The 210,011-nt window shown below is 31.6% G+C and overlaps 23 protein-coding genes and 4 long non-coding RNA genes across 45 annotated transcripts; 16 read left to right on the top strand and 11 right to left on the bottom strand.

Moving 5' to 3' along the window:
- Positions 1-16,864: 16,864 nt before the first annotated feature.
- LOC109594437 (rootletin) lies at positions 16,865-25,375 on the top strand. The gene is made up of 24 exons (XM_020009654.2): positions 16,865-17,177; positions 17,229-17,426; positions 17,482-17,711; positions 17,769-18,144; positions 18,204-18,350; positions 18,406-18,593; positions 18,696-18,810; positions 18,908-19,442; positions 19,519-19,649; positions 19,702-19,869; positions 19,926-20,120; positions 20,173-20,725; positions 21,323-21,682; positions 21,735-21,920; positions 21,974-22,218; positions 22,274-22,489; positions 22,545-22,746; positions 22,795-22,898; positions 22,953-23,129; positions 23,181-23,288; positions 23,346-23,525; positions 23,590-23,802; positions 23,857-24,531; positions 24,586-25,375. Exons 1-24 carry the CDS (start codon positions 17,121-17,123, stop codon positions 24,859-24,861), a joined length of 5,835 nt encoding a protein of 1,944 aa, XP_019865213.2. The 5' UTR covers positions 16,865-17,120; the 3' UTR covers positions 24,862-25,375.
- Positions 25,376-27,676: 2,301 nt separating this feature from the next.
- Positions 27,677-28,157, top strand: LOC126265003 (uncharacterized). Its single transcript, XM_049965023.1, has 3 exons — positions 27,677-27,783; positions 27,857-27,979; positions 28,042-28,157. The coding sequence occupies exons 1-3, from the start codon at positions 27,705-27,707 to the stop codon at positions 28,143-28,145; spliced, it is 306 nt and encodes a 101-aa protein (XP_049820980.1). The 5' UTR covers positions 27,677-27,704; the 3' UTR covers positions 28,146-28,157.
- A 6,276-nt stretch (positions 28,158-34,433) lies between these two features.
- Positions 34,434-34,868, top strand: LOC126265008 (uncharacterized). Its single transcript, XR_007547556.1, has 3 exons — positions 34,434-34,558; positions 34,643-34,738; positions 34,792-34,868. It is a non-coding gene; the product is annotated as an uncharacterized LOC126265008 (long non-coding RNA).
- A 2,596-nt stretch (positions 34,869-37,464) lies between these two features.
- LOC109594417 (uncharacterized) lies at positions 37,465-38,208 on the top strand. The gene is made up of 4 exons (XR_002191215.2): positions 37,465-37,588; positions 37,662-37,784; positions 37,892-37,987; positions 38,045-38,208. It is a non-coding gene; the product is annotated as an uncharacterized LOC109594417 (long non-coding RNA).
- Positions 38,209-38,391: 183 nt separating this feature from the next.
- On the bottom strand, positions 38,392-40,150 carry LOC126264960 (putative gustatory receptor 28a). The gene is made up of 2 exons (XM_049964822.1): positions 39,753-40,150; positions 38,392-38,727 (listed from the first exon to the last, which is right to left on the bottom strand). Exons 1-2 carry the CDS (start codon positions 40,083-40,085, stop codon positions 38,458-38,460), a joined length of 603 nt encoding a protein of 200 aa, XP_049820779.1. The 5' UTR covers positions 40,086-40,150; the 3' UTR covers positions 38,392-38,457.
- Positions 40,151-40,715: 565 nt separating this feature from the next.
- Positions 40,716-41,151, bottom strand: LOC126264965 (uncharacterized). Its single transcript, XR_007547530.1, has 2 exons — positions 40,950-41,151; positions 40,716-40,897 (listed from the first exon to the last, which is right to left on the bottom strand). It is a non-coding gene; the product is annotated as an uncharacterized LOC126264965 (long non-coding RNA).
- A 202-nt stretch (positions 41,152-41,353) lies between these two features.
- LOC109594380 (modular serine protease) lies at positions 41,354-64,495 on the top strand. 5 transcript variants are annotated; one of them, XM_049965469.1, is made up of 13 exons: positions 41,354-41,567; positions 41,617-41,692; positions 44,471-44,575; positions 44,629-44,763; positions 44,810-44,944; positions 44,998-45,195; positions 45,245-45,438; positions 45,493-45,690; positions 45,742-45,903; positions 45,961-46,094; positions 63,824-63,991; positions 64,040-64,205; positions 64,262-64,495. In XM_049965469.1, the coding sequence occupies exons 1-13, from the start codon at positions 41,531-41,533 to the stop codon at positions 64,453-64,455; spliced, it is 1,902 nt and encodes a 633-aa protein (XP_049821426.1). In that variant the 5' UTR covers positions 41,354-41,530; the 3' UTR covers positions 64,456-64,495. The 5 variants fall into 5 exon arrangements, with proteins under 5 accessions (XP_049821426.1, XP_049821425.1, XP_049821424.1 ...); XM_049965468.1 differs by lacking the exons at positions 63,824-63,991; positions 64,040-64,205 and adding exons at positions 46,152-46,319; positions 47,187-47,352 and having other exon boundaries at positions 41,359-41,567; XM_049965467.1 differs by lacking the exons at positions 63,824-63,991; positions 64,040-64,205; positions 64,262-64,495 and adding exons at positions 46,152-46,319; positions 47,187-47,352; positions 47,423-47,657 and having other exon boundaries at positions 41,362-41,567.
- Positions 51,518-55,559, top strand: LOC109594398 (coagulation factor IX-like). 2 transcript variants are annotated; one of them, XM_020009621.2, is made up of 9 exons: positions 51,518-51,622; positions 51,684-51,744; positions 52,776-52,969; positions 53,024-53,221; positions 53,272-53,433; positions 53,489-53,595; positions 53,654-53,821; positions 55,014-55,179; positions 55,250-55,558. In XM_020009621.2, the coding sequence occupies exons 1-9, from the start codon at positions 51,586-51,588 to the stop codon at positions 55,441-55,443; spliced, it is 1,287 nt and encodes a 428-aa protein (XP_019865180.2). In that variant the 5' UTR covers positions 51,518-51,585; the 3' UTR covers positions 55,444-55,558. The 2 variants fall into 2 exon arrangements, with proteins under 2 accessions (XP_019865180.2, XP_049821431.1); XM_049965474.1 differs by having other exon boundaries at positions 51,522-51,622; positions 51,675-51,744; positions 55,250-55,559.
- A 1,334-nt stretch (positions 64,496-65,829) lies between the features above and the next one.
- On the top strand, positions 65,830-71,041 carry LOC109594439 (modular serine protease-like). 3 transcript variants are annotated; one of them, XM_020009657.2, is made up of 13 exons: positions 65,830-65,985; positions 66,047-66,107; positions 68,675-68,782; positions 68,843-68,980; positions 69,027-69,161; positions 69,215-69,412; positions 69,462-69,655; positions 69,710-69,907; positions 69,958-70,119; positions 70,177-70,310; positions 70,369-70,536; positions 70,585-70,750; positions 70,807-71,041. In XM_020009657.2, the coding sequence occupies exons 1-13, from the start codon at positions 65,949-65,951 to the stop codon at positions 70,998-71,000; spliced, it is 1,893 nt and encodes a 630-aa protein (XP_019865216.2). In that variant the 5' UTR covers positions 65,830-65,948; the 3' UTR covers positions 71,001-71,041. The 3 variants fall into 3 exon arrangements, with proteins under 3 accessions (XP_019865216.2, XP_049821430.1, XP_049821429.1); XM_049965473.1 differs by having other exon boundaries at positions 65,915-65,985; positions 67,674-68,782; positions 69,043-69,161; XM_049965472.1 differs by having other exon boundaries at positions 65,915-65,985; positions 67,674-68,782; positions 69,031-69,161.
- Positions 71,042-72,380: 1,339 nt separating this feature from the next.
- On the top strand, positions 72,381-77,947 carry LOC109594438 (modular serine protease). 2 transcript variants are annotated; one of them, XM_020009655.2, is made up of 14 exons: positions 72,381-72,450; positions 72,506-72,680; positions 72,737-72,809; positions 75,550-75,651; positions 75,700-75,834; positions 75,883-76,017; positions 76,073-76,270; positions 76,322-76,518; positions 76,575-76,772; positions 76,828-76,989; positions 77,045-77,175; positions 77,230-77,397; positions 77,452-77,617; positions 77,689-77,947. In XM_020009655.2, the coding sequence occupies exons 2-14, from the start codon at positions 72,635-72,637 to the stop codon at positions 77,880-77,882; spliced, it is 1,905 nt and encodes a 634-aa protein (XP_019865214.2). In that variant the 5' UTR covers positions 72,381-72,450; positions 72,506-72,634; the 3' UTR covers positions 77,883-77,947. The 2 variants fall into 2 exon arrangements, with proteins under 2 accessions (XP_019865214.2, XP_049821423.1); XM_049965466.1 differs by having other exon boundaries at positions 72,400-72,680; positions 72,746-72,809.
- LOC126265060 (uncharacterized) lies at positions 74,473-75,543 on the bottom strand. The gene is made up of 2 exons (XM_049965475.1): positions 75,266-75,543; positions 74,473-75,185 (listed from the first exon to the last, which is right to left on the bottom strand). The coding sequence occupies exons 1-2, from the start codon at positions 75,308-75,310 to the stop codon at positions 74,523-74,525; spliced, it is 708 nt and encodes a 235-aa protein (XP_049821432.1). The 5' UTR covers positions 75,311-75,543; the 3' UTR covers positions 74,473-74,522.
- A 4,180-nt stretch (positions 77,948-82,127) lies between the features above and the next one.
- LOC109594405 (protein PF3D7_1417600) lies at positions 82,128-85,171 on the top strand. Its single transcript, XM_020009627.2, has 10 exons — positions 82,128-82,285; positions 82,362-82,467; positions 82,561-82,865; positions 82,927-83,440; positions 83,524-83,823; positions 83,897-84,024; positions 84,075-84,258; positions 84,356-84,533; positions 84,587-84,834; positions 84,890-85,171. Exons 1-10 carry the CDS (start codon positions 82,193-82,195, stop codon positions 85,117-85,119), a joined length of 2,286 nt encoding a protein of 761 aa, XP_019865186.2. The 5' UTR covers positions 82,128-82,192; the 3' UTR covers positions 85,120-85,171.
- An 875-nt stretch (positions 85,172-86,046) lies between these two features.
- Positions 86,047-93,643, top strand: LOC109594388 (poly [ADP-ribose] polymerase tankyrase). Of its 3 annotated transcripts, none has more exons than XM_049965675.1 (16): positions 86,047-86,496; positions 87,561-87,785; positions 88,145-88,448; positions 88,504-88,757; positions 88,813-89,024; positions 89,086-89,338; positions 89,386-89,635; positions 89,694-89,859; positions 89,917-90,136; positions 90,189-90,421; positions 90,480-90,807; positions 90,863-91,085; positions 91,139-91,319; positions 91,377-91,669; positions 91,723-91,956; positions 92,014-93,643. In XM_049965675.1, exons 1-16 carry the CDS (start codon positions 86,307-86,309, stop codon positions 92,015-92,017), a joined length of 3,570 nt encoding a protein of 1,189 aa, XP_049821632.1. In that variant the 5' UTR covers positions 86,047-86,306; the 3' UTR covers positions 92,018-93,643. The 3 variants fall into 3 exon arrangements, with proteins under 3 accessions (XP_049821632.1, XP_049821634.1, XP_049821633.1); XM_049965676.1 differs by having other exon boundaries at positions 86,049-86,496; positions 89,407-89,635; XM_049965677.1 differs by lacking the exon at positions 92,014-93,643 and having other exon boundaries at positions 89,407-89,635; positions 91,723-91,960.
- Positions 93,644-93,735: 92 nt separating this feature from the next.
- LOC109594444 (beta-TrCP) lies at positions 93,736-113,170 on the bottom strand. Its single transcript, XM_020009662.2, has 7 exons — positions 112,901-113,170; positions 99,307-99,586; positions 98,826-99,244; positions 96,157-96,381; positions 95,838-96,100; positions 95,436-95,773; positions 93,736-95,323 (listed from the first exon to the last, which is right to left on the bottom strand). Exons 1-7 carry the CDS (start codon positions 112,949-112,951, stop codon positions 95,304-95,306), a joined length of 1,596 nt encoding a protein of 531 aa, XP_019865221.1. The 5' UTR covers positions 112,952-113,170; the 3' UTR covers positions 93,736-95,303.
- Positions 113,171-113,819: 649 nt separating this feature from the next.
- Positions 113,820-114,874, bottom strand: LOC109594436 (acylpyruvase FAHD1, mitochondrial). Its single transcript, XM_020009653.2, has 4 exons — positions 114,596-114,874; positions 114,448-114,544; positions 114,226-114,369; positions 113,820-114,178 (listed from the first exon to the last, which is right to left on the bottom strand). The coding sequence occupies exons 1-4, from the start codon at positions 114,658-114,660 to the stop codon at positions 113,834-113,836; spliced, it is 651 nt and encodes a 216-aa protein (XP_019865212.2). The 5' UTR covers positions 114,661-114,874; the 3' UTR covers positions 113,820-113,833.
- A 1,345-nt stretch (positions 114,875-116,219) lies between these two features.
- On the top strand, positions 116,220-117,990 carry LOC109594435 (phospholipid phosphatase 5). Its single transcript, XM_020009652.2, has 4 exons — positions 116,220-116,471; positions 116,977-117,246; positions 117,492-117,784; positions 117,833-117,990. The coding sequence occupies exons 1-4, from the start codon at positions 116,356-116,358 to the stop codon at positions 117,961-117,963; spliced, it is 810 nt and encodes a 269-aa protein (XP_019865211.1). The 5' UTR covers positions 116,220-116,355; the 3' UTR covers positions 117,964-117,990.
- A 31-nt stretch (positions 117,991-118,021) lies between these two features.
- Positions 118,022-120,764, bottom strand: LOC109594434 (probable phosphoserine aminotransferase). Its single transcript, XM_020009650.2, has 4 exons — positions 120,450-120,764; positions 119,455-119,585; positions 118,610-119,155; positions 118,022-118,556 (listed from the first exon to the last, which is right to left on the bottom strand). Exons 1-4 carry the CDS (start codon positions 120,507-120,509, stop codon positions 118,184-118,186), a joined length of 1,110 nt encoding a protein of 369 aa, XP_019865209.2. The 5' UTR covers positions 120,510-120,764; the 3' UTR covers positions 118,022-118,183.
- A 775-nt stretch (positions 120,765-121,539) lies between these two features.
- Positions 121,540-125,463, bottom strand: LOC126265021 (uncharacterized). Its single transcript, XR_007547576.1, has 2 exons — positions 125,341-125,463; positions 121,540-121,835 (listed from the first exon to the last, which is right to left on the bottom strand). It is a non-coding gene; the product is annotated as an uncharacterized LOC126265021 (long non-coding RNA).
- On the top strand, positions 124,382-129,842 carry LOC109594389 (transmembrane protein 181). 2 transcript variants are annotated; one of them, XM_020009612.2, is made up of 12 exons: positions 124,382-124,511; positions 125,875-126,035; positions 126,097-126,380; positions 126,432-126,534; positions 126,593-126,746; positions 126,796-126,876; positions 126,935-127,034; positions 127,091-127,218; positions 128,754-128,903; positions 128,959-129,061; positions 129,112-129,336; positions 129,388-129,842. In XM_020009612.2, exons 2-12 carry the CDS (start codon positions 125,878-125,880, stop codon positions 129,516-129,518), a joined length of 1,617 nt encoding a protein of 538 aa, XP_019865171.1. In that variant the 5' UTR covers positions 124,382-124,511; positions 125,875-125,877; the 3' UTR covers positions 129,519-129,842. The 2 variants fall into 2 exon arrangements, with proteins under 2 accessions (XP_019865171.1, XP_049821141.1); XM_049965184.1 differs by having other exon boundaries at positions 129,112-129,842.
- Positions 129,843-130,793: 951 nt separating this feature from the next.
- On the bottom strand, positions 130,794-150,644 carry LOC109594414 (uncharacterized). The gene is made up of 5 exons (XM_049964522.1): positions 150,302-150,644; positions 145,393-145,597; positions 139,471-139,687; positions 139,283-139,418; positions 130,794-132,318 (listed from the first exon to the last, which is right to left on the bottom strand). Exons 1-5 carry the CDS (start codon positions 150,633-150,635, stop codon positions 132,239-132,241), a joined length of 972 nt encoding a protein of 323 aa, XP_049820479.1. The 5' UTR covers positions 150,636-150,644; the 3' UTR covers positions 130,794-132,238.
- Positions 150,645-159,220: 8,576 nt separating this feature from the next.
- Positions 159,221-162,257, top strand: LOC109594379 (protein disulfide-isomerase A5). Its single transcript, XM_049965291.1, has 9 exons — positions 159,221-159,372; positions 159,427-159,653; positions 159,709-159,913; positions 160,224-160,444; positions 160,601-160,874; positions 160,932-161,232; positions 161,282-161,481; positions 161,546-161,723; positions 161,780-162,257. The coding sequence occupies exons 1-9, from the start codon at positions 159,340-159,342 to the stop codon at positions 162,034-162,036; spliced, it is 1,896 nt and encodes a 631-aa protein (XP_049821248.1). The 5' UTR covers positions 159,221-159,339; the 3' UTR covers positions 162,037-162,257.
- A 70-nt stretch (positions 162,258-162,327) lies between these two features.
- Positions 162,328-176,592, bottom strand: LOC109594425 (protein split ends). Of its 5 annotated transcripts, none has more exons than XM_020009641.2 (19): positions 176,437-176,592; positions 175,744-175,890; positions 173,781-174,231; positions 173,340-173,720; positions 172,472-172,853; positions 172,048-172,416; positions 171,316-171,879; positions 169,030-171,232; positions 168,733-168,966; positions 168,318-168,599; positions 168,045-168,227; positions 167,789-167,989; positions 167,325-167,525; positions 166,819-167,263; positions 166,564-166,755; positions 164,634-164,969; positions 164,458-164,576; positions 164,062-164,206; positions 162,328-163,411 (listed from the first exon to the last, which is right to left on the bottom strand). In XM_020009641.2, the coding sequence occupies exons 2-19, from the start codon at positions 175,834-175,836 to the stop codon at positions 163,194-163,196; spliced, it is 6,999 nt and encodes a 2,332-aa protein (XP_019865200.2). In that variant the 5' UTR covers positions 175,837-175,890; positions 176,437-176,592; the 3' UTR covers positions 162,328-163,193. The 5 variants fall into 5 exon arrangements, with proteins under 5 accessions (XP_019865200.2, XP_049821244.1, XP_049821245.1 ...); XM_049965287.1 differs by having other exon boundaries at positions 167,798-167,989; XM_049965288.1 differs by having other exon boundaries at positions 172,472-172,838.
- A 1,038-nt stretch (positions 176,593-177,630) lies between these two features.
- On the top strand, positions 177,631-180,766 carry LOC109594393 (serine/threonine-protein kinase PAK 2). Its single transcript, XM_020009617.2, has 2 exons — positions 177,631-178,246; positions 179,181-180,766. Exons 1-2 carry the CDS (start codon positions 177,858-177,860, stop codon positions 180,253-180,255), a joined length of 1,464 nt encoding a protein of 487 aa, XP_019865176.2. The 5' UTR covers positions 177,631-177,857; the 3' UTR covers positions 180,256-180,766.
- A 171-nt stretch (positions 180,767-180,937) lies between these two features.
- Positions 180,938-182,584, bottom strand: LOC109594433 (methionine synthase reductase). Of its 2 annotated transcripts, XM_020009649.2 has the most exons (5): positions 182,395-182,584; positions 182,215-182,343; positions 181,920-182,159; positions 181,427-181,856; positions 181,183-181,370 (listed from the first exon to the last, which is right to left on the bottom strand). In XM_020009649.2, the coding sequence occupies exons 1-5, from the start codon at positions 182,443-182,445 to the stop codon at positions 181,324-181,326; spliced, it is 897 nt and encodes a 298-aa protein (XP_019865208.2). In that variant the 5' UTR covers positions 182,446-182,584; the 3' UTR covers positions 181,183-181,323. The 2 variants fall into 2 exon arrangements, with proteins under 2 accessions (XP_019865207.2, XP_019865208.2); XM_020009648.2 differs by having other exon boundaries at positions 180,938-181,856; positions 182,395-182,579.
- Positions 182,585-182,868: 284 nt separating this feature from the next.
- Positions 182,869-200,225, top strand: LOC109594378 (KAT8 regulatory NSL complex subunit 1). 3 transcript variants are annotated; one of them, XR_007547603.1, is made up of 8 exons: positions 182,869-185,110; positions 191,253-191,854; positions 194,085-194,288; positions 194,533-194,866; positions 194,972-195,056; positions 197,510-197,985; positions 198,051-198,400; positions 199,235-200,225. XR_007547603.1 is itself a non-coding variant. In XM_049965405.1 (7 exons), exons 1-7 carry the CDS (start codon positions 183,825-183,827, stop codon positions 198,334-198,336), a joined length of 3,273 nt encoding a protein of 1,090 aa, XP_049821362.1. In that variant the 5' UTR covers positions 182,870-183,824; the 3' UTR covers positions 198,337-198,954. The 3 variants fall into 3 exon arrangements, 1 of the variants encoding a protein (XP_049821362.1); XR_007547602.1 differs by having other exon boundaries at positions 182,870-185,110; positions 198,051-198,396; XM_049965405.1 differs by lacking the exon at positions 199,235-200,225 and having other exon boundaries at positions 182,870-185,110; positions 198,051-198,954.
- Positions 200,226-200,348: 123 nt separating this feature from the next.
- On the bottom strand, positions 200,349-202,318 carry LOC109594410 (histone acetyltransferase type B catalytic subunit). The gene is made up of 7 exons (XM_020009630.2): positions 202,064-202,318; positions 201,930-202,005; positions 201,615-201,874; positions 201,390-201,564; positions 201,123-201,340; positions 200,803-201,068; positions 200,349-200,556 (listed from the first exon to the last, which is right to left on the bottom strand). Exons 1-7 carry the CDS (start codon positions 202,170-202,172, stop codon positions 200,410-200,412), a joined length of 1,251 nt encoding a protein of 416 aa, XP_019865189.1. The 5' UTR covers positions 202,173-202,318; the 3' UTR covers positions 200,349-200,409.
- Positions 202,319-202,609: 291 nt separating this feature from the next.
- LOC109594450 (uncharacterized) lies at positions 202,610-207,325 on the top strand. Its single transcript, XM_020009669.2, has 4 exons — positions 202,610-202,691; positions 202,777-203,111; positions 203,309-205,658; positions 205,734-207,325. The coding sequence occupies exons 2-4, from the start codon at positions 202,827-202,829 to the stop codon at positions 207,194-207,196; spliced, it is 4,098 nt and encodes a 1,365-aa protein (XP_019865228.2). The 5' UTR covers positions 202,610-202,691; positions 202,777-202,826; the 3' UTR covers positions 207,197-207,325.
- Positions 207,326-210,011: the final 2,686 nt, after the last annotated feature.

Raw genomic sequence — 210,011 nt, 5'->3', positions numbered from 1 at the left:
TTTCGACTGCAGACATTAATCAGCCGAAAGTAATATAAAGAAAGCCCCCCCCCCCTTTATTTATTCGTTTGATTATAGTTCATAGCAATTTTTATAAATACACATAGGTATATTGTGCATTTGTGAATAATATGTATATTGTTTTCTACCAATGACTACTTGTATTACTATTCATAGAGACTATAGTAGTTTTTTACCACCATAATGTATGACTAGGAAAAACGAAGCATGTTAACATAATCAATTATTTAAAAATATTTTGTTTTGTTGTATCTTAATTAGTTTTGCAAATTGCAATTGCACTTGTACTTTTGCCATGCAGTGTTGATAAAAGGCAACCTTCGGTTTATTTTGGCTAACATTATCTTCTGTGGCATATTTCAATTCAATAATTTTATATCATATTTTTATTGTATTAAGTTTAAAAATATACGATCAAATATTACATGCGATTTATTTGCAGTTTATCTTATCGGAGGCGCTAAGGAGAGTGCTGGCGACGGCAGCGGATAGTTCCGGTGACCCATGGTGGCTCAAGCCCGTGGACTATGATCCTTATACGATAACGACAGGATGTATGTAGGCAGTGTTTCTTGCCAATTGTGAGTATTGATCTGTTATTATTGGCTTTTCTGCGAATGCAGCTAAAAACCCATAATCTCCACATTTAAATTGAATACATACCATAATGTATTATTTTACAATTGTTTTCGAAAATGGTTTAATAGTATTACATTAATACACATTAACGTGTCAAACTTACTTAGGAACTATTAAATATAATGTGACATAAAAATGTCTTCATTAACGACGATAAATGTTGTTTCTAAAATTGGGAATTATTAATGTCATTAATAAAAACGTAATCTGGACTCTATAATTTTTTATGTACCAGACATTCTGTATCTATAGTATTGGCCTGTACCTGTTGAATATTAAAACTGTTAATAATTTTAAGAGTACACCTAGGCATGTGCGAAACCATCATAGTATTTAATCATTCCTGCTTCAATTATTTTTTCTTATATTATTTTTAAAAAATATAGCTGAACAAAATACTATTAATACTATATAATATTTTATTATTTTTTAACAAATAAAAATCTTATTTTATTGTCATATGTTAATATTTTGTGTGGTACCCTTTGTCTTTTATAATTGTTTCATATCTCTTGGACATGGATTCAATCAATTTATCAATTTGCCTCTGTTCTATTGAATACAATCCCTCTCAAATTTTTCAAATAAATCGGCTTTGCTACGCATAAAACTAACCCTGATTTTGCATTCAAGAACTTTCCACAGATTCTCAGTAGGGTTAAGGTCGGGGCTTCTACCTTTTCCGTTAAAAACTAATCTTTAACCAATTTTGAGGTCTATGTATGTCAAAGTATTTTTATCAAATACATATTCATAATATTTGTTTAGCAATATCTTGTGAATAGATTAACTGTTTAGTCTTGAATTAATTATCATGATAATAAAATAGTCCTTACGAGTACTCGAGTGCCCCAAGAATTTTAAGGTTCGAGTAGTACTCGATTAGTAGTACAGTTCGCTTATCACTATTTTTTTGTGTTGCGACACAATAGTGATGAAAAGGAATTCCTCCTTATCCTGAATGATAAACATAAGTATATATTTTACACTGGATTAAAATAATAATAATAATAAATTTAATGGTCTCTTTTACAGTGTGAAGAAATTTATGGAATTTACATTCAAACTTCAATAATTTGTCGTCAAGTTACATAATTATTTTTTAATAGATCTTCAGATTATTATATCTTATGTAATTCTTAGTAAATCAGAATTTATTGTTATTTACTAATAATAAAAATGTTTTATCTCAGGTAGTTTTTTAATGAATAATATAAATTTTAGTTAATTTATTTATAACCAGATATTAATGAATAATATCTCCAAAATAAAAAAAAAAAAAATATACGTTTAACATAAAATTAGAAAAATACGATTTGTAATTCTACCTTTTCATATGTGATATTTTTGTATCAATCAAAGGAAGAAAAATTCGACGATGTTATTTTTTAATGAAAATTAATATTAATTATTATATTATTAAACATTGTTTAATATTTAATTTAATTAATTACTTGAGATATTTGTACTTTTTCTTTTTTAGTTTTACTATTACAATGCGAGATAAAAAAATAAAACTTATTTCTTGGTGTGTATTCAATATAAAATATTAAATGTCAGTTAAACCGTTAGAAACTAATAACTTATATTTTTTAACGAATGTCTTAACACTTTGGCCTTTAATTAATTATCATTATAAAAAATAGCTACTCGAGTAACCCTCTATTACAACAAATATAATTAAGAATCGAGTAGTACCCGATTATTTTACGGGAGTTCGTCCATGACTAATTTTTACTGTTGTGATACAGTAGTGTTGAAAATGAATTTGTTTTTAATCTGAATTATAAACGTAAGTATATATTTTACACCGGATTTTTAAAAATTTTAGGTGATCTGTGACTGTGGTGGGAAAGTGTCTATTTTAGATTTAAGGCAATGCTAAGTAATGTAATTATTTTTTAATAGACCTAGATAATAGATAAAAGTCCATAATAAATGTATATAATTTTCAGAAAATCATTAATTTTGTATTCTTTGTAAAGAACAATTCACAAATTTTTCCTGTTGATAAAAATATATTATTTCTTTTTATAATTTAAATTTTAATTGATATATTAATAACTAATTTAATTAGTTAATTTATTTTATTTTGTACATTTAAATTAAACAATTACTTTTCTATTAAAATTTAAGATTTAAAAAATTTATTTTAGTGAAAAATAATATATTTCTTGACCTTCATTATAAAATATGAATAGCAGTTTGGCCTGTGATTAATCATTATAACTTTTTTAACTTTTTATTAAAACACTGTGTTGGCGTCTAGATATCGCACAAAAATTAATTGGAATAACAAGAAACGCAATGTTTTGGCGTTCTTAATTGGAATTTGTGGTGTTAAAAATTGATAAAGTATCTGAAACTCTATTGACAATCAAAAATTGGCAATGACTTAATTGCATATAGGACTTACGACCCATGTCGAACTCGTAATGTGTAAACATTTTCGGCTATTAAAGGTGAATAATTAGGCGATTTATCAAATTATAGCCCGATTTAATTTACAAATATGATAATATTAATTGGCACTGAAGCAATCGATTTTAAGAATTATATAAAAATCACGCAATTAACAAATGCACTTCGCCAATTTCAAGGCAGAGGTTACTATGTATCTCCGGGATTAATGGATTTATGTGGGTTAATTGGATCACGTACAATTGTAGGCCAATTAATTATAGTTTGCGATAGGGTTGGTGATAAAATAATTGAATTATGTAATACTAATTTTTTAAAAAAATGTTCTCGATAAACTAATGTATACATTCGAATTGTGAATAACTGTAACTTATTTGTTGGGTCAAAGCAATGGTAACAGAAACAGCACGTCCCATTTGCAGTGTGTGTGGAGAAGACGCTGTAAAAGATGAACAACGTCAAGGTAGTTCTGAAATCTATTTTATTCTAATATTTTTGGAAATCGGTCATTAAACTGCAATAAATCAACCATTACAAAGAGGTTTCATACAATCAATTTTATCGAAAAGTTGATTGGGCGAATGAATTTAATATAAATGGTATATAATGTTGTATTAGAGACTCAAAGGAAGCTTCAAAATGTTAAACTATCAAAGGGTTAGATATGACTGAGAATTACATATCGATTAGAAAGTCTTTAACCCCAGTAAATTTTGAGAGAGACATCATGTATGACAGAGACAATAAAAGATTCCCACAATGAAGCAAATTTGCAGACTTTTACTGCCTCTGTTATGCATGATGTCTTTCTTAAACTTCCGAAGGCCATAAATTTTAGACTATTTCTCGAAATGAAAAACCCACCTCCTAAAGAGTGTTTGTGTGTTTGTGTTTTACAACAATTTTCAAGATTTGGTAATGTGGAAGGAATGACCATGAAAAAACAATAGGTTTCAGGATAAACAAATTTTATCCTACCCCAAAAAGATCCTTTCCTCAATTCCAGCAAAATAAAAGGTCTATTTGAGACACAACTTGGAATTAATGTTTCTTCAAGTGCCGTAAGAGATAGATTACAACAAGGGAGTCTTCATGCGAGAAGGTCAGCCAAAAAACCACTACAGAGGAGCCAGAGATGAATTTACCAGGTCAGTTTTACACTGGACTTTAAATGATTGGAAACGAGCGATCTGGAGTGATAAAATCAAGTTTAATCTGGTTAGCAGTGATGGGGTTATATATAAGGCGACCTATTTATGAAAAGTTTGACCAAAAGTTTACCATACTTACTGTTAAACACGGCGACAGGTCGGTAATAGTATGGGCTGCATTTGGGATTTAGAATGGGTCCTCTCCTTTGAGCAGAACGAATCATAGATCGTTTTATGTATAAAGAAATATTGAGGAAAAACATGGTACCGTATTCAGATAAAAATATGCTACTAAAACTTTATTTTCAACAAGATAATGACTCAAAGCACATTGAAAATATTTGAAACAGTGACTTTTAAGGGAAAAGATTAATGTTGTGAACTGGCCACGTCAATTTCCCCATTTAAACTCCATTGAAAACTTATGGGAGATAGTGAAAAACAAAATAATACATTATTATAGATTATAGTAATCAGCAATATTTATTCATGTTTCTGCAAGGGGCCTGGCAAAATATAGATCCAAATATTATTGACCATCTGTTGCTTTCTATGAAAAAAAGATGTTTGGAAATTATTCATATTAATGGGAATTTTACAATATATTAGGGAAGAATTAATTATAATGTTAATTACAAATTATTTATAGTAATAAAACTAGTAATAAAATTAGTAGTAATAAATAGCATAAGTGGCTAGGCTACTTTTACCAGCCCTAAACAAATAATCATTAGTAAAATTAAAAGTTGCTCTTCATTCTGCCAATATTGTACGTTTTACCAAAACAATATTAAATTTGAACATCCCCTTCTTGGTGTTGTAATTTTTGTGTCAGTGAGTATATATTTTGTCATTGTTGAATTCTGAAGTGGAGATCAAAACTGAAGTTGATTATTTCTTCAGTTCGACAAAATTATTTCTTGTCTCTTGAAATATAAAAATGTTTGATTATAGTCCCGATTATTTTGTTGAATAAAAATGTAATACGTACAGAAAGTCACGTTATTTAAAGTTAAATGTTAAAACCATAAATTACCGTCCTCAGTACCTAATAAATCAATGCGTTCAACATCAATTAATCGGAATGGATATAAAAGCAGCTGTTCGAATCATGAATGTATGTTACGGTAATGGGGGTCCTGGCATGTGTAGTAGTAAATAGTATTTGCTTCGATACGTTCGTAATTGTGCGGGGCAGAACGGGTAGTAAACGTGCCGCCTATCTTTGGATAAATCTGCGTTCGATATGTGGTTCATCCCCATTCCGGGTTCCGGAGCATTGGGTCTATCGTGCCAGTCGCGGTCGGCCCGTTTGGATATGATAATCTCAACTGACGACCACAAGCCGGATTCATACACATGTGCACACAATATTATTTGAATTTTTTATAGTCAAATTAATTTTATTACTTTTATATGCAATGCAAAGAGAATTTCATTTAATTCCCAAAATTATATTATAATTATAATATATGTATACTTAATTTCTTAAGTTATTAAAGTGCCAAACAATTAATTATTTGTTTTAAATCTTATTATTATTATTAATATATTCAAAGTAAAAAAATGCTTCATAATCCGCATGAGGCCGGAATATGATATAAATTCCAATACGTAAATGTTGAACCCGATCGGAAGTTTTAATGGCCCGGTTAGTTTTGTCGATATTTATGCCTAGTGATTTTTATATCTGACATGACATGTGCATATAAATAAAATCTGATATTGACGTTATGCAAATTGGGGGTAAATATATAGATGCCACGTATATTAGGCCTTTTGTTTTATCAATAATTACGTAATCATGACGACAATAATTTAATAATGCTTTAATTTGGTACAAAATTGGTAATATGTCACATTTAAATCCAAAAAACGATAGAGACTTCATTTATCAGGGGCAAACAAACAGTTACAATAATGTAAGTCTAATAAATAGCAAAAAATTAAGTAAACAGTGTGTTTGAGAGAACTTGAACTCCCTATTATCAGTTAATATTGTGTTCGAAATCAATATGTTACAATATTTGGGAATAATCACGTGTTGTTGTTAATTAATAAACATGGATTATCAATCACATTGCAAAACAAATTTTGTTTGTCGGATTTATCGACTTTTATTTTCCTTCAAAAAAATCGATAACTTATTGACTTAATTTTTATTCACAAATATATTTTTAATTTTAAATATTTATTACATAAATTATACATAAATAGTATAAATTAAGTTGAATGAACCAATTAATTGTTTATTAATATCACGAGCTTTATCTTAAAAATGTAAATATTGTTATAAAAAAATCAATGGAAAAAATATTTTACTTACAGTCAGGCTTTGGTCCAGTGAGTATAATTTTTTATAAAAAGTCTTCTTATTGAATAGATACATACATAAAAATAATTAAAAATATACACAGTCAAAGTTTTTAGGAAACACCCAGAAAAATCGAATTAAATAAAATAAATAAATAAATAAATAAATATTTAACTTATAATTAATTCTTTGTATTTTCTTATTAGTTTTTTTTGGTTTAATTGTAATAATTTAAAAATATTTAAGTTTTCCTTAGACATTTTGAATGTGATTATATATACAGGATGATTCACATAACTGATTCAATGAAGAACAGAAATTTTGGTTGCTATTGTGGTTGAAAATATTGTTTTGTTTTCTTATTTCCATTAGCTTTTGAGATAATTTAATTTTGACAATAAATTTTTACACATATGACTAGTTAAAATATCTATTAATATGATAATATGTATAAGGAATGCTTATATAAAACAAAAGGTTTATTAATATTTTTTATGTTAAAACATTTAAAATAACAAAGTTATAAATGTTTTAAGGTGCACCATATTGGGGGTACTAATAATTGCTCCTTAGAGGACAGTCCTTGGTTAACCTATATGCTAAAAAGTAACTTTTCAGCATTCAGATATTTTCAGAACATTAATCTATAATAATATATTTATTATATTTAAAATGATTCATAATACAGTAGAATTTTAAATTTTGATATTATTTATAAGATTTTATTAAAAAAAACTTTCGCCTTAACGTTTCCTGTTCTCTATAAAATTAAATTCGTCCAAGTTTAATACACAAATATGAGTTTTTTGAACTTTCTTAGGCGCTTTTATAAATAACTTGAGTTTATAAATATTAAAGTAAAAAATGAATTGATGAATATTAAAAATGAATCATTCCTCAGCAAATCACTTATGGGTACCGAAGCTTCAAGTTTTTCAAAATATTTCCTCTAACTTTCAGTTCTTCATTGAACTGTATGATTGATATCCTTAAAACTTTACCCCCTTGTTTCATATTTCTAATATGTTTAATAACTTAATCAAAGTATTGGCGATAAATTGCATTGTTTAGTTCCCGATCAATCAAAATTACTTACGGACAAAGCACGATCGAATCGATATCCGACACATTGTATCTTTGACATATACCTGATAAATGACTTTCAACCGCAAAATTTCTTAACACTCCTCAGTTACGACGGAAACTTGGAGGTGTTCGAGTGACACAAACCCGGTTCGGTTTTAAAAATAAGCATTTGTGCCATGAAAATCCGACATTAACCCGCGTTCGTTTATGTAAATGCCGGGATCTATTCTTGCAAAATCATTTCGCTTTCAGTCGAGGTATTTTCAGCACTGTTTATTAGAGTGTCTGATCCATTTTTGTTGATTTATTCCAGTTCGACACGCTTTACATATAAAATATTGGTATATATCTATATAACATTCCTGATTTAATATACACACACCCAAACCTATATGGAATCACACAGTATTCGCAAGAAACAATTGTTTGTTTTTAATAATTTACACGAATCGTGCTTGCATTGCTTTCAGGGGTGGCAACACTGATTTTTATATTAGCAATAATCTTTCATTTTTTCTTAAAATTTACCGTAAAAATTAGTTTCTGAGAAATTCTTATTTTTGTTATTTGCTCAATATAAAATTTGTTTTAATGATTTTGTCTACAGTTTTGGAGTAAAATTGGTTTGGATAAACAACTTTTTATTTTAAAAATACTTTTTTCCCATTGAAACACTGTTTCTCGTAATTACTAGGTGATTCCTTATAAGTTTGGTTGTGCTTACATGGATACGTCAAAATGTTCAAATTCTCTTCAATAATGTGTTACGTTCAGTATGTGAGCAATGATAAATAGTTGCACTCTGGTATATTAAAATTTAACACGTAGTAGTCAAAGTACATTTGTATTAATTTCATTATTTAATTTAAGTTTTTGTGCATTTTTTAATATCACATAAAAAGTGTAAATCGATTTAAAATTTGTTCGAGTGAAAACTAAATTGTCAAACAAGTTACAAGTTTGTTAATGATATCAATATATTTGTAAGTACAAACATGACTAAAATTTAATCATTATATCAACCACTTCTGAACCCGATCTTATTAAATTTCCCTGAAATTTTTATGTCATATAAATCAACTGAAAAAATATTGAACTCATTTATTTTTCAAATAGTTGTAACATCGTCAAATATTATCCAAGAAACTCCTTTTTTTGTCCAGGTTCCATATTGACTGAAAAAATTAATTAATCCTCTGAAAGATTTTTGAGTTTTCCTAAAATAAATTAATTTTAATTAATTTTTTAATTTAGTTAAACTTTTAAATTTTGATTTTTTTAATAAAATTTTCTTTAATCATTTACATAATGTTCATCATAGGTTGCTTTCAGCTTATATTATATTTTTTATAATAAGAAAAATGTTTTATCACTTTTTCATCAACTTAATTTTATAATTAAACACTAATTAAAGTATAAAAAATGCAACTGAAGAAATTTCAAGTTCCATTCCATGATGGTATGATAACACATAAAAAATTCAAACATTTAATTTTTATTTATTTTTTAATAAGATGTTCATTAATCATTCATTTAATGCCATAACTTCCATCAGACTCCTTTTAGTCTCAGTTAGTTTCTTCAACTTAATTTTATATTTATAATACTAATTAAAGTATAAAAAAATAATTGAGTTGCAACCGAAGAAATTTCAGGTTCCATTCAGTTGTCGTAAGTGAATTTGGATATTCATTTGAAATTTCATCTGTTTAAGTCAGCTATTCCTCAGTTAATTCATGTTTTTTCTATTAACTAGTAAAATTTGAAAAAAGCATGGTGAAATATGGTGTCATAAAATTTCAAACATTTAATTTTAAGAAGATATTCATAATCATTTATATATTGCACACAACTTCCATCATAGGCTGCTTTCAACATCTAATTTATTTTTTATAATAAGAATAATGTTTTATCACCTTTTTTTCAACTTAAAAAATAACTGATTTGCAACCGAAGAAATTCTAAGTTTCATTCATTTGTCATATTTGAATTTGGATACTGATTTGAAATTTCATTAGTTGTAACTCAGCTATTCCTCATTTAATTCATGTTTTTTCTTATTAAGTAGTAAAATTTTGGAAAAAACATGGTGAAATATTTTGGATAGCATCCAAATAATTTTTATTTATTTTTTATTAAGATATTCAATAATGATTCATTTAATGCCACAACTTCCATCAAAAGCCGCATTCTCCTTCTATTTTATATTTTATAATAAGAACACTATGTCCTTAACTTTATTTTGTATTTATAACAAAGTTTAAATATAAAAAATATGTATATGTGGAACTGTTGAAAGTACCATTCAGTTTGAAATTCCTATTTATTAGTAAAATTTGAAAAAATCTAGATGAAATATTTAGAAGGGTGCCATTTCACAAAAATTTTAGTACCCCTTGAATAGATTATTTTCAAAAGTGGATTTGAAATGAATATATTAAAGTTAAACTTTATTAAATATTTTTAAGTTAAATGTAAACATCTTTAACTGTATAAGGATATTAGTAATAATAGAACATTATCGTATTTATGATGCGAGTACGTGATTAATTAAACGTATTTCTTATTAGATTAATTGTGAATTTAATATGGTAATTAATAGTATAAATTAAATAATTTATAAATTAGAAGCACTCAATTAAAAAAAATGATTTGCCTAACTTAAACACATGCTGAAGCACAATTTTATGTTTAATTATTGTACATTTTATAAACTTGTCTGTTTTATGTCTAATCATCCAATTAGTAGTCTAATAATAATGGCCAAATTACCGTTATTATGTTAATTATGCAAAATAAAATTTGATGGTGCTTTTTCACTGAATATTTTTTACTTGCACCACCGTCAAACAATTCTTTGATGTACGACCTCGACTCAAAATCGCATTTCCTTTCCTTCAAATCGGCCCAAATTGATAGTGGCAAAAACCAGCCCAACCAACCTGTTACCGTACCGAACTGAATCGTGCATAATATCAGGGGTGGTCGGGGGTCGTGCGGGGATGTTGCGGTATCTGGAGGCCGGGTCCCGCGCCCCCATCTACGTTGCCGCCGCCGAGGACGGGCCGGCGTTAAGCATTCCGTCGCGAACCGACGCCCGAGACGCCGTCGTCCGCGCCGTGTGCTCCGCTTGTCCGCAGACGTTGCCGCCGCCGCCGCGACCGCCGCTGCCCGCCGAATTGGACGGTGTTTTCGGTTCTGGTTCCGTACACCGCAGAGCCATGCCCAGAGTAAGTGCATTTCGAATGTTGCCACACTGAGGATCTGTGCGACTTTTAACGTGCTTGAAATGAATTGACGAATAGAAATTGGTGTGCATATCCTGAATTTCATACTTCAATTGCTCTGTGAATTGTATAATTTTGTTAATTTTGCAATTCCAGTACAGTTACAACTTTTAAAACGATAATTTGATAACCCTGAGCTGTAGTAATTTGTAAAATGTCAGAAAAAAATTTTATCTTGTCTAATCAAAATTAATTTGTATAATTAAATAAAATTGTGGAAAATGAGTCGGCTAGTGAACTGGATTTTTCCAGCAGCTGTTCCTAATAATTAATATTGTTGACACATGGGAATAACCGGTAAAAATAAACCAGTAAGTTCCCATCATGCAGTTGAAAAGTGGTTAATTTAATTACTTTTTGATTAGACCTTTATATTTCGCGTGAAAAGTTTTCAACAACAATTGGGAAGATCATTATTCAAGAATATCAATTAGATGTTTTACCTATAACATTATTAATAAGGTCAATTAGTTAATTAACCAATAATAATTGGAACCTTTTTATGTAATCTTGAACCAAATTATGTGTATTTATATTTATTTGATTATGATACAAATAATTATATTAAATTAGTCACTTTTCATGTTTTTATTTATAAATAATTTATCCATATTGTAAATATTGTGTGTCCCATTTAAGATGGAAACATTCATCCAAAATTTTTATCTATAATTAGGTCCAAGTGAATAGAAGCTCAAATAATTCTACGCATGAAATAAAATAGAGTAGAATTTATTCATTTTTTAAATAAAATTTTAAATGAAAGATTTTGACCTACTAAAGTAATTAAAACTTGGAATATATTGTGAAAAATATTTCAAAATAAATGTGTAGCTTTCCACAAACAGTTTAGTTTAAGAAATATTTTTTGTATGTATAACTGAATAGTGTCAAATGTGTAACAGGCAAAATTTAACTTGTGCTTCTTTTGGCACTAAGAATTAAATTAATTGTGGGAACTAATGCGTTAAATTACTAAATATTCTGGATATGAAATTTAATTTTTCTTATATTTTGACTATAAAAAATATATGATAGTCCTGGTGATTAGAAGTAATTAACACACTAGAAAAATACTTTTAACTTTGTGACAGTCTCATTTATATTCTTTTCTGAGATTTAATATACAGTCATTTTAATAAATATGAACACTTAGTTTTTCTCATTTTGTGACCATCAAATTTATAATAATTGTCCTTTTCTGGGGTGATCAGAAGGAATAAATTCTTTAGAAAATATTCCCTTTAACATTACCATTAGAAAAATATTCCTTTTAACTTTGCCACAAATTTTTTGAGTTTGAGTATTTATTTTGAAGGATATAAAAAACTTCTTTTTAGTTTTTAACTCCAAAAAGTTGTGTTAGATGGATGAGAGAAGAAGTAAATTCTTTAGAAAAATGTGGCATTTAAGTATGCATTAGGCTTATTAATATTCTTCTGTGAGATTTGTTATACAGTTCTTTTGAAGGATTTGAAAAATAATTTTTCAATTAACTTTTTTTTATATATATATATATTATATGAGAAAAGTATGACTTTTAACTTTATCATAGCCTTAGAAATATTATATATTATAAATATTATATATTATATCATTTTTTTTTAAATTTTAAACTGATGGGTACAATTTTTGCCTGTAAAAATATCGTATTAGTATTTTTTAGAGTGATCAGAAGTAATAAACTTATTAGAAAAATATGACCTTTAACTTTATCAGAGACTTAGCAATATTTGTGAAATTTGATATACACTCAGTTTGATTGATATGATCTTTTTTTAATTTTTGTCTATAAAAATAATGTATTAGTTTTCTTTAGAGTGATCAGAAGTAATAAACTTATTAGAAAAATATGTCCTTTAATTTTATCACAGGCTTAGTAAAATTGGATATACACTCAGTTTGATGGATATGTTTTTTTTTTAATTTTTGGCTATAAAAATATTGTATTAGTCTTCTTTCGAGTGATCAGAAGTAATAATTAGAAAAATATGACTTTTACCTTTATAACAGTGTTAGTAATATTTGTGAAATTTGTTATACACTCATTTTAATGGAAATGCTTTTTTTAATTTTTGGCTATAAAAATATTATATTAGTCTTCTTTCGAGTGATCAGAAATAGTAAACTTATAAAAAAACATGACCTTTAACTTCACAGGCTTAGTAATATTTGTGAAATTTGATATACATTCAGTTTGAAGGATATGAAATTAATTTTTCTAATTTGTGACTATAAAAATATTGTATTAGTCCCCTTTCGAGTGATCAGAAGGAAAAAAATCATTAAAAATGTGACTGTGGCCACAGAGTTTAGATTCAATTATTCCCATTTTTTGACAATAAACATGTGGTGAGTCTTTCGAAAAATCAGAACGTAAAGATAGTGTAGTATAAACCTAAAATATTGAACTCTTTAAATTTTTATTGTGAAATTTATCTTAATCGTAACTGTTTGATATTCATAAATAGTTAGAAAAGGACGTGACTAATTAAACGTTGTTGTGTTCTTAATAAGAAAAGTGGCTAGACAGACAAATGAGGTTATCTTAAATAAAAACTTATATTTACTTAACTATTTAAAAAATTGCGTATGTGAAGTTAATTAGGTCGATTTGGGACCAATTAATGATTATAATTGATTATAAACATATTAAAATCATATTTTTGGATAAACAAACACTACATTAAATAATACGAGGTAAAATAATTGGATTTTGAACTTAGATAAGTGTCTGAATAATATTTTTGTTATTAAAAATTTACTGGCGACTAATTGGACTTAAATTGGTGTTTTCGATATTCAATATTTAAATAGAAAATCCAGATAAATTTATTCTTAAGAAGTCGTATAATTCCGAGAAACAATTAATTAACGGTTCAATGTCTAAATGGTGTCACCACCCGCTCTTATCTGGTAGAGAGATTTCTGAGACTCATGGACTCTGCTCTCTTTAAGAGTGTTTTTTCACACTTTGTCAACTATATGTCCAATAAATTACGATTACATTGTATTCAACTTTCGTTAATATTAATGACTGTTTGCTTATACCATGGCTTAAGAAACTGCTGATCTGTCCTCTTCAATTAACAAAAGCTAGTCGGTAATTTCATGTATTGATAACTCTCCCAATCAGCATCACTTTTACCAACACCATTTAAACATGAGCAAAGCAAAAGCAAAATTGAACTTCAAATCAATTTTATTACGCCAATCAACTCGTTTTCTTTTTATCTATGCTGGCACTCGATTTATTATCACATAAAAAACCGCCGCGTGGAAAAACGAGAACATGCCAACGTGACGACCCCGACGTTTTCATACGGAACGAGATCCCGAGAAGTTGACCGGACTTTGGACGTCTGGCTCCCAGATAGGACTTAGCGCGTGGACGTGAAGGATTCCCGTTTCCGCCCGTTCACTCGATGACCCGATGATTTCTGTTGCGTTTACATAGAAAATTTTAATGCACAAATATTTGTCGTTTTGTTTATGTTCCTGTTTAGCTGGGTCTGTTTTCGTGGGACGTACACAAACACGCTGATTCCGAAGAGTTTATCATCGAACAACAACAACAAATTATTTAACCATTAACTTAATGGTTTTGCATTAAGTCACAGAACACGAACAAATTTTAGAAGGTTAATGCGTAATTGTTTAATGTTAATTTAAATTAGCAAAAGGGTTCTTTGGTCGATGCAGTCTCTAATAAACTATTAATGAAATATTATTTAAACTATTTGTTACACATTTTATATTTTTTAAAATAGGAAAAAAGAAAACAGAAATACTGTGAATAATTTTATTTTCATTGTTTGTATATGGTACATAGGATTTATTTGCTACTTTAAGTTTACAATGGCATTTTAAAGAAATAACGAGTAATTTAACATCTGAACAAGCAGCCCAAACCTAATTGAAGATGGCAGATCGCAGCCATGTGTAGTAGATTTGATGGGAATCAACCACTCCAATGTTTCAAGGGTTGTAAACGGTTTAGAGAAACAGGAGAGTACAGTAGAAGGCCACTTCCTGGTCGTTCAAGGTCTAGATGAACTTTATTTACATATACAAATATTGCGTCTGCGGCATGTTACAGCTTGGCAACTGCTGTTTGTCCAGGATCCGTAATGTTCAAATATCCATTAAAACCGTTAGGAATAGGTTAAGAGAATTTGGAGTCAGACCCAGAATGCCTGTTACTGCACCGTTGTTAACCAGGGAATACCATTGATTAAATGATTTCCTCTTGAGGTATAGTATCTCATGCTACTTGTACTTCATGGCTTAGAACCTCCAAAGTCCGTTGGGACTGGATAAATTTTCTAGCCTTTTAACCATCATATCCCAAATATGTTCTATGGGTGAAAAGTCGAGGGCAACATGAAGGGGAGCATTATCTTGCTAAAATATCATCACTGAGCCGATTAAGGTAAGAAAGAACATGCGTGCCCACTACTTCCTGAAGATAATGTTGTGTTTTCATGTTGCCTCTGATAAAAATAAAAGGTTACCTATCTGCATTCATCACCCCATACCATATCGCCCATTGTCCGATGTACATGTCACTCAACATCAAACTGAGGTTAACGTCTTTTTTGCCCGTTATGTCCACCCAAGCAGAATCGGGATTCATATGAGAAGACGATTTGATGCCATTCCACACTTACAACATGTTCTTCTAATCACTATCTAGTTGTCGAAAATCGGTCTCTGAAGTTCATAAGTCTTAGACATCAATCTTGAACTTCTTTTATGTCCCGCGTCTACTTTCTCCAACTTTGGGCATTATCAAAATACGCTTGACAACATCTCCTAGTTGGATAACTGATTTCTTGAAAACATAAACCAATAATTCGGCCTCTTTCTTTCTAATTACTAAACATCGATACTGGATCTAACCAAGCAGTTTAATTTTTTAAAATAACAAAAAAAAAAAAAAAAATAAATAAATAAAATGAATAACACAATTTCTTTGAAATGAAAAACAATTTTAAATTTGAACACTCCCTTCTTTGTCAGTGAGTAATGTATTACAATCATTAATAGATTATTTTTACGATTTATTCTTTATTTTTATATTATTTTTATTAATCTATGATAAGAATTTTAGTAAGATCTACATAAATCTTTATAAACTGGGTCATGTGCGTTATAGAAATATATATAAAAAATTGATATTTAGTTACAAATATTTATATATAAATTTAATCAGACGAGGAAAACAATACTGAAATAGACTTAATAAGTAGAATTGAGACTTTTTATAGGCTTCAACGTCAGTTAAAAGTCATTAACCGATAACAAAGTCTAGTTGTGTTATTATTAACGTCAGTCACTTTTGTTAAATTTAAAATCTATGTATGAGGAAGATAATTAAATTACTAATTACCATGATATTAGATTAGAACAATTAAAACGTATTTAATTTTGGTAGTCTATTGAAATTAAAACCCAAATTATATATATTTTTTTCTCTTTGCACTATTATCAAATTTTCTAATGCAACTAATTTTCACTTCACTATCACTTATTGAACTATTTTATCCTTATCATGTTAATTCACTTAAAGAAATCCCAGTAAATATAAATGGAGTTTAATCCCAATTAATGATATTTTTATAGAAAATGTCTAGTAAATCGTGACTTATGTATTCAATGGAGATCAAAGTACGTTCTGATTATATGTCTCAATTAATTAAGAAAGCACCAACAATAATTACAGTTAATCTTAATTGACAATTTTAACATGGATATTTTCCACATCTAAAATTAAATTTTGTTATGATCATATTTTTATTTAAATTGCTATATTATGTAACAGTATAATAATTTGATTGGTAAATAATATGTTACCAAGGAAAATTTTCTTAAAACGCATTTATGTAGTGAACGCATTAAGGAAAAAGTAGGCGTTTAGTGAAGAGGGTGCCCAGTGCCTGGCAGAGACACTTTGCGTGTTTTCCGCACAAGAGGGTTCCGCTTTCGCTCCTTTTCAGTCATATGCGTTTTTCATTCCGGCCATCCGAACTACAGACGTTTATCGTCGTTAATTTTTATGTTATTCTGTGATGGCTAAATTGATGCCTTCAGTTTCCTGTTTATCGACGCCGTCTTATAAAACTTTGTAATATTGTAATAAATGTTTATTAATTTTTTTTATTTTTATAGTCACCAGTTAAGAAAGTCACCCAACCTAAGATGAATTTAGGTGACAGAAGAAGGCCACCAGTGTACAGGCCAAAATCAAGAACTGATGTAAGTATCAGTATCAGATGCCAACTGTTACGTAAAATTTAAATATTCCAGTCGAGTTTGAGTGGAGGTAGAACAGATGGTGGCCGTTTGAGGGGTGACGGGGGCGGCGGTAGTAGCGACGAGGACTCCCTGAGGACGGACTTGCGCCAGAGGCTACAGGAAGAGGCCTCTCTTTACCGAAGACGGTTGGACACCTACCGTCAAGCCCAGCAAAACCAAGCGGCATTGGTCAGTCGTCTTCAAGCCAAGGTAAATAAATCATCACATCGTCGTGTCGCACATAACTCACTTCGTAACTATTTAGGTCCTTCAGTACAAGCAAAAATGTGCGGACCTGGAGGCGCAACTTACCGAAAACGTGACAGGCTTCGATCAACCATCGTCCCTGAAGTCCACCTATCCCGTTGTTCCATCAACGCCTTCCACCAGTTCTTCCGCATTGGAGCAGGCGCAACAACATTTGCGGGAGATGCGGGAGGAGCGAATAACCGACTTGGATACTGCTTTGAGGAGATTAGACGATGAAAAAAGGAGGTAAAAATTTATGTGACTTCTAATAACCTCCATTACTTAAAGTGTTTTAATTTTTAGATCGGAAAAATTGATGCAGCTAAACTCGACCCTCCGCGAACAACTCGAAGAATCTCACAGCACAAACGAAGCGCTGACGGCTGACCTCCAAAAACTGACCAACGACTGGGAGACTCTCAGGGAGGAGATGCTCATGAAGGAGGACGAATGGAAGGACGAGGAACAGGCATTCAATGACTACTACAGCACGGAACACAACCGGCTGTTGAATCTTTGGCGGGATGTCGTTTCTGTTAAGAGGCTTTTCATGGACGTACAATCGAGTACTGAAAGGGATCTAAACAAAATTAAGGCCGAAGTTAATGGAATGGGCAAAGAGATGATACTTGCTTGTGGACGGATGGATAGCAACATGTTTACCGAGAATATTCTAGGAGTAAGTTATTAAGAAATAAATATTATTATTAATATTAAATATACGACGTATTTCCAAAGGGCAAACAAAAATACGAAAGTCAACAACAATCTTCGGACTTAAAATCAGAAATCGAATCTTTGAAACTACAACACGATGCCTACCAAACCGAATTACAAATGAAAGAAGATCGAATCCAACAACTCTTAAAAGACATTCAACTTTTGGTAATCTTTAAGAGATGATTAATTTAATTTATATACATCTGCGTTGTTTTATTAGGAGGACAGATGCGCAGATGCTGAGCACAACGTTGGGCAGGTTGTAAAAATGCAAGAAGAAATCGACATACTACAAGGAGCTCTACGGGATATTGCTCATGCTCTCATTCAAGATGCTGAAACCAAAGACCCCGAAATAATACAAGCTACACACCTCCATCTGAGTGGATCCACACCCATACCTCAAAAGTAATGGTGGTTTTCATAGCAATCATTTCGTTCAAATTTTAACCATTTACTAACAGTTTTTGTTGTTTTGTGATTTCAACTAATAGTACTAATCAATTCTAGATCACCCAAGAGGTCGGCGCGTAGTATGACTTCCCCAGCAGCATTTGCTGAGAGTACGATATCAGCTGTGCAAGCCGCCTTGCATAAATATCAATCATTCATTCACGAACTACAGGTACTAACAATTACCATTAATACCATTACTAATCGTTACCGAAGTACCATCAGATGATTATGTAGTGTTGTGTATACATACGTATGTAATTTTGTAGGTGAAACTCCAAACAAACAAGGAGCAACTTTTGTTAGTTCGAAAGCAATTCGAAAACTCAGAAGACAACGTAGCAGCATTAGAAAAACGGGCTAAGGAATTAGTATCTCAGCTTGACGCCAGCCGAGCACATTGTTCACAATTAACACAGGACAGAGAAGTGTTACAAAAAACGTTAGACACAGTCAAAGCCGATAATGCCACCTTGGAACGCAACCGACTAGAAATTAATCACATGCTCGAAACACTAAACGGAGATTACGATAAGCTTCAGAAGCACAACAACAAAATGCAAAAGGACTTGGATGCACTGCATGATGAGAAAATTTTCCTTCAATCGGAAATAGATCGACTTAATCAGGATGCTGATTTAAGAGAGATTAGCCTAAGAGGCGAGGAAGATAGATGTAGCAGGATGAGGGAGGAATTGCTCACTGTTCGAGAAGAACTGAATAAACTTTACCTATCTCATGACATGTTAGAGCAACAAAAACTCGAAGCCGATAACATGATATCAAATTTAGAAAAAATTAAACGTACGTATCACTTGAAAAGAATTTTTATGCTGCTTTTATTATTGGCCAAGATTAAACCAAATTTAATATTTTTTAGTTGATTACGAAATTCAATTGGACAAAGCTTTAGGTGAGAGATCAAATGTGCATGACTCTCTGATGAAAAAGGAAAATATAGCTTCCAATCTTGAATTGGACAAAAAGAAATTACAGGATGATTTGAAAAGGGTAAGAAATCAAATGTGTGTCCAACGTAGAAGTTGTAGCATTTCGATTGTAGCTGGAAGACGAAAAATCAGCGTTGCAACATCAGTGCAACGATCATCAAAACGACATACAATCGCTAAGAAAAGAACTACTTCAAGCGGAACAACTAAAATTGGACCTAGAATCTGATAAAGTATCCTTGTCAGAAAAATGCAAGTTTTTGGAAATTGACAAAGGAAAGGTAAATTCATCAAAATGTATAATTCGTTCACATAGACACTATTTCGAACTTTTTAGATTGAAATGGAATTGAACCAAGTCACTCGCGAAAGAAACGATCTCAGCAACCAATTAACGGTTCTTGGAAGAAAACGAGACGCTATCAATGAAGAATTAGTCCGTACGCGCCAGAGGCTGGAACAAGCAAACGAAACTAATGCCAGAATCAACAGAAATTTAGAAGAATTAGTCAAAGAATGTGAAGAAAAACAAGTGTGAACCAAATATTGTCCATATTTCCATTTTTTAAATATTTAATTTTTAGTGCACCATAGATGCGATGGATAAAGAGATACAACGTCACCAAGAACTATTGGCTGCTGTGCGATCGGAAAAGGAAGCTCTAGAAGCAGTACTGTTTGATACTCAAACAAACTTAGAAGCTTCGGACGTGAAGAAAATGCAATTGGAACAGGAACAACAAGACCTACTTGTAAAACAGGAACAACTAAAATCACAAATTGCCAGACTTACGAAAGATTTGGAACGATCCGAAAAGAAATGCGTGGAAATCAAAAACAGTTTCACCCAACAAGCTGGCAACAAGGACGTGGAATACAAACAAACCGTTGACAAATTAAAGCAACAAAACGAGGAGAACTGTAAAAAATTGACAGAGGAACGTGAGAAAATCCGTTCGTCACTTGAAAAGCGTTTACAACAATCCCTTCAGCAATTGGGCAATGAGAAAGATGCCGAAATTCAACGATTGGTGGATAGAATTGAAGAATTGCAAAATCACATTGAAAACTTGTGTCAACAGCATGAGGAATTAATGCTTCGTGCTGAAAACGATAAACAACAAGCTTTATTAATTGGTGAGTATTGTTGTTTTTATGTAATCATCTAGCACTATAATTTATTCTAATTAATTTGACTTCATTATTCGGATATGTTAGCACGTATGTTCAAATCTAAATATGCAAATTATATTTTAATTCAAATTCAAATATTTGTACTGTGGTGAAACAGCATGCATCTTTAATCTCGTTTTATTATAAATTCAGTGGGCTATTTATAAAGATCACATCAGAAATACTCTAATTTAAAAATAGATATCAGTAAAACAATGGCATTTTTCTAAAGATTTAAAAGTTGTCAAATAATATTAGTAAATAAAAACACATCGAACATTTTCCTAAGTTTAATCCCGTTATAATAATAAACATTATTTTTTAGCCGTGGAAAGCGGTTGATTTCATTCATTAAAATAGAATTTATAAGCATGATATCATCAAAATGTTTGCTAAAATGAGTTGTTTCTAAATTTATTTCATTTATAAATAAATAATCTATAGTTTTTGGATATTCTTAAAACTAGCGTGCGGCACAAAATAAACAAACAGACACGCTGAATCTTACGAGCGTGTCGAACTTAATGTTTTCGGTCTATTAATTTGTCAATCGGGTTTTAGCTCATCATGATCACCAGGCGGTCCATGACAAATTAGAAGCAACCAAGAGGGAACTTGAAGGCGAAAGGGATACTCTCGAGAGGTTCCGCAGGGAAGCCAACGGCAGGTTCGAACAAGATCGTGCCAATATTAATCAACTTAAAGAGGAACTCAACAAATTTAAGACTCGTTTGGAGGAAACTAAATCACGGTACGAAGACGAGAAAATTAAATTGGAGCAACGCTTGGAAGAAGTAAAGTGTGAACGAGATAATTCTCAAAGTGAAGTGGAAAATCTTAAGGTTCAGCTACATCTAGTGGAAGATAAAAGTGAAAGTGTTAATAACCAGTTACATGAAACTATCAGAAAATTGAAAGAAGGTGAGTTACATTTTAATTCTCTTTCTCACAATTCATGTTTATAAAATTTTAGCCGAGAACAATTCCGAAAGCCTCCGAAAGGAACTGACAGATGTTAGAAGACTCTTGGGTGATAGTAATTTCGAAAAAGAAAAATACCACAATACTAATAAGGAGCTCAGAGATCACGTCAAAAGGACTGAAAGTGAAAAACGTGAACAGGGACGTCAACTAGAAGAAGCTCTACAAAAAATTGCCAGTAATTAATTTTACCACCTAAAAAAAACTAAAATTTCAACTTTTGTATTTTAGATTTGGACGATGTTAAACTGTCTCTTGAAAATGAACGTAATCGTCTCCAGGGTCAAATAAGAGATTTAGAAAAAGATCTTTTACAATCCGAACATAAATCACAAAGTATACACGAAGAACTACAACGATTTCAAGCCTCCAACTCACAGCAGCAAGTGGAGGAAAAAGAACTTCAAGCCCGCCTTCTTAATGAGGTCGAGGAACGTGAAAGAGCACATCAAGAAGTTCATCAGCTAAGAAAACAGGTTAACGACTAATAAATATACATTACAAAATTTCTATTTAAGATTTTTTTGATAGATGTCTGAGTTAGATCGAAATCTGGAACAAACCAGACAAGAATTGGGACGAACTAGATCTCACAGTGCCCAGTTGGAAGAACAGTGGCACGCTCGTGAACAAGATCTTCTGGTTCATCTAGAAGACAGTAGAGCTAGAGAAAAACGACTTGAAGACCAGAAACACAATCTTGAAGTGTGTCTTGTCGATGCCACTCAACAAATTCAAGAATTAAAGGTACTCATTACATTTACAACACTTAAAGTAACATTTACGAATAACTTGTCTGCAGGCTAAACTTGGAGGCTCTGAAGGTAGAGTCAGGGCTCTAGAAGCTCAACTCGGTCAACTCGAAACATCTAAACGTGACATAGAACAAAAACTATGTAGTGTCATTTCTACGTTACGGCGCATCGCTGGTGTTCAACTGGATGGTTCTGTTTCTATGCCTTACAGGCTTCTAAGTCCATCAAGGAGGTGGAGTCCTGCCAGAAGTGAGTACATCATGCATAAATAAAGCAATATCTAATGACTTGTTTCAGCTCATGATGATGGTAGGGATGGCTCCATTGATATCGATCCAGAAGTGGTACGGAAAGGCGTTAGAAATCTTATGCAGCAAGTTGCACAAATTGAAAGAGAAAGGGTATATTTTATAATATTAGTAAATTAAACACAGTTGTGATTTAAAATTGTTTAGGACGACTACAAAACCCAAATTAACTCGGCAAAGAAACAACTTCAAGAAGCTCACGAGAGCCAAAGCAAAGGTGACAGTAAACTAAATAAGGTTTTACAAAGCTTAAGAAGTCTTCAGGAAGAGAAAGGAAGTTTAGAAGCTAAATTAGGACAAAAAGCTATTGAATTACAGTCACAGGTAAAACAGATTAATTTCATTGTTTTTGACCAAACTGATTTCTCTTTGTAGACTGAAGCTTTAAATAAGAAGACTGATGAAGCTAAACAAATGAGAGACAAAATTGTATCATTAGAACTTACTGTTAGTGGTGGTAACGAACAAAAACTACAATTTGAGGTAATAAAATCAAGACACCAAAAATGAATATTTATATAAATCATGGAATTATTTCAGGATAAAATTGAAAAAATGAAAGTGGCACTAGCTAGACTAGAAGCTGAGAAACGTGGTTTGCAAGAAGAATTGGCCAGAACCGAGAACAGATCTACTAAATTGGAACTTCAAAGAATGTCTGCAGAAGGGGACCTACAACGATTGCAAATGATGTTACAAGAAAAGGATGGAACAATTCAAGTATGTTACTGTGTTACTTTAAGTATGGCATATATTTTGTATTACCTCTTTATTTTATTGTTAGAAACTTCAAGAAAAATGTGACGCCCAAAGTCGGTCAGTAGCGAGTTTGGAAGAACGATGCGTCTCTTTAAAATCAACTATTGATCAGTTGAATCTATCCTTGGAAAGAGCTGCAACAACTGAATCCGATCTTAAATCTGAACTATCCAGCTTGCAAAGATCACTAATGGAAACTACATCAGTTTCTCATTCTAGTTCTGAGAAACTCAAACATGTAAATATAACAACATATTTGAAATAGTGTAGTCTACATTGGGTGATGTTTTAGTTACAAAAATCGTTGGCGAATAGTGAAAATGAACGACGAGTGGTCACCGAACGCATGGAGGCCACCCAACAAAATCTAGCCGAAATGCGAAGAAATAACCAAATACTTCAAGATCAGGTTACTAGACTAAACAATGAACTAGCAAACAACGAAGTACAAAGATCCGGTCTTGAATCTCAACTAAGACTAGCTCAATGGCCTCAGGACACAGCAATCAGCGGCCACGAAGAAGAAGAGTTGCGCACTCAACTCCACATGATTAGCAGAGACAGAAATGAGCTCAGAGGTAAAGTAGATGCACTAAATAATAAAGTACGACAATTGGAAGCCGAAAAACGAAGTCTCGAACGATCAGCTAAAACACCAAGCATGACAGTTCGAAGTAAATCGTATGAAAGACCCGAGAAATATGAGGCTGACTCTAGCATTACGGAGATGGATCACCGTTATGAACAAGAGAATCGGGAGTTGAAAATTAAGATATCCCGATTAGAGTCTGAATTACTCGATAAAGAAGCTGAGCTGAACAGGTTGCGTAATCAAAGACCTGGACTTGATTCAAAGTTTGATAGGGCGGAAATCGAGCGCTACAGGGCTGCACAATTACAAGCTGAAAGGTTACTCGAAGCTAGGGAACAAAGTCACCGACAACAAGTCGCCCGATTGGAAAATCAAGTAAGTATATGCCCATTTTTCTTGACTAACGTATTTAATAAAATATCCTTTTAGATAACTCTTCTAAGGGATCAATTGAATCAAGAAATCAAACGCAGGCAACAATATGTGCTGCGCAGCTCAAAGGCTGGCCGCGAGATGCAACAGCTTCGTCAAGCACTTGGTGACTCGTTACGCACTGTGTCCCAAGATCCGTCCCTCGACGCCCTCCTCCTCGAACATGAGGCAAGAAAATTGGATAACACTCTTTCGAACACTGCCAGCTTGCCACCCGCTCTTGGACTGCCCTCCTCTACTTACCGGAGGTCTACCACTCCCCAACCCAAATAAATTGTTCAATTAAAATAAGTAGTCATGGATGTATTTTATATGTTTAGGTGATGCTATTTGTTTATTATACGTTCAGACATCATTACCATTGAAGTATGAGTAATTAATTATAATAAGTATAGTTTGTTTTTAAGTACGAAGGGAAGGAATTACACGTACTTTTTTAACAAATGTCGTATAGATAGATAGTAGTTCTTTTCTTGAACCATATTGTTACTTCGTTTATGTATAATTAATGAAGTTTTGAGACAAAAACAACATTGTTTACACATAAATGAGGTTTAAATCGCACAGATTTTTAGAATAAGTACCTAAACCACTGCCATTTTATATTTTGCTCAAAGTTCTTCAATGACGTCATGATCAATCACAGGATAGGTTTCGATTCACTGAAATATAATTAGGAGTGATGTTTTATAAGCTAAACGTATGAGTACTTAATTTTAACAATATCCGTCCATTTTTTAAGTGTACCTTATATTTAAATTGCATGAATAAATTATTACACATAAGATCTTCATTGATTTTATTAAAGATTTTCACGCACACACCTAAATTAATAATTCTAATAATCCAGATTTCATGAAATATGTTAGGTAAATTTTATGAAGTTACGTAGTATAATTATTTTATTTGGAATAAAATCATATGGATCATAAAATAATCAATGATCAATATGTTTTAAAAAATATACACTGGTTATAATCTTAGCAACTTATTAAGATATATTAAATATACACGTTGTACTATTTGAATTGAGTTTGCGACTAAATTAGTAACTCGTTTCCTGTATTATTAAAAAATTAGAGAAATTGGCCAAATGGTAGCTATGAAAAAATTAGTCGATAATCAATAACTGGATAAGTCAAATGTTAAAAATAATCCAATCTTATCGTCAACTGACATTAAAGCCAACCAAAAGGAAATGAATCTTGCTGAAATTAGTTTTAGGACTGCCAGAAGATTTTTAGTGGATGGGAATGTTTTAACTCCAGAGATACAAGAAAAACCCTTTCTACTAAAAATCCAAGTCCAATATTGACTTACTTGGAAATACAGGATAGTGGCAACTATTAGTTATTAGAGACTAAATTTAATTTATAAAAGAAAAAAACACTACTAACTAAAAGTTTGTTATATACATAGTGAAACATGGTGGCGGTTCAATTATGTTAAAGGAATGCTTTAATTCGTCTGGCATGTACAAGGATATATTAAACAACTTCCATGTATTGAAGAAATAATGCTCTTAATAAATGTATTTCAATATGAGAACGGACACAAACACAAAATTGTAACGGATTGGTTAAAATTCCAAAGCATCGATGGTTTTGTATGCCCGTCCCAATCTCCAAACATCAACCCTATAGAAAACATGGGGGTTACGTTTATAACTAGATTCGACAAAAAAGTTTATAAATTCAAAAGAACCTATTATAGTAATTCATGAAACTTGAAGGTATACAAACATATATAATATTCTAAAAATGCTGTAGAGATGAGTCAAAAGTAAAAGATATTAATAAAGTGTTAATTTAAAATTAAACAACACAGATTTTATCATTAAAAATAACATTTTATAGTATAGTACAGAACGTAATAGTACTTTTTACAACAATACAATAGTAAATTAATATTATTTAACGGTTTTAATATTTTAAAATGTTACTAAAATAATAACCACTACCCTGAGCGATAAAGTAAATCGTAGTATCTAAAGTAAACCACCGGCTGAGTAATACAAAAAATCACATTTCCCACAACTCCTAAATTTTTTTTTTTAATATTATTTACTATACATACAAATATAATGAACAACTAAATTAAAATTTTTATTTTTTTCATTTCTTATCTTTATGTATGTACACCTAAGTATGTTATATAAAATCCATTTAAATATATTTATTCGTTAAATTGAGAACGTAATGATCTTTTATTTGTTTTAAATAAACAAATGTATACTTTACCTGATTTCGACAATTTACAGTTTTATGAGTCGTTGTTAACTAACATAATATTCAAGTCTCTATCAGTACTTCAAGCATTAGCTTCAAGTAATGGGTCTTATGCCTTGGTACAATGTAGCCAAAGACAAATTAGTATTGCATTATGTATGACTAGGATGGTCCTGCATTGCAGGTATTTTCTTTATGTTTCAACTAGAAGAAGTCACACTTTCATACAGGAAAGATAAAACCTTTACTAAGCATGTTATTAGCCAGAATATATTTAAAGTATTGTTTTACATACATTGAGTAATTATGTGTATTGGGTTGCTGTTTGTACAAACATGTGTACATTAGTAACAACATGTTTTATGCCGATAATTTATTAAAGACTATTTAACTATTAAAACCAAAACAAGGATGAAGCTGAAAAGAGTCTACTTTGAAGTGAATTATCTGCTATTAAAGGCGATTGTTCTACATGTAATTTTCCTAATGTTCTCAGCATTCTAATTGAAAATGTATGGAACATATAGAGATACTACAGAAAATGCAGTTATAGAATATTAAGATGTAGTAATTAGGATTATTTGAAATATCTTTGCGAAGTAGCTTATATCTACTATGTTTCAATTGGGGATTTACATTTGATACTTATTAAGGAATTTTTTACTACATTCAGGTCATTGTTAATATTATGATAAAATAATCTTTGTTTGATCTCTTAGAAATAAAGAGAACTTTTCTCAATTTATACCTAATTATGACCAACACCGGAAACCTTTATCTACGATATTTTATTTTGGGGGTTACACAAGATAGTTTTTAGCTATATAAGATCCTTTTTACCGCATTTAATACACTTCTCCATTTGATATTCAAAGTAACTGAAACACTATGAAAGGTTTCGTGCTTTTGTTCCTTAGTTGCCTGTTATCAGCCGCACTTGCTGAAATTACAATAATTACAAAGTCAGGTAAGGTATTACGAATATTTCTAAAAATAATAACCATGATTTTATTAAACATAATTTTATAATTGTTATTTAGACATTGCTGGATATGAAAATCTGAACTCAAACACGATTGGAACAAATGAAAATTCTGTTGAAAAATCAGATGATATTGTGGCCGCTATTTTCACTGACCAACTTCCCAAGGAACAAAAATATGGTAAGGTCCCCATCAATTAATAAATGTACATTTAACAAATTGAATATTCATAATATTTTTAGATGTTAACAAAAAATGTTCCTGGCGCCATTGCATTCTAAAATGCATACCAAAAATTGGCGTGTGTCTTAAGGGACATTGCATCTGCGTAAAAAAACCATGGTAATTATTTCTAATTAGGAAAGCTCTTTGCCAATATACTTTTTAAAATGTATTCCTTATTTAAGAATAAATATATTATTTAAATTATATCTTTCATTTTCATCATATATAAAAATATTTATATGAATGTATAAAATTTATAAATTATTTAAATTTCGAATTTATGTGTGGTTTTTTGGTACTAATCTGAATGTGGAAGAATGGAGAACTGGTTGAGAATAACCTAAATAAATCCTTGTACCATTGTACTTCAATATACATAGACAGCACCTTTCTTAAAATACAATGTTCTTCCCTTTTTCTGTTTTTATAAAATAATTTTCTTTTTAATTTTTATATTAGTTTTTTTAAACAACAAAACCTTATATTTTGAATAAATACATTTCTTATATCCTGTAAAAACGAGTAAAATTAAAAAAACATTGTCACTATTATATAACTTTACAAGATGAAATAAATTTAAATTTTTCAAGATGCTAAAAATTATTAATTGTTATAATGAAATTTATAATAATTATATTACCTAGAATTATTTATAAAATAATGATTTCTTATCCAAACCTAAATACGTTTTATTACACTCAACTATTAAAAACTTTTACAAATTTATGAATTCTACAATAACAGTTTTCTTTACTTGAAACAAACCAGCAGCTGAAAATGATGGTTTCGAATAAGACACCACTTTTGTCAGATACAGCATTTTCTGTTTTTCCTGGATGTCCATGATAGCATTTTGTCATCTTGCCTTTTTGTTTTTTCACATGAGACAATTATATTTATAATAATTGCCAACAAATTATAACTATTTATATTATAATATGGTATAATTAATACAAACTTAGTGATATACAAAATAGAACTCATAGATTTAGAGTGTTCAATTTTAACATCTTGTCCATATGTGGTCAAAAAATGATATACAGGACAAATTACCCGCCTTAAAACAAGTACATCACAATCTGGAATAATTGGTGAGTGCAATTTGACGACTAGCTGTTTCCAGAAGAAGGAAGAGTTTTTTCTCATCATCATCCTCAATGATTGGTGGAGTGTAAAAAGGGACAGCTTTAGGATTTAGAAAGGAAATGAAGATTGGACCCGATATAGTGTTATGATGCATGGTGGTTGGATACGAGTCACAAGATATGTCATACAAAGGCGAAAACCACAATTTTTTGAGAGAGATCTGTAAAGTGAGCAGCTGGAATTTGTCGCCTTTAAATTTTTATTATAGATTATTTTATATACTTATGACCGCCTATCGAAACATTTAGGAAAATATGGAAACCCATTTGCAACTCCACATGGGTCTTATTGTAAACCCATGTGGAGTTTTTCTGCAGGATAATATCTAGTTGTTAGTACGAAATTGTGCTAATTGTGTTAGGGAAGATTTCCGGCTTAACACTATCTGGAGTAGTTTAAGAGGATTTAGAAAAGAAATAAGACTTTTAGCGATTAGTCCCAATTTAGTTTTTTGTCTGAATTTTGTAGTACCCCCAACTGTACATCAAAAGTTAATGAAATTTGAGTATGATCTTATAGCTGATGTTTTTGAATATTATTTACAACTTTTTTCAAACTATCATGAAGTTTTTGGCATTTCCATTTAATAAATGAGACATGTTGCTTACACAAAAACAATATTGTTTCCATGTTTTTCTATTCCTGAGCGATTGCATCAAAATAATTACATATTTATTCAATAGATAGTTTAAGGAAAAATACAATTTATGTTTAAACATCAATCTTGTTAGAGCTGTTTTATTATTTTAGAGTAATATTGAATATTATATTGGTGTTTTCTAAATTCCTTTATGCAGTCACAATTTTTATCTCATGGCGTTGTTACCTTAACTTTTTGGGAGGAACAAAATACACGACACAAGAAATGTTGTGGGGTTGCATCCAATCCTAAAAAAATATAATTATAAAAACAAAACACATTGAAATATTCAATTAAATGCCATTACTAATTGCACAAGGAATTATAAGCACTATAAAATAGAAGCTAAACAAAGACTGAATAAAGAGTCTAGACAAAGTTGCTAAAATAATAACCACTATCGTATGGACGAGATAATATAAAGGTCAAAAGTAAAAAATAAACCACCGACTGAGTAATACAACAAATCACATTTCCTACAGCTTCTGACATTTTTTTGATCTAAATTAAAATTGTTTTGTTTTCATTTCTTATTTTTATGTATGGTATATAAAACCAATTTAAACTCGTTCGTTAAATTGAGAACGTAATGATCTTTTATTTGTTGTAAATAAACAAATATTTATTTAACTGATTTCGACCATTTACAATTTTATGAGATGTTGTTATCTAACAAGTCTCTATCAGTACTTCAGGCAACATGGCAGAAGAACGAGGTATTAAAATTTTGATATTAGCTGGAAATGTAATGGGTCTTATGCCCTGGTACAACGTAACCAAAGACAAATTAGTATTGCGTTATGTATCACTAGGATGGTCCTGCATTGCAGGTAGTTTCTTCATGTTTCATCTTATAGAAGAAGTCACATTTTCTTACAGGAAGGATGAAACCTTTACCAAGCATGTTATTAGCCAGAGTATATTTAAAGTATTGTTTTACATACATGCAGTAATTATGTGTATTGCGTTGCTGTTGAACATCAGTAACAACATGTTTTATGTTAAACAATGGCGAAAGTTTATTAAAGACTATTTAACTATTAAAACCAAAACAAGGATGAAGTTAAAAGGAGACTACTTTGAAGTGAATTATCTGCTATTAAAGGCGATTGTTCTACATGTGATTTTTGTAATGTTCTCAGCATTCCAATTGAAAATTTATGGAACATATAGAGATACTATAGAAAATTACTGCAAATTTTACAATGACATATACTTAATTATGTGGCTGCTATTGTTCAAATGTGGTTATAAAAATATAAAGTTGTCACTTTTATCTGTATTCACTGAAGATAAATTTGAAGGAATGTACAAAAGTAAGCTCCATGATATAAAGGAGATATCAAACTTCATATTGTTGATGAACGAAATTATCGAACAATACATTTTTCTGTATGGAAATCAGTTGATGCTTTTCTTCTGCTTTATATTCGTGGAATCGATAAATATCATATCGATTTTGATTTACCAACCTATTAGTAATACAACTATTATGTTTCTAATAACGTTTTGTTTCAGGATGGTAAGTAGTAAAGACTAAGTTTAAACTCATTCAGTTCAAATAATTTCGTAAGGAGTGATATCGTACTTACTCCAGTATTAATTATTTTAATTCCGTTTTAGGTTCACTGCATTATAATAACATTTTCTTGCGATTCGGTATTGAAAGAAGTTTCAAAAATTGAAGTGCTTTGTTACAAAATGCAATCAAAATTTCCTCCAAATTCTATGGAAAGAGAAGAAATGTTAAATTTGGCTTATCAAATAAGAAACTGCATGCCCAAATTCACCGGTGGAGGTTTTTTTAACATAAATAAATCTACTTTGCTGTCCTTAGTTAGTTCCACAGCCACTTATCTTATAGTGATTATTCAGTTAAATAATATTAGACAGGATTAGTATTTATTTTCGCACAACTCCATAATTAATAAAGTATTAGCAGTAAATCATAGTATTAACTATTTATGAAATACAATTTTGATTATCAAAAAAATGATTTTTTTCTGTGACTGTTTAATAATTTATCTTTCATGACTAACGCTCGAAACTTACCTATTATGTTTTATTTGGCAATTTATATATGTTACTTATCGAGCTATATAAACTCTTTTTTGCCATATTCAGTAGATTATTGATTCGACGATAAACAAATTGCTCAAAGCATTTTTGCGGTTTTGGCTTAGGGTTGTGAGCTATCAGCACCTAATTAATAAAATACATTTAATTGAAATTTTCTTATGCCAATTTACAAAATTATCATATTTATTAAGAAGATTAGTAAAAAAGTTATGAGCTACTCCTTGGAAAAAATAATGATTTTATCATGTATTATTTAGTCTATAATACACATAAATATTTTTCGTTTAGATTATAAAATTATAACAATATTTCTGGAAATTGAAAATATTGTCTGCCACACCTTTACAAAATAGACCCTTCGCAAACAAGTCACAGAAAAGTAGGGTAGATAACGCTGATTTGTAAAGTAAAATAATAAATAAATCGATGATTATTTAATAAAAGTAATTTGATTTTATTTGATTTTATATATAATTAATTATAATATTATTATAGTAATTATCACAATTATTTTTGATTTATACTAAATTTCAAAAAATCTACTCTTTTGTAGAGAATCAGCAATTTAGAGATGAAATAAATACTAAAGTTTATAAATAATATATTTTTTTTGATAAAGTCAAAATTGGAAGTAGTTAAAATTACTTTTTGGATAAATATATTAATTAAATTATTTCCTTTATTGTAAATAAATTGCCATAATTGTCAATAAATTTTAATAACTTCGTAATAAAGTAGAGTTGTAAAGATCAAATCGCATATAATTAAATATATTAATAATATTAATTATTTTACATTAAATGTTGTATTTGTGCCCTGAAATAAAATGTGGAAATATTAGTCTGTATAAAATATAATAAGAGAATAATATTAAATATATTATAAAAATATAATATATATATATATCTATTTTAACAAATCATTCTTATGTTATTTCTATCTTATTTATATATTTTATCTTAAAAATAGCTATTGTAGTCTACATAAAATACAAATATTTTCTCGTTTATATTATAAATATTTGGAATTAATAATATTGTTCAATAGAAAACGGAGCAAACGGAGCAAAAATCAAATATTATATTTCTTATAATATTTTTTTTTTCAGAATGATAAGAAGTAATAAATAAAAATAAAAATCTAATTTTATTCAACAGAAACATATTAACATATTTCATTCAAAATATAAATTTAAACATACATTTGTATATGCCCTGTAATTGATTAATTGTGAACGAAACCGATAAAACCTTTTGCAAAAGGTCGAGAAAACGCATCATAGGTTTCAATCCATATTTAAATATTCAGTTTCATTTTAACTCTGTTCAAGAATTAACAACTAATTTATACTACCTTTTCTCAAAATCATGCAGACACGTCATTTATTAGAATCTGACCGACATCGTGCTGTAGGAAGATTACAGGTTGGCTCAAGATAAGTTAACGTGGCCGCAGCATTTAATGTTCCAATCCGTAGAGTGCAGAGTCTATCAGAGGTGCACGAGTGGACCCAATAGGGAGCTGCACACTTCTCACGAAAGAGAATTAATTGTGGCATGAACATTATCGATGGAATTTGAAACCAAATTTTCGATTTTTAGAAGACAGCGCTAAGCCGCAAAGAGCTAAGGTTGTCATGAACCATTTAGAAAATGCCGAAATTGAACGTCTGCCCTTACCCTTACCTGATCTGAATTATTTAGAACATGCCTGGGATATGCTTGGAAGATCATTGCTTTGTATTGCTCACCAGTCTCGTGCTCGAGTGTTGAGACAACTTCTTCCAGAATTATGAGACGTTTTGTACCAATACAATTTTAATTTTAATAAATAATCATTTTGTTCTAAAATAAGGCAATATAATTAACTTTTTGGGATTATTTTATGTAAAACTTGTATTTGATATGTATTTACTGTACTGTGTGATTCAGTATTGAAACTGGCTTTAAAATTTTAAATTACATTTTTATAAATTGAAATCCAATTTTTCTACAAATTCCATTGAAAGTGAACAAATGTTCAATTGGTTTATTCACTAGAGGCAGTTCTTTTAGCATAACTAAAGATTTAGTAGACTAAACTAAAGTAGATACTTTATGTCCTTTGTCAGTTTCATCGCAACTAATCTTAGTTAACAAACTGAATTAGTTTTTATTTTTACATAAATTCATAGCTTATAAAATTTTGATTATATTCGAGTCTCCTTCTCAGTGATTATTATTTAATTATCTCCTTTCATGACTAACACGGGAAACTTGTACCAACTATGTTTAATATGGGGATTTACATTTGATACTCATTAAGCTATATAATAAATTTTTTGCCATATCCAGCCCATTGTCGTTTATATGATAAAATAAAATATTCAAAACACTATGAAACTTTTTGTGATTTTGCTTTTAAGTTGCGTGCTATCAGCCGCTCTCAGTGAAATTACAGTTATTACCAAGTCAGGTAAGGTGGTATCAATATTTGAGTTAATTTTTAATTGTGACAATAATAATTTTGATGGAGACATGTATTAAATTAATTTAATTGTTATTTAGATATTGCTGAATTTCAACACTTAGAAACAAACATGATTGAAGCAAATGAAAAATCTCTTGGAAAATCGGATGATGTTGTTGCAGTTATTTTCAACGACCAACTGCCAAAACAACGAGCAAATGGTAAGCGAACAATGTTATTAACTCGTAACTTTTAATAGCGTATCCAATTTCTTAACCAAATTTAATTAAAAAAAATGTTTTTAGATGTTAACAACCTAACCTGTTCTTGGGCCCAATGTATTGTAAGATGTGCTCCACAAATTGGATTGTGTGTTAGGGGAGCGTGCATCTGCAAATAATGTTAGTAAACTTAGTGAAATACTTTTATTATCATTTAACTTTTTTAATTATAGCTAATCAACAGGAAACCTGCCAAGGGAAGCCATGTGCCAGTCAATTTTATTGTCAACTCTGTTGTGAAGGATCAGCAACTTGTACATGGGGCAAATGTCAATGTAGTTTATAAAATGTATTTTTTATTTTTTAAATAAATAATTAATATAAATAATTTATGAATTTGAATGTTTTAATTAAAACAGAAATTTTGTAATTCTATGTAGAATTTTCATCAAATTTATTTTGATTTATAGATAATTTTACTAGAAAATAAGATTGAAATAAATTGAATTCTTCAAACAGACAAAAACTATTAATTATAATGAAAATTATAATAATTATATTATTAGAACCAAATACTCAACTAAATACACTCAACTTTATTGAATTATATAAATCAATGAATTGTATAATAACACAGTTTTCTTTACTTGAAACAGTACCAGCAGCAGAAAATGATGGTTTCGAATATGACATAAGTGTTGTCAGAAACAGTATTTTTTGTTTTCCCAGGATGTTCTTGTCTGAACTAAATGTCCACGATAGCATTTTGTCACTTCATCTTCGTACTTACTCACTTGAGACAATTATATTTATAGTAATGTCTACAAATTATAACTACATAGAGTACCAGTCATAAGTAAAGCAACAAGTTTATTTATAGTTGTAAACTTAAATTAAGTAAGTGAAATTAAAAACTAAATACTAACCTTATTTCAGCTATCTACCTATCGAAAAGCGTTTGATCATACTGAATTTTGAGAGAGACATCATGTATGATAGAGACAGTAAAAGTCTCCCGCTACGGGGCAAACTTGCAGACTTTTACTGTCTCTGTCGTGCTTGACATCTCTTTCAAAATACAGTTGGATCAAACGCTTTTCAACAGGTATTACTGATTTTGAATAAAAAGAATGAGAATTGTAATTTTATAAAATAAACCAAAAAGTAAAAAGTAAAGCAACAAAAAAATATATACCTAGATTTTTAATATTTTTTTATTAGTATTTAGTAGTATATCCCTCATTTTTTATTATCTCTTGACATCTTTTTTTCATGGAAGAAACAAGTTTGTCAATCTCTTGCTTAGAAATAGAATTTTACTTGAACCAAACCGGCAGCAGAAAAATTTTGAAATATGCATCAGTGAGCTTTCCTCATTTTAAAATTTATTATATCCCATAGATTTTCAATAGGGTTTAGATCGGGAATTTGGGCTGGCAGATTTACATTATTGGAAGCAAAATAGTCTTACAGTACAACTTTGGCTGTATATTTCGGATCATTATCGTGGTGGAAAATACACGACAAAGGCATATTTTCCTCAACTTACGACAGCATGCAAATGTCAAGGATGTGTATATACTGAAACTTATCTGTTATCCCACTTATTTTTACTAATGGTCCCATTCCAAAACCAAAGGAATTGAGCCACACACCATTATTCCTCCACCCCCATGCTTAATTGTTCCCTTAGTGTATTTGCACATTGAATTCCAACTGATAAAAATAAATTAAATTTACTTTCATCAGAAAACCTTACGGTTTTCCATTTTTTTCAGAGCAGCCTAAGTACTCTCGTGCACACTGGATTTTGTCAGCTCTATTTTTGTTTGAATGGAACAGTATTTTTAGCGGGCCTTATGTCATGTAAATTATGTTACCTTAGTCTACGTCTTACGGTACTGACATTCACCCCCAAATGTGAATATTTAGTCTTAAGATCTTCGTCAGTTTTATTCTAGTCACTTTGGGATCGTATTGTAGGTTTTTCTTTGTCGTTCAGTTTTAGGAAGTGTTGTTACAGTTCCTCTGACTCGAACTGTTGACAAAATACTTTGATCTAAATTTAATTGCGACGCAATTAAATTTTGTTTAAGTCCTGATCTGTACTTGGAAACAAGATAATTCGACAAAGCTCGTCTTGCAGCCATTTTTTTAAATTTAGTATTAACTAACCATCGTATGCATAAACTATTATACTAAAGGCAAACTAAAATTATGATTTAGTGTGTTGCTTTACTTTCGACTACAATAAAGTACACTATCTGACAAAAATATGGTGCCTTGATAAAATCCTGTTGTTGCTTTACATTTGATTAGTACTATATATTATAATATAGTTATAACAAGTAAAAAAAAATTTTTGAAAACTTTTAAAAAATAATTTGACACAAAATTTGATTAAAATATCTATCACGTATATAAACGTATATTATAGAAAATAAATTTTCAAGCGTTAAAATTGGTGACAATGCAATTACATGTTAAAATTAAAAATCCGAAATATATCCATTGAAAATGACAAAATTAATGAAATTTTCGGCAAAACCGAAAATGAAATTGTATTAAAAATAAACTACAAAATTAATTCAAGTCAATTGATAATTGCTGTAAAAATTTCATTATTACCATCCATTCTCCATTCCAAGTTTTAATTAACAAATTAGATGAATCATCTTGTAAGTTGAGCATGGTCAGTTTCACTGCAACATGGTGATAATTTTTAATAATATTAAACAGGATTAAGGTTAAATTTCTTTGTATGATTTCTGAGAAATAAGAACTTTTCTCAGTGGGTGTTGAATAAATTATATCTCATCATGACTAACGTCGGAAACCTTTATCTACAGTATTTTATTTGGGGGTTTACATCAGATATTTACTAGCTATATAACATGAATTTCATTGCATTTAGCGCACTACTCGATTCGGTATACAACAATTGAAACATTATGAAAGGTTTCGTGATTTTGTTCCTGAGTTGCTTGCTATCAGCCGCACTCGCTGAAATTACAATCATTACTAAGTCAGGTAAGGTGTTATGAATATTTCTAAAAATAATGAACATGATTTTATTATATATAATTTTATAATTTTTATTTAGATATTGCTGGATACGAAAATCTGAACTCAAACACGATTGGAACAAATGAAAAATCTGTTGAACAATCGAATGATGTTGTGGCCGTCGTTTTCAACGATCAAATACCTAAAGAACCAACAAAGGGTAAGTGAAGTATTAATTGAAAAATTTTAATTTGTCGAAAATCGATAAAAGAATATAAATTCAACAAGCTAATGTTATGGATTATGTCTAATTCATAATATTTTCAGATGTTAACAACTTAACCTGTTCTTGGGCCCAATGCATTGTAAGATGTGCTCCACAAATTGGCTTGTGCGTTAGAGGAGCGTGCATCTGTAAATAAGGTTAGTAAAATTAATGAAAATTTATTTTATTTACATTGATATGTATATTTTTTCTAGTTATATCTAACAATACACCGGAAAATTGTGCCAATTAAATTTCTTTTATCTTTTATTTTTAATGTATGAAATGTATGAATTACTTAAATTTTGAATTTATGTGTGTATTTGTCGTATTATTCTAAAATAAAATGTGAAAGAACCAGAAACTGGTTCAGAATAAACTAAATATTGAATTTTTGTGCCAGAATTGTATTCCAATATAAGTAGAATAAAATAATGTATATTTTAATTTTCATCCAATATATTTAATCTATATTTTTATCAAATATATCCAAATAATTTTAGAAGAAAATAAAGATGAAATAAAAGTGAGTTTTTCAAACAGTCAAAAATTTTTAATTATTTTAATGAAAATTATAATATATTGCCTAGAATTATATAAATTTTATTACATTCAAGTATTAAAACATCTACAAATCAATGAATTGTACAATAACAATGAAATAGGTAGTCAGGGTACCAACAATTGCAGACAGTACAGTTTTCTTTACTTGAAACAAACCAGCAGCAGAAAATGATGGTTTCGAATAAGACACCACTTTTGTCAGATACAGCATTTCCTGTTTTTCCTGGATATTTCTATCTGGAATCTTAGTTAGGAGACTGAATGTCCATGATAGCATTTTGTCACCTTGCCTTTTTGCTTTTTCACATGAGACAATTATATTTATAGTAATTGCCTATAAATTATAACTATTTATATTATAATATGGTATAATTAATACAAACTTAGTAACATAGAAAATAGAACTCATAGACTTAGAGGGTTCAATTTTAATAAACTAATCCATATGTGGTCAAAAAATGATATATAGGACAAATTGCCCGCCTTAAAACATGATGCATGGTGGTCGGATATGAGCCATAGGATATGTCATACAAAGGCGAAAACCACAATTTTTTGAGAGAGATCTGTAAATTGAACAGCTGGCATTTGCGTTATAGATTATTTTATATATTTATGACCGCCTATCGAAACATTTAGGAAAATATAGAAACCCATTTACAGCTTTACAATATGACCCATGTGGAGTTTTTCTGCAGGATAATGTCAAGTCTTATACTGTGATGGTTACTTTGAATATTCCAATGTAGATTTGTTAGTACGAAATTGTGCTAATTATAGTAGTCTAACTGAGTTAGGGAAAATTTCTGACTTGAAACGAGTCACCACTATCTGGAATAGTTGAAGGGTGTAGATTGACCACTAGTTATTTACAGAAGAAGAAAGATTCCTCATCATCAGCGTTAATGATTGGAGGAGTGTAGGGGACAACAGGAGAGGATTTATAAAGGAACTGACCACCTATCGAAACATTTAGGAACATATGGAAACCCATTTTCAGCTTTACATTAAGACCCCAGTGGAGTTTTTCAGCAGGATTTTGCCTAGTTTCATAATGTGAGGGTTACTTTGAACATTTCGATGAGACAGGTGAGACATCTTAGACAGGAAACGAAATTTCCTCCTTTCGCTTTTGCATCTTCAGCATAAACTAGAAGCAGCAGTGTATTGATCGCCAATGAATCGAGTTAATGAATCTTTGGTTCATCGGTGAGGTTTAGGTTATTGCTACTTTAAAAGAATAATATATAATAAACGTATATTTCATAATTTTCTCTGTACAACAAAAATCAATGACATTTCACTACTTGATCTATGTGTTTTATTTTCTGTGCTACTGAGTATAATTTTTGTACTTACCAAATAAACTGATATATCGACCAGTATATATATGTAAATAGAATACCAGTATCCAATATTTCGAAACGACTTATCAAATATTATAGTGTATAATAAAAGCAATATGTTCATTGAGATATATACAATTGTTTGCAATATTGGCCAACCAAATAAATGGTTGAAGTTTTCAACTGAACGACGTAATTCCATGTAAAGATTTTCTATGTCTCGTATTTTAGATATGTGATTTTCTAGTTGACGTTTCTTAATATTATTTACAACTTCTTGCAAACTATTTTGAAGTTTTTGGTACTTCCATTTAATAAACATGACGTGTTGCTTACAAAAAAACATAATATGAAAGTAACTGTAATTTTCAAAGAACACTATTACAGTGTTGCTATTTGGGTTATACGTTTTATATTCAACGCCTTTAAAATAAATTAAAAGGGGTATAATTAGAAATTTTCCAAAACTAATATAGTCAAATCTGTGTAATTGATCCGCTGGTAAACGCTCATCTATTTCAGCTAATCTTTTTAAATATTGCTTCCATATTTTTCTATTCCTGAGCCATTGCATCAAAATAACTACAATGGGCAAAGTACCTTGCGAAAATAAATAACAGCATATTAAAATATCCTGCACGACCGATCCCACAAACAAATTCGTTGTCAAAATTCGTAGTCTAATTCCAAAACCTAGTGTGTATAAAATAACGCATATTATTTGCCATATAATTATTAATTTTGGTTTGAAAATTGATTTTCTTTCAAAACTATACCACGGATTTAAACCTAAAAATGCACCTATGAAAGAACTAATTTTAAAAGTGTACTTATATGTAAATTTTGTGTTCATATTTCGGTTATTTTCGACCGATTAACATAATTCCGATTGACTCAATTATTTTTGTGAATCTTGCACAAATATTTACCTATTTATTCAATTGATCCAATGGAGTGTTTAAGGAACAATACAATCTGTGTTTAAATAACAATTTTGTTGGAGTTGCTTTATTATTTTAGAGCATTATTAAATATTACATTAGGGTTTACTAAATTCCTTTATGCAGTCGCAACTTTTTTCCCAGGGCGTTGTAGCCTTAATTTTTTTGGACAAACAAAATACACGGCATGAAAAATATTGTGGAGTTGCATCCAGTCCTAAAAAATACAATTATAAAAGCACAACGCATTAAAATAATCGATTAAATACCATTAGTAATTACACAAAGAATTACAAGCACTATGAAATAAAATCCAAACACTTTCATGTTGATACAATAGTATGCTTAAATTGAATGCATGCATATACAGAATTCATTTACACAAACAAACGGGGATTTTTGCTTTTAGAGGAATTAATGATTCATATTAAGATGATTAAGTGTAATTCACAACATACAAACAAACTGCAATTTAATTCTAAAATTTATTGTTTATATTTTGAGAAATAGTCAAATAACTGATAATTTATTCGTATATTTTTCATTCCCCAGCAACGCACATTAAAATGGAACAATGATTGATTTAACTGATTTATTGCAAAACACGTAACGTGATTTAATTATTGTATGCCAGTAAAACAATTTGTATAGTATGCGATTATTGGTCGACTATTGTCGACACAGCATTTGGCAATTTACTTTGCCGAATTAAATTTTTAAATCTAGTTGATAACGGAAATCCCAAGATTTATATTGTTATCGTTGAACCGTCGCAATCCTCGACCTCTTCGTTTGTGATTATGTTAATCATGTAGCAGCTGTTGATGTAGCAACAAATATTTATTGTACAATGCGTGGAAAGGAATTATTAACATTCCTAGTTATTTGTAAGTTGAAACTGGATGAAACGTAATAGTGGAAGGTTTAAATTTAAAGTGGTGATTTTAGGTGGTGGTGTGTCCAGCTTTTCATATAGAAATTTGACGAGGACTAAAAGACTTATTGAATGTGGGTGAGTGAACCAATTGATACTGAATGTATAGCAAATATTTGTCTAGTGTTTTCACCTTCGTATTATCGTTTTATTTGCCACAACCATGACCATGAAACAAAGATGGTCGAAGGTCGAACTGTAAACTGTGTTGCCTTATTAAGACAATTGTTTTGCTGGACTAATAAATACGCTCTTCACAAAAAGTATCTCGTAATTTTTAATATAGATAAAAAGATAAAAGAAAATTCTGGCGTATAAAGAAAATAACAAAAAACTAAATAGAAATACTATAATTCTTTCTTTTATTTTCATTTTAAAATTGTTTGTGTACGGTACATTTGATTTATTTGCTAATTTAAGTTTATAATGTCATTTTAAAAAGATAATGAGCATTTTAATATCTGAACTAGTAGCCCAAACCAGGGCCCTAATTGAAGAAGGCAGATCGCACCCTTATGTAGCATATTTGATGGGAATAAACCAATCCAGTGTTTCAAGGGATGTAAAACGATTTAAAAAAACAGGAGGGTACACTAGAAAGCCAATTCTCGGTCCTCCAAGATGTACTATGCCTGTTGAAGATCTTTATTTACATATACAAACGTCTGCGGCATGTTACAGCTCAGCAACCGCAAAACTATTTGTCTGAAGTCCATAATGTTCAAAAATCTGTTAAAACCGTTAGGAATAAGTTAAGAGAACTTGGAGTCAGACCCAGAATGCTTGTTACTGCACCGTTTTTAACCATGTGGCACGAATAAAGTTTACAAGAGAACTCATTAATTGGAATATTCAAGACTGAGCTAATATCCTTTTCACGGATGAGTCCAGATTTCACTTTTCATATCTAATAGACGTATACCACTGTACAGACGCGAAGATGAAAGATTTTCTCAGTGAAACATTAGAGGAACCCGAAATTGTGAATGTGTTTTGATGTTTTGAACCACATACGAAGTTAATTGTGTTACGTGGTGGATCTTTGACAACTGATCGGTATATAAGAGAGGTTCTTGAAAGAATGCAGTACCGTTTGTTCTTACGTTTTAAGTGAAGAATGAGAAAATTTGGATTTGAACTACGTTAGAAATCTCATTAGAGGTAGTAATACCACATTTTACTAGGCTGCCATTAGAACTTCATCAGAAAATGTAGCCCAAGAAATCCACATGAAACTTATAATATTCTAATAAAAGTCAAGCCACCGACAATCTTACAAGTATGGAGTACTGAGCGATCAGAACTCTGAACGTGGAATAAACTATCATAGGACCCGACAAGCTATCGAGAACTGGCTAAAGATCCAACACCGAGAAAGCTAAGAAACAGTAATCTACTAATAAAGAAATCATCCATACCAGCTGATATTCAAAAATAATTAGTCAAATCAGAATCGCTTCCACCTCTCTTATATGGTCTACCCAAAATACATAAAGATAATGTACCACTCCGACCCATCGTTAGTACTCCTCGGTCACCAACATATAACTTAGCTAAGGTAGCAACCTTTATCGAAGATTCCACTCATTTTGTTGAGATATTAAAAGGATTACATTTTCAAGTAGAGGATAGACTGGTCAATTTCGACGTAGTGTCACTTTTCATTTAAATTTCTGTCAATGATTTCTTAAACATGATGTTAGAAATATTTCCTCCAGATATAATGTAGTAATTTTTCCGTACGTGCCTTACTGAAAGCTATTTCGTTTGGAACAACAAATTCTACGAACAGACTGAAGTATTAGCAATGGACAGTCCCCTTAGTCCAGTGATCGTCTGAGCAAAAAGCGATTGAGACTTTCTTCTGTTTGGTATCGTTATGTGGATGATACATTCGTGATATAGAAACATGGTCACTAAAATGTTCTTTCTAGTAAAAAGAGTGGGTGAACATTTAGATCATACAGTAGACCGATCAGAATCTACATAAACTATCTAGTCATCATCCTAGTCAAAAACAAGGAGTCATCAAACAACTAACCAAACGAACCAAAAGAATATGTGCCACACACCACCTCGTTGAGGAACAAGAACACTTGGAAAACAGACTACACGCCAACGGATACAAATACTCAGACGTACAATGAGTCCTCATACTAATAATAAAGATCCACTCACCTAGTGAGCCCACGATCTGTAAAGTTACCAATAGAATTGGAAAAATCTTATTAAAATATAACGTCCATACTGTTTTGATACCAACAAGAAAGATTCAGCACAGTCTCATATCTGCCAAAGATTAAACATTTCTGGGATATCCCACATACCGTGCATACCATGCTTACCATGCATGCTTGCATTCAATAGGGACTAGGATTAAGGAACACAAACGAAACTGCATCCTAGGACAATCAGACAAGTCTGCTGTAGTTGAACATGCACTGTTAGATGGAAACCATAAGATAAAATTCCAAGATACACAATTGCTTGCCTCGACAACTGGATATCACAAGAGCACAAACTTAGCAACTTAGCTGTAGTAATAATTATGTCATATTTATTTATTTTTATTAAAAACTAATATTCGGACGGACCTCCTTGGTTGTTTATGACCGCCTTACATCGATTTGGCGTACTCAGTATCAGCCTATGGGGTAGGTTTTGACTTACTATACATATCAAAGTCAAAACAAAAGTTATCTAGAAATTTGTGAATCGTTCCTCTGAATAAGTAACACCAAAATCTGTGTGAAAATAGCTCTTAGACTAGTTAATGAAGATTCGGTAATGTGTTTTACTTAAGCTAAAAGTAAGAAAACCAGAGACCTTCAAGCGAGTAAATTTTTAAAATTTCAGGTTCCAATGCAAAAGCGACAACAAATGTTTGCATATTTCAAAAGAATGCAACGGAATAGTGGACTGTGCTGATGGCAGTGATGAAACTGACTGCAAAAATAATTGGTAGCCACAAACAACTTTATAAACATTCAAGATGCTAACTTAAAATATTACAGGTGTCCGAAATATCTGTTTCGTTGTAACAGTGGTGCGTGCATAAATAAGGATGCCGTGTGTAATGGGAAACAAGACTGCAGCGACAATTCAGATGAAACTGGTCCGGATTGTGGAACGCCACAACCAACGTGCCGGTAAATGATAACAATTTAACTAAAAAATACATACACATTTGTTTAGAAAGGATCAGTTTCAGTGCAAAAACAACGAATGCATAGACTTCAGATATGAATGCAACGGTCGAGCGGACTGCACTGACCAATCTGATGAGACTCATCATTGTATTAGTCAATTTTGTCTCCCCTTTTTATTTAGGTATAATTTAAATATTGTAGCAAATTAACCACTAAAACAGCGGTCTTTTGTAGATGCAATTACGGTGCATGCATTAATTTCCAAAGTAAATGTAATGGAGTTATAGACTGTGTGGATGGTTCAGATGAGTCAGAGGCAGTTTGCGGTTCCACAACAAAACGTCCAGTACCTGTGACGCCCTCCTGGACTCCTCCGCCTATTCCAGCCACACCTAAACCAACCCCAGCAACGGAAGGTCCTATATTGGAAAAGTAAGCATTCACTATATTCCAAAAGCAATTTATTTTGGTAGTTTTTTAGTGGCGATTGTATTCTTCCAAATCAGCCAGAAAATGGAAAACTCTATTTGATTTCTGGATCTTATGTTCCATTGACAAGAGTTAATCCAGGGACATTAATAAGACTGGTATGTGATGCTCGCTATGGCCCGACTTCCGACAGAATGTATTCCATTTGTTTTGATGGAAAGTGGGATGAAACTCTGGAATGTAAACGTACATTTTAAAAATCATTCATTTGTTTATTATTATTACAATTTTATCTTTCAGAATCTTGCAAATCAATATCATCATCAAAAACTATGAGAGTTAATTGCACGTATGGAGATAAAAGTAGGTCCTGTGAAAATGCTATTGAGGGTACGCTACTGAATTTCTCTTGTGAGCCCTTTTATGAAAATACAGGCACTGATTCTTGGAGTTACTGTTCAGGTGGTTTTTGGAGTCATACACCCAAATGTACACCAGGTCCGTTCATTTAACAAATTTATACAACTTAAAACTAACGGTGAATTTTAGTATGTGGCCAAAAGACTGTAAAATCTGCACAACTTTCGGTGGGAGGTACAAAAGTGGTAAAGGGAGACTATCCTTGGCAGGTGGGACTTTTTAAAAATATTGATGGATCTTTTACAAATATATGTGGCGGATCATTGTTAAATGAAAGAATTATATTAACGGGTAATTTAAAGTCGATGTTCATGAACAAATAATCGACAGGCATTCATTATTTTTCAGCTGCTCATTGTGTTGCTACTGAATCAATCGAGCAGTCAACTGTATCCACGGATATAAAAGAATTTAAGGTTGCAGTGGGAAAATATTATCGGATCTTGGACCACCCCGATGATATTTATGCGCAGATCAGAAATGTAAAATAATGTTTAAGAATACATAAACTATACTTTTATTCAATTATGTATGTGCAGGTTTCGAAAATTTGGTATCCAGAGATGTACAGAGGCTCTCTACAACATTACATTGGTGATATAGCTTTGATTCAAGCAGAGACACCGTTCACTATGACTAAGCACGTTCAACCAATTTGTTTTGATAAATCCAATATTTTGACTTTGGAACCTGGACAATATGGAGTTGTAAGTATACTGTGTGCAAATAAAAACGCAACACCTAGAAAAATAATTAATTTATTCAATTTTTTTTGAGAAAAATATTAACCTATTACCACTCCATACCAGAAATCCACTATGTTATGAATACGACCCTACAGCACGTGTTTCTTCACGTCGCCGTCTTACTAACGCATCACTTAACATAATGTGATTCCATTCCTCATCCCACTATTGAAGTTCCATACACCAGTCACTATGTTGGCGCCTATGGTATGCTGTTAGAGTTAAGACCAGAAAAAGGCGAAAACTCCGTAGGTCAAAAGACTTTATACGGAGGTAAACAGATTGAATACCAATTGGCGTACCCTCATCGACAAAAAATTCAACAGCAATCATCCGCGTTGAACTCATCTTATCCCTTAGAGCTAATAATCTATAACGATGGTCTTGTGGCTCTGTGATAGCTCTGGGTCTTCCGGAACCTCTGGCTCTACCTCTTCTGCCTTCCTCACATTTCTGTCCAAACTCCGTGCTATCTCTCGAAACGAAATTCTTGCTTCATGCACGCCCACTATTCTACTTTTATCAAACACGCTTAATTGACTAAAATTATTTCTTCCTATGTACTCTAGGCATGTTAATCTTTTAGTATAAATCACTAAATAATATAAAGTGTGACAAAAACTACACGCTTGTTTAAAATACTTTATGGATATGAAGGAAAAAGAACAAAAAACCAACAATACGTATTCCGATTGACTTCAAATTTTAATAATTTATTTCAATAGGTACCCACTTGTATATCAAATTTTATGAAAATATCTAAATGCGTTCTTGGTGTTGCGATTATTTTACAGTTAGTGTAACAACAGGTTTTTATATTTGATTTAGGTAACGGGTTGGGGTTACACCCAACATGGTGGACAACCATCTGATGAATTACATGAGATTAAGATTCCGTATGAAGATAGTGCATTGTGCAAGACAAGATTACCCACAGATTTTGTTAGACTATTCTTTGGATTCGATAAATTCTGTGCTGGCTATTACAATAGCAGTAAGTATATAAAATAATAATAAAAAACAATTAATACTATATATACATAAACTTTGACATTTATTTTTAGGTAAGGCTTTATGTGAAGGTGACAGTGGTGGTGCTTTGATTTTCAAACAATCTGATGAGAAATATTATGTGAAAGGAATTGTGAGCAATGCACCAAGAGTTGGTGGCAGTTGTGATATTCAACAGTACACCCTGTTTACAAATGTTGACAAATACACTGATGACGTGAGGAAATTTATTATCCAATATTCGTGATTTTTATTAATATTTTTTAATAAATTGAATTAAACTTAAAATATGGTATTAGTTTAAAAAATACTATAACAATACATTCTTATTAATTATTTCGTTTGGGTTAGTTCCTACTTTGTTTGGAAATCCTCCAAAATGTTCCTTACATTAATGTTCTTATCCTACAAAATGGGTTCATATCAAAATTCAAAAAAATATTTCATATTAAAAAATCAGAAATTAAAAATAAGGAAGAAAATTTAAAAAAATTACATTTTTTTTTAATTTTTTTGCAGCTACTTAAATTAAAATTTCAAAAATTGTTTTATCTTTTCATATTTTTGTAGCCTTAGGTACGATCGTATTTAATTGTATGTGTTTTATATTAAAATAGATACAGTATTGGCAGAAAATAGAGTAACTTTTTTAAAATTCAAATACATTTTGTCCTGGTTATTATGTTCAAAAAAATGTACATTAAAAATTAACTTCTCTTTATAAAAATTTAATGTTATTTAAAGTTTTATTACTACAAATAATTTGTAATTAGTACTTATATTAATTCTACACTAATATATTGTTTATTTATAATAATCCGATTATTATGAATAACCTCCAAACACCATTTTTTCATGTGGAGCAACAGATGATCAATAATATATGAATCCATAGGCCTCTTGCAGAACTGCGAATAAATTTTACTACACTCTTTGTGTCTTATTTTGTTGTTCACTATCTCCCATAAATTTTCAATGGAGTTTAGATTGGGAAATTGATATGATGAGTTCATAACATATTTTTTTTCCTTAAAAGCGACTGCTTCAAATAATTTGAAGTATGATTAGTATCATTTTATTATTAAAAATAATGTTTTAGTGGCATATTTTTATCAGAATACGGTACCTTATTGTTCCTCAATATTGCTTTATACATAAAACGATCCATGATACTCTCTCTTCAAAAAAGAGGACCCGTCGCCATGTTTAATATGTGAATATGGTAAACTTTGTTTTATTTTTTCCTTCCACATTACCATATCATGAAAATTGTTGTAAAATACGCGTTACAATCGAGCAATATTCATAATTTCTTTCTAAGAGGCATTATTAACGCAGTTTACTTTGGTGTATACTGTAAAACTAAAAATTATTCTCGATTTTGTAGACATTGGTGACATTTACTAAAAAGTTGAACTACTTTTTGCGAGCCGAATATTTAGTTCTTTCATTTGTACCTAGAGTTTTGTATAGAGTATGTTTATAACTATTATAAAGTGTATAAGATTTGCATATAGGGTGGTAGCAATTTATATATTTTTAAAGTTGCTCTTCTTTCTACCAATACTGTACATATACAGTAGGAAAAGCGTGTGACCCGTCTGAATTTAGAGAGAGACATCATGCATGACAGAGACCGTAGAAATCTGCCCCGTAGTGGACTTACTGTCTCTATTGTACATGATGTCTCTGTCGGGATTCAGATGTATTAAACTCTTTTCTTACTGTATATAAAATACTATACATAATTACAATTCAATGAAAATGAAAAGATTTTCCATAATGATACAGATTCTGAGAGCTTTCCCTCTTTTTCCCGATCTATTTTCTAGTGATTACTGATTATTACTTAAAACCTACTATATTAAGTTTTTCGTGACATCTTGTTTACTCAAAAACATAATATGAAAGTATAATTTTCAAAGAATACTATTATAGTATTGGCATTGGCATACGATTCGTATTTAATCCCTTTAAAAAATCTTGAGGTATAATTGAAAAATTCCCAAAACTAATACATAGTCAGAACTGCGTATTTGATATGCTGGTAAATGCTCAGCTGTTTCAGCTATTCCTTTTAAATATTGCATTCATACTTTTTTATTCCTGAGCCATGGCATCAAAATAATTACAATGGTGCATAAGTGGTCTGCCACTTTTGGAAGCGTTTGACATCGACCATCACATTCTGTTACCGTGTATCGTTTAGGTTCAAAGACTGAATTAATATAAGTTGTATCGAAATTACAGAATAACATTTTATACTATAAATGGGACTGTAAGGATTTAAATACGGCAAATTATTAACTAATTTTGTAAGCTTTAGTTATTCATAGAATATTTTTTGTGTTTTGTTGAAATTGTTATAACTACAATATTTAAAATTATTTAAATAACAAATATTAAATTAATGTTAATTAATATTATTTTGAATTTTTACTAAGTAAATATTTTTAAAAATGATTTAAATTAGTATTTGTGCTAATGTGATATATTTAAAAAAATATTTAAAATATTACATACAAAAAATAAAAATTTTCATAACAAATTAAGTAATTACGAAATGTAAAATAGTGATTATTAAAACATTTTAAATATTAAGATAATAATATGTAACATTTTATAGATTAAGAATATAGTAGTTTTTATAATACTGTACAAAACAACAATAATAAATTAATATTATTTTAACAGGTCACATCAAATAAAAGTTATACACTACCACTACACTACCTCTGCACTACCACTACACTACCACTATCACTACGAATACCACTACCATTACCACTACCACTCCACAATCACTGCCACTACCACTACCATTACAATTATTATTATTATTATTATTATTATTATTAATATTATTTTGCTAGAAATTAATAATTGTTTTATAATAATGACAATTTTTTAAATTATCATGTAAGGTTTTTAATATTCCAAAAACTTTGGTATAGGTGAGACTGATATGCAGCATATTTGTCTATTTGTGTATAATTCTATTCATAATTTTAACAGTATTTAAAATCCCTTTGGAAATTATTTGTTACTATATTTATGTACAACTCAATTCAGAGAAATGTATGTAATTAACAAATATAATAAAAAAGTTCGAGTGATTAGAAATTGTTCGTGCTTATGAGTTGAAATTTCACTCTACACTACAATCACCAGTATGTAATATTCTATTTAATATTATTAAAAACAATAGTAATGCCAAATTGTTAATTGTATTTAAATAATTAAGGGTCATGATTCACAACACCCAGTTACTTTTTTAAAACTTTATTTTATAGACAATTTTGCTGTTAATTTCTTAACGTAGGTTAAAATTAAAACAATAGTTATAATTGTAATAAGCAACGAAAACAGAATCCGAATCCATAAATTCAAAAACCACTTAGGTTTGTTCAAAAAAGATCCTCATTCTTGTTTCTCATTTATTGTTTCTTTGAACATTATTTGTTATTGTATCTTATGATTCATTCATGATTTATAATTTGTTTCTATAAATAGCATTCTTTAAATGTTGTTGCATACAGTTTTCAGGTTATATAATTTTGTAATTACTATTATTTAATTTTTTTATAAATAAACAAATAAATTAAGCAATATTGTAAATGAAATAAAAAAATTATAAGATTAAGATATAAGATATGTATTAAGTAAACATATATAATAATGTTTCTATCATTTCCAAATTCTATGAGTTAGACATATTTTGTACTTTTTTATTTATATAAATTGGTTATGAGATTCTGTAAGTAATATTATAAATTTGAGGAAAAATATATAAATAAATAGAATTATCTAATTCTTAAAATTATTTTATACTTCCTCCATTTTGACATATTTTTATCAATTATTTTTTAAAAATTATTTATATTTATCAATTTTACAATTATTTCTGTATGAGTGCGTATTTTGTATTCGGAAAGTTACTGCTGTTTATATTAGTCGAGAAGTAAACAAGTGTTTCTTTTCATTTTTTTCTTATAGTATGCTTATAATTAATGTATTAATGTATAACATGTATTTATGCAAACAAGCGTGGATAATTATGTTTAATTAATTCATATGATAATTAAGTGTACTTAAATCGCAAGATTTCTGAGTTTATCATTGGATCACTTCGTTTGCGATTATTATTGTATTAATTAATCTTGTAGCAACCGTTTATTAAGCAGCAAATATTTATTGCTAAGAAAAAATCTGCACAATGCGTGGCAAGACATTATTTATATTTTTAGTCATTTGTAAGTTAAAGCTTATTGAAATGTAATTTTGAAAGGTATAAAGTTAACGTAGTGATTTTAGGCAGCGGAGTGTCCAGCTTTTCAAATAGAAATTTGACGAGGACTAAAAGATTTGAAAATGAGTAAGTGAACCATTTGATACAGCATGTGAAATTTACATTTGTCTACATTTTTTACCTTCGTATTTTTTTTATTTGCCACTAATATTACCATGCAACAAAAATGAATGACCGCCGAACGGTAAACTGTGATGCGTATTAGGAAAATAGTTTTGCTTGAACTATATATGCATATGTATTTATACTTGTCATTAAAAGTATCGCATAATTAATTTTTGAGTAAAAATTAATATTTTTACCTTCTAAAATTATTCGGAGCGCCAAGTAACATAATTTAGGTAACAGTAAATCACCAAAAATGAGAAAAATCAGGATGACCAAAAAAAAAAAAATACTTCTAACGTCAGTTGAATCATTTTAAAATGTGATATTTCTTCCTCTAGCTCTAAGGGCATCCTACATTCTATGTGGAGGCTCCTTATAAGATTTTTAACGTAGTCCATATCCAAATTTTCCCATTCTTTTTTTAAAACGTCTCCCAGCTTATCAAGACTATCTGACGCGATATTACGGGTTGTTATACATCTATGTAGGTGGTCCCAAAGATGCTCGATTGGATTTAGATCAGGACTGTTTGCTGGCGAATCTAAAACTAGTATGCCAACCTCTCGATCCTCGGACTCATCCGTGAACGCCCAGTCCTTAATATCCCAATTAATGTGCAAAAAATGCATACTTTATTTGTGCCACGCGGGGTTCCCCGGATAACAACGGTGCATTAAAAGGCAATCTGGGTCTGACTTCAAATTCTCTTAACCTATGAGTAAATAAAGAACTTCTTGCTTATTATTTCTTTAAAATGCCATTGTAAACTTAAATTAGCATATAAACCAAATATATGTATTCCTGTTTCGTTTTTTTCTTGAGTGGCCAAAAGACGCAACGCATGTTGAGTAGGACGTGAAAAAGCAGTAAAGAGAGACTATCGATGGCAGGTGGCATATTAGTTACCTATGCTTACTGTTTTAGTGTTTCAAATAATGAAAAATTAAGCATTCATTTTATTCCAAGAGCAATTTATTTTCATTTTTCAGTGACGATTGTATTCTTCCAAATCACCCAGAAAATGGAAAACTCTATTTGCATTCTGGATCTTATGTTCCGATGAGTGTAGTTAGCACTGGTACCTTAATAAGATTGGAATGTGATGATGGCTATGGCTTAACTTCCGATAAAATGTATTCAACTTGTCTTCATGGAGAGTGGAATGAAACTCTGGAATGCAAACGTACATTTTAGAATTTATTAATTCGTAAATTATTTTTACAATTTTATTTTTCAGAATCTTGCAAATCAATATCATCATCAAAATCTATGACAGTTAAATGCACATATCAGAATAAAACTAGGGACTGTGAAAAAGCTATTGAAGGTACAGTACTAAATTTCTCATGTGAACCCTTTTATGAAAATTCAGGCTTGGAGCTTTGGAGTGACTGTGTAGGTGGTTTTTGGAATCATGAACCCAAATGTACACCAGGTAAGTTCAAATTTCAAACTTATATAACAGAAAGTAATGATGAATTTTAGTGTGCGGCCAAAAGACTGCACAACGTATAAAACTTTCGGTGGGAGGTGAAAAAACTGTAAAGGGAGACTATCCATGGCAGGTGGCACTTTTTAAAAATATTGACGGATCTTTTATAAATATATGTGGCGGATCATTGTTAAATGAAAGGATTATATTAACCGGTAATTTAAACACGATGTTGATGAATAACTAATTGTCAAGCAATCAATATTTCAGCTGCTCATTGCATTGCTACTGAACCTATGGAAAAATTGAAGGTTGCAGTGGGAAAATATCATCGGACCTTGGACCACCCAGATGATATTTACGTACAAATCAGTAATGTAAAATACATTTGAAACAATACATAAACTATACTATTATTCAACTATATATGTGCAGGTTTCGAAAATTTGGTTTCCGAGTATTTACAAAGGCTCTCTAAACTATTACATTGGTGATATAGCTTTGCTTCAAGCAAAGACACCATTCACTATGTCTAAACACGTTCAACCAATTTGTTTTGATAATTCAAATATTTTGATTTTAGAACCTGGACAATCTGGAGTTGTAAGTATACTGTGTGAAGAAAAAACGCAACACCTAGAAATAATTGATTTATTCAATCTTTTTAGAAAAACATTAACCTGTTACATAATAATAATTAACTAAAAAATTAAACAAATGTAGTGGCATCTAATGAGATTATCGACATTTTCTTGTAGTATCTCATACCACACAAACGGAATCTGACGTTTTAGTTCATTAAGAGTTGTGGAGGGTGTTGTAAATTCCTTAAGCGTCGCCCCATCATATCCCACAGATGTTCGATTAGGGAAAGATTTGAAGATATGCATGACCAAGACAGTAAATTAACCTGGAAGGCTTCTAGGAGGTTTAATGTATTCCTGATAATATGTTGACAGACATTATATTGCTGAAAAATTATACTGAAATCTCTTGTTATGTAGAAATTAAAACAAGGTTCCAAAATGTCGTCCACATATCGCTGGGACGTCATATTGTCACTAACGAAAACTGAAGGTGACCATAAGCAATAACACTCCATACCATTAAACCCATAGTGTTATGAATTTGACTCCACAGCAAATCGAGGATGACGTTTTTCTCCACGTCGTCGTTTTTTTATTGTCATTCCACTGTTGACACACATACACCAGTCACTATGTTGGCGTCTACGGTTTGCTGTTAGAGTTAAGACCAGAAAAGGGCGAAAAATCCGTAGGCCAAAATACCTTGTTCGGAGGCAAACAGATTGAATACCAATTGGTCTACCTTCATCGGCAAAAAATTCATCAGTAATCATCCACACTGAACTCATCCCGTCCCTTAGAGCTAATAATCTATGACGACGGTCTTGTGGCTACATGATAGCTCTGGATCTTCTGGAACTTCTTGCTCTACTTCTTCTGCCCTCCTCATATTTATCAAACTCGCTTAATAGGCTAAAATTCTTTCTTCTACGTACTCTAAGCATTTAGTATAAATTACTAAATAAAATGAATTGTGACAAACACTAGTTACACGCTTGTTTGAAATACCTTAAAGATATGAAGAAAAAAGAACAAAAAACTGACAATATGTTTTCCGATTGACTTGAAATTTTAATTATTTTTTATTTTAATAGGTACCCACTTGTATACCAAATTTTATGAAATTATCTGGATGCGTTCTGGGTGTTGCGTTTTATTACAGTTAGTATAATAACAATTTTAGAAATAGGTTTTTATATTTGAATTAGGTAACGGGTTGGGGCTACACCCAACGTGGTGGACAACCATCTGATGAATTGCATGAGATTACGATTCGGTATGAAGATAGTACATTGTGCAAGACAAGATTACCCTCAGATTTTGTTAAACTATTCTTTGGATTCGATAAATTCTGTGCTGACTATTACAATAGCAGTAAGTACACAAAATAATAATAAAAAACAATCAATATTATCTATACATAAACTTTGACTTTTAATTTTAGATAAGGCTTTATGTGAAGGTGACACTGGTGGTGCTTTGGTTTTCAGACATACTGATGGCAAATATTATGTGAAAGGAATTGTGAGCAATGCACCAAGAGTTAGTGGTAGCTGTGATATTCAACAGTATGCCCTGTTTACAAATATTGACAAATACACTGATGACGTGATAAGATTTATTAATCAATATTCGTGATTTTTATTTCTATTTTTATTTTTTAATAAATTGATTAAAACATAAAATATGGTGTTAGTGCCATCCTTCAAAATAGGGCCATATCAAATTTCATAAAAAAGTGTATCTAAATATATTCCTAAAGTAAATACTGCTCCTAAATTTAAATTTTTTTTTTTTTTTCATATCCTATAGCCTAATCCTATTTAAATTTGGAAAGTATTGTCCTAACATACGTACTCACGATTCAATAAAATAAACTTTTTCCATAATGAGATAATAGCGTAGTTTTTGGAGGGTTCCCCTCCCGTGATTTTTATTAATATTATTTAATAAATTTACTGGAATTTTTACTATTGGATCTAAGTGTTTTATTTTCAATGTCACTGAGTATAATTTTTATACTCACAAAATAAACTGAAATATCGACCACGACATATACGAAAGTAGAATACCAATATCCAATATTGCAAAACGACTTATAGAGTATGAGAAAAATAATATATTTAGTAATATTTCGAATACTGTTTATAAATAACACACAAGAAGTCCTTACAATGTAATTAAGGCAGCAGGTACAGAATTTGTTCAAATGGACGTCGTAATTCCATTCGTTTCTATATATTATTTACAACTTCTTTCAAACTATTTTACAGTTTTTAGTAATTCCTTTTAATAAACGTGACAGGTTGCTTACACAAAAACATAATATGAAAGTAATTGTAATTTTCAAAGAAAAGTATAACAATGTTGGCATTTGAGTTATACAATTTGCATTCAACTCCTTTAAAATAAAAGGGGTATAATTAGAAATTTTCCAAAACTAATATGGTATAGTCGGAACTGCATATTTGATTCTCTGGTAAAGGCTAATCCTTTTAAATATTGCTTCCATATTTTTCTATTCCCGAGTCAGGTACTTTGCAAATCGCACAAACAAATTTGTCGTCAAAATTCGTAGTTTAATTCCAGAACTTACAATGTACAAAATAAATGATATTATTTGCCATATAATTATTGATTTTGGTTTAAGAATGGATTTTTTTTCAAAACTGAACCGTGGATTAAAACTCTATTATTTTTGTGAATCTTTAATTATTTATACAATTGATTCAATAGAGTCTTTAACGAACAATAAAATTTTTGTTGCGGCACGAGAAATGTTGTGGTGTTGCATCCAGTCCTAAAAATATAATTAATAATAATAATCCAAACGCATTGAAATATTCAATTAAATACTAGTAATTGCACAAAGAATTATAAGCACTAAAAAATAGAAGCCAAGCACTTTCATTTTGATTCAATAGTATGTCTACAATTAGTGGATGCGCATGCTGAATTCGTTCACACAAAACAAACAATTTTTGCTTTTATGGTAATTAATGAATCATATTAAAATGATTAAGATTAATTCACAACTTACAAATAAACTGTAATTTAATTCTAAAGTTCATGGTTTATATTTTGGGGAATCGTTAACTAACATTTACTAATTTATTCATACATTTTTTTACCCAGCAATGGACATTAAAATGATATGACAACTACAAAAATCCCAAGATTTCTGCGGTTTTCGGTGGACCGTCGTAATTCCCGACCTCTTCGTTTGTGACTATGTTAACCTTCAAGCAGCCGTTGAGTAAGCAACAAATATTCATTGGTGGGAAAATATTTGTACAATGGGTGGAGAGAAATTATTTACATTTCTAGTTATTTGTAAGTTGAGCTGATTGAAATGCTATTTTCAAAGGTAGACAGTTAAAGTGGAGATTTTAGGTAGTGGAGTGTCCAGCTTTTCATATAGAAATTTGACGAGAACTAAAAGACATGAATATAATTTTATACATTAGGTATCGATGATTGTAGGAATATATAATACCTCACCATACTGAATACTAGTTACTTTTTTTTAATTTATAATTCGGGAATTGAGTTAAAACTCAAGTTAATAACAATAACAATGCACGAATAAGAATAAAAGTAGGGCCTGTGGAAAAACTATTGAGGGTACTCTACTACATTTCACATGTGAAGCCCTTTATGAAAATACAGGCGTGAGCCTTGGAGTAAATGTTCATGTGGTTCTTGAAGTATTACACCCAAATGTACACTAGGTCCGTTCAATTAACAAATTTATACAAGAGAAACTAATAAAGGATTTTAGTGTGCGGCCAAAAGACAGTAAAATCTCAACAACTTTCGGAGGTACAAAAGTGTTAATTGGAGACTATCCCTGGCAAGTAGCACTTCATTGTTAAATAAAAGAATTATATTGAGGGTAATTTAAACACCATGGTCATGATCAACTGACAGGCGTCCAACATTTATCAGCTGCTCATTGCGTTGCAACTGAAACAATCGGTCACACAACTGTATTTACGGATATAAAAGAATTTAAGGTAACGGTAGGAAAGTATTATCGGACCTTGGACCACCCCAATGCTATTTACTCGCAGATCAGAGATGTAAAAAACTGTTTAAAGATACGCAGGTTTCGAAAATTTGGTATCCGGAGATTTACAAAGGCTCTCTAAACTATTATGTTGGTGATATAGCTTTGATTCAAGCAGAGACACCGTTCGCTATATCTAAGCACGTTCAACCAATTTGTTTTGATAAATCCTATATTTTGACTTTGGAACCTGGAGAATTAGGAGTTGTAAGTAATAAAAAATTTAGAAATACATTTTTAAATTTGATATAGGTAACTGGTTGGGGTTACACCAAAAGTGGTGGACAACCATCTGAATTATATGAGTTTAACATTCCATATGAAGATAATGCATTGTGCAAGACAAGATTACCCACAGAATTTGTTAGACTATACTTTAAATTCGATAAATTCTGTGCTGGCTATTTCAATAGCAGTAAGTACATAAAATAATAATAATAATAAAAACATTTAATATTATCTTTTACATAAATTTTTATTTTTAAGTAACGCTTTATGTGAAGGCTACACTGGAGGTGCTCTGGTTTTCAGACAAACTGATGGTAAATATTATTTTAAAGGAATTATGAGCATTGCACCAAGAGTTAGTGGTAGCTGTGATATTCAACAGTGTTCTTTGTTTACAAATATTGACAAATACACTGATGACGTGATAAGATTTATTAACCAATATTCGTGATTTTTATTTTTTAATAAATTGATTAAAACATAAAATATGGTGTTAGTGTCATTAGTGTAAACATCCTTCAAAATAGGGCCATATCAAATTTCATAAAAAAGTGTATCTAAATATTTTTTTTTTCATATTTCCTTTGGCCTAATCCTATTTAAATTTGGAAAGTATTGTCCTAAAATACGTACTCACGATTCAATAAAATAAACTTTTTCCATAATGAGATAATAGCGTAGTTTTTGAAGGGTTCCCCTCTTTTCCTCCCCCTATTTTCTACACTACTGAATATTTTTTAAACCTATTAAGCTCTTCGTATCCTGTGCACAAAATTTGATTAATTTTGATTATTACAACCGTTTTTGAGATGTTTCAAATTACAGAACTTTTGATTAGTTTTGATATTTAAAGAACTATTATTTACTACATTTTTTTATTCATTTAATAAACAAATTTTATTCACATTTAAAAAAAAACTGAGAATATGTGGTCGTATTCATGATAGGCTATATACGATACATGATTTATGTCAATTAAAAATAAGATATTCTCATAGAGTTCCTTGGCTTGTAATTCTGGAACGAAAGTACACGTTTTTAAATAAATTTAAAATACCATTTGTGTTATTTGTTTATAATAAATTTTAATTATGCAAAATTTACATTGTATAATAAACAAGGTCAACTACTATAATTAATAACTTGTTTGCTGCTTAATATAAAATCCAAAAAAAACTAAGTTTCCCTTAAAAAACTTGACAGGATATTTTGTATAAGGATAAGGTTAATGGAGGGAATCTTAGTTAAGAGATAAAAAGTCCATTTTTGTCACTTCGACTTTTTGTTTTTTCTCATAAGACAGTTATATTGATATTAATTGTCGACAAATTTAGATTGCTATATTATAATGTTAGTTAAGACATATTGAGTGACATAGAAAACAAACTCATTCATATGAAGACGAATAATTATTACATTTTGAAGGTTGTTTGTCGAAAAGATTTTGTGCTATACTTTTTTTTCGTGCAATTTTTGTAAGTATTAAATTCATATAATGAAATATCATTTTTATTGTGTTTATAAGTTTGTACGTAATTGTGCTAATTTTAGAAGTGTGGTTTGACCACATTCGTACAAATGCTAACCAGTTGTTTACAGTAGGACTTACCCAATTTGTGCTTCCTCTTTCATTTCAACACCACTATCCAAGAATGGAAGTGTGTAGAGAAAGAAGCTTGTGCTTAAGGAAAATCAACAACAGCTTATTAAAATATTCAACTCGAACGATCACATAAATAAATTCGACGTCAAAATTCGTAGTTTAATTTCAAAACCTACAGTATATAGAATAACACATATTACTTCTAATATAATTATTAATTTTAATTTGAGAATTGATTTACTTTTAAAAATGTGCCACTGATTTAAACCTAAAGTTGCAGATAAGTCTATTATAAGTAATTTTTGTGTTCATCCTTCGATTGTTTCAGACCGATTAATATAATTACAATTGAATCTTACACAAATTTTAACTATTTATGCAATTGATTGAGTTCAAATATCAATTTTGTTAGAGCCGCTCTATTATTTTAGAGCATAATTAAATAAATATTAGACTTTTTTTTCCTATGGCGATGGAGATGCTTTTTGGACGAGCAAAATGCACGTCACGAAAAACGTGGAGTTACATTCAGCCCTAAAAAATAATTATAAAAGCAAAACATAGAAAATAGAACAAAAATACGTCCATATGATTTTTACTTTTCATATGGACGTATATTAGATTTTGAAGATTGTTCTATGGAAAGGTTTTTTGTGTGTATAAATTCATATAATAAAATATCATTTTTATTGTTTTTAAAAGTTTGTACGAAATAGTGCCAATTTTAGTAGCATGGAGTTTGATATAGGGCGAATTATTGGCTTTAAATGAATATACCACCGTCTGGAATAGCTACAGTCCCACTTTCATTTCAATATCATCGTCAAAGATTGTCGGCATAAACAACATTTATCAAAATTCGTAGTTTAATTCCAAAACCTATAAAATATAGAATGATGAATATTATTTGCCATATACCTAATTATTAATTTTGGTTTGAGAATTGATTTACTTTCAAAACTGTAACATGGATTTAAATCTACAATTGCACCTATGAAGCAACTAACTTTAAAGGTGTACTTATATGTATTTTTTATGTTTATCTTTAGATTGTTTCGCAGCGATTAATATAATAATGATTGACACTATTGATTGCCTACGCAAATCAAAGATGAGTTGGACTCTGTGTATGAGAACTCTGCCCCATCATTTACCAGAGTGAAATTTTGGGAGTCCATGAATGTTCGGGATGTCCAAAAACTGCAACTACTGACGATAACATTGCTAAGGTTCACCAAATATTATTAAATCACCGCCGAATAAAAGTGAAAGAGGTACAGAGCTAATGAAAATGTCCAAAGAGCGTGTCTGTCACATATTAAATCAAGATTTAGACATGAGAAAGCTTTCCGCGCGTTGAATGACGTGTTTGCTCATGTTATACCAAAAACGTATTCGAAACATTTCCAACGCAGTTGGCGCAGTTTAGGCACTATAAACCCGAGTTTGGCGCTGATTAATTACTGTAGATGAAACCATTATACGCCCGAAACAAAAATACAGTCAAAACAGTGGATTGCAAAGGAGGAACAGCCTCTAAAAAAGCAAAATCTGCTTTTTTCGGTTAGGAAACTGATGGCGATTGTTTTTTTAGGATAGTTATGGAGTTAACTTAATTGGTTATCTTCAAAAAGGAAGAACTATTACAGGAGCATACTATGTATCATTACTTGACAAGATGAAAGCAGAAATTGCAAAAAAACGGCCACATTTGCAAAAAAAATCCTGTTTCACCAAGGCACTCTAAGACGTCTCACATCTGAGCCAAAAATCTACGAATTACGGTTTGAACCCCTTACTCACCAGATCTAGCCCCAAGCGAATTCATTAAAAAACTGCTCTCGAAGGACAGATATTTTCGTCAAATGAGGAGGCAATCACGGAGGAGAGAGATGGGAGCATCGATGGAAGAAGTGTGTAAATGGAGATTAGGTAGAAAAATAAATAAGAAATTTAATAAAAAATTGATTCAATTTGTGCTCAAATATCAATTTTGTTAAAGCTGCTTCATTATTTTAGAGCATTATTAAATTTTAGGCTGGTGTTTTATAAATTCCTTTATGTAATTATATTTTTTTCCATAAGACTGTAGCCCTAACTTTTTTGAACAAACAAAATATATGGTACGAGGAATGTTGTCGAGTTGCATCCAGTCCTAAAAATATAAATAATAATAATAAGCTGAACGCATTAAAAGATTCAATTAAATACTATTATAATAGTGATTGCACAAAGTACTAAAAATATACTGTAATTTAATTTTAAAATTAATGATTTATATTTTGTGACTAACTAATTTAATCACACATTTCTCTTTATTCATCATTACACATCAAAATGATAAGATTTCTGCGGTTTTCGATGGACCGTCGTAATTCCCGAGCTCCTCGTTTGTGACTATGTTAATCTTCAAACAGCCGTTGAGTAAGCAACAAATATTCATTAGTGGGAAAATTTTTGTACAATGCGTGGCGAGAAATTATTTACATTTCTAATTATTTGTAAGTTGAAGTTGTTTGAAATGCAAATTTTGAAGGTAGAAAGTTAAAGAGGTGATTTTAGGCAGTGGAGTGTCCAGCTTTTCATATAGTAATTTGACGAGAACTAAAAGACATGAATATGGGTGAGTGAACAATTGATACATGATGTCAAAAGCCAAATGTATGTCTACATTTTTGATCTTCGTTATGTTTTTATTCGCGACGAATGTCACCATGGAACAAAAATAAATGAAGGTCGAACGCTAGATTGACAATTGTTTTGCTTGAACTAATAAATACGTGAATAGATAATATGTGGTAACGGGTAATCGGTGGTAATTTTACAATAGATGTTAAATCAAAGTCTTTTTGAAAGACTCGTGAAACGGAATAATTAGATATCGATGAATTATTCATATACAATTTCTAACTAATTAACGGGTTCTTTGAAGATCTTGTTAGCATAATCAATCAATCTTAATGTGAATATATCACGTACAATACTCACTATCTCACCATACTGAATATTAGTTACTTTTACTTGTTTTACTGTTTTTAATTTATAATCCGGGAATTGAGTTTAAACTCAGGTTAATAACAACCATATTTATTACAAATAAATAAAGTAAAGGTAAATCAAAAAAATATAAAACTAACTTAAAGAATATTTCCAATATTAGAAAAATAATTAATTTTATTCTAACAGCAATTTATTGTCATTTTTCAGTGGCAAATGTATTCTTCCAAATCACCCAGAAAATGGAAAACTCGATTTACTTATTGGAACTTACGTACCGTTGAAAGTAGTTATCACTGGGACCTTAATAACATTGAAATGTGAAGATCGCTATGGATCGACTTCCGACAAAATGTATTCCACTTGTGATAGTGGAAAATGGGATGAAACGCTGGAATGCAAACGTACATTTTAGAATTTATTCATTTGTTTATTACTATTACAATTTTAATTTTCAGAATTATGCAAACCAATATCATCATCAAAATCTATGACAGTTAAATGCACATATCAGGATAAAACTAGGGATTGTGAAAAAGCTATTGAGGGTACTCTTCTAACTTTTTCATGTAAACCCCTTTATGAAAACATAGCCACCGATCATTGGAGTTATTGTTCAGGTGGTTATTGGAGTAATACACCCAAATGTACACCAGGTTAGGTCAGTTAACAAATGAAAGCAACAGAAAGTAATGATGAATTTTATTTAGTGTGCGGCATAAAGTCTGCAAAATCTGTAGAACTTTCGGCAGGAGGTAAAAAAGCCGTAAGGGGAGACTATCCTTGGCAGGCGACACTTTTTAAAAATATTGCAGGATCTTTTGTCAATATATGTGAGGGATCGTTGTTAAATGAAAGAATTATATTAACGGGTAATTTAAACACGATATTCATGAACAACTAACTGTCTCGCGTTCAATATTTTACAGCTGCTCATTGTGTTGTTACTGAATCACACGATCAAACAATTTTCACCAGTGATGAAAAAGAATTTAAGGTTGCAGTAGGAAAATACTATCGGATCTTGGACCACCCTGACGATATTTTCGCGCAGATCAGTAATGTAAAATACTATTGAAACAATACATAAACTATAGTTTTATTCAATTATATATGTGCAGGTTTCGAAAATTTGGTATCCGGACAGTTATAGAGGCAGCCTGCAACATTGGGTTGGTGACATAGCTTTGATTCAAGCAGAGACACGGTTCACATTAAATAATCACGTACTACCAATTTGCTTTGATAAATCCAGAATTTTGACTTTAAAACCTGATACAGTCGGAATTGTAAGTAATAACGAATTAAAAAAAGAATCATTTTTATATTTGATTTAGGTAACGGGTTGGAGTTATACCCAACCTGGTGGACAACCATCTGATGAACTACGAGAGATTGACATTCCGTATGTAGACAATGTAAAGTGCAAGACAAGATTACCCACAGATTTTGCTAGACAATACTTTTTACACGATAAATTCTGTGCAGGCCATTACAATAAGAGTAATAATAAAAAACAATTAATATTACCTATACATAAATTTTGATATTATTTTTAGGTAAGGCTTTATGTGAAGGTGACCCTGGTGGTGCTTTGGTTTTTAAACACACTGATGGCAAATATTATGTTAAAGGAATTATGAGCCCTGCGCCACGAGTTCAAGGTAGCTGTGATATACAACAGTATGCCCTGTTTACAAATATTGACTATTACGCTGAGGACATGAGCAGATTTATTTTAAAATATTCGTGATTTTTATTAAGATTATTTAATAAATTTATTTGAATTTTTACTATTGGATCTATGTGTTACTTGAACTAATAAATACATGAATAAATAATATGTAACGGGTAACCGGTGGTGCTTTTACTATAGATGTTAAATCGGTAACATCAAAGTCTTTTTGAAAGACTCGTTTCGACAGGAGAAACGGAATAATTTTATACATTAGATATCGATGATGTACGAAAATAATTTCCATTTAATATTAATATCAATATCACTAACTAACTAACGGATCCGTTGTAAATCTTTTTGCCATAATCAACCACTCTTAATGTGATGTATCATACTCATATATCTCACCAAACTGAATATTAATTACATTTACTTACTGTTTTTAATTTATAATCCGGGAATTGAGTTAAAACTCAGATTAATAACAACCTATTTGTATTACACAAAGAAATAAAAGTAAAGTAAAACAAAAAATAATTTTATTCAAAAAACAATTTATTATCATTTTTCAGTATTCTTCCAAGTCAACTCTATGTGGATTCTGGATCTTACGTTCCGTTGACACACTATTAATGTACATTAATAAGACTGGTACGTGATGCTCACTATGACTCGATTTCTGACAGTATTCCATTTGTATTGATGGGAAATGGAATGAAACGTTGGAATGCCAAATGACAACATGCTCTTGTTTTCCTAACCACTCGTCAGCTCAAGACCCAATTGTCGAAAATCGGTCTCTGACGGACGGATCGGACTTTGGGCATCATCAAACCACGTTTGACAACATTTCAACAGTAGTTAAATTCCTGTTCGGGCGATTACCGATTTGTCGAAATGAAAAATTCGCCTGCAGTAGAGCAATAATTCGGCCTCTTTCAAATTCACGTACTTGCAGTCTAGGCATTTTAACACTACTAAACATCGATATTGGATCAAACTAAATAATTTAATTTTTTAAAATGACAAAAAAAAAACGAATAAAATTTATTTAATTGTTATAAAAAATAAGTTTACATGAGAAAACCTAAACAAAATAATTTTAATCGTTTACTCTTTGCTGTAACATCTATCATATGTTTTACTAAAAGGATATTACCCTTTTCTTGGTGTGGCACTAAACAATAGAGGCCAAACATTTTCATATTAATGAAATAATATGCTTTGTTATATTTTCAGAAATCATTAAGTAATATTTATTAAGCAACGCCCATCAAAATGGAACAATGATTGAAGAACTGGTTTATGTTATACACGTAACGTAATTTAATTGTTGTATGCCAATAAAACAATTTGTATAGTATGCAATTATTGGTCGATTATTGTCGACACAGGATTTGGCTATTTGCTAAGTGAAATTTAAATTTAGTTAATAACGGAAATCCCAAGATTTCTGTGGTTATCGGTGGACCGTCGTAATCCCCGACCTCTTCGTTTGTGATTATGTTAATCATGTGTCAGTTGTTGATTAAGCAACAAATATTTATTGTTAAGAAAAAATCTACACAATGCGTGGAGAGCAATTATTTACATTTCTAGTCATTTGTAAGTTGAAACTGATTGAGATGTAGTTTTGGAAGGTAGAAAGTTAAAGTGGTGATTTTAGGCAATGTTGTGTCCAGCTTTTCATATAGAAATTTGACAAGGACTAAAAGACTAGATTGTGGGTGAGTAAATCTATTGAAACAGAATGTGAAAATATTATAATATAAAAATACTTGTCTAGACTTTTAATATCCGTATTGTTTTTATTTGCCACGATCATCACACGTAATAAAAATGGATGAAGGTCGAACTGTAATCCGTGTTGCATACTGGGACAATTGTTTTTTTTTTGAACTACTGAATTCTGGAATAAATAAATATATAATAAATACTTTTAACAGTAAAACAAACCTTAATGTGATATATATATATATATATATATATATATATATATATATATATATATATATATATATATATAGATTTCAAGCGAGTATACCAGGTGTCCAAAAAATAAATCACTCAATTTTTAATTTTAAAAATTGATATTTTCTTATGAACTATTCACAGTGATATTGGTCCATCCAAAAATAATAATAAATTTTACAGAATTTCTATATTTAATAGTGAGTATACCCTTCTCTACTTCTTCGAAGTGCGACGTAACGTTGAGGCGTTAATTGTATCAACCGGCGGATCAAGTCTTGGGGTACATTGTTCCATTCTCTCAGCCACAGTTGTATTCAAATATCGTTCTCCTCGGCGTCTATAGACTCTTTATCATGTGCCATTTGATCTTATTTATTTCAGTTAATATGTTCATTATCGAAGTTTCTCCTAATTTTTTTGTGTGCTCTAGTTAATTCATGCTCTTGAAGGTAAATTGACTTCATGAAGTCATTATGTACGGTTTGAGTAAATAAATGTGTCCATGTGGTTATAAAGTGCTAGTTCACTGATCTGAAGTGCATCTGACCCAAATGTCGAACTTCTCGAGTCAGAGTAGTCAGTCTCTGATGAGCAATATATGGTCTCCCATGACTGATACAAATTTCTCTGCATAGACTCCACAATCTATGAACGTTTGGAGCAAGTTTGCCACGTACCTCTGCAATGGATCTTTTTGAGAGAGAAGTGCAAAGGCTCTAACAATTTTATCTTGATTGAGATGTCATACTTGTACTTACAACAGGTTTTTCCAAGAGTTTTAGTTTTTACACAGATATTAAAAGAAAAAATAAAAAAGTACTGAAGTGTATACATAATACGTACAAGATTATATATGGTTATCTAAAAAAATATGCGAAATGTTTACATTTTAAATATTTATACCTATTTCTTTGTGACTACTTTATTTCCATAACCTTCGGTCCTACCACTTAACTTTTTGTAGACTTGAACAATTAAAAAAAAGCTATTGATTAATTTTGATTATCACAGTCGTTTTCAACATAAACTGACCAAAGGACTAACCATATTGACATCGACCAAAATATACATTTTTATACGTTGATTAATATATACGTAAAAATGAAAACAATATAACTCTAGACGAAAAATAACGAAGTCGAAAAAACGCATTACGGATTTCAGTCAATATTTAAATATTCAATTTGATTTTAACTCTGTTCAAGAATTAACAAACAATTTCCACTGCCTTTTCTTAAAATCGTGCAGAGACGTCATTTATCAGACTGGCTCATGACAAGTGGATGTGGCCATTGCATTTAATATTGTCCAATCCGTAGTGTGCAGACTCTATCAACGGTTTCTAGAGACTGGACATATGCGAGAACGGCCTACAAACAATCGACCAAGAGTTACATCTGTCCGGGAATGCAGAGTATCAGAGGAGCACGAGCGAACCCCATAAGAAACTGCACAGTTCTCAAACAAAACTTGATTTTGGCTACTGAACGTCATAAAAACCCAAAGATAATATTAAATCGGTTAAATGATCTCCTGCAATGGAATTCTGTTACAATGCAGGGGACCCATAAGGCGACTACCCCTTCGGCCTACCAGTGGTTCAGGGAGATTAGCTTGGTGTCAGGAAAGAGAGAATTGTAACATGAAGAGTGGAATTTACAGATGTAAGCAAATTTGGAGTATTTAGTGATAGAAGGTCAGTACGAATCTGGAGACCTCCAAGTCAAAGAATTAATCTACGTTCACGGGATATGGATGGTATTTTTCTAAAATAGGAAACGGAGCTGTGACTGTAGCATGACACGACAAGGCTAAATCACAAAGAGTTGTGAGTTGTCTTCAACTAATCTGAATTGCATAGAATATGCCTGGGATATGCTTGGAAGATCATCAATTGCTCACCAGCAATGCAATATTTGAAGAAAGTAATTTTAAAAAGAATCTTCGATTTAGTTGACATAAACCAACAAACTAATTTATCGTATTCGATTTGAAGAACAGCAAAAGTACAACAGATACAAGCTAAGGTTCTTTTAGAAGAAGATTTGGCGTTAATATTGCAGTTTTTACAATGCTTCCAGTGGCAATGGCAAAATAATTTTCTTTGAACAGGCAACTTCCACCAGCAATGGTGTTCTTAATATGCACACGAATATACAATATTTATGCTGATTAAAAACTCTAATACAAGAAAACTCTCACACATTAGGAAATAAACTAGTAGGCTATGCATTTCTTCTTGGTAATTGGATTGGATCTGAACCAGCTTGCTTCCAAATTTCCTCAATTTTAGAAACACCCTGTATTTTTAAAATTTCAGGTTCAAATGCAAAAGCGATAACAAATGTTTGGAAGCTACAAAAGAATGCAATGGGATTGTCGACTGCGCTGATGGCAGTGACGAGACAGAAAGCTGCAAAAATAATTGGTAACAAGAAACAATTTTATACACATTGAAGATTTTTTACTTCACTTCACTACTTTACAGGTGTCCGGAATTTGTTTTTCGTTGTGACTATGGTGCATGCATAAATAAAGATCTCGTATGTGATGAGAAACAAGACTGCAGGGATAATTCTGATGAAACTGGTCCGCAGTGTATAAAGGAGTCTCAACCAAAATGCAGGTAAATGATTACAATTCATTTAAGAAAAGAATGCACATTTGTCTAGAAAGGATCAGTTTCAGTGTAAAAACAACGAATGCATAGACTTCAAATATGAATGCAACGGACGAGTGGACTGCACTGACTATTCTGATGAGACACCTCATTGCAGTAGTCAATTTTGCCATCCCTTCTTGTTTAGGTACATTTCAAATATTATGCTAAATTAACCACTTATTCGGTAGACTTTTGTAGATGCAATTACGGTGCTTGCATTAATCCCCAACATAAATGTAATGGAGTTAAAGATTGTGCAGATAACTCAGATGAGTTAGAGACAGTTTGTAGTTCCACAACACAACGTTCAGTAACTGTGACGTCCTCTTGGAATCCTCCGCCTACTCCTACTACATCTAAACCAACTACAACGACGGAAAGTCCAATATTAGAAAAGTAAGTATTCATTTTATTCCAAGAGCAATTTATTTTGTTTATTTTTCAGTGGCGATTGTATTCTTCCAAATCACCCAGAAAATGGAAAACTCGATTTACTTGTTGGAACTTATGTACCGTTGACAGTAGTTATCACTGGGACCTTAGTAACATTGAAATGTGAAGATCGCTATGGATCGACTTCCGACAAAATGTATTCCACTTGTTATAATGGAAAATGGGATGAAACGCTGGAATGCAAACGTACATTTTAGAATTTATTCATTTGTTTATTACTATTACAATTTTAATTTTCAGAATTATGCAAACCAATATCATCATCAAAATCTATGACAGTTAAATGCACATATCAGGATAAAACTAAGGATTGTGAAAAACCTATTGAGGGTACTCTATTAACTTTTTCATGTAAACCCCTTTATGAAAATACAGCCACCGATAGTTGGAGTTATTGTTCAGGTGGTTATTGGAGTCATACACCTAAATGTACACCAGGTTAGGTCAGTTAATAAATGAAACCAACAGAAAGTAATGATGAATTTTAGTGTGCGGCATAAAGTCTGCACAATCCATAGAACTTTCGGCGGGAGGTAAAAAAGCAGTAAGGGGAGACTATCCTTGGCAGGCGGCACTTTTTAAAAATATTGCAGGATCTTTTGTCAATATATGTGGAGGATCGTTGTTAAATGAAAGAATTATATTAACGGGTAATTTAAACACGATGTTCATGAACAACTAACTGTCTCGCGTTCAATATTTTACAGCTGCTCATTGTGTTGTTACTGAATCACACGATCAAACAATTTTCACCAGTGATGAAAGAGAATTTAAGGTTGCAGTAGGAAAATACTATCGGATTTTGGACCACCCTGATGATATTTTCGCGCAGATCAGTAATGTAAAATACTGTTGAAACAATATATAAACTACAGTTTTATTCAATTATATATGTGCAGGTTTCGAAAATTTGGTATCCGGACAGTTATAGAGGCAGCCTGCAACATTGGGTTGGTGACATAGCTTTGATTCAAGCACAGACACGATTCACAATAAATAATCACGTTCTACCAATTTGCCTTGATAAATCCAGAATTTTGACTTTGGAACCTGATACAGTCGGAATTGTAAGTAATAACGAATTAAAAAAAGAATCATTTTTATATTTGCTTTAGGTAACAGGTTGGGGTTATACCCAACCTGGTGGACAACCATCAGATGAACTACGAGAGATTGACATTCCGTATGTAGACAGTGCAAAGTGCAGGACAAGATTACCCACAGATTTTGCTAGACAATACTTTTTACACGATAAATTCTGTGCAGGCCATTACAATAAAAGTAATAATAAAAAACAATTAATAATGTTAATACATAAATTTTTATAATATTTTTAGGTAAGGCTTTATGTCAAGGTGATAGCGGTGGTGCTTTGGTTTTCAAACAAAGCGATGAAAAATATTATGTGAAAGGAATTGTGAGCAATGCACCAAGAATTAAGGACAGTTGTGATATTCAACAGTATACTCTGTTTACAAATGTTGACAACTACACTGAGGAAGTGAGCAAATTTATTATTCAATATTCGTGATTTTTACTACTACTTTATAATAAATTAAATTAAACATAAAATGTTGTATTACTTACAAAAATATAAAAATGTTCCTTCCTTTCATTAATGTTCTCATTCTTGAAAAATGGGAACGTATCAAATTTCATAAAAAATATTGAATATTAAAAAATCTATGACAATATTAAAAATCACATCACACACTCACAGGTAAAAAAAGACCAATAAAGAAGTAACTCTAAATAATTTTTTCCTAGATAAACACAGCCCCTCAAATTTAACTTTGGTATGTGCGCTGTAAATTCCTTAAACGTCACCTCATCATATCCTACAAATTTTCGATGAAGGGAAGATCTGAAGATCTAGGTGGCCAAGACAGTAAATTCACATGGGAGGCTTCCAGGAAGTTTAATGTATTCCTGGCAATGTGTGGTCGGCCATTATCTCCTCTTTTTCCACGTCGTTTTCTTACTAACACATGACTATCGTACATGCCCAAGCAAAAGCATAATTCATCTCTAAACACAATGTGATTCCATTCCTGATCCCACTGTTGACGTTCCATACACCAGTCATTACGTTGGCGTTTGCTGTTAGAGGTAAAACTAAAAAAGAATGATAATTTCATAGGCCAAAAGACCTTATAAAGGAGAAAACTGATCGAATACCAATTTACCTTCCTTCATCGGTAAAAAATTCATCAAACATTAATATTAATATCTATAGTTGTTGTGGGTTTATTTGTCGACGTTTGTTGGAAAGGTCTGCATTGGTTCATACCACTTTGACATCTAAATGACTTAGAAAATTGATGATCTGTTCGTTGGTCGTTCTTATTTGCTTAGCGATTTTGGTGCTTTTTCTTTTCTGTTGAAGTTGTTTCCGTGTTTATGGATTTCAATTGCTTCCCTAATCATTCTCTTGTGATATTCAGTGCGTATCTTATCGAATTGCGAATTTTATCTTATAATTTCCTTCTAACAGTGCATGTTCAGCTACAGCAGACTTGTCTGCTTGTCCTAGGATGCAGTTTCGTTTGTGTACCTTAGTCCTAGTACCTGTATTCCTAGTAGACTGTTGATTCTTCTTTGTTGGTATAAAAATAGTATGGATGTATCCATGTATTCAGTTTATCTTTTTAGCTATTATTAATTAAATTCGAGTTATAAATAAAAATATAATTATAAATAAAAGTGTTCTTCAAATATAATAAAAAAAATAAATTATAATTGTGGTTAAAAACAACACCACGGGCGATTTGTTATTATTTAAAAACGGTAATGACGACATAACTTATTTACCTTATTCCACATAACAAGGTAACTTGAACAGACCGGATAAACGGAGCTCAAAATGATGGTGAATTATTATTTATCATTTGTTAATGTCGATTTAACGCAGTTCGATTGTTGTCTCTCATTCGTTACGAATAATTTCTAGTTTGCGATCATCGGTCGGTTATTCCCGATAAGTAAGTTCGTTAAATAGTTATTTTCCTTAAGAAAATAACAGTTTGATGATTCCAGCGTCGTGGGAATTCCGAGACGTCTGAAGTTGGAAATTATCCACTCAAAACTCGATCTTTTCGAATGCGTTTATGACAAACATGTCGTCGGGCCGTAGTGAATGAGTGGTATCGCCGATAGATTTTAAGAATGCGCGCTTCCAATGTTTTGCCCGCGTTTACGTTCCTAATATTTTGTAAGCAATTTCTGAATGAAACTCAAGGTTTGTTTAAAACGTGCATAATTAAGCAGTGATTTCAGGTAACTATGTGTATGGTTCTTCATTCTGGAACGTAACTAGATCCAAACGACAGTTGCAATGTGGGTGAGTATTCATTTTTAAACAAATTTATTGTACAACTTATGTGGTTTGTATATAATAATTTTTAATAATTGAATATTTACACTGTATAATAAACAATGTATGTACAAGGTCAACTACCACAAATCTGGTGAAGATTTATCAATAACTGGTTTCCGTGACGAATTATGGGAATTACTTTAAACGGTATTTTTCTACTTTTGCAATGCAAAAGGAGCAATTGAAGTTCTTCAAATTTATTTTCAAGGATTCGAAGATTTTATTTTGTCCCCCATCTTGATTTATATTGATTTAATTTATACCTTTGTTACTAGGATTAATAATTATTATTTATTAAAGCAAGTCGACCATAATAAATATAAACAATTTTAATGTACAAGGTGTTTCTAAAATGGGTAATACGTCTAAAGAAAATCTAAATATATACATTTTTTTTTCCTAAAGTATCTCCTGAAGAAAATACTGCCACTCAAATTTAAATTTAAAAATTCTGTAATCGTGTTTAAATTGAACATGTATTATATTAATGTATATGCCTACATTTCAACGGAATTAACTTTGTCCATATTGATACAATGTCGTTGATTCAGGGGGATCCCCCCCTTTTTTTGTCCCAGTTTATACGCCACTGAACATTTTTTTTTAAACTATTATTAACAGATTAACATATTTTATCCCCAGTCTAAAGTTAATCTAAAATGCAAATCTACAATTCAATGTAATAAACTCCACAATGATACAGTAGTACTATTAAGCTTTTCCTTTGCACAGTGTGGAAGAAAAAGGTGCTTTTGTTTCATTTTGATGAACACAGCCATTTTCGAAATATACACAAAGTGTTTAGGGAACACCCCCAAAATCGAATTAAATTAAATTAAAAAATAATGTAACCTATATATTAAAAAATAACTTAACTAAATATAAAAGAAGACATTTTTTAATGCAAAAATGTTTTTTTTTTACTATTTATTGTATTTCTGGGTTCACGTTAAAGTATATCTTGTGTTATTGACCCAATATTCAACAAATTTTTATAAAAATACTTTTATTAATAATAAAAATTAAGAGCAATTGAGAGGGTGGATCACCACAAAATGAAGTGACTCGTCAAATGGACACAACTGTAAATGTTATAGGCAGATTGTGGAGACCTTACAATCAGCTCTCGAAGTTAGAAATAGTGCCCCACAGCTGGGTCTATTTCAGAGAGGACCTTTAAGGGTACCCCGATTGCTCTCTGGAATAATTTTAAGTTTACAGGAGGTGTGGCAAGTCTGGACCAAAACCTACTCGATAGGCTGATACTGAGTATGCCAAATCGATGTTGGCCAATCGTATATGACATAATTATTATAAATAACATAATAATTATATTTGGAGGGTGTTATTATTTCAATTTTTATTTAATTAGTAAAAAACACTTGTTTTTATTAATTCATTATATTTTCACATTTTTTGGTTTTATTGCAATAATTTAAATATATGTTCCCTAGACCTTTAACCTTGATTATTTCAGTTTTAATGTTTATTTTAATTTTCTTCGAACATTTCGACTGTGTTAATCAAAATTAAACCAATAACCATCAAAATCAATATTGTTATGGTTATTGGTATTATTAAATATCAAGTTAGTATGCTGGTAATTATAGTAATAAACTAATAACGATTGAAATTTTCCACAAAAATTTATTTGAAACTGGAACAATTAATAATTAATTATAATTTGGATATTTCCTCAATGCATTCTCTAATACTTTTTAGCATTTCGTCACCATAACGAATATCTTTTCCAACATAATAACATCCCGTGTATATCATCTGTTCGTAAGAAGCCAACTTATCTTCAGCATCTATTACAACCTTATCAAAATATCCTGGATGTATTTTGTTAACAACTTCAAGAAGGTGTTCATGCAGGGCGATAAGACAAGTGTTGTTTTCTTCTCCACACTGTTCCAATTGATTTTCGAAGGTTTTTAGGGAACCTCGAAGTGATAAGTCTTTTTCGGATTTTATATTATTTATGTAGTTAGCGAAATTCTGATCTTTCTGAAGTGTCACGCAAAAATTGGTAGATTCCACAAATTCTTCCATCAAACCAGTGATTCCACTCTCCGTAACATCCAGGCATTGCAAAGCATCGCCACCAATCTCGCTAATATTTTGTTTTAGTACCCCAAAGTCTGCTAGAATTCTGTCGAATTCTGGTTTAAAATCGTCTGTGGATTCTTTTATAAATTTGATTGAATATTCCTCGAGTTGATCTTGCAATTTCGTCAATTTGTTATTTAGATCCAATAAAGTATCAGATATTTGAGACCTATAGATTCCTATAAGGGCTTTAACAGCTTCGTAATGGTCATTTTTGAGAGCAACTGTCTAAAAGTATAGCACAATAAATTCCAACCGTTCTATATTTATTATTAAGTTTTGAAGGCCTCCTTACTATTATTACTTACCTCACCGAAAACCACCAGTCCTATTATCAATGTAAACTTAAACATTTTGAACAGTACTATCTAAATATTTTAACCCACGTTTATTTTATATCATTTTTTAACTACCATATCAGCCACTTTAACTAAAGTGTTGCTGATGCCTGATTATCTATTTATTATTTACAAAAATAGACAATCACTTATGTAGTTTCCAGAATTTTACTAAAATTTGATATTTATACCTTTAGGAAACAATACTGTTTTCCAATTACATTAATTAACTTTCGCACCACATAATTTTCTAGGTTCCGATGTAGAAGTGACAACAAATGCCTTCATATCTCAAAAGAATGCAATGGAAAGGTAGATTGTGACGATGGCAGTGACGAAGAGTGTGCAAATAATAGGTAAATTAATCCTTTAATATGACCGTTTCTTAAGTTTAAGATTTTTAGTTGTCCTGGATATGTATTTCAGTGCAATTACGGTGCTTGCATAAAAAAGGAGTTTGTATGTGATGGAAAGCCGGACTGCAAAGATAATTCAGATGAGACTGCGCCAATTTGTGGCACAAAACAAAATAATTGCAGGTACTGGAAATAAATAAATTAAAACTATTTTACATAATCTGATTTTAGAAATGATCAGTTCCAGTGCAAAAACAAAGATTGTATAGACTTTAGATATGAGTGCAATGGACGAGCAGATTGTGTAGATCAATCTGATGAGACAAACCATTGCAACGATCAGTATTGTCTTCCATTTTTATTCAGGTATATAATCAAAAGAAAATAATGTGGGGTGTTTCTCTATCATCGAAAATTTCAGATGTAATTATGGAGCTTGTATCAACCCCACAGCGAAATGTAATGGGGTCATAGATTGTGTGGACGGTTCGGATGAGTCCGTGTCACTTTGTGGTTCTACATCACCTAACCCAATGCCGGTAACACCCTCTGGAGCACCACCGACAGTGCCAACCACTAAGCCGACGAGAACAACCACTCAGGGCCCAATATTAGACAAGTAAGAAAAAGCCATAAATATACCAACTGTATTAATTATTTAATTATTCAGTGGCGAATGTATCCTACCCCAACATCAAGAACATGGAGAGTACAAATTGATAATTGGCGGATCGTATGTTCCTTCCACAAAAGTTATTCCTGGCACACTAATTAGACTAGAATGTAAGAAAACCTACGGCCTTAATTCTAATAGGACATATACAGCTTGTATTGATGGAAAATGGGACGAATCATTCACTTGTTTGAGTTAGTATAATATCAAATAAGATCCACCAAATATAACTTTTTAATTAACATTGCAGAATCATGCAAGTCGTTATATTCAACGAAGGCCACAAAAATTTCATGCACATATGAAGACAAGCCGTGGAGTTGTGCAAAAGCAATTGAAGGCACGTGGCTGCAATTTACTTGTGAAACGTTTTATGAAAATGCAGGAACCGATAGTTGGAGTTATTGCTCCGGCGGTTCTTGGAGCTTTACACCCAGATGTACACCAGGTTAGTACATAAAATGTTGCCTTTTTTCGTTTTATTTTTTATCTAAATTCTTTAGTGTGTGGCCAAAAGCGTGTTGATACAGCACAACTATCTGTGGGTGGCACAAAGGTCGTAAAGGGTGACTATCCTTGGCAAGTGGCTCTTTTCAAAAATATTGGGGGAAGTTTCGAAAATCTATGTGGTGGATCGTTACTTAATGAAAGAATTATAATAACAGGTAATATAATAAACTGTTTGTAAAAATTATGATCTGTGATAGCAACCATTTTTAGCTGCCCACTGCGTTACTGTAGAGTCTGATCTATCAAATGTAGTGACTAATCCAAAGGAATTCAGAGTTGCAGCAGGAAAGTACTATAGAATATTCCAACATCCAGATGATACATTTGCCCAAATTCGTGAAGTATAATATATACTTTATAAATTTATTTTATTTTACCATAAAATATTATTGCAGGTTTCAAAAATTTGGTATCCTGAGGTATATAGAGGTTCTCTCACATATTACATTGGCGATCTAGCTCTGATTCAGGCCGACAAACCTTTTGTTTTGATGAAAGTTGTCCAACCAGTGTGTTTCGATAAAAGTAATATATTGACTTTAGAACCAAATAAGGGAGGAGTTGTAATTGCTACTTAATATATTAGTCGGTGAAAAATTTATCTATATTTGTTCTAGGTAACTGGGTGGGGATACACGCAACCTGGTGGAGCACCATCAGATGAACTACAAGAGATTAAAATTCCATATGAAGATAGTGCAGTTTGTAAGACTAGATTACCAAGTGACTTCGTGAAGTTATATTTTGGATACGATAAATTTTGTGCCGGCTATTTTAATAGCAGTAAGTTAATACGTTTAAATAATTATAACATAATTAAATAATAACAACAATAATCTAAATATTGTTTTTAGGTAAAGCCTTGTGCGAAGGCGACAGTGGTGGAGCTTTGGTGTTCAAACAAACTGATGGTAAATATTACGTTAAAGGAATCGTAAGTAATGCTCCCAGAGTAGGTGGTAGTTGTGACATTCAGCAATATACTTTGTTTACTAATGTTGACAAATACACTACGGATGTGATGAAATTTATGGCTCAGTATACGTAAACTTTTATAAGTAAATAATTTTATTTTTCTATATTTACTGTATTAAAACTAAATAAAAAAAGTTTTCTAGATAACAATAAGAGTTCATTTTTCCCTATACATTCCTCACTATGAATAATATAATTACTAATAATGAGAAGAATTAATTAAGTTTGGTTACTTATTTTGTTGCTTAACACTTATAAACTGTATGAGGACTATCAAATATGTAGTAACAGTATTAATTAATGAACAAAGAGTAGTCCTATTAATTTCAAATAATCCAGCAGCAGAGAATACAGGCAGATTAGTCTTAACTTCTTCTACAAGCATCAATATCTCTTCGCGTTCGAAAGAATTTAATGGTAATTTTTCCTGGACTTTATAACAAAGAGGCAATATTGTTTGTCCTTCGTTGGTCGCTGCATCGCATTTCATTATTGTATTTGCTGTAGAAATCTAAAAAATAATTTTTACAATTCGTCCAGAAAATATTTTACCTGTTATGTCACCAAAAATATTATAGTGTCGCAAGTAGATCTAAATACAACCAAAAATTTTTCTTCTTCTTTTATACCAGTTATCATTATTCCTTGTATCATTATTAATAGATGCACCACACAAAAAGACATAATGGACACCAGTTGCCACCCAAACAGAATATTGTATTTGTAAACCAAACTGTGAAGAATCCTATATATATTTCCACTTAATCTGATATCATTTACAATTTTCTTAGAGTCTTCAAATACTTTTATGTTAATATATTCATTTATATTTTTATTCAAAGTAATTTGTAGGTCTTTATATTTATTTTGTATCGATATGGCCAACAAATTCGCTAGAATAACATAATATAATAGACTATAGTTTTTTATGAATATTAATGCTAGTGTAAAACTAAATTTTATATTAAGACTCATCACGAAATTTATTAAAAAGATTGTATGCATGACTACAAAATTAACTAAATAAAGTCTGAACAACTTATTCTTCAATAAGCATTTATTACACAATTCCTTTTCCATGAGTAAACTGGTAACAAAAAATTCATCCCAAATTTTATCTGTGCTGATAAACAGTCCAACTGTGATACCCAATGGTACTGCTAAAGAAAATACATAATGAAAAAGTAACAACACGTTAATGATCGGACCATGTGATCGAGAAGTTTGAACATATTCCGTGTATGTTAATACGGCCACACACGTGTAAAATAAGAAGCTACATGCCAGCCATAGCTTTCTTAATTTTAAACGTTTCAAATTATTTTCTTTATGTGCATCTATTGGCACCACCCCAATCCAATATCCTATAAAAAGTATCTTTCTAATGGTACTTTTCTCGCACAGTTCTCTTGCCATTTTTCCAGAGACACTATTTTAAAGAGTTAAATATTCAATGAACGCATTATTAAGTTGTCACAGTGAGTAAATTATCGAACACTTAAATAGAAAATTATTTTCTTTATAGCTGTAATATTAAACATAAAGCTGGTAAATTTAATCAAAACAAGCTGTGTTTATATTGGTCTATTAAATATTATTTGAGTATGTATTTTTAATGAAAAGTTATTATTGAAAGCTATGAAGCACAAAAATTTTAGTTTAAACCATATGAAGTAAGATAAATATATTTTATATTAGGTTAGTATATAAAATGCTTTTTTTCGTTTTATTGTGGCCCTTAATAAACTAATTATAATAACAGGTAAACTAACTATAAAGATATTTGATCTGATTAAACCAACTATTTTATAGCTTCTCACTGTGTTACTGTAGAGTCAGTTGGACAGTCAAATATAATATCTAATCTAAAGAAATTCAAAGTTACTGCAGGAAAGTACTATGAATTATAAAAACAGGTAAACTAATTATGAAGATATTGGATCTGATTAAACTAACTATTTTATAGCTGTCTAGAGTCAATTGGTTAATCAAATGTCAAATCCAAAGGAATTCAGATTTGTAGCAGGAAAGCAGGTTCAAAAATTGGTACCCGAAGGTGTACAAATGTACCACACTTATTAAATTGGCAGTCCAGGTCTGATTCAAGCCAACATATCTTATGCTTTGTCGAAGTCTGTTTCGATAAAAGTAATATATTGATTTAGGAACCAGGAACAAGGGTACTTGTAAATACCACTTAATATATATGCCTATAAAAAGTATGATACAAAGTGTTTTTTTTTTGTTCTAGGTAACTGGTTGAGGATAAATCCAACATGATGGAATGCTATCAGGTGAACTGCAAGAAATTAAAATTCCGTATGAACATTAAGAAGTTTTTGAAGTTATATTTTGTATAAGAAACATTTTGTGCTTGCTTCTTCAATAGGAATAAGTAAATACGTTTGAATAATTATAATATTTTTAGGTAAAGCTTTGTGTCAAGGTAACAGTGGTGGAGCATTGGTGATGAAACAGAGTGGTAGTAAACATTACGTTAAAGGAATCATAAGCAATTCTCTCAGAATAGATGATAATATACTTTGTTGTTTGACAACTAAATAATTATAAGAGTTATATTTTTCTTATACATTCTTAATTATGAATAATATATTTAAAAATTAATTAAGTTTTGTTAATTTTTTTGTTGCTTAACACTTATAAACTGTATGAGGACTATCAAATATGTAGTAACAGTATTAATCAAAGAACAAAGAGTAGTCCTATTAATTTCAAATAATCCGGCAGCAGAGAATACAGGCAGATTACTCTTAACTTTTTCTACAAGCACCAATATTTCTTCGCGTTCGAAAGAATTCAATGGTAATTTTTCCTGGAGTTTATAACAGAGAGGTAATATTGTTTGTCCTTCGTTGGTCGCTGCATCGCATTTCATTATTGTGTTTGCTGTAGAAGCCTGAAAAATAATTTTTAAAATCCGCTCTAAGAATATTTTATGTATGTTACCAAAAATATAATAGTGGCGCAAGTAGATCTAAATATAATGAAAATTTTGTCTTCTTCATTTAGACCAGTGATTATTATTCCTTGTACTTGTAATAATATATGTACCACACAAAAGGACATAATGGACACCAGTTGCCATCCAAACACAATGTTGTATTTGTGAACTAAACTGTGAAGAACTCTGTATAGGTTTCCACATAACCTAATGTCATTCACGGTCTTTTTAGAATCTCCAAACACCTTTATGTTAACATATTCATTTATATTTTTATTTAAAATAATTTTTAGGTCTTTGAATTTAGTTTGTATCGATATAGCCAACAAATTCGCTAGAACCACATAATAAAATAGGCTATAGTTTTTTATGAATATTAATACTAGCGAAAAAGTAAACTTCATAAAAAGACTGGTCACCAAATTACTTAAAAAAATTATATGCATCACTACAAAATTAACCAAATAAAATCTTAACAATCTATTTCTCAATAAACGTTTAGCACCCAATTCATTTTCGACGAGCAGGCTTGCGATAAAAAATTCATCCCAAACTTTATCTGTGCGGATGAATAATTCAGCTGTGGTACCCAATGGTACTATCAGAGAAAATAAGTAATGAAAAACCAACAGCACATTAATGATGGGACTATTTAAATGAGAAGATCGAACGTATTCCATGTACGTTAATGCGGCCCCACACATGTAAAACACGAAGCTACATGCCAGCCACAGCTTTCTTAATTTTAAACGTTTCAAATTTTCTTCTTTATGTGCATCTATTGGCACCACTCCAATACAAAATCCTATAAAAAGTATAATTCTAATGACGCTTTTCCCGCACCCTTCTCTTAACATTTTCCAGGGAGTTTTGAAGAATTAAATATTCAATGATCACATTATTAAGTTGTTACAGAAAGTGACTAAATTATCGAACACTTAAACAGAAAATTATTATTTTCTTTATAGATCTAATATTGAACATAGAGGTGGGAAATTTAATCAAAACAAGCTGTGTTTATCCTGGCCTATTAAATATTATTTGAGTATGTATTTTTAATGATAAATTACTCTTCAAAGCATATAACATAAAAAGTTCTAGTTTAAAATATATGTGAGTAAAATAAATATTTTTTTATGTGATTAATAATAATTATTAAACAACATACCACATATATAATTTTTGTTTTATATTTTTTACGGAAAACTGTAGTAAATACGAGAAACTTTAATATTTTTAAATAAATAAAAAATATATATGCATATATTTGCAAATTGTTAATATATTGTTGAGTTTATTTTGACGTTTAAACTTTTAACATTGGTTAAAACTTTCAACTGTCATAAGTACAAAACCTTTGCTCAGAATCTATTCTAATCTTCCAGAAAATCCGTAATATAAAGCAATAATTCAAAGTAATAATGATAACCCCCAGCACATTTACTCAAGATATCGGTAAACGAACCCTTCAGGCATTAACTGCCGCAGTCGAAAAAAATCAAAAAAGCTCACAGGTAAATGTTAATTATTTACGAACTATCGTAAGCTTTTAAAATAATTCATTTCATATTTTTACTATTATGATTACAGGGATGCAGGATAGATGAACTTTTAAAAAAATACAAACTTTTGAAAAGACAAAAAGAAGAATATGACGAAACAGGGAGAGTCTTACCACTAAGTAGCTTTGCGGATGGTAAAAGTTTTAACATCTTATTAAAATTTATTAAATATTAATTTAATTAAGATATATTAATTTAATTAAGATATATTATATATATTTTTAAAGATTCCGAACAAAAAGAAAATGAAGTACCAGGGACTGCAAAATATCATGAGCGCCCCTCTCGAAGAAGGAGAAGTCCTCGAGCTTTGCGCTGCAGTAATACCACAACAAGGTCCGATGTATCCGAGATCAAACAAGAGCAAGGGTCGATTATTGATGTACCAGGACAAGAAGTTAGCGAATCAGACCTTCCAAACTTTAAAGAAGGACAACTACCATCTGCTAAACCCAACAAAAAACTCGAAGTCAAGCAACAAGGTGAGGCTGTCCTTCGGCGTACTACACGAAGTAAAGCAAAGAAAAACAAGGTATATGGGACTTAAATATGTTTTCTTTTGTACTAAGACATTCGAACTATCGTGATTGTAGGAAGTATTAACTCCAGACCCAAACTCAGCTATTTTACCATCCCGTGTTACACGATCTAAATCTGCCAAATTTCCGTCACAGACTTTGAATATTGTAACTGAGGAATCAGCTCAACACTCAATTAGTTCATTAATTCGTGTTACGCGAACCAAATCTTCCAAATATATCTCAGGGATTTCAAAAATTGAAGAGTCAACTCAGGACTCAAATAATGATATTGGTTTACCAACTCGTATCACACGAAGTAAATCTTCCACATATGCTCAACTAATTTCGAAGACAGGAATTAAAGAATCAACTCAGGGTTCAAATAATGGGGTTAGTCCACCCACTTCTGCCACACAATCAATATCTACCAAATTCACGTCAAGAATAATTAAGAATACAATTGAAAAGCAGGTCATTCCTCAATGTGATTTACAAAATAATAGTAAACCACAATCATCTCTTAAGTCAACGTTTAAAGGGATGCAGAAAAATAAGAAAAATGGCGATAAGCCCGAATCGGATATCGGTAAGCTTCGATTCACTATTAAATAAAATTTAATTGTATATTATTTCATTTTCTAAATTTTGATTCGTTTATGAATCCCTCAGAGATTTCGAAGATTGTAACTAAAGGATTAACTCAAGAGTCTAATGATGAAACTAATTTATCAACTCGTGTCACACGAAGCAAATCTTCCAAACATGTGAAACAGATTTGGAAGACTGGAATTAGTAAACCAATTAAAAATTCAAATAATGGAACTAGTTCGACAACCAAAATCACGACAAGGATAATGAAGAGTACAATTAAAAAGCAGGGTATTCCTCAATATAATTTACAAAACAGTAATAAACCACAAGCATCTCGCAAGTCGACATTTAAAAAGACGCAAAAAAAGATAAATGGCGGTAAATGGCACTGTTAAATAAAATATATTTATATTTTATTTTATTTCCTATATTTTGATTCATTTAATTTTAGAAAAAGTTGCAAAAGACACGAATTTACAGATTATGATTCCAAAGAACGATAATAGGCACTTAAAAAAGTCGCAGTCTAAAACCTCAAACGAAAATAATTTCATCGCTACTTCTGAGACTAAATCTAAGGTGGTTTTAAAACAACTATATTTTAATATCAATTAAAAATTATTCACTAGACACCTGAGAAAAACAAGAAGGATGATTTAATGGCCGACCCCAAAATAGAGGGATCTTTGCTTAAAAATACAACATACGCACCACAAAAAGAAACATCCACAATATTGAATGGTCGAGTGGTTAATTCTACCAGCAAGATACCAAGGTTAACTAGTCGGTTTAACAATAAGATGTCTTCTACAGGTACTGTAACTTTATCGTATTCTTATTCTGTAAACGATTCAGAGAATCTCTAAAACTCTACAAATAATACCTATAAAATATTTATTATGTTACACAGACAAATCAGTTTCTGCATTGAATGGATCAAAATATGTGAAAACACCGCAGCAGGACAACGCTCTGAAAAATGTACAGACTGAAGGAAAAATGAGAAAATGGGAAGAGAAACAATCAAAAATCCAAAAGCAACGGGAGCAACAGGAGAATAAGAGAATTCTGTTACTTGAACAACAGAAGTAGTCATTTCGGAGACACTTTAAGTATTCCCTAATTGTCATTTTAATTTTAGAATTAAAGAGGAACGACTGAAGCAATTCATTTCGCAAAAAAATGAGAAACGGAAAAAGATGTATGAGAAAGTGGAACGCAAAAGACGTCACACCAAAGAAAAAGCAAACACCATCAAAAAGCAGAGGCAGTTTGAGAAAGAACGAGAAGAACAACCTGAGTATATGATCTCAGAAACACCCTTAATAGATATTGATGCCTACTCTGACGATGAATATCCTAGTGTTAACAATTTTTTGTGGAATTCTGGTTAGTACTACAGATTTTCTTTTTGTTATTTATTTCATTTACCGTTTATTTATAGAAAAGGAAATGCAAGAAGCATTATTTATGCAAGGTCCTTATGAAAAGATCTTTAATAACACATTATTTTCCTATGGCCAGCCAAATCTGAAAGAGATATTCGTAATCATTGATCCTAAAAAATTGGAGAGATCGTCCAGTGCTCTTTGGCAGAAATGTCCACGTTGCATGTTAAAGTCTCCAGCTGATCAAATATCAATTGTGGAAGATGAAGAGGATGATTCGAATTAGCAATTTATATACTATTTACTTATTTATTATTTACTTATATTTTTTATAATTTTATTTCAAGTATTTCAATTTTAAGTTGGTACAATTATTATTGTTATTAATAATAACCAACAGTAATAATGAAATATGATTATATTATGATTTCTACAAGTTATCAATATATTTTTTCAATGAATACTGAATTAAATTTTTATTCTATAAAATAACTTTTTTAACATATTTTTTTTAACATAACTCTTTTAATTATTTAATTTTGAAGCCTGATATTTTCTTCAAAGAAGTGCTGTAGTTCTTGTAGTTGCAGGATCGTGGTCATGGTTTATAACCCTTAACCATTTCATAGGTGATGTACTGCCTCATCTGCTTCATATAGATAGTAACGACTGATGACTCCAGCGCTTCAGATAAATTACGATTTTACATTTGTTGTTTCATTTCATACGAAAACAATAACAACACCTATGATATTGTAAAAACATATAGGCAACTCATGCTGAACTAGAATTAAAATAAAACATTTTTCGAATACAATTGTTTTGTTTAAAAACACGCACAAGTGTGTGTGTGTGGAGTTCTATTGATGAACATCAATGAGTTCGAATTAATAATCTATAATATTACAAACTTTAAAAATTATATAAAAATTTGATGTCAGTTGTTTCAAATTATTGATTTTGATGCGCAGTTTACAAATAAGTAACAAAATTACTTTCAAAAATATTACTGAATATTTTTAAGCCAAAATTTAGAATAAAAACACTATTAATATTACAATTTTTATATTCATTTTATTTGTTGTAGAGTAGTCACAGATAACCAGAGAGTATTAACAAAACCAACCACACACCATTAATATAACATGACCATAAGTTATGTTTGTAGTACTCAAGAACTATATAAAATTTATAAAATGACATAAATAGGAAAAATTTCCATCTCACCATACATGGAAAAAAATTTCAATCTTAAAGGGCCTACGTCGATAATGCAGGCGCCGTCGTAACCGACACTGTCACGTATGTCACGAACCCCCCACCATTTGACAGGCACCTTTCGACATACATCAACAAAACAAACAGTTTAACAAACAAGTACGCAAAATATGGTGTAAAAAAAATAGTGGTACGAAATGTACGGGTATTGTGCGGCCAGTAATTGAGGTGTTCCTGTAACCTGGCGCGGTGGAAATGGCATCTCGTCGCGAGGTCCTCAAGGCTTCCATGGAGCCTCTGCCAAATTCCAGCGATCCCCTGAGGGAGCTTTTCGAAGCTTGCAAAGTGGGTGACATCGCCAGGGTGAGAACTTTGATCACCCCACAAACCGTCAACGCCAGAGACACAGCCGGAAGGAAGTCTACCCCACTGCATTTTGCAGCTGGTCAGTAACAAATTGTTACAAACAATAATATTTACAAAAATGAGATAGAACTAATTATTGTTTGCAATACACACTTTATTTAAAAAATATATATATTAAGTTAATATAGTTCTTAGAAATGTCTCTAAAAGATGTAAACTGACCTTCAGTGTGAAGTTAACAACATTATTATAATATTTAATAGTATGTTCCAAATAAGAAAGGATGTATCCTCAAATTTGTATCTAAACAATAATATATATAAAATATTAATTATACAGCCCAGAAACATGTTCATAATTTTTATTGTAACTGTTTCAACTATTTTATTATTTACAATATTAATGACTAATATTATTTATATACATAACATAAAACATTAGTTATTATCATTTATTATCTGTTTAGAAGCAGACAATTGAATTTTTAATTATTTTTATAAATGATAAATATTAAATATAGTAGTTTTAAAATGCATAGCAGTCAATAGTTAATCAACTGACTATTTATTGTACATCTCTAAATTATGCATATGTATGATTGTTTATATATTTTTGTGCCTAATATATTTTTAGTTTATTAAAATTAATATAAAACATCAAAACAAAATAAATACAGTCATAAAGAGTATAGGTAAATATTTTTTGAATTTATTAATCTAACAACAGTTTTATCACATTGAACACAGAAATGGCAAAGAATCAATATTTACGTTATCCTACTAAACTAGTGTGACGAGAGAAAACACTAAAGTTTCAGTATAGCAGACGTGAGTTTAGATTTAATCCCATTACATAATGGTAGTTTTACAGGACTGTGACAAACGTTTCCAAAACACTTTCACCACAAAATGATGCAGGTTTCTAATTAAGATCTTTTTCAATTAATTCTTGTACTTTCTACGACGTTTGGTAATTGGAGCATTATATAATATTTCTACCATCAAAATTGTTATTATTTTGATGGTATATTACCCAACACTTAAGAACACGATTCTTCTACTTAATCCGTTGATATATTAGTATGTAAATTTTGAGAAATTCATTTTAGTTATGTAAAGGTCAAATTTTATTTATATTTTTCAGGCTATGGAAGAAGGGACGTGGTGGAGTTTTTACTTGGAGCCGGCGCCTCGATTCAAGCGAGGGACGATGGGGGTCTGCATCCTCTGCACAATGCCTGTTCATTTGGGCACGCCGATGTGGTGCGGTTACTTTTGGAGGCCGGTGCGAACCCTAACACACGGGACAACTGGAACTACACGCCGCTTCACGAGGCGGCTATCAAAGGAAAAATCGACGTTTGTATAGGTATTTAATTTTAATTGTTTTTATCAAAGTTGTATGAAAAAATTAATCTTTAGATGTTTATGAGCACCATTTATAGGAGTTTATAATGAATATAAATATAAATCTATTTTGTTTGTGGAAAACCCAGTTCATTAGTCTGTTGGTATGACTCATGTGTAAATCGTACATATTTATTTGTTAGGTCGTTGAACGAGTTCAATAAACAATACTACACTGCTATAAAAAATTAAAATAGTTGCAATTTATTTATTGTATTTTGGTTCTTAATTTTTTTCAAGAAAAAGACATACTTGTGTAACATATTACATGGTAGCACAAGTCATCATGCAATATGATATATGATATGCTCATCATTTCAGCATTGTTGCAACACGGTGCTGACGTAAACGTCCGCAACACCGAGGGCAAGACCGCCTTGGAGGTGGCGGACGCCAGCACCCGTCCCGTCCTCACCGGCGAATATCGCAAGGACGAGCTGCTGGAGGCGGCACGATCCGGCGCCGAAGACCGACTACTCGCCCTGCTCAATCCGCTCAACGTGAATTGTCACGCGAGCGACGGGCGTCGGTCGACACCGCTGCATCTGGCCGCCGGTTATAACCGCAATCGGGTAGTGCAACTGCTCCTCCAGAATGGTGCCGATGTCCACGCCAAGGATAAGGGGTAACATATCACAGATAAATATGTGCGACATTTCTATTTATGACATAATTTACAGTGGTCTCGTACCGTTACATAACGCTTGTTCGTACGGACACTTCGAAGTGACCGAGATGTTGATAAAGCACGGCGCCAACGTCAACGCAAACGACCTGTGGGCGTTCACGCCGCTCCACGAGGCCGCCTCCAAGTCACGCGTGGAAGTTTGTTCGCTGCTCCTCAGCGAGGGCGCCGATCCGCATCAATTAAACTGCCACTCTAAATCAGCGATCGACGTTGCCCCTACCAGGGAACTGCAAGAAAGACTGGCATGTAGGTTTAACTAATTTATGCTTGAAAATAATTTGATACGACTTAATTTTTGTAGACGAGTATAAAGGACACCTTCTGTTGGAGGCCGCCCGACAAGCAGACACTAGTAAAATAAAGAAGTACCTAACAGCCGATATAATTAATTTTAAGCATCCATACACTGGTGACACTGCCCTACATATGGCTGTAAATTCTCTTTATCCAAAACGGAAGCAAATATTGGAATTGCTTATTCGTAAAGGTGTTAATTTAAATGAGAAAAATAAGGTAAGTGAAAACATTTAAACAGGAATTGTTTATCATGGTTATCAATAATCGTTTTGGCTAGGACTTTTTGACTGCCTTGCATCTCGCCACTGACAACTCCCACTACGACCTGATGGACGTACTTCTGCGGCACGGTGCCAAAGTAAATGCTCTTGATGGCTTGGGCCAGACTGCTCTTCATCGTTGTGCACGCGACGATAATACCCAAGCTGCGCGCATTCTCCTTTCCTACAACGTAGATGTGTCTATTGTATCTCTGCAAGGTTACACGGCGGCCCAAGTCGCTTCTGAAAACGTTGCCAAAATGTTACAAGGTATATATTTATTCTACACATTTTTAAAAAATCCACGAAATAATAAGTCTTAAAAATCTTTGTCGTAGATCCGCCAACGGTCAGTGCAGATGTAGAGTGCCAAATATTAGAGGCGGCCAAATCCGGCGACCTCGAACAAGTCCAGCGTCTCCTGGTTGCATATCCTCACATCGTGAATTGCCGAGACCTGGACGGTCGACATTCTACACCCCTTCATTTCGCATCCGGTTACAACCGAGTGGCGGTTGTCGAATATTTACTGCAACAGGGTGCAGACGTGCATGCCAAAGACAAAGGGTTAGACAATTCCCCCTTAAAATTTTTATTGAACTCAATAATAATTTCGTTATTTCAGTGGATTGGTTCCTTTACATAACGCCTGTTCTTACGGACACTACGAGGTGACTGAATTGCTCGTGAAACACGGCGCCAGCGTTAACGTGGCAGACTTGTGGAAGTTCACTCCACTTCATGAAGCTGCGGCCAAAGGCAAATATGAGATTGTTAAATTATTGCTCAAGGTAAACTTTCAAAGCCATTGCAATGAACAACTAATTTAACAACATTTATATTTATAGCACGGTGCGGATCAGACAAAGAAGAACCGTGACGGAGCGACACCGCTGGATTTGGTAAGGGAGGGCGACCAAGACGTAGCAGACTTGTTGCGTGGAAACGCAGCTCTCTTGGACGCCGCCAAGAAGGGTAACCTAGCTAGAGTACAAAGACTGGTCTCTCAGGAGAATATCAACTGCCGTGACGCTCAAGGCAGGAATTCCACGCCGTTACATCTAGCGGGTAAGTAATAATCAAAGAGTTCAAGTCATTTATTCATTAAAAATATTTTTAGCTGGGTATAACAATGTAGATGTAGCTGAATTCCTCCTTGAACACGGAGCGGATGTAAATGCTCAAGACAAAGGCGGATTAATACCTTTACACAATGCGTCCAGTTACGGCCACTTAGATATAGCTGCCCTACTCATTAAATACAACACTGTAGTGAATGCCACGGACAAATGGGGCTTTACGCCGTTACACGAGGCTGCTCAAAAGGGCAGAACACAGCTCTGTGCTTTACTGGTATGCTGAAATCGAATTAGAACAACTTATGAACAATCTAACCTTCAATTGTTAACAGCTTGCTCATGGTGCCGACCCCTACCTCAAAAATCAAGAGGGACAAGCACCGGTTGACCTCGCGTCTGCCGACGATGTCCGTTGTTTGCTGCAAGACGCCATGGCATCGCAGCAATGCGTCTCCGTGGTACCACCGTCTGCTCCCTCGTCCCGTCCACCTTCTATAGCTCTAGCGGCCAACAGCCCATCCCCAACGGCTGCTTTGGGGGCACAGAACACAGCTGCCACGGGAGTCAATTCGGAGACGGTGATTATGCCATCCGGGGCGGCTGTACAGCTACTCGTGCCGGTGGGAAGCAGGGCGAGCGTTTCCATGCCCGTGGCGGAAGGTCTGTTCTACTTTGAACATTTTAAGTTCAAAACTAATGAAGATAATTTGTTTAGGGTGTTGTTCTTCTACGACTGTAACAAAATTAGAGGGACAGTCTCAGGAGGTTTCTAGTGTGGCTAATTTCCTCGCTAGTTTAAATTTGGAGCATTTGTACGACATTTTTGAAAGGGAGCAAATCACACTAGACATTCTTGCGGAAATGGGTCATGAGGATTTGAAGCAAATTGGAATTTCTGCGTATGGGTTCAGGCATAAGCTGATAAAGGGAATGGAAAGGTAGATTTTTATCACGTACAATCTGAATTATTTCATAATAAACCGTTATCTAGGTTGGTTGCTAGTTGTGGAGGTTTGTGGTCAACTCCTTCCAATCCCGGTACGCTCTTGGTGGATCTTCTGGCGGACGATAAAGAGTTTATTACCGTTGAAGAGGAAATGCAAAACAGTATTAGAGAACACCGCGACAACGGCCACGCAGGCGGTGTTTTCTCTAGATATAATATAGTTAGGGTAGGTTTCAATGCAGTTTTTAATTTTGTTTAAACACTTCAATCCAATGCGTTACAGATTCAAAAAGTACAGAACCGCAAATTGTGGGAACGCTACAATCACCGAAGACAGGAGGTCGCTGAAGAGAACAACAACCAATCGAATGAACGCATGTTGTTCCATGGATCGCCGTTCATCAACGCCATCGTGCAGAAGGGTTTCGACGAAAGACACGCCTACATAGGTGGCATGTTCGGCGCTGGAATATACTTTGCGGAGCATTCCAGCAAGAGCAACCAGTACGTGTATGGAATTGGAGGAGGTACCGGATGTCCCACACACAAGGATCGTTCCTGCTATTCTTGTCATAGGTATTTGATATTTTTTTACATTGTTTTGTGGATACAGTTTGCTACTTTTACAGGCATTTACTATTGTGTCGCGTCACTCTCGGCAAATCGTTCTTGCAATTTAGTGCCATGAAAATGGCACACGCCCCACCAGGTCATCATTCTGTGGCTGGTCGGCCGTCAGCAGGCGGGCTCAATTTCCCCGAGTATGTGGTGTATCGTGGCGAGCAAGCGTACCCCGAGTACTTCGTTACGTATCAAATTGTTAAGCCTGAGGACTGTTCGAGTGGAACGGACTCCGACGTTAGGTAAACCTAATATAACACCTTACTTTGATGTTACATTGATTTATCTTTTTATTTTAGGTGATTTACAGATGATCGTTGGTTACTTATGCAACCGATGCGCCGATCCTGTAGAGAATTCTTGTGTAGCGTTGTGTGCGATGCGTTCCGCTGTCTCTTTCCCGTTACCGTGCGTAAAAAGTGTAGCTGTCACGAGCAAACGCAGCAACAGAAATAATTGCTCCCGTCATTTAATTCTTGTTTTTTATCAATTAAGTAACGGTAGACGTGTAAATATTAGTTTTGACTCTATGGGTAATCGTGCAGATTTTAATTTATTTGACCTTTTCAAATTAAAAAAAGTGTTACCAGAATTTTTCCACATTTTACTGAATATTCGGGGTATTTTTAATTCAATTATATATTGTATCTAAAGGAATGTGCAACAATTATACATATAAATGGTTATATATATTTGTTTAAACTATTAGATAATTCATTATTTCCAGAGAAAGGAAATTTCAAGAAAAATTATAAAATTATGCCTAGACCGACATTTTTATTTTACTTCTAACAATTATCAAACATTTTATTTTTGAGTTAAAAAACCAGTTGTTGAGTCAAATGTAGCAAAATTCTTGCAATATATTTTTTAAAGAGCTGAATAGGGATTTAAAAAAATCTGCACAGTTGTGCCATACCGAGTCGAAAGACGTATTTAAATGTACATATTATCAACTGTTATTTACTATTAGAACTACCGCAAAATAATCGTTGGTGCTCTCATATTGATTATTTTTCTGATTAATTGCATATTTTTAAGGAAGTGCGACAAATTCAGATTATTGTATTGTATTCTGAAAAATTCAAGAAAAGTTGAGTTTGGATAAATAGTCAACAAATTGTCATTAGTGTTATATATTAGCAATTAGAAATAAATATTTCAATTTTTAAAGATGAAGGAAACAGGGTAAAGTCTTTAAAGAATTTTCTCCTCTTTATTTGAAGAGGAGAGCATATTTTCCTTATTACTGGAAAAATTTGTCATACTTCCAATTGTATGATTACGAAAACTATAGATATTAAGACAAATATAAATGTGTTCATCTAAAAACTTGTAAATATTATCCTGGACAAATTGTCTTGCATTAAGAATTCTCATTTATTTATTATTTATATGGTTCTTAGTGGGCTAGACTTTCTCTCTATTTGAAAGTATTGTGATATCTACTTTAATGTTATGAAAATATGTGGGAGACTACTAATTGTGAATATAAGTGTAAATTTGTCTCAAATGTTCATTCTGTTGCATTTAAGTTTTTATAGAATCTTCAGCAAATCCTCCTACCAGTAAATAATACTATCCAATGTTTTTCAGCATAGTATAACAACTGTATACTTATGTCAGAGAGTAAAATTGGATGTTACCACTTCACTCATATTTAATGTTCCAGTTTACATGATTCACAAATATGCTAGTTACGAATGTAGATCTCAGAATTAATTGTATAAACGTTAATAATTTTACAGTGTATATACTCTTTACGAATTGACAAGAATGTTAACATTTGTCACAAGCTTTACAACTTTGTCTCATTCGTTTGATGTTTTTATCAAAAATGTACTGTTAATAATGGTGTGGTGATTTAAGTATTCTTTTGGTTTAATTTTTTCTTATAGAACTGAATAAAATAATATGTATCATTTTAAATTATTGAGTATTGATTTAAACCTTAACATCAACAGGTGATTTAAAATTACAGTTTTATGACTTTAACCTAATCTATAAATAAAAATACATCATGAGATTCTCAAATATATTACACGCAAAAAATATAAATAATTCTAAATAATAAATGCAAACAATATTAAATACTACTACAATATATACACCATGTTTCGTCTTAATAAAGGATCCGTTGTATTCAAATTTAAAATACTAAAAAAAAACAAAAGTAGTCACGCACTTAGGTATAAAACATTCATTCAGATTTTTTAAATCTCTTTTATTATCACAAAAGCTTTATTTCATAATTAGGGATCTAAATGTATATTTAGAACTACATTTGGCATAAAACGGTCCAAACAGCAAAATTTTGAACCACCCAAACATCAAAATGTATAATAAATCGAATTACGCAAACCATATTTTAAAATTATGTTGTGTTAGAGTGGAACAAAATGCTCAGTTGACTGCTTTAGAGGAATACTGTACGATCGTATGTTGCATGAGAAATAGTCCAAAGATCATTAATTCTGTATGTACAATTAATAAATAAATCATGATACTATAATAATGTTCATTTACAATAAAATATATTAAACTCAATATAATTCAGATTAAATTCCAATTATAATTAACAAACTTAATTATATTACAACAATATTACAATAAACTTTAAGGCAGTCATAATCTATTAGCAACATTGCAATTTTAGCACATTGTGCCATATACATTAATATGGTTAGTACTAAATTGGTATGCAAAAGGACACCCTGTAGATTTTACATTAAAAAGAAACTATCTAGATTCATTCTATGGTATTTGTTTATAAAAGGAATAAAGGCATGCTAATGACATTAAAACTAACATATTTAATAAAAATTCAAATTGTAGTTTCGCCATTTACTTGATCTTTAATATTTGCACATAGCCCATTGTTAATTCATTAAAAGAGATGCTCAAAGTATAATAATTTATATTTTAAACAGATGGATAATTATATAAAATTTGTTATAATCTAAAGCAACAAATTATGAAAGATTTTTCGCCTTTATATATTGATTAACAAGACAACAAGATCCTTTTATAAACAGTGTCTACGATAGCTCTACTATCTTGATAAAACAAGATCAAAACATTTTAACATATCTCCTTGTCTAGTAACGATTTAATTCTTTTGTGCAAAAAGGCAATTCAAACAGTGCTTGTTTCCACAACATATACACACATGCACACACACAAAATCCGATTATCAAATGAGGAGAGAAAACATAAAGAGATCATAGAATATTTATAACACTATATTAGGTTTTTAGAATAAATACACAGTAATATGTTCTTCATATAAAAAAGTCCGATAACTATCACAATTCAGTTTTGACCGATTTTATGGGAATTGATATATTTGTAAAATAATTTTTTATAGATTGTACAACATAGCAGACGTATGAGGGGAATTTGAACATAAATTATATTAAGAATAACTAGAATGCTACTTTTTCATATTTCTCGCGGATCCACTTTTGCCGTACACACAAATGTCCGTATTTCCTAATTGTCTCCTCTTTGCTTATATATATGTCGCGATCATCCATAGGATGTAGAATGTGTCGGTATGAATTTATTCCTAGTTTAAAAAATTCCATCTTCATTCGAATGGCATGAAAGCTGCAATAAAGAAAACAACATTAATGGTACAATAAATTTATTTATTTTCATTTATATATAATTTATTTCTTTAAACTAACCGTCTAAATAAAAGTTGGAAGTTATAGCTTACGTGAAGGAGAGCGTTGTTGCGAAGCCGCCGGATCAGGTGGCGGAGGTATGGAGTTGAGGAAGTCCCAAATGAGAATGGTGTCATCGTGTGATGAACTGACGATCTGAAACTCGTCGAATTGCAGACGGAAAACGCGACCGGTGTGTTCGACGAGTGTGCGCAGGCATAGTGTTGAGGTGGGCGCCCGCGGATCCAGAGCCGCCACCAAGTCCCAAACCTTAATCTTGCCGTCGTACGCTCCGCTCACGATGCGCTTCGAATCGAAACGGATACACCGCACCAGCTCCTCGTGTCCTTCGAGAACGCGCAAGCAGGCGCCACATTCGATGTCCCATAACCTGAAACGCAGACCAGAAATCGTTACGTTAGGATACCAGGCACCGCAAAATTAACGTTGCTGACCTTATGGTGTTGTCCGAACTGCCCGAGACGACCAGTCGCTCACGGTACTGTAGGCACGCGATGCCGCGCTTGTGTCCGTTCAGAGTGCGCACAAACTCGCAGGACGATGTGCTCCACACCTTGATCGTGCGATCACCGCTTGCCGATACGATGTACTTCTCGTCGAAGTCGACGACGTTCACAGCCGCCCTGTGGCCGACGAGGACGCGTCGCAGTGTGATCTCCGTCTCCGACGTCATGTCCCAAACGGCTATCGATCGGTCCTGGATCACGAATAATCGTTAATAATCGTTATGGATTTGTTGGCATCATTTCTCACCTTTGAACATGTGACCATCATGCCGTTGTTAAATCGCAAATGTAACACGGCTTCGCAATGATGGATGAGAGTGTTGACCATTTCGCCGGTGCTGACGATCCACACACGGACTGTCGAATCACTTGAACCGCTTATTATGACTTTGTCGTCGTACTGTAGACACAAAACAGATCCAGTGTGACCCATTAGAACTCTGGTGCATTGTAACGTCGACCTGTCCCATATCTAAAAATATACATTTATTTAATAATATATATATAAGGTTTTTAACAACTAATATATATAAGGTTTTTAACAAGTTGATTGCATGAAAAAAATTAATTATAAATTCGTTCAATACTAAGTAAAATAATAAAATTAAAGTTAGAAAAGTTTTTACTACACCTAATTACATATAACCATGTAACAATGTACTGGATGTTGTTTAATAAAACAACCATCCAATTAAGTAAAGTTATAACTATATAAAGTTAGTAAAGTTAAACAATATAATGTATACTGTTATATTTTGACATTACATTTAAGTAGACTTAACTGTATAATGTTATAACTCGACTTAATTGGACTATTCTAAGATTTCAGCATAGTAAACTCATATATTTCTATGATATATATCATAGATATACATCTGTTGAAACATACACTTCTACGTTTTTTTCTTCGTCTCTTTTATAGAACACAGAAATTTCTATTTATTGTGCCCGAATTGCGCAAAAAGTCAAGACTGAATGAATATAATATCTGACTGTGATGTCAAAATTTTAAAAATCATCATAAAATATTTATATAAGTTGGAAAAACATAAAATTAAAAATTATTTGCTACTTTACTTAAAAATTAGAAATGACGACATAAGACAGTAAGATTAAAAGTTAAGTAAATTAATACTTTGTAATAATAAATAAATTTTAACAATTTTGTAGTTTTATTTATTTTTTGTATAATTATACAATAAAACCAGTGTATTCATAAAAATTAGATTAATTTAGTATTATAGAATTATTTGATTTTCCCAAAAAGATGTATTAATTTTTAATATTTTGATTTTAAAAACATATTGCTTAATTATTTTTATACAGATTTTGGCATTACTTATTCAAAGAAACGATCCACGATTTCCTACACCTTTTGTTTAGTTTTTATGTTTTAACTTTACACAAAACGGAAAGTAATAAATGTCATCATCAATTTTCTTATTTGAAAATCAACACTATTATGTTACCTGTCATCAATGTCTACGTCTTAAGGGTTTTTATCTTTTGATCGGAATACTAATTAGAAACGCACACTGGCAAAAATTTATAATTGTAAAGGTTTGTGTTTAAATAGAAGTTAAATTTATCATGTAATAAATAATATATAATAATCTCGCGCCTCACCGCAGGAAAAGTTATTTAAAAGAAGAATTATTTGAATTTTGGTAAGTTTTATAAGAATGAATTAATGAATTGATTTGGAATAATTAAGTTTGAAAGTACAAACGTTATTTCCCGGATTGCACATGTGTGTATATATATTAAATACTGTCAAATGTTATTGAAACAAAGGAAATATGGTATCATACAATTGTAAGAAACTTTTTAGACTATATACAGTGATTTAGATTAAAATTTCAAATTAAAGAAAACTCTTAAATAATTTAAATAAGCAACAATGTTGTAGTTGGTAGAAAGGATTCAATTATTCAAATAATTTCATTGATTAAAGTAGTAAATTCTCCAACATGTCCTGTTCAAAAGGATTTACGTCATTATCTACTTCTTAAAAAATTTGGGTTTCTATTGTTTTGCTAGATTTTACCAAATTTTAGTAGTGTTAAATTTAAGCTTTGATAGTTTTCTTATTTACTAAATTATTTATTAAGTTCAATTTAATATGTTATTCCTTAAATTAATTATATAATTTTGTTTTGTTTCCCTTTTATTTATTTGTTAATATAGTTGACTTGCTATTTAACCTGAGTTTTAATTCAATTTCCGGATTATAAAATAAGATCAGTAAAATAGTAAGTAAAGGTAACTATTATTTGATTTGATGAGAAATGTGTGTGATACAGCCAGGTTGAAGATCATCTAAGAAAAGCTGATCAACAGAAGTAAAGGTTAGTTAGTAATATTGAAATTTACCGATTTAACATTTATAGTGATAAAATTACCACCGGCAACCCGTTACAACAGTAGTATTAGGAGTAAGTTTAGCAAATTACTACTTTTTAATAATAAATAAATTTTAAATTGTTTTTAATGTTTTATTTACTATTTGTATAATAACTAATCATAAAGATAAGGTAGTTATACTAAACCGTGCTCATAGAAATTATATAAGTTTAGTTGAATTATTTAAATTTTGTATATGAAATGTATATTTTTTTGTAATAAAGTAAATAAACCGTAAATTTTTGTAAAGTAATAGGTTCACTTATTCACTACTAAATTATTTACACAACATTCAAATAAAAGTAACTAAAATTAAAAAAAAAGAAAGATATGCTGAACTTTTAATAAATTCTTTTATGCGACAACTTGTTATTCATATACCCTCAAAGCAACAATTACCAAACACTTCAAAGTTACTAACAGTGCACAAACATATTTATAGTAAATAGTGCATGAAACACGGTAATCACATCTATATCTACATAATTCAAGTGACCACTTATGTTTTTTTACCTTAATTGTGTTATCCCTAAGACCAGATACGATTTTCTGGTCGTCATACTGCAGACAATAAACACCTTTGCTGTTCTCTGAGCGACAATTGATCCGTTGTAAAATATGTTGACCATTGCGCCAGTTGCTCTCTATGCTGTCAATGTCGCGTATGATCTTCGGATATAAGGAACGATAGAAACTGTGCGGTCTGTGATTCTCTCCAGGTCGCGGCTTAAATAGATACTGTATCCATTGTCTTCGTTCCGCTAACCCTCGCCAAAGGGCGTCAGTCCTTACTTTCCTCTCGATAAGCTTCTTCCACAGCATACCCTCCGAGATTACCCTGAACCATTCTTTGCACACCAGCTCCGCGTTCTTCAAACTGTCAGCGTCCAAATAGGACAGGATATTTTCTGCCACATGGTCCAGACCTTTTTCTAAACAAAAAATAAAAATAAAAGTTACCACGCACATTAATCAACGTTATTAGTCAACTTACTGGGCAATAGAGAGATGAAATCACGTTGCAACATTGGTTTGAGATAGCAATTGATGTGTCCGTGCTGGTAGTGACACATCCGTGCCAGAAGGTTCTCCACGAATTCCACTTGATCGGTTTCGCTCCAGCGTTCGAACAGCTTCAGGCAGGACTCGCGTTCGGCGTTGAAGGCCGCCGTCGCGGCGGCCGACTGTTCTTTTTTTCGTGTCGTGTCGTATGGCACCAACATAGTCATTGGGTATTGTTGTTGTTGCGCCGTCGCAGACTGCACGCCACCACCCTGAAATATATATGTATATTTATTAGATACACTGTCGCTTATACATATATAGTAATAAATTAAAAAACATGATCATTAAAAAAAGCTATTATTTTTAGTGTCATTTCGTACCTCCTTTTATATACGAATATTAAACAATTATATTAAAAAACTACTGAAATCAATGAAAAAAGATAAAGTCAATATAACAAACAATTATATTGCCGAATTGTTGTTATTAAACATACTGCACAACTGACAATTATATGGATATTTGAACATACATTTTTATCAAGACAAATGAAAATTTCTAAAATTGCTGTACATATGAGCTATGTATATTTGGGTTATTCGGATGAATTGAATTTAGACGATTTTCATGTCATTGAATATCATTCAATAACAATACACCATGTTTACAAGTTCTGATACAATATTTAATAAAAATATTATGATGGGAAGAAAATAAACAAATATTTAATTTAATTTTTATATGTTTCATCCCAATGAAGTGTGAATTTGAAGCTTGTTTCTATTTCTAATATGTGATGGTGGAATCTTTCACTTTATTCGTCGCAGTTATTAACTTGATTTTCTAGAAAGAATCAAATGACTGAAGTTAAAATGATTCTTAATTGTTTTATTTGAATCTGGATACGAAAATTGAATATTTTGTTATGAATATGTTTTCGAAATCAACTGAAAACTGCATGAAATTCAGAGATTTATCCAGTGTCTCAGCTGTTCTTCAAATATGAAATAAAAAACAGTAAACAACCATACATAAGTATCAGATTAAACGAGAATCCGATTTCAAAGCAAAAACTATGTTAATAAACAATGTTTGCTAACCATCTGCTCCCATGGGTGATTTAAGTAACAATTAAATACGGTTTCCTAATTGCACGCTTAATACAATAACAGAGCGTGCAAGTTACTAATGGAAACCTTCGTTTCGCACATAAAAAACAATTACGAACATTGCGACAATAATAAATAAAAAAAAAACCAAGAAGTCCATTGAATTAAACGTGTCAGGGCGGTTTCGATGTTTAATCGGCAAGATTAAAGAACAATTAACGTTTTTAAAAAACCTAATTGTCCGATGAATATTTGGAATTACTTTCGTTTCACGTTGTTATATTGGATCGCGGCCTCAAATCGACGGTGCCGACCTCGTCTCGCATGGTGTCCAGTTCAAGAATACCGTGTATGTAAATTCAGCGACACTCATTAATTGAGACAGTGATTCATCGACAGTTTTTGGAGGGAAAGGGAGTAAACGAAGGCATTTCATACGAGCGGACGAATTAATTACTAACTGAGTGCGTTTAATGTTATAAATATAATATTGACTTTTGTTTGTTTTAGTTATTGACAATACTGTCGGCAAATTTTATCAGTTTACGCCAACGTTGATGAACCATGTGGCGGTCAAGTTTTATCGCTGATCACAACAAACTTATACTACGAACGTAGAGTTGTCATCTTTGCAACATACGGTCAATGCGGTTTACCAACAGTTTTATTTATAACTTTTTGTGTACTGAGACGTGACTTATCATCAATATTAGTACAAAACAAAAACAATCATTTAGCATGTGCATATGGTGCCCCAGGGACACCACGAAAAACCACCCAACGTCAAAATTGTGTATGTTGTCGAGGCCGACCTATCCTTATCATCGGCCCATATTCCCGCTATACTTCGAAAACATTTGGATTAAGACTTAAAAAGTTGTAGGGCAGCAGTAAAATCACTTCTATGAAGCCAGACTAAAATTTGCTTCGTTCGTTTACAAAGACATCCTCAGCAATGTTTTGGAGCTGTATTTGTTTGAAAAAATGCGCATAAGGCATATCTTTCAACTTGACAATGATCCAAAACACACCTCAAAATTGGTTACCGATTGGTTTTTAACGGAAAAGGTCGAAGTAATAAAGTGTCCGACACAAAGTCAATGATATGTAAATTATAATATAAAATAATAATGATAACCAAAAAACAATTAATATATTTTAACAAGTTGTTATAATTATGATCACTACTGTACATATGTTATATACTCCTGGTCAAAAGTTTGGAAACTAAAATTATTTAAAATAGAAAATAAACAATAATTATAAAAATTAATAGTAAAAGAAAACCTCTGGATATTAAAATATAAAATATTAATAATAATAATTCAGTGCAGTTTATTTTGGTACCCAAAATCAGGAGTCCCAGTATTATGACCAATACTATAATACAATAGCAGTTACTTAGGCCAACTGATATTCGTGGATTTTTGTTAAATATTTTGTCAATAAATCTTCTATTTAATGTGAACTGTTAAAATAATTTTAACTTACTATTTAAAAAAAAATAGAAAACGCACTTTTTTGAAGTACAAAATTAGATTGACCAGTTGCATAGTAAACACAAGAATAACAAAACAGACAATAAACATCCAATTCTAGTTACACAGCTCACATTTTTAATATACTGTAATAAGTTGCTATAATTATGGCCACTATTGTATATTAAGTGGATCTACCTCATCAATCTTGTAAGCCCAGATATTTTTCATTACCTAATTTTTAAGGTAATAAACGGCTAAATTCTGAAGAAGAGATCAATATTAATTATTTTGCCGAATAAAGTTATTGCAAGCTGTGTAATGTGATAGTAGGCAGTAAATTCAATACTTTTAATAGCCCCAAAGTTTACAATTAAATCAAATTTAACAATTTCATATAATAGGTAAGTAAATAAACGGTATACCAGGTGGCGATTGAATGGGGCCTAACTGCGATATAAAATCGAAACATCTGTCGTTAGAACCTCCAAAATACCAAACAAACGTTAACTGTTAAAGGCTGCCTCATTTACTCCCCAACATCTCTCACACGAATCATCTAACACTTTCCGCCTCACGAACAATAACAAATTATACTTTTTGATCGATGCGCCGATGCTCCGTGAACGTTCAGTTCAGGCGTGTGTCGCGGCCAAACATCGATTAAAACCTACCTTTCATGTTTTTATCGTCGACGATTCTTGTTTCAATGAACGACGTCTTGTAAGTTTCTCGAGGCATAAGGAAAACAAAAGTTCATCGTTGTTTATTACCGTTTTAATGAACTTGAAATTATCTTGGTAAGAAATTGATAAAACCGTCGCAACCGCAAATAGTTTTTGTTTATAGACTGGCACTTTCGTTTTTAACCTGTGATTTAAATGAACAGTAATAAGCACACACATAAAAAAGTAAAAGTGTACCCACAACAATGCGTAAAAAATTATTTTCGAATCTAAATTAAATTTACAGAAATATGTTATTATCGCCTGCTTTCTGCATAACTTATTTCTAGAAGACTGCGTCATTGATAAGATTCGAGTTCGAGACTTAAAAATTCGTTGACATTTAACTGCATTTAAATACATTTATAATTGCTCGTTAAACTATCGCAATGAATGGTAATTGATGTGAATTAACTGAAAACGACCTATTGTACCGCAGTAAAGAGACCTTTTGCCAGTTTTGCATGTGGTATTTCGATGCTGCAGTTTGGAATATCGCCAAAGGTGCGATAAACTTGTTGTTCCCACAATGCAAATCTACATAAACTTTGGACTTGGATGTGACTCAATTAACACGGGATAGTTTAGGATCTTAATCATTTTAGATTAAATTACTGTTTATACAGAAGAATTTTGAAACCGAATTTTCGATTCGATCGACTTTCGAACTCAGGCAAATTTTTTCGTAGTTAGCACTTGGTCAGTTTCTCTAAATTACTTAATAATACGGGAAACCATTGACTTATTTAACCGTAAATTCTTAGCCATCTATTCTTGTTACTCGCGGTCTCGATAACGCTGAATTATAATTTTTCTTACAGTTTCACTTCATCCAATGATTAAATAATTATTATAAGCAGCAGACCGTTAGTAAATAATCAATATAAAATCATACAGGGGAATGAAAGACCTTAAAGTAAAAGATTGCTATAATTTTGTCCATTGAAAAATAAAATGTACGTAATTTTTGGAAGAATAAAATTAGATTGACCAGTTGAATAACAGACACAACAAAAACTAAAAAAACAATGTACATATTTTAATAAGTTGTAATTACTACTGTAGTACATATACACTCCTGGACAAAAATTTTCAAACCCTAGGATATAACTGTTTAAAATAACAAATAAACAATAATTATAAAAAATAATATTAAAATAAACGCTCTGAATATTAAAATATAAAAAAATAATAACTAAAAAACAATGAACATATTTTAAAAAGTTGTAATTATGGCCACTACTCTATATATAGACTACACTCCTGGACAAAAATTTGGAAACCCTAGAATATAATTGTTTAAAATATCAAATAAACAACAATTATAAAAAATAATATAAAAATAAACGCTCTGTATAATAAAATAAATAATAATAATAAAAAACAATGAACATATTTTAATAAGTTGCTGTAATTATGGCCAGTACCGTATATATACACTCCAGGACAAAAATTTTGAAACCCTAGGATATAATTGTTTATAATGGAAAATAAACAATAATTATAAAAAAAATATATTAAAATATAAAAATAATAATACACAGTGTATAGTGCAGTTCATTTTGGTATTATAAAAAATATTATAAGTAGACAAAGAGCCAGTTTATAATAATAAATATCATTTATTTTGATCATCTACTTACGAACACAAATTCTAGACTTTATAAATGTGGGTATATCGCACAAAATAATGTCTGAAATGCTGCACATCAATAAAGTGTCTATATCCAAAATTGTGAATAAATTTAATACTTGGGGATATGTTTGCGGATCGTCCCAAAGCAGACAAATTGGCTAAATTGTTTTAATAAGGTTTCCAAACTTCCAAATAAAAAGTATAATTTTGAATAAAATTTACTTATACTTAATATCTTAATAAAAGAAAATACAATTTATAATCCCTTATATAGGAGGTAGTAATGTTACTTAAATCATTCAGTGTTTAAGAACTATTTGCATAATAAACCATTAAATTTTAGGGTTTCCAAACTTTTGTCCAGGAGTATATTATGTTCAAAGTAATTCAGAAAAATAGTTAAAGTCAAATTATAATTGACAAAAAAATGAATGAGTTGGTGATTTCCCCTGTAAATTGTTGTTGTCACAAAGATTTTTATGGATCACAAAGAACCTAAATATTTCTGTAACTCCGATTAAAAATGACACACGTTGTTTAATTATAGTTACATGGTGCCAATGACATTAATGTTTACACATCTTTAAGTCGTACTTCATTAAAATTTATTAGTGTATTTATAGGGTACCGATAGTAAATCAAATTTGTTAATGTTAAAATTCATCACTGTAAATAACTACCACACACACAGCTGACAATAAAATATGTGGTCTTATTTAGTCATAATAATAATGAGATCCAATCGAAAGTTTATTGAGGAATTAAATTGTTTGTTGTTCCATCTAAAATGTGTCATAGTTTAATCGAAATTTCCTAGAATTAAATTTTTTACACTCACAATCGAGATGAACGTGACTGTGAATCACATTTATACATGGAACTCCGGGACCTTGTCAATAAAATGTAAATCAAATTATCTGAAACTTATTGCTTACGACTAAAAATACGTAAATACTGAAGGATAAAATTAATAAAAAAACGATAAGGAACGGCGGACCATCGCATTTAACTGAAAGGTCGACCAGACGGCCATTGTGCCATTGTTTCGACACATCCACGGTCAAAAACTGAAGAAAACCACACTAATTAGCGTCGTTATTAAACAATCGCCAATTACAACAATGGTCGTTCGTCCGATAAGTCGTTGCCCAATGGGCAACGTAACTGCAACGTTTTCCCCGACATCCGCGAAGGATAATTCAGTCGGTTTTTATTCCTTGGCCTATTTTACCATAAATCGAATGAAAGCAGTTCATTTTTATAACACGTGATCGCAGTAATTTGAGGATAACAATTCCATTTTCCTATTTATACAATAATTTTACTGTAATTGGAGTTACAATCGCCACTTTGTTGTGCTTTTATTTTTATAAATTAACACATCGCTTAAAATAACTGAAACCGTTCAAATTCCATCTTTATTTAAAAAATTAATTAATGTCTTTGACAAGAACACACATAATAATTACAGCATTGTTGTTTGTTCATTTTTTTACATAATTCGTAAAGACGTGGGCATACGGGAAACGACGTAACAATGCGTGTGTATCGGAGAACGGCATTTGTATAACTGGTGTAGAATTTATTTAAAATTATGCCCAAGAATTGTATTCAAATGAAATATGTACAATTCGCTTAATTTAAATATTTAAGAATTGTGATGAAAATAGCTTTTTAACATATCTGTGACTTTGAATAAATTTTACTTTCTAAATTATTTTAGTGCACAAATAACACTTTCTTGAAGATGGTAAAAAATTACAAATAATAAAATATTTATAGATAAATTTTACAAAGAGTAGCGGGCGTTACAGGAAAGAAACCTCGTAACTCTCTTATTTGTATATCTTGAGTTTCTGAAGATATCACAAAAATATAAATAATACTTTATACATAAAAAATGAGGGACTTTGAATGGAAAGACACGAGTAACCTTCTTGTTTGTAAATCTTGAGTTATTCCTTCATAGTGCAGAAGAAAGAGTATATCTCTTCTGAATTTTTGATGCTTTGAAAATATTTTACTTTCCAATTTACAATAGTACATAATTAACTTTTTCTATAGATATAAGAAATAAGAGTTAATAAAATATTTATATATAAATTTAACAAAGAGTTGAGGGTGTAATATGAAAAGGCCCTCGTAACCTTTTATTTTATATATCTTAAGTTATACTTTTATGATACAGAAATAAAAATTCTAATAAATTTATCTCTTGATTTAAAGAAATATTGATAAAAATTGAATTATAAATGATAAAGATAGATGGTGGTTTTTTAAATGGGAGACTGTGTATTCTAAATATAGTGTGTAAAGTTTAACGACAAATACCGAGTACTGTACATTAACACTTGTCAATTCCTAACTGTCACGTAGCTTAATAATGACTGAGCATAGGCGGAATTGGTAACGAAAACGACCTTCGTACAGTTTTTTTGTGTAAACCACACAACAATTGTGCATCACACAACAGATTTTTATTTCGGGAACATATTCTATTTTCGTGACGGTGAACTGGTTCGTTATGGTAATGGTACATCATGTTCAAACTAAAGACGATTTATTTATTTACTTATTAATGCATGTTTCTACCATAAATGGTACCCAGACAACTTGTTCTGCACACGCCACATCAATTTACAATTAGACAAAGAGATTAAAAAAACATAATTGTGACATCGACATTTTTAAACCAGGAACATGATAAATCAACCGGCTAATCGACTGTTCATTGCGTTGGCAGTTTTAAGGTTACCACCATTTGACGTGTTTCAGTTTCCTTCACCGATTAATCGTGCTCCGTTGTCGATACCGGAAACGATAGGTCCCGTATCATAAATACACCCCGAGCCCCGGACGGCATTGACGTTGACCGGAGGTCGTCGATTTCGCTCCGGTTCATTGCCGAAGAACACCCAATAACCAATCCAATATCGAAATTCGAATTTATCGCCGGACCCGTAATGGATTGATGTTGTTTTAAGATAGACGAAACTAGTCGGACGTATCGACTGGTTTTTTAATTGTTTTAACTGGTTTATCGAATGCTATTGTGTTCAACGAAGAAACCGTAATTACCGTTTTGATATGAAACTCGATTCATTTTATTTCGTATCTACTTTCTAAATAATGTTGACAACGATGTAGAATCATCGATCTTGGGCTGAGCAGAAACTGTGAATGTATCCCGAGGAACTTGATATTTTATTGAGTAGTAATTACAAGGAAAATCAAATTACGTTACGTAAAGAGGTCGGGTAGGCGACCACAATGGACACGTCAGGTAATTAAGAAGGATGGGATTGCGTTTGTCCACAACCGCACATTGGGTGAAATGTTACGCAATATTTCATTCTTTTCTAGGCAATTTTACTAAAATTAATTGAATTATTTTGTAATAAAAATATTTACAGTGGTGGACATTATTACAGGAACTATTTATACAGTATCAGTCAAAAGTAACGTAACAAACATAATATTAATAAAATTATATAAAAACATACCCAAAAGGATCAAGGAACCACCAAAGTTTTTATGATTTTTTTTTATTTTTTGAACAGTCACAAGTAAAACAACACCGTTATAAATCATTTAATTTTAGTTTGTCTTTAGTAGTTTATGCACATGGTGGTTACTTAATGCTAAGTAAAGTTTGATAAAAAATTCATGTAGGAAGCTTTGACGAATTATCTTAAAAATCTTATTGCACAGAGACTTAAACAAATTCACAATTAAATTTAAATCGAAATATTGTGTCAAGATCAATTCGAGCCTCTATCACCAGAGGAACTGTAGCAGCACCGACTTTTTTGTTTCCAATAATGTAAATCTTATGAAGTGGTCAATCCAGAGTCCCGATCTAAACCCCATAGCAAATCTGTGGGACATGATAAATCTTAAAATTAGGCAAATTTTGAAACTCAAATGAATTGTTTGAAGCTGTTGGAATTATGTTTCTAAGCAAGAGATTGACAACATTGCTTCCTCCATAAAAAATAAGATGTCCAGAGGTAATAAAAAATAATGGATGTGCTACCAAATACTAAAAGAAAATATGTAAAACTATGTATATTATTTTGTTGCTTTTCTTATGACTCCTTGTTCTATTTTATAATACTACAGTTCTCATCCTTTTTATTTTAAATATAAAATATACAAATGTATTTAGAATTTTTTCTTAAAAGTAAGTTTGTTGCTTTACTTATGACTGGTACTGTATATATTATAATAAAATTATTCATTTTGAATTTATTAAAAACCAAATAATTTTTAGAACCCTAATATTAAATGAATATTGTCTAATAGTTTATACTTTCATTAAATGATTTCTAAAAATTATATTTGTGCCACGTTTTCCCACGGTGCGCGACCGTAAAAAAAGGCAAAGCCCGTTTCTGATGAGACGACGAAGAATTATCGATGTGACCGAATAAATGTCGGATTCGTGTCTGACCCAAATTCGAACTTGTGGCAGATTCATAGCGCCAACATGCTGGGTGTGGGATTCTCGCATCGGCTCGAACAACCTGTTTGGTGTCCGGCCATTTGGTTGCTTGAAGAAAAAAAATGTCGCTTCTAGTTTTGGGAAAAACTTGATAAAATATCAAATTGAATTATTTTGATGTTTACTTCATTATCAACCGACTGTTGTATCTTGATCAAACATTTTTGTTACTTTTTCAATTTATTTTGAATAAAATTTCAATTTCGGTTTCGCTGGAAGTGACATCAACTTTACTACTTTTAGTGCACCCTGTATATTGTACTAATAATGCTCAAAATAAAATGGTATGAAATGAACTTTACATCACCGAAATTGGTAATTTTGCAGATATTTTAGTTAGACAAACAATCTGTCAAAATTTTTGGAAAAAACTCAAAAACTATTTGGTTTAGGTATAGGAGATAGTATAGTAATTTTTTTTTAATTACTTGTAGAATCCAAAAGTTCAAAAACATACAGGGTGTTCTTCCGAAAATAACAAAGTTAATGGTCTATCTAAAATATCAGCAAAATCACACATATTTTAGTCAACAATCTGTCAAAATTTTGGAAAAAAAATAGTAGCCCAAAAACTATTTGGTTTGAGTATAGGAGATGGTATAACCAATTTATTTGTAATTACATGTATAATTCAAAAATTCAAAAATATACTGGGTGTACCTCCGAATATAACCTGTGGCAAAGTTTAAAATGACATTTTCTTCAAAATAAATTAGAAAAGTAATTTAGTTATAATTATTACAAAAATTTCAAATCAACACCTTTTTCTCTTCTTCATAATGTTCTAATGAATAAGTAAGGTGATCACCCTTATATTTATTAAATAACAAATAAACACGCACTTTCATTATGGTTTTCACATTTCTTATGAATAATCTATTTCTAAATTTATCTTTTATGTTAACACATGAAAAAGTTATCATTATAATTGTTTTATTATTAATTTTAATTTTTTAATAACTCGTCAAGTTTATTATATTATTTTTATCGCTTTTAAAATTGATTATCAATGGTAATAAAATATTTTAAAATTATATAAAATTACAATACCATATGTACTAATATCTTAAATCTCCTTTAACTCCCAATATACAACTGAAATAGGCAGTAATAAATATCGAAAATTTCAGCACCCTGTCAGAAACACAGCTTCTGACGCTCGTTCAATATAACATTTACGCAGTCTTTATTTTCACTTGTCTATTAAGTCATTATCAGGATAAAGCGTCAATAACATTAACTGCCTCATTTACGCCTTAGTGATTACGATTCACCGCAAAAAATACGTTTCAATAAATAAACCTAGTGAACACAGCTTTTAGGTAACCGACTCGGTTTGTGAACAGACCCCGGTTCCACCTCCGGACAACGCTTTCTCAATAAGGAATTAAGCAAGAACGCCCGATTCCCGACAGTTGTACCCGACCACCAAACCGACTCCACGGATACGTGACCGTCGTGAATACAAAACGACGAGGCGACAATTGCGGTTGCACCACACATTTGCACGTCTGTTATCGATGTTCCTGTTGAAATTGCCCAGTGAAAGTCTGTCATTTTATTTATTGTTTTCATTTCCGATTCGACCGTTAAGTTCACTTTCTTTCGTCCGTTGCACAACATCGCCGAAAACGTCGGAAACGACGGGCCGGCTGTGCGTACAAGAGGCGAAACTGTCCCAAGAAATTATTTGGAGTTTACAGCGCCGGGGAAGAGGGGGATTTATGCCTCGGTGCTGTCACCGAGTCTCGCTGGATGTGTGTTGAAATAACGGAACACAACTGGTGTAATTTTAAGATGCGCTAAATTTACAACGGAGCTTTCTATTTGTTAACGCATTTTTATGCCTCGTGTTTGTGTGCTACGAATTCAAAGGCGATCCGATTGTTCTAACACCACAATTGACACAGAGCACCTAAATGTGCAGAACAATATTAATAATTTTTGATATTTTAATTATTTTACTATATTAAACACAATGTGGCCCATAAAATTTGCATTTTTTGTCTGATATTGACAAACTTTTTTTGCACATATACCAAAATTCATAAAAAAGTATGTATATTCATGATTCTGTGCTCTTTTTCATATTTAATTTTTAACCTTTCCCAGTGGCGGCTACTCAGATGAGGCGGTGAGGCACTGAAAATGATTTTATTGATATGACGTTAATATTAAAATACATTTTTATGTTTTCTTATTTAAAATATAATATTACTTAATAAAAAATAAAGTTAGAATGGTAAAACAATGAGTATTTTATGAGCAAGTTCTCCAGAGGCACCTTTAAATGTGCTTCTTCGCGCCAATTTGTTTCATAAGTTAATCTTGAATATTTCTAATTGGTTCCATTTGCGCATGCGCCTTAAGATCGGGCTATTGTTACAATAGTAGGGGGGCGTCTCTAACCAATGGGATAACTCCAAATACCGACACACACGAACATATAAGAAGCAAAGGATAGTGAAAATATTTGAAAAAGATATTTTGTGACAAAGGCACTTTCCGTTCAAATTATGTGTTATTAATTATGCGTAAACAAAAATAAAATATTGTTTTTGTTTTTTATTCTATATGTAATGTGCCTCATCAGACTAAAACTTCAGAAGCCCCAACTGATCTTTTCACAGAATTATAAACATGCATAATTTTTTTTATGAAATGTATTATATACCCATATCAGGGGGGTCCTTACTCCAGTGGTGTAGTTAGATTCGATATAAAAAATATACTAGTACTATACTGATTTCTTCAATTTTCTTGCCTAAAATATTACTCGGTAGATTGTGAATTGAAAAAGTCTCTTAAAATAGAACAAAAATTATAAATTTATGGAGGTGTCCAGCTTTCAAATGGGCCACACTGTATGAAAGATAACAAACAAACAAAATAGTATGTACGTTTTCCAGACTAAGTATAAATTAGTATCAGTGGGAATAACTATAAATATAAAATGTGTCATAAAGTACTTATAATAAATAATATATCTAAAACACATACAACAACATAACAGATTTGTTTGTCCCACACTCATAAAGCATCACATTATTTTTTTATTATTTCGTTTAACAGTATGTAAAATATATATAATAAAACATAAAAAATTTCTTTGATACACGAACACAAACATATGTTTGTGTTCGTGTATCAATGTATTTGTTTTTAGTAAACTAAATATCTATTCATTTCATTCAACTAGATGGTTACATATTTGGTATTGTTTTGAATTTAAATTACAAATGAAATACGAATAAGCAACCACAACTATGCATCAAAAATTGTTGATCAACAAACTTATTAATTGTGACTACGAATTAAAATGATACAGCAAAAATTTACCTTGGATCTTCGACGGACAAAACCCGGTACACGAGATTAGAAAACGAATAAAACAGACTCAGCCATACAAACATCGATCATGCACAGTTTAAGTTGATCGACATCGCTAACGCGAAATTAAACGTTTCTCTCAGATTCCAACGATTGGTGATTTTAACGGTATTCCCAATGCACGAATACACGGAGAGATTGGTCGGTCGTCTTTTTTTCAAACGAAGTCTCTCGTCAAAACTGCGGAAGACACTGCAAGCCGTCAATTCGCCTCGTCTTCGCGTTTTACGACAAAAATTACGGTATCTTCATTGTTGTTCCCTTGCACAATATCCAACCAAAGTGCACAAGTGACTCACTGAGAAAAAGGTCAAGCACCCAAGCCAATCTCCCGAGTCCTTCCTCGACACAACAAAGACAATCTCTCGATTTTGCAATTCGTTTTACAATTTAAATTTGGGAAGAGGCGTGAGGACTGTTTTGTTATGGGGGTTTTTAAGGGTCGGTTACTAGAAAAAAAAAGGAAGATGTAATTTACGTTCGTTTATGTATGGGTTGTGTGCCTCGGAAGGTATGCAGACGTTGCCTGCGTGTTTGATTTTATGGTAAATATCGGAAGCGTGGTTCGGCAATGAATTAGGGCCTATGTAGGCCATTCTGCATTTGACAGAAGACAGATCGGACGAGAGTTAGATGCCTACGTAAGTGTGCACCTTTATTTAAAAAAAAATAACAATCTATTTTTAATCGGATTAATGCCGAAGTAGTTGCTGCGACCGAACAACTAAACGCAACACTCACCTGAGAGTTACTGTTCGAATCTTCGATTTTGTCCGTTTCCATCTTTAGCATTGTGTATAACAATTTTAACTTAACGTATTGATTGCGGTGCACTTAATAAATATACGCTCGAACCACAAACATCCACTGATAATCCCTCACTCCCGCATGGTTTTTCCGGTACGAAACATCGACGAAAATGTAGATTCGTGTGCACTTTGACGCTGGCGTGCCCTACACTCCTCACTATTCAGGTACCGCACACAAGAATAATTCTACTGGCGATTTGATGTTTCGCTGCCAAGATAAACTGTCACTAAACAGGTGTGCAACATAACCACTGGAAAACCCCAACTAATGCGGCGTTGTCAAATGGTGCAATGACCATAAACAATATTCAAAATAGATTTGCATGTTGATATAGACATAAAAAGAAATTGAGGCTGAATTTTAAAGCTAAGTGACTGAAATTAAAATATTGGCCTATCTATTGCTATTTTTTTCAGTTTAGTTTTTTGGAAAGCTGTCAAAGTTTTTAATGTTATCATGAAAAAAATATTCCTCAGGAAATGACTTTCAACTTTTATTTAAATTGGTAAAGATTTTTATTATAAATAAATAATTTAGTAGTGAAGACTAATTATATATAGTAGTGGCCACAATTATAGCAACATATCCGTTTCCTTAAAGAATATTAATTTATTTCATGATTAAATATATATTTCTATTTACACCGAAATAGAAAATTGTAATTATTATTCAAAATGCCTAAGCCATTAAATTGATTTTTTACAGATTAAATTATTTTTTGAAATAAGTTCGAAAACCTTAAAAGAAAATCAGTAACTGGATAATTCGAATGTCAAAAAACAGTCCAGTCGCTAACTTAAATTATAGCCAGGTAGGTTTTAGAGTTTGTGTTTGTAATAAAAGACACAAATAAATCACGTCCTTTTATTTGTCATGTTCCACCTTAAATTTAAATTCGGCAATATTTTTAATGCCACCTTCGATGACATCCCCGGGAAACACCGGACCCATACCCGGCGGCGACCCAGTCACAATCAAATCGTTTGGTTCCAGAGTCATGTACTTGGATAGATACGAAACTAAAAAGGGCACGTTGAACACCAAGTCGCTGGTGTTGCCTCTTTGACGACATTTCCCGTTGACGTTGCACCACAATTCCACGTTTCCCGGATCGGAAATGCAGCTTTTAGGAATAAATTTGCTGACTGGACAAGCTGTGTCGAATCCCTTTGCTATTGTCCATGACTGACCATTTTGTCTAGCTGCTTTCTAAAATGGCAGACGTTTAGGCATTACTTTTACTAATGGAAACTTACAATTTGGCAAGTTGCGGTCATATCTAGGGCTACACAATAACCGCCTACATATTCCATAGCGTCACATACACTGACATGTTTTGCTGCCTTTCCTATTACTACACCCAATTCGACCTCCTCGTTTACTTCAAATTCTTTGGGTAGCTGGAATTTAATTGGATATAAAATATTCCTTTTACAACAAATTTCAGATGTAAATTAATTTATTTAAAACGGACCCACCCTAATCGTTTCTCCTTCAACTATGTAACTAGTTGGAGGTTTCAAGAACACACCAGGTTTCTCAGGTATTGGAATTTTCAAAATTTTTATCAGCTCACTGAAATAATACAATTAAAATGCGTGCACAAGTAAAACGTTTATTACACACTGATAATTAGCTGCGATTCCTATAATTTTCTTTCCTTTTTGAGCGAAATTTTCGAGGGAGCACATTACAAAATATACCTCTTATGTAATTTTGGATTTGAAATTTCGCGGGGCTTGAAGCTGGTTTACTTTAGTTGATGAAGAAGATGTTATTTTTTAAATTTTGAACATGATTTTAAAAGGAGTAATGTAGTGTTTGACATTATCATTATTGGTACATTTTTACTGTATGATTTGACGGAAAACCAAAATCGCTGTTGCCAAATTATTTTTTCCCATCCTTTCGAAAATGAAAAGTGAAATATTTATCTTAAAATATTTTGTGATTCATGTCTCACACAATTTTTTGTTACTCGTGCGTTTGTAAAATCTTTTGATTACATATATTCCCACATACACATGGGAGTGACAATATAGAATGGTGGTGTTAATTGAATATACTGTAACCATTACATGCAATCTTAAACTGAATTTTAAAATTCTAGAAATCTTCTAGAGGCAAAATATTATAATCAAATACAAAAGAGAAACTACATGATAATGACGTTGTGACGCTCACTTAATTATATTTATCAGAAATATGGAATTAGTATTTCTGTTTATTATCTATTTGGTGACTAATTGTTTAATATGATTCATTAACTACCTGAGGCAACCACAAAACAAATCATGATAAAAGTAATAAGTTATAGTTAGGCAACCCAGATATCTTCCGTGGAGATTTAATTAGTCTGAATATTCATACATTAGAATAGACTTCTATGTTACTGAAATTACTCAAATATGGATTAATAATTATATTTGCCTATATTAACTGAATGATAATATTTCAAGGTATAGAAAAAAATTCAAACCATTCAAATAATATTTTCAATAATATATTTGTGTTGCACATAATAATCTGTGGTTTTCTATGAATCTGTGTTGTGTACCACAAATGTACTTTCAAAGACATATTTTTTTATTTCACTTCAGAAAAAACAAACAACAAAACCGTTACAAGCTGTAATTTACAATTATTGTTGACGAGTTGGGGTTTAGTTATAGGTATGCGGCGCATATTATGCGTTGTATAGGTTAAGTTTGGTCAACCGTTTCTGTGACAATTTAAGCACGTTCAAAATGAGTACCCCTTCAAGTCTTTCGAGCGATGAAGAATTTGATCCGCGTCCAAATCGTGAGAACAGAGTAGCCAAAAAATCAACCGCCTCCGCCGCGGGCAGCTCCAGTTCAACATCAGCTGCATCTTCCAGTAGCAAATATGCTACCAGACAAACCCGATCAAAAAATCAGAAGGCTGTCGTCGATAAGTTTTTGGAAAACTTCAATCCGGACACTAGCGTACGTGAAAAACGAAAGCTCATAAGGAAAATCAATCCCCCATCCAATGTACGTAGACCTGTAGGAGCTTTGTTTGACGAGCATGGCGTACATATTAATTCCGGACTGGATTTGTGTGACTGCTTGGTCGAAGATTGTGTGGGCTGTTTCTTTGACTGTCCAAAATGTGGATCTCCAAAATGTGGCACCGAATGCAGGGTTCACCGTAAATATGTTGTCGAACAGATTGAGTATCATGGCTATGATCATGTAATCAAAAATACTCTCCAAAAATGAAGTTGCATTCATTTGTTTTCAATTTTTTTTTAGTTGTCATACTAAAGGTTGAATGATCCATAAAGAAAGTGACAATACTAACAAAATGTAGTTGTTGTCATTTTCTGAAATTTCATAAGCATTACAAAAATTATTGGTTGTACAATGATATGCCCAAATTCTTCCAAACGAATTAATTATTTTTCATTTTTACACAATGGCAATGTTAAGGATGTACTAATTGAAATTGCATGTAGATTTGCTTTATGGATCTTGTTTGCGTAAGTTTTATTTGACATGTTAATCCCAAACTGAATTTTATGTAAAAATAACTATTTGAGTTTTGTTTATGGATCTTGTTTGTGTAAGTTTTATTTGACATGTTAATCCCAAACTGAATTTTAAGTAATAATAACTATTTGAGTTTTGTTTATGGATCTTGTTTGTGTAAGTTTTATTTGACATGTTAATCCCAAACTGAATTTTAAGTAATAATAACTATTTGAGTTTTGTTTATGGATCTTGTTTGCATAAGTTTTATTTGACATGTTAATCCCAAACTGAATTTTAAGTAATAATAACTATTTGAGTTTTGTTCTGTCATATATTTGTATTTTATACAGTATATTAAATAAATCTTTATAAAAAGAAGGACTTTTAATAATTGCCCCTTGTCATTTAAAGTGTGTTTCACAAACAACTAAATTATAAAATAATTTTTGTGAAAGAAAAAAGTAGTAGTAGTAAAACTCCTAGAAATGGGTATATTTCGAGTATCAATTTTAGAATCTTGGAGCGTCAAGAACCCTTTATAAGGATCATCGATGAAGAGGAACTCTGGATGTACAAGTATCCAGTTGTTTCATCTTATGTAAGGGCGAGGTACTTATGGCAATTCGTTATATTTGTGCCTGCAGTGGTTTTCCTATTAGAATTTATCTATTACTACCACGATGAAGACATGGTAGAAGAAATAAAAAACGATATCGCTGCTTTAACGCTTGCTTATCCTATAAGTGGAATAATAACTTCTGCCCTTAAAGTTACAGTAGGAAGGTAATTAAAAACTAAAATGTACATACAGTAGGAAGAGCGTTTGACCCGTCTGAGAGATATCATGCATGACAGAGACAGTAGAAGTCTGTCCAATGGGAGACTGTCTCTATTGTCTTTACTGTCTCTAATGTTCATGTCTCTTGCAGGATTCAGATGGATTAAACTCTTTTCGTACTGTATATGTCTATCTATAGTTACTTACTACTATTAAGTCCTTAGATTAAGTTATATATGTTACATTTTAGACCAAGACCTAATTTCTTCTACCGATGCTTTCCCGATGGTTTTGGGACGAGTTTGACAAGTTGCACCGGCAGCTACTCAGAATACATGGACGGACGACGCAGTTTTCCTAGCGGCCACGCATCTTTTGCTTTCACCAGCATGGTCTATTTAACTCTTAACTTAACGCGAATCTTAAATATACGCCACACTCAAAACAATAAGGCTGTGAGACTGATATTTTGTGTTTTACCCGTTTTTTTGGCCACATTGATAGCTGTTAGCAGAACTTGTGACTATCACCATCATTATTCAGGTAATTGTGTTTAATACCGTTTTATTTTTTAAAGATTAATGTTTTTAGATGCAATTGCTGGTGCTTTAATTGGTTCAAGTGTAGCATCATTTGTTTATTGGGCTTATAACAACTACATAATGGTTGAAGATCCACTTTCAACCAAAACTGAAACTAATAAGTATTGTCATGCAAAATGAATTATAGTAAACATAAATGCTGATATATTTGATTTAGTTTATTATAAAAACGCTAAGATCTATATACATTATATTTATTGATACTGTTCAATCACAAAGATCATGGCCTGACCATGTTATCCTTAATAGCAACCTTTCTAAACAACCTCCAGTCTTATAAATACCTTATAATAAAGTATAAAATAAATATTGTTTATTAATAATTAAAGGAGAGAACATTTTATACATCGTTAGCCTCTTGGAAGGACTTCATCAATTTGACTAAGGCTTTTACATCTGAAAGACTGACGGCATTGTACAGAGAAGCTCTTATACCACCCACACTTCTGTGGCCTTTGAGTTGTTGCATGTATTGTTTTTCAGCCTCAACCAGGAATTTCTTTTCCAACTCTTCGTTGCCGTTGGGTCTTCCTATTCTAAATGGAATGTTAATCCTACTTCTCACATTTTCGTCAATGGGACATGTGTAGAAACCGTTGGATTTTTCAATAGCATCATAAAGAAGAGTAGATTTTTCTTTAGACTGATTTTCCATTCCTTCTATTCCACCGTTCTTAATAATCCATTGGAGCACCTTCTCCATAACGTACACACTTAAATAAATTTTAATTAGTTCTGTAATTATCAACATTATCTATGAACTTACGAGAAAGTAGTTGGTGTATTATGAACGGAGTTGGCTTTGTGAATATTTGTGAAGTCGAGGATGGCTGGACATATTTTCATAGGGTTGCCTAAGAGATCTTCTCTTATAATGACAAAAGTGACACCAGCAGGTCCAATGTTTTTCTGGGCTCCACCGAACACGCAGCCGAACTTCGAAACGTCGAACTTCTTGGTCATGATGCTGGATGACATGTCAGCCACCAAGGGAACACCTGGCAATGTTTCCGGAATGTATGGGAATTCTACACCGTCGACAGTTTCGTTATCACAGTAATACAAATAGGAAGCATTTGGGTTGCGGACCCAAGTGTTTTGGTCGGGAATTTTACCGGGTTTTTCTGCTTTCGGAAATACAAGATTGACGGAACCATATTTGGAGGCCTCTTTAAAGGCTGCGTTCGACCAGGTTCCAGTAACTGCATAATCGGCGGTGCCGGTACGGCCTATGAGGTTCATAGCGATGGCGGCAAATCCACCCAGACCACCTCCAGCCATCAAGAGGATTTTATAGTTGCTTGGAACAGTCCTTGAATAAAAAAAATAAAAAATAAGCTTTTGTGGCAGTTGAAATTGTTTTATTAAATAAATTGTGATTATTATGGGATTATCCCAATAACACATTGACCTCTTAACGTCATATCAGTTGATCCGAACGTGTTTTAAGTATGTTCAGTTCAAAGTTGTAGACATCTAGATAAGTATTAAGATATTAAAATGTTAAATATTTGCATTAAATTAGACTGCTAAGAAAAAAATATGCGTCATAATTGTATTAATATCATTAGTTGTACTTTAAATTAAGCAGATTAGTTTTAATATACTTACAACAAGTCTCTAATAGCTTTCTGAGCATCGTTGTTAATTTTGTCATATTCTTTGGATCTGTGGCTCATCTCCATTATGCTCATTCCACAGTTTTTGTAACACAAAAGTTCTGATTGTACATCTTTTAAAACCTGAAAAAAAGAAAGAAAAATCCTCTTAAGGTTGGACAATTAAGATGTACTTAGCACAAATCCCGCAAGGTGGTTTCAAACAGCTGAGTAAGTTGTTTGTTGGGAGATAGTAATCAAGATCTTTCAAGCTGTGAATCACACGTTTAGTTCGGACTAAATTTTCAACAAATCGTAGTATTTGTGAATATACAAATTATTTACTTTACTTCAGAATATATTAAAATGTTATCAAATTATATAAAATATTTGAAGCGGGCTACACAAAGTAAAAAGGAAACTGATTTTAAAATTTAAATTTATTTAAAATATGCATTTAGTCTAATGGAGGGATTTAAAAAGTGAATGTGAAATTTAGTTCCGCATATTAAAATTCTCTTCTAAAAGTGAGAGTTAATAATCATCTGGTAATACGTAACATTAACATAACCATTATTTGTATGATATTGAAAACAACATAACACGTGCAAACTTCCTATAGTGTAGAATTTCTTTATCAATATTTTTATTGTTAGATAGACATTCTATTTCCTTAATCTAAACTAAAATCCAAGGTCTCTGCATAATTATTAGATTTTAACACACGTACATATGGACGATTTGAGTTATAAGTAAAAAACAAGGCTAGGTAAGATCTAAATTTAAAGTAAACAAACTCTCAATTGATTTTGATTCAATTTATATTTTAAGGCCTTGAACAATTGTATTCGCAATAATGGGAATAATTGTGTCATTCCATGATACTAAATATTGATAACAATCACACATTTTAAACAGCTGATTCACTGGTCGACACCAGGTACATACAGAAGGAAATAGGAACAACTTATGTTGTTACTGACATCCATTTTTAATTACAGTCCTTACCTCTTGGGGTAATTTGGCTGGCCCAGCGCCAAAATTAAGAGCTGATGTGCTACTACCCATTTTCTCTTTACTTCCACAAAACACTAAATATCACCAATTTGCCACTATGAGTGCTCTAAACACTGATGTATAAGACACCGTGCTTGTTAAAGTGGACGACGTACGGTACTATACGGGATATATATTCCAGTCCCAAACGTAGTGGGGATATACTTAAATCAATTTTTGACTGGCTGCTTTATCGTGGACGCCGGGTTTTTATACTACGATCTTGTTTTTATTTCATTAACAACGTCAATTTGTAATGCGTTAAAGACACTTGCGACAAAAAATGCGTAACCGGAGGATAGCAGAGATAAACTTATCATATGTTATCTGTTCAATCCGATTCGATATATTTATTGGGCACGTAGTACGTGTGAATTATATTTTTTAGTTTGAATTGATTTTATCAATACGATGTACAGCGTGGCTTTTTTACTTTTATCGTTACCGCTGAAACGAACATTGCTCAGACTCCATATTTGCAAATTTCAAAATAGGTCTTTATTTAAGTCTTTTGATAAACCAATAAGAAGCTTTACACACTGATTCTTAACTGAAATAACACACTTCTGAGAAAAAGCTTTTTGAACTGATAAACAAATCATAATGACTTAATTTGTGTTAAAAATATTTAAAAATTACATAAATTATATGTGTTCATTAAGGATCCTCCTTAGTTTATGATAATTTTTTTACCACCCCGTATATTTACTTACTGAAATATTGCCCAAAAATGTTTGTAAGTAAATCTCGCGTCAGTAAATCAATTTATGAACGTCACCAACAAAATTGCAAAAGCATTGTTTCATGTTATTATGAAATAAAATGTACTGTTTCCTAATGTGACCCGTGTGTATACGGGGTCACCATCTTTATAAACACAGCATCATCAATACCCATAGGAACAAAATAACCCTTGGAATTTCATCATACGTGTTTCACAATATATACATTGTTTTGTACGGTGATACAAAAACACCTTATCGGAGCAGCAGAATTATTGGATGATTTTTATATAATTTTACGAAAACACAGTAAAAAACCATTGTTTCAGTTAAAAATATATTTTCGGCTAGTTAAAAATACAAGACCAAATAAAGTAAAAAGGCAATACCATCCATATCCTTTTCTTTGGTTGCTATTCCCATCAGGTATTTCTTTACATTGTGGGCATCTCCAAGTATTTAAATTTTTAATCTTATTATACGTCCTATAGGAAATATTCAGACAACATCCGTGGTACCATTGTTGACATCCTTGACAAAACAAAATCTTATTGTCAATGTTTTCGTTTATAGTATCCCAACAATAATTACAAAAATCAACCATATCTTCCATTATCTAAAAAAAAATAAATTAAATTATATTAGATTTTTGTCAAAAGTATGAAAATGATTTGCACATAATGGTGAATAAAAATTTGCAAACTACTTTTACAATATAACTATAAACATGTGTATCATAATGTATTTTCCCATGAACCTTGCTGGTGGCAATGATGTAATTTTAGATAATTTATCAATTCTAAAATATAATAATTACGATACATCATTTTAATCAAAATTGAAAAGTTTCCGTTAACTAAAAGAAGAGGAGGATTATGTAGCCACAACCAAACTTATATGGAATCATCTTGTAATTAGGAGAAACGGTGTATAATTGGGATAAAAATATTTTTAAAATAAAAAGCTGTTTATCCAAACCAATTTTACTATAAAACTACAGGCAAAATCATTAAAACAAATTTTATTACAACAAATAACAATAATGTGGATTTCTTAGAAAATAAATTTTACGGTAAATTAGATTTTAAGAAAAAATAAAAGGTTTTTGTTGATCTAATAATCAGAGTTGGCATGCTTTCTATTAAATTATTAATGTCTTCTTGGTGAATATTTCCCCATTCCTCTAAAGCTACCGGTGTACCATAAGTTGTTTTGTGTTGTCAGGGTTTTTTGATCAACCCTAATTCAACTTTAAGCGTTATCTCATAAGTGCTCAATGAGATTAAGATCAGACAAACAAGAAGGCCACTCAAATTTCATTACAATTTCCACTTCCAGTAGAGGAGCATTGTCCTGCGAAAATAGGAAAGAATCCCCGAAACACCTCCCCAGAGGCTTACTACAGGTTGTAGCACTAAATCCACATACCTATGAGCGGTTAGTAACTGTCTAATGAGAATTAAAGGAGTCTTTTCACCAATGATAATGCCATTCCAAAACATTACATTTCTTCCTTTATTTTTGGGTACCGATCGGCCAACACTAAGCCTATCTTATCTCCTACGACCTCTTAAAACACGAATCCGCCGATCGACTGATTGTCCGCCAATTCTGGTGTCGTCCGAAAATAACACATTTCGTCAATCTTCAATTGTCCAGTTTTTATGCTCCAAACACCAACTTAAGCAGTCAACTCTATTTTACTTTGATAGTTGTGGCTCCTTCTTCTGCTAATTAATTCCCGGGCGCGAAGCGATTTCCTAACAGTTTCGACCAAAAGACTAACACCTGCAGCTTGCGGAAGTCGCCTTTGAAGCTTGGGATAGGTTGTTGTGGGATTTATTTTTACTGTGTGAGCTAAAAAAGGGTCCAGACTTTTTGTGATGACTCTTCCACGACTTCTCCGGGACCTATTTTTTAGGGTTTAAAATTCCAGAAAACTTGAATAAGTTTTCGAAACTATGCCCTATGTGACCCCTATCGTTTCTTCCCTCTGCGACATGCCTTGTGCTAACAGCAATAATTCTTCCCCTCTAGATTTCTAAAAACCCCACATAAGGCATTTTAAATAAAATTTGCGAAAATAAGTAAGTTCACTTCACTACTAAAAAATTATTCTTTCTTGTCAACACTATGTAATTTCTGGCAAATAAAAATTATTGATAATAAAAATAAAGAATGAGTCTCCCATTTAACCAAAATGAATAATTACACACTTAACATAAATAACAAATTATATAGTTATTGTAGTTTTAACGTGATCTATAAGATGGTGTAATTTTTGAGTTAACTTGCGTATTAAAAAATTGTTTCACATTTCAACATCATCCGTTAGTAACAGGGTCAACATTTTGAAATTGTAAACTGTTTGATTGATAAGAAATTTTTGTTACTCGTGATTCAGTTTATTGCAGTTCGATCTAATAATTCATCCGGAATTATTCGGATTGTGGAAATGACCCGTTCTATATAATTATTATTATCATCATATTAATATCAAAGGACGATTATTAATGAAATAATTTAAATTATTCTGATGATTTATGTGTAAAATTAAATATATATTACGTTCGTAAAATATTATGTGGTATACCATACAAAATTCTGCACATTACAACTGTATATGAATTAATTAGAGAAACCGTATTTATTGGTCACTCCATAGATGACATTTATATTTGTAAAACAATTGTCAATTGTTCTCTGTGGGCGTAAAATTATTTAAAAAAATATATTAACTGATTGTATTATTGTAGTGTTTTATTAATAAAAATAAATACAAAATAAACATTTGAAATGTTTTTTAACGATAAGTAATATTAATATGGTATAAATATACAATTTTATAATAATAAAATATTAACATCATCATAAATTTTCTTATGGTAAATCGATTATTGCATTTTTGTCTTTTGTAACTTCAAAAATAATATTATGTGGTCTCAGTTTCAATAACTATGGTAAATATATATATATATATATATATATATATATATATATATATATATATATATATATATATATATTTAAATTATTATTTACGCAGTAGAACAAACAAGAACAGTCCCGGAAAATCACGGAGAAAACTGAACACAAGCAACATGTGTCAGAAAAGCAGGAGTGTGCCATTGGCGCAGATCAATAACAGGACTTTACCATTCCTTTCGTGCTTCATGTGATTCAATTTGTGATTCTCTGCAACGTACAGTCCTTGCTAGTGTCTTATATGCCATTTTATTTTGAATTTTTGCTTGTTGCTGGAAACTTATGAGAAAATCCAAATTATATCCAGGTAAGCACCGACTAAACGGTTGTAGTGTTGTGGTTTGTTAAAAAGTTAATTTAGTGAACTAGTGGTATAGATAACAGACGGCCTTGACTATCTGTTTATTAGTTTGTATTGGTTTATTTTGAATTTTTACCTTTTTTTTGTAGTGGTTCAATCCAAGTGTGGACAAGATCATAAAATCAATACAATAACCGTTTATCTATCGTACAACATAAAATTTGAACCATTGTGTATTGTATTAACTACATAAGTAATTTTTAAATGATAAATCTGAGTGTAACACTTCACTATTAGTGAAATGATCAAAACCGTTTTATAATATTTAATAATTTAAATTTTTTGAGACATTTGCGTTGTCATTACTATGTATATATATATATATCTCCTCTTAATTTTGTATACCTTTGTTAATAAGTACATATTCTTTAAGAACCAGCCCTGTTCGATTCTAAATGATTGTGTCAATGCGCTAAATGTTCTACGCAATTCATTAATTAGCCCTGGATTTCCGCCTGGATGTGGAACAATGTTGGTTGCCTAGTACTACCTAAACACATTTACATACAATTTCATTATATTTATTGACATAAATACTAAACAAGTTTTGTATTTTTATACCGAAATAATTTAATATAATAATAGCCTACAAGCAGTACCGGCGTTAGGAGAGGGCGCAGTTTCAATGGCAGATATGGGAGGCCGTAGAAATCATACCCAGGACGCCCATAGTACTAAAATTAGCACTCCCTACACGTGTTTATTATGTTCTACATACACTTTTATTACAAACACGAATCCCAATCTTAACTACTAACTAAAACTCCCTATATACCTCTTTTTTGTGTCTTCTTGATGAAGGCTAGTAACAAAACACTGCACTATTATGTTCTAAATAGTACACCACAGAATACCCAGCAAAGACTATATACACCCAGTAGTACATTACATTACAGGATTTTCTGGCGGAGTTGTCATGCGTAAATGTTTTCCAATATTATACCAGTAATATTAATTATGTGATCTGCGGAAAGTATGTAATTTTTTATTCAAATATGAATAATTTATTTAATTTAAAAATAGACAATACCAATTTATATCGATATATATATATATATATATATATATATATATATATAGAGGACATGAAGACAGATTTCTGATTTTCCTTTGTTCCTGACAACACCGAAAACTAGATTCGAAATATGCATGCTTTATTGTGAGGAAAAAGGGATTCTCCTAGCTGGATAAATGGGTTGCATACAATTACTTCCATGGTTCACGTAAAATTCATAAATGATGAAACAATACATTTTTCTTTGTTGTAATAAAGTTAAAACAGAAAAGTCAATTTTGTTGTATTGTTTAGGAAATGGCGAAAATGGACAACGCCAACTTTGGCTACGCATATCAATTACCATCCGGAGGCTGGACCTTAAGGATACGAAACATTTTATCACAATTTAGCGATATTTTCAGCGAATTCGATAAATACATCGCTCCGGCTTATCACCATGACAGATGCGAAAGGTACTAATACCATTAGTTTGTATATTCGTTTACTTATGATATTTGCACGTTGCTGTTTCAGATCTGTTCAGATGCGACTGTACACAATGCATAAAAGAGAATTTGTAATGGTTTTTCTAGCATTTTTTGCCTGTTTTGGCTTAGGAATATTCGTGGGGATCACAGGTCCCCCAATAACTAGTACTGTGGAATTGGATGGAAAATCCTTGTTGCCAAAGGATAACCAGAATCACACAAATAAAAAGGACATTGCCACTGGGCCATTTACAATGAGGACTCCCCCAATGACAACATATTCACAACAGTTGTGGGTCATCGCAAAATTGTCCACGGAAAATATTGATGGTGAGAAATTGTGATTTTGCGAAATTGTTTTATATATTATTATAATTTTAGGGGAAATTATTGATAAAATTTTCCACGTGGCAATTTCCATACAAGGTTTAAACGCAGAACATAAACCTGTGTCGATCCTCGATCCTAGTAATGCTAATAATAGGTACAGTAACAGTAAATACGTACAATAAATAATATCAATAAATTAAACATGATTCCAGAACGAGACATTTAAAATGTGAGAAACAAACTTGTGATGAATTTATAGTATTACATTTAGGCTATTTGGATTATACACACTATATTATAACAGTAAACTTTTATGGACTAGAATTGTTTCACAAAAGAAACAACATAAACGAATTGTTCTTTTACGTAAGTTAAAACTAATTAAGTAAATAAACTATTACTAATTAAATTTTAGTTTAAAACCTACAATCCTGGCTTTACCCAGATTGAAATATGGTTTAGGTTCATCTTTTTGATATCGACTTTTGGGATAACAGTAAGTGGAAATATTTTTCATCACATTGCCAATTGATAATCCTGAATTTATATTTTAGTGGTGGTTTGCCCATACGTTGCGAAAGTACGCTATGTACGATTGGTCAATTGAACAAAAATGGATGTCAGTACTTTTGCCACTATTAATGGCTTATAACAGTGAGTAACTGACCTAATTATTTTAGTTGCTAAAATTGTGATTGTGATATTTTTAGATCCGATTTTTCCTATGTCGTTTTTGTGTAATTCCTGGATACCGGGAATGATCGATGCAATTGCACAAGCCACGTTTTTGTGTGCGTTGTTGCTATTTTGGCTGTGTATTTATCACGGATTAAGACAGGTACTCTTATATACATTTACTATTTATAACAGTCATTTATTCGAGAAAGTAAGTTATTTGAGATTATTGACTCATTATTATTTAATCGCTTGACGCAAGATAAATTTTTGGAATCGGAATCACAACAATACATGACTAACTAGTAATAATAAAGACCTAATATTATCCACTCGTAATTAATCACTTTCAATAAAAGGTGCTATTGTTTACGTAAGAAAACGTATAAACTTAAATAATGTAGAACTTATTTAATATTTATTATACTGTAGAAAAGCTTAATTACCTTCACAGTTTATCGTTCTTCGAGATAACGAAAGTTTAGTAAACTATGAGTTATAAATTACACTTCGTAATAGTAATTTACAATTATGGTCTTATAGCGTATTATAATAAAAGCTTTTATATTCTTTGTATAATATCCTTTTTGTTATTTATCATTTTGGCTCATCTGTGAGGTACAGACTTGTCCATTTTCTTAATATATGACAAGTCTCTTAGTCATCTCTTGTTTATCGTTAAATTATAATTTTTCTTACAGTTTCTCTTCGACCAGAGATTAAATATTTGTAATAAGCAATAGACCAATGTAAAGGTTAAGGCTTTCGTGACCATTGTTTCCATATCTATACTTGTTCGGGTATATTGGTCGACGTTTGTTGGAATTATTTGCCGACGTTTCGTTAGCACGAGTGGTTAGCATCTTCAGAGGTCTGATTTAGTTCGTGTCACTTTGACAACTTATTGACAACTAAATGATAACTTAGACAACTGATGTTCTAGAAATTTCATTCTGTTCGTTGGCCGTTCTTATCTGCTTAACGATTTTGGTATTTTTGAGCACTGGTGTTCATATTTTATCAAGCTTAAATGCTTCTTCTTCTTTTCTGTTGAAGTTGTTTCTAAGTTTGTGGATTTCAATAGCTTCCCTAATCATCCAGTTGTCGAGACAAGCAATTGTGTATCTTGATTTATGATTTTCATATAACAGTGCATGTTCAGCTACAACAGACTTGTCTGATTGACCTAGTTTGCAGCTTCGTTTGTGTTCCTTAATCCTAGTCCCTATTGAACGTTTTGTGGTACCGATATATACTTTTCCGCAAGAGCATGGTATGCGGTATATCCCAGAAGCTGTTTGATGGTCTCTCCTATCTTTGGCAGATCTGAGACTATGTTGAACCTTCCTTGTTGGTATAAAAACAGTATGGATGTTATGTTTTAACAAGATTTTTCCAATTCTATCGGTAACGTTAGAAATATATGAGAGAAAAGTTTTACCAATCGTGGGCACACTACTACTTCACGTTGTAATGATTCACCCATATCCCAACTGCTCTTAATTTTTGTTTGTCATTTACATGATGCCTTTCCATAATAATAAAAGTATAAGATACAAAATTGCACCATTTAACGGGACCTAGAAGTACGAGAAATGGTAAAAAAACATTTTTTGCATTAAAAAATGTGTTGCACGGTGTTTATGTTATAATTTGATATAACTATGGCCACTAATGATATAAATTATTAATTTTCAGAATGAGAGGAATTTGATAACTTTTTATCTGCCAAAGCTGTTTACCGTAGCAATGTTATGGTTTCCTGCAATTATATTGTCCACTTGGCAAAGATATAACGAACTTCAGGATCCAACTTATAACCATACTATTGATACATCCAATTTTTATGTTAGTATTTTCAACAGTAGATAATTTTAGTCTTCTAAATTGACAACCATTACAGATTGTGAAGGCCTTTTTCTTCATATTTGGAGTAATTTACCTAGTATACTTACTACTTTTAATTGTTAGAGCCTACAGCGAATTAAGATCCATGCCATTTTTTGGTGAGCAACTTCCACAAGTAACTAATTGAATTTCAATGGAGTCGTTTTAGGATTGAGATTGAAATTTTTAACACTACTTATGCTTGTGGTGATAGTTATAAGTTGCATTATAACTGTGCTGCGTTTCGGGGTCGGTGTTCTCGAAGATAATTTCGTGGCACAGCTTTCAACCCACTATAACAGCTCAGCGCAGTTCATGTCCTTCTACGGACTACTCAACTTCTATCTCTACACAATGGCGTACGTTTACAGTCCAACAAATAAAAATGTCCACGGTAAGCTCCCATTTAAAATATTCGCAGATTGTACTAATGTATATTTTGCAGAATTTGGTATCACCAAAGATAATCCTGCCTTTTCAATGATTAACGACTCGGACGAGGATGTGATCTACGGTTCGGACGACGAAAGTCGAAGGCCCTTGAACAGAACGAGGAACGACGACGACAGTGACTGATTAAAAAGTATTAATAACAATATTTGTTGTATTGTTGATGAAACTCACTGACTTGTATCAAGTTTACTATGTTGTTTGTTCAGCCGTTGAATGTTAAGGGGGCTGGTTTCAGTAGGTGTAGTAAATAGGGATGTTTTAGCAGTTAAATCGATGTTTAATAATTCTGCGTTACTTCACTGTTTATTAAGTCGCTGAAGACCAGTCTTCAACGAAGTTAAGCAACTGAATGTCAATATTGAAGATGTAGAACTACGCGTACCTAATATTCAGGTACTGTCCTTTCTTCCGTTCGATGAGATTATAATAAAATATTTTAAAGTTTTACTGAAATTTTATTTATACGACCAGGTGAGAGAAATAAAACACCGTTTCGACATTTATGTGTAATCAATATTACAATATCAACATTACAAATACATCACCAATAAAATAAAATAGCTTGACAGGTGGAACTTCAAACCGCTCTTCTAAAAATTATACATTTTTCAAACATTGATTTCCATGTTCTAGTACATCGTACACTAACGCACAGACTACCAATGTTACATTTTTATGGGTATATACTTTATATTGATTGTCTATATTACAATGCTTAATTTCTACTACCAACAATATCCATAAATAACATACATACTGTTAACATTTCCACATACATTTAACATATACTTATATATTTTAATACTGTGTTATGAATTTGTCATTACTGTAAAATAATTTGAACATCTAATCAAGTTAATGGAAATAACACAAATTAATAATTTGATTTTTTAATGTAGTAACATAGATTGATTATTGTATGTTTCAATAGAAGTATAAACATAAAATTACAATAACCAACAACATTTTCTAATATACTTTCAACAAGTTGCTTATCTTATCAACAATTTAATGATATTACCATCATAATATACAAAACTTTAATTCTACTAGTTGATTTGTAAATTATGATTAATAATATAATAATCAACACCGATGTAAAAAATATTTATTATAAATATAAATAACTTTAGACAAAAGTAGAAATCAAATAGGAAGGTTCTCCTTATCTCAGTTTTCCATTTTTTCTTCATTACTCCATCATACAGAATATTTCTATGTACATTTCTTGTACGTTGTAAATAAAAGTATTTTACAAAGTTGAAGAATTTATAATGAATTAACTCAAAATTCATGACTTAAATGGATAAATTTAAAATATTTATTAAAAAACTATTAAAATCTGTACGCTTGGGATTCCAATGCGAAAATCTTCTAAATAATTAGAATAATCAATTAACTAATAAGATATATATTGCGCATTTTATAATATTTATTTATATATAGATTATACAATTTAGGAGTAAAAAAGAATTTTTATCTTCTAAAAGATAAGAGTTATGAAGTAATTGTAAGATACCTTTTTTGTAGAGCGTTCAATTTCCTACAAGAAATGTAAATAAAAATTTTCTCTATGATCAAGTAATGACGACATATAGCACTGAAGAAAAAATGGAAAACTGAGATGAGGAGAACCTTCATATTAAACTTAAGAGCTCATCTTTGGAGAACTTATTTAAAGGTGTCTAGGAACAAATTTTTTAGTGTCGGAAGCCGAAGAAAAAGTCTATTTTTGTGGTAGATAAGTAAGGATCTGGATGGGAAGTAAATAAATCTAAGAATAATTTAATTATTATGAAAAGAATAACTTAAAGTGGTACAAAGTCTTCTTGTTTACCCTGTAATGTAGTAAAACAGAACTAAAAATTTACAAACAGCATTACTATTTTGATGGACTGCTTCAGTTTTGATCATCGCTAGCCAAACAAACCTAAAACTTATTTTTTATGGCTTTTTGTAATTTCTGAATACACAAAATTTTATTTGAGCAAAAATACACAGTTAATCCTAAACGTTTACTAGGTTACGTATACAGATACAATATTTATGTCTGTTAAATATTTTTGGTTACCCAACTCAAATAAATTGAATGTAACGACTGTGAAACGTTCTCAAAAGTATAAAGTTAATGTGTACAAATATTTTATAAACGCGGTTTATAAAAATGCAGCTAAGTCTATTATTATATCAATCTTTTAACATGTTCAGTGGTATATTTATTTTCGAAAAATCTGGGTACAATATTTAGTTGTTTCAAACAGTCGGTTTATTATTATTTTTTTTTTTAATTTAAAGCACATAAGGCATTAATTAGTTTGTTTTTATTAATTTGTAATAGTGTTAAATTGGTAGTGTTATGAACAGATTTTCATGGACATTTAGTGAACAAAAAGTGTACCGTATATATTGTTTTATTATAAGTCAAACATAAAAGTAACGTTAATTACAGCACTTAAACATTTAATCCATTATTAGAATCAATTTACACTTTTTGTTCTTGTATAGATTAATAAGTTAAGTGCCAGTTATAAAATTAGTGCCACCTAAAACCTATTATTCCACATTTCGCCTTCCCAAACGCTTGTTGTTGACATGAATTATTTGTATTCCCAGGGGCATTAATTAATTGCATTATGTTACGCTTGATCACACAAGTACACCCACGCGAGTTTTACACAATAAAATTTCAATTAATTTGACAAATTTTATAACCGACCTTAATGACAATAGCATTTCTAAAAAATAACAATTACATTGTGGATGAAGATTAAATGCTAGTGGTAAGGAAGTCTGTACCTTGTTTAGAAGATCCTGACCGTGAAAAGGTATATTTAGAAATATTTTCACGTCAAATTCCGGACGGAGGCAGTTTCATTATAATCTTTATTCAGGGAGCTCAGCAGTTCTTCGTTCTCTTGTCGCACTGGAACAAAACATAATAACTAACAAAGCTGACGAACGCATTAGGCGGGCAAGTTTTAACTAAGCAATAATAAACAGCGAAACAGGACTACAAATAAACGACGTTTTCCCATTGGCCTAATTACATCTCTTGCAAGTCCTCTTCGTAAACCATTTCGAGTCTGAGCAAGTGCCTGGATTAGAGACACTTCAAGCAATTACGTCTTCCCTTAGTCACGTGTTGACTTACTACTTTGCCGGGGAATTGACAAACGTTAAATAAAGTTTTATTTACAGATTTTGTTGATTGATGTTAAAAGGAATTAAGAAAAGTTTTCGATAATTAAACCGCCCTGACCTTACATTTTAAGTGTAACATAAAACTAGTTTGATAACTGCAAATATATGAGAGACATAATCTTCATAAATTAAAATTTTTTGCTCAATTAACTACGAACAGGAAGTACAAAGAAACAAAAGCGTGGTGGTCAGATTGGCAAAATTTTAAGTTATGCTATTCATTTTCGTTAATTGTTCTGCTAAATTCAGGGCAAACTACAAAAAAGACAGTTAAATTAATTGTGTCCTTATTTCTGTCTAGCAGTTTAATATTCATAAGAAATTCTATCTTAAGATATTTACTCTTATTCATTTTTGAAAAGTACATCCCATTATGTATAAGATTTGTTTAATTTTTTATGTACTTGCAAATGTCTAAGTATTTTTCTTATTTAATATAATAATACATTAAAACAGCAAATATCTTAAAAAATTGTTTTAATCTAGTTTAATTAACTAGATGTTTCTAAATTTTAATGCATTTTAAATTTAAATAATTATAAACTGTAAACTTGATAAATAGGAAACATTATTATTAATTTAAAGTATAATACTATGAAAGATTACTGAAAAAATTACAATCAAATTTAATTATCTAATAAAAATTGTGGAAGTTTTGAGAATGTAAATTTATACATTCTTATAGAAAGATTTCCCTGTAGAACAGTATTATATTTTTATAATACAAGATTTAAATAATTTATTGTAATTAATTATAATATACAAGATGTTTCTAAAATGGGTCGTCAAAACAAGTTCAACAATATAGAAAGTTTCCCCTGAAGAAACTGCAGCCCTTCAAAATTAAATTTTAAAATTTCATGTTCCTGTAATCATTCAATGTAATGAACTTTTTTCATATTGTTACTGAAATGTAGGTTCTAAAGTGTTCTCTTTTTCTCATTCTATTTTCTACGCCACAAAATATTTTTAAAAACTATTAAGTTTTTCATATTCTATGTATAATTTGAAAGAAAAAAGATACTCTTGATTAATATATCTTATCTTAGCCGTTATTATGATATTTTAGTTTTAATTTTTATTTTAATTTTCTTCAAACGGTGAAATTGAAATATCTCAAAAAGGGCTTGGTTAATCAAAATTAATCAAGGTCACGTTTTTTTCTAAATTGTGCAAAGAATATAAAAAGCTTAATATTTATAAAAAATATTTAGTGGCGTACAAAATAGCAAAAAAAAGAGGAACACCCTCCTAGAACCTACGCTATTGTGTCATTATAGAAAAAGTATATTACATTGAATTGAAGGTATCCATTTAAGGATAATACATAGAAGTTTAAAAACAAAAGTTTCGGAAATAGGAGTAAAAAATAATATTTGAAATTTAAATTGAGGGGCTTCAGGAGAAACATTATAATATAAATTATTAAGATTTTCTTCATTATTATAGGTGTTTTAACTGCTCCCAACATTTTACCATCTATTTTATAAACACCTTGTTGGAGAAATTTTATAATTATCAATTAAAATATATTATCTCCATATACACTCCTGGACGGAAGTTTGGAAATCCTAGGATATAATTGTTTAAAATAGCAAATAAACAATAATTATAAATAATAATGTTAAAATAAACGTTTTATATAATAAAATACAAAATATTAATACTAATAATATTATTAATAATAATAATAATACACAGTGTATACTTATTTCGGTATTATAAAAAATATTATAAGAAATAGACAAAAACCCAGTTTTTTACAAGACATGTTTGGAAATCTCTTAAATTTAATTTATTTTGATCATATACCAATATTGTTTAACTTTCCATTGTAGTGTGCGAATTAAAAATATTAATTATAATCATGGCAAGGCGAAATGGGACTGTTTGGAAGAACCGTAAAGAAAACCATTATATCAAAGAAAATTAGAAAGAACAGGCAAGAGAGGATTTTCCATGGTACAACGAAATGTAGAGATTGGGTTCGATAAAAAATACCAATTACCCACAATTAAACACGGAAAAGGAATGTTATGGTATGGAGCTGTCCCAATCAATACGGCGTTAAACCGTTGGTTCATATTGCTGAAAATGAATCGATTTGTTTCTGGAAACTTATTAAAGTACCACATACTACTTTTTGTGGAGGATAATATGCCACTGAGAAGGTTCTTTCAACATGGCCTTCACAAACACTGGATCTAAACTCCATAGAACATCTTTGGGATCATTTAGAAAGGATTATACGGCCGCACACAATAAAAAATAAGACAGAGCTATTGAAAAGGTTTCAAATAGAATGACAAAAAATACCTCCAGAATTTACCAGTAAATTGGTTGACTCCTAGAACAAAGGGTGTGTAGCAGCTGATAGTTACGTAACAAAATATTGCTTATATTTGTTTTTGGTTTATTATTCGAAAATGAAATTATTTAATAAGGTTCCCAATTTATTTCCAAATAAAATAATATAATATAATATCTTAATAAGTAAATAAAATTTATAGAAGCATTTTTATTAATCCCTTATACAGAAGATAGAACAATAAATTTATTTAAATCATTCACAGTTTATTAACTATTCGAATAATAAACAATTCAATTTTAGGGTTTCCAAACATTTGCCAAAGAGTGTATGTAATAATTTAAAACATTGTTATTCAATATTACGAGTGTTTCTTAAATTGAAATCAATATTAAAATGTAAAAACAAATTATCACAACAAAAATCTTTGAGATTCAATTATTTTGTCCTTTTTAAACTTTTTTTAGTCTAGTCAAATTTTCTTCATAAGTTTCTTATATATTTATAGAATTCACTGGGCGTAATAACTGTTAATTTTTAAAAAATGTGCTTTTTTTTAATTAATATTATCCTGTAAAAAATAATATTGTTATGTAAACTGTGAAATTTTTTATTTAATATTTTAGATATCTTGAAATAAATTAGAAATATGTAAAATTTGTAAAAGTATTCTTAAGATCTTTGGAAGACATTTGTTTCCATATTTATAATACATATATCATATTTACAACAATAAAATTGTCAATAAATTAATTTATTTTATTGACTATGAATGAATGAATATTTTTTAATAATATATGTAAGAAAGCAATAATATGCTTCATAAATATGTTTAAACATTGCACAACACCACTTACTTTTATTAAATTCAGCATGCAAAATTTTCTAAACAACTCGCCGAATAAAACATCCACTTTACATATTAACCAAATTTATTGTTAGTACAAAAAACCACTTCATTTCAAATTGAAACCCTTGCCTGCCGTTCTGTTGTAACCGCGATAATTGTCGGTGTGTGGCGGTAGATCGTAGTAATAAAAACTCTTGTGGGTGAGTGTTATAATCACGGCGAGCACACTCAAGCTCACGATGACTGAGAACGCACTTATGATAACGCACACGATCATCTTCCTCCTCTTGCTGTGCATGCCGTCGTCCACGTCGCATTTCGGTATATGGTACGTGCTCTCGATGAACGTTTTGTCCGACACTTTTCTGTTGTTGTTGTAGCTGCCCATCGACGACGTCCTCGATCTCGGCTTCACGCCTCTGGCTGAGTTCTTCGGGTTCAGCTCGTGATATTGCTGGAGCTGGGCGCTTTTCCTGCGTACGCCGTACTCTATCGTCTCCACGTCCAGGTTACAGTGGACGTTCTGAAGCGAGTGCGATCTTCTCATTTCCTTCGTCGGTATGGAACACTTGGTGGCGTTCGGCGGAAGAATTGTGCTGGGCATTTTTGAACTGACGACCAAACCGCGTACACATTTAAGCTACGTTCGGATTGTATGTTTGCACAATCGGTAAAAATAGATTAGCGTATTTACATGCATTTATACACACATTTAAATTTATAGAACCGCACACATATACACTTCCTTTTTTTATTGCACAAATGTTAACTCCGGATTTCTTTGTATATTCATTCATTATTACAACAACTTTTTAATATATTAAATATTTTAACTTTTGTTTAATGTGAATTGTTAAAACAATATTAATTTACTGTTGTTTTTTATACAGTATTATAAAAACTAATAAACTAGTCATAATGGAATGGATATCAATATTTAAAATATAAACATTATATAACCATGTATAATCTTGTACGCATTATTTATGCACCACAGTACATTTTAATATTACAAAAAACTTATTAATATTTTTTAATATGTGTAAAAAAATTAAAAGAAATGAATGTAGAGATTAAGGCTTTCGTGATTATTGTTTCCATATCTATATTTGCTCAGGTTTATAGGTCTACGTTTGTTGGAATTATTTCCTGACGTTTCGCTAGCACGAGTGGCTAGCATCTTCAGAGGTCTGATTTGGTTCGTGTCCCTTTGACATCTGTTCTAGAAATTTCGTTCTGTTGGCCGGTCTTATCTGCTTGGCGATTTTGGTGTTTTTGAGCACTGTCGTCCATATTTTATCCAGCTTCAATGCTTCTTCCTTTCTGTTAAAGTTGTTTCCATGTTTATGGATTTCAATTGCTTAACTAATCATTCTGTTGTGATATCCAGTTGTCGAGGCAAGCAATTGTGTATCTTGGAATTTTATCTTATGATTTCCATCTAACAGTGCAAGTTCAGCTACAGCAGACATGTCTGATTGTCCTAGCTTGTTATGTTTTAATAAGATTTTTCCAATTATATCGGTAACTTTAGATATATATGGGAGAAATGTTTTATCAATCGTGGGCTCACTAGGTGGATCTTTATTATTAATATGAGGTCTCACTGTACGTCATATTTCTGAACGTTTGTATCCGTTTGCCTGTAGTGTTCTTGTTCTTCAGTGATTTATGGCACTTATCCTGCTCATACAGAGAGTATATTTTCCTGATTTGATATAAAACAAATTGTTGTAATAAATACATATATTAGTCAATGTGCCAATGTTGAAACATCTCCAGAGTGGGTACAACTAACTTTTTGTGTAATTCTGTCACTATAGAATATCTCTTCTTGTTTCCCTGGGTCTTGATGACACTGAATTATACTTTTTCTACACTTTTACTTCAACCAATGATTAAATAATTATAATATACAAAATACCTCCTAGTAAAAATTAAAAATTACCATAACTTTGTCCTTTGAAAAAGTACTTTTAAAAGAATAAAATTTGATTGACTAATTACATAGTAGACACAACAATAATAGAAAGAAATAATAAACATTATAGGTACTGGAACTCATATTTTTTATATATTTTATATAGTTGCTATAATTATGCTCATTCCTGTATGTGGTTATTTAAATTTGGGCACGGATGATTTTAAGTTATTTTTCCAAATAACTCTCACAAGTTTTTAACTAAATGACTTGTTACAAGTGCTTGAACTGTGTGAATAGACTTAAATTATATTTGTGTTGGTGCAAATCCAAAAGTAACGCATTGTTTAACTGTTTTAATGTGCTTGGTGAGTAATTTATAACCTTCGATGATGTTAAAAATAAATATATTTCTTAAACGTTTAGTATATTGCAGTTGTTAAAATAAATAAACGGTTTTTTAAAGTATAAAAGATGTTTTATATTGACCGATTATTTGTTTCAAGTTAATTAAATGTTACTTTATATCATACAGTTTATGCACTGACATCAACAGGGAGTAAATATTAGAATAAAATGGGAATATTTTCTATGAATTAAACGATATGTTTGTTTACGGTTCAGTTATAAATAGTTTTAACAGTTTTAAACCGCGTATTTGAGGAAAGTTTAGTAAATTAAGAGCTCCTAAACTATAGTTTCTACAACAAGTAGAGTAAAAATTTTAAGATTTATTCTAATTTCATACAGAATTCGTAGATAATTTTTATTGATAATCATCACTGATAATTAATTGGATTACTAAAAATGATAAGTGGATTACTAAATCTTTCAAAAATCAGTATTATAATAATTATAAAAAATAATATTAAATTAAACGCTCTGTATATTAAAATACAAAATAATAATATATTGGAAATAAGCATTAAACTAGGAGAAAGAGGTTTTATACAAAAAATTTCAATAAAAACTTGGAAAAATGGGTTCTACAAAAATTAAGTTAGGATAAGTTAGGCATTTGATATTTACCAATTCCTCATTTGCAGGCTTTTATTGATCGTATTATTACATGAGAAGAAAAAATGGGTTCATTACGATAATTGTCACTGGTCTAAATGGTCTAGATAGTCGGGTGAATAGTAATTATCCAGGAAAGATTTTGATGATTTTGTAGTAGACTGCGAATTTTACATATTAGCTACTTACCAAAAGCATCGAAGTACAGCTCACAAATTAACCAAGTTCACGAGAAACTTACTCAAAGATGAGCTTTCTTTGCCAATAGAAAAGTTGTCCTTCTTCTTCGTGACCACGTTGCATTAGAGATTCAAATAATCTTTCAAATGTTAAATGTGAAGTTCTACTTCACCATGTGTATATTATTTATCTTTCTCATTGTCAAAATTTTTACTTTATAGACAGTTTAATTTGGAAAGAGAGGCCAAGACTGAAGTTGAACTTTACTTCAGTTCCAAGAACCGTGAGTTGTTTCTCGTAACATGGTGTTGCCTGTAGAAAGTGGGCATGAATTTCTTGAATGATGCTGATATGGTGAGGTCAGACAAATTTTAAAATATAACAACTGAAAATTGAAACTGAATTCTTACCCATATCATCAATAATCGGAGCCATCCTAAGAGTTATGGCGACCAAGAGGAGGCACATAAAAAGCAGCAGACAAGCCGTTGCGATAATCGTCCAGCGTGCCGGCTGCGGCAACTCTTCTTCCTCACTGTGCAGCATCTGCAATCAAATGTCGCCTGCGTTAACAAACCGACACCCCTTCATAATTTACCTTGAAACGTCGATCATGAAGTCGTACCGCCGCGGCCGCCTCGGGATCGTACGTGCCCATGGCCAAGGCCCTCTTCATGCGCCTCTTCCGCCGACGTCTCCGTTTACGTCGCGCCCTACGTAACGCCTCCTCGGAGATTATAGCGTCCGTTTCCAACGAGCCGCCGTTAATGCCGTCGATCTTCAGCGAAATGTAGTCGTCGTCGAAGTGCATCCTCCTTGAAACAACAACAACAATATCGAAAAGCCATCAATTACGAGACTAATCCCGAATTTAATCTGAGACGGAGTCCCTCTAAACCGGAGAAAATCGATGCGAAACATTCGTTATCAAATTTCGAGTTAATGACATGGAAAGACAAGACAGCGTCTAAATGCGTCAGTCAGACGGTCCTTGAATCCGTCGCGAGCAAAAACGCAACGTTCAAACGGCCTGCCTTTCTTTACATGACGTTCTGGTTTAACCGACCCTTTCCCAGACCCATTCCCGCTAGAAAATTATGTCTGGATCGATGTCTGAAGCCAGTTTATGTCTGTAAATGGGCAGATTGTGTTGTCATTTACCAACAGTTTATTGCTTACATTTTAACGAATTGGATCGTTCCATACTCGAGCTTCATACAATGGTGGTCTTCTATTGTACAATGGGAGACTATGTTTTCAGAGTTGAGGATTTATCAAGATTGTGTTAGCTCCGAGGAGTTCTTGAACTCGTACAATGTAAATATATTTCTTTTTCAATCTATGATTAGACTATATCCTATGTGAATAATAAAAAATAATTGAATAAATTCTTAATACAGAATATACTTATTACTATATAATATAAGATACTTTTTTATGTTTATTATACGTTATTCTATATTAAAATAAGAAACAATACATACTAGAAAAGTTAAAATCCAGATAAATTACATATATTTACTTTTCGTTGTGAATATTATATACTCACTGACAAAGAAATTGTTTTGGTAATTCTTTTTTTTGTTATTTTAAAAAATTAAACTAAAACAATATAGATGTTTAAACATTTTTGCTATTAAATTAAATAATTTCTATATATTTTTCTATAATTTCTATAAAACTAAGTTGTCCTTTTTATTAAAATTTTATTTAGGCAATAGGCAAGAATTAAAAAATACGTACTTAATGTGTTAGTTAATATGGTATTGAGGTGTCTCAAAATTAAATTTATTCTTTAATTAACCTAAAAAGGTGTTTAAATAAAACATCTTCAAATAACAAAGCACAATAAATAATTTCAAGAAAATTGTTTAAATACTGAATAAAAACAGAGGACTTATTTTTTCCAAAATTAAAGATTTAAATTAATTTTTTATATATGATTGACGAAAGAGGGAAGTTTATTGGACACGTTTCAAATAATTTCTGTTTGTTAAAAGTTGAAACAAAGATTTTTGATGAAAAAATTATTAGAATTGTGTTAATACGAATATTAAATATTTATTTTATTGCAGATTATAAATATTTACATAATATAAGCTTTACTTTATAAATAGTCTCATTGTAGTTGCTGTTTACTTTATTTCGTATTATACTTAAATTTAAACTATATTGTTTTATTATTAAAAAATATATAATATATACATAAAAGTTTTAATTACTTTATTAATACTCAACAAAATTTTTAATTTGTAGTACTTTTCTAATTACGGTGCATTTGCCAAAGAAGAGGTAATAACAAATTCAAGTTATTCAAAAATATATAATTATAATTTCAAACACCATGAGTATATATAGTAAAAATTATTTAAAATAAATATAAAATTATGTGATTACAAATTTCCATTTTTGTTTTATAAATTGTAGTCGTATTTAAATATATTTAAATGATTAAAAAAATATTTAGAACCAATGTAATTATATCGATGGGTCCCAAAATGAAATTAATTTCTATTCTAATCTAAAAATTCTCAATAAAACCTATCCAAAAATCGACTTGTGCAACGACGTCCAACAGAAAGTAAAATTTCATGTTTGGATGTCAAAATTCAAAATTATGTTTAATATGTAAATTTAAATTTTTAGTTTATTAATCCAAATTAATTTTAAATTATTATAAAAAAAATTAAAATTTGACTCTCCCAGTTGTCAGCAAAATTAATTTATACCTAAATTTTAAAATATGAATTTATAAAAGTAAGTTTATTTAATAGATTTAGATAATATGTTTAAAGGATAATAAAGTAAGTGTTGTTTTGCAAAATTATATTAATTTTGATGAATTCTAAACTAAAATTAACTCCTAAACAAATACAATAAACAATCTTACCCAAAATATCTACAATTTTTTATAATTCCAATGTTAAGATCACACAAGCCGGACTTGTGAGAGACTATATTTTATATTTTAATTAATTTTTGTTTAAATTTATTAATAATACAAATAACACATACTACTAATTCATATATGAATATAAAATTATAATAAAAGAGAAAAATAATGATTGTCATTGCAAACCCCGTACCTATAAATGGATCTCAAATATCAAAATACGTAAATTTTTCCCTTCTCATCTCTAAAACTGCAATTCTAAGAAATAACAATTGAACACTCCGCCCACTCAAATATGCACAGCTTACTTAGGTGGCGCATCCGCCAATTACTATTTTCGTCTTTGTCGGATACTCACGGAGATGTATTTCTTTCTCTTTCACTCTTGAGGGTAGAAATATAAATTAGAAAAATGTTGAAAATCCAAATAAAGACAGACACATGTTTTATTTTAACCAAAATAAAAAATTTATTCGTTCACCGTCGGCCAATATAAATGCGAATTGAACCGGTTCTTGCGATTTCCGGAAACGATCAAGGTATGAATTATTTAATTTGTTTGCATTATAAAAATTTTGTTTTAAAATAAATTAATAATGAAATTACTTCAAATATATAGTTATTTATATATGATAGAAGGAAGGAAGAAAGAAAATTTTTTAGAGATATTTTAACCCGTTAAAAGTGAATATAAGGATTTTTGGTACAGAATTAATTTAATTTGAGTACGCACGGATATTAAAATTTTGTAAAGTTAGTCTCTTGTAAAATGTGGCCCATTTGAAAGCGGGATGCCCTCATAAAAGTTCAATTGTAAAACATGAAAATATGTATTTTTTAGACATGAAAATTGAAAAATTTACCAAATAAATATAAAAATATTTTTTTAAATAAATATAAAAATATATGATTTCACTCATATTTAAATGGTAAAAGAAAACAATTGTAATTATGTATCAAAATGAAATTATTTTCTTTTATTTTCTTAAAACTAATTAATATTATCCTAAACAAAATTGCAAAAAACTTACTCAAAATTACCTTTTAAATTATGAAATTACATTTAAATTATTACATTCATTAGATCAAATTAATTTTAAAATTTTTGTCTAAATATTTTATTATAAATAAAATCTAATATTTAACTTTCTCAGTTGCCGACATAACAATTTCATAAACAATTATAAATCTGTATATGCGTTTAAATAATGCAATTTTTATTTTATTTATTGGGCTCACTTTTAGATAATATGTTTGCAGAAAAAAATAAGTATTATTTAGTATAATGGTAATAACATCGATGTACTTCGAATCAAAATTATTTGCTAATCAAATCCAATAAATAATCTCAATATAACAGACCCAAAATTTCTTCAAATTTTGATAAAATCCTACGTCAAAATAACACAATTGAAATTAAGAAAACCTAAAATACCACAAGATACATATTCATAAAAAATTAATTCAATAAAAATATTCGTAAAAATTGTCGAAAAATTAAGAAAAAATGACACATAGTTTAGTAATTTGATAATTTGTAATTTATTCACATGTAATTTGAATTATATTAATCTAAGCTATATATTAATAAAAATACATTTTAAAATATCAATTTACATTTAAGCATATTAATTAGTATAACTTAATTAATTAATTGTTTAAATATATTATTATTAGTTATAAATTAAATTTAATTTAAATAAATATAAAAATATATGATTTCAATTAAACTAGTTTTATTTAATTTATTGGAATCATATTTAAATCGTAAAAGAGAATAATTGTAACTATTTATCAAAATTACATAGAAATAATTACATTCATTAGACCAAATTAATTTTAAAATTGTTATCTAAATATTTAACTTTAATATTCGTGTTCAAAAGTCGCTCGAAAAGATATAAAGAAAAAATTTGGAACGACCTTTAAATATAAAAATTTCGTCTTGGAATTTTCAGGATCTTTAACATTTTTCCTGGGAAAAAAATGAAACAAGACAACAAATTAAAAATGATCTTTGACAATTTTAGAAAATTTTCATAAGTTTTTTGTACAATTAATTAATCATATTAGGAAATTATCGAAGAATTATTGAGAAAAAGATTTACGAAAAAGATAAAATAAATATATTTATTTGAATAGCGGATTGTAAATATGAGTATTAAGAGTATTAGCATAAATATATTATAATTAAAATAAAATTACAATATTCTTAAAAAATAATATTAATATATGCTATTTTTGACAATTTATTCTGGAATGGAATACTTAATTAAAAAAATAAATTTATGAACAAATAATTTTTAATTTTACCAAAGAATTATGTATACGCATATTTTTTTATAAATTTTTGTATATAACCATTTCAGGGGGTACTTAATCCAGTAGTTCATTGTTCACTTAGATTTTCTATAAAAATTTGCTAGTAACTTTAGGAACCTTGATATGTTTTATTAATTTTGTTTATTAAATTACTTTAGGAATTAAAGTCATTTACATTTCTATCATTTAAATCGATAATTTATATATGACTTCAACAAATAAAATATTGTAAATTATGTAATTATCTAGTTTACCATATTTTTTATATGAAGCGACCGAGAAAGCTAAATATTATACTTAATTTAAAAGAAAAATGTAAATAAATTTTAAATTAATTTGAACTAATGAATGGATGTAGTAACCAAATGTAATTTTATATTTTAAAATACAATTTTTAATAATACCTTTGAAATTAAAGGTGAATTGATTAAATGGGGAGGGAATCACAAGAACTAAAGATTTTTAAAAGATTCTGATAAGAATCAGAGGCGTTCGCGTATTTTATTGTCTTTGAACAATGTTCACGAATTTTATTTATTGAATCGACTTTGAAAATGTGTATAGTTTATATTTTTGTATTCGATTTGCATAAATTAAGTTCCCATTCCAATTATTTTACTTTTTATTCTAATCATTTCAGAAGAGAATTTTATAATTTCCGATTCTATTAACTTAATAATTTAAATTGTCTACTTAAAAAAGAGAAAAATCATAACTAAAATTCGTCTCCTTTTTGATAATAATTTTGTCTTTTAATTAATATAAAAAAACGTAGCTTAAAAGTTTCGCTGCACAAAAATTAATTTTCCCCTTTAATAAATGCATAATATATTTGAAATATAAATGTAACATTTCAACTGAAATTAAAATAACTGCATGTATACACGCGTATACTATATCAAGCTTCGCTTTAGTTAGAGAACCTCATTCAATTCAAACTTTAATAATGCAATCACTTCAACTAGACATTTTCATTACTTCGAATATTGTTTCTACGTAATATTACTCGACGAATATGGGACCAAGGGAAAATAGCTGTTGGAAGTATTTAAACTGGGCCATTAGCATGAACTAAACGACTCCCACCGTTAATATTGTTTGAATAATGGTTTGGTGTGCGCTTTACATTTGATATTCCCGGTAATTTACATTTAATCGACAAATCTATGAATATGCATCGGGACCATTTCAAGTTCCGAATGCACCGTAAGACTCTTAACAAGCATTAAGCATCAAATTTGCATTTATTAAACATTAATATTTAATTTGTGAATAGAGCTGGAATTTTAGAGTACTGGTACTTACACTGGGTGATTATAGTCAGCGTTGCAGCAACAATTCCGGGGAGGTCCACAACTGGAGCACGTATTGTCTAAGCAGATTGCTTCGCAGGGAAGCATTCCTCCTAACGATCTGCTTCTGTCTTCTTCGCTCGAACAATCGCAGCTTCGCAATCTGCATTGGTATCGTTGGCTGTCTGGGGAGGATATTGATATTTCCTGTTTCAATCCTGCAATTACGGTTAGGTTCGTTTAATGCACATTTATGTCAATAAATACTGAAAGGTTTCGGTATATTCAATTTGTTAAATTGGTTTATTTTGGTCAACGATTTTTAATAATAAAAACTGAATGGTCGTTCAATATAGAGGTATTAAATCATAAATGAAATACTGAACGTTCATATTGCGGCGAATATTTAAATCATTCCAATTTGAAAACCACTAAATTACCTATTCAAATAAAAAAATATTTTAGAGGAAAATTAAAAGTTGTTATAAAAATGGTGGATGCGTATTATATTTACTTAGATATTGGTTATTGGCTTCTAGTATTAATTAATTATGAAACGGAATAAAATAAGAAATTAATTATATAAATACAGTCAAAGTGTATAGGGAACACACAACAAAAATAAATAAAAAATAAAATTAATTTAAATAATAATTTAACTTATAAATAATAATAACGTAACTAAATATAAAAGAAGACACTGCATTTTTAAAAAAATAATGTTTTTTACAGTTTATCCTATTGGTAGGTTCCCATTAAACAGTTCTATTTAATACTACAATATTTTTATTATTATGGAAAGGCACCATTTAAATGACGAACAAAAATTAAGAGCAATTGAAATGACAGAGGGTGGATCATCACAACATGAAGTGGCTCATCAAATGGACACATCTGTGAGCGTCATAAGCAGATTGTGGAGACATTACAATGAGTATAATGGTCATCCCAATTGCTCTTAATTTTTGTTTGTCACTTAAATGTGACTTTCATAATAATAAAGGTATTTTTATAAAAATTTGATAAATATTGAGTATTTTTTTGCATTAAAAAATGAGTTATACAGTGTGTTCTTTTATATTTAGTTATGTTATTTTATAATTTATAAGTTAAATTACTTGATTTAATAATTTGTTATTATTAAATAATTGTGAATATTACATTTTAAGTCGTTGTTACTGACAACAGGGAATAATACAAATAAAATGCATAATGTACGTTGTTGGCAATTTGCCGCATTAAACGTGGAGCCGTTCGACGTCGAATTGAAATTTGTCGGTGGCCGACGGTATAAACTTCATTACGACGGCGGTGTGAGTGTATTCATCAAGACGGGGAGCGTTTAACGGGCGAACATCGACGCCGAATACCGTGAGGAAATTTAATAATGCACGTCGAGGCGTCGCGTGCAGATACCGATCCACAATGGATGAAGGATGAGCCCGAGTTTCGGAAATATATCTCCGGTGCATTATTAATAGGCGAACGGAATATTACTCATCTGGCTTTCTCTCGGATACGTTCAATGATAATTTTAATGCAAACTCGCATCTCCTGCACGTTGTTCCGATACACGTTCGGTTTCAATTTGCGATTGGATCGGCGTTTTCGGTTTAATGCCGGACGTATAAATGGAGAATGGCGAAATTAAAACTGCGGGTGACGGTGATCCATCTCCGATGCCGTTGCGCATTCGCCATATTTTAAAACTAGGGTTTATTTTTGGAATTGGATGTAAGTATTAAAAATATTATAAGTTTTATTGTTATTTCTACAATTTTCATGTCTACGAAAATCCCTTGTACGTTTTAGTTTTGGGCGTTACATTTGAAGTAAATGATTTTCGACGTCGAAATAAAAGAATGCTCAATGTAACTTGTGAGAAGACATTTCTTTAACAGTACGTACTGATTTGGAGGAGATAAATAATGGAAATCTTAATGCTGAGCATTACATTTTGGACATTCTAGAATAACATGTCGTTGCATATGCCCCTTTTATAGATCCAAATTTTTTACTAATGCAGACTTTGAGTATGAACAGAAGAAAGTGAGGCTGTCATTCTTAGTAGAGGTGGAAATACACCATATAAAATTCAATTATTTTTTATAATGATCAAATTTTGTTAATTTAATTAATTTTTCCCGTTTTCAATATTAGTAATAATCAATTATTACTTATCGGTATACTTTGCATGGATAAATGAAGTCGTGTTAATTTTTTTATAGTAACAAATATTAATAAAATTATATTAAATTTGTTACTTTTCGAAATAGTTTACAATTTTATAAGTCATTACAATTCTAAATTTAAATAAAATACTTTAAACATTCCATATTTGTGCAACATTAAAATTAACTATATATTTAATAATGTGAACATTAATTGAATATGAGGCTGTTCTGTTTAATATTTAAATATTTAATTATTAAATTAATATTCAAATATTATGGTTTTTAATCAATTACTTTAATAATATAGGTCTTTTAATTAGCTTCCACCATTACAAATTCAGTTTTCCTGTGTACATGATTTGGTATATTTTTAATTATTTCAAAAGGAATCCAAATTGTTTCAAATATGTGTTAACTGTTGAAAGAACATTTTTTAACTAAATTTAGAAATTAAAATACATTTTCTAAAATGACCAACTATTAAACAAAAGAAATTGTATTTTAATTGTAAATCTTGTCTTAAGATTTTCAAAATTTACTGAAACACTATTTCTGTTTCTTTAATACAGCTTAACAGAATAAAATGAATGAACACAATTTTAGGCATCGTAACAACCTTTCTTTAGGGCACTGAAAAATTAAGACAGAATTAAATCGTGACAATTATAAATTAAATGTAAATTAAGCTAATATGTTATGTATTTTCTTTAAATTTATGTTGAACATACCATATAATTTATCAAATGTTTTATTGGAAGTAAATAAGAGTTTTAAGAACATTACCATCAATATATTATTATTAAAATAAAATTAAAAAATAATAATAATTTATGCTATATTTCAATATAATATACTATAAACAAATCATTTTTAATTTTACCACAGAATTATGTGTATACCTAAAAAATTATCCTGTAGGTTTGGGTTTTGGGCAACGCAGTATTTTTTGAAAACTTGGGGAACTTTGATATGTTTTATTAATTTTTTTTATTAAGTTACTTAAGGAACTAATTTATTTTTGAGAAAATTCAAGCAGAATTAAATGGTGGCAATTAAAATTAAATTAAAATAATAAATTCTGTATTTTCTTTAAATTTATGTAGAACATACCATGTAATTTAACAAATATTTATTAAAATTTATTTATATTATTTCGTGTTTGTTTTTCTAAATTTAAAAATTGTTGCTACAAAAGTAAAAACAAAAAATCTGCAAAATGTAAATAAAGTAATTTACCAACAACAATTAAACAATTATTTCACCTTATAAAATTAATTTTTACATAAGAAATGTATAATAACTATTTGTTTCTGAGCAAAAGTAGAGAAACAAATACAAAATATTTAAGAAATTCTCAAATTTATACTTTTCAATCGATTCATAATTTCATTATTATTACACACACCAAAGGATTAAATAAATTCGTAACCGTATTGGCTAAAAAATAAGTGATATGTTTCATTACTTTTGCACTCCCATATTATATTTATTTATTTAACACATTTATATTTGATGATGGATGAAATTAATATACAAAATTACAAAATAAAAATGTTTCTCTACTTTTGCTCGGTACTGTATACAATATTTACGGTCATTCTCTTATGAATAGTAATTCATAGAAAGAACAAAGAGTTATAAATTAAATACACAAATCTAAGTTAACGTTTGCCTACGTGCGTCAGAGTAAAGCAATTCAATCTTTTCATGGTTGCAGGCGGCACATTGAAACAATTATAACTACTGCAATAAACATATTCAATTTAAGTTCTTACGAATTTTTCTTTCTCTTTATGTCCCATTAAATTGTTTCATTCGTGGCACTCATAGAGCTGACATTAAAAAATTCATGGGCTGGGACATAACCACATTAAATATTCGTTTGGATTGTTCCAAAGAATGAGACAATGTAAAGGTAATACTATTATTATAGAATCTTTATCGAAGGAATCGGATGTCTCTGTATTTTATGAAAAATCTATTCTGGTGAATTATAGCAAAACCATTAAAATATACTGCTTGTAATAAAAACGCTACACCGACAACGTATTCTTTAGATATTTTTATAAAATTTGGTTTACGAGTATGTACTTATCGAAAAGTCTCCCATGTGTATGTACTATCTAGGCTACCCAGATCTCCAGACCTTTCCCCAATCGAACATGTGAAATATGGTAAGGCTAAGACGTCAAATCCAGTTCGCCTGGGATGAGATACTACATGAATTAGATCGATGCCACTACGAGTCAATGAGTGTCTTAATGATACTTATTCAATTACTATTTTTCTAAAAAAAGTGGAATAAATCAATTATCTAGGTGTTACGTTTTTTTTTGCACGCATTATAATACACAACAAATGCAGCAATAATAATAATAATAAAACTTCAAGAATGGATATCTAATGAATTATTTTAATAATAAAACTTCTGAAATGGAAAACTGGAACTAATAATGAATAGATGTTTCATATTTCCAATGAAAAGGGCAGACGTAATCAATAACAGAGAGAATTAACAAGGTTCGACCCTGGCAATTTAAATTGTGTGTATTAGAAGTCATTAAACTAATTGGTGATTATTTAGGCACTCGATAAATTGTAAAATTTAACTTTACTAGGCGAATATGGGTTCACATAACTAATTGACTATAAAAAACCTCATTTTCTTTGTGTCACAAAATTTGATGCGAATAACAAACATAATTTATATTTTATATTTAATTCAATGAATGATAATCAATAACTTACGATGTCTATGGTGCCTTCTTCCTCTGTCCTCTGAACTTCTGGACTTCCTTTTCCTCCTGACTCTCCTGACTGCCTCCTCGCTGTCTTCCCTCTGATCTGAATATTTGGTGGTGATTGCGGGCGACGAAGTCAACCTCAGCCTATTCAGTATTTTCCTCGGACTGCTCTGGAGACTTTGCGTCCTTCTGCTTTCGGTCTTCAAACTCTCCACCTTGTTCTCGACCAGGGTATGCAGGATTGCTTCCAAACGGGCCACGCCTATCGCCCGCTGTTCCGGTTTTTCTACACCACATAGATCTTCCGTGGACACCGCTTTGTCACTCATTATGGACATCTTCCGGTGGAGTTTCGGTCACAGTGTGTGTGTGTGTATGTTGTGTGTTGATCCACTGAAATAAAATTACAATTTGTCATGTATCCGTTCCAAAAATAATACAAGCAATTTGTTATGATTGGAGCTTCGGTGCAATAAAAAATTTGCTCAACACGCGTATCACGTAGACCTTTGTTTGGCCCACCCGTTCGGAATTCATGATTTATAAATTCGAGGTTTAAAAAACCATATTATTTGGGCTTAATTGCGGTTTCGGTGATGTCGCGTTGCAATTAGGAAACCCAACACGTGTGCACGACGTTTATAGCCCACAAATCGTGACTTTTCATGTCATGAAAATTATCACATTGTCTGGTGTACATTTTGTTACGTGTTTCAACAATGCCATTTTTACTTAATAATACTCTTTTATCTAGTCTACATTTTGTGTTATCGTGATATAAGTATATCGACTTTAATCATACGATGTATATTTTTCTAATAATAAGTTTCATGTTCGTTACTTTGACTTGTTTGTGTCGTTGTAAATAAAGTTCATTGATTGTATTATATATCTACAGTATTGGAAGAAAGTAAAGCAACTTTAAAACTATATAAATTTCTACCGCCCTATATATGCAAATCTAATATAATTTATACCATTTATGAACACACTGTATACAAACATATCGGTGAATATTTCTTGTATTAAAAATAATTCTGTTATCCTGGAAAAATTAATAAAAATTAATATTATGAGCTGACCATGTTAATTTCCCGATCTAAACTCCATTGAAAAGTTATGGGAGATAGTGAACAAAATAGGACACAAAGAGTATAGAAATCAGCAAGATTTATTCACGGTTCTGCAGGAGGCCTGGCAAAATATGTATACTCATATTATTGACCATCTATTGCTTTCCACGAAAAAAAGTTGTTTTGAAGTTATTCATAATAATGGGAATTTTTCAATATGTTAGTGTAGAATTAATTAAAATACGAATTACAAATTATTTGTAGTAATAAAACTTTAAATAGCACCTACTTTTTGCTTGCCCAAAACAAATAATCATCAATAAGATTAAATTCTTTATTTTTTTTATTGTTTAACTCTGTAATTGTAAAATTTAGGTAAATTAATTTTTAATGTATATTTTTTTGAACCAGGACAAAAATTATTTGAATTTTAAAAAAGTTGATCTACTTTCTGCCAATACTGTGGCATACTAAATTAATAAATAAAAATTCCACAGTATAAAATTATTTCTACAATATTTTTAAATAGATACTCGAGAATATCACTGCTAGAAATCGAGAGCACCCAACTTTTAACTGGGTTGTATCATTAATTTTTTGTTCTTTTATTTGTTCAAACGATTTATTAAATTGAACTATACTCTTGTTCAGTTAAAACATGAAAATTCAATTAAAGTTTCGTTCAGTTTTTTATTTTAAGTTTCATACTTACATTTGAAACGATTCTTTATTAAATTATTAATAAAGCCAAACAAAAATTTATGTTAAAACATACACAGTAAAAGTGTCTAGGAAACACTAGGTCTAGGAGGTTCATTGATGTTTTGGGAAGGAATTAATATTGTTAGAGGAACAAAACTCTTTTTAATGGAAACTACTTTAAATGCAGTTCAATATCACAACAACATAGTTTTACCCATCGTGTTACCCTACTTAATCAAAATGAGCCCAAATTCGATTTTCCAGCAGGCCATATACTGCGAGGATGGTTTTGATAGCATTCGAAGAGAATAACATAAGCGTTTTACCTTGCCCATCAAACTCCCCAGACTTCAATCCAATAGAAAAAGTATGGAACATTATGAAATAAAAACTATTGAATCGCCAAAACCATTATAAAGACTACCAGCAGCTAATTTTGGCGGTACAGGGGATGTGGCGAAATCTGGACCAAAACCTACTCGATAGTCAGATATTGAGTATGCCAAATCGACGTAGGGCAGTCGTAAAAAATCAAGAAGCTCTGACTGGATATTAGTTATTAATAAAAAAATAAATTGATATAATTATTATAAATAACTTAATAATAAATATTTGGATATTTGGTGGGTGTTATTATTTTAATTTTTGAAGAGGTTGTAACATCATTTTACAATATATTTTTTATTTAATTATTAAAAAACACTTGTTTTTATTAATTCTTTATATTTTCATATTAGTTTTATTGCAATAATTTAAAAATATTTAGGTGTTCCCTAGACTCTTAAATCCCACAATCAGTTTTAAAGTACATAGATTGAAAAACTGAAAGAAATTATATCTATTTATTTGTTTTCTATTGTGTTTATTTTGTTGGTTAAACGAAAATTTACACATTTAAGATAAACATCTATTAATATTTTTATTAATGTTTGACCGTTTCTGTTTATTCATTGGCCTGTTATTATAAATCAGGTATTTATGATTCAATAAAGTTGCGAAAACCGAGACATCTGTTTACGTGACGAAGAAACTGAATTATTTACCAAGTATCCGATATCCCGTCAGAATTTTATTGGTTGCAATAAAATTTTTATACTTCCCGAAAAATTATTATTATTGTTCTGGTCGTGTAGATTTTATGTAGTTTTATTTCAGGCACCTTTACCAAAGGAAAACAAAACGGCGGATCATTTCAAATTATTGTTTAAATTGTTTTAATTTTTATACAAATGGAAGATTTCTTGATTTTGACAATCCTTTTTTCTGAACTGTGACAAATTAAAAATCAATAATTTTATTAAAAGAACGATTCTTTTTAATTTAAATTAATTTTATAATTATTGAGTGTCCATACATTTAGTAGCTCCCTTTTGACCCTTAATTTTTTTTCAAATATTAATAAATACATAACTAAACCACATAACTGACAATAATGTGGATAATTAAGCGTACATTTTTATAAAGACAAATGAGAATTTCTAAATTTCCTTCACATATGAGCGTTAGTGTATATAAAACAAACTTAATTTTGAAAGGGATTTTTATGAATTCATTTAAATTTGTAAATTGTCGAATTTGGTTATAAACTTGATAGAGGGTTGATGTCTGAAGATTGGGACAGGCAATTAAGCAATTCGTCACAATTTTGGATTTGTGTTTGAGATCGTTTTCTTGATAAAATACATTTATTAAGACAATCATTTCTTCAAATAAATCAGTCAAAGAGGGTGTATGTCAGAAAAATTAAAGCATCCCCATAACATAATTGAATCGCCACCATATTTTACTGTGGGAATAACAAGGATATTATATACAATATAATATTTTTTTTATATATTAAATTTAGACTCATCTAAAATCTACTTATCCCCATTATTCTGTGGTATAGTAAATGTGATCTTAAGCAAATCAAATTGGACCTTTACATTTTTGGTAAAAAACAGGATATTTCTTGTAGGTCTGAGCTCAAACGAACCCCCATCCACTAACCATCTCCTCACAGTCCTTGATCTAATTTCAGCAAGTCCCATTCCCTTTGGTTGGATTTAATTTTGGTTGATGATAAGATTGGATTGTCTTTTGACATTCGAATTATTCAGTTTCAGAATTTTATTTCAAAATTTTTCCAATGAAGTTTTCTAAATTTTTTTTGCCCATAAACTCTTAACCATCACTTTTTGTTTTTCTCGGTCTTGGTAACGTTGAATTATAATTTTTCTCACAGAGTCCATTAAAAAATAAAAAGTACGCAAGTTTTAAACAACAATGATGAATATTGGATCAAGAATTTATTCGTTCACTAATTTTGAGTTTATCCTGTAATATGGAAGCTAGCTGTTCGTAGAGCCCCAGCCAAGTAATGATGAAAAATATATCGATTAATATTCTGTTTTTTTAGATTTAATTAAGTATGTCCTATTAATTTCCAAATTAATTTGGTGATATTAATTTTATTATTGTTTAAAAATCCTGTTGTGGATGCAATTTTGTGTAATTTATGTAGGAGATTACATTGTTTATTAAAACTTATTTTGATAATATTTGTTGCAATATAATGATATAGCTATTGCGCATTTTGAAATAATTAATTACTTTAAAAAACACCAAGTACATTACGTGGATATCGTGAGTCTGAAGTAGAACAATTATTTAAATAATCAGTAAATAGAATCTTAAATAATAAGTAGGACAAAAAGAATGAGTTATTGTTCAGTTGATTTATTATATTAAAAGCGTTTGTTTCAAATTAGTTTTCCAATTTTTTTAAACATGATTATCATAAAATGTTATTATGCATTCAAAATTATTGACATTTTTTAAATATTTTGTGAGTTGTAAATAATACATTTATATACTGCGTATAATTTATCGGAACATTTATTATTCCACTGAGACATTTTGCTAATTACTTGTTCACCCTAGAGACGCACTGAAATAAATCAAAACTGTACAGAGTGAACAAAATCAAAAGGAGAATCAGGTCATGGAAAAATGGCATTTTTCTTAGTATATACTGATATATAAAAAATTTCTTCAATAACGGATAAAATTATGAAGAACAAAATTTAATTTTCTAAATTATGTAAAATTATTATCTATGTTAGTACAACATTAATAGATGTTACTTAAATTTTAATAAGCCAAAATGGTTAATAAAATAAATTGAACGTGCACCTATAATTTACAATTACCACAGAACTGTTTGTATATTATTTAATTGAAATGTTTTTCAGTGTGAAACATTTATTTAAATTCACTTTTATTGGATCGGTTTAAAGGTTAAACCTGGAATACAAAATAATTACATAAATAAAGGGTATCAATTATTGAACATGTTTTAACCACATTTCCATTGAATAAAAATAATTAAATTTTACTGAATGACTGAAAAATATGAATATGGAATACAAAATAAGTAAATAAATAAAGAATTTAGAGCACTGAATATTTTTTAATCACATTTCCTTTAATAAACATTATTACACCTACTATTAAGCAATTTAGAATATTTACAAAATTAATGTACAATAAAAATAATAATAGAAATCATAAAATCAAGTGTAGTAGTAAATGCCGCCATAAAATAATCTCACATTGCCTCATGTAATGTCGTTTTCACGACCATTTCCCTCTCCGGACCATTCGCTCGGTGAAATGATCCCAATGATCCGGATAATTAATCACAAAAAAAGTTCCCGATTCCTCACAAACTTACGGGGCGATCGAGATCCGAATATATTTTTTTTAATTCGATTTTTCCACCGACCGATCCCAGTCGCAGGACGGGTCACGTTCCGTATCCCGTCGGTTGTGCCGTTGTTGGCGGGTCTCACACGAGACGCATTTTCCCCGTGTCCGGGAAACGTTCACGATCTGAAGGTTTCGCGTACACTGACTGTGCCCGTGTCCCCTGTATTTGGAAGTTACGTCTGCGCCACTCTTCGTGTGTGATTTAAGGCCAGCGATGGGGCGACGTTGCCGGGATTTCGGGCTCGATTTTTCAGCCCGTCTCGTCCTGCAATGGGCAGGACGTGAGTGCGTTGTAAACAAGGATCAGCAAGTGGTTCGGGTCATTAAAGTCGAATCGTAAATAGACGTGCACGGTACGTAGTGGTGATCTTGTCTGGGCGCGTAGACTCGTAAACGTCGCTAGCGAGACTGAAAGGATTTGAATAGCTACATTGTGATCTGAATGGGCTTTGTGCCTGTACTTGCTTTAATTTATGAAATGCCATTCATTTTTCAATATGCTCTTAACAGATGCTGTTATACAAAATACGTTTTTTTTTTTTTGCTTGTTTAATTTATCTAAACTTCATTATTAAGTTTATTTAACAAAACAAATAAGAAAACTAAAAAAATAATATAATAATATAAAATTATAATAATATATAATTATTTTAAAATAAAATAATTATTATTAATTATATTTTATAATTATTTTTATAATTATTATTATAATGTTTTTAATAAACACAAATAAATAAAATTTTCATACTATAAGTTGTTCCTAAAATAGGTGGTCAAAATTTGGGAGCATGTTCTGACTACTATTCAATAATGAACAAAATCTAAATCTAAAGTTTTTCCTGAAAAAAATAAGTCTACAAATTTAATTTTTAATGTAATGTATTATCCTAAAATACATATAATAATTGAATATATTATAATAAACCTTTTCCATCATGATAGAATAGAGTAGATTCTTAGGGGTTTTCTCTTTTTCTCGCCCTATTTTCTACGCCATGGAATGTTTTAAAAACTATTAAGCTTTTCATATTCTTTTTAAAATTTAGTAGAAAAAAAGTACTACCGATTTATATCGATGTTATTTATAATAATTATGCCAAATTTAATTTTTTATCTTTTTCAAAACGTTTCAAATGTTTCTGACAAAGTTGTATTCGAATATTTGTCCATACATTAATATTTATTTAAAATATTGCCCACTGTGCCTAATAAAATGCTTACTTACTACTTCCTTCGATCGATAAACTTCCAAAAGTCTTTTCTCTATTGCCTTTACACTTTTTTTTATAAAAAATTTAATGACTGCTCAATGTTTAATGTGGACAATTACAAATTAACAGAAGTCAACTTCAATGCACATTCATAATCGATATTTATTTGGCAGATTGAAATGAAATTTGAGTTATTTCATTAGAAAATATAGAATATCAATTACCAGCAAAAAAGTTGTGGCAACTGTGACATGATTATTTTTTAAAAAGTTAAAGTAAATAAAAGGTTTACAATTAAGAAAACTAAGAATGAGTATCGAAAATGAAAATTAAAATTTGAAACAGGGTATACTCACTAAAATGACAACTTACTAAAGTAAACTATGAAGGGGTAAGCACTTAAAAGTTTTGTATGCATAAGAATTGGCGAATGCGCCGGTAAAGTTATCAGAACTTACGTAGACTTATCCATTAACAGAAGCCCTGTGGGCTCAATACTAAACTTAAGCAAAGTGATTAAAGAAGAACCAAATTTCCTTTAGAAATCTCTTTTTTTGTTCTTTGATCCGTGTCTAGCGTTGACATTGAACGATTGCCCAACAAAATTCAAACTTTATAGTATATTAAATTAACCAATTGGCATAAATTGAATCATAAATGAGCAGTAAATTCATTAACATTTAATTTTAATTATCACATACAGGTCTCCTCTAACGGTTTACTTAAGACCCACCCTTTTGCCTATAATCCTGATTCATTTATCCTAATGTATAAACTTTTCTATCTCCACATCATAATAAAACATTGACTATGTACAAAATGTCCCTTATAATAACATCAGTAGTATTCCAGGGTATAGGAGGATTCTAACGAGAAATCTCCATGCGTCAGGAGCCCAGAATCCGTGTCTGAATCTTACGAAGCGGCGTTGCCGAATCCGTTCGATTATCCTGAGTCCTGGTTCGTCATTTATTCATGCGTCTAATGGAGCGGGCGAACAAAAAGTGACCTTAATAAAATTCTAAACTGGGAATGAATTATACAGCAAAGTGTTAAAGGTGTGATATTAAAATAAATTGAAAAATGTGTTAAATGTAAATGATTTCAGTATTGAAATTTTGATTATAAAAGTGAAACATAGAAGTAAATTTGTTTTTTAATAATAATAATGTACTAAATTATATTTATTTATTTATTTATTTATTTATTTACTATAAATTCATAGTTGTGATTACAAATTAAATTTACAATTTAATATCCTTTTTTTAATATAAATAATAATGTAATAATAATAAAATTATGAATCTGTTAAAAAATGTAAATTTGAGAATTTCTGAAATATTTTGCATTTGTTTCTCTACTTTTGTTTGGTATTGTAAATATAGCAACTTCAATTTGGAAAGTATTTTTAATGATTATATTCGCGTTATTTAATTAAACATTTACACTATACGTTGAACATGCACACTGTATAATATCTATTAACGTCTATTTGATTTTTAGAGCCACTTTTAATATTGTATCTAGGTGGCCATGATCGGACCCAAACTAATTTAAACTAATTTAAGGACGTCAGGTCATGTCAGAAAATCAAAATCGGAAAGATTCAGTGATTAGTTTGACAGATGGGAATGACAACCCTTTTTGACAAGCACTTTTCGAAAAAAGGACTTTTTGACAAATCTAACAATACCAAATTATTTAGGATTGAATTATAAATAACCTCATAAATTAAATTATTACAAAGCGAAATACTGAATAATTCATTTACTTTTGTCAAGTGTCGCATGGATGATTATGATACATAATATTTGTCTTCTGTCTCTGAGGCAAGATTTTAACATTCGAATTATCCAATTATCGATTTTCTTTCAAGTATTGAATTGGATTTATCATTTCAGAGAAGTTACAACAATAATAAAAAACCAGTAAATAAAGTAGATAGAATAAATATTGACATCCAATTCAACTAGTACAGTTAATATTTTTAATTATGGATACTATTATTAATGTAATTATTTTTTAAATACAAAAATTGAATGTGTTACCTGAATTTTTAAACCGGTAATGAATCATCGGTAACCGCAACTCAAAAAATTTAATGTTACAAATCAATTGCATTTTCTAATAAAACATATTGTTCTTAAACATTTTAAATTAATAAAACATTGCAGAGGTGTAAAGGTTATTGACGCCCTCTTCTTCGCTTCCGTTTACGCTAATCGTAAGTGGACACGTCTACCGGCTAACTTCAGATAAAACCGCTGCGGTGTTTGTGTGTGTGGTGTGTGAATGAATGTGTTGACATGAAATACTTAATACTTTTCCTATTTTTAATAGTACGTTGATTAACACAACCTAAAAAATGAATAATATATATTTGCGTTTTACAGTTTATTACATTCCAAACGCCCAGTTGCAAGGCGAAAGTTAACAAGAATGTTGTGGTTGAAAACGTTGTAGATGTTAAGGACTTTAAAAAATTAATTCGCACAAAAACTAATGTGCTCGTTTGCTTCTACAATTCCTACAAACAGTCGCAAAATGTCATCAAAGTTTTCAAGGAAGTTGCTGAGAACATTAAGGGAGTTGGAACGATGGTTCTTGTTGACTGCTCAGGGTAATATCTCAATTTTAATTTATCTGTGTTGATTATAATTGGTTACTAATTACAGGGAAGCCAAGAAAATGTGTAAGAAACTTAAAGTACCAAGTGATCCATTCACATTAAAACATTACAAGGAAGGAGAGTTCTACAAGGACTATGATCGAAGGTACACAGTCAGTTCTATGACTAATTTCATGAGAGATCCTACTGGTGACATACCATGGGAAGAGGACTCCACTGCAAATAATGTTGTACATGTTCCAGACACTAATGTAAGTAATAAAAAGTATTCATTATAAGTAAATCCAATTTTCTATTTTTTATTAAAAAAGTCAATTCTAGTTTCAAATAAATCTATGGTCCAATTAAAATTTTACTGTCAGTCAACATGTAAATGTAAAACATCAAAACTTCATTTTCATAACTTTTGGCATCATGTAAAGTAATTCTAAATTCCAGTAATCATGTCATACGACTTTAAAAATCGCTTCAAAAGTAAAACATGGTGGTGGAGCACATTTTCGGTACCCGTTTTTATCTTCAAAACCTCTGAGTGACGAATTTAATTTTATTTCTTTTCAGACATTAACTAAACTGATAAGGAGGGAATCAAAACCATTAATGATAATGTTTTATGCTCCATGGTGTGGATATTGTAAGACGTTGAAACCAGAATACGCACAAGCCGCCGACGATTTAAAAGATCACTCAATTTTGGCCGCTATAGATGTGAACCGACCCGAAAATTCGGGCGTCAGAATGCAGTACAACATCACCGGATTCCCCACATTGTTATATTTTGAGTAAGTTCCAAACATACTTACAAATTGTAATATTAATATTAACAAAATTATGGGTGTCAGGCATTTATTGAGGATAAATGAAGTACTTATATAAATAATCTATTTTTTAGCTTTTTTTATTCATGTGAAACTGATACAAGCATTTTTTTATGACAGAAATGGAGTACAAAAATACGTGTACGAAGGAGAGAACAAACGCAACGCTCTTGTTGAGTACATGAAAAATCCAACACCTCCAACGCCGAAACCCCGTGAACCCGCGTGGTCCGAAACCGAAAGTGACGTTGTGCATCTGACCGCCACCACCTTCGACCAAAAACTGAAAGAGGAAGAATCGGTCCTTGTTATGTTCTACGCACCATGGTGCGGCCACTGCAAGAAAATGAAGCCCGAATACGAGGCGGCAGCCGCCAAAATGAAAAAAGAAAACGTAATTCACACTCTTGTACTCAAATATTTATACACCAATAACATAATTTTTACGTAGATTTCTGGAATACTGGCAGCAGTGGATGCGACCAAAGAAAGTGCGGTCGCCTCCAGGTTCTCCGTACGTGGTTACCCCACCATCCTGTATTTCGCCCAGGGCGAGAAGAAGTTCGACTTGAACTTACGGGAGGCGATGAAGATCGTCGACTTCATGCGTGATCCCAAAGAGCCGCCACCGCCTCCGCCGCCGGAAAAGCCCTGGTCGGACGAGGACAGCGACGTCGTGCACCTCGGTGAAGGCGACTTCAAGCAGTTTCTCAAAAAGAAGAAGCATGTTTTGGTCATATTCTACGCCCCGTGTATGTTAAACTATATTATCTGGGTGCGTTAATAATGCGTCAATTGCAGGGTGTGGGCATTGCAAGAGGGCCAAACCGGAATTTACGAAAGCGGCCGCCGCATTCAGGGACGACCCTAAGGTGGAATTCGCCGCTGTTGACTGCACCACTCAAGCGGCCGTTTGTAGCGCCAACGACGTCAAGGGTTACCCCACAATTAAATATTTCAATTACTACAAAAACTCGAGATTGTATACGGGTGGTAGATTGGTAAGCTTACGTTTAGAAAGTCTGTGGAATGTACTACTATACGTAATATTCTTATTTTTAATAGGAAATGGATTTCGTGAGTTTCATGAGGGAACCGGACAGCGTAGCCACATCTTCACCTCCGACGCCAACAGGAGGTGGCGATTGGTTTAGGGGTTCACCAATTGTACACTTAACTGACAGTAACTTCACGCCCGAAATTAGGAAACAAAAAGCGTTGTTAGTCATGTTCTACGCTCCTTGTAAGGATAACTAATTGGTCCATGCGTTCATTAAATTAATCCTGGTATTTTTTAAGGGTGCGGACATTGCAAAAGACTTAAACCGGATTACTTGTCGGCCGCCGCCGACTTGGAGAAAGAGGGCTACGTCAATTGCATGGGTGCCCTCGATTGTACAACGAATCCACAAACAGCAGATGCGTACAAAATCGACGGTTTTCCAACGATAAAATTGTTCAAAAACGGCAGATACGTTAAAGATTACAAAGGCAAACGTGATATACCAAACCTCAAAGCTTTTGTCAAAAGCAACATACATAAAGATGAACTTTAATATTTTTTTAACAATACTTACACAGCAATACTTAATGATGAATGTTCCAGTGAGACTATCACCTATGAAATAAATATACTCAACTTTAAAACGAAGTGTATCAGTATTTAAAACTGCAGGCCAACGGGGCTCCATGCTGAGAGAAATATTACATATATTCATTGTGATGAATCTCATTTTTTACATGTACAATTAATTTATTTACCTCAAGAAAAATAAAATTTTGTCGTATGATTTTATTTTATTTAATTAAGACCTAAGCAACACTGAATGGGGATTTAATAAAACAAATTTATACTATTGGATGTTTTTAATATCTTAATTTAAAGATATATAATTTCCGAGATAAATTTGCAGTAAGTAAATAAAACATAACAGCAAATTTCCAAGTCTTTTTGTATACCAACGAAACACAGTAGAAACCGCCCTATACACTTTTTAATACAAAAGTCCTTTCTGTCAAGAACTACAATGATCCTGAAATGTTTTCACTTGTTAAAAGTTCTGTATCGAATAAAAAATTAATAGTCTATTTTTTAACCACTTTCACTCTCACATTTAGAATTCTCTTGCTACTACATTCCCTAACACAGATCGCTAAAAACTCAGCTATATGATAGGTATATATATTTTGAAATATATATACTCAAGAATGAGATTGTGCAGTTATAGAAAATACAATAGTACAAAATTGAAGGCATAGAAGCATCCACACAATCTCTACAGAATTAAAGCCTTACACCGTAGGCTATCAAATATATTAAATCATTGAAGAGTTTAAAAACTTGCTTTAAACCCCATCATAAAGTTTATGATTCTAGGGTAAGGTTAGAAAACACATTGAGTATACGTACAATTATAATTACAATTAGCGGAGGAATCCTAATATAAACTTCTGAAATATGGTGAACATCCGTCCGATGAGAAATCCAGAAATTATTCAGTTATTTGTGTATGTAACTAAAAACTGCATACTAATAGTTCCAAATAAATATCACCTTTAAAGTTTAAAAATGATATTTATAAATAATTCAGAAAAATGAATTCAATTACTTTTAAACACGTTTCTTTGTAACCTTAATTTATGTGGTTTTTGATAATTGCATTGTATTTAACGGCAACGGTAAATGGATCAGTAACGCGGGATGAACGGAACACTAATCTTTAAGCGCGGAAGCCTCCTCTTTCATGCTGGCCGCAGAGGCGGCTCCAGTGCCCTCTTTACCGAGGCCGTCCGTGTTGTTCACCACCGAAGTTTTGGGGCCGGTCGTAGCTGCTTGGGCGGACGCCGACGAGCTCGTGTTTACTCCACCATTGCCGCTGTCATTTAGTTTCGATTCGTCCACTTTTTCGTTTTGCGAGGATAGTGCATTGTCTGGAAAAGAAAGAAAAATACTTTGCAATTTTGTTCAAAAAATAATAAGTCATTTTTTTCAAGCACATGAACCCTCCTGGAAAACACTGTTGGTACCACTACCCTAATTTTTGTGTTAATAATAGGTCTACTTACACTTAAACAACTACTTAAACTGTTTTATTAAAATAATGTAGGTATATACAACGTGGCGCAGAAAGCAATTCCTGTCTCACTCAGTTCTGCAGCCTTGGCAAGTGAGCTTGGCTGGAATTTAAGCTTTCAACCCTTGTATGATAATGTACTAATTGTCAATTATCTTAGTTAATGTCCATTCCCTAGAAATTTTATGACAAGTGGAAATGTTCGGAATTGAAAATCCAACAATAAAAACAGGCAGCAGGGAAATTTTCAGTATTCAACTGTGGATTAATATGTCCCTAAACAGTAACCACAAAAATAGAGATAGAAACAGACTTAATTACCAAGTTATACAGGTTTGGAATCAATTCCGGTAAACGTACTACGACTTACGACCATGCAATTCGATTATTCCATGCAGTTTGGAATAGCTGAGGTGGACAAGCAAGACTTTTACAAATTGTATAGGAATAGGGAGACCAGAAAGTGGGTGAAAGAAAGCACACTGTGTAAAAAGCAGGGGAACTTACTTTGGCCGCCGTAAAACTGCCGATTGGGAGCTTTATTTCCCACATTGCTTGACCGGTGTTTCTGGTTCACGTTGTTTTGGACTGAACCCATGTTTTGCTGGAAATTTACCGGCGGCCTTTGGATCGGTGTCGGGTACCTTTGCACCTACCGCACAGAGAACAAACAACAAACCGCATCAGAATTAATGTATATAAAAGACAGATCACAAATACGTAATAACACGCATAACCCAACACGCAACTCCGTAACGCCGAGAGTTATCCTTCACCAACCTCGAAATAAAAAGAAGATTTTTCAACGAATGTTATTGGAGAATTACTCCTGATATACTATGAATATCGTGCTTACGAAAGTACATTCGATTACTTGGGAATTGTGTTGTAGTGGCTACTTACATTGCTCTGTTGATTGCCGCCCATGTTTCCGTAGAACAGTTTTGTTTGGGCAGTGGGACTCGACTGTGGAGGCGGATGCTTTGAATTCTGTCGTGACTTCGGCGACGGAATTTGGGAACCTATAAAACAAAATACAGTAACATAAAACCGTATAATAATCTCAAACCATCACTCACCCGAAAACACTGAGGAGAGACCGTCCTGTCCGGCAGGACTCTTAAGCTGTTGCGGCCTTCCGCCTCCGGCACCCGACTGGTCGCCCATGGGTTGACCAGCGGCCGCCTTTATATATGTAGACCTGTACTGCTGGGAGATCGCCGCCGCCATTTGCATCGGAGTCGACAGAAATTGGGAATTGAAGCTGACGCTGTTGTGCGACTGGCTGTGGGAAGCAGCGGCCACGGCGGCCGCTGCGAATCCCTGCAAACCGTAACCCGCGGCCGCCTGGTGTTGTTGCAGTTGTGCCCCGGTCATGGCAGAGTTGCCCGGTTGCTGGAAGAAACCCTGTCCTCCTGAAATGTAACATAACACAGGTTATTAATTTAATGCGATCATTGGATTTTGAGACGTGAAGTATCCTTGGTTTAATTGATCGGCACATAATGGAAGATCGTAATTTTAATCAGAGAATATTTAATTGGTACAAACCTGCAAGCGGTGTAATTAAAATAAAAAACTCGGGAATAATAAAATTAAATTTAAATTAATAATGGAATAATTTAAAATGTTTTATATTTTTTCATTAATTTGATAAGCTCAAGTTTAGTAGATTTCAATTTAACCCATTTTTTGAATACTTCAAGTATAACACAAAAAAAAAACAAAGCATTTTTAACTACAAAAGGACTTACCAAAAGACTTGACCATAGTTTATTACTGCACAAAACTATACAATATGCTCAAGCAGCTGCTACAAACTCACTCCACAAAGTAGATTGAGTGTTCTTTTCTAATTTTGTCTACCACATTGTTAGTTCTAAATGTTCTATACTACTTTACTTTTTGTGTCTTGACTTTGCATTTGACGGACAAACAATACACCATGCAAAAAAATACACAAAATTAGAAAATAGAAATTTATTATTTCACAAAATCTATCTACAATGCATTGCATAAATAAGGGATTAAAATTAATTGATATTATCTACAATGAACTAAATGGCATGATTTTGAGTGGAAAATTGTATAAAGCTCTATTGGCATCAATAAATTCAATAAATAGTGTTTGCTCTGTTATAAATATTATTAAAATGAATAATTTATTGTATATACTGAATAATTAGTTAAAGGATTAATAAATTTGATAAAACTATCTACATTACAAAATCATACTTTCACAGCAATATTCCGAATATACACAACAACTGGGTACAAAATCATTGTGTATTAGATCTCTAAATAATTATAAATAATAGTCACTGAAATACTTTTCGTGCTATAACTAAATACGGTACAATTACGCCGGTAGTATCCAAAAAATAATCAATAAGTCTTGCTTTCAATCAATAAATAACGGTCTCCTCATTAAATAATGTCAAGTAATAATGCACACAATTTATTTTGCATTGTCATTGACAACATTACTTGAGAAACCGATTCAAAATAAATATATATAATAAATAAAAAGTTTTGAAATGTTTCCTCTTATAATTAAACGATTATTTTTCGGGTGCCAACGACATTAAGACAAAAACTCAACATCAAAATAATCGCACTTAATAGCTAATCAACACATCTCTACATAAATAGTCACCACACCAAAGCAGCAGAAAGTGTAGAATCGCGTGAGTTTGTGTGTAAAACTAAAATCGGGTCACATTAAAAACTAGAGAGCAATAAATAAAATCTCGACTCGTCAATGGGACAAATAAAGAAGGATATAAAAGGAGGGAAAGTGGTTCTTCTAAGTCAAGACTCACTGTTCATAACACAACGGTAGTGTGGCATATTGAAACAGTAAACCTGGACGGTTCAAGGAACTGGACTTGGGACGTGGGCTACACTGGATCGGGAACTCGAGGCGCCTAGTAAACCCCAAAAGCTTAATAATCGAAAAAATTAGTGTATTTTAATAATTCCATGAGGAATGAAAAGGTGTTTTGATACCTGTCGATCCCGAGTAGTACGAAGACGATGGCTGGAGTGCCGGCACCACGTTACTTTGGACTGGGCCCGCGGGAGGACCGCGTTGCAAATTTGATATATAGTTGTGCTGCAATCCGGGATCGTACATGTACATCTGTTGGCCTTGTTGCGACTGTTGACCGTACGCTTGACCCACACCTCCAGCTTTCGTGCCTAGAAATCAAGAATGCTCCCAATTAATACGTGTCCTTTAATATTCACAACGAGAAGACTCACCAATTGCGCTGATCTGCTGCGAACTGGGCTTGACAGACGCGCTCATCAACGTATTGGATGTGGATGATATGAGCACCGTGCTGGGATTATTTAGCTGCTGGTTCTGACCGAAAGGTCCCGTTCCCAGCCTGAAGTTCTGATATAGCTCCGGTGGCGGAGCCTGTGTTGGTGGAGGTGGGTGTGGCGCCGGTGGCAAATACACCGATTGTGTGGAGTAAGGACTGGAAGGTGTCTGACCTATGCCAAAGGGAGGATATTGGGAGTATTGAGAGCTCCGTTGGCCACCTAGCACGCTGGCCGCCGCTTGTTCCATCTGGAAGGTGCTGTAGAGACCGGCGGCGTTGGCGGGCTGAAGTGGCTGCGTCGAGTTGTACAGAACCGTTGGCACTGTGGGTGGCGAAGGAATTGCTGACATGCCGTATTGCGTGTTACCACCAAGTCCAGCCTGAAACAAATTCAAAAAGTTTAGTAATCACAATTAATGATGGTAAATGGGTATTTATTACTTGATAACCAAGGTGTTGATTAGCACTGTAAGGTTGTGGTTGTCCAAGACCGACGCCTGCGCCGGGCACATGAGGCATAGGTGGTGGCGACAGTGGATTGCCCATAAGGCTCTGCGCCACCATGGCAGAATGCTGTTGGTGCGATGTCGAATTCAACACAGTTTGGTTTCCTGTGCCAGACACTTGCTGTGTCGGTTTTACCTGCAACAAGTAGGTACAAAAATGCTAATGGTGGCGTAGAAAATTTATGAAAGATAAGTGAAGTAAAATGAAAGAAGTCCAATTAATTGTATGAAACAGAAAATAGACCCAACATTTAATCAAAATTAGAAGTTGAACTAAAAGATTCTGTAAAATTAAACATGAAATTAAAAAAAAAAGAAAACTAAAATAAATGTAAAATGATAAACATGAATTTAGGAGGGATCAGGGTCTTTATATTCTTTCCACTATCTGAGACTTACCTTACATACATTTGTGGTAGTCGATTGCGCCGACTGGTTTGGTGATTGGTTGTAAGCCTCGTGGCCATCGTCTCCGCCGTCCCCTGACTTATTGAACACATTGGGGTCTATCTGAGCGTCCGGGACGAAAGCGTTGGAAAAATTGGACGAGCTCGTATCGTCCTGTACGACACCGTGTTCAGCTGATGGCGTTTCCCACACCTGGAATTTAATTTAAGGTCATGTTTCAGTTTCAACAATTACTGGACTATTTTACCTTTTTAACGGAAGCAATTTTAATGTTTAACGAATCGGCAGTGCACATGGCGCTGTTCGCTGTTGGAGTTGCTCCGCTTGTGTGTATCGTTTTAGAAGACATAATCATTTTGGCGGATGACTTTTCATCAGTCAAACTGAGTTCCGAGTCGAAGAAATCCAATTTCATGTCACCATTGTCCTCCTGTAACAAAATAATAGTAATTAAGCAACAGTTTAAATTGATCTAAATACAAAATAAATGTTTTTAAACACCTCAGACAGGAACACGCACCTTAAACGAAATAGGCAGCTGTATGGAGTCCGACTTATCTTTGCCAATAAGTTCAGTAAGAGGTTTGTTAAAGTTGGACATCACAGTGTTACCGCCGTCTAAAGGGCCATCATCCATTTTGCCGCCCCGGGCTTTATCGGCACCGGATGACCGTGCGGCATTTCGACTGCCCGGAGCAGCCGAAGATTTAAAGTTGGTGTTTTCGAAAATTATCGTTTGAACAGGGGCAGTTGTTCCGTCCAATAGCGTTTTATCCTGTTGCATTTGAGATTTAGCCATCATCTGCAAAGTGAGAGGTTAATTATAAAATGTAGTAGATTAAAAGTCACTACTAACACATTAATGTTAACTTCACTTTATCGAGAATTGACATTTAAAGCTTTACCCGTTACAAAACAATGAAAATTAAAAGTACCTTATCTGCAGCATTGGGATTGGCACCTTGTTGAGGCACCTGTCCAGGTTCCATCCCTTTGCAATTATCCATAGTCACACCCATCATAGCATCGTGATCAATGCCACGCATTTGAGAACCTAATGGTTTGTCCCATGCTGAAACTGTAGCAGATACTACATTAGCATCTTTCATGTTATATACATTGATGTTCTGATTCACTTTGTTCATGTCATTTACATCTTGAAGGTGATGCTGTAATTAAAGAAAAAAAATTAATAGTATCAATTAACAATTAATTCGTAAACAATTTCTTACCGAATGTTGCTGCTGTTGCATTTGAGCTTTTTGAAGTTTTTGCTTGGCAAATCTGGGAGCCAGTTTCTGTTGCCGCGGCCTCTCAAAGTTGTTCTTCGGCAAGGACTGTGGCGGATTAACCGGTGTAGCCATCAAAGACGGAATGTTTTGAATTTGTTGAGGTGTTAATTGTTGTGTCTTCTTCCTTTCTACGCCTCTATCGTTTCGGCCACCAACGGAGTTACTGCCAACATTACTATCCTTATCTTTATCATTCTTTGCACCCTTGGTTCCTGATTTCTCATCTGCTTTTTGCTTATCTTTTACCGTCTTTTTGCTTTTTACTTCTTGGAAACCTTCTGAATCACCGTTAATAGATGACCTTTCATCTTTATCCTCACCATCAGCTTCACGGTTTTTCAGGGAAATATCTGCGATAGCATTGCAAAGCACGTTCTGTTCGTTCTTGTCTTCTTTTTTACTCTTTAGTGAGCTATTCGAGTTTTGACGTGGAACTGAGTTTTGACCATCTGCGTATCTCTTGTCAGAGCCTCCCATTCGTGGAGGAGGATTTCGCCTACTATCGCTTCTGCTCGGATTTGATGAGGATCCTCTGGATGTCGATTGAGACTTATTGCTACTACCACCAGATTTTTTTGAAGACAACTTTCCGTCTTTTTCGTCCGAAAGTTCCGAATTGGTGTCGTATACATCATCATCCTTTTTCAAGCCATCGTTTTTGCTTCTAGACTTGCCACGTCTATTATCCTTTCTCGACCGATTCTTTTCATCGTGGTCCTTCTTGCTGCCCCCAGGTGCAATACCCATTCCCGCAGAAAGGGCCTGCTGATTCAACTTGGTTTTATCCTCGGTTGCGAGAGGATCCACTGACGCTTCATCACTGGACGCTTTCTTGTCCCTATCGTCGTGATGCCCGAATGGACTTTTAGGTGGAGGTCCGTAACCGTCTATTTTCTTACTCAGTCCGCCCATGCGACTATTGCGGCTGCCGAAACTGGCACCACCCCTGCCTATTCTGGATGGTTCACCTCGTGGAACATAATGCTTGTCATATTTGCCGCCTTCCGATTTACGTTGTCCATCATGAGTTTTCTCTTGATGTTTTGAGATTTCTTTTGATTCGCGATTTTTCTCATCCTTCTCCTGTTTCTTTCCCTTGTCAGAGTGGTGGTCTTCGATGGAACCTTCTGAATCAGTGCCGTGGAAGTCACCGCTCACCTGAGACGAAGGCCTTCCACCGCTACGTCCACCACCTCGACCAGCTCTTTTATTCCAAGCACCACCGGATGATCGATGGTACTCGCTGGAGTTACCCCATCCACCTGCGCTTCCGCTTTTGTTCTGAGACCCACGGCCACCACGCATTCTTCCACCATCTTTGTGCTCCAAACTGTCAGACTTTTTCAGTTCACCACCAAAATGCTTGTCGTTCTTGTGAAGGTCAGTACTCGACGACGTCTTGTTTGACTTGTCATCGGAGAACTTGGCGTCATTCGAGTCCTCAATAGGTGGTAAACATTCAGCCCAATCATTGCCACCCGTATCGCTTATCAGTGCACTGTTGGCTTTCTTCAGTTCATCCACCTCATGCACTTTATCGTCTCTTTTAACGCCATCCCTTTTATCCAAGTTCTGTCCACGTTTAAGCTGTGTTAACGATCGTTTTTCGTTTCGCATGTCGTCGGCTTCGATTCTATCCTTGGTAATTGGTCCCGGAACTGTTCGACGATCATCCCGCAACGCATGCTGTTGTTCTTTCTTTTTATCTTCATACGATTCATATGCGGGCTCGGACGCCCACTGACTCATATAGTCGCGTGGCTCAGAGTCTCTAGAATGGCGAGAATCTCTCGTCGAACGGGAGTCACGACTGTCCGGTCTCTGAGGCCTATCGTACCTATCTTGTGGTTTATCGTCACGTTTATCCTTTCTATCGTGCCAATCATCTCTGGAACCGTGGTCGCCACCCCCGTACCCATCTAATTTCTTGTCTGACCGTTCTTTATCTTTGGGCAACCACTTGTCGTCTTGTTGTTGATCTCTACGTCCGTAGTCGTAGCCGTGATGTCGGGATTCTTGTGAACAATCATCGCCGTAACGACCATGACTATCTTGGGTTGGCAATTGTTTAGGTGATGGGTCATGTTGTAAATGCATGTGGCTACCACGATAACTATCGTCCGAACCCTGACGCTTATAATCCCTGTAAAGAAAATTATTTATTTAATAACACGAGTCAACAAAATATATAAATGTAGTGAGTAATCAAATTGGTTAAGAAATTACCTCCTATCATCTTCGTCTCTAGTCCTATCGGGGCTATCCCTGGCATTCCTGTTAATGCCAGGCGAGGACTTGGCGGCATTGGGTGGTGCAACTCCGCCACCCTGAGGTGCGCTCCATTGTCCAAAGTGTTGTGCAGGTTGCTGCATGCCTGCTTGCTGTAAATTGTTCTGACTGTTGTTTCTCTGTTGGTTCTTCAAGAAACGTGGAGGCAGATCATTCTGGAAGTGACGGGAAAACTGTCCGTTCTGGGACCGTCCGTCACCACGTTCCCGATCCCTGTTGTCGCGATCCGACTGTTTGCCGCCACCGCTAGCTGTTTTGCGTGGGAAATTCTTGCCTTCAATTTGGGTTAGATGTCTGAAATTATTGCCGCTGTCGTTGCGTTTCGAATCATCGTGGTTGGAGGTATCGTTAGGAGTGCCTGAACGATTGTCTCTGCCATCCCGTTCGTTACGGTCGGATCTTTCCTTATCCTTCTGGAATTCGGGCAGCGGTATGGGCGTGTGGTTTATCCCTTTTGCAGGCACATTGGCTGGATTAATGGTTCCAGATGTCTCATTGACTCTGTAAATAATTGTATTTAAAATATTTTATCTACAATCAATTAATTATATGTCTTGAATGATGCAATTATGGAACCTATATATCAACTTACAATTGTATTGAAAATATAGTGGGGTTAAGTGTGAAAATAAACACAAGTAATGTGAACTACTTTTCCTAGTAACATACCTGTCCCTTTTCTGTATTTTCTCTTCAAGTTCCATTAACTTCTTGGCAGCCCCTTGTTTAGTCGCCTCATTGAATCGCTTTTCCTCCTCCTCCTTTCGTTGTTTGGCCCTTTGCACAGCAAGTTCGACCTCCTGCTGGGTGCGTCGCTGTAAACGAATGTCATCTTCCTCGGAGGAGCGACCACGCGAATTCATGGACCGCGCGCCTCCACCGGAACTACCGGTGTTCCAGTTGCGCTGGGTTCCGTCGCTCGAGTGGCTGTCGCTGCGTTCCAGATCTCTATGATCGCGATCACGATCCCTGTCACGGTCGCGGTCCCTGGGGTGCTCTCGAACGTGCGTTGTCGATTGCAGTTTGTCCCTAGATTCACTATATGACCAATTATTTATCGCACAAAGTTTCAAAGTAATAATAAGTCACTTACACGTTGTCCCTTTCCCTGGAGTCCCTGTTTTCACCACTTCGGCTTGATGCAGTTTTGTTGCTGTTGTCGCATTCATCGTCGCTGAACGCCAACGTCTTGTTATAGTCGACCTCGTCCTGAATGGCCCAACCCATGTCATTACTAATCTCGACCATCCTACTCAATTCCTCCTCTTTGATAATGGGTCGGGGAGTCAGTTCTTCGAGATTGTCATTGAGGCGGGGTGGTGCTTGTCTTGACGATTCCGGATGTGGTCTATTACCACCACGTTCGCCACCCATACCACCCCGGCCGTTGATCGACGAGGGAGCGGCTGGATTGTGCGACGTGTGAGATATTCCGGAAGAGCCAGTGGACGCAAAGCTACCTGTGCCAACAAAATCTAAAATGGTACAATGGATTAAGAATTAGAATCTAGTATGATGATAAATGTTTCTTATATAGCGTGATTGTAGAGTCCTCCCTGGTAACTTTTGAACGGTTCAAGTTATCTCTTTAACTAAATTTTTCCATGAAGTTTATATTACCTTATAAGCATCATCAACATTTTTTGTGGAAATGGTGGTTTTATCAATACCTCATTTGAAAGATTTTTATTTTATACAAGATAATTTTGCTAGTTGAACTCAGATGTCACAAATTACTCATATAATATTTGAAGGACATGTTTACCTTTCAAATAAGGTATCAAAAGACCTTTCCATTCAAAAAATAAGTTAATACAATTTTATGGCAAAATGTAGTTGTACGTGATTTTACTTGATTCCAAGGTTAATTCTTTTTCCATTTAAAAATTAACAGAGTGAACCACTTAGTGACTTTTTTTAACCAATAATGCTACTTCTGAAATTAACCACTAGAAACCGACCTTTGTACATAAACGACGGCATTACACTCCTAAATTGCGGCGGCAACGGTGGGTGATGTTGCTGAGAGGATTGTCCGTGGGCAGGGCCATTCGGGCCGCCCGGGCCCGAGAGCTGCGGTGGGTGTGCCATCGGGCCCGAGGCGCCCGCAGCACCGCGTAGACCGGCCCCGTCCGGTGGTCCAAAACGTCCTGCACCCCCCTGCGTCCACGACCCTTCCGTTTGGGGTCGTAAACTCAGGCCGCCGGGCGCCGCGCCGTATCCATCGGATGCGGGTCCGCCAACGCGACCTCCTTGACCAGCGGCGCCCTCGGGGCCGCCTGAGAGGCTCGGGAACTCGTGCTGGAACTGGGCGCTCTGGTAGGGCGGTGGGTGAGCAGGATCTGAAATTGAACGCGCATATTAAAAATACAAATCGAAATGAATGAAAAAAGTAGTAGTACCTGAACCGCTTGTTATCGAACTCCACAGTTTGTCGCCGGTTGCAGGCGTCACACCGCTCGAAACTAGCGACGGTGGCTTCTGGTGTGCCGCAGGGGCATTCGAATTCGACTGTTGCTGAGTACCAGGACCGGGCGCCTGTTGGCTGGGCGCCGTCTGTCCGGCAGCCGCAACCGTTGCCGTCGGCGCTGACGCACCCCCGGACGACTGAGGTGTCGACTGGAGCGTCGGCGCTGCACCGCCTTGAGAACCACCACCCTCCTGTTGCTTTCCCCATCCCGGACCGCCGGGCGGGACAAGTGGTACCGCGGCTCCTGTCTCGCTGCTCTCCGACTTCAGTGACGGGAGATTGGCGGGCGCCCGCCGTGCACTCGGCACTTTTCCCAATGATTGCATGCCATGTTTGATGTAGACTGACGAACTTTTCTGCTGTGTTTTTTCTGTATTTTCACCCTATAAAAATCGTGTGTTATAATTGTTTAATCACTTTAAATAAATCTTTACATTAACAGTTATTTAAATTTGTCTGCATATCCCTTGATATTACTAGTTTTGTCACATGATCAAATCACAATATAAAAATGTTTAATTAATACTGTTCCATAGATGAACGTGCAGTTTCTTTGTTCAGTGTGTAAGGTTACATGCTACGTTGTCAACTACATCTAAACGACGCAGCCATCACTCAGTAATAATTAATGCAACCGCAAATTACAACCGAATTTGACCGTGCCACTCCATTTTCATTCAATGTCAAACGTTGAAATGGTTTTTATCTGGTCAGCTGAGTGTGATTTGTCTGCGAGTTACCATTTTATACAGCCCACTTAACCGTAAACGTAATACCGTAATGCGGATAATAATTAGGACATTTTACACACTGTACATAAAATTGTACAAAGCGAAAACAATGTACTTTTAACAAATATTTGTTAATTAATAATGGAAATGTTTTATTTATAATGTATGAATGAGGAAATCTGGTTGGTAAATCATTAATACTCCGACGTATTATAATTTTCATAATAATATGGTAAGGCCTTACTTTCTTTTCAACAGACACGCTTATTATTGTTGCATAGAAGGATGCAAAGCGTGTATTTCATTAATGAAATGTAGCAAATATAATGAGGTGCGTCTCGCTTTGTTTGATTTAAAAAAATGTCGCACGCGCTCATTCATTTTTCACAAACGAAACTCGTTTACTCCTTACAAAATATGCACGTGTCAATATAGGGAACGTTCTATTTACTTTCGAACTAAATGTCGAATTAAATATTTACATTAGGCACTTATTTTTAGACCCGCTAGTTATCAATAATTCCTAGCGTCTGGCATTTTGGTGGTACATAAAAAAATTGAAATGGAAATGAAATTCATTAATTCTAATACTTAAAAAAATGAATTATGGAATATAATGTTTTTAACGTTTTAAATACTCGTTAAACAATTACAATGACAAAGACTTTAATGAGTTATATGTTCAAAAATATTATATTAAATATTTGAAATTTACAAACATTTATTTAAAATAAACAATGAAACTAAATGTATATGGGTGTCAAGTATGGAGAACTAATTGTGCCATTTATGGTATCACATTTTAAGTTTCAATAAACATGTTGTTGAAGATATTAATTGTTTTCATCCCCCTAATTCTATTCAAAACATTGTTTATCCCTATAATTAATATCTCAGTAATCACCTCAATGAAATGTTGTAGTATTGTTGTGTTAATGGACAATCAGTAACAACATGAATGACATTGAATTACAACAATATGTCAAATTAAAAGTGACATTATGTATCACAACATAACCACAGATTTTGTGAAATTTATACTTGTCAAAAACAACAAGCTCGATGAATCACCACATTATACTCAAATACATATTTCTGAGAAACTGTTTTAATCAAATTTAATATGGGTGATGACTATTTAATAAATAAATATAAAACACTTACCCTGCTGACTCTATATAAGTTATTTATATCCAAAGATTGAAATTTTGGTTTGGTTTTCTCCCCCTTGGAGGCTTGCCCTGACAAAGTAGACATGCTGTCTGCGCCCAACCATTTAGATCTACAGGACCCAGTGAACGAACCTTTTTTCTGAAAATAATTTGCCTTCATTATACACACAATACAGTAATGTCAAATAACTGTTAAACAACAAAATATAACATGCATATTATATAGAAAGCATAATTGCCCGTATTTTAACACTATTCTTTCTTATCTATTGTGTTGAGTACATTAATGTTAAGTGTAAACACAGACAATAGATTTTATTAGTATTATCCCAAAAACAAGTTTCCATGAAGCATTCGCTTACAAAATTTCTCGCAAAACCGTGCAATAATGAACACTTAAAGGAATAGTTTAATTGCAAAAATAAACTACGTAAGCAGAACAGTTTACGAGTGAAGTCTGGCGACAGATACCTGCCAAAATTACATACACTTGACTTTCAAATGATAGAACGCACTATTTCGCTTTATTTGCGATTTTGGGCAAGTACACCGTCCAAAACTAGCCAACAATTGAGAAAACAATCCGACATAACGGTTTATTATTCATTCAGTCGGCAATCCAAACGAAAACATTATATTACGAAATCTACAAAGCGAAAGTCTTCAATGAAAAATAAGTACATACCTTGGTCCGTCCAGATGGGTTAACAACAAATAACAAGTAAACAATAAAGTTTAACGTAACTTAGGACGGATGTTCACGGATTTCAATGATTTTCAACCACTATACAAACTTTTTCACTTTACTCAAAATGGCGTTCGCCGACTATAGAAATTATAATCAATAACATGACGTCACTTTTACTTGTGGCGACATCTGTAACATATGAACTAAGTTTGGTTTTAGTGACATTACCGGTATTACAGGAATCTCTCGAACGTGTTCTAGACGCTTCAGTGCTGTTCAAAAAATGTAAAACATACAAGATTTTAATAAATGTGACACTTGAAATATAATGTGGGCTAAAAATTAAAGGAATATATTAATGTATATGGCTCCGCAAATAAAAGGATTGGAGATCAAGAATTTTTTATGCCCATTATTGTATTTTTTTGATGAAAATTTAGCTCTATTCTAAACAACCGCATCTTCATCATTAACAAAATTAGTAAAATAACATAATTAGTAACATTGTTTTCTTCACTCAGACATTAAGTATCCACTAAAAAAATAAATTCAGTGCAACCAAGCTACAAAAAATTGAGAATAAAAACCAAAGACATTTGGGAAGATTAAATATACAATTTAAATTTAAATGGTATTTTTTATTTTTTTGAGATTAATATTTCAAATATTCAAATATATTATTATTATAAATTTAAAATAATTTTCTTTATGCTTAAGTTTTTTATAAAATTATTATTTACATTAAAGAAATTATTAAATTTATATTTCAGCTATTATAAATTTAAACTATATATTTTATTTTCTTTAATATAAAATTTAAATTTTAAATGATTATTTTTATTTATTTAAGCTTAAATATTTTAAATATTATGAAATTGAATTAAATTTTAATTTTTTTATATTTAATTAAGATTCGTAAATTTTAAATTATAACCATAAGCTATATTATATATTTAATATAAACAAATTAATTAAATTTACTTAATAAACTTGTAAATTTGATCAGAATAAAGCCACTTCACTGGACTTATTTGACTAGCCCGCGTCAAAATAACACATTCAAAGTGCTTGTCTGTTTATACAAACTATTTGCATCAATCTGGTGACCTTTGGTTACTTAGTCATTTCTTCTTGATGCCTGGAATAAATCATGTCAATAAATCAGTGACTGCGCAGCAGTTATGAAAATCATAATCAGGAATATTGTAGATAGATTATATGCTGTCTGTTCTGTGATTTGGTTATATTGTCTGACCACCTAGTTATATTTTTGTTGCCAACTTCGCTCTTATTAACCAAAACTAACTAGACTTAGTTAGGGTGTGTGTGATTTTATTTTTTTTATTTAGCTCTTTATTTTATTTTTCTTAGTTATGTTTAACTAACAACTACAATACTGTTCTAACAAAGTGATCAAGATGAGTTGGTGGTCGAAGATAAAACCCAGTAAAAAGGACGATGCGAGTATCAGCAGTTCAATAGCGGTAATAGGACTACCAACAAACATAAAACATGATATACATGTTACAATGAATGAGAAAGGTGACTTCGAAGGACTGCCTTCAGCATGGATCAAACAGATTGAAAATCAAATTAGTCGGGCTGAACAGGAAAACAATCCGAGGGTTGTGAAGCAGGTTCTACAATTTTACAACTACCGAATGAAACAGGATGCAGAAGGCCAAGGATTCAAACCCATTGTTACAGAGAAGGACATTAATGAGGAAACAAAGGCAATAGACAATTATATGCACTCAAAAGCTGCACACAAAAGCAGAGACTCTTTGAATGAAGATAGTCAAAATAGGTATGTTATTAGAATGCACTGTCATATTGAATGTTACATACTAAGTATATACTTTCCAGTTAATTTTAATAGGTTTTAATTAAATTTGTAATACCATACTATTGAAATAAGGTTATTTTACTGATAACTTTGTGGTATTAAAACAAAATATTTATATTACTAATAAACAATAAATATGAATATTTTCACTATTGCTGATTGATTATTCATTGTATGAAAAACATTTTAATAAGCAAAATATAAGTAAATTATTAAGTAGCAATTAATTACAACAATTGTAATTTAAACTTGGTTAAGTGACATTATTTTTAAGTTAAAAATAGAATATGTTCTTTATAATTAATATTCATTACATAATAAAAAAATCCAGGTTTCATTTAAACCGAATTTTCATTGCAATGAGAATATATTCTAATAATTAAATTTCAGTTATATAAAATCAGAAAACTACATATGATATATCAATATCATCTCTTTATCAGTATCATTGTTATCACAACTACTTTATTTGTTTTCTCTAGTATTGTCTATACAATGGAATTTCTATTTTTGAGTTATTTTTGAACAATTTTATTTTCTTTAAAGACTGCATTTTTGTTTACTTACAATTTAGTTAATTAAATTTTTACTCTAAAATAAAATGGATATGCAGTAGCTTTAGTGGCTTATTTATTAAATGAAACTATTAGTTAATATATACATTTATATTAGAAATTAAGTCACAAAATCATCAATTTTTTATAGAGAACTGAGAGTTCAACTAGGTATTTTGAATGTTAAACTAGATTGTTGAAATTAAGAGATATAATTGTTATAAAATTATTAGTACGTAATTTATTACTTTCTATGCAAGTTATGAAATGCCCCATTTCAAGTAATCATTACATCTTAATCATCATTATGCATCTAAATTTCAGTTTGTAATTGATTTTAGAGAAACAATCACCCCTACACGATATGAAAACTCCGACTCGACTGCGGTCAATAATATGACGAAAACTCTAGAAAATTTATCAGTCCTTTCTGAATATGAAGATTCTGAAGTAGCAGTTCGAGGCACATATGTTGTCGACCCAATAGAGAAAGATGTTATGGTTCGCCGAAAATCTTCAATCACCGACGAAGAATACATGCGAAGAATCAAAGCGATCTGTAACCCAAGAGATCCCTGCGACTTTTATAAAAAGACCAATGACTTGGGAAGTGGTGCTCAAGGTACCGTGTTTTCGGCCACGGATATCCGGACTGGGCAAATGGTGGCAATAAAGGATATTGACATGTTGAGACAACAAAAGAAGGAGCTGTTGCTCAGTGAGATCGAGATCATGAAGAATTTCAAACACAAGAATCTAGTCAACTTTCTGGACGCGTTCGTGGTGACTGATCACCTGTGGGTCGTGATGGAGTTGCTCGATGGTGGTCCGTTAACGGATGTCGTCACCGAGACCATCATGAAAGAGGGGCAGATAGCCGCAGTTTGTTACGAAGTCCTGCAGGCGATCAGTTACCTTCATAGTCAGGGAACGATACATCGGGACATAAAGTCCGATAATATACTGCTCAGTATGGATGGGAGTGTAAAAGTAACAGATTTTGGTTTTTGTGCCAACGTTAGTGGCAATGAATTGCGCGAGACAATGGTAGGTACACCCTATTGGATGGCACCTGAGGTTGTTACCAGACAGAAGTACGGCAAGAAAGTGGACATTTGGAGTTTGGGTATCATGATTGTCGAGATGGTGGACGGTGAACCGCCCTATTTAAGGGAGTTACCTATTAGGGCGCTCTACCTTATAACTTCCATCGGTAGGCCGAGGATTAATAGATTAGAATTTCTTTCACCTCAACTCAAGCATTTCATCAATATGTGCCTGGAAGTCGATGTGGATAAGAGAGCGACTGCAGATGAGGCCTTAAAACATCCGTTCCTCAGTCCTGAAAATCGAATGGAATTATCCACTTTAACACCACTTATTAAAGCTGCAAAAAAGATCTTACATAAAAATTAAAATTGGATATCAAACACACATTGCAACCATTTTATATCAGAATTTGAACAAATGAAATTTTATTTTACATGATCAAAGCGGCTAATTATTAAATTGTAATTGACTGAACCATGCAAAACATTCCTTTTTTTATTAACTTTAATTTTTAGTTTATCATTTGTCAAATTCTCAATCTGTTTAATGCTGTGTTGGTCAGTATTTTTCCAAATAACATATTATCAGGACTGCATTTAAAATTTCTGACAAAACATTTGTTAATTTAATAATTTATAATAAGGTAGTTATATAAGTGGCATTTGTACTATCCGTTATACCGTTTTTTATATGGAATATTTTTATAACTTTATACAATTATTATATGCTTTATAAAATGTATCTAAGCATAGGAAAATTCAGTATGCCAAATATTTTGATTTGTAAACAAGTTATGTATGTTTATTATAATGTTGCTCTGTACATATGTACAAATTTTTAAATAAACTTTATTATATAAAATAAATAATTATTTATGTTTCATTAGATAATTGTTGTCAATCAACAACTCCTTCTGACCTTTTAATTAAAACAAATCCATTCAGAGTTTAGCTAAATCATCAAAGTTCGCCATCCTGACAAACTGTACATTTTTAAAATTTTACAAATATAAGTGTGTTATGGGGTTTGAGATAAAATGATTTCCAAATTAATAATTATACATATTTATTTAATGTTACATTATTGAATATAAATAGATTCAACTATATCCAAGAATCAATTATAATTCTCTTATTTTTCTCTAGACTACTATAATAGTTTTCAGCATCATCTTTGGATAAACTGCCATGTGAACATAGCACTTCAAGAATTTTACTTTTAACATCTTTTATTACAGTTTTAAATTCTCCGCAGATGTATACAACTGCATCCATTTTTATTACATATTTCACAAATTCATCTCCATATTTTAGTATGCTGTCTTGCACATAACATTTCTCATGTGTATCCCTTGAAGTGCAAAGAGAATATTTTGTGAGTATTCCACTCTTCAGAAACCTGGCAATTTCAGAATTATATAATGCATCCTTATTTTCATAACGACATCCATGTATCAGCCAATTGTGATATGACGTGTTCCCCTGAGAGTGCATTTGTATTGCCATATGTTGAAGAAAACCAATAAATGGTGAAATACCTGTTCCTGTCCCTATCATTATTGTTGGTACTGATAGATCTGCCTGGATTCTAAAGTCTGTTGGTTTTCTGAAATAGATGGGTAGTTTTCTATAACCACCTTGATTAATGAGATTTTCCAGCCATCCTGTACACACACCTTTAGATCCATCAGAATTTTCTACAATAAAAAACGTTACATGGAGATAATCATCTGCCAAAGGTGAGGATGATATTGAGTATGGCCTTGCTTGTAACATAACAGAATGTTCCAAAATTATTTCTATTGGTGGATTACAAGAAGGGAATGCTTGCAACAGTTTTAAAAGAGTTCTGCCTTCTGTTGATATGAAATTAATGTAATCCTTTGAGCCTGCTGTGGAAGTTAAGTGTTCCAGCCTTTGAATTTCATCTGGATTAGATGTATATTTTAATAGAGCTTTTAAAAATAACTAAAAGATAGAAAATATATATATATATATAATGATTATAGTAATTGTAACCATGTATTTTACTTTCTTGGGTGGGCTTCTTAAGTCTATGTCATTTAAAAATATTGTTCGCAGACTTCTAACAGTTGGAATGTGTTTTGGGAGACTAGGATTTTTTTTTGTAGTCTTTTCGGAAATGGATAAGTTACACTCATAGTCGGCTACATGAAGTACATTTAAACGAGACAGCAGTTGCTCCACTTCAATGGCATCATTTTTTGGAATAATTCCTATGGTGTCACCTGGCAAATACTCATGTTTTTCCTGCAAGATCATTTTTATGAGAGGTTTGAAACAAATTCGAAAACGGTGGGAATACCTCAAGACTCAAACTTAAGTCGTACACGGTTTTTACATCATCACCTTGGCTTAAAATAACCGCAGATTTCACTGTTGCAAGAATAACCCCACTTGTTGCGAACGGAAGTAGTTTTTGGTTAAAATTACACTAAAACAGATCGAAATTTTCGAACACATTCTTTCCAAATTGTTATTTTACCTTGTCAGTGTAGATATTGTCGAGAATATCTAGTTTTATTAAGTCTCCCATGGTGCAAGTTAACCTTAAACTTCAAGTACACACATGACACAGATATGTCATGTTTACGTTTGGTGATTGACATTGTACGCGTTAACTTTTTAGATTTTTTGGCTTAAAATTAACGTTGTGGTGATGAATTGTATGGCATTTTATACGCCAAGCACCGTGGAAGGTAAGAATTATGGAAGATTCGTTGTGCTATTTAATTATGACGATTTTGGCATATTGCAGGAATAACCTGATTCCCATCGCGATCGTCGACATTTTCGAAACAACTTGCGAATCACACAAAAGGTAGTCAATTTGGTTTGTATTATTTTCGAACATTTCCATGAAAATGTTGAATTTTATTAAAGTATCTTTTGTTTTTATACATAATTGTTTTTTTATGTGTTCATGGAAATAGATACAATCGGAAACTAGGTTATGAAATAAAAGATGTTTGTTTAATTACTTTTTCATATATTTATTTGATGGCAATACAATTGTTTAGAATGTTGCATTTAAAATTGGCGCTTCAAATTAGGGCTGAAAGCCTCCGATAGATGGCGGAAGTGTGAACTGAGGATTTTCTATGCACTGGCGCCAAATGTCCTTATGGAGTCGATTTAAATTGAATATTTAAGACTGATGTGGCGTTTTAAAAGACCTGAATGGTGTTGAATACTGTAATTTGGCGGAAAACGGGCGCGAAATGCGGCCTGGAAGCGTCGAATCGAGGCCTTGGCAGCCAGTCTCGAGTCTGCTCCGTTGAGTGTGATGCCGCGCGCCGCCGTTGTTATTGGGCAAATGGACGAGTGCGTTGTTCGGCTGTTTTTAGGAAAGTCGCCATTGTTGTTCGATAAAATACGCATAAATGTGCCGTTTGACGTATTGACGGGCTCGATTTGATGTAGTTGGCCGTGTGCATGGTGTTTGTGGTTGTGCTAGGAACGGTGACAGGGCAAAAGTAGGGCTCAATCTGCGGAAATTGTTAGTCAAAGTGGTGTAACGTTAGGTGCGTATCCGCTCGGAGTGCAACCGAGGTACGTTTCATAAGCTTGGATCCGTCACGTGGGAGTGTGCCGTTTTGCTAACATTCTGGGACCGTGTTCGCTGTATCGGATTTGGCCGTTTCGACTGAAAATATCGAAAAATCGAATAGGACAGCGTACGAACATCGACTTAGTACAGACACGCATAACCCGTACGGACGTCGTTTCCTAGTAATTTCACTTGTATGTTTTCGGCATGGAATTAGCCGGCGACTGACTAGTGTACGTTTTGGAAATAAACCAATAGTGTACTGAACCGCGGAATTTCGTACATGTTTATTGATCAACTGTCGTGTCCTTTTATTTTATTTCTATGATATTGATATGAGAGATTCTGTTAAAAACACTGGATGAATGGGATTGCGTACAGCCTCGGTGAGGCGTCCCCATGCGGCGGTCATGGCCCCAGCCCTAACGGACGCGGCCCAATCTCAGACGTTTAAATTGCCACCAAAAGTCCCAGGATCCCCCATCAACGGATACGAACCGCAGGAACCGTGTTGCAAGGGCTTTCAACGCCCTGATGAAATTACTGATGATATAATACATGCTGTGGATAGTCTCAATACTCTAGCTTTGGCATCAGAAACCCTTCTTATTAACAAGTGTTTGACCAATCTAGCTGGTGCCTCGGATAACTCTGAGAATATAATGAACAGCAGCCCACCACCTATGGGCGACCAAGGGGATAAAATGGGCCTTCAAAAAACTGGATTAGACACAGTTTCTAGTTTACAAAGAGAGAAAAGTTCTACGGATGTGGACCAGTTATTTAACAATCTTTCTTCTGTTCTCCCAGAAGGTATTACTAGTGAATTGGGACAAAATGAAGACGATTTTATGCAAGTCATTAAATCTATAGAAGGCCAGAACAGTGATGAAAGTGAGGAATTTCAAATTACTGGGACGGACCTTACCAATAACCTGTCATCATTTGAAAAAGAACTCCTCAATGATGTAGATCTCATGACCATGTCCACTGATCAACCAGATGATTTGGATAGTGTCAACAATTTAAAAGAAACACAAACCAAAGAGTTACTTCAAGGTCTTCAGAAGAAACATTCAAAACTGGAGCGTCGTTTGTATATGCTTAAAAAGCGTGTCCATAAGATACAATCCAGGCACCTAGGTCAACATATCAGTGGGGAAGTGGCAGGAGTATTTGAACATGTACACAGGCAACTGAAAAAAACCAAGGAGGCACAAGAAACTCCCAAAGATGCCAACCAACAGCTCTCGACACTCCCTCCACCAGGGGAAACAACAGAGGAAAAAACAGAGAAGGAAAAACCACAGCCAATGTCATATAGTTCTACCAAGAACTTGGTCAGAAAACTGGAGATGACCACAATATTACAGGCAAATTCTGCATCAAAACAAAAACAAGGTTCCAAATATTTTGGGTCTGGCTCAGTGGAACCTCCAACCTTCAAAAGTAATGTTGCTAACATGGTTAATATACCTCCTTGGTCCACAGAAGACAAAGTGGAATTACAAAAAGTAACAGGACAACTGCAATCTCAAATTAAAATGGTGCAGAAAGAAGTGGATTCTGAAGCAACTGAAAGTAGTTCTGGTGGTGAGAGTTGTGATGAACTGCAAAATTACAATAATCCCCATCAACAATATCTCAGCATGTAAGTAGAAATTTGATTTGAAATAACTATACAATATTCTAGTTTTTAAATGAAAATGCTTAGGTATATAAATATATGTTTATCTACAAACAAAAATTAATGGACAGTTACAGTAAATATTTATCTACAGTAGATGCAGAAATCAGGATATGAGTTTAACTACTTTTTAGAGATATCACCATAAAAAATTACTAAAATAAAGAATACTTTCTTATTTTAATGTGTATTATCATTTAAACGCAATGATAAAAGTGATAATTACCATTATGAATATATAAGAATAAAATAATTTTATATATTATTATAGACATTATGTTTGTGTATTATTTATGTATTATAGTAGATGTTATTTATATGTATGTATATGGTTTTTATTAAAATTGTTTTTATTTTCTATTTGAGTATTATGGGAATTAACATTAAGCTTTATCATTTCTAATCTAGATATAACCATGCCATGTCAATTAATTTTACGAAATACAATGACATGTTGATATTGTCTCTGGGGTATTTTGTTTAAAAAAGGGATTATTCAAAGCATAGGGTCAGAAAAACACAAATAATTATTTATTGTTATTGTCAAAAGTAAGAATCCAATTTAAATTCGACTATTCAATGTAAAAGTGAATTAGACGTATAATTGAATATTTAGATAATATGAAAAAAATAGGAGGTCAAAATCAACTTTCCTGTAATAGAATTTTTTGTAGAATTCAAAGATTTTTTTTTTTAAGTTGGCTTCTGCTTCTGAACTAAACAATTAAATTTATGCAAATTGGAGAAACATACATATTAAATATATTTGTGGTGCAAATATTCTTGATCATGCTACTTTAGAACTATAATAATTTGGTGAATATGGGAAATCAGATGTGAAAAGGTTACTTGTTTGTGTTCTTTTCCATATTTTAAACAAAAAGTGAGTACCACTAATATTGTTAATCCAACTCTTACTGAAGAAAACAGTTATATATCTCGACCTAATAAAAAACTTTCTGAAGTTTAAAGTGACTTCTATATCATACCCTCGTTTTTTAGAAATGATTTAAAAAAAAAAAATTAAAGAATAAGTATTAAAAGGTTTATGAGTTAAATAACCAGTAACAACTTTGAATTCTTCATAATATTCTATTATGAAAAATATGATTTGTGAATTCATAATTTTTCCTCAAAAAAAAAAAAAAAATAAAGGGTATCATCCCAAATTGTGTTTTTCAAATAAATAAAATCAAAAGAATTTTGACAGGAGTCAATTACTAAATAATTGCAAATTCAACCTTAAAAAAATATAAATAATTTATTGTTTAACCAGTTCTAATAAAAAATTGTATCCAACATATTGTGTAATAAATTTAATTTAATTACTCATTAAATAATTAATTCCTGTATATGTAAGAATGGGATTTTTTAAGTTAGCAAAACATATAAAAAAGTTGTTATGCAAATTATTACCAAATGGTATTAAAAGAAGAACTTAGATCGCACCTATTTACAATTTTGTCTAAAGTTATATGTAATTTTTTGTTAAATTATGAAATATTAAAGTGATTAAATTGTTGTCATTAGACAGCAATGCCAATGAGTTAACATAAATGTACCCCGACATAATTACTGCATTATATTGACTTATTTTAACAAAGAACTCAAAAAATGACTTACATGTCTTATGTTTGTCACGGACTTTCTTCTTTCTAAATATAACTTAAACTAAAGGGATCATCTTAAAGGTACTTACCGATTCTGGATTCAAAATATTGAAGCTACAAAATAAACCAAAACTGAAATAAAATGACAAAAATGTCAACTAAAGTTTTAATAAATATTTGATGGTCATTGACTCATTGATGTGATCATAAAATAATTTATTTACCTTTTTCTGTCTCTAAATATTGAATAATCTTGAAGAAGCGGACTCCTAACACTATTTTGTACAATTGGGCATTTTCACTTTACAGAATTGTCGTAACCATAGCATGCAGTAAATAAATGAATTAACGTAAATTGTGACAAATGACAACGAGCAAAAGAACTTAATCTCATTGTGACAGACTTTAAAATTTTATTTTATCCTGACAATTTCAAATTTAATAATGTTATACTAAAATTGTGTTATATATCGACGTTAATTGTGTTACACATTTACATTTCAAAATTTTACACATGTTTAGCCAAGGTTTCCAAACGATTGACGATTATTACATCGCGTCGTTGTATTTCCTACGCAAGTAGTGGAGAACGCCAACCTTGTGCCGTGTATCAATAAATATAAATATTCTAGCGTTGAAAAAAATACAACATCGTATTTATTCTTTTTGTTTAAAAATTCATTGCATTATATTTTTGTTCCTGAATGGCTTTTTAATTTTTCTGTTTATTGATTTTTCAATACTGATAACAAAATAAATAACTTTACGGACCAGAAAGTATATCCCTAGTACAAATATTATATGAGTAACGTTCGTGAATGTAGTCATGTTTTTATTTGAATCGTATCTTATTTTCAAGGTTTTCGACGTCCACAGTGTGATCGGATCAGCACTTTGGCTGATTACGATTTAAATTTGAGTTAGCAGAAGTATTTTATTTATATGTTTAGTAAATGTTTTATTGTGAATTGGAGTGTAATTAATTTTTAATTATTGAATATTGGAAATGTAAATTAAACAATTATTTAAATTTCTCCGCCAATTTATAATAATGGGCACTAATTATAATTTAATAATATTTTAAAATTCAATAACTGAATTATGCAAAATGAGTCGAACGAAATTGTATCGTTACTGTTGTTATCAGTACTTATGTTTAAATTAGTGAACTTATTTTTAATTCCAACATTTTATATTGTGTGCGTAGGTAATGTGTTTGTATAATACACATTTTATTGAGTCATTTGTGTGTACATGAGAAACAATACTGTTTTATTAGTTTGTGCAAATGAATAAAATGGGTGCTCAAAATTCGGGGCATTGAAAATTATCATTTTGACACCGAAATTATTCTTTTTTAGTTCTATTCAACGTATTGTATTAATACTTTCATCATTTACCCGCATTTTTGGTGTTCATTAGAATATTATTTCTGATTGTTTTTGCAGTTTTTAACCTTTTTCCCAGTGCCAAATTAAAAAAAATCTGCAGTCTAATTAGACAATCGGACTTATTATTTTATTAATTAATTATTTAATTTATTTTTTTTTCTATTTAATTTTATTAAGTTGGAAACTAATCTTTAAAATATTTATTAATAATTTGATTTTAATGAATAATCAAACAAGAGACTGGTTTACAAGAATCTTATCAGATTTTGACATAGTTTCACAATCAGTTTGGTACTTATTAAAATATTTTAAAAGTGTGAAACTTATTTTAAGTGGTGTCATTAGTGAACATTGTGTAATAAACAAAATTAAATGTGTATGTCTTATTGGTACTAAAAGTTAAACTGTTTATTTAAATAACGCTTCAAGTCACAGTCACCCTTTGTACTGGATCAGTATCTTTTTAAAATGTTAAATATTTTAGCCATAATTCTTTTATTTATTGTGAACTGTGAACATTCATGGTTTTAATAAAGTTGATGTCTGGTAATTGAGACAGACAGGTAAGACTGAATATCGATGCTTTGATCTTTTAATTAATTCGTCTCAATTTTGCATTTGTATTTCAAATTATTAAGAGCATTTTTCTTTCAATATATGGAAGCAAATTGTTGTTCAATATATCACTATATAAATCAGTCTAAGGGGGTCTATGACAGAAAAATTGAAGCACCCTCATATCATAATTGAACCACCATCATGTTTCACTGTGGGTACAGCAAACTTTTTGTGTAGTTTTGACCTTGTAGGATGTTTAAAATAAACAGAAGTATGTCAAACGAGCCCTCAACCACCAATCAATAGGACCCAGTTCTTCCAGTTGTCTTTAATTTTAGCTGACGATAAGATTTCAATTATTTTTTGACATTCAAATTATCTAATTATTGATTTTCGAACTCTGACAAGTTTTTCGTGGTTACCACTTGGCAAGTTTCTCTAATTTATTTTAATAATACAGGAAACGATACGACATATTTAGTTGTAAACTCTTAGTCATCTCTTCTTGTTACTCTTGGTGTTGGTAATGCTGAATTATTATTTTTCTTGCAGTTTCACTTCGACCAGTGATTAAATAAATATAGGCTGCTGGTAAATAATCAAATTAAATTTAAGGAGAGCAATGAAAGACCATAAAAGTTACTTTAATCATGGCCCCTACTGTACAACGACATTTTTTTCACTTAAATAGTAACGTCATAAGTTTTAACATTTGTAAATATTCATTTTACATTCTGGTTATTTTCCCTTTGTTAAATTGTTATATATTATACCTTATCGTTATTTTTAAAATTAATAAATGTGGGTCAATGAATGATATAAAAATAATTATCAGACTCATAAGATTAACAAGAATTCCAACTAATAATATATTTATTTTGCCATAACATTTATAAAACTTTTTTAATAAAATTGCAGATGTTGTAGAGTTCTTCTACCAAAAAATAATTTATAATTCTAACATGAAAAAAGAATCTATTTATTTATTTACCTTATTGCCTCAGTAAATACATAAATTAATGCAAATGATGATAAACGACGAGTAGAAAGAGCTCAATTTCATTGCGACAGAATTTATTATTTTATCTTATCTAGACAATTTCAGTTGCAGGAAGTAATATCAATTTCACTGTTGCTGCTGTGAATAATATATAAAATGCTGAAACTGTGTTATGTATCGACACTAATAGTGTATTTTATGTCTTATCATTATTTTTAAAATTTATAATTGTGGATTTTATTATTAATTAATAATAAATTAAAAATAATTGATTATCAAACTCATATGAAATAATTATTTTTTGTTTGTCATAAAAGGAAATTGAACAAAAAAATTAATAATATTGTATATTTTAAATTATTTTTCAATTTCATTACGAAAAAAATTATTTTTCAGCCCCAAGAGGGTTTGAACAAACGAAATATATAAAATATATTCACGTGTGCACATCTTAATTTTTGCCAATAAATTTCATGTACACATTTTTAGGTAGCTTCCACAATAAACGAGAAGTTATGTCAATTAATGATATTCAATCATATAGCAAATATTCACATAACTTAAAACTGTATTAAATTGATAAAAAAATGGTTAGTAAATATTGATAAAGCAGACGTATAGTAAATATTCATATAATACCAGATAAAATGCACAATATCTACGAAGACTGCAAATAAAATATAATTGAATTTTTTCAAATCAGACAATTAGTTTAAATTTGAACTTTAATCCACAGAAGAAGAAATTAAAATAAATAGTAATACACTCTGTAGTAATTTAATCAAGTAATTGAAATAAAAAAAAACATCGACGTAAATTTTGTCAATAGCAGATGGCTACGGCTATATTGAAATTTTCCCTATATTTTGGTATAAAAATATGGTGATCTCGGTCGACTCACACAGAGAACAATGTTTATGACACCCCTAGAATTTTTTCTTGTCTTATCTTTTCAGCTACTCATTAAGTTTGAATTATAAAAATAGGAATTACGTGTTTCCTTTTTAAATAGGCCATACTGAGTAAATCCTCTAATAAATTATTTAAATTATTTTATTAATAATAAATATATTAAACAAAAGAGAATCTTTTCCAAATGAACATCACAGGAATTAAGGGTTGAATACCTATTTTTTCTTGCTTTTATAAGTAAAGCGAATAAAAATTTAATTTTTGGTAAATTTACTGACTTTGTTATTATTGTTACAAGATATTTATATTTAAGTAGGTTATTTTTTTAGTGTCGTAGTTTTTTAAAACATCCGCATTGGCTGATTGCCAAAATTTTTATAAGCATTTACTTTATTTATTTCTTAGGATATTATTGAGAAGTTAATTTAAGTAAAATTGTTTCTAAATTAAATATTATTATTGCCAGCTTGACAACTAAAACTGTAGTCGTTAGTTGTTTAGGTATTTTTATCAACAACCGTTTATGGTGAATTGTTTACTTACATAAAACATGAATAAAATGTCGCACCAAAAATTTATATTCTAATAATAACTTTACAACGCATTCTTATCTCGACTATTTTTATAAATTCTAGTCAAAAGAGGGCCCTATGGAAGTACACGACGGACCGGGCTGCCATAGCGGCGAGATGGACGTGGCTCCAGGCCCAGATCTCCGACTTGGAGTACAGGATCAGGCAGCACACGGACCTCCACAAGCAGATACGCTCGAATAAAGGCGCCGTGACGTTGGGCGGCGCCAGTCCGCCCCACGGCGACCTCACCTGTCCGGCGTCGCCGACGACCGTCAACGGGTACAGGGCCCAGATGTCGGACAACAACAACGTCCCGACGACGCCGGAGTCGGCGACCGCTTCGAGGATGTCGGAGTGCGCGGGCGGCAGCGGTACCGCCAACGGGGCGTTGAACGTTGACTATCAGTGTGCGAGGACTAGACCTTTAGTGAACTTTAGAAAAAGGAAATTGCTGCAGACGTCCGGCCTGCACACCGTGTCGAAGAAGGCGGCGCGACCGAGCACGTTGCGGTGCGGGTGCGTGTCGCCGACTGTGCCTTGTGCCGTGTGCACCGGTCGTCAGGATCCCACGCATCCCAGGGACCCGCCGGAGACTCTCGGCGTCCAGGAGAGGATCGCGCTCCTCGATCCTTGCTATCATCCGGTGTTTTCGTTGCCCGACGGTAAGATTTACGGTGTTACGTACATCTGCTGCATCTTAATATTTTTAATGGTATAATTTTGTAAATTTATGAGAAATTGTTAATTAGAATTTCCTGAAATTTTATTTGTATGGAAGGTATATTGAAAAACAAATTTCCAATAATATAATAAAAAATAAAAATATCAACCTTTTAGATATTGATTGATTCTTACTCATTCTAAAATCCAAGTATCCAATATATTTGGTTCCCAGTTTCAAATAAGACATTTAAGATTCTTGTTCACTTCATTTAGGTGATTTTTTCCTAGGAAATCCAGATGGTGATAAGTGATGTTTAATTAGGAAAAGATAGAATTAGAAAAACTAGTCAAAGCTTCAAGAACGATCAAATAAGTTAGTCAAGTACTATGTTATCATTAGCTTTTTACACATTTCAAATGGATATATTAGAAATATAGTTGTAAATTTAAATATTCAGTTATCATAATATTTTTATTTCTTATCTTATAAACTAAGGATTAAAGATGTACAATTTGATTTATTGGAGTTACATGTTGAAAAAATACTCAAATGGCGAATGTGCCTGAGAATAGTAAAAAATTGCATGAAATCTGCAGTTACAGAACTGTAACAAACACCGTTAGATTTACACATTTTCTTAACAAAGTATTATATAGCGTGATCCAGGATAAATGTTACAGCAAGTAAAAAACAAAAAAAAAAAAAAAAAAACAATAAAATAAAAGAATTTTTCATCTCTTAGTCAACAAATGAGTTTTATTGTTGGCAAATTTTATGATTTAGTGTATAAAGTCCATAGTTTACGACGAAATTAATTAATTTTTCATATACGTTTTCAATAGGCAATATTTATATCAATTGCTCCTCTTGTAACATCTATCTTGAAACTGTATATTACAACATAGTAACAATTTAAAATATTAAATTAAATTTTATGAACAGAAGTAGGTTACTTTGATATACAGCAGTGGCCATAATAACTTAACCTACACCATTGGCCATAATACTTGGAATTTTCGAAAATTTTATTTTAAAATGTACCTAGATAGGTGCAAAACCATCGTACTATTATATATATATATATATATATATTTTACTTAAATTATTTAAAAAATATATATAGCTGGACAAAATACTTGGAATATTTTTTTTATGTTTTTTAACAAATAAACAACTTATTTTATTGTCATATTATACTAATATTTTGTGTGGTCTCATTTTAGTCTGGTTTCGTTGTTCTTCTTTCGTAAAAGTGGTTTCTTGGCTGGCGTACATTGATTTATATATGTAACATAACTTAACATAACATAAACCTTTTTTCCACAAAAAATATAAAAAAATAGAATTTTGATATTTTATCAAAATTTGTTGTATTGTATCTTTTAAATAAGAGTTCTGTTAAATCACAATGTTTTTGCGTCGTAAATATGGTATTGTAACTATGATTCATTAGTTAGGGGTCACCCTGTATTAACTTTTAATGTTTTATTCCATAATCTGGACTTCTTTCATTAAATTATTCGGTTTGAAACTATTTCACATAACTTAACATTAAGTTTGTCCTAAAGAATTTTAATAATGTTCAATTGATTTAATATTTATATAAACACACATTGTTTATGATACAGCTAGGTAATAATAGGTTACAAACGAGTTAGCACACTATAACCACACAAAGTTACTCGAATGCTTTTTAAATAGTAATGGTGCGTCATGCTGACATGGAGGTCAAACACAAACACTATTCGCACAAAATCATCAATGAATCTAACTCAATTTTTTATTAATTTTATATAATCTCTGGGGTTGTTCTTAGTCATATGTAAATTAGTCGGAATAAATTTCTAATTTTAACTTTTACTTATCACTAAGACCGTAACATTCGTGGGCATCACATGTTTCTTGAACGGCTCATTTTAGTAAACAGTATCTCAAAAATTCAAAACAATGTCTGATACATTAATGTTGGTGTTGAGATAAGAAAATTGTAAATATCGTAATAACAGATAATTTATGTTGTATATAATATTTCCCGCCAATGTATCAAGTAACACACATTATTGATATTTTAGCCATTATTTTTGTAATAAAACAATTATTCTAAATATTCAATTTTTTATTTAGTATATGTAGTTTTAAGTAAACGTCGTATGAAATCTATGAAAAGGCATACTTATTAGTTTTGCTGCTTATTTAAAGTTTGGTAATTAACTGATTGTATATTTTAGATGCTTCCAAGAACATTCACATGGAAGCCATAATGAAAACATGGGATTGGCAACAGAGGACTCATAGAATGAAAACTGTAAAAATATTGTCTCGACCGGAGAAACTCGAAAAGTCCTCGATGGAACATAGATCTAAGAAATTGGAACACCGAAAGAAGTACAACCGATTATTAAAACCCAGTACAATGTCCGCCTTATCAGCAAGTAAGTATAATAATGAAAATGTAGATATATATATGTTAATTCATTAGTTTAATTAGTGTTAACAGGAAACTTGAAAGTATTTTAATCGAAATTTAGAATTTACCAGTTACTTCAGTAACATAATATGGAATTTCGTCTTTTCATAATTATAGTTTTTGATTAAATTCTTTCCGGTTCTGTAACATTTTTTTTTGTTGATTCAATTTAAATGTGCAAATTTTAACATCGTACTGATGATTTTCAGAACTCAAAAACAAACTGAAGGGCCGTAAAACAGGTCGCTACCCAATGAACAGACTGAACAGGAAGCGGCACAACGCAAAAATGGCGATGTCGCAAATGCACTCGCTCGCATCAGACGAGGAGGTCGAGTCGATCGGTAGCAACGGTTTCGGATCCACGGGACGTTCGATCGATTCCCCGAATTTGTCACCGTTACTGCAAATGCAGTCGATATCGGGCTACAACAAGAAGAACCGCATCGATTCCTATGACATCGACAACATCGTAATACCGTACAGCGTGGCCGCCTCGACGCGCGTCGAGAAGCTACCGTACAAGGAAATTCTGACGCCCAAGTGAGTACCAGTGAATTATTGTTTTTCTGTGTTTGATACTGGTCGTTCATTGTGCTTGGTTGAACGGAAGACGTGTGGCTTTAACAATTTGTTTTACTTTTTCAGGTGGAGGTTGGTTGAGCCAGATGTGTCGACGAAGCCCGAAATCAAAAATAACGGCGCTGTACGAAATCCTAGTCAGGACGAGGATGTAAGTATTTACAATTCGCCCAAAAACAAAATTGTTTGGGGTAAAATTTTCCGAATAATTTGAATTGTATTTACAAATAGTAAATTCAGTGAGGCCATAAAGTCTCCTTTATGACAACTAATAGTTGAGAAGTAAATGACCGCTCTTTTTTTATTATAATTATTTAATCATTGGTAGAGGTTAAACTGAAAGAAAAATTATAATTCAGCGTTCGTTTAAGAAAAATTTTGATTTCTACCAAAAATGTGAAGATTCACTGAACCACACAAAAGTGCGGATGAATCTAAATTCAAAAAAATGAGATGGTTCTGCTTATATTAAATATTTTATAGGGGTAAAATTTCACAAAAAGTTTGTTATACCCACAGTGAACCATGGTGGTGGTTAAATTATGCTATGAAGATGCTTCAGTTCTTCTCGCGTAAGTTCTCTTAGACTGATTTATGTATAGAGATATATTAAAGAACAATTGCTTACATATATTGAAAAAATGAAGTTCTTAATAAGTGTGTTTCAACATGAAAACGATTCCAAACAGAAATCCAAAATTGTGACTGATTAAAAAATCAAAGAATCGATGTTTTGTTTTGGGCGTCCCAATCTGAAAACAACAATCTTATAGAAAACAGGGGATATCATGTTTATAGTCAAATTGGACATAATTTTATAAATTTACCATAAACAAAGTTTTCACAACAAGAAACTTGACAGAATATAGACTTCGTATATTCAAAAATTGATGGAATCTAGGTCATGTTAATCAAAATTGAAATTACTATATTTATGTTCAACTCAAATAAAATAAATATATGTAACATTTTATAAAATAAGGAGATGGTATTTTATATAATACAGTATAAAAAAGTAAATTAATATTATTTGACCAACAATGTACACACAGAATAGTTTTTTTTTAATTTTACCAAACATTAATTAAAAATAAAAATACGTTTCAACTGAGGTATCTCAAGATCACCCTTCAAAAAAATTGTTGGTAGTACCTATATGGTACTGGGCAATTTGGCACATGTTATCTGTGTGACAAACAATAGTTATTGATAGATTAGATTGATAATATTTTATATGGTTTATATTTGAGGCCGGTATGTTGTTCATGTAAAAGTAATTAGCCTCTCTTTTTTGACAAAATCTTGAACAACAAAATTGTTATTTCTGCACAAATTTATGCATTAATTTATGAGCCATGAGAGCCATAAAACATCCTCTATGTCTTGGAAAGATAGTTTTAAGAAAATGGTGATAACATATTGAATTGAAGTTTTTTATTGGGACGAAATTTATTTGGAGACATGACGTAATTCGAATTGACTACTTTCACGCACCTACTTTGAACTCCTTTCTTAATGGCCAATTTAAATGAATTAATATTCCGTTTATTTTATCCATTGAGAAAGTGATTTCAATAACAAAGAAATCAGGAGAAATTGATATTTATAAAAGAATTAAGTTTATATTATATTTAATTTTAAGTTTCAGAAAAATAACCATCTTTCCCGTATGCATTAGATGCATATCCATATGCCTGAAAAAAACCGCAAACTACCATCCGTAGTAATAAAAGTTGTATATTAGTTTTACTACAATTAAAATATTGGCAGTTATAGAGACTGCCAAAAGAAGTGAAAACTTAGAACTTTTAGTATTAAAATTTGAAATTTCATAATATTTGAATTAAAATTTTCAACATCAATCTGGTTTTCACATCTATTGACACACTGAGCAACATTTATATGCATGTTTATATATTTTTTTGTTATTCATATATATTATGGGCTATACATCATGACAAAATATAAATACAATTAATATACAATCATGTTATTTATGGATAGTATTTGTATTTACTTAAATTTCACTTATAAGATATTCACAGCACTATATGTCAGCTGTATAGCTACAGATATGCTGCATGTCGGTGACGCGAACGCACGAGATATCACCCATTCAAAAAGTGTCGGTGACGCAAACCTATAAGATTTTCCCCAACACAGCTAAAGAAGTTTTCACTTCAAAAAAACTCTACAGGATAAATTTTCAAATATGGCTGATTATATACACACAGACAAACTTATATGGAATCATCCAGTATATATAATAGAAAATACTGATTATTAGATTAGCAAGAACCTTTTATTTTTTCTTAAAATTTATTTTCATGGAAAAATTCACATTTTTTATTTGCTCTATATAAAATTTATTAATGATTTTGTCTATACTTTGGTATTATTACCAATTATTATTTGGATAAACAGATACTTTTTTTCTAATGAAACACTCATAAATATTAAGTGATGCTGTATAAATTTAGGTGTGTGTATATTTCAAAATCTGGTGCTAGTGCGAGTAATATATTCGGATTCTATGTACAATTTTACTGTAGTAATAAGTAAAATGTAATTTTAAATTCTACATTATACCTCCTTCGTTTCCAGGTCGAGGATCTTTCCGAAGAGTCGGTCATCGCACGGCACGATCGATGTGAGCACGATGAAAAAAAGAAGTTCCTGAGCTATCTGAAACTACCAATCGGTTACGGCCGTTCGCGGTCGCACAAACGCACCGACAGCCGGGCCGAGTCCAGCGGTGCGAACACCCCAGATCCTATGTCGCCCCATCCAGTCGAACCGTACCACGCGACATCCTCCGCATCCACCTCATCCGCCGGTGCGGCACAACAGGACGGCGGTTCCGCCTCGTCGGCTATCGGAAAAACAGCGCACGGAAGTGCCATGTCGCCGATAACGTCACCGCCAGCTACGCCGCTACCTGTTCAGCCCGTGCAACATCAGCAGCTTCATGTTGCGTTCGCCGAGGATGCGATCGCGCATCCGTCTTCGAGTAGCATGTTGAGACGCAGGACCATCTCTCAGACACGCTACGGAAGGGACAGGGATCTGAGGGACGAAAGGTACGTTTGTAGTTTTATAATAAAATGGCCACGTTTCGGTAATCATATTTATTATTGCGTTTTAGGTGTAACACACCGGACGTAATTGAGGTGGCGCCATACGAGCGTCGCACATTCCCCCTGAACGAGGAGACGTACGAAAGGATGCTGAGACACATGCCCGAAGACCATCAGTTCAAAACTAACATACGGGCTCAGGATTCCGAATTCGTCAACTGCACGGAATCGTATCTGGACGAGAAGATGCACTCGCCGGGCAGCGAGTCGACGGAATCGGCGCTGGGCGATGAGGACCCCAACGATCCGGAATGGATCGACATGGAACGGCCCAGGGATCGGCACAAGAGATAAGGACGTGGTCCGTGCCGGAGCTCCGTCATTCCGTCGTCTCTTGTGCGGATTTTACATGTGGTGTGTAAGCAAAAAACTCAGTCAATTCTATTCTGTTCTCGTCTGTGTGGCACTTGGCTTTGAATTGGCCCCGTTTTCGTACAACTAACAGCTTGTAGTGCATGACTACGTTTAAAGCATTGATAGAACAAGACACTTACATAAATTTTGTACAGCAATCCTGATAAAAGACTTGGAAATTATTTTTATTAACTGACAAAAATCAATGATTTTATATGATCTATATTCGGTAATTGTCTTGTCTTGTAAATATTGTAAATAGGAATTTTGAATACATTTAGTTAATCTGTTTCCGGCCTATAAATGGAATATAATAAACGTTTTGTTAATTAAATTCAATTTGAATTTTAATTTTGTGATAACGAATGTTTTGAATGAGAGTTGTTTTACTTTTGGATACATATTACAGGTTAAATTGTTTTATCTCATTAGATTTGTAATGTGTAACTTATTCAGCTAAACTACTTGCTGTAAATAATTTATTCAAATAATTATAAATATTCTTTGCAATTGTTCATTTATTTGCAATATTTGTTAATATTTTTAATAAAATACTTTAAACAAGTAAGATTTTATTTTTGTTGCCTTTTCAAATTATATTTTAAATATTATATCCAAAAACACCACACCAAGTTTACGGCAATTATTACCTGGGTAAGTTAAGTAATAATTTAATAAAAAATCGCATTTAATTAGATTTTTCAGTATAAATATTTAAAAATTAGATTCACAGATATTGTTTATTTTTTGTAACAGTATCTAGGTGATGTTTTATGCTGAGATTAATTTATTCTAACTCAAAAATCAGATTAAAATAGACTTAATATTTTTGTTCCAGATGTGAAGTTAAATGAAGAGTGGATGATCAAGAACTAGAGTAGTCATTTTTATTACAATACATTAGTTTTTTGTTTATTTGTTGTGTTAAGGGCTAGTATGATTATGAGAACAGTTGGTTTTATTGTTTTAGGTGAGCTTAGGATTTTGTATTAAAAAGTCTGTGATTGTGATTATATATGTATAAATATTTCAATACTGTTGTTGCTTTTTAGTATTGTAATATGCGTTTAGTAAAAGCAAAAATACAGAATTCAAAGCTGTTCATATTTAAACTGATTCAATTATTTTATTGTATATCTTCAGTATGATAATATCAGTTTTGTTTAATGTACTTTCCAGTCTTATTTAATTTTGTAAAACAAATGTTCATGTAAAACTTAATTTTTCATATGTATAACAAAATATATCTCATTAATACAGTTTTAAATTTTTATAAGCAAATTATATTTAAAATTCAGTAAATCATTTAATTATCAGACTTCTATTCTATTTGAAAGTTAATTACAATAATAAAAATTACTGAGATTTGCATGAATATTTGATTATCATTTTCATTTCAAAAGTAAACACAAAGGTATTTAAAACGAATTTTAATTTGTCCAGTTTTAATACCTTTAAGGTTGCTGAATTCTGAGTCTAAATTTTTTAGCCTTTTTAAGTGGCTCTTTTATATGCAAATAGATTTGTTACTTGTCTATAGCATATTCATCTTCCTTAAAAATTGTTAAAATAATAAAAAGTACTCTTCATAAGAGTAAAATGTATTATAGAAGTTAGAATATTTTAATATATCATATGTATTAAAATTCTTAGATTTATAACTACTTTTTGATTTATAAATTATCTATGAAAGTTGTATGTTGAGATATTCTACTTGTAAATTGTACAATTAATAAAATTAAAGAGAATATTATATTTATTTTCAAACGCTTATGTAGCCAAAAAATTCAGTTAATTGTAGTGGTACATACATTTTTATATGCAAATATGTTTTAATATTATAAGAGTAATAAAACATAACTCACCCAAATAACTAGTTTACTATTTTAAAACCATTGTCCTAATAATTCGGAAGTGGGGAGTATTTGGTTGTTAAAAATAAAATTTCCATGTATGTGACATAACATGTGGTATTTATAATACTTTTATTTAAAAAAATCAATAATAACAATATTACATGTGTGCAACCAAATACTTAACACTTGGGCTAATATCTTCCAAGTAATTGTTATACTCAGAATCAACCAAACTTTTTGTGTCTGTTGGTTCTGGAGTAAATCCTGGTATTTGACAAAATCTTTTTCCGGCTCTGGCTTCTCTCTAAAAAGTTTCTCAATATTACACAGAATATATGTTATGAAATTAATATATAAATATGGTTTATACAATTTAAATAACTTATTGATTCAAATGTGAAACATTAAGAATATTTTAAGTGATCTGTCAACTCCCATCTTTTACAAAATTATAATTAATGATTTTATATTAAAAAAACTAAATATAATTTATGCTTATTTCACTTTTTTATATTCTGTCTGTTGGACTGTATTAAAAAGAAGTACTTACTTCAATCTCATTGGTAATACGATTCTTTATAGTTTCCACAAATGCATTATATTTCAATGGTCCACATTTCTTTGCTTTATAACAACCTAAAACGTCAAATATCCTCTGACACTGTCTTTTACACAGTTTGTTTTTCCTCATGTATTCATTGAATTTTTTCTGATTCTGAATTTCTGTTTCAAATTTATGACTATCTAAATTTTTATAAATATATTGACAATCTACAATGTCCCTAATTTTTTGAAAAGTAGCTGTAGGTTCTTCAACTAAAAATATAAAATTTGTAAAAAAAGAATATTTCAGGTTTTAATTTAAAACACCTGTTATATCAACAACTTCTGGTTGTTCTCTTAAATAGTTTATTACATTTTCATACAACTTAGTGCCAAGTCCTCTTCTTTGATGTGTGGGCAAAATGAAAAATTGACTAATACGAGGTCTGATTTTGTCTGGATACGCATAAAATTTATATATTGTACAAAATCCAACTGGAGATATCATAATTTGTTTAGTTTTGGGATGTTCAAATTCTTCATAACTAAAAAAATACAAATGGACAAATTGAAAGATACATGAAGACAACTTACATATAAAATATCATCCATCGTTCATCTCCCAAATCAATAAAGTTGGCAGCATCAATGAACCAAATAATTAATGTTTGGAATCTTTTATGAAATTCAATAAATTGATCATCTTTAACATCAACCAGTGAAATTTTGTATTTTGGATGAATATCTTTTTCATTTGGAAATGAAGCCACTAAAAATTTTATTTATTATTGTAACCTAAGTCAGTTCAATGAGATCTACCTTCATTTTTATCTGTAAATTCATGTAGAATTTTTCCATAGATCTTATCATGAGTTTCATGCTCCATGGCTTTTAAAAATGAAACTTTGTCGGTGACATATGCTTCAGGTAGCCATTCATCCAAAGTACTTGTAATATCATCTGCTTCCAATTTGCTATTTTCTATCTTTCCTGAACACTGCACATCAAGGTAACACTTAACAGAGTTGTGGAGATAATACAAATTAATTTCTAATGATTTGTACCCAAAAATAGATTCACTAAAAACAAACACAAATTTATATTTCAATAAAATTTTAATTATTTAATACATACTTTTCACCAAATACTTGATGTGCCATTTCAGGCTTAAACTGACCGATTTTTGTATTGAATCCATCTTCATCATATACTGAAACATTAACAAAAGAATTATTGACCAGTATTAGAAAATTAAAACCTAAACCTACAAAATTTTAATGTAATGACACTCTGTGCCTCTTTTTTATAAATAGCTAATTCCCTTTCATCCTTATTCTCAATTAAACTGCTTCCAGTAGGTTGAGATGAATTATCCATTTTCAAAAATATTAAATGTCACAGCAGTATTGTAATTATTTATCAATTATCGGTTTATGTATGTATCTCCACAGGTGTTTTAACACTAAAATTAGTTTTTTTTTTTAATTTATTATAAGAAAGAAAACCCGCGTAGAAAGAAGTGTCAAAAAACAACATTCAAGGAGGCAACTTACCGAACGTAAAAATCCCCCGTTCTCTTAAGGCAATTTTAGCGTCATCGAGTCAAGATTTATGCAATAAATGAAGTTTAAATCACATTTTTTAACTAAATTTGTAAACATGTGTTATACTTATGAAACGAATCGATATTTTATAATATATTTGTTAGTTGCTCTGGTCGCTCCAAATAACGTTTTGTTTAAACAAGTGAATCTTGTAAACAGACCTTAATCAGCTTTAGGAATGTTTTACTTGTGGTTGTTACAATTGTTAACGGTTTTCCGTTTAAAATTTAGACAGTGTTTTGTTATTTAAAAAAGTGAACAAGAGGTATCAATCTTAAAGAATACATTTATGGTGTGTATTATTGACTTTTGTGTTACTGTCAAGTGTCTCTTTATACGTTATCTCTGTGATGTTAATTATTTTGGAAACTTTTTAGAAAATGAGCCTGGAATAAAAACTTAAAAAGTTTAACCAAAACATTACAAAATGTCTAAAACTAACATTAAGACAATTTGTAATAATATTAGTGAAGGAAAAATATTAGAAGCAATTGCATTAATCAAGGAGGCAAATGTCCCATTTGATACTAATCAGGCTATTCAGATTATCTTATATTGTGTTACAAAATGTGGATCATTGAAGCCAGAAGAAAATTTGGGCAAAGAAATAGAGGAACTATTAAAAATTATAATACCTTACATAAAAGAGCCAAATGGTGACCAGACTGATAAATATTATCAATTAATTTTTCATTTTATGAAGAAAAATATGGTAAGTAAAAAGCCCTAGAACTAATTTTTGTAATTTATTAGATTGTAGATTCTTTTTTTAATACATAATAGTTGTGATACTTTTTCTCAAATTTTCACTAGCAAGGAAAATAATAATTTCTAATAGATTTTACTTTATATCTATAAAATTATAATATATTTTGAGAAACAATTAATTATCATCCATTTTAATTTCAGAAAGATAAACAAATGCTTCTTGATATGAAAGAGTTTGTGACACCACACTTTAAGCCTTCTGTTATGTCTTCAAACCAAAAAAAAGCAATTAGAAATATAGTAGTCTTATATTATCAAACTCTGGCAGAAGTAATTAAATTAAAGGATGCTGGGTTAGCCCTGAAATTAACAAAAACCATTATATCAATAGATAGCACATTTATACCAGATGTGGAATGGTTAGATGATGCAATAAATTGTGCCAATTACTTGTGGAGTATGCAAAATGTAGATATTATGCAAGATTTTTATCTTTTTTCAATTGGGTTATTGAGTAGAAAAGAGCCTGATGTAGATTGCTGCCAAAAGTTCTTAAAATTTTTATCAATACAATTCAAGTTAGGTTCGACATTGAAACTATTTAAAAAACTTGAAATTCTCTTAAAGGATATAAGTCAATTGTTAGAAGAACTGCACATTACTAAGTACGTTCAATTAAATCATATTTTCCAATTTATTGTGGCCTTTTATCCAGAAACTAAGAAATCAAATGAAGAACTTAAAAGTTTTACAACTTCCATAAACAAATTATGCAACTTTAGTCCAGCATTTGATATACTATATACACATACAGAAGTTGTAATGAGATATTACTTGTCTGCTGAAGATAAATGGATCAAAATAAACCTAAATGATCAGCTGGTATTGCTGGAGCGAATTTTTGAAATTGCAAATATAACTAAGAATCCAAAATGCAATTGTGGATGTAAAACAAATTTATATTATTTCAATTTATTTTTATATTTGTATATGAACTTTGCCTTCATAACATTAAAAAAATCAGAGATTGTTACTGATGATTATTTAGTTCAAATTTCTCAAACTTTGATGCAAGTAAAAAATATTAATTATAGAACTGCTGGTAGTAAATGTGAAAAAATGAAAACTTTTTGGTCTAATAATTTACGACGCTTATCTTATAAATTAGCTATGATATTTTACCAAAAATATCAAAAATACTCTTATAAACTTGTGCAACTTTTTTTCCACACTTATCAACAATTTGAAAAATTTAACACTCAGGATGGAGATTTGGAACATTTGTTTTTAGCACTTATCCATTTGTCTATGAACAAAAAGGAGCCAAAAAAGTGTATGTACCTAGCAGCATTGTATGCTTATGCATATCAAAAATACAATGATAACACAACATCTTTTTGGATTAGGGCAAAAATTGAACTAAAAGGTGATGAGGAGGTTCAAAAAATGACCTACAAAGATGCTTTGGAGTTGTGCACTCAGTATCCAGAATTTAAGCTACCAATTGAACGCACAAATGAAGTAGAAACTAAAGCTTTAGAAATTGAGTTGCAGTCTTACAGTGAAAAGTGGAGCAGCAAAATTCCCATGATGCATACTGTCAAAGAATTATGCAACATAGCTGATATAAAATCGTTAATTTTAATAATCTTAAAAGTTTATGGAAACTGTGATAAAATGATTCACATGAATATGCCTGTTATATTCCATGAAATAATGAAGAAGTATAAAGTTCATTTAAGCGAACAGCATGAATTAAACAACTGGCATTTAGCTCATTTCAATTTCGTCTACTACTCGTATTGCTTTAAACAACAAATAATGAAGAATATGGAGGATATGGAACAAACAAAAGTTGTGCAAGACGTATTGGATAAACAAACTAAAGTAATAACACACCCAGATGATAAATGTGATCTTGTTTCAGTCTATGACTCCTTAAAACTTGATAAATACAACAAGATGATAAAACATCTTAATGAATCTTTAATGCTAATAACAGCTAGTATTCATAATCCAGTCGATTATCCCGACGCATATAAACTTTTAATTGGACTTGGATATGAATATCTTATGCATAAGCTCATTTCAAAAAGTGTTCAGGCCTTTAATTGTGGATTAATAATATCTGAAAAGTCTGAAAATAAAAAAAATATTATACAATGCACAGGTTACTTGCTTGAAAATGCAGATGAATTCAATGATACAATTAAAAAATTAATGAACAGGGCTGATGAACTTTGTATTGAATTAGAAAATAGTAGTGACATTGAAACCAAAAAAATCATCATAACTTATTACTTGTGTAAAGTTAAGTGTCTCATTTACCACAATCATATTGTGGCATATCAGGTTTTGGAAAAGGCACAAGATATGTTTAGTTCTATCACTAATGATCAAATGAAAATTTTAAATGTGCAGTTGTTAATGATGCAGTATAGATTTAATACGTTTCCAAGCGACATGATTCAAGAAGAATGTGAGAAGAATCCACTAGTATTAATACACTCAGCAGTTAATCTTGTGACTGATCACAGTTTTGTTGAACAAGGTAAGTTTCTTACATTATATTAATTTTATATAAAAAAATTTAAATTTTATTTTAATTTTTATATATTAATTTCAGGAAATTCTTATGCACAATCAGTGAGACTGGATGTTTATGAAGAAATTGTGAAGTTCTATACTTACCTCTGCTTGCCAAGGGAGGTCCGTTGTTATGGCAAATTCCCTTTAAGTTTGACCCAAAAATTAGTTTTGCCTTTGAGGAATTTGGCATTTCTATATTATTTGACCTTAATTGACATAGAGACTCTGAAATTTGATGATTGTCAAGTAAAATTGAACGGTATATCGGATATTTTGGGTTTGACATGCATTCAACGAGCCGCTCCTGAAGTTAAAAAGACTGAAAGTTTAGCTAATGCAAATCCTGATGGTGTTCCTCAGCTGGTCAATTGTATGAGGGAAATGGTGTTGGATGTACCACAACGTAGGGAACGCAGTCAGTCACCAACATTGAAGTTTGAGGAATTCAAAATGCCTTCTTTTCTCCTACACGAGGTCTCTTGTCGATGCTTTTTTTGTTCCACTTGCGAATACCAAAGATTTATTCTCATGAAGTGCAGACTTGATGCTTACTTTTATATATATTATTCAAATTTTACTCAAACTGAGAGCTACATTAATGGTGGATTTGAAGTGTATGAAACATTGAAAAAAACCTTTCTAAAGAGTTCCAATATGTTGGGTCAAGCATACAAAGATTTGTTACCAACATTCGATGATGTTTTTCTCGAAACTTACTGTGAAATGTTGCATGATTATAGTTTATTTTTGCAAATAATGAAAAGAGAAAACGAAGCGTTAAATGTTAATCACATATTGTTGGATAACAATCTGATCCTTAATAAAACAAAATATACTTTTCTATTTAATAAAGCTTTAGTACAAAGAGTAAGACTGCTTTACAAACCGAATGAAACGGTAAAAGATAATGTATCAGAGCAAGCTTCAAGTATAGAGGACTCACTAACGCCAGAAAGCAAGATAAATGAGAGGAGTGCTCCAAAACTTCAGGCGAAAAAGAAGGTTTCTAGAGTTATTAATCCAACTAAATTGAATCTTTCGGAAGAAGAATCACCCGTGGAGGAAAAGAAATTAACTATAATAGACGATACTGTTATCAACTATAAGAAATTAACAAGGCAAACGAACCAGACCGGAAAACCCACAGTTGTAGTATACAAAGCAAAAGAAGATAAATTAGAACCTAGAAAATCAACAAATACTGGTGCAGTAAAGAAACAACCTATTGGGCAAACTAATTTGTTGAACAGACCTAGAAATTTGAAAGGTGGGGAAAAACAAAAGGAAAATGATATTAAAGAGACAGATCCAGTTTTTGCGAACAGAACGAAATTATTAACCAACAAACTGAGAAACACAAGAAGAACAGTGGATAATAAAGAAAACGTTACAGTGGAGCCAGAAATTGCCAGAATTAAAGAATCCACCGTTGTCAAAGATCCTAAAATACCACTTGATAAAGAAATTGATCTTCGAAGATCAACCCGATTGAAGAAATAGTTGAAGTAGTTGTAATTAGATATAATTTTATGATTGCAGTCAATAGTAATTATTTTGTTACAATAGTTATATGTACTGAGTATTTGTAAATTGTAATTTATTTTTAATAAATATGTCGTTAATGGTTTATATTTGTTTGTATTATTTATCAAAGTTTAAGAAGTTTAAGAAAGAGGTTAATATTCAAATGGTAAATATTTCAATTAAAAAACTAAATATAACAATTGCTCTCGTTCAAAATAGGTTAAAAAAATAAAATTTGAAAAAAAAAAAATCAGAACTCTATTAACTTAAAATTAGTTCGATTCATAACAACCTTATATTGATAATCATAAACCGAGGTATACATAAATAGGGTTGTATTAGATCCTATATTAAGCACTGCTTTATTATATCGATCATACTAGATAGCCGATATGAATTATATATTTTTTGAAGCAATTATAAATATTGGAAGATTGAGGGGATTACAGGATTGTAAGTGGGAATGACGATGAGTAATAATTAGTTGTTATCTGAAAATTATTGAGGGGCATCTAACATTTCCATTATTTGACCTTAATTGATATAGAGACTAGAGAGGTAATTTGATGATTGTCATTAAAATTGAACGGTATATCGGATATTTTGGGTTTGGCATGCATTCAACGGACCTTTCCTGTAGTTGAAAAGACTGAAAATTTTGTTACTTCAAGTTCTAATGGTGTACTTCAAATCATCAATTATATGAAGTAAATGGTGTTTGATGTATCTCAGCAAAGAGAGCGCAGTCATTCAACAACACTGAAGTTCGAAGAATAAAAAACGCCTTCTTTTTTCCTAGATGAGATATCTTGTCGTTGCTTTTTCTGTTCCACTTGCGATTACCAAAGATTTATTCTTATGAAGTGTAGATTTGATGTTTACTTTTATGTATTATTCATATTTGGCCTAAGCTGAAAGCTACATTAATGATGGGTTTGAAATGTATGTAACATTGAAAAAACTTTTTTAAAGAGTTCCTAAATGTTGGATCAAACATACGAAGATTTGTTACCAACATTCGATGACGTTTTTCTCGAAACTTACTGTGTTAAATGTTAATGAAATCCTCTTGGATGAAAAGTAAGTTTCTAGAGTTATTAATCCAACTAAAATGTATATTTCGGAGGAAGGATCTCCCGTGGGGGAAAACCTACAGTAGTATACAAAGCAGAAAAAGATAAATTAGAACCTAGAAAACCAACATATACTGGTAAATAAATAACATATTGGGCAAACTAATTTGTTGAACAGGCCTAGAAATTTGAAAGGTGAGAAAAACAAAAGGAAAATGATATTAGAAATAGATTCAATAGATCATTGCGAACAGAACGAAATTATTAAGTAACAAACTGGAAACACACAAGAAGAACGAAGGATAATAAAGAAAACGTTACAGTAGAGCCAGAAATTGCCAGAATTAAAGAATGCACCATTATCCATTATTAAAATGCCACTTGGTAGTAAAGAAATTGATCTACGAAGATTTACCCTGTTTGTAAATCGTAATTTATTTTTAATAAATCTGTCGTTAATGGTTTATATTTGTTTGTATTATTTAACAAAGTTTAAGAAGTTTAAGAAAGAAGTTACTATTCAAATGGATAAAGATTCTAATTAAAAAATTGAATATAACAATTGTTCTTCTCCAATAATTAAAAACTCTAAAAAGTATTTAAAACTCATTAACTTGAAATAGTTCAGTGTAACAATGTTGTTGATAATCATAAACCGGTAGGGTTATATTGGATTCGATATTAAGCACTGCTTTATTATATCTATTATTTAGATAAACGATATGAATTATATTTTTGTGAAACGATTCTATAAAATAAAAAAATATTAGAAGATTGTGGGGATTACCTGATTGTAAATGAGGATGAGGATGTGCAATCTAAAAATTAGCACGAAAAGTAAGGTGTTATTTTGATTTGTATTAAAAATTTTATTTCACCCCTGAAGATGTTGTAATTTTTTACCCTAGTTGATTTAGTTACCCGAAAATTTGATGATAAGAAAATTTGAACGTTATATCGGATAGTTTACGTCTACTGTTCAATCACATGAGATCTCTTTTCGATGCTTTTTCTGTTCCAGTTGAGAATACCAAAAGTTTATTCTAATGAAGTTCAAGCTTGACGGTTAAATATATTATTCAAAATTTGGTCAACCTGAGAGCTAAATTAGATTTGAGTTTTATGAAAAATTGAAAACTCAGTATATGGGGTGTTTTACAACTTTTTCAGTAAATTGTCATATAAAAATTTAGTAATTGAATATCTGTTTAATTGGAATGAAGTAAACAATTCACCAAAAGATTGACAAAAAATAACAGATGTTGTTTTTCATACTGATAATAGAAAATCAATAAAATTTTATCATTTTCATCAATTGTTTTACGTTGAAAGGAAAACTGCACAAAAGACGTGATTAGATGGGGTCGATTAAACTCTCAACGGGTTTTGAGTACCCAAAAATTAAATGGAATAATTTTTATGCCGATATACTCATAAATAGGGTTGTACTGCATCGGATATTAAGACTTGCTTCACCATATCGATCTTATTAAATATCCACATGAAAAATATTTTTTCAACAATGGTGTGAATATGAAACACAAGTTTATAGGTAAAATCATAGAAAATTAATAGAGTTAAAGTCAAAGAGTCTAAAGTACAAGAAGTTGGTGGGGATTGCAGGGTTATTGTTGGACAATTGTTAGTTGGTATTCAAAAACAGCTCGAAGAACAGAGCCTTTCTGACTTTGTATTTGGTATTGGAATTCATTCGTAGC

This window comes from Aethina tumida, chromosome 3 (assembly GCF_024364675.1).
Source record: "Aethina tumida isolate Nest 87 chromosome 3, icAetTumi1.1, whole genome shotgun sequence".
In the NCBI taxonomy this organism is placed as follows: Eukaryota; Metazoa; Arthropoda; class Insecta; order Coleoptera; family Nitidulidae; genus Aethina; species Aethina tumida.
The sequence above is the reverse complement of the archived record's forward strand: the minus strand, read 5'-3'. Positions and strand labels throughout refer to the sequence as shown.

Coding starts and splice junctions, on each gene's coding strand:
- LOC109594437 (XM_020009654.2), top strand. CDS start 17,121: ATGAATTTAGGTGACAGAAGAAGGCCACCAGTGTACAGGCCAAAATCA. Junction 17,427..17,481: donor TCAGTCGTCTTCAAGCCAAG/GTAAATAAATCA, acceptor GTAACTATTTAG/GTCCTTCAGTACAAGCAAAA. Junction 18,145..18,203: donor TTACCGAGAATATTCTAGGA/GTAAGTTATTAA, acceptor GTATTTCCAAAG/GGCAAACAAAAATACGAAAG.
- LOC109594380 (XM_049965469.1), top strand. CDS start 41,531: ATGCGTGGAAAGGAATTATTAACATTCCTAGTTATTT. Junction 63,992..64,039: donor AACCTGATACAGTCGGAATT/GTAAGTAATAAC, acceptor TATTTGATTTAG/GTAACGGGTTGGAGTTATAC. Junction 64,206..64,261: donor TGCAGGCCATTACAATAAGA/GTAATAATAAAA, acceptor TATTATTTTTAG/GTAAGGCTTTATGTGAAGGT.
- LOC109594436 (XM_020009653.2), bottom strand. CDS start 114,660: ATGTGCTCCCTCGAAAATTTCGCTCAAAAAGGAAAGAAAATTATAGGA. Junction 114,545..114,595: donor GGAATCGCAGCTAATTATCA/GTGTGTAATAAA, acceptor GTATTATTTCAG/TGAGCTGATAAAAATTTTGA. Junction 114,179..114,225: donor TGACCGCAACTTGCCAAATT/GTAAGTTTCCAT, acceptor CTGCCATTTTAG/AAAGCAGCTAGACAAAATGG.
- LOC109594389 (XM_049965184.1), top strand. CDS start 125,878: ATGGCGAAAATGGACAACGCCAACTTTGGCTACGCATATCAATTACCA. Junction 126,747..126,795: donor TAAACGAATTGTTCTTTTAC/GTAAGTTAAAAC, acceptor ATTAAATTTTAG/TTTAAAACCTACAATCCTGG. Junction 127,035..127,090: donor ACTATTAATGGCTTATAACA/GTGAGTAACTGA, acceptor TGATATTTTTAG/ATCCGATTTTTCCTATGTCG.
- LOC109594450 (XM_020009669.2), top strand. CDS start 202,827: ATGTCTAAAACTAACATTAAGACAATTTGTAATAATATTAGTGAAGGA. Junction 203,112..203,308: donor ATTTTATGAAGAAAAATATG/GTAAGTAAAAAG, acceptor TTTTAATTTCAG/AAAGATAAACAAATGCTTCT. Junction 205,659..205,733: donor TCACAGTTTTGTTGAACAAG/GTAAGTTTCTTA, acceptor TATTAATTTCAG/GAAATTCTTATGCACAATCA.
- LOC109594388 (XM_049965675.1), top strand. CDS start 86,307: ATGGCATCTCGTCGCGAGGTCCTCAAGGCTTCCATGGAGCCTCTGCCA. Junction 89,636..89,693: donor GTGCATGCCAAAGACAAAGG/GTTAGACAATTC, acceptor TCGTTATTTCAG/TGGATTGGTTCCTTTACATA. Junction 90,137..90,188: donor CACGCCGTTACATCTAGCGG/GTAAGTAATAAT, acceptor AAATATTTTTAG/CTGGGTATAACAATGTAGAT.
- LOC126264960 (XM_049964822.1), bottom strand. CDS start 40,085: ATGTTTTTTTGTAAGCAACACGTCATGTTTATTAAATGGAAGTACCAA. Junction 38,728..39,752: donor TCGATATATCAGTTTATTTG/GTAAGTACAAAA, acceptor TATAATTTATAG/GCAATTACTATAAATATAAT.
- LOC126265003 (XM_049965023.1), top strand. CDS start 27,705: ATGAAAGGTTTCGTGCTTTTGTTCCTTAGTTGCCTGTTATCAGCCGCA. Junction 27,784..27,856: donor TACAATAATTACAAAGTCAG/GTAAGGTATTAC, acceptor ATTGTTATTTAG/ACATTGCTGGATATGAAAAT. Junction 27,980..28,041: donor TCCCAAGGAACAAAAATATG/GTAAGGTCCCCA, acceptor TAATATTTTTAG/ATGTTAACAAAAAATGTTCC.
- LOC109594398 (XM_049965474.1), top strand. CDS start 51,586: ATGCGTGGCAAGACATTATTTATATTTTTAGTCATTT. Junction 51,623..51,674: donor ATTTATATTTTTAGTCATTT/GTAAGTTAAAGC, acceptor AAGTTAACGTAG/TGATTTTAGGCAGCGGAGTG. Junction 51,745..52,775: donor ACTAAAAGATTTGAAAATGA/GTAAGTGAACCA, acceptor TTCATTTTTCAG/TGACGATTGTATTCTTCCAA.
- LOC109594444 (XM_020009662.2), bottom strand. CDS start 112,951: ATGCTAAAGATGGAAACGGACAAAATCGAAGATTCGAACAGTAACTCT. Junction 95,774..95,837: donor AGTTCGGACAACACCATAAG/GTCAGCAACGTT, acceptor TCTGCGTTTCAG/GTTATGGGACATCGAATGTG. Junction 95,324..95,435: donor GCAACAACGCTCTCCTTCAC/GTAAGCTATAAC, acceptor TCTTTATTGCAG/CTTTCATGCCATTCGAATGA.
- LOC109594379 (XM_049965291.1), top strand. CDS start 159,340: ATGAAATACTTAATACTTTTCCTATTTTTAATA. Junction 160,875..160,931: donor CCAAAATGAAAAAAGAAAAC/GTAATTCACACT, acceptor ATTTTTACGTAG/ATTTCTGGAATACTGGCAGC. Junction 161,482..161,545: donor TGTATACGGGTGGTAGATTG/GTAAGCTTACGT, acceptor TATTTTTAATAG/GAAATGGATTTCGTGAGTTT.
- LOC109594393 (XM_020009617.2), top strand. CDS start 177,858: ATGAGTTGGTGGTCGAAGATAAAACCCAGTAAAAAGGACGATGCGAGT. Junction 178,247..179,180: donor AATGAAGATAGTCAAAATAG/GTATGTTATTAG, acceptor AATTGATTTTAG/AGAAACAATCACCCCTACAC.
- LOC109594378 (XM_049965405.1), top strand. CDS start 183,825: ATGGGATTGCGTACAGCCTCGGTGAGGCGTCCCCATGCGGCGGTCATG. Junction 185,111..191,252: donor CATCAACAATATCTCAGCAT/GTAAGTAGAAAT, acceptor TATAAATTCTAG/TCAAAAGAGGGCCCTATGGA. Junction 191,855..194,084: donor GGTGTTTTCGTTGCCCGACG/GTAAGATTTACG, acceptor TGTATATTTTAG/ATGCTTCCAAGAACATTCAC.
- LOC109594438 (XM_020009655.2), top strand. CDS start 72,635: ATGCGCGCTTCCAATGTTTTGCCCGCGTTTACGTTCCTAATATTTT. Junction 76,773..76,827: donor TACACCCAGATGTACACCAG/GTTAGTACATAA, acceptor TAAATTCTTTAG/TGTGTGGCCAAAAGCGTGTT. Junction 77,618..77,688: donor TGCCGGCTATTTTAATAGCA/GTAAGTTAATAC, acceptor TATTGTTTTTAG/GTAAAGCCTTGTGCGAAGGC.
- LOC109594433 (XM_020009648.2), bottom strand. CDS start 182,445: ATGGGAGACTTAATAAAACTAGATATTCTCGACAATATCTACACTGAC. Junction 182,160..182,214: donor ACTTAAGTTTGAGTCTTGAG/GTATTCCCACCG, acceptor ATGATCTTGCAG/GAAAAACATGAGTATTTGCC. Junction 181,857..181,919: donor TAAGAAGCCCACCCAAGAAA/GTAAAATACATG, acceptor TCTATCTTTTAG/TTATTTTTAAAAGCTCTATT.
- LOC109594434 (XM_020009650.2), bottom strand. CDS start 120,509: ATGGGTAGTAGCACATCAGCTCTTAATTTTGGCGCTGGGCCAGCCAAA. Junction 119,586..120,449: donor CAGCCAAATTACCCCAAGAG/GTAAGGACTGTA, acceptor TCTTTTTTTCAG/GTTTTAAAAGATGTACAATC. Junction 119,156..119,454: donor AAAGCTATTAGAGACTTGTT/GTAAGTATATTA, acceptor TTTTTATTCAAG/GACTGTTCCAAGCAACTATA.
- LOC109594425 (XM_020009641.2), bottom strand. CDS start 175,836: ATGTCTACTTTGTCAGGGCAAGCCTCCAAGGGGGAGAAAACCAAACCA. Junction 171,233..171,315: donor AGAGACGAAGATGATAGGAG/GTAATTTCTTAA, acceptor TTTTCTTTACAG/GGATTATAAGCGTCAGGGTT. Junction 164,970..166,563: donor GTACTACTCGGGATCGACAG/GTATCAAAACAC, acceptor GTTACATTTCAG/GAGGACAGGGTTTCTTCCAG.
- LOC109594439 (XM_020009657.2), top strand. CDS start 65,949: ATGCGTGGAGAGCAATTATTTACATTTCTAGTCATTT. Junction 69,413..69,461: donor GAAAGTCCAATATTAGAAAA/GTAAGTATTCAT, acceptor TTTATTTTTCAG/TGGCGATTGTATTCTTCCAA. Junction 69,656..69,709: donor TGAAACGCTGGAATGCAAAC/GTACATTTTAGA, acceptor TTTAATTTTCAG/AATTATGCAAACCAATATCA.
- LOC126265060 (XM_049965475.1), bottom strand. CDS start 75,310: ATGTTTAAGTTTACATTGATAATAGGACTGGTGGTTTTCGGTGAG. Junction 75,186..75,265: donor GACTGGTGGTTTTCGGTGAG/GTAAGTAATAAT, acceptor CTATACTTTTAG/ACAGTTGCTCTCAAAAATGA.
- LOC109594435 (XM_020009652.2), top strand. CDS start 116,356: ATGATATGCCCAAATTCTTCCAAACGAATTAATTATTTTTCATTTTTA. Junction 116,472..116,976: donor GCTTTATGGATCTTGTTTGC/GTAAGTTTTATT, acceptor TATCAATTTTAG/AATCTTGGAGCGTCAAGAAC. Junction 117,785..117,832: donor CTATCACCATCATTATTCAG/GTAATTGTGTTT, acceptor TAATGTTTTTAG/ATGCAATTGCTGGTGCTTTA.
- LOC109594410 (XM_020009630.2), bottom strand. CDS start 202,172: ATGGATAATTCATCTCAACCTACTGGAAGCAGTTTAATTGAGAATAAG. Junction 201,565..201,614: donor ATTTACAGATAAAAATGAAG/GTAGATCTCATT, acceptor TAAAATTTTTAG/TGGCTTCATTTCCAAATGAA. Junction 201,069..201,122: donor AGAAGTTGTTGATATAACAG/GTGTTTTAAATT, acceptor TTATATTTTTAG/TTGAAGAACCTACAGCTACT.
- LOC109594414 (XM_049964522.1), bottom strand. CDS start 150,635: ATGTCCATAATGAGTGACAAAGCGGTGTCCACGGAAGATCTATGTGGT. Junction 145,598..150,301: donor AAGAAGGCACCATAGACATC/GTAAGTTATTGA, acceptor CCGTAATTGCAG/GATTGAAACAGGAAATATCA. Junction 132,319..139,282: donor TCCGATTATTGATGATATGG/GTAAGAATTCAG, acceptor GTTTTGTTCCAG/TGCGACAAGAGAACGAAGAA.
- LOC109594405 (XM_020009627.2), top strand. CDS start 82,193: ATGATAACCCCCAGCACATTTACTCAAGATATCGGTAAACGAACCCTT. Junction 82,286..82,361: donor AAAATCAAAAAAGCTCACAG/GTAAATGTTAAT, acceptor TTATGATTACAG/GGATGCAGGATAGATGAACT. Junction 82,866..82,926: donor GTAAAGCAAAGAAAAACAAG/GTATATGGGACT, acceptor TCGTGATTGTAG/GAAGTATTAACTCCAGACCC.